The sequence below is a fragment of the Mytilus californianus genome, unplaced genomic scaffold (genome assembly GCF_021869535.1).
Source record: "Mytilus californianus isolate M0D057914Y unplaced genomic scaffold, xbMytCali1.0.p SCAF_7, whole genome shotgun sequence".
Taxonomy (NCBI): domain Eukaryota; kingdom Metazoa; phylum Mollusca; class Bivalvia; order Mytilida; family Mytilidae; genus Mytilus; species Mytilus californianus.
In genome coordinates, this window is record NW_026262723.1 from 48169778 (window position 1) to 48438086 (window position 268309).

The 268309-nt window shown below is 33.2% G+C and overlaps 4 protein-coding genes and 1 long non-coding RNA gene across 10 annotated transcripts; 2 read left to right on the forward strand and 3 right to left on the reverse strand.

The window, feature by feature from the left end:
* Window positions 1-40120: 40120 nt before the first annotated feature.
* Window positions 40121-49874, reverse strand: LOC127709748 (uncharacterized). 4 transcript variants are annotated; one of them, XR_007985724.1, is made up of 3 exons: window positions 49409-49576; window positions 48296-48416; window positions 40121-40382 (listed from the first exon to the last, which is right to left on the reverse strand). It is a non-coding gene; the product is annotated as an uncharacterized LOC127709748 (long non-coding RNA). The 4 variants fall into 4 exon arrangements; XR_007985725.1 differs by lacking the exon at window positions 49409-49576 and adding an exon at window positions 49592-49674 and having other exon boundaries at window positions 40122-40382; XR_007985726.1 differs by lacking the exon at window positions 49409-49576 and adding an exon at window positions 49624-49874 and having other exon boundaries at window positions 40154-40382.
* A 12085-nt stretch (window positions 49875-61959) lies between these two features.
* LOC127709711 (uncharacterized) lies at window positions 61960-77898 on the reverse strand. 2 transcript variants are annotated; one of them, XM_052215373.1, is made up of 5 exons: window positions 77693-77898; window positions 73202-73276; window positions 71245-71349; window positions 65601-65692; window positions 61960-64477 (listed from the first exon to the last, which is right to left on the reverse strand). In XM_052215373.1, exons 1-5 carry the CDS (start codon window positions 77717-77719, stop codon window positions 63076-63078), a joined length of 1701 nt encoding a protein of 566 aa, XP_052071333.1. In that variant the 5' UTR covers window positions 77720-77898; the 3' UTR covers window positions 61960-63075. The 2 variants fall into 2 exon arrangements, with proteins under 2 accessions (XP_052071333.1, XP_052071332.1); XM_052215372.1 differs by lacking the exon at window positions 77693-77898 and adding an exon at window positions 77076-77179.
* An 8584-nt stretch (window positions 77899-86482) lies between these two features.
* On the reverse strand, window positions 86483-168394 carry LOC127709705 (DNA-directed RNA polymerase III subunit RPC5-like). Its single transcript, XM_052215363.1, has 18 exons — window positions 168355-168394; window positions 156172-156222; window positions 153880-153957; window positions 149793-149911; window positions 149394-149476; window positions 141643-141756; window positions 138588-138751; window positions 138107-138231; window positions 135161-135252; window positions 130925-131045; window positions 106154-106235; window positions 103972-104031; window positions 103292-103395; window positions 102377-102486; window positions 99300-99781; window positions 97766-97831; window positions 95754-95879; window positions 86483-89132 (listed from the first exon to the last, which is right to left on the reverse strand). The coding sequence occupies exons 1-18, from the start codon at window positions 168388-168390 to the stop codon at window positions 89064-89066; spliced, it is 2082 nt and encodes a 693-aa protein (XP_052071323.1). The 5' UTR covers window positions 168391-168394; the 3' UTR covers window positions 86483-89063.
* Window positions 168395-171224: 2830 nt separating this feature from the next.
* Window positions 171225-235463, forward strand: LOC127709701 (H(+)/Cl(-) exchange transporter 7-like). Of its 2 annotated transcripts, none has more exons than XM_052215349.1 (23): window positions 171225-171353; window positions 173734-173862; window positions 178234-178299; window positions 179352-179484; window positions 180463-180572; window positions 181747-181890; window positions 185136-185219; window positions 186327-186485; window positions 188667-188777; window positions 191404-191458; window positions 193009-193069; window positions 197042-197183; window positions 199873-199966; window positions 205077-205246; window positions 211382-211433; window positions 223568-223695; window positions 224411-224496; window positions 225207-225336; window positions 226066-226149; window positions 228596-228688; window positions 229892-229975; window positions 231182-231262; window positions 233335-235463. In XM_052215349.1, the coding sequence occupies exons 1-23, from the start codon at window positions 171288-171290 to the stop codon at window positions 233431-233433; spliced, it is 2361 nt and encodes a 786-aa protein (XP_052071309.1). In that variant the 5' UTR covers window positions 171225-171287; the 3' UTR covers window positions 233434-235463. The 2 variants fall into 2 exon arrangements, with proteins under 2 accessions (XP_052071309.1, XP_052071308.1); XM_052215348.1 differs by lacking the exon at window positions 171225-171353 and adding an exon at window positions 171399-171779.
* Window positions 235464-247769: 12306 nt separating this feature from the next.
* Window positions 247770-263736, forward strand: LOC127709722 (cerebellar degeneration-related protein 2-like). The gene is made up of 4 exons (XM_052215386.1): window positions 247770-247973; window positions 254428-254540; window positions 257662-257810; window positions 260608-263736. Exons 1-4 carry the CDS (start codon window positions 247913-247915, stop codon window positions 261614-261616), a joined length of 1332 nt encoding a protein of 443 aa, XP_052071346.1. The 5' UTR covers window positions 247770-247912; the 3' UTR covers window positions 261617-263736.
* Window positions 263737-268309: the final 4573 nt, after the last annotated feature.

Sequence of the window (268309 nt, forward strand, 5' to 3'; positions counted from 1 at the left end):
ATGGTATGTTAACCACCGACGGTAGGTATAGAAAAATACTGTTGATAGACTGTGTAATGGAGCACTGTATTGTATGTTAACCACCGACGGTAGGTATAGACAAATACTGTTGATATACGGTATATAGGAGTACTATATTGTATGTTAACCACCGACGGTAGGTATACAAAAATACTGTTGATAGATAGTGCATATGAGTACTATATTGTATGTTAACCACCGACGGTAGGTATAGACATATACTGTTGATAGACGGTATATAAGAGTACTATATGGTATGTTAACCACCGACGGTAGGGAATAGAAAAATACTGTTGATAGACTGTGTAATGGAGCACTGTATTGTATGTTAACCACCGACGGTAGGTATAGACAAATACTGTTGATATACGGTATATAGGAGTACTATATTGTATGTTAACCACCGACGGTAGGTATAGAAAAATACTGTTGATAGATAGTGCATATGAGTACTATATTGTATGTTAACCACCGACGGTAGGTATAGACATATACTGTTGATAGACGGTATATAAGAGTACTATATGGTATGTTAACCACCGACGGTAGGTATAGAAAAATACTGTTGATAGACTGTGTAATGGAGCACTGTATTGTATGTTAACCACCGACGGTAGGTATAGACAAATACTGTTGATATACGGTATATAGGAGTACTATATTGTATGTTAACCACCGACCGTAGGTATAGAAAAATACTGTTGATAGATAGTGCATATGAGTACTATATTGTATGTTAACCACCGACGGTAGGTATAGAAAAATACTGTTGATAGATAGTGCATATGAGTACTATATTGTATGTTAACCACCGACGGTAGGTATAGACATATACTGTTGATAGACGGTATATAAGAGTACTATATGGTATGTTAACCACCGACGGTAGGTATAGAAAAATACTGTTGATAGACTGTGTAATGGAGCACTGTATTGTATGTTAACCACCGACGGTAGGTATAGACAAATACTGTTGATATACGGTATATAGGAGTACTATATTGTATGTTAACCACCGACGGTAGGTATACAAAAATACTGTTGATAGATAGTGCATATGAGTACTATATTGTATGTTAACCACCGACGGTAGGTATAGACATATACTGTTGATAGACGGTATATAAGAGTACTATATGGTATGTTAACCACCGACGGTAGGGAATAGAAAAATACTGTTGATAGACTGTGTAATGGAGCACTGTATTGTATGTTAACCACCGACGGTAGGTATAGACAAATACTGTTGATATACGGTATATAGGAGTACTATATTGTATGTTAACCACCGACGGTAGGTATAGAAAAATACTGTTGATAGATAGTGCATATGAGTACTATATTGTATGTTAACCACCGACGGTAGGTATAGACATATACTGTTGATAGACGGTATATAAGAGTACTATATGGTATGTTAACCACCGACGGTAGGTATAGAAAAATACTGTTGATAGACTGTGTAATGGAGCACTGTATTGTATGTTAACCACCGACGGTAGGTATAGACAAATACTGTTGATATACGGTATATAGGAGTACTATATTGTATGTTAACCACCGACCGTAGGTATAGAAAAATACTGTTGATAGATAGTGCATATGAGTACTATATTGTATGTTAACCACCGACGGTAGGTATAGAAAAATACTGTTGATAGATAGTGCATATGAGTACTATATTGTATGTTAACCACCGACGGTAGGTATAGACATATACTGTTGATAGACGGTATATAAGAGTACTATATGGTATGTTAACCACCGACGGTAGGTATAGAAAAATACTGTTGATAGACTGTGTAATGGAGCACTGTATTGTATGTTAACCACCGACGGTAGGTATAGACAAATACTGTTGATATACGGTATATAGGAGTACTATATTGTATGTTAACCACCGACGGTAGGTATACAAAAATACTGTTGATAGATAGTGCATATGAGTACTATATTGTATGTTAACCACCGACGGTAGGTATAGACATATACTGTTGATAGACGGTATATAAGAGTACTATATGGTATGTTAACCACCGACGGTAGGGAATAGAAAAATACTGTTGATAGACTGTGTAATGGAGCACTGTATTGTATGTTAACCACCGACGGTAGGTATAGACAAATACTGTTGATATACGGTATATAGGAGTACTATATTGTATGTTAACCACCGACGGTAGGTATAGAAAAATACTGTTGATAGATAGTGCATATGAGTACTATATTGTATGTTAACCACCGACGGTAGGTATAGACATATACTGTTGATAGACGGTATATAAGAGTACTATATGGTATGTTAACCACCGACGGTAGGTATAGAAAAATACTGTTGATAGACTGTGTAATGGAGCACTGTATTGTATGTTAACCACCGACGGTAGGTATAGACAAATACTGTTGATATACGGTATATAGGAGTACTATATTGTATGTTAACCACCGACCGTAGGTATAGAAAAATACTGTTGATAGATAGTGCATATGAGTACTATATTGTATGTTAACCACCGACGGTAGGTATAGAAAAATACTGTTGATAGATAGTGCATATGAGTACTATATTGTATGTTAACCACCGACGGTAGGTATAGACATATACTGTTGATAGACGGTATATAAGAGTACTATATGGTATGTTAACCACCGACGGTAGGTATAGAAAAATACTGTTGATAGACTGTGTAATGGAGCACTGTATTGTATGTTAACCACCGACGGTAGGTATAGACAAATACTGTTGATATACGGTATATAGGAGTACTATATTGTATGTTAACCACCGACGGTAGGTATACAAAAATACTGTTGATAGATAGTGCATATGAGTACTATATTGTATGTTAACCACCGACGGTAGGTATAGACATATACTGTTGATAGACGGTATATAAGAGTACTATATGGTATGTTAACCACCGACGGTAGGGAATAGAAAAATACTGTTGATAGACTGTGTAATGGAGCACTGTATTGTATGTTAACCACCGACGGTAGGTATAGACAAATACTGTTGATATACGGTATATAGGAGTACTATATTGTATGTTAACCACCGACGGTAGGTATAGAAAAATACTGTTGATAGATAGTGCATATGAGTACTATATTGTATGTTAACCACCGACGGTAGGTATAGACATATACTGTTGATAGACGGTATATAAGAGTACTATATGGTATGTTAACCACCGACGGTAGGTATAGAAAAATACTGTTGATAGACTGTGTAATGGAGCACTGTATTGTATGTTAACCACCGACGGTAGGTATAGACAAATACTGTTGATATACGGTATATAGGAGTACTATATTGTATGTTAACCACCGACCGTAGGTATAGAAAAATACTGTTGATAGATAGTGCATATGAGTACTATATTGTATGTTAACCACCGACGGTAGGTATAGAAAAATACTGTTGATAGATAGTGCATATGAGTACTATATTGTATGTTAACCACCGACGGTAGGTATAGACATATACTGTTGATAGACGGTATATAAGAGTACTATATGGTATGTTAACCACCGACGGTAGGTATAGAAAAATACTGTTGATAGACTGTGTAATGGAGCACTGTATTGTATGTTAACCACCGACGGTAGGTATAGACAAATACTGTTGATATACGGTATATAGGAGTACTATATTGTATGTTAACCACCGACGGTAGGTATACAAAAATACTGTTGATAGATAGTGCATATGAGTACTATATTGTATGTTAACCACCGACGGTAGGTATAGACATATACTGTTGATAGACGGTATATAAGAGTACTATATGGTATGTTAACCACCGACGGTAGGGAATAGAAAAATACTGTTGATAGACTGTGTAATGGAGCACTGTATTGTATGTTAACCACCGACGGTAGGTATAGACAAATACTGTTGATATACGGTATATAGGAGTACTATATTGTATGTTAACCACCGACGGTAGGTATAGAAAAATACTGTTGATAGATAGTGCATATGAGTACTATATTGTATGTTAACCACCGACGGTAGGTATAGACATATACTGTTGATAGACGGTATATAAGAGTACTATATGGTATGTTAACCACCGACGGTAGGTATAGAAAAATACTGTTGATAGACTGTGTAATGGAGCACTGTATTGTATGTTAACCACCGACGGTAGGTATAGACAAATACTGTTGATATACGGTATATAGGAGTACTATATTGTATGTTAACCACCGACCGTAGGTATAGAAAAATACTGTTGATAGATAGTGCATATGAGTACTATATTGTATGTTAACCACCGACGGTAGGTATAGAAAAATACTGTTGATAGATAGTGCATATGAGTACTATATTGTATGTTAACCACCGACGGTAGGTATAGACATATACTGTTGATAGACGGTATATAAGAGTACTATATGGTATGTTAACCACCGACGGTAGGTATAGAAAAATACTGTTGATAGACTGTGTAATGGAGCACTGTATTGTATGTTAACCACCGACGGTAGGTATAGACAAATACTGTTGATATACGGTATATAGGAGTACTATATTGTATGTTAACCACCGACGGTAGGTATACAAAAATACTGTTGATAGATAGTGCATATGAGTACTATATTGTATGTTAACCACCGACGGTAGGTATAGACATATACTGTTGATAGACGGTATATAAGAGTACTATATGGTATGTTAACCACCGACGGTAGGGAATAGAAAAATACTGTTGATAGACTGTGTAATGGAGCACTGTATTGTATGTTAACCACCGACGGTAGGTATAGACAAATACTGTTGATATACGGTATATAGGAGTACTATATTGTATGTTAACCACCGACGGTAGGTATAGAAAAATACTGTTGATAGATAGTGCATATGAGTACTATATTGTATGTTAACCACCGACGGTAGGTATAGACATATACTGTTGATAGACGGTATATAAGAGTACTATATGGTATGTTAACCACCGACGGTAGGTATAGAAAAATACTGTTGATAGACTGTGTAATGGAGCACTGTATTGTATGTTAACCACCGACGGTAGGTATAGACAAATACTGTTGATATACGGTATATAGGAGTACTATATTGTATGTTAACCACCGACCGTAGGTATAGAAAAATACTGTTGATAGATAGTGCATATGAGTACTATATTGTATGTTAACCACCGACGGTAGGTATAGAAAAATACTGTTGATAGATAGTGCATATGAGTACTATATTGTATGTTAACCACCGACGGTAGGTATAGACATATACTGTTGATAGACGGTATATAAGAGTACTATATGGTATGTTAACCACCGACGGTAGGTATAGAAAAATACTGTTGATAGACTGTGTAATGGAGCACTGTATTGTATGTTAACCACCGACGGTAGGTATAGACAAATACTGTTGATATACGGTATATAGGAGTACTATATTGTATGTTAACCACCGACGGTAGGTATACAAAAATACTGTTGATAGATAGTGCATATGAGTACTATATTGTATGTTAACCACCGACGGTAGGTATAGACATATACTGTTGATAGACGGTATATAAGAGTACTATATGGTATGTTAACCACCGACGGTAGGGAATAGAAAAATACTGTTGATAGACTGTGTAATGGAGCACTGTATTGTATGTTAACCACCGACGGTAGGTATAGACAAATACTGTTGATATACGGTATATAGGAGTACTATATTGTATGTTAACCACCGACGGTAGGTATAGAAAAATACTGTTGATAGATAGTGCATATGAGTACTATATTGTATGTTAACCACCGACGGTAGGTATAGACATATACTGTTGATAGACGGTATATAAGAGTACTATATGGTATGTTAACCACCGACGGTAGGTATAGAAAAATACTGTTGATAGACTGTGTAATGGAGCACTGTATTGTATGTTAACCACCGACGGTAGGTATAGACAAATACTGTTGATATACGGTATATAGGAGTACTATATTGTATGTTAACCACCGACCGTAGGTATAGAAAAATACTGTTGATAGATAGTGCATATGAGTACTATATTGTATGTTAACCACCGACGGTAGGTATAGAAAAATACTGTTGATAGATAGTGCATATGAGTACTATATTGTATGTTAACCACCGACGGTAGGTATAGACATATACTGTTGATAGACGGTATATAAGAGTACTATATGGTATGTTAACCACCGACGGTAGGTATAGAAAAATACTGTTGATAGACTGTGTAATGGAGCACTGTATTGTATGTTAACCACCGACGGTAGGTATAGACAAATACTGTTGATATACGGTATATAGGAGTACTATATTGTATGTTAACCACCGACGGTAGGTATACAAAAATACTGTTGATAGATAGTGCATATGAGTACTATATTGTATGTTAACCACCGACGGTAGGTATAGACATATACTGTTGATAGACGGTATATAAGAGTACTATATGGTATGTTAACCACCGACGGTAGGGAATAGAAAAATACTGTTGATAGACTGTGTAATGGAGCACTGTATTGTATGTTAACCACCGACGGTAGGTATAGACAAATACTGTTGATATACGGTATATAGGAGTACTATATTGTATGTTAACCACCGACGGTAGGTATAGAAAAATACTGTTGATAGATAGTGCATATGAGTACTATATTGTATGTTAACCACCGACGGTAGGTATAGACATATACTGTTGATAGACGGTATATAAGAGTACTATATGGTATGTTAACCACCGACGGTAGGTATAGAAAAATACTGTTGATAGACTGTGTAATGGAGCACTGTATTGTATGTTAACCACCGACGGTAGGTATAGACAAATACTGTTGATATACGGTATATAGGAGTACTATATTGTATGTTAACCACCGACCGTAGGTATAGAAAAATACTGTTGATAGATAGTGCATATGAGTACTATATTGTATGTTAACCACCGACGGTAGGTATAGAAAAATACTGTTGATAGATAGTGCATATGAGTACTATATTGTATGTTAACCACCGACGGTAGGTATAGACATATACTGTTGATAGACGGTATATAAGAGTACTATATGGTATGTTAACCACCGACGGTAGGTATAGAAAAATACTGTTGATAGACTGTGTAATGGAGCACTGTATTGTATGTTAACCACCGACGGTAGGTATAGACAAATACTGTTGATATACGGTATATAGGAGTACTATATTGTATGTTAACCACCGACGGTAGGTATACAAAAATACTGTTGATAGATAGTGCATATGAGTACTATATTGTATGTTAACCACCGACGGTAGGTATAGACATATACTGTTGATAGACGGTATATAAGAGTACTATATGGTATGTTAACCACCGACGGTAGGGAATAGAAAAATACTGTTGATAGACTGTGTAATGGAGCACTGTATTGTATGTTAACCACCGACGGTAGGTATAGACAAATACTGTTGATATACGGTATATAGGAGTACTATATTGTATGTTAACCACCGACGGTAGGTATAGAAAAATACTGTTGATAGATAGTGCATATGAGTACTATATTGTATGTTAACCACCGACGGTAGGTATAGACATATACTGTTGATAGACGGTATATAAGAGTACTATATGGTATGTTAACCACCGACGGTAGGTATAGAAAAATACTGTTGATAGACTGTGTAATGGAGCACTGTATTGTATGTTAACCACCGACGGTAGGTATAGACAAATACTGTTGATATACGGTATATAGGAGTACTATATTGTATGTTAACCACCGACCGTAGGTATAGAAAAATACTGTTGATAGATAGTGCATATGAGTACTATATTGTATGTTAACCACCGACGGTAGGTATAGAAAAATACTGTTGATAGATAGTGCATATGAGTACTATATTGTATGTTAACCACCGACGGTAGGTATAGACATATACTGTTGATAGACGGTATATAAGAGTACTATATGGTATGTTAACCACCGACGGTAGGTATAGAAAAATACTGTTGATAGACTGTGTAATGGAGCACTGTATTGTATGTTAACCACCGACGGTAGGTATAGACAAATACTGTTGATATACGGTATATAGGAGTACTATATTGTATGTTAACCACCGACGGTAGGTATACAAAAATACTGTTGATAGATAGTGCATATGAGTACTATATTGTATGTTAACCACCGACGGTAGGTATAGACATATACTGTTGATAGACGGTATATAAGAGTACTATATGGTATGTTAACCACCGACGGTAGGGAATAGAAAAATACTGTTGATAGACTGTGTAATGGAGCACTGTATTGTATGTTAACCACCGACGGTAGGTATAGACAAATACTGTTGATATACGGTATATAGGAGTACTATATTGTATGTTAACCACCGACGGTAGGTATAGAAAAATACTGTTGATAGATAGTGCATATGAGTACTATATTGTATGTTAACCACCGACGGTAGGTATAGACATATACTGTTGATAGACGGTATATAAGAGTACTATATGGTATGTTAACCACCGACGGTAGGTATAGAAAAATACTGTTGATAGACTGTGTAATGGAGCACTGTATTGTATGTTAACCACCGACGGTAGGTATAGACAAATACTGTTGATATACGGTATATAGGAGTACTATATTGTATGTTAACCACCGACCGTAGGTATAGAAAAATACTGTTGATAGATAGTGCATATGAGTACTATATTGTATGTTAACCACCGACGGTAGGTATAGAAAAATACTGTTGATAGATAGTGCATATGAGTACTATATTGTATGTTAACCACCGACGGTAGGTATAGACATATACTGTTGATAGACGGTATATAAGAGTACTATATGGTATGTTAACCACCGACGGTAGGTATAGAAAAATACTGTTGATAGACTGTGTAATGGAGCACTGTATTGTATGTTAACCACCGACGGTAGGTATAGACAAATACTGTTGATATACGGTATATAGGAGTACTATATTGTATGTTAACCACCGACGGTAGGTATACAAAAATACTGTTGATAGATAGTGCATATGAGTACTATATTGTATGTTAACCACCGACGGTAGGTATAGACATATACTGTTGATAGACGGTATATAAGAGTACTATATGGTATGTTAACCACCGACGGTAGGGAATAGAAAAATACTGTTGATAGACTGTGTAATGGAGCACTGTATTGTATGTTAACCACCGACGGTAGGTATAGACAAATACTGTTGATATACGGTATATAGGAGTACTATATTGTATGTTAACCACCGACGGTAGGTATAGAAAAATACTGTTGATAGATAGTGCATATGAGTACTATATTGTATGTTAACCACCGACGGTAGGTATAGACATATACTGTTGATAGACGGTATATAAGAGTACTATATGGTATGTTAACCACCGACGGTAGGTATAGAAAAATACTGTTGATAGACTGTGTAATGGAGCACTGTATTGTATGTTAACCACCGACGGTAGGTATAGACAAATACTGTTGATATACGGTATATAGGAGTACTATATTGTATGTTAACCACCGACCGTAGGTATAGAAAAATACTGTTGATAGATAGTGCATATGAGTACTATATTGTATGTTAACCACCGACGGTAGGTATAGAAAAATACTGTTGATAGATAGTGCATATGAGTACTATATTGTATGTTAACCACCGACGGTAGGTATAGACATATACTGTTGATAGACGGTATATAAGAGTACTATATGGTATGTTAACCACCGACGGTAGGTATAGAAAAATACTGTTGATAGACTGTGTAATGGAGCACTGTATTGTATGTTAACCACCGACGGTAGGTATAGACAAATACTGTTGATATACGGTATATAGGAGTACTATATTGTATGTTAACCACCGACGGTAGGTATACAAAAATACTGTTGATAGATAGTGCATATGAGTACTATATTGTATGTTATCCACCGACGGTAGGTATAGACATATACTGTTGATAGACGGTATATAAGAGTACTATATGGTATGTTAACCACCGACGGTAGGGAATAGAAAAATACTGTTGATAGACTGTGTAATGGAGCACTGTATTGTATGTTAACCACCGACGGTAGGTATGGACAAATACTGTTGATATACGGTATATAGGAGTACTATATTGTATGTTAACCACCGACGGTAGGTATAGAAAAATACTGTTGATAGATAGTGCATATGAGTACTATATTGTATGTTAACCACCGACGGTAGGTATAGACATATACTGTTGATAGACGGTATATAAGAGTACTATATGGTATGTTAACCACCGACGGTAGGTATAGAAAAATACTGTTGATAGACTGTGTAATGGAGCACTGTATTGTATGTTAACCACCGACGGTAGGTATAGACAAATACTGTTGATATACGGTATATAGGAGTACTATATTGTATGTTAACCACCGACCGTAGGTATAGAAAAATACTGTTGATAGATAGTGCATATGAGTACTATATTGTATGTTAACCACCGACGGTAGGTATAGAAAAATACTGTTGATAGATAGTGCATATGAGTACTATATTGTATGTTAACCACCGACGGTAGGTATAGACATATACTGTTGATAGACGGTATATAAGAGTACTATATGGTATGTTAACCACCGACGGTAGGTATAGAAAAATACTGTTGATAGACTGTGTAATGGAGCACTGTATTGTATGTTAACCACCGACGGTAGGTATAGACAAATACTGTTGATATACGGTATATAGGAGTACTATATTGTATGTTAACCACCGACGGTAGGTATACAAAAATACTGTTGATAGATAGTGCATATGAGTACTATATTGTATGTTAACCACCGACGGTAGGTATAGACATATACTGTTGATAGACGGTATATAAGAGTACTATATGGTATGTTAACCACCGACGGTAGGTATAGAAAAATACTGTTGATAGACTGTGTAATGGAGCACTGTATTGTATGTTAACCACCGACGGTAGGTATAGACAAATACTGTTGATATACGGTATATAGGAGTACTATATTGTATGTTAACCACCGACGGTAGGTATAGAAAAATACTGTTGATAGATAGTGCATATGAGTACTATATTGTATGTTAACCACCGACGGTAGGTATAGACATATACTGTTGATAGACGGTATATAAGAGTACTATATGGTATGTTAACCACCGACGGTAGGTATAGAAAAATACTGTTGATAGACTGTGTAATGGAGCACTGTATTGTATGTTAACCACCGACGGTAGGTATAGACAAATACTGTTGATATACGGTATATAGGAGTACTATATTGTATGTTAACCACCGACCGTAGGTATAGAAAAATACTGTTGATAGATAGTGCATATGAGTACTATATTGTATGTTAACCACCGACGGTAGGTATAGAAAAATACTGTTGATAGATAGTGCATATGAGTACTATATTGTATGTTAACCACCGACGGTAGGTATAGACATATACTGTTGATAGACGGTATATAAGAGTACTATATGGTATGTTAACCACCGACGGTAGGTATAGAAAAATACTGTTGATAGACTGTGTAATGGAGCACTGTATTGTATGTTAACCACCGACGGTAGGTATAGACAAATACTGTTGATATACGGTATATAGGAGTACTATATTGTATGTTAACCACCGACGGTAGGTATAGAAAAATACTGTTGATAGATAGTGCATATGAGTACTATATTGTATGTTAACCACCGACGGTAGGTATAGACATATACTGTTGATAGACGGTATATAAGAGTACTATATGGTATGTTAACCACCGACGGTAGGTATAGAAAAATACTGTTGATAGACTGTGTAATGGAGCACTGTATTGTATGTTAACCACCGACGGTAGGTATAGACAAATACTGTTGATATACGGTATATAGGAGTACTATATTGTATGTTAACCACCGACGGTAGGTATAGAAAAATACTGTTGATAGATAGTGCATATGAGTACTATATTGTATGTTAACCACCGACGGTAGGTATAGACATATACTGTTGATAGACGGTATATAAGAGTACTATATGGTATGTTAACCACCGACGGTAGGTATAGAAAAATACTGTTGATAGACTGTGTAATGGAGCACTGTATTGTATGTTAACCACCGACGGTAGGTATAGACAAATACTGTTGATATACGGTATATAGGAGTACTATATTGTATGTTAACCACCGACCGTAGGTATAGAAAAATACTGTTGATAGATAGTGCATATGAGTACTATATTGTATGTTAACCACCGACGGTAGGTATAGAAAAATACTGTTGATAGATAGTGCATATGAGTACTATATTGTATGTTAACCACCGACGGTAGGTATAGACATATACTGTTGATAGACGGTATATAAGAGTACTATATGGTATGTTAACCACCGACGGTAGGTATAGAAAAATACTGTTGATAGACTGTGTAATGGAGCACTGTATTGTATGTTAACCACCGACGGTAGGTATAGACAAATACTGTTGATATACGGTATATAGGAGTACTATATTGTATGTTAACCACCGACGGTAGGTATACAAAAATACTGTTGATAGATAGTGCATATGAGTACTATATTGTATGTTAACCACCGACGGTAGGTATAGACATATACTGTTGATAGACGGTATATAAGAGTACTATATGGTATGTTAACCACCGACGGTAGGGAATAGAAAAATACTGTTGATAGACTGTGTAATGGAGCACTGTATTGTATGTTAACCACCGACGGTAGGTATAGACAAATACTGTTGATATACGGTATATAGGAGTACTATATTGTATGTTAACCACCGACGGTAGGTATAGAAAAATACTGTTGATAGATAGTGCATATGAGTACTATATTGTATGTTAACCACCGACGGTAGGTATAGACATATACTGTTGATAGACGGTATATAAGAGTACTATATGGTATGTTAACCACCGACGGTAGGTATAGAAAAATACTGTTGATAGACTGTGTAATGGAGCACTGTATTGTATGTTAACCACCGACGGTAGGTATAGACAAATACTGTTGATATACGGTATATAGGAGTACTATATTGTATGTTAACCACCGACCGTAGGTATAGAAAAATACTGTTGATAGATAGTGCATATGAGTACTATATTGTATGTTAACCACCGACGGTAGGTATAGAAAAATACTGTTGATAGATAGTGCATATGAGTACTATATTGTATGTTAACCACCGACGGTAGGTATAGACATATACTGTTGATAGACGGTATATAAGAGTACTATATGGTATGTTAACCACCGACGGTAGGTATAGAAAAATACTGTTGATAGACTGTGTAATGGAGCACTGTATTGTATGTTAACCACCGACGGTAGGTATAGACAAATACTGTTGATATACGGTATATAGGAGTACTATATTGTATGTTAACCACCGACGGTAGGTATACAAAAATACTGTTGATAGATAGTGCATATGAGTACTATATTGTATGTTAACCACCGACGGTAGGTATAGACATATACTGTTGATAGACGGTATATAAGAGTACTATATGGTATGTTAACCACCGACGGTAGGGAATAGAAAAATACTGTTGATAGACTGTGTAATGGAGCACTGTATTGTATGTTAACCACCGACGGTAGGTATAGACAAATACTGTTGATATACGGTATATAGGAGTACTATATTGTATGTTAACCACCGACGGTAGGTATAGAAAAATACTGTTGATAGATAGTGCATATGAGTACTATATTGTATGTTAACCACCGACGGTAGGTATAGACATATACTGTTGATAGACGGTATATAAGAGTACTATATGGTATGTTAACCACCGACGGTAGGTATAGAAAAATACTGTTGATAGACTGTGTAATGGAGCACTGTATTGTATGTTAACCACCGACGGTAGGTATAGACAAATACTGTTGATATACGGTATATAGGAGTACTATATTGTATGTTAACCACCGACCGTAGGTATAGAAAAATACTGTTGATAGATAGTGCATATGAGTACTATATTGTATGTTAACCACCGACGGTAGGTATAGAAAAATACTGTTGATAGATAGTGCATATGAGTACTATATTGTATGTTAACCACCGACGGTAGGTATAGACATATACTGTTGATAGACGGTATATAAGAGTACTATATGGTATGTTAACCACCGACGGTAGGTATAGAAAAATACTGTTGATAGACTGTGTAATGGAGCACTGTATTGTATGTTAACCACCGACGGTAGGTATAGACAAATACTGTTGATATACGGTATATAGGAGTACTATATTGTATGTTAACCACCGACGGTAGGTATACAAAAATACTGTTGATAGATAGTGCATATGAGTACTATATTGTATGTTAACCACCGACGGTAGGTATAGACATATACTGTTGATAGACGGTATATAAGAGTACTATATGGTATGTTAACCACCGACGGTAGGTATAGAAAAATACTGTTGATAGACTGTGTAATGGAGCACTGTATTGTATGTTAACCACCGACGGTAGGTATAGACAAATACTGTTGATATACGGTATATAGGAGTACTATATTGTATGTTAACCACCGACGGTAGGTATAGAAAAATACTGTTGATAGATAGTGCATATGAGTACTATATTGTATGTTAACCACCGACGGTAGGTATAGACATATACTGTTGATAGACGGTATATAAGAGTACTATATGGTATGTTAACCACCGACGGTAGGTATAGAAAAATACTGTTGATAGACTGTGTAATGGAGCACTGTATTGTATGTTAACCACCGACGGTAGGTATAGACAAATACTGTTGATATACGGTATATAGGAGTACTATATTGTATGTTAACCACCGACGGTAGGTATACAAAAATACTGTTGATAGATAGTGCATATGAGTACTATATTGTATGTTAACCACCGACGGTAGGTATAGACATATACTGTTGATAGACGGTATATAAGAGTACTATATGGTATGTTAACCACCGACGGTAGGTAATAGAAAAATACTGTTGATAGACTGTGTAATGGAGCACTGTATTGTATGTTAACCACCGACGGTAGGTATAGACAAATACTGTTGATATACGGTATATAGGAGTACTATATTGTATGTTAACCACCGACGGTAGGTATAGAAAAATACTGTTGATAGATAGTGCATATGAGTACTATATTGTATGTTAACCACCGACGGTAGGTATAGACATATACTGTTGATAGACGGTATATAAGAGTACTATATGGTATGTTAACCACCGACGGTAGGTATAGAAAAATACTGTTGATAGACTGTGTAATGGAGCACTGTATTGTATGTTAACCACCGACGGTAGGTATAGACAAATACTGTTGATATACGGTATATAGGAGTACTATATTGTATGTTAACCACCGACGGTAGGTATACAAAAATACTGTTGATAGATAGTGCATATGAGTACTATATTGTATGTTAACCACCGACGGTAGGTATAGACATATACTGTTGATAGACGGTATATAAGAGTACTATATGGTATGTTAACCACCGACGGTAGGGAATAGAAAAATACTGTTGATAGACTGTGTAATGGAGCACTGTATTGTATGTTAACCACCGACGGTAGGTATAGACAAATACTGTTGATATACGGTATATAGGAGTACTATATTGTATGTTAACCACCGACGGTAGGTATAGAAAAATACTGTTGATAGATAGTGCATATGAGTACTATATTGTATGTTAACCACCGACGGTAGGTATAGACATATACTGTTGATAGACGGTATATAAGAGTACTATATGGTATGTTAACCACCGACGGTAGGTATAGAAAAATACTGTTGATAGACTGTGTAATGGAGCACTGTATTGTATGTTAACCACCGACGGTAGGTATAGACAAATACTGTTGATATACGATATATAGGAGTACTATATTGTATGTTAACCACCGACGGTAGGTATACAAAAATACTGTTGATAGATAGTGCATATGAGTACTATATTGTATGTTAACCACCGACGGTAGGTATAGACATATACTGTTGATAGACGGTATATAAGAGTACTATATGGTATGTTAACCACCGACGGTAGGGAATAGAAAAATACTGTTGATAGACTGTGTAATGGAGCACTGTATTGTATGTTAACCACCGACGGTAGGTATAGACAAATACTGTTGATATACGGTATATAGGAGTACTATATTGTATGTTAACCACCGACGGTAGGTATAGAAAAATACTGTTGATAGATAGTGCATATGAGTACTATATTGTATGTTAACCACCGACGGTAGGTATAGACATATACTGTTGATAGACGGTATATAAGAGTACTATATGGTATGTTAACCACCGACGGTAGGTATAGAAAAATACTGTTGATAGACTGTGTAATGGAGCACTGTATTGTATGTTAACCACCGACGGTAGGTATAGACAAATACTGTTGATATACGGTATATAGGAGTACTATATTGTATGTTAACCACCGACGGTAGGTATACAAAAATACTGTTGATAGATAGTGCATATGAGTACTATATTGTATGTTAACCAACGACGGTAGGTATAGACATATACTGTTGATAGACGGTATATAAGAGTACTATATGGTATGTTAACCACCGACGGTAGGTAATAGAAAAATACTGTTGATAGACTGTGTAATGGAGCACTGTATTGTATGTTAACCACCGACGGTAGGTATAGACAAATACTGTTGATATACGGTATATAGGAGTACTATATTGTATGTTAACCACCGACGGTAGGTATAGAAAAATACTGTTGATAGATAGTGCATATGAGTACTATATTGTATGTTAACCACCGACGGTAGGTATAGACATATACTGTTGATAGACGGTATATAAGAGTACTATATGGTATGTTAACCACCGACGGTAGGTATAGAAAAATACTGTTGATAGACTGTGTAATGGAGCACTGTATTGTATGTTAACCACCGACGGTAGGTATAGACAAATACTGTTGATATACGGTATATAGGAGTACTATATTGTATGTTAACCACCGACGGTAGGTATACAAAAATACTGTTGATAGATAGTGCATATGAGTACTATATTGTATGTTAACCACCGACGGTAGGTATAGACATATACTGTTGATAGACGGTATATAAGAGTACTATATGGTATGTTAACCACCGACGGTAGGGAATAGAAAAATACTGTTGATAGACTGTGTAATGGAGCACTGTATTGTATGTTAACCACCGACGGTAGGTATAGACAAATACTGTTGATATACGGTATATAGGAGTACTATATTGTATGTTAACCACCGACGGTAGGTATAGAAAAATACTGTTGATAGATAGTGCATATGAGTACTATATTGTATGTTAACCACCGACGGTAGGTATAGACATATACTGTTGATAGACGGTATATAAGAGTACTATATGGTATGTTAACCACCGACGGTAGGTATAGAAAAATACTGTTGATAGACTGTGTAATGGAGCACTGTATTGTATGTTAACCACCGACGGTAGGTATAGACAAATACTGTTGATATACGGTATATAGGAGTACTATATTGTATGTTAACCACCGACCGTAGGTATAGAAAAATACTGTTGATAGATAGTGCATATGAGTACTATATTGTATGTTAACCACCGACGGTAGGTATAGAAAAATACTGTTGATAGATAGTGCATATGAGTACTATATTGTATGTTAACCACCGACGGTAGGTATAGACATATACTGTTGATAGACGGTATATAAGAGTACTATATGGTATGTTAACCACCGACGGTAGGTATAGAAAAATACTGTTGATAGACTGTGTAATGGAGCACTGTATTGTATGTTAACCACCGACGGTAGGTATAGACAAATACTGTTGATATACGGTATATAGGAGTACTATATTGTATGTTAACCACCGACGGTAGGTATACAAAAATACTGTTGATAGATAGTGCATATGAGTACTATATTGTATGTTAACCAACGACGGTAGGTATAGACATATACTGTTGATAGACGGTATATAAGAGTACTATATGGTATGTTAACCACCGACGGTAGGTAATAGAAAAATACTGTTGATAGACTGTGTAATGGAGCACTGTATTGTATGTTAACCACCGACGGTAGGTATAGACAAATACTGTTGATATACGGTATATAGGAGTACTATATTGTATGTTAACCACCGACGGTAGGTATAGAAAAATACTGTTGATAGATAGTGCATATGAGTACTATATTGTATGTTAACCACCGACGGTAGGTATAGACATATACTGTTGATAGACGGTATATAAGAGTACTATATGGTATGTTAACCACCGACGGTAGGTATAGAAAAATACTGTTGATAGACTGTGTAATGGAGCACTGTATTGTATGTTAACCACCGACGGTAGGTATAGACAAATACTGTTGATATACGGTATATAGGAGTACTATATTGTATGTTAACCACCGACGGTAGGTATACAAAAATACTGTTGATAGATAGTGCATATGAGTACTATATTGTATGTTAACCACCGACGGTAGGTATAGACATATACTGTTGATAGACGGTATATAAGAGTACTATATGGTATGTTAACCACCGACGGTAGGGAATAGAAAAATACTGTTGATAGACTGTGTAATGGAGCACTGTATTGTATGTTAACCACCGACGGTAGGTATAGACAAATACTGTTGATATACGGTATATAGGAGTACTATATTGTATGTTAACCACCGACGGTAGGTATAGAAAAATACTGTTGATAGATAGTGCATATGAGTACTATATTGTATGTTAACCACCGACGGTAGGTATAGACATATACTGTTGATAGACGGTATATAAGAGTACTATATGGTATGTTAACCACCGACGGTAGGTATAGAAAAATACTGTTGATAGACTGTGTAATGGAGCACTGTATTGTATGTTAACCACCGACGGTAGGTATAGACAAATACTGTTGATATACGGTATATAGGAGTACTATATTGTATGTTAACCACCGACCGTAGGTATAGAAAAATACTGTTGATAGATAGTGCATATGAGTACTATATTGTATGTTAACCACCGACGGTAGGTATAGAAAAATACTGTTGATAGATAGTGCATATGAGTACTATATTGTATGTTAACCACCGACGGTAGGTATAGACATATACTGTTGATAGACGGTATATAAGAGTACTATATGGTATGTTAACCACCGACGGTAGGTATAGAAAAATACTGTTGATAGACTGTGTAATGGAGCACTGTATTGTATGTTAACCACCGACGGTAGGTATAGACAAATACTGTTGATATACGGTATATAGGAGTACTATATTGTATGTTAACCACCGACGGTAGGTATACAAAAATACTGTTGATAGATAGTGCATATGAGTACTATATTGTATGTTAACCACCGACGGTAGGTATAGACATATACTGTTGATAGACGGTATATAAGAGTACTATATGGTATGTTAACCACCGACGGTAGGGAATAGAAAAATACTGTTGATAGACTGTGTAATGGAGCACTGTATTGTATGTTAACCACCGACGGTAGGTATAGACAAATACTGTTGATATACGGTATATAGGAGTACTATATTGTATGTTAACCACCGACGGTAGGTATAGAAAAATACTGTTGATAGATAGTGCATATGAGTACTATATTGTATGTTAACCACCGACGGTAGGTATAGACATATACTGTTGATAGACGGTATATAAGAGTACTATATGGTATGTTAACCACCGACGGTAGGTATAGAAAAATACTGTTGATAGACTGTGTAATGGAGCACTGTATTGTATGTTAACCACCGACGGTAGGTATAGACAAATACTGTTGATATACGGTATATAGGAGTACTATATTGTATGTTAACCACCGACCGTAGGTATAGAAAAATACTGTTGATAGATAGTGCATATGAGTACTATATTGTATGTTAACCACCGACGGTAGGTATAGAAAAATACTGTTGATAGATAGTGCATATGAGTACTATATTGTATGTTAACCACCGACGGTAGGTATAGACATATACTGTTGATAGACGGTATATAAGAGTACTATATGGTATGTTAACCACCGACGGTAGGTATAGAAAAATACTGTTGATAGACTGTGTAATGGAGCACTGTATTGTATGTTAACCACCGACGGTAGGTATAGACAAATACTGTTGATATACGGTATATAGGAGTACTATATTGTATGTTAACCACCGACGGTAGGTATACAAAAATACTGTTGATAGATAGTGCATATGAGTACTATATTGTATGTTAACCACCGACGGTAGGTATAGACATATACTGTTGATAGACGGTATATAAGAGTACTATATGGTATGTTAACCACCGACGGTAGGGAATAGAAAAATACTGTTGATAGACTGTGTAATGGAGCACTGTATTGTATGTTAACCACCGACGGTAGGTATAGACAAATACTGTTGATATACGGTATATAGGAGTACTATATTGTATGTTAACCACCGACGGTAGGTATAGAAAAATACTGTTGATAGATAGTGCATATGAGTACTATATTGTATGTTAACCACCGACGGTAGGTATAGACATATACTGTTGATAGACGGTATATAAGAGTACTATATGGTATGTTAACCACCGACGGTAGGTATAGAAAAATACTGTTGATAGACTGTGTAATGGAGCACTGTATTGTATGTTAACCACCGACGGTAGGTATAGACAAATACTGTTGATATACGGTATATAGGAGTACTATATTGTATGTTAACCACCGACCGTAGGTATAGAAAAATACTGTTGATAGATAGTGCATATGAGTACTATATTGTATGTTAACCACCGACGGTAGGTATAGAAAAATACTGTTGATAGATAGTGCATATGAGTACTATATTGTATGTTAACCACCGACGGTAGGTATAGACATATACTGTTGATAGACGGTATATAAGAGTACTATATGGTATGTTAACCACCGACGGTAGGTATAGAAAAATACTGTTGATAGACTGTGTAATGGAGCACTGTATTGTATGTTAACCACCGACGGTAGGTATAGACAAATACTGTTGATATACGGTATATAGGAGTACTATATTGTATGTTAACCACCGACGGTAGGTATAGAAAAATACTGTTGATAGATAGTGCATATGAGTACTATATTGTATGTTAACCACCGACGGTAGGTATAGACATATACTGTTGATAGACGGTATATAAGAGTACTATATGGTATGTTAACCACCGACGGTAGGTATAGAAAAATACTGTTGATAGACTGTGTAATGGAGCACTGTATTGTATGTTAACCACCGACGGTAGGTATAGACAAATACTGTTGATATACGGTATATAGGAGTACTATATTGTATGTTAACCACCGACGGTAGGTATACAAAAATACTGTTGATAGATAGTGCATATGAGTACTATATTGTATGTTAACCACCGACGGTAGGTATAGACATATACTGTTGATAGACGGTATATAAGAGTACTATATGGTATGTTAACCACCGACGGTAGGTAATAGAAAAATACTGTTGATAGACTGTGTAATGGAGCACTGTATTGTATGTTAACCACCGACGGTAGGTATAGACAAATACTGTTGATATACGGTATATAGGAGTACTATATTGTATGTTAACCACCGACGGTAGGTATAGAAAAATACTGTTGATAGATAGTGCATATGAGTACTATATTGTATGTTAACCACCGACGGTAGGTATAGACATATACTGTTGATAGACGGTATATAAGAGTACTATATGGTATGTTAACCACCGACGGTAGGTATAGAAAAATACTGTTGATAGACTGTGTAATGGAGCACTGTATTGTATGTTAACCACCGACGGTAGGTATAGACAAATACTGTTGATATACGGTATATAGGAGTACTATATTGTATGTTAACCACCGACGGTAGGTATACAAAAATACTGTTGATAGATAGTGCATATGAGTACTATATTGTATGTTAACCACCGACGGTAGGTATAGACATATACTGTTGATAGACGGTATATAAGAGTACTATATGGTATGTTAACCACCGACGGTAGGGAATAGAAAAATACTGTTGATAGACTGTGTAATGGAGCACTGTATTGTATGTTAACCACCGACGGTAGGTATAGACAAATACTGTTGATATACGGTATATAGGAGTACTATATTGTATGTTAACCACCGACGGTAGGTATAGAAAAATACTGTTGATAGATAGTGCATATGAGTACTATATTGTATGTTAACCACCGACGGTAGGTATAGACATATACTGTTGATAGACGGTATATAAGAGTACTATATGGTATGTTAACCACCGACGGTAGGTATAGAAAAATACTGTTGATAGACTGTGTAATGGAGCACTGTATTGTATGTTAACCACCGACGGTAGGTATAGACAAATACTGTTGATATACGATATATAGGAGTACTATATTGTATGTTAACCACCGACGGTAGGTATACAAAAATACTGTTGATAGATAGTGCATATGAGTACTATATTGTATGTTAACCACCGACGGTAGGTATAGACATATACTGTTGATAGACGGTATATAAGAGTACTATATGGTATGTTAACCACCGACGGTAGGGAATAGAAAAATACTGTTGATAGACTGTGTAATGGAGCACTGTATTGTATGTTAACCACCGACGGTAGGTATAGACAAATACTGTTGATATACGGTATATAGGAGTACTATATTGTATGTTAACCACCGACGGTAGGTATAGAAAAATACTGTTGATAGATAGTGCATATGAGTACTATATTGTATGTTAACCACCGACGGTAGGTATAGACATATACTGTTGATAGACGGTATATAAGAGTACTATATGGTATGTTAACCACCGACGGTAGGTATAGAAAAATACTGTTGATAGACTGTGTAATGGAGCACTGTATTGTATGTTAACCACCGACGGTAGGTATAGACAAATACTGTTGATATACGGTATATAGGAGTACTATATTGTATGTTAACCACCGACGGTAGGTATACAAAAATACTGTTGATAGATAGTGCATATGAGTACTATATTGTATGTTAACCAACGACGGTAGGTATAGACATATACTGTTGATAGACGGTATATAAGAGTACTATATGGTATGTTAACCACCGACGGTAGGTAATAGAAAAATACTGTTGATAGACTGTGTAATGGAGCACTGTATTGTATGTTAACCACCGACGGTAGGTATAGACAAATACTGTTGATATACGGTATATAGGAGTACTATATTGTATGTTAACCACCGACGGTAGGTATAGAAAAATACTGTTGATAGATAGTGCATATGAGTACTATATTGTATGTTAACCACCGACGGTAGGTATAGACATATACTGTTGATAGACGGTATATAAGAGTACTATATGGTATGTTAACCACCGACGGTAGGTATAGAAAAATACTGTTGATAGACTGTGTAATGGAGCACTGTATTGTATGTTAACCACCGACGGTAGGTATAGACAAATACTGTTGATATACGGTATATAGGAGTACTATATTGTATGTTAACCACCGACGGTAGGTATACAAAAATACTGTTGATAGATAGTGCATATGAGTACTATATTGTATGTTAACCACCGACGGTAGGTATAGACATATACTGTTGATAGACGGTATATAAGAGTACTATATGGTATGTTAACCACCGACGGTAGGGAATAGAAAAATACTGTTGATAGACTGTGTAATGGAGCACTGTATTGTATGTTAACCACCGACGGTAGGTATAGACAAATACTGTTGATATACGGTATATAGGAGTACTATATTGTATGTTAACCACCGACGGTAGGTATAGAAAAATACTGTTGATAGATAGTGCATATGAGTACTATATTGTATGTTAACCACCGACGGTAGGTATAGACATATACTGTTGATAGACGGTATATAAGAGTACTATATGGTATGTTAACCACCGACGGTAGGTATAGAAAAATACTGTTGATAGACTGTGTAATGGAGCACTGTATTGTATGTTAACCACCGACGGTAGGTATAGACAAATACTGTTGATATACGGTATATAGGAGTACTATATTGTATGTTAACCACCGACGGTAGGTATACAAAAATACTGTTGATAGATAGTGCATATGAGTACTATATTGTATGTTAACCACCGACGGTAGGTATAGACATATACTGTTGATAGACGGTATATAAGAGTACTATATGGTATGTTAACCACCGACGGTAGGGAATAGAAAAATACTGTTGATAGACTGTGTAATGGAGCACTGTATTGTATGTTAACCACCGACGGTAGGTATAGACAAATACTGTTGATATACGGTATATAGGAGTACTATATTGTATGTTAACCACCGACGGTAGGTATAGAAAAATACTGTTGATAGATAGTGCATATGAGTACTATATTGTATGTTAACCACCGACGGTAGGTATAGACATATACTGTTGATAGACGGTATATAAGAGTACTATATGGTATGTTAACCACCGACGGTAGGTATAGAAAAATACTGTTGATAGACTGTGTAATGGAGCACTGTATTGTATGTTAACCACCGACGGTAGGTATAGACAAATACTGTTGATATACGGTATATAGGAGTACTATATTGTATGTTAACCACCGACCGTAGGTATAGAAAAATACTGTTGATAGATAGTGCATATGAGTACTATATTGTATGTTAACCACCGACGGTAGGTATAGAAAAATACTGTTGATAGATAGTGCATATGAGTACTATATTGTATGTTAACCACCGACGGTAGGTATAGACATATACTGTTGATAGACGGTATATAAGAGTACTATATGGTATGTTAACCACCGACGGTAGGTATAGAAAAATACTGTTGATAGACTGTGTAATGGAGCACTGTATTGTATGTTAACCACCGACGGTAGGTATAGACAAATACTGTTGATATACGGTATATAGGAGTACTATATTGTATGTTAACCACCGACGGTAGGTATACAAAAATACTGTTGATAGATAGTGCATATGAGTACTATATTGTATGTTAACCACCGACGGTAGGTATAGACATATACTGTTGATAGACGGTATATAAGAGTACTATATGGTATGTTAACTACCGACAGTAGGTAATAGAAAAATACTGTTGATAGACTGTGTAATGGAGCACTGTATTGTATGTTAACCACCGACGGTAGGTATAGACAAATACTGTTGATATACGGTATATAGGAGTACTATATTGTATGTTAACCACCGACGGTAGGTATAGAAAAATACTGTTGATAGATAGTGCATATGAGTACTATATTGTATGTTAACCACCGACGGTAGGTATAGACATATACTGTTGATAGACGGTATATAAGAGTACTATATGGTATGTTAACCACCGACGGTAGGTATAGAAAAATACTGTTGATAGACTGTGTAATGGAGCACTGTATTGTATGTTAACCACCGACGGTAGGTATAGACAAATACTGTTGATATACGGTATATAGGAGTACTATATTGTATGTTAACCACCGACGGTAGGTATAGAAAAATACTGTTGATAGATAGTGCATATGAGTACTATATTGTATGTTAACCACCGACGGTAGGTATAGACATATACTGTTGATAGACGGTATATAAGAGTACTATATGGTATGTTAACCACCGACGGTAGGTATAGAAAAATACTGTTGATAGACTGTGTAATGGAGCACTGTATTGTATGTTAACCACCGACGGTAGGTATAGACAAATACTGTTGATATACGGTATATAGGAGTACTATATTGTATGTTAACCACCGACGGTAGGTATACAAAAATACTGTTGATAGATAGTGCATATGAGTACTATATTGTATGTTAACCACCGACGGTAGGTATAGACATATACTGTTGATAGACGGTATATAAGAGTACTATATGGTATGTTAACCACCGACGGTAGGGAATAGAAAAATACTGTTGATAGACTGTGTAATGGAGCACTGTATTGTATGTTAACCACCGACGGTAGGTATAGACAAATACTGTTGATATACGGTATATAGGAGTACTATATTGTATGTTAACCACCGACGGTAGGTATAGAAAAATACTGTTGATAGATAGTGCATATGAGTACTATATTGTATGTTAACCACCGACGGTAGGTATAGACATATACTGTTGATAGACGGTATATAAGAGTACTATATGGTATGTTAACCACCGACGGTAGGTATAGAAAAATACTGTTGATAGACTGTGTAATGGAGCACTGTATTGTATGTTAACCACCGACGGTAGGTATAGACAAATACTGTTGATATACGGTATATAGGAGTACTATATTGTATGTTAACCACCGACCGTAGGTATAGAAAAATACTGTTGATAGATAGTGCATATGAGTACTATATTGTATGTTAACCACCGACGGTAGGTATAGAAAAATACTGTTGATAGATAGTGCATATGAGTACTATATTGTATGTTAACCACCGACGGTAGGTATAGACATATACTGTTGATAGACGGTATATAAGAGTACTATATGGTATGTTAACCACCGACGGTAGGTATAGAAAAATACTGTTGATAGACTGTGTAATGGAGCACTGTATTGTATGTTAACCACCGACGGTAGGTATAGACAAATACTGTTGATATACGGTATATAGGAGTACTATATTGTATGTTAACCACCGACGGTAGGTATACAAAAATACTGTTGATAGATAGTGCATATGAGTACTATATTGTATGTTAACCACCGACGGTAGGTATAGACATATACTGTTGATAGACGGTATATAAGAGTACTATATGGTATGTTAACTACCGACAGTAGGTAATAGAAAAATACTGTTGATAGACTGTGTAATGGAGCACTGTATTGTATGTTAACCACCGACGGTAGGTATAGACAAATACTGTTGATATACGGTATATAGGAGTACTATATTGTATGTTAACCACCGACGGTAGGTATAGAAAAATACTGTTGATAGATAGTGCATATGAGTACTATATTGTATGTTAACCACCGACGGTAGGTATAGACATATACTGTTGATAGACGGTATATAAGAGTACTATATGGTATGTTAACCACCGACGGTAGGTATAGAAAAATACTGTTGATAGACTGTGTAATGGAGCACTGTATTGTATGTTAACCACCGACGGTAGGTATAGACAAATACTGTTGATATACGGTATATAGGAGTACTATATTGTATGTTAACCACCGACGGTAGGTATACAAAAATACTGTTGATAGATAGTGCATATGAGTACTATATTGTATGTTAACCACCGACGGTAGGTATAGACATATACTGTTGATAGACGGTATATAAGAGTACTATATGGTATGTTAACCACCGACGTTAGGGAATAGAAAAATACTGTTGATAGACTGTGTAATGGAGCACTGTATTGTATGTTAACCACCGACGGTAGGTATAGACAAATACTGTTGATATACGGTATATAGGAGTACTATATTGTATGTTAACCACCGACGGTAGGTATAGAAAAATACTGTTGATAGATAGTGCATATGAGTACTATATTGTATGTTAACCACCGACGGTAGGTATAGACATATACTGTTGATAGACGGTATATAAGAGTACTATATGGTATGTTAACCACCGACGGTAGGTATAGAAAAATACTGTTGATAGACTGTGTAATGGAGCACTGTATTGTATGTTAACCACCGACGGTAGGTATAGACAAATACTGTTGATATACGGTATATAGGAGTACTATATTGTATGTTAACCACCGACGGTAGGTATACAAAAATACTGTTGATAGATAGTGCATATGAGTACTATATTGTATGTTAACCACCGACGGTAGGTATAGACATATACTGTTGATAGACGGTATATAAGAGTACTATATGGTATGCTAACCACCGACGGTAGGGAATAGAAAAATACTGTTGATAGACTGTGTAATGGAGCACTGTATTGTATGTTAACCACCGACGGTAGGTATAGACAAATACTGTTGATATACGGTATATAGGAGTACTATATTGTATGTTAACCACCGACGGTAGGTATAGAAAAATACTGTTGATAGATAGTGCATATGAGTACTATATTGTATGTTAACCACCGACGGTAGGTATAGACATATACTGTTGATAGACGGTATATAAGAGTACTATATGGTATGTTAACCACCGACGGTAGGTATAGAAAAATACTGTTGATAGACTGTGTAATGGAGCACTGTATTGTATGTTAACCACCGACGGTAGGTATAGACAAATACTGTTGATATACGGTATATAGGAGTACTATATTGTATGTTAACCACCGACCGTAGGTATAGAAAAATACTGTTGATAGATAGTGCATATGAGTACTATATTGTATGTTAACCACCGACGGTAGGTATAGAAAAATACTGTTGATAGATAGTGCATATGAGTACTATATTGTATGTTAACCACCGACGGTAGGTATAGACATATACTGTTGATAGACGGTATATAAGAGTACTATATGGTATGTTAACCACCGACGGTAGGTATAGAAAAATACTGTTGATAGACTGTGTAATGGAGCACTGTATTGTATGTTAACCACCGACGGTAGGTATAGACAAATACTGTTGATATACGGTATATAGGAGTACTATATTGTATGTTAACCACCGACGGTAGGTATACAAAAATACTGTTGATAGATAGTGCATATGAGTACTATATTGTATGTTAACCACCGACGGTAGGTATAGACATATACTGTTGATAGACGGTATATAAGAGTACTATATGGTATGTTAACCACCGACGGTAGGGAATAGAAAAATACTGTTGATAGACTGTGTAATGGAGCACTGTATTGTATGTTAACCACCGACGGTAGGTATAGACAAATACTGTTGATATACGGTATATAGGAGTACTATATTGTATGTTAACCACCGACGGTAGGTATAGAAAAATACTGTTGATAGATAGTGCATATGAGTACTATATTGTATGTTAACCACCGACGGTAGGTATAGACATATACTGTTGATAGACGGTATATAAGAGTACTATATGGTATGTTAACCACCGACGGTAGGTATAGAAAAATACTGTTGATAGACTGTGTAATGGAGCACTGTATTGTATGTTAACCACCGACGGTAGGTATAGACAAATACTGTTGATATACGGTATATAGGAGTACTATATTGTATGTTAACCACCGACCGTAGGTATAGAAAAATACTGTTGATAGATAGTGCATATGAGTACTATATTGTATGTTAACCACCGACGGTAGGTATAGAAAAATACTGTTGATAGATAGTGCATATGAGTACTATATTGTATGTTAACCACCGACGGTAGGTATAGACATATACTGTTGATAGACGGTATATAAGAGTACTATATGGTATGTTAACCACCGACGGTAGGTATAGAAAAATACTGTTGATAGACTGTGTAATGGAGCACTGTATTGTATGTTAACCACCGACGGTAGGTATAGACAAATACTGTTGATATACGGTATATAGGAGTACTATATTGTATGTTAACCACCGACGGTAGGTATACAAAAATACTGTTGATAGATAGTGCATATGAGTACTATATTGTATGTTAACCACCGACGGTAGGTATAGACATATACTGTTGATAGACGGTATATAAGAGTACTATATGGTATGTTAACCACCGACGGTAGGGAATAGAAAAATACTGTTGATAGACTGTGTAATGGAGCACTGTATTGTATGTTAACCACCGACGGTAGGTATAGACAAATACTGTTGATATACGGTATATAGGAGTACTATATTGTATGTTAACCACCGACGGTAGGTATAGAAAAATACTGTTGATAGATAGTGCATATGAGTACTATATTGTATGTTAACCACCGACGGTAGGTATAGACATATACTGTTGATAGACGGTATATAAGAGTACTATATGGTATGTTAACCACCGACGGTAGGTATAGAAAAATACTGTTGATAGACTGTGTAATGGAGCACTGTATTGTATGTTAACCACCGACGGTAGGTATAGACAAATACTGTTGATATACGGTATATAGGAGTACTATATTGTATGTTAACCACCGACCGTAGGTATAGAAAAATACTGTTGATAGATAGTGCATATGAGTACTATATTGTATGTTAACCACCGACGGTAGGTATAGAAAAATACTGTTGATAGATAGTGCATATGAGTACTATATTGTATGTTAACCACCGACGGTAGGTATAGACATATACTGTTGATAGACGGTATATAAGAGTACTATATGGTATGTTAACCACCGACGGTAGGTATAGAAAAATACTGTTGATAGACTGTGTAATGGAGCACTGTATTGTATGTTAACCACCGACGGTAGGTATAGACAAATACTGTTGATATACGGTATATAGGAGTACTATATTGTATGTTAACCACCGACGGTAGGTATAGAAAAATACTGTTGATAGATAGTGCATATGAGTACTATATTGTATGTTAACCACCGACGGTAGGTATAGACATATACTGTTGATAGACGGTATATAAGAGTACTATATGGTATGTTAACCACCGACGGTAGGTATAGAAAAATACTGTTGATAGACTGTGTAATGGAGCACTGTATTGTATGTTAACCACCGACGGTAGGTATAGACAAATACTGTTGATATACGGTATATAGGAGTACTATATTGTATGTTAACCACCGACGGTAGGTATACAAAAATACTGTTGATAGATAGTGCATATGAGTACTATATTGTATGTTAACCCCCGACGGTAGGTATAGACATATACTGTTGATAGACGGTATATAAGAGTACTATATGGTATGTTAACCACCGACGGTAGGTAATTGAAAAATACTGTTGATAGACTGTGTAATGGAGCACTGTATTGTATGTTAACCACCGACGGTAGGTATAGACAAATACTGTTGATATACGGTATATAGGAGTACTATATTGTATGTTAACCACCGACGGTAGGTATAGAAAAATACTGTTGATAGATAGTGCATATGAGTACTATATTGTATGTTAACCACCGACGGTAGGTATAGACATATACTGTTGATAGACGGTATATAAGAGTACTATATGGTATGTTAACCACCGACGGTAGGTATAGAAAAATACTGTTGATAGACTGTGTAATGGAGCACTGTATTGTATGTTAACCACCGACGGTAGGTATAGACAAATACTGTTGATATACGGTATATAGGAGTACTATATTGTATGTTAACCACCGACGGTAGGTATACAAAAATACTGTTGATAGATAGTGCATATGAGTACTATATTGTATGTTAACCACCGACGGTAGGTATAGACATATACTGTTGATAGACGGTATATAAGAGTACTATATGGTATGTTAACCACCGACGGTAGGGAATAGAAAAATACTGTTGATAGACTGTGTAATGGAGCACTGTATTGTATGTTAACCACCGACGGTAGGTATAGACAAATACTGTTGATATACGGTATATAGGAGTACTATATTGTATGTTAACCACCGACGGTAGGTATACAAAAATACTGTTGATAGATAGTGCATATGAGTACTATATTGTATGTTAACCACCGACGGTAGGTATAGACATATACTGTTGATAGACGGTATATAAGAGTACTATATGGTATGTTAACCACCGACGGTAGGGAATAGAAAAATACTGTTGATAGACTGTGTAATGGAGCACTGTATTGTATGTTAACCACCGACGGTAGGTATAGACAAATACTGTTGATATACGGTATATAGGAGTACTATATTGTATGTTAACCACCGACGGTAGGTATAGAAAAATACTGTTGATAGATAGTGCATATGAGTACTATATTGTATGTTAACCACCGACGGTAGGTATAGACATATACTGTTGATAGACGGTATATAAGAGTACTATATGGTATGTTAACCACCGACGGTAGGTATAGAAAAATACTGTTGATAGACTGTGTAATGGAGCACTGTATTGTATGTTAACCACCGACGGTAGGTATAGACAAATACTGTTGATATACGGTATATAGGAGTACTATATTGTATGTTAACCACCGACGGTAGGTATACAAAAATACTGTTGATAGATAGTGCATATGAGTACTATATTGTATGTTAACCACCGACGGTAGGTATAGACATATACTGTTGATAGACGGTATATAAGAGTACTATATGGTATGTTAACCACCGACGGTAGGTATAGAAAAATACTGTTGATAGACTGTGTAATGGAGCACTGTATTGTATGTTAACCACCGACGGTAGGTATAGACAAATACTGTTGATATACGGTATATAGGAGTACTATATTGTATGTTAACCACCGACGGTAGGGAATAGAAAAATACTGTTGATAGACTGTGTAATGGAGCACTGTATTGTATGTTAACCACCGACGGTAGGTATAGACAAATACTGTTGATATACGGTATATAGGAGTACTATATTGTATGTTAACCACCGACGGTAGGTATAGAAAAATACTGTTGATAGATAGTGCATATGAGTACTATATTGTATGTTAACCACCGACGGTAGGTATAGACATATACTGTTGATAGACGGTATATAAGAGTACTATATGGTATGTTAACCACCGACGGTAGGTATAGAAAAATACTGTTGATAGACTGTGTAATGGAGCACTGTATTGTATGTTAACCACCGACGGTAGGTATAGACAAATACTGTTGATATACGGTATATAGGAGTACTATATTGTATGTTAACCACCGACGGTAGGTATACAAAAATACTGTTGATAGATAGTGCATATGAGTACTATATTGTATGTTAACCACCGACGGTAGGTATAGACATATACTGTTGATAGACGGTATATAAGAGTACTATATGGTATGTTAACCACCGACGGTAGGTAATAGAAAAATACTGTTGATAGACTGTGTAATGGAGCACTGTATTGTATGTTAACCACCGACGGTAGGTATAGACAAATACTGTTGATATACGGTATATAGGAGTACTATATTGTATGTTAACCACCGACGGTAGGTATAGAAAAATACTGTTGATAGATAGTGCATATGAGTACTATATTGTATGTTAACCACCGACGGTAGGTATAGACATATACTGTTGATAGACGGTATATAAGAGTACTATATGGTATGTTAACCACCGACGGTAGGTATAGAAAAATACTGTTGATAGACTGTGTAATGGAGCACTGTATTGTATGTTAACCACCGACGGTAGGTATAGACAAATACTGTTGATATACGGTATATAGGAGTACTATATTGTATGTTAACCACCGACGGTAGGTATACAAAAATACTGTTGATAGATAGTGCATATGAGTACTATATTGTATGTTAACCACCGACGGTAGGTATAGACATATACTGTTGATAGACGGTATATAAGAGTACTATATGGTATGTTAACCACCGACGGTAGGGAATAGAAAAATACTGTTGATAGACTGTGTAATGGAGCACTGTATTGTATGTTAACCACCGACGGTAGGTATAGACAAATACTGTTGATATACGGTATATAGGAGTACTATATTGTATGTTAACCACCGACGGTAGGTATAGAAAAATACTGTTGATAGATAGTGCATATGAGTACTATATTGTATGTTAACCACCGACGGTAGGTATAGACATATACTGTTGATAGACGGTATATAAGAGTACTATATGGTATGTTAACCACCGACGGTAGGTATAGAAAAATACTGTTGATAGACTGTGTAATGGAGCACTGTATTGTATGTTAACCACCGACGGTAGGTATAGACAAATACTGTTGATATACGGTATATAGGAGTACTATATTGTATGTTAACCACCGACGGTAGGTATACAAAAATACTGTTGATAGATAGTGCATATGAGTACTATATTGTATGTTAACCACCGACGGTAGGTATAGACATATACTGTTGATAGACGGTATATAAGAGTACTATATGGTATGTTAACCACCGACGGTAGGGAATAGAAAAATACTGTTGATAGACTGTGTAATGGAGCACTGTATTGTATGTTAACCACCGACGGTAGGTATAGACAAATACTGTTGATATACGGTATATAGGAGTACTATATTGTATGTTAACCACCGACGGTAGGTATACAAAAATACTGTTGATAGATAGTGCATATGAGTACTATATTGTATGTTAACCACCGACGGTAGGTATAGACATATACTGTTGATAGACGGTATATAAGAGTACTATATGGTATGTTAACCACCGACGGTAGGTATAGAAAAATACTGTTGATAGACTGTGTAATGGAGCACTGTATTGTATGTTAACCACCGACGGTAGGTATAGACAAATACTGTTGATATACGGTATATAGGAGTACTATATTGTATGTTAACCACCGACGGTAGGTATACAAAAATACTGTTGATAGATAGTGCATATGAGTACTATATTGTATGTTAACCACCGACGGTAGGTATAGACATATACTGTTGATAGACGGTATATAAGAGTACTACATGGTATGTTAACCACCGACGGTAGGTATAGAAAAATACTGTTGATAGACTGTGTAATGGAGCACTGTATTGTATGTTAACCACCGACGGTAGGTATAGAAAAATACTGTTGATAGACTGTGTAATGGAGCACTGTATTGTATGTTAACCACCGACGGTAGGTATAGACAAATACTGTTGATATACGGTATATAGGAGTACTATATTGTATGTTAACCACCGACGGTAGGTATAGAAAAATACTGTTGATAGATAGTGCATATGAGTACTATATTGTATGTTAACCACCGACGGTAGGTATAGACATATACTGTTGATAGACGGTATATAAGAGTACTATATGGTATGTTAACCACCGACGGTAGGTATAGAAAAATACTGTTGATAGATAGTGCATATGAGTACTATATTGTATGTTAACCACCGACGGTAGGTATAGACATATACTGTTGATAGACGGTATATAAGAGTACTATATGGTATGTTAACCACCGACGGTAGGTATAGAACAATACTGTTGATAGACTGTGTAATGGAGCACTGTATTGTATGTTAACCACCGACGGTAGGTATAGACAAATACTGTTGATATACGGTATATAGGAGTACTATATTGTATGTTAACCACCGACGGTAGGTATAGAAAAATACTGTTGATAGATAGTGCATATGAGTACTATATTGTATGTTAACCACCGACGGTAGGTATAGACATAAAATTATACTGTTGATAGACGGTATATAAGAGTACTATATGGTATGTTAACCACCGACGGTAGGTATAGAAAAATACTGTTGATAGACTGTGTAATGGAGCACTGTATTGTATGTTAACCACCGACGGTAGGTATAGACAAATACTGTTGATATACGGTATATAGGAGTACTATATTGTATGTTAACCACCGACGGTAGGTATGAATAAATGCTGTTAATAGACAGTGCATAGGAGTACTATATTATATGGTTACCACAGATGGTGTTTGGATATGACGGTAAACTCTATAGAGACTGAAGATACAAGTACTGTAATATATGGTAACCACTGAGAGTAGGTACGGTTATAACGGTATACTTTAAATAGACTGTGGATACAAGAACTGTTATATATTTGGTAACTACTGAGGGTTGGTATGGGCATAACGGTATACTCTATATAGACTGTAGATACAAGTACAGTAATAAATATGGTAACCACTGAGGGTTGGTATGGACATAACGGTATACTCTATATAGACTGCAGATACAAGTACTGTAATATATTTGATAACTACTGAGGGTTGGTATGGGCATAACGTTATACTCTATATACTGTATATGTACTGTAGATATAAATTCTGTAATATATGGTAACCACTGACGGTAGGTATGGACATACAAGTATACTCTATATCGACTGTTTATACAAGTTTTGCATTGCATGTTAACCCCTGAGGATGGGTTACATTATACTTTCATCTGTTGTTTCCTTTTTTAGCCACACACACATTATCGACTGTTGGTATGCTTTTCGTGATCATGGAAACGTTGTACCCGCCACATTATGTGTGTACCTTTCCCAAGTCAGTAAGTAGTCTTTAATTCAGTGGTTGCTGTTGGTTGCTGTCTTTGATATTGGTTTTACGTTTATTGTTTCAGCATTACTCGGGCTGTTAGTTTTCGTTTTTCGTCACATCTAGTCAGGAATGGGTTTTAATAACATTCTACATCATTGCATAGGAGTACTACAGTCTATATTAGTACATGTATTACTCATTGTTGATTCACGTTCGTTTGTCTTAGGTGGATAGTTTTCTCATTGGCAATCATACCACATATCTTCTTATTTTCATTGCATCATCTAAACATGGAAAATACGTATACAGAAAATATATACGTATAGATAATATATATATAAGATCCATACAATACATACAGACCATATATCGAAACCAGTATATACTAAGCATTCAGGCAATCATACAGAATGCATCTTAGAACCAGAGGTTATTTTGACACTGTATATGAGTCAGAGATACAGTATGTATACAGATTGTATGTAAAAATTAGACCCATAGACAAAGGATACAAAAAATGCATACAGACTGTATTCAGAACAGCAGGCAATGCACACACTTTATCTTGCAGTAACAAGCAAAACATACAGACTGTATCTTCAACTTAAAACAACTTACAATGCATACATACTTTATATCTGATCCATAGACAGTATATGAATCTAAGATATACCGACAACAGAAACTGTATCTTAGAATCATAGTCAAAGCATATAAACAATGTAATAGACTAAGAACCACGAACAATACATAAACTTAATTTAACTTACAACAAAAGACAATGCATACAGACTGTATCTTGGAAGCACAGACAATGCATTGATTGTGTCTAATTAAAGAACCTTTGTGAGCAGGCTCACATACCCCACAGCCCGACATTGTCACTTAGCAAGCAAAATCTCAACAGATTATTACGTTCAAAGACGCATAACTCCTTCAAACGCCAACTGATACAAATTTCTTGTGGATATGCACAAAGTTCAAAGGCATAATTCCTAATTCCAAACAAGAGTGCACATGCACGCTGAAAAGTCTCGCCTTCTTTACTTACTATTGATTGTATGTTAATAGTTCTAAATATAAAGCTTTACTACAACTATAAACTTAACATGACAGTGGCGGATCATATGACCTTGACCTTGACCTCATTTTATTGGATCATGTCCAAGAAAATGAGGTCAAGGTCATATGTCCAAAACGAGAAATACATATACACCTTACAATCATTCAATACACTAAATATAGTTGACCTATTTCTTGTATTTTCTAAGAAACAGACCAAACCAAGAAAACTAAACATTGACAAATGAACCATCAAAATGAAGTCATCGTCAGATGAACCATGCCAGGCAGACATGTACAGCTTACAATTCTTCCATACAACAAATATAGTTGACCTATTGCTTATAGTTTAAGTAACCAAAACAGACCAAAACACAAAAACTTAACACTGAGCAATGAACCGTTAAAATGAGGTCAAGGTCAAATAAAACTTGCGAGACTGACATGTACATCATAAGATATTTCCATACACCAAATATAGTTGAACTATTGCATATAATATTAGAAAAAAGAACAATACTCAAAAACTTAACTTTGATCACTGAACCAAGGAAATGGGGTCAAGGTCAGATGATACCTGTCAGTTGGAAATGTACACCTTACAATCATTCCATACATGAAATATGTAGACATATTGCATACAGTATAACAAAAACAGACCAAAACACAAAAACTTAACTATAACCACTGAACCATGAAAATGAGGTCAAGCTCAGATGAAACCTGCCAGTTGGACATGTACACCTGACAATCCTTCCATACACCAAAAATACTAGACCTACTGCTTAAAGTATCTGAAATATAGACTTGACAACCAAAACTTAACCTTTTTCACTGATCCATGAAATGATATCGAGGTCCAGTGAAAACTGTTTGATGGGCATGAGGACCTTGCAAGGTACGCACATACTAAATATAGTTGCCCAATTAATCATAAAAAGAGAGAAATTAACATTACAAAAAAATCTTAACTTTTTTTCAAGTTGTCACTGAACCATGAAAATGAGGTCAAGGACAATGAACATGTGACAGACGGAAACTTCCTAACCTAAGGCATCTATATACAAAGTATGTATCATTCAGGTCCTCCACCTTCTAAGATATAAAGCTTTTAAGAGGTGAACTAACGCCGCCGCCGCCGCAGCCGGATCACTATCATTATGTCGAGATTTCTGCGACGAATGTCGCAGGCTCGACAAAAACAAGAATGTGTCCACAGTACACGTTTCCCCACTCGCACTATCATTTTTTATGTTCAGTTGACCGTGACATTGGGGTAAAAACTCTAATTTGGCATTAAAATTAGAAAGAACATATCATAGGAAACATATGTACTAAGTTTCAAGTTGATTGGACTTCAACTTCATCAAAAATTACCTTGACCAAATAATTTAACCTGATGCAGGACAGACGGGCGAACGAGCGGAGGTAGCATAGACCGGAAAACGTAATGCCCATCTACTATCGTGGGTAGGGCATAAAAATTTAATCATAATTTTCTGTCGATATGCACATCGACGTAGCATGTCCTAACTATTTAAAAAAATTCATGAAACTCTGTTGTGTACTTTCAGAAAGTTGTGATGACAAACTGTTGTAGGAGTATATTAAGGCCAAATTTCTCATAACTAATAGAAAATCAATGAATCGATAATTTCATAATTTCCTGTCGATATTATCTACAAAGATTTATAAATTCTGTTATGTGGTTTCAGAGGAGTTGAGATAACGAGAACAGGAAAGACAGACTGATGGGTCAAAAACATTGTACCCTTAGGAACTTTGTTTGGTTTGGTATAATAAAGGGTCTGCTAAATAATGTAAGGCTGAGATCAATTAGTCAATTGGTCACACCAGTTTTTGGTGAAGTTCGTTTTGCTCAGTCTTTAGTGTTCTTTGTTGTGTTTTGCATACTGTTGATTGACTTTTAATCTTTTTCTTTTTTGCCGTGGTTTTGTCAGTTTATTATTGAGTTATGAGTTTGAATGAGCCTTTGTTATCTTTCGCCTCTCTCTTCGATCAATTTGATTGGGAGTTAGGACATACTAATTTAGGCCCAAACTTGTCTCTGATTGTTCAGTGATTATTGCAGATGTAAATCATACTAGCCTTTACAAGGTTCTATATGGTATGTTTTTGCTCATTGTTGAAGGCTGTATGGTTGCATATAACTGCTTACATCCACTTCATTTGAACTTGAGTGGATAGGTGTCTCATTGGCAATCATATCACATCTCCTTATTTTTACAGTATTGTATAATTAGTACTGCTACTAATCTGCCTACTTCCTGTTTATGAGGCCGGTGCCTTAGAAAAGAATTGTAACAACAGATCTAATCTTTCAAAAACCAAAGACTTACTTTACTAGGAGCAGCAGTTAGTTGTCATAGATACTCATGTATAAATAGGCAAAAAAAAAAACATCTGCCACTTTTATAAAAGGGACTACACATAGTTTTTGAAAGGGTATAATCGGTTTGTGCCGAAAATACTTTCTTTTGTCCCGAAACTCATTTGTGCTAAATGGTAATCTCCACCCACATTTTCGTGTTGCTTAGTCTTTAGTTTTCTATGTTGTGTCTTGTGTACTATTATTTGTCTGTTTGTCTTTTTCTTTGATAGCCATGGCGTTGTCAGTTTATTTTTTATCTTTGAGTTTGACTGTCCCTCTGGCATCTTTCGCCCCTCTCTTATGACTGGCAGTTCCCTTTGCAATAAGGCTGATATTTGTAGTTTTTATCAACAGCTTGCACTTTTCTAAATTATATTTGCTTCTGAAGACGGACCTAAACTGCTTTTTAACAGTGTAATTTGATTAAGGTAGTGTTTATCAAACAACTGTTGGAAATATTTTGGACAACCCTCTTATTTACAATATTATTTGATTAACACCTAGTGATATTTGATGGTATCTTGCATAACATTAATAAAGTCTTTTTTAACAGGCAACTTGAATTTATTGGCCCCTTATTTATGTACATCTATAGCACATGCATGTACTGCTGATCTGCATATATGATAGCAATATATTCTTATGTTTTCAATCACCCCTTATTTCTTCACTCCATTTTATAAGATAACAATCTTTTTTATTCCATATTTTATTGGTTTTTTAAAATGTATCATTATTTAGACATAAAGACAAAATGAAGCACAGTGAAAAAGTCTACTCTGTCCTGTAAAGTTTTAGATGTTTTTGTCGTTCAATCTTTGACACTTGTATGGAAACACTAAATCTTGATTACCTACAACAGAAATATTATCACTTTTAATAAATAAGTCCAATTCAGTTGCTGCAATTAACATACATGTAATAAGGAAAATGAGCAAATTCAATAGACAAGATCAGATCTCCACGTGAAGAATATTCAAAAATATATCAAACATAAAAGCCAAGAACAGTAAGTTTTATTTGCCATTTAAGAACAAATAGGACCATTACACCATTTGAAGGGAAAAAAACGAAATGTACAGATTACATAAAATTTCAATGCAAAAATACAATTTATGTGCAACACTTTTCATTTAAATAAATAAATTCTACACAAAGTATTTGTCTATACCTACCGTCGGTGGTTACCATACAATAAAGTACTCCTATACAAAGTCTATATACAGTATTTGTCCATACCTACCGTCGGTGGTTAACATACAATACAGTACTCCTATACACAGTCTATATACAGTATTTGTCCATGCTTACTGTCGATGGTTACCATACAATACAGTTCTCCTATACACAGTCTATATACAGTATTTATCCATACCTACTGTCGGTGGTTACCATACAATACAGTACTCCTATACACAGTCTATATACAGTATTTATCCATACCTACCGTCGGTGGTTACCATACAATACAAGACTCCTATACACAGTCTATATACAGTATTTGTCCATACCTACCGTCAGTGGTTACCATACAATACAGTACTCTTTTACACAGTCTATATAAAGTATTTGTCCATACTTACTGTCGGTGGTTACCATACAATACAGTACTCCTATACACAGTCTATATACAGTATTTGTCCATACCTACCGTCGGTGGTCAAAATAAAATACAAGACTCATATATACAGTCTATATACAGTATTTGTCCATACTAACCGTCGGTGGTTACCATACAATACAGTACTCCTATACACAGTCTATATACAGTATTTGTCCATACCTACCGTCGGTGGTTACCATACAATACAATACTCCAATAGACAGTCTATCAGCAGTATATGTCTATACCTACCGTCGGTGGTTAACATACAATATAGTACTCATTTGCACTATCTATCAACAGTATATATCCATACCTACCGTCGGTGGTTACCATACAATACAAGACTCCTATACACAGTCTATATACAGTATTTGTCCATACCTACCGTCAGTGGTTACCATACAATACAGTACTCTTTTACACAGTCTATATAAAGTATTTGTCCATACTTACTGTCGGTGGTTACCATACAATACAGTACTCCTATACACAGTCTATATACAGTATTTGTCCATACCTACCGTCGGTGGTCAACATAAAATACAAGACTCATATATACAGTCTATATACAGTATTTGTCCATACTAACCGTCGGTGGTTACCATACAATACAGTACTCCTATACACAGTCTATATACAGTATTTGTCCATACCTACCGTCGGTGGTTACCATACAATACAATACTCCAATAGACAGTCTATCAGCAGTATATGTCTATACCTACCGTCGGTGGTTAACATACAATATAGTACTCATTTGCACTATCTATCAACAGTATTTATCCATACCTACCGTCGGTGGTTACCATACAATACAAGACTCCTATACACAGTCTATATACAGTATTTGTCCATACCTACCGTCGGTGGTCAACATAAAATACAAGACTGATATACACAGTCTATATACAGTATTTGTCCATACTAACCGTCGGTGGTTACCATACAATACAGTACTCCTATACACAGTCTATATACAGTATTTGTCCATACCTACCGTCGGTGGTTAACATACAATACAGTGCTCCATTACACAGTCTATCAGCAGTATATGTCTATACCTACCGTCGGTGGTTAACATACAATATAGTACTCATTTGCACTATCTATCAACAGTATTTTTCTATACCTATCGTCGGTGGTTAACATACAATATAGTACTCCTATATACCGTATATCAATAGTATTTGTCTATACTTACCGTTGGTGGTTAACATACAATACAGTGCTCCATTACACAGTCTATCAACAGTATTTTTCTATACCTACCATCGGTGGTAAACATACCATATAGTACTCTTATATACCGTCTATCAACAGTATATGTCTATACCTATCGTCGGTAGTTACCATACAATATAGTACTCCTATACACAGTCTATATACAGTATTTGTCTATACTTACCGTCGGTGGTTACCATACAAGACAGTACTCCTATACACAGTCTATATACAATATTTGTCCATACCTACCATCGGTGGTAAACATACCATATAGTACTCTTATATACCGTCTATCAACAGTATATGGTTATACCTATGATCGGTAGTTAACATACAATATAGTACTCCTACATACCGTATATCAACAGTATTTGTCTATACCTACCGTTGGTGGTTGACATACAATACAGTGCTCCATTACACAGTCTATCAGCAGTATATGTCAATACCTACCGTCGGTGGTTAACATACAATATAGTATTCATATGTACTATCTATCAACAGTATTTGTCTATACCTACCGTCGGTGGTTAACATACAATATAGTACTCCTATATACCGTATATCAACAGTATTTGTCTATACCTATCGTCGGTGGTTACCATACAATACAGTACTCCTATACACAGTCTATATACAGTATTTGTCCATACTTACCGTCGGTGGTTACCATACAATATAGTACTCCTATACACAGTCTATATACAGTATTTGTCCATACTTACCGTCGGTGGTTACCATACAATACAGTACTCCTTTACACAGTCTATATACAGTATTTGTCCATACTTACTGTCGGTGGTTACCATACAATACAGTGCTCCTATACACAGTCTATATACAGTACTTGTCTATACCTACCATCGGTGGTTACCATACAATACAGTACTCCTTTACACAGTCTATATACAGTATTGTCCATACTTACTGTCGGTGGTTACCATACAATACAGTACTCCTATACACAGTCTATATACAGTATTTGTCCATACCTACAGTCGGTGGTTACCATAAAATACATTACTCCTACACACAGTCTATATACAGTATTTGTCCATACCTACCGTTGGTGGTTACCATACAATACAGTACTTCTATACACAGTCTATATACAGTATTTGTCCATACCTACCGTCGGTGGTTACCATACAATACAGTAATATACACATTCTATATACAGTATTTGTCCATGCTTACTGTCGATGGTTACCATACAATACAGTTCTCCTATACACAGTCTAAATACAGTATTTATCCATACCTACTGTCGGTGGTTACCATACAATACAGTACTCGTATACACAGTCTATATAAGTATTTGTCCATACCTACCGTCAGTGGTTAACATAAAATACAAGACTCTATACAGTCTATATACAGTATTTGTCCATACCTACCGTCGGTGGTTAACATACAATACAGTACTCCTATACACAGTCTATATACAGTATTTGTCCATATTTACCGTCAGTGGTTACCATACAATACAGTACTCCTATACACAGTCTATATACAGTATTTGTCTATACTTACCGTCGGTGGTTACCATACAAGACAGTACTCCTATACACAGTCTATATACAATATTTGTCCATACCTACCATCGGTGGTAAACATACCATATAGTACTCTTATATACCGTCTATCAACAGTATATGGTTATACCTATCATCGGTAGTTAACATACAATATAGTACTCCTACATACCGTATATCAACAGTATTTGTCTATACCTACCGTCGGTGGTTACCATACAATACAGTACTCCTATACACAGTCTATATACAGTATTTGTCCATACTTACCGTCGGTGGTTACCATACAATATAGTACTCCTTTACACAGTCTATATACAGTATTTGTCCATACCTACCGTCGGTGGTTAACATACAATACAGTGCTCCATTACACAGTCTATCAGCAGTATATGTCTATACCTACCGTCGGTGGTTAACATACAATATAGTACTCATTTGCACTATCTATCAACAGTATTTTTCTATACCTATCGTCGGTGGTTAACATACAATATAGTACTCCTATATACCGTATATCAATAGTATTTGTCTATACTTACCGTTGGTGGTTAACATACAATACAGTGCTCCATTACACAGTCTATCAACAGTATTTTTCTATACCTACCATCGGTGGTAAACCTACCATATAGTACTCTTATATACCGTCTATCAACAGTATATGTCTATACCTATCGTCGGTAGTTACCATACAATATAGTACTCCTATACACAGTCTATATACAGTATTTGTCTATACTTACCGTCGGTGGTTACCATACAAGACAGTACTCCTATACACAGTCTATATACAATATTTGTCCATACCTACCATCGGTGGTAAACATACCATATAGTACTCTTATATACCGTCTATCAACAGTATATGGTTATACCTATCATCGGTAGTTAACATACAATATAGTACTCCTACATACCGTATATCAACAGTATTTGTCTATACCTACCGTTGGTGGTTGACATACAATACAGTGCTCCATTACACAGTCTATCAGCAGTATATGTCAATACCTACCGTCGGTGGTTAACATACAATATAGTATTCATATGTACTATCTATCAACAGTATTTGTCTATACCTACCGTCGGTGGTTAACATACAATATAGTACTCCTATATACCGTATATCAACAGTATTTGTCTATACCTACCGTCGGTGGTTACCATACAATACAGTACTCCTATACACAGTCTATATACAGTATTTGTCCATACTTACCGTCGGTGGTTACCATACAATATAGTACTCCTATACACAGTCTATATACAGTATTTGTCCATACTTACCGTCGGTGGTTACCATACAATACAGTACTCCTTTACACAGTCTATATACAGTATTTGTCCATACTTACTGTCGGTGGTTACCATACAATACAGTGCTCCTATACACAGTCTATATACAGTACTTGTCTATACCTACCATCGGTGGTTACCATACAATACAGTACTCCTTTACACAGTCTATATACAGTATTTGTCCATACTTACTGTCGGTGGTTACCATACAATACAGTACTCCTATACACAGTCTATATACAGTATTTGTCCATACCTACAGTCGGTGGTTACCATAAAATACATTACTCCTACACACAGTCTATATACAGTATTTGTCCATACCTACCGTTGGTGGTTACCATACAATACAGTACTTCTATACACAGTCTATATACAGTATTTGTCCATACCTACCGTCGGTGGTTACCATACAATACAGTAATATACACATTCTATATACAGTATTTGTCCATGCTTACTGTCGATGGTTACCATACAATACAGTTCTCCTATACACAGTCTAAATACAGTATTTATCCATACCTACTGTCGGTGGTTACCATACAATACAGTACTCGTATACACAGTCTATATAAGTATTTGTCCATACCTACCATCAGTGGTTAACATAAAATACAAGACTCTATACAGTCTATATACAGTATTTGTCCATACCTACCGTCGGTGGTTAACATACAATACAGTACTCCTATACACAGTCTATATACAGTATTTGTCCATATTTACCGTCAGTGGTTACCATACAATACAGTACTCCTATACACAGTCTATATACAGTATTTGTCCATACCTACCGTTGGTGGTTACCATACAATACAGTACTCCAATACATAGTCTATATATACAGTATTTGTCCATACCTACCGTCGGTGGTTATCATACAATACAGTACTCCATTACACATTCTATCAGCAGTATATGTCTATACCTACCGTCGGTGGTTAACATACAATATAGTACTCATTTACACTATCTATCAACAGTATTTTTCTATACCTACCGTCGGTGGTTAACATACAATATAGTACTCCTACATACCGTATATCAATAGTATTTGTCTATACCTACCGTTGGTGGTTAACATACAATACAGTGCTCCATTACACAGTCTATCAACAGTATTTTTCTATACCTACCATCGGTGGTAAACATACCATATAGTACTCTTATATACCGTCTATCAACAGTATATGGTTATACCTATCGTCGGTAGTTAACATACAATATAGTACTCCTACATACCGTATATCAACAGTATTTGTCTATACCTACCGTCGGTGGTTAACATACAATACAGTGCTCCATTACACAGTCTATCAGCAGTATATGTCTATACCTACCATCAGTGGTTAACATACAATATAGTATTCATATGTACTATCTATCAACAGTATTTGTCTATACCTACCGTCGGTGGTTAACATACTATATAGTACTCCTATATACCGTATATCAACAGTATTTGTCTTTACCTACCGTCGGTGGTTACCATACAATACAGTACTCCTATACACAGTCTATATACAGTATTTGTCCATACTTACTGTCGGTGGTTACCATACAATACAGTACTCCTTTACACAGTCTATATACAGTATTTGTCCATACTTACTGTCGGTGGTTACCATACAATACAGTGCTCCTATACACAGTCTATATACAGTACTTGTCTATACCTACCATCGGTGGTTACCATACAATACAGTACTCCTTTACACAGTCTATATACAGTATTTGTCCATACTTACTGTCGGTGGTTACCATACAATACAGTACTCCTATACACAGTCTATATACAGTATTTGTCCATACCTACAGTCGGTGGTTACCATAAAATACATTACTCCTACACACAGTCTATATACAGTATTTGTCCATACCTACCGTTGGTGGTTACCATACAATACAGTACTTCTATACACAGTCTATATACAGTATTTGTCCATACCTACCGTCGGTGGTTACCATACAATACAGTACTATACACATTCTATATACAGTATTCGTCCATGCTTACTGTCGATGGTTACCATACAATACAGTTCTCCTATACACAGTCTAAATACAGTATTTATCCATACCTACTGTCGGTGGTTACCATACAATACAGTACTCGTATACACAGTCTATATAAGTATTTGTCCATACCTACCGTCAGTGGTTAACATAAAATACAAGACTCTATACAGTCTATATACAGTATTTGTCCATACCTACCGTCGGTGGTTACCCTACAATACAGTACTCCTTTACACAGTCTATATACAGTATTTGTCCATACTTACCGTCGGTGGTTACCATACAATACAGTACTCCTATACACAGTCTATATACAGTATTTGTCCATACCTACCGTCGATGGTTACCATACGATACAGTACTCCTATACACACTCTATATACAGTATTTGTCCATACTTACCATCGGTGGTTACCATACAATACTGTTAGAGTATTAGGAGTAAATCATATATGTATGATAAGTAACAAAACTATTTTACGCAACAAATGGTATGAATGAATATTGTATTATTACTAAAAATATTATCATTTTACCCAGTGAATTTTTATTTGGTCTGTTGATTAGTTTTCATTGATAAATTTATCAGGACTGGGTTGAAACTAACCTTCAGATTTTGAAGGCTGTATCAGGTACCAGGATTGTAGTATAAAATTTTACTACCTGTTAACCCATGAGTTAATCAATTTTATAAATCAACAAGCTATCAGCTTTACAGGCTAGGTAAAATTGTTCAACGATTGTTTCATTGTTCTTTTTAATAACAAAAAAAATACATGTTTCAGTAGACTGAAAATAATATTATTTTATAAAGGAGGATGCATTTAGATCAAATTGTGACATGAAAATGTCAAGATTCATTCCAAATTATGGACAAATGATAACGCTATTAATAAAACCAAGTCGTAACCATTGCCTTTCTCTTTTCTATTTACATTATTTATGACTAGGTAATATTGATTACTTTTTTCAACTATTTTCATACTCTTTTGTTTCCTCTACTTTTCTATCAAGGACATACTTGTTTATTGCAAACTAAACATCTGCATATTTAAACTATTCCTGACTATACTCTACCTCAAATTCTGGAAACTGCAAAATTTTTCTTATCATGCTTATGGCATGAATGGTAGCTGAACAACTTCTATTTTTTGGTAATCTGGATTAGTCTTTTGCCACTGTTCTGACCATTCTGGGGCTACAAAAAAAAACATGACAGAATTATTAAAATTATTTGTGTATAATGTTTGTGTACAGTCATGTTCTTACATTGTCTTAAAAGGATAAAACATATTTTTAGTTTACAAATAAATAATTGTGATTTTAATATCTTAATATTATAAAAGAAAAGATTCAATTTATATTTTAATCAAAACATGAATGAGCACATATAAATCAACCTTTTACTCAGATTTAAATCTATCATCAGTTATTATAATTACTACATGTAGCTATAACTATCATCATCTAATTTTACAAGACAGTATTTATTTTGGTGGCACATCCTGCACAATTAGTATGATATGCCTTAGGTGTCATTTTGATGCAATCACATTGCAGGTGGTTAATGTCTTAGGTTATTATTAATGAATAAATTACAGTTTAGGCTGACCTGAGGTCAATAGGCATAAACAATGACAAATGTCATCAAACTATCGGATTTTACTGTAATATAATGATATTGTGACATTTCTGGGAAAGAGCATAGGAGTTGGTCATATTGGTTAATAAATTTGAAAGTTTATAACTATGTTAATATTAATTACATAATAATTAAATTACCTAAAAAATCATTTCAAAGATTGCTCTTAAAACATTTTTTAGATCAGAGCCTGTCTGCAATATATTCAGGGGTAGTTCAAATAATTATGACTTCTTAAAAGGTTATGTAATGGTTATTTTTCTGCAGTAGGAATACTTCAAAGCAAAAAAAAACCACATAAAATAGGGTTTCAAGACGTCATTATGATAATAATTTGAACTAATTTGGGACAACAATACATTTAACTTCCTTTGATGTCCGGGGGTGGGGGTACGTTTTGACAATTAATGATTCTTGAAAGTAACAATAATTATTTCTTATTGACTATTGTTACTTTGTGCAGCGAGCGCGATGGCCGATGTGTGGTTCTCGAGTTATTTTTTAAAAAGGGGGAGTGTGGGAGTGTTTGTTTCCTATATCAAATTTACCCAGTTTTGATTCAAGAAAGAATTACAATCTAACCATAAACTCCAAGGTTCCTGCTTTTCTGAGCAGAACAAAACACGAGACATTCTCGTCTCTAATATAAACTTGCCAGAATATTCATCATGTTGAATGTGGGCAGTATATGGAAGAAGAAGATAAACAATTGTTAACTCATTTTTTCTTACAGGTTACTTTAATCAGCTGTTTATCTCTTTACCATGTTTAAACTGGTCCGCCATTCCATCGTAGTGCATGAGGCTCAGTGCAGCGATAAATAAACACAACAACAGGGGTCCAGTTTATTTACGGGTAACGTCTGTAAACCAAGAACAATATAAAACATTGTCGACAGTCCCTCAATTCTGTATACTTTTCTTATCTTCATACTAAAGAGCTCCAAAAGTAGGCGTGCATAGTTGCACTGGGCGTGTCTAAAAACCGACCCTCGGTGGTTAACGTCTCTCGCTGGTTAACTTTAAGTGCCGATGCGTTGGATCCGAGACAACGACCCGACCATAGAGCAGACAACAGCCGAAGGCCACAATGGGTCTTCAATGCAGCGAGAAACTCCCGCACCCGGAGGCGTCCTTCAGCTGGCCCCTAAACAAATATGTATACTAGTTCAGTGATAATGGTCGTCATACTAAACTCCAAATTATACACAGGAAACTGAAATTAAAAATGATACAAGACTAACAAAGGCCAGAGGCTCCTGACTTGGGACAGGCGCAAAAATGCGGCGGGGTTAAACATGTTTTTTTTAGATCTCAACCCTCCCCCTATACCTCTAGCCAATGTAGTAAAAACAAACGCACAACAGTACGCACAGTAAAACTCAGTATAAGAGAAGTCCGAGTCCGATGTCAGAATAGGAAACAAAAGAAAATAAACAAAATGACAATAATACATGAATAACAACAGACTACTAGCAGTTACTGACATGCCAGCTCCAGACCTCAATTAAACTGATTGAAAGATTATGTCTTCATCATATGAATATCAGGCACAATCCCTCCTGTTAGGGGTTTAGTATTATACCGTCATAAAATATATGAGAAGAACATAACCCGTGTCATGCCAACAACTGGTTTTAGAATAAATGTGTTTAATTCCGATGCAAAGACCATATAAGTGAATCAATATTAAAGCCAAAATATGCAATCTTTAATGACCTGACAACAGTATCGTAACTATATCCCTTCTTAATAAGTCTGTTTAAAGGTTTTGTTAGCTTTTGAGGTGAATACTGACATTTTTGTGCTTTGTAAAGAATATTACCATAAAAGATTGGATGTGAAATACCCGAATGTATAAGATGTCTGCATGTTGAGTTATATTTACGAATGATGTCCTTGTACCGATGATAAAATTTAGTAAATGTTTTGACTAGTTTATGATATCGAAAACCCTAGTGTAATAATTTTTCAGTAATACATAAATTTCTCTCGCTAAAATCTAATACGTTGTTACATACACGAGCGAATCGTACAAGTTGAGATATATAAACACCATAAGATGGTGACAAGGGAACGTCACCATCTAAAAATGGATAATTAACGATAGGAAATGAAAAATCATCTCTTTTATCATAAATTTTTGTATTAAGCTTCCCGTTAATGATATAGATATCAAGATTGAGGAAAGGACAGTGGTCATTTTTAGTATAAGCTTTATTTAAAGTAAGTTCAACAGGATAAATTTCTTTAGTATACATACTGAAGTCGTCATTATGGAGAGCCAATATATCATCCAAATATCTAAAAGTATTGTTAAATTTTTGTATCAGATGTTGTTTCGATGGGTCTTTGCTGATTTTAGTCATAAATTGTAACTCATAACAATACAAAAACAGGTCCGCAATAAGTGGTGCACAGTTAGTCCCCATTGGAATTCCGATAACTTGACGATATACGGAATCTCCAAAGCGAACAAAAATGTTATCAAGTAAAAATTCAAGGGCAGATATAGTATCAAAGCATGTCCAATTGACATAGTTCTTTTGTTTGTTGCTACTAAAAAATGACCTAAAAGAGTTTGAACATATGTATTCGCATTCCGACTTTTTAAATGCCCATTTAATTAGGTGTGTGAATTGTTTCTTAATAAGAATATGAGGCAAAGTGGTATATAGGGTAGAAAAATCAAAACTTTGAACAGATTCAAAATCACCAATATATGCATGTAATTTATCAAGTACTTCCAATGAGTTTTTGACACTCCAAAAGTAATTAATTCCACTATTTTCAAAGGCCTTATTTGAACAATTTATTATCAGGTTTTTTATTGTACCAAGTGTACTAGTAAGTAGAATAGATAATTTATTAGTGGAACAATGACTTGAAGACGAAATAAATCTATATTTGTAAGGTGATTTGTGTAGCTTCGGAAGCCAGTACATAGTTCGGACTTTCATTGTATTTGGTTCTGCTTGTAAAGAAGTAGCTAATAGTTTATGTTTGTTACAGATATCGTTTTCTGAAAATGAAGTCAGTTGGAATGTTTGGTGAATTCGTGATTTCCTTTTGCAGAACCTCAATGTAAAATTTACCTCAAACTATAATGATATTATTAGCAGCTTTATCAGCCGGGACAAAAACAAATTCCTTGGCTAGTTCTTTTAGTTTATGTTTGATACGAGAAATAGGATTTTTATGGTTGTTGTTAAGTGTAAAATGTTCTTTAAAATTTTGTATACGTATATCTACTATTGTTTGATTTTTTTGTTTGTTTCGAAATTCAACTTTCATCTTTTATTCAGTTTCAATCATTCGTCCTTTCAAGCTGATAAACGTGCTTCGTGGCAGTTATAACACATTTATAGATTTTGTTTGTTTTGAACTGTAAGTAGACCTAAACAATTGGATAATCCCTTACCATTGTCCGTTTGACTTCTATATATTTGCAGGAAAAAATTCTTAAAAATCCACTTTTTCAAATCATTATTTTATTTTCTTGATGTATGTCCATATTATGAACTCCGACTATTAATTTCATAATTTTTGGTCTATAATTTAAAAAGTTACCTGTTAGGGTCTCTGTGTTAATTTCATTAGTTTAGGAAGTACTTGATGGAGTAACAGTAAGTATATATAAATAACAGCCTTCCAATCAAAACAAAAACAACATACATGTGCTTAAAATGTCTGTTTCATTGTACCATGTGACTTTGCATATTTAAATATTAAAGGACACCTATAAAAATGCTCATCTTTTTCTTTATTGATTTTAAATCAATTTATGAGTTAACAAACATATATTCGAAGATGATTTCGGAATTAAAGTTATTGTTACAAGATTTTTTTATGTTTTTGTTTCCTTGAAAGAATGTTTAGAAACATCTTTTGCCTTTATTTGATTTAATAAATATTTCTATACTCTATAAGACTATAAGCAAGCTTTTCATGCTTTTAGCATGGTCGCTTTCACAACAAAACAAAGAGGCCCTGAAATCTTTTATCAAGAAATACATACGGAATAAACATTTCCTTCGTTGTAAAGTGCACACCTGCTGACCAGCAAAGCATAAAAATAATTTTGGGGAAAATAAGAAAAATACAAATTTTTGAAATAACAATGATTAAGACCTTTATGGCTGAAAATAAAATTATTGTATTTTGATAGCATATGAAGGTATTAATCTAAATGAAAATACTGTATTCATTTTGATCTTATTTGCCTATAATGTACTGTTCTAATAGAAATTGGACAATGGAGAATACTTTGTTATTTGATGAGACATTTAAACAATCTCATGACAACAAACTTAACTGAAATTCAATTTTGTTTACCGGTCAGTTAAGGTTATTTTAATATTTAAATGTGTAAAGTCACATGATACAATGGAAGAGACATTTAAAGCACATGTATGTTGTGTTTTTATTTTGATTGGAAGGCTGTTAAGACTATTTATACTTACTCCATCAATAGTGGAGTGACCAAGCCAACACAATTTCAATTTTAATGTACCACCCTACATGCCTATAAAAATGCACAATTTTTTAATCGTTTTCATCGTCGTCTTCTTCAGAAATCGCTTGTTGAGTAAGATGATTCCTAAATCCCGCAGACCCTCTACATAATGAAATACTTTTACAAGTTAAATTCTGTGTGTAGCATATATATACTCAACTTTTATTTCAAGCTCTTTACCCTGGCATGTTAAAATAATGCATTGAAGGATGTCTGATGAAAAAAGTCCCTCGAAGAAAACCGGTTTGTGTTCTCAATTCTTCAAACAAATATGTTATCGTTAAAAACAATAAAGAGATCTTCAATGCCTTCCGTGTTTTTTGGTGAGACAAAAAATGAGCTATGACAGTCAAGGAACGCCTTCCACACGTTTGGTGCAATACTTTTTATACAGTTTATGTCTCTGAATCTATTGAATAATGCTTTAATTAAAGGAACCACGAGAGCCTCATACGGCAGTGTTAATTCTGTAACACCACAATCTGTTTACTGTATTCGAGAATAAATTCCAGAGTCAAAACATAAGTCATATAGCCCAGCTGAAGTTTATAACTTACCAACTGTTGCTATATAAAAGATGAAAGCCCATGAAATCCTCATATTCTATTAAAGTGGGAGTATAAAACGTCTGCCATAGACCATTTTTGTTGTTGTTTGCATCATACCTTGTTTCTTTATATGATATCTTTGGATTCTGCCTATTTCCAAATATTCTAAGCTAGTGTGATATCTTCATACTTCCGAGTTTGATTCACAAAAGCAATGGAAATTCTGATTGTCGATCATATTTTGTTTATCCAAACCCATGGTGTAGTTGTGAAGTTGTAATACCAACTCAAGATGAAATGGGATTAATTTGTTGTCAGAAGGTTTAGAAGCATTGTAAGTTTAAGAATCAATTATCCACAACAAAAACTTCGTAGGTAAGCAAGGAGTGTGTTGTGGGGAATATGATATTTCAGATGGTGGTAGGTAAGTCCCATTTTGATATCTGATATATCTAAGGACTGCATTTAACTAGGAACTGTTAAAGTGGCTGCATGTAATGTTTGGTCTTCATTCATAGTTATTGTCTCAATATCAGTTTCAATTTCTGACATCATTTATCCAGATTTTAAATGGCTAGCTGCTTGAATGGCTTCGTACATTTAGATTGACCTACTGAACCCTACCTTTGATTCTTCCGACCGTTTCTTTTTCGGTATGGATGATTGATTTTCCATAATGTTTTTCTAACCTACAATGTAGTTTGGCTGTATCGAACGTTGTTTTCAGTTCGTGAAGTAGAAAGCAGCAGTATTTAACCAAAAGAAAAGACAAGACATAGACTTTTTGTGAACAAGCAAGTCTGCATGGCTGACACCAAATAGGCTATGAGAGTCCTTCTCGTTAAACATTCAACTCGTAATTTTTGTTTTTACCGGAATGCTAGTCTTGTATTCAAGGGGCTTTGTTAAAAAAATTTATTTCTAAGTGTCATTTTTTGTCCGATATTTCTATACTTTTGGAGTCCTTCGTCTGTTTCGATATATCGTAGGTGTGTGTCGGGTTATACGATCTGTGCTTGCAGAAAATACTAGCGGTCCAGTCAAAAGGCGAGTACATTGTTCTTGTCAGAACAGACTAGGAACAACATGGATGATCATCAGCATTGAAAGTATCTGTATGATCATCTAAAATGTCAGGCTGTGTAAACTTTTCTAAATTTACCATACTAGTGTATGATTTGTTACAAGATTTGTGACAATGATACCTATATATATGAACATCATCAGGCGAACTATACTGACTTCACGGAGTCGGTGAAACCAGAGACATATAATTATATGTCTCTGGTGAAACATATCCTCTTTTCTTGCATTCACAGCATTATAAAGGATTCCTTTTGCAGTTAGACAGAAAAGTTTTCACTTGTTTTAAACTGATGACTATTTGAAAAATCCCAGTTCTTTGAAACACGGTTTCTTTTAGCTTGCGAAGATAGCATTAGTGGACTACTAAAAGTAGAAATATTCCGGGAATAACTCTTATGTGCTCCAATTTGACTTTTACTGTCAGAAAAAAATCTATTTTTAACTATAGGGAAAACGGTACTATTTATTCTGCCATAGGCGACACTACTAACATTTTCTAAATTTACCACTTTTTATAATAAAAACCTGGACAAAACAGTTATGTGTGGTGTTAGTACTTTATTACTCTGTTTTAAAAATTGAAGCCAAATAGTATCATGACCAACTTCCAACGGAGCTTGTTTATGTTATCCATGCCCACCGTCATTTTGCATTAAATTTATAAAATTTTGGAAGTCTTTTCGAATAATTCTCTAGAAAATATTTCAATGGGTTTCAAAATTTATATTGTAAATATACACACTGCAGTTATTCATAGATAAATAAAAAAATATATTGTACCCTTACATCCAATCACAGCGCTCCTAGGTTGACTTCCTTCACCTGCCTTGGGTACACAAAAGACCAACCTAATGCTGGGAAAATGTAATAGTACCGTTTTCCCTATACTGTGACATAAAGATATAAAGAATTCTTACGACACCATTAATGCAATACTGGCTTATTGTGAAAACCTTGGCTATAATAAATTCTTGTATGTCCCCATTACTTAAAGAAACATGGACCATTTCATGTCCCCACCCCTATATGCTGGTTTACCTCTTTCTGTACTTCTTTCAGATAAGGCTTAATAAACTACCTGCATCCAATCATATCTTATCTTATTTAAAAAGAATAATAAACAGTACCATTCAAACAGATAAAAATGACAGTTCCATTCAATTTGTATTCAATTTATCCAAAATTTACAACATAAGCACAAATTCAAGATTTTTCATACTAATCTCCATTCCATGCTTTAGTATATGCCATATTGTGGTTCAAAATTTCAGAACTTGTTATAAAATCCATTATTCTGTCTTGGGATGATAAAAACAAAGATATTAGACACTTATAACATTAAATATGCAAAATACTCAGCTGTAAAGTTGCCTTTCTTGCCTGTATCAGTCTATGAACAAGCTTAATTATGTCCCTTGGGAGTATTCATTTCCAACAAAAGTCCTTTTAAACAGTAGAAAATGAAAAATTATATATGCTTGGTATAATTAAAGATAGAAACTACAAAATGAAGCACTATTCAAACATTTACTGCATGAATTGACAAGAATGTGATCAATTCTTTACACTGGAGAATATAAAATCTACCTAAATTTAGCCTCAATTGGGCCTCTTTTTTTCTTAGATGGACAATTTTTACACTGAAAATGCTTCTATTATGACCAAATATTGCCTTACTCCATAAACAGTACAAACTTAACCAGACAATTTCCCAATTTAATAGATTATGTCTTGAGAAATACCCAAGCGATACATTTAGGAAATTACACAGCAAAAAAGGCAAATATTTCAGTTAAAAATATTTGTCGCGACTTGAATTCTGGTGTTTCCAATTGAATTAATCATTGCGAAAGGTGAAAACAAATACAAAAGAACTAGAGTTAGGTGCATTTTATACAATATAGTTAATATTGAAATCCTAGAATGAAGTTTTATATCAGTACCCATCAATTTGACTTATTATGATGACTCAGCACTTTTCTCAGCACAGTATTTGTCTCAGTGAAAAATTTCTATTCTTGGTGATAAAATTCAAATGTATTAATCAAAAGCTTCAAAATAGTGTAATATAACTGAAGTCTGATTGATTTTGGTTTCCCTTGCTATCTTCAGTATAGGGAAAACGGTACTATTTATTCTGCCATAGGCGACACTACTAACATTTTCTAAATTTACCACTTTTTATAATAAAAACCTGGACAAAACAGTTATGTGTGGTGTTAGTACTTTATTACTCTGTTTTAAAAATTGAAGCCAAATAGTATCATGACCAACTTCCAACGGAGCTTGTTTATGTTATCCATGCCCACCGTCATTTTGCATTAAATTTATAAAATTTTGGAAGTCTTTTCGAATAATTCTCTAGAAAATATTTCAATGGGTTTCAAAATTTATATTGTAAATATACACACTGCAGTTATTCATAGATAAATAAAAAAATATATTGTACCCTTACATCCAATCACAGCGCTCCTAGGTTGACTTCCTTCACCTGCCTTGGGTACACAAAAGACCAACCTAATGCTGGGAAAATGTAATAGTACCGTTTTCCCTTTAGAAAAAAACACGATAAAATATTTTTTGGATCAAAATTTATCAGTCAAAAACTTGTTAAAACATTGTTCAATAAACCTATGATACAAAAATATCAATCCTAACATATTTAATTGACACAAACACGAACGATGGTATGATGCAGTCCTGAGGCAAATCGTCAATAAAAAAAGTAAATATACTTTTTATCGGTAAAATAAATAAATCCGGAAATTCACCGAATTTGATGTCTAAAACGTGAATTTATTAGAAAAACTGGAGCCGAAGTGGTCTTATAACTTTACCAAATGAAGTTTTATTTCTTTTTAACACAACAAACATGGAAGATATCGATGTAAATTAAATGTAAATTTACAAATGTTGTAACCACTCAGTGGAAATAAAACAGAGTGTATATTCTTAAAACTGAGTAAAAACGAAAAAAAAAATATGGCTAAAAAGAAGGAATTATAGTTTTACCGTATGAATTAGCACTTAAACTTTCATAAAATGTCAAATCAAGAGTTTGAGGACAATGAAAAAGAAACAAAAGTAAATATTTTGTCGAGTTGCATTTTGAATGAAAAAATCAACGTCTTTTTCTTTCCATTTTATGAAAAACTGCACCGTAGGAAATGGGTACGACCGGGCAGAAAAGTAAGATTAAGGTATTGGCACCTCTTACTTGATTTGTTACTCCACTATAAGTATTTACTACCTAAGAAAATAAAATTAACATCAAGACCTAAAAGGTAACTTTTTTAATTATAGACCAAAATTTATGAAATTAATAGTCAGAGTTCGTAAATATCATATATTAACATACATCAAGAAAAAACAATAATGATTTGAAAAAATAGATTTTTAAGAATTTTTTTCTGCAAATACATGTATATAGAAGTCAAACGGACTTACATTCATTCTTCACCTTCATATGAAAAAAATACGATAATATGGCACTACACAACCAAACAAAATAGAAACATCGACAATGTTTGTAGATGAAGTAAGTACACAATAAACCAATTATACGCTTTTAAAGCAGTAGGCGCGATGTTCAATATACCCCGCGCGTCGATAAATTTTGGGTTTTCCAACCATATTACACAGTATTTACCACCTTCAAACTTCCTCTGAAAAAAATATATCTGGCTAGTGTCAGTCTAGAATGATAAAGTGTTGACACAGATATATGTATCATCTGTCATGTCTAAATGTAATTTGAATAGTTAAATGCAACTGTTGAAATTAAAATGACAATACTGTATCATGAAGACTATGCAAAACATTCAAAGTCAATGAAACATGAACGAAGTTGCAGGGCAAAATAATTTCCATGGAATTGAGATATAATGCTGTTGCAACTGCATACCAAACATCAGTGACCTATTGTTAATGGTTCACCTTATAAACTGAACTAATCACACTTTTACTGTAGGCGATGCAAAATTTTCGCAGTCAATGAACCATCGCTCAGGGGGCGATACCGTATAATCTCCATTAAAAATTAATATTCCAATGCTAATACTAATGCATACCAATATACAATGACTTATCGTTAGGGTCCCCTTTTAAAGAACTTACCTTATCACAAATCTAAAAAAAAAATGTTATCGCCGCCGACGCCACCGGAAACAGCACGCCTCCATTACTTCGTAGAGGCGAGACAAAAAATATCTATACTTACAGGCTTTGTTCGCACTCTTTGATCTGGAAAATCTATATTTGATGCAATAGTATTGCAATTTTATCGAATTATGCATGAAGATTTAAAAGACCAAGAAGTAAGAATATAATTTTGTAGCTGTTAACTAGAAATCGTTTTTCTTTTCCCGATGATTACTTCAAGTAAGTTTTATTTTCCATCGATCACCTATTTGACATGCCTGAAAACGTGTGTTTAGAATTATCATATTACCTTAACACATTTTTAAGTATTCACATTAAATGTACAAATGTCTTGAATATAAACACTTTTAAATGTGTTTTAGAATTTAAAGTTTTTAGGACTTAAACACTAATTTCTAACCTAAACATGATCATAAAACACAATCCTAAACACTTTCTTCAATTTAAACATGTTATGAAATTGAACACGTTAAACACCATATACACAGTTTACATGTAGTAAGGATATTGGAAATGTATTTTGTGGACGTGTTCATAAACAAATTTAATAGATGTTATGTCGATGTCACCAAATTGAACGAAAAGTCGGATCGGTCTATACAACATGACTTGATTTTATTCTTCACATATAAAAAAATATAACAAAAATACCGAACTGCAAGGCAAATTCAAAAAAGGGTAGTCCATAAAACAACGGAACAAGTGAGAACATCTACTAACTTTTATAAAATACAAAAAATGTCTGAAGGACAATTAAGAATTTCGAAAAATGTCTCAAAAGTTCATTTTAATGTTAAGCAGTGGGCTAAAAAACTGCTACCTCATATAACATGAAACGTATAGTAACAATAAAAACATTACTGCAACTACATTAAAAAAATATCGCTTCTTCAATAAAATAAATAGCATTTAATCATTTATTTACAAAAGTAAAACGTAGCAGTACAATTTTTACAAGGACATACACTTTTGCAATTACTTTGACATTGAGCATATTTCGTATATATTTAAATAATAGCCTGGTCATAAAAAAATCAAGTGGACCAGTTAAACGAGCACTAAGTTAAGATTTCTTAATGGACAAATAAACTGTTAAATAGGTTAACAGTATATATGTCCACTAAGAGATCTTAACTTGTTGCTCGTTTAACTTGTCCATCCACTTGATTTTTTTAAAAACTACCTTGAAAGGCTGGTGATAATAGATTTCACACAACAGTTTATGTCCTTGGAAAAATGTAGTGCTTTGATTTTCTTATGTAAATAAATGATTAAATGCGATTCATTTTATTGTAGATGTTATCAATTTAAATGTAATTGCAGTATTTTTCTATTGTGTTTTTTCGAACATAATTTTGTTAGATAAAAGTTATTTATACATTGTTGGTAAAATAATTGTTTTGAGCTTTTTTCCGGGATGTAGAATTGTATCTTCCACGTATGTCCGGGACAACAGTAAATGTAAATCTTTGTCTTGAATAATACTTTGCCATATGTGAATTCATTTTCATGTTTTATTGTAAACCGTATTAGATTGTATTTTTTCTCTATTTCGTTCTCTTAAGAAATAGTAACCATGTGTGTGGTGGCTATTTACAGCAAGACCTATGATGATACAATCGAATAGTTCGGAAGAATAGTGACAGTAGCCACATTACAATTCCGCAAAGCACCACTATTTACAATAGCATTACTTAGTCATACGACAAGATTGTGTATTATGGTAAATACTGTGCAATATTGATAGGGAATTTCAAAATTGGTCGATTCTCAGTCAAACTGAGTAAAGATCCGTCTTAATTCCATTTAATTGATCAATTTAATAACACTCAACGTTACCTTGATGGTGTTTTTTCTTTGTATAATCAAGAAAACTCTTATTATGCTGCTAAGATTTCCTTTAAATAAATCTGACATTTTAAAACAGTAATAATTGTCCTTTTTCTAGATTTGGATGCATCAAAATCTAAAACAAACCTTTACGTCAAAAAGACGATTTTTCGTTCTCTATTGTAAGTTTTCCTTTTATGGACCGAGGTGTTCCTTTGGCCCTTCTTACGGTGTGTATATTTTCAATTAACTGACCTAAAGAAAACTAGCTTCTATTATTGCTTTTCATCTTTACATGGTCAACTCCTTTTTGATCGGATCGTCGAAAAGTTTCAATTTGCAATTAAAGGAGTCGGGCCAATTTCTCTGAATTTATTTCACACCAGGGCCATTTTCAAAAAGTCTCTCAATCTTTACTTAAATTCATAGTATGACAACCCAATGTATGTTTATTAAGGTTCTAACAATAGTATGGCTTATTTCTAAATAGGTGATGAAATTATAATCGCCCAAAAATATTCCAAAACAGCAATCCTGAGAGATTTTGGCGAATTTGAAGTATGCATTCCAAAGATATCTTTAATCGACTCCAAAATTATATTGAAAGTAAAACTATGTTTTGTCTTTTGGATACAAATTAATTCTTTTTGATTAGATTTGTTTATCGGTGCAAACTTTGACAAAAACAATTTGCAAGTGTGTACCAAAGTACATTCAACAGTAACAAGTAGGGCTGCACCACTGTATTTTTTATGGAAATGTATAAATTGTGAAACAACTTTAATTATTAATGATATAGACGGTTTGATATTCCATTTCCAGTAGGATTTGAGAACTCTTAGAATTTGACCGTGTGAATAAAGACAATGCAGGGAGATTGTATATTCCTCTTTAGCGTCTAGGTATCTATAATTGCTGCATCACATGGGTTCGATTCAACTAAGATCTCAAGTCGGATAAATAGTCTAATAATTTATTGGTTTATATATACTATATTTTATTATTGGTTGGAATATGTTATACAGAGAATATGTACATTCATATAACCATGACAAAAAAGTATACTATATGATTGGTTGTTAAAATGGTACAATAAGCAGAAAATCAAAATATCTCAAAACTTGATCATATAATTACATGTATATCCATAATCTACAATATCTTTAATTGTTAAGGGACTTTCCATTTTGAATTTTCCTTGGAGTTCGGTATTTTTGTTGTCTTACTTTTTAACCGTTTATACGGTGCTGTACACAAATTGTAAAACTTGAATTATTTGTTTGCTTGTTCGTTTACCAATTCAGTTTCATTTTGTTGTCTGTTCTGCAGAAGCGGTTACGAGTCATACCTCAATGGATGAATTTTATTTACAACAATAAAAAAAAAAATGCCTAGAATTCATGAACAGGCATAAGATAGAATAACTACTCTTATGGAACTGTAAACTCTTGCAAAATGTTCTTGTTTACGGAAATTTACTGATTTCACTAAGATGGACGGACAAGTTTATAAATGATAATTTGAGAACTATAAGCAGCACTAAGCAGAAACACTGCCAGGCTTTACAAAATAAAGAAATGACAGATATACTTGGCCTTGGCATTGTTAAAATTTTAGTAAATGCAAACTGTTGCACATTCATAATTGTTCAAGTTTTGAAACTGCATGCGTACTAGTGAGCAGTAATTTCCTGACTAACAGCGTAACATACAACTATCTTGCTGATGTTTTTATTATATACATATATAGTAAGAGAAAGACATCCATTACTATCAAACATTACAAAGATACGTAAACAGAGTAACGTTCAGTTTGCTTTTTCGAACGTCTCTTTTTCAGATTGACATGTCCATATATAAACTAAGAGACTATATACTGGTATTGCTATCAACATATAATGAACAACTTGAAATATCAAATAAAAGTTAGAATAAAGAAAATTGCAGTTTTTTTTCATGTCTTGAAATGTAAATGAACAGTTCTTTATATTGCTTGCATTTAAAAAAAAAGCACCCAAATATGAGACCACCATGCTAAGAGCATTCAACTGAAGTCTCCCGTCTAACATAAACCCGTCAGACCTCAACCATTCGTAAGAGTCTTTGAATAGGATCCTCGGCATTAGTTATGGAATCATCGATATCCGAATGTTCATCACTGGATTCGTCGTGACTTTCCAATAAATCTTTAAGTTCGTGAAAAGACACAAGATCATGTCTATTTGGAGCATTATTGGGCAAAACTGGAACATTTGGAAAATTTCCCTGACAAATTATTTTATCAATATCTATGTAATTTTCGACGATTTCATGTCGCAAAGGAACAGGTTCAACTGTGCATCCAATTGCTCCATCCACGGCGTCTTCACTTGCACTGTTCATCTCGCTTACTTCCTTCTTGTTCTGAAAGTTCGGCAGTGTATTGGTATTAGTGTTGGTTTTAGAATTTTCGACAGTATCTATGGACGGTTTGTATTTCATGTCAATATTTTCGCTAGGATTTTGCTCTTGTGTTGTTTTACAAGTTCTTCCTCTACCTTGACTTTTACATTCTTGATTATCAATATCGACAACGGAAATAATGTCATCATGACTGACACTAACAACCGACCTAGACTTGCGCATGATAACCCTAGTCTCTATTGGTTCTTCATCACCATCTTGATGCTCCTTCGTTTTATCAGAAGTGTTTACATCATTTTGGTTGTTGTTTGTCTCTTCAACAGTGACAGTTGAATTGCCATTTTTGGTTTGTTCGGTTTCTCGTTTAGTTTCAGAAGAAACAGTCTCGTCGACTTTGTTTTCATGACTATTTCGGTCTCCCTCACCAACGGTTGTGCTGTAACCAGAATCCCGTTTGTTTTCGGAGTTCTCAGTTTTTAAAACGCTCGGATTATCACTTGCGGACGCAATTTCTGGCATTTTTGAAACAGTACTTGTCGAATCTTCGTTTGTACTTTTCTCTTCTAAAATATTTTCATTATTTTCTTCAGTAATGTCTGTTGTTATTTTACCATCAACGCTATCCATCAAAGATTTCGGCGAAGGTGTCCCTTTCGCCTCGGGTTCCAAACTGCCAAACTTGGTGTCTGTTAAATTATGACCACTACTGTTTTGTACACTTTCATACGGCTTTGAATCTGTGGTAATCTTCGTTTTAATTTCTAGAGAATTTTTCAAATTCTCATGTTTCTTTGACAAAGAATCAGTTTTCTTTTCAGTATCTAGTTCAATACTAACATGATGCAGGTGCGTTTTTGCTTCCGTTATAGTAGACCATGGATGGAGTTTAGTTGGATCTGACTTTCTGGTTGGTTTCGATGGTTCTTGGGAAGGTTTAGACAGAACGCCCGAGACAACTCTCCTATTTTCAGTCCCGTTTGTATTATTTTCAAAAATATTTTTAGCTGCATTGACCACCACTGTATGCTCGCCTATTTCTTCCCTATGGCTAAATATGGAATTCTTTCTTGGTGTGCTGGAACAAAACATGAATAAAACATGAACTTTTATTCGACGATTAACTCGAACTTTATTCGAAACTTGTTCAACTGGAAGTTCAGCTCTTTATTAATATAATTATTTTAAATATTTGAAAAATGTAGTTTGTCTAGCATTTTGCAAATACGGACACTAGATTTCTCCTGGTATGTTTGTCCCAGTAAGATGGTTTTGCTTATAATAACACCATATACAGGTGTTTAACATTTTTTATAGATTTTGGCATAATTTGACACCAAGTTTTGTTTAGCGAAATATGACCTATAACGACAAACTTTACATTGATCAGCAAAACGTACAGGATGATCCACATGACTTCGACAATAAGCATTTCATGACAAAAAACATTCCTCTTTAGCAACTGACCGTTGTTCGAAAAGTGCAAGTGCAACTATTTTAAAACGACTTTTATTTTTGAAATTTCTTGATATAAACGTTTCAAAACATTATTGAACTAAAATGTTGCAATCCTCATTTAATTTCCTACGGAAATAATGCCTTTGCCTCAGGTATATATAGGCCTTCCAAATACTGTTTCGATTCCTAACATCACTGAAGAGACATTAATTGTCGAAATCCGGATATGGTGTACAAATTTTTGCACCTCATATTTGCGGTATACCATCTTTTCCGCAAGTTTATTGTTTTCTGTTTGGTAATAATTTAGTAATAAGATCTATTTTGTTAGATCTGGTGATCAATTTATTTGGCAATCGCCAATGGCAGTCAGCAGGGTTTGAGAACATCAGTTGTTCGACCTGTTAGTCAAATGCGTTTTGTTAAAATAGACTTTTTCACTTTTTTTGGTCTTTTGGAAATTGTTGTTTGTGCTGTATTTAGACCCCTCTACCAAGAAATTTGTTTTACATGCACACGTATAAAAATTGCGGTTTTTATCCAACGCAATCATAGGTTTGAACGTTGTTTTCAATTTAGAATTTTATATATATATATATATATTGTTTACAAAAATCCGGAACATTCTTAATATAACAGAGTTTGGACAGTACATCCTTTCTTTTCTTGTTCATTGTAAATGCTTTAAAGTGAATTATTACACCTGTGTCTAACCTACATTTCTTCTGACACACAAAACTTACTTCTTCGTCGGTTCACTATTAGTTGTGGTACATTTTGAGTATTCTGACAATTTTTGCACCCATTCACTGCATTTCTCATTGGATTCTGCAGTCTGAAACAATATTGGCATTGTTCAAATATATATTTTCAGCCTTATAGTGTTTATCTCATTCTTCAGAAAACAGTCATATGTGACAGTTGACGAATATTAAGCATACAAGAATTAAACTATTTTCTTAGCGATTTAAGCGAGCAAAAACGTGTTTTAATTGTACGCTTGGCAGCGAAAGTTTGGGACACCAAATACATATAAAGTTTTGGGGGCTGTTAACCAAAAAAGGTCTAAATAGAAACAATCGAACATATATATATAAACAATTCAAGTTTGCCAGAAGGGTCTGCAGTCTTAGTAATATAAAGTTTAAAACAAAACAAAAACCAAGTTACATTTATAATGCACTTCTATATCGCTCACTGATTCATTTATTATCCCCCCGTCTCGCGTCAACAAGTTCTTCTTTAAAAAAAGTATTCCAATGCTGCTTCCTTGATTATGAAAGACGTTAACTTGATAAAGAGTTAACTTAAATCATCAAACCATGGAAGTAAAATATAATACTCCAATGATCAATCCAAGATTGTTGGTCAAGAAAAAAAAGCAACATTTAATCTACATGTGTTTATCCCTAAATAGCACTTTATTTACGTTCAAACGGGACAAGTAACGAAAATAAATGATTTATACAAAATTACAATTTTTTTCTGAAACTAAATACGTCCGTCTTCACAGCTAGGCAAGACGTTCATGCAAAGATTTTTTTTCTCATTAAATGTAATGTATATACATGGTTTTCAGTCAATGGTAGTAAATTCTTCCTTGTCGGTAAAACGAAGAATAATATTACTTACATTTAATAGAAAAATAGAATACAATTGATTTTTTTGGCACGTATACTGTGTAAAATGTCGGTTTCCGTAAAACTAACTCATAGTAAAATGAATTCTATTAAAATCATGAACGTATGATATACTTCCTTGTAATATCAAACATCAATTGTCACATCGATAATTAGAGCAAACTGATGTCAAATATAAAATTATAGGTTATTGAGACGAAAACCTACAACGAAATAAAAACAAAAGACAAATTGAAACCAGGTTCAACCCACCATTTTTTATTAAAATGTCCTGTACCAAGTCAGGAATATGGCAGTTGTTATCAAATAGTCCGTTTCTATGTATGTTGGCGTTTGTTTTTGTTGCAGTTCAGTGTTTCTGTTGTTCCGTTGTTTTCCTGTTATAGTTAATGTATTTCCTTCGGTTTTGGTTTGTGACCCGGATTTGTTCTCGCTTAATCGATTAATGACTATTGAACAGCGGTATACTACTGTTCAGTGCCTTTGTTCAACAATATGTGAAGCTCTAAATCGGTCCAATTATATAAAATTGCCAATAAATTTAATACGGTTTATCTCATTTTCGCATTTATAAGATAAACCAATTTAATGAAAGAGATTTGATCTATTCATTCGGATTCCCGGTCGCTAATACCACGTGACACTCTACACTTGCGTCGAACTTGCCATACGTGTAGGTTAGTTGAAAGTTTCAAAGACCCTCTCACCTCCCCTAACAACCTACCAATAATTTCAATTGTCTGCTGCTGTTTTATTCATTTTTCACTTGAGGCCGACTAAACAGAAAATGGAGATCATGGGCCTCGTTCTCGGATAAACTTTGAAGAACTTGAGCATCTATTGTCACCAATCGGGCACATTGACTTGTCATTTAAATCAATTACAGCATTCTGCGATTAATCATGTCTTGTGGCCGCTTAGCGCTATTTCCTACATAGTTATTTGTTTGTTATGCTTTGCCTACAACATGGTTCTTAATGAACTATCGACAATCTTCCAAATTCCCTAATCAGAAAAAAGATTTATAAATAAAGTCAAATAACGTGTTACTTTTATACCAGGACATCCCAATTCTGTGTCGTTTTAGGTGTTTTGGAGGAGTGGGAGTGTTATCAACCCCGCGGCGAAGAGTAGAAAATCACGCAAAATATAATTTGTAAAATTAAAGTTTCTTGTTGCACTATATTCCTTTAATATAAATAAATAAAATAAAATGCTCAGGGCACAGCTTGATACGACCGCAGAGTTCGAACCCTGGACATGTAGTTGGGGCAGGTATGGACACAACATTCGAGCTTGATACAGTTCTGAATTTGGATTGTGATTAAATATTTGACACAGCATAGGTTTCTAACACAGAATGAATGTGGTCTGAGAACTTAAAAATTTAATTTTGGACCCTTTTGACCTCAATGTGGAACAATTTAAAAACGGGGCCAAAAATGATCAATTTATACAAAGTATTAGAAAATATTAGTTTAGCCCTTTTTCCTTAACGGTTAGGGCCATAACCCCTAAATCAATCCCAACCTCCCTTTTTTGGTAAGGAACCTTGTGGTACAATTTCATAGAGATCCATAGACTTATACTCAAGTTATTGTCCGGAAACAAGAAAATCCTTGTTTTTGCCCCTAATTCCTAAACGGCCATAGCCCCTAAAATCAATCCCACCCTTCCTTTTGATGTATAGACTCTTGTGGTACAATTTCATAGAGATCCATACGCTTATACACAATTTATTGTCTGGAAACCAAATGTCTTCGGACGACGACGACGCATACGACGTCAACGTCATACCATCATACGACCGCAATCGTATAGAAATAAACAAGTTTATCGTCTCACTCCACAGGCATTGATTTTTTTACATATACTTTAATATAAAGTAGAGAATTTTTTCACTCACTGCATAAGTGAACATTAATTATTCACGACAATACTTACTGCGATGTTACAAGGTACTATATGACATGCATGAAAAGGCCTTCAAATTGTTAAAGGTAAACGATCATGATATTTAAACAAGTTGCATGCAATTCATAAATTGTTTAAATATATAAACTAGATTTTTTGTTTATCAGTACTGCAAATGTTCTTAATGGAATGTGTTTAAAAAAAAACTACCCTGACATTACATCAACTTCCTCATGACAAGTTTCTAAACAATGAACAAATGTGATTTACATGTATGACATGACAGTTCAAATCGATTGTTAGTTTTATTCTGGTACACAAATGTAACTCATAAATTTCATTTATGCATATTATCATGTTTGCATAACCAGAAAATAACATTAAAATCCCCAGTGTCTCCTGGGGTGTTTTTTTTCTTCTTCGGTAGTGAGCCAGAAGACGTCCATTTCTGTTTTTTTTTTGCATTGGTTGTCTTTTACCTCTTCCTTTTAAATAGGTGGTTTAGACGGCAGAGGTACATAACAAACATGGCGTCGTTTAGTCTAAATGATATCAATACGTTTATAAATGCAGACATAGGTGAATGTGAGCTGTGTGATAAACGTTTTTATGGTATGGCAGCCTTTGTAGTACATTCCTGTAAGGACGATAAGCTGGATGAAGATAAATATTTGCATGTAATACTGTTATATTTCTAAGACATGAGTTATAACGCCTGCTTGACAGAAAATATAATCACAAATTTCTTGTCTATTTTTTACACTTTCCACCGCCATCGGATATTCCAACTGAAAAAAACTGAAAATATCCCATGAAAATGGGAAAAAAAATTGTTGTTTTCTTATTATAGAACTAGCCGGACAATAACAGTAACGGGACGACCATTTGATATTTTGGGGAGGGGAGGGGACAGGAGGATTTTTTTGGATTTTATTTATTCATTTTTTTGGATTTTATTTATTCATTTCAATCTGTCGCTATGCATGCTTATTTTCCCAGTTCTTACCAGGCCAGCATATTCATATTCAAAATCCTCAGTCCTGTACCACTATCCCCCTTAAAAAAATATTATAAAAATCAAATGATTGTCCCCTTATTTTACACGAGTTTAAATTGATTGGCTGTTGATTATTTTTAAACGCCCAGTAGCAAATTTTTCATGCATGTTCAGGACGGCACAATTTTAAAACTCGGATAAATAATAAAAAAATAAGAACTTGTGGTATGATTGCCAAAAAGACAACTATCCACCAGAGTTCAAATGAAGTGGATGTAAGCAATTAAAGGCAACCGTATGGTTTAAAATGAGAAAAATTCATACCGTATACGTATAGTCGGCTATCATGAAATTGCTCCGACATGAAAAATGTTAAAATAAAATCAATTCAAACGTGAAACCTAACGGCATAATTTATAATAAAACAATTTACGAAAAACAAATACTAGTATATGACAGACATAAACCCCAACGACAAACACTAAACTACAGGCTCCTGACTTGGAACAAGTACATAAAGAATGTGGCGGCATTTAACATGTTTGTGAGCGCTTAACCCCCTCCCCCATCCCTTAAACCTGGGACAGTGGTGTAACAGCACAACATAAGAACAAACTGTAAAAATCAGTTGCAATTGGCTTGACTCTAAAGATCGGTACGAGACACAAAAATAATTAACATAAAAACACAAAACACAAAGCACAAAGCACAGAAATAAGAGTACTCGCATGCAGTAAATGAAAACAACTCATAAATAAATCATGTTCTCCCAGACTTAAGTGTCCACATCCAACGGATTTAGAGTAAAGACAGTCTGAAAAACGTAAGACCTTGAATACCTTGTATACTAGTACATATATATTTCTATCTTTTTTTATGTACAAAAATAATCCAGTTTGGTTACTTTGAAATATTTTGATAGATATACAAGATGTCTTTTTCAATCATATACCAGACAAATATTGGCAAATTCTTGTACAGTTTAAGATTATTTCTGAAAATCAAATGGTCGGAGCTTTAATCAGGATTTGCTTAGCTAAATTAAGTTAGGAAAGCATACAGAAAAAATGCCATGAAGACAGCGATTTATTCCAATCAATTAGTTCCTTGTTTTTATACTTATAAATATATATATTAATATCAATGTCACAAGAGAGCACAATATTACATGCATATCTTTCGAATGAGCTGACGTAACTAAATTTCTAATAAATAATCGTGAAATTCAGTTATGTCATCCATTTTTTTCATAAAAAAAGATCTACAATATTCGACACCAAATATACTTATTTTTATTGCACCTTCTTTCTTTAAAATATCTCCAGAAGAGGTCCAGATTCATTTTTTTGGACTCTTCACCATAAGATATTCTGGAGATGTACAGAAGAGACCAATAAAAAACGCTCCTGTTGTCATTAACATGACTGATTCTTCCTTACGAAATGAAATTTTTTAAAATCTGAAAACATCTCCATCCCGTTTATAAGAGTCATTTTTTTAACCGGCGCTTACCAAGACCAGCAACTTTTAAAACAATTTCCCCAGAAACCGTCAATTCGGTTGAGCAATCGTGGTGATTATCACAGTTTTATGTCACATTGTGTTACAAAGCAGTTTTCAAATCTTATGTTATTTCAATTTTAAATTTACCAAACAACACAATAAAACTAAGAAGACAAACAACCAAACAACACAATAAAACAATGAAGACAAACAACCAAACAACACAATAAAACGAAGAAGACAAACAACCAAACAACACATTAAAACAAAGAAGACAAACAACCAAACAACATAATAAAACGAAGAAGACAACTACATGCACATGTTACTTACATATACTTGTGAATTCTTTTCTGTTTTAATTTCAAACTGGCAGTTACTGGTTATTCTGACTAGTTGTATATCTGAAAGGTCTATAGAACCTATACAGGAGGATCTCTAAAAAGAAATGAAATTTTATTATTCAGTCTATCTTTTCGACGTTTTTCGTTATTTTGCCACGATTTTATTTGTTTGTCTTCGACTTTTGAGGGGGGGCTTCGGTGGCCAAGTGGTCTAAGTAGTTTTACTACTGTAATCACTAGCCAGTCAACACTGAGGTTGTGAGTTCGAACCCCGCTCGTGCGGGTGCACTCGACTCCAATGTTAATTGACTAGGATTGTCAGTTTTCCTATCGAATGTCGGTGGTTTTCTCCGGGCACTCCGGCTTCCTCCACCAATAAAAACTGGCCGCCACGAAATAGTCCAAATGAGGCACTTAAAAATGGCGTTAAAAACACCAACAATCAATCGACTTTTGAGTTTTGATTCTTCCTTTGATATTTCCGCCACTTTTTTTAACGTGGAAATGAATTTTTAAAATTGTTGGAATTTTTACAAGAAGAATAAAAATACCGTCCCTAGGAAGTTCGGTGTGGGTAAAGATGGTCGGTATCATTAGTTACAATCACGTGGCTTGTACGTTCATATGTTTGTAAAAAGAATTGCCAGTTATATTTATGGAAACTATGTTATTAATTGCAATATTGTTTTGCTTTATACATGATCATACATGAAGACGCTGAACGATGAACTCTCGGGGCCTTCTTTTTTATGTATTGAAATCTTCGTATTGCATAGTTAAACTCTTTTATAAAGACAGAGTAATGTACCACCATAGTTAAAACCGCGGAGCACTTTTCAAAGTAATTTATTGCAAAAAGTAAAACCCTGACGGGTCACAATGCAAACATTACATACACATAAGAAAAATAAAACACATGAATAAAGTTCTAAACGATTCAAGTTAATAGTATATAGATAATTGAACAATGTGGACCTCATTTTCGCAACTCCGTGGACTGCTTTATAAATCCCACAACATTAGACAAAATATCTTCATTGGGATCTGAAATAGTTTTAAGTTTAGAGTTTGAGTCAAGCTGGTTAAAATTAGGATAAGGGCTTTTAATTGCATTTATAAGGGGGATTTATAATATTTTTACTGATTTGGAAAAAAATGAAGGAAAAAGTGTTTCTTGTCATATAAATTTTACAAACTTTACACATGCAATCTTTGTTCTCTTAGAATTTCTTGTATCGGCCTATTTCAATTTCCAAGTTATGGTCACTTATACGGAATTTTGTTAAAAGTTGACGACTATCAAATTTTGTTAGCTTGTGCAAGTAGTCTTCCAATTTCGTTTCATTTTTAAGTCTACTATAAAGGTAAAGTTTTGAAGTATAATCTATATGTGAAAGTTTTCAAAAGTGGTTTAATCATACTTTTCTTTAACAAAATGTTTTATTGTTTTTTAAGTGAATCTTTTATTAGTTTAAAAGGTTTATCAAAATCAACATATTCTTCTTCATTAATATTAAATTCTGCAAAAAATGTGCTTTGCAAAAGTATACCAAGTGTATATACTCCATCGTCAGACATAGACTATAGACTTTGAAAGCTTGGTTAACAAGAGGGTTCATTTCCTGACAGATAATTCTACATAAATATAATAAAACTTGAGTTTTTATAAAAAAAAAAGTCAAGTGGAACTGTCCCAATTCAGACTTTACAGCTTTATTACACGAGTTTTTTTTTAATTCCAAGAACAGTTTTACAAAATTTTTAATGCACTTTCGCAAAGCTGAATCTATCTATCAAGGATAAAATATCACAGTAAGTTCCATGCATTCTAGCTCTGTTTGTGACTCTAACAATGGAATAATATTCTTTCACAAACCAAATTTCACTATTATATCAAATTATAGGTTTAATCAATAATCACAAGCTAGATTACAGAAACAAATTACCTTGTTTTCTCTGAAGAAAGAAAGAGTAGATTCATCCAGAATGCTCCATACCTTAGTTTTTTTACCCGGAATTCTCTGAAATGAGATAAAATTGTTTATATTGATAGTTCTTCAAAACTTGATGTATTTTGATATCAAAGTCTTTTTCCTGTTAGGAAGTAACGTCAGCGGAATATCATTCTGAAAACCGACGTATGATAAAGATGGCAAATATGCAATTATTCAGAAATTTCGTGTTTTAAATTGTTGAAACAAATGACTGTGGACAATATGTCCTACTAGTACATGCAAAGCATTTAGATCGTTGAAACAAATTACTGTTGACAATATGTCCTACTAGTAGATGCAAAACAAGTTCATATTATATAACATATGAGGAACAAATGTGACACGAAATAAAAGAAAAAAAGCAGCTGGGAAAATGCAAGAACTAATCTTCTCTTCATGTTGACACAGGAAACCTAACAAAGACAACCATGGCTTTACTTATAATTTATAAATAGTCGTATATACACAGAGTTTAAGTGGTCGGAAATTTTTACTATTTGGCGACAAATGTTTTTCAGGCGTGTCACGCTCCAACAAAAAAACGCAAATGATCAGAACCCGCATATAAAAATGTCATCATTACGTCATTTGTATGCTGCTTTTCTGTAATGATATGAACAAAAATATTTTTAGATAGAAATAGAATAGAAATATAGACATAAGAAATAGCCGACTTCTCAGCTGATATTTGATTTGGACACCCCAGTTTACTACTGTAACGTCACAGTCTCAAATTGCACCGAGTACCTAAATTGCACCTATTCAACAAAAATAGCTGCGGAAATCTTACAAGTTTTCTTTGAGACTAAACAATTTGTATTTTTATGATTTGACATTATACACGTCTTTCAACATAGGTTAATATATTTAAATATACACAAAACGTTCACAGTATATATCAACATATGAATCATTCACTGGAAAAGGTAAAATCTACGGAAACGTCGCATGGAAAAAGTCGTTTTTTTTAAATATGTTACAAGCATCCATTTCTTAAAAAAATAACAGTAAGCATGGACTAATGTCAAATTGTTCTAAATACTTGAAGAAATGAAACAAAACATCTGCTATTCGATTTTTTATGATGTGAATTTAAGCATGGGTGCAATTCGGGTACTCCTCATTACAGAATCATGGATCGTTTGGAGGTCGGTTCAAACCCATTTTCTATGATTCAATATGGATTCAAAATTAAATTGGTGTAACTATATAGTAAATAAGGATACGTCTACAAAATAAGCACAAAATGGAAACTTTTGTTTGGATCATAAAAAAACGTAGGTGAAAAATAGATGCAATTTGGGTACCCTCACGTTACACGCTCTAACACCAGATTTTGTGTGTAAAGATAAAACATGATTTATACCAAGCCAAGTAGTATGCCGATAGAATGAACCGTAAAACTTACTTTTAATATACTCAATATAAGAACAAGGAGACGTGGTATGAATGCCAATGAAATATCCACTATAATGACGTTTGAACACAACAAACATTTAAATTGACCTTCCTCTTAATGTTATCTGTAAATGATTTAGTAATCCTCACGTGTACTAAATGACTAATAATTATCATCATTTGTACATGTATGAATTATTTTGACACAAATTTACTTTTAAACTTGACAAATGATATTATGTAACAATACTACATATACTTTACTTTATTGAAATGCACTTTACGCCCCTATGGGCAAATGGCTTACAAACACGCGAACAAACAAATGAAAAAAAATATATATATAAATTATACAACTATCATACTGATGTTAGATATTTATCAATTATGGTCTTTTGACGAGGTCAATATGTTATATATGATCCTGTTCAGATTATATTGACCGAAAACGAAGTTTTCATCTGTTGCTACGCATGCTTATTTTTTTCTGTGTTTTGTACACGATTGATTTCTGCATTTTGTGTTGCAGAATATATTTCATCCTGTCTTCTGCAAGGTTATATATTTTTAACTTTTACAAGATCAGGATATATAATAATAATAATAATAAATACAATATTTATAGAGCGCATTATATGATAACAACAATTACTCTAAGCGCCTCACATTTAAAAATAATAAAATACAAAAACACATAAAACATAAAATACAAAAACACATAAAACATAAAATACAAAGCACCAACTAATAAGAACCTAACAAGGAGATAAAGATTCAAAAATGCATGTACCCTAAAATATACAAAACAGTCCAAAATTAACGCAGTCAATCAAAAGTATAAAAAAGGCTACAAGAAATCCTTAAAAGCAGTTCGAAAGAAGTGAGTCTTGAGTTGTTTTTTTAAAAACGTTAAAAGAATTCACACTCTGCAAGGACGATGGTAAACTGTTCCAGAGTGTAGGCGCGGCCTTGTCAAAACGCCTCTCGCCGTAGCTTTTCGTTCGGACGTCATTTGGATGATGTAAAAGCATACTGTTTTCCGACCTGAGGGATCTGTCAGGTTTGTACGGCGTAATTAGATCTTGGAGGTAGCTAGGAGCCTTGTCATGCTGTGCTTTGAACACATATAACAGAAGTTTATATTGGCAGCGGTAATAAAAGGGTAGCCAGTGTAACGAGATAAGAACAGGCGTAATTGAGTCAATTTTCCTTTTTCGTGTTATCAAACGTGCTGCTGTGTTTTGGACACGTTGCGACATAGCTTACTGATAATGTTAGTGTTAGTACCATACAACAATGCGTTGCCATAGTCTTGCCTTGATGTAACTAGGGAGCATACTAGTTTTCTACAGGCTTCAACCGAAATTAAAGATCGAATTCGACCAATATTCCGAATATGGATCAAACAAGCCTTAGTGATCGCACTGGTTTGATGCTCCATACTGATGATTTTATCAAAGTACATTTCCAGATTTTTCACACAAGAAACGTCGCTTAATACAATTCCATCAAATGTCAGACGGAAATCGGAAAGATGCTTCAATTGATTTTTGGGTGCAAAGATAATTAATTCTGTTTTGTCTTCATTAAGTTTCAGCATATTGGCACTCATCCAATCACCAATATCAGACAAACATTTTTCTGGACGTTTGGACAGATCATACCAGTCTCCTTGCGGTCTTATGATTTGATAAACCGGCGTATCATCTGCGTACGAATGGTATGACATTCCGTGACGCCTGCAAATTTCACCTACTTGTTTTGCGAAAATACAAGATTTATATCAAATGGTCGTTCCCTAAATGATCACTGAATGGATTTGTATAAAATTATCAGAGAGATTTTAGGAATTGACATTGCGCATTTCCTATTTTATTTAGGATCAAAGAGATTTTAAGGGTAAAATACATTATATGGAGAGCTTTATTACTAACTTCTACGTCATTTTGATCCTTGGTGGAGGTTTTCTCATTGGCAATTATACCACATCTTCTTATTTTTATATTTGGTGCTCACAGCACATCTTTTTTTTCATACAGATACTAGTAACCAATAATCTGTTAATCATTTAGATCACAGAATATAGTTAGGGGTAAAATTCAATATCTGAAAAATTCTTTTGATTTCAAGGACAGTTTATTTGATGGATAAAAATCTGAAATAAAAAAATCTGTCTTTTAACATCACTTGTTATTTGAATGGTTTTTATTCGTGTACTGGGTTGTATTGGTGTAACCAAGTTACCACTTGTACAGGTACATACTACATACATATTTTAAAGATACATGATCGTACATACTTTGTCAGATGCTTTGTTTTGTTAACAAGTACATGTCAAACCATTAAATGACCTCAGATCCTATCATTCAGTCACAAATTTTAAACGAATTTTAACTATTATACACCTGAGGATACACAAAAGACTTACCTTCCGTGTGTATTGGATTAAAATACGTTCCTTCTCGAATAAATAAACAACTTGATACGTATAATACGGTTCAATCATGTGAGAATTTTATTTAAAAAATCAAATCTAAAATCTACCATTCGTTTTATGAGTTCCTCTACTGAGTCACCACCTAAAAAAATCACTTGTGCAAGTGCCTCTTTTAACTGAGCAATTTAAAATCTACAATTAGGATTTTTATTTCATATTCCCATGTTGTCATTGAGATATTCTGTTTCGGGGATTCAGAGAAAACACGATTTAAATTTCCAGAAAAAAGTATTTGTTACCCTCCCCCTCCTTTCGTTTCAATAACCCACACATATTTTGATCATTCTCGTGTACGTTCAAGAGTCTTACATTTGATACGTTTGTAGATACAAATAGTTTGTGTTAGTATATTAAAATCTATTACAGTTCAAATGTTTTAAATATATATCACGGTATTCTAATCTTAAACTTTTAATGTTAATATGTCTAATACCTTCTTACCTATACTGTATTCAATTACTTGCACAGACAAAGTGCGTGAATTAAACATGTACATGTAATATTCTAATCTGAAACCTGACAATAAATATATTATATAGACAACTTACAGATGGTTTTTCTAGTATCCCTTCCATTTTCGACCTATACGAAAGATAAACTATTCAGGATTCCATTGTCACCAGGTTCTTTTTTTTTCTCAGGTCGACCACATATGAAATATTTCCGAAGTTATTAAGATACTCTTGACAATGTAGTATTATAATTTATAACGACTTCCTTGTTCGTTCATTTTTTCAATTACCTCCCCTTGATGTGCCAATCTGATTTAAAATAGCTTCAAAGGTCGTCGATATACAGTTTTTGACAAATACCAAAATAAAAACCTTTTGTATTATAAGGAAATAATCGGATACACAATTTTAGTATATTTCTTTTTGACCAACAACACACTTAGTATGTTATATATATCACAAACATTTTGTATAAATTTTCACAGTCCAAAATCCAAATGCAGTAATCTACAAAATTGTCTGCATTTGAAACAAAAACGTTGATGGCATTTAATTGAAAAAATTGCATCTCATTGAAAAATAGTTTTATCGACTACATCATTTATCATTAACATTTTTTAAAAACATAAAGAAATTTTAATTAGACCCTTGTCAGGCAAGATACATAAAAATCACATTGTAGTTCAAGGGATTTAAAATTTCAAAGATCTGATACGAGTCAAATTAAATTGATGTGAATAGGTTTTGGCGGGTATGTATCTGGCCTGCTTCCTTTTTTGAAAACAGCTTTGAAATGTACAGCTGCATAGTAAAAATCGTGTTGTAGGTGGCATCGAATTGTTCTTTAAGATATATTGGCTATATGTATGGATATAATACGATACTGTTGTCAGGTCATTAAAGATTGCATATTTTGGCTTTAATATTGATTCACTTATAGGGTCTTTGCATCGGAATTAACACATTTATTCTAAAACCAGTTGTTGGCATGACACGGGTTATGTTCTTCTCAAATATTTTAAGACGGTATAATACTAAACCCCTAACAGGAGGGATTGTGCCTGATATTCATATGATGAAGACATAAACTTTCAATCAGTTTAATTGAGGTCTGTAGCTGGCATGTCAGTAACTGCTAGTAGTCTGTTATTTATGTATTATTGTCATTTTGTTTATTTTCTTTTGTTTCATATTCTGACATCGGACTCGTACTTCTCTTATACTGAGTTTTACTGTGCGTACTGTTGTGCGTTTGTTTTTTCTACATTGGCTAGAGGTATAGGGGCAGGGTTAAGATCTCAAAAAACATGTTTAACCCCGCCGCATTTTTGCGCCTGTCCCAAGTCAGGAGCCTCTGGCCTTTGTTAGTATGTATCATTTTTAATTTTAGTTTCCTGTGTATAATTTGGAGTTTAGTATGACGTCCATTATCACTGAACTAGTATACTTATTTGTTTAGGGGCCAGCTGAAGGACGCCTTCGGGTGCGGGAGTTTCTCGCTGCATTGAAGACCCATTGGTGGCCTTCGGCTGTTGTCTGCTCTATGGTCGGGTTGTTGTCTCTTTGACACATTCCCCATTTCCATTCTCAATTCTATACTAGGTTAAACCATAGACCGAATTATGTCTTTTAATCTATGTTTGATTAATAAAACATCAATTTACACCAAAAAAAAATATGATCAGAGTGACTGAATGTGGCCAAACATGGTGACATAATTATGGCAAGTCATAATTTCTATTACTAAGTAAAGAAAATAAGTGTAATCTTATCCCGAGATCGATGCTACGGCAAGTCATAAGTTCTATTAAAGTAATGAGCAGTGCAATCTTATCTTTTTTTCGGAACGGAACGAAACAAACCAACTGCATTTACTTGTCGGGGTGATTTCACTTTTTTAAATTAGTGAAATGACTGTTAACAGCGAAGTTAAACCAACAAGACATGAAATAAATGAAGTTTACTTGTTCCGTTCAGTTTCGAAAAATGCCAATAGCCCCTGGCTAATGATACTAATGGAATGGAACGGAACGGAACATTTTTTTATTTTGTTTACAAACGAAGTTTGAGGATATCATGAAGGACCAGCATGTCGGAATTAAAGGAAGAGAAAAAGGGGGGGGGAGTCATAGATAATAAATTTTCGAATATCTAAGTTGTTGAGTTCAGAACATTCTTTAAAAATATATGCGCTGTTTTTTACTATTTTAAATATGATATCATTTCTTACATCTCATAATACTTTTAACTGCAACATCATTATTTCAGCCAGTATGATTTTAAAAGGAAAATTACTCTAAGAATTATCGTATATAAAAATTATGAAGTCAGGTGTATGCAGTTGTATTTACTTCCTACTTTAAAGAACAATTTAATTCATTATAAATAAATTCCTTTATGATGCCCCTTTAGTCGTTCCGCTTCGTTCCATTCCGTTTCGAAAAGTACCTGTAGGCACATATTGCAGGAAATCGAGAACAAAACAAGTGGACTTTTGATGACACCTCATATAAATCAACGCTTCAGAGTTTCGAAATTTTGATAGTTGCTGTGGTTACTCAGTTTGTACTCGCCGGATACATACGTTTTACATGTTTGGTCAATCAAATATTAAATATACTGTTGACACACAAATATGTCTCGCCTATCGGCAGAAAATTCAGAAAAGACAATCTGATCGACAGCAACATTGCTAATTAATTCAAAATTGCTGGACCATGACCTAAGGGACAGGGCCTCGAAATAGTCACCAAACTGAGATAACCTGATAGTAATGCAACTTTATAGAAAATATCATTGATTTATTTCAAGTAGTTCCCATCAAACTGACTTAAGCAGAAAACTTAACATTGAAATATGGTAATTAATTCAAAGCCACTGGAAATTACCTAGGGCCTCGAAAGAGGGGGGGGGGGGGCAATAGGGGGTCCGTTAACATGTTAACAACACCATTAAAGCCATTCGAGCCATTGCAGTCAAAGTGTACAGTAGCATTTTGCCAAATAAATAATATAATAATTCATATTATTTATTTTCAGATTTGTAGACCACTAGTATGCGGAAACCAGTACCAGCTGCTAAATTTCGGTGTATTTACACGAACTTTCCTCGTAATCATACTCATAATAATAAAAAAGTGCACTTGTCTTGGCAAGTGGCGTCTCCCATGTGAGAGTTTGTCACCGGATTATTTGATAAATATTTTATGTTCTTTTGAGTTTACGAATTAAAATTCTAACGTATAAACTGTACTGAATCTTTCCACTGTTGATTCTTTCATTACAGCAGAAAATGTATTCTAAACGTAACGTAACGTAACAAAGACCAAAGCAATCGCGGCAACAGAAACAGTTGAAGAGAATTTTAAAATAGATATGTGTAATTCTTTCATTGATCTTGTAATCAGTCATCTGAACATTAAATTTCCAGAGGAAATTAAACCCATGGTCAGTGTTTTTTTATTTGATGCCATGTTACCTCGACAAACCGAATGACGAGTTTATTGCAAATATTGTAATTTGATAGACGAATACAAAAAATATTTTCCGCAAGAACTCCATCGGTGGTGAAATAACGTGCGCAATAATTCCGTCCCGGAATCTTGCACGCATGAAACTGTGCTGAGTTATACTTCTGACTTCTAACCCAACATCGCTCGTATTATGCAACTATTGTAGTTCATGCTGCTGTGAACGTTCCTTTCCCTCTAAACTGGGACATATTGTATATAGTATAATAGTCCCAACTCTAAAACATGGATAAGAACACCCGTGAGTGAGTCTACTAGTAGGCGGAGCGGCCTTTCGATTTTACACATATATACATAGAATTGAAAGAGGGTGAAATAGGCACTATTTCAGTTAAAAAAAGATGGGATGCATCCGGCCATTGTGTCGCCTTTGACCCGGCATTTAGAACAACATGACAAGTAAATGAGCTAAAAGCATTGTTTTCTATCATATTATCCTTTTTTTTTTATAAATGAATAATTTAAAATGTATTGTTATTTTCAAGGATTTGTATAAGTCTTACTATACAAATTCTTGTTATTTTTTAGGCACTGGCTACGATTATATTGAAATGTAACAATAATAAAAAAGTTATTGTTATATTGGACACAAATTGCCGGAAAGCTAGGCTGGGTTAGGAACCGATTAACAATAGTATTTGTGTTTACGGTTACGTTGCGTTATTGTTACGTTAGATTTATTAAATTTTAAACCTACTAGAGTTTTGTTGCTTAATTCTTCGAAATACTTGATAATAATAATAATTATTTTTCATAAAAAAATGTTGAAATAGTTTTTAAGTATTACTTGTTTTAATGCTCTTCAGGATAATACTACAGTTTAGTAGTGCCAAAGGCAAAATATATAGTTCAATGGTTCGATGTTTAGAAGAAAAGTTTTCACTTCTATGTAAGTTAAGAATCATTTTAACTGCACACCTACCCTTATTACTAACAAACAATACTCAAGTATCAAATTTTATACAAACGCAGTTCGAGAAAAATTGATATATCAAAGGCAAAGTTTGACAGCAGTGAACTAAAATACTGCGAACTTCTGTAGTGCAACATGTAATTGACGGAAATGAAATGATATTAAAAGACAACATAAAACAACCTCACATTTTCCCAACAAAAATTTGAACGAAAATACAAACATTTCAAGAACAAAAAATATTTTTCACCTGAAGCATGGGAGACATTGAAAGTTGCTTTAACTTCGAAAAAGGGATATTGCACAGTGGAACTATTTGGTCTGTAAAACCACGTACACATTGCTGCATCACTCGTTTGTGATGGCTGCCTACAGTGGTTTCACCAAAAATGCGTCGGACTAAAACATGCTCCTAAAAGCACATACTGGATGTGTAGAGGCTGCCATCAGTTGAAATACAATTTTAAAAATGTATGTAATATTGTAGCATTGCAGTGTTTACGAATACAAGTTTTCAAGTTATAATTTAATACATATTACTAGTCCCTGCATACATTGAGGTGCATTAACGTAGCAATAACGCAACGTAGCCGTAGACACAAATATTATTGTTACGTTCATAAATAATCGGTTCCTAATCCAACTTTGCATTCCGACAATTAGAGACCAATGTAACAATAACTTTTTTTATTATTGTTACATTTCAACGTAATCGTAGCCAGTGCCTATTTTTTATGCATCTTGTCCTGAAACTATTAGCAAAATAAGTCTTGGGATTTTGCACTATGAAATGGTCAGCGTATGGGGGTCGCCTTCCTAGCCCCCAGGCCCCCTGTCTAAACATTTTCCTCCTCCGTAACGAGGTCTAATTTATGTACATGTTTTTGTCATTTATTTTGAAAAAAATCATCAAATTAATGTTATCTTTCGATTGACAAATCTCGGCGAATTTTCACAATTGTTGAAATTTTTTACTGTTCTAAGGGAGCTGCCATTTGATTTTTATGGGGGGGGGGGGGGGGGGGGGGGGGGGGCTAGGATGAAACATGAAAAAAAAGGCAGGACAGGAGTTTTGAGTAAAAAAAAAGGCAGGATGAGCAACTTGGCAAAAAAAAAAGGCAGGATTACAATTTATGTAAAAAAAGTCAGGATAAACTAATAAAAAAAAAGGCAGGACCGAGTAGAGTGAAAAATAAAAAGGCAGGACAGAGATTTCAACTAAAAAAAAATGCAGGACAAAATTTTTCATCCTAGCCCCCCCATAAAAATCAAATGGTAGCTCCCTAATTTTTAAGATAATATCAATTATCTTATAACTCCTCTGATTTTATAATAAAGTTTAGGCCAAACTGACCCCATAGCGCACCTATTCGGATTAGGCTATACTTGACGTTCTTTATGGTTTTATCAGCTCTTCAACGTTTGTAGTAGGTTTTGGATTTTGAAAAATTTCGCATCAAGCATCACAGAATAGACATTATTTGTCGAAATGCGAAACAGATGTAGTACCGTTAAGATCATTTTCCTTTTCAGGACACTATTATACAGTAATGTTTTTTTTTTAAAGTAACCTCACTGTAATATTTATTTTTCATAATTCACAATGGAAACAAACTATTTTTTTCTCTTCCAGTTTGAAACATTTTTTCTTCATTTAAAAAATAAATTAATCAAACAATTTATTAAAACAAACATGCCCTCCACACATGAAAGATGAATGGTCAGAGTCTCAGCTCATTTATCAAAGCTTTTTGTAATTTTGATAGTATAATGCAAATGTTGAAATTAAAATGGCAATTTTTAAACATGTAAACTATGCAAAACATTCAAAGTCAATGAACCATGACTGAAGGTGCAGGGCCAAATAACCTCCATGGAAATGAGAAATGCTAATGCTTAAAATAATGCATACCAAATACCAAGTAGTTCCCTTCAAACTAACATAAACACAAGCAAGTGGTTCCCTTTAAACTAACCTAAACACAAACTTTTACCTTGTAAATTATGCAAAAGTTATAAAGTCAAAGAACCATGATGATGGGACGAGGCCATATAATCTCCATCGAAAAGAGAGGCGAAAGATACCAAAAGGACATTCAAACTCACAAGTCAAAAATAAACTGACAACACCATGGCAATAAAGAAAAAGACAACAAGACAAACAACAGTACACAAAACACAACACAGAAAACTAAAGACTGAGCAACACATACCCCACCAAAATAATCTGGAAATAAGAAATAAGATGTACCAATGAGAATACATCTGCATAGAAAATACCATTGATATACTATTAGTGTTTCCCCATAAACTGACCTAATCACAATACATATAAACTAGACAATGACTGTGGGGTTGGGGCCAAATAATCTCCATGGCAAAAGAGATGTGTTAATCTAAATACAACTGCATACTAAATATCATTGACCTACCACTAATGATTCTCCATAAACTGACCTAATCAAACTAATACGTTGTTGACAATGCTCCAGACGCTGGAAACAGTACGCCTAATTCTCGCTTTTTCGACCTCGTCAAAGCCAGACAAACAAACCAACCTATAATGGTGGTTTTCTGTGAAAAACAATGATAATATTCATGAAACTAGTAGAACAATAATTTCCATATTGAAAATCGGATTAAATTCTAAGTTTGAATTTTTGAATTAATTTACAAATATTAATTTTATTTTACAATATTGTATAAAGGTTTTTTTGTGTTTGTTTAATTTTCGTTTTGTTCGCAGCAACTTAAAATTTCTATTTTCTTCGCACGAAGCGTACTAAGTACACGGATATGGTATATACTATGAAACTTAGGTAGTAAATTAAGGCAATTTGATTGGACGAGGAGTTGTAAACATGTACTAACATTATAAATAAAATCAGTCTGTTGTGTTGATCGACAGTTCACAAGAATATGCATATTTAATAAATATCTCGGTTTATTTAAAAATAAGAAGATGAGGTATGATTCCCAATGAGACAAATCTCCACAAGGGACCAAATGACACAGAAATTAACAACTATAGGTCACCGTACATCCTTCAACCATGAGCAAAGCCCATAATGACATAGTAAGCTATAAAAGGCCCCGAAATGACAAATATAAAACAATTCAAACGAGAAAATTAACGGCCTAATTTCATGTACAAAATAATGAACGAAAAACAAACATGTTACACAGCAACAAACGATAACCAATGAACTACAGGCTCCCAACTTGGGACAGGCACATACAGAATGTGTGGCGGAGTTAAACTAGTTTGAAGGCGCCAACCCTCCTCCTTACCTGGGACAGTGGTATAACAGTACAACATAAGAACAAACTATAACAAGAGTGCACACGCTGAAATGTCTCGACTGTTTTACTGACCACTGATTTTATGTTGAAAGGTTTAACTACAAGTATCACAAAAACTTAACATTCTTAAAGATCCGACAATGAGGTCAAGGTCACACAGATATGTACACCTTACAATTATTCCATACACCAAATCTAGTTGACCAATTGCTTACGGTAATCGAAAAACAGACCAAAACACAAAAACTTAATGTTAACCAATGAACCATGAAAATGAGGTCAAGGTCAGATGACACCGGCTAGACAGACATATACACCTAACAATCATTCCATAAATCGAATAAAGTTGACCTATTGCTTATAGTACTTGAAAAACAGACCAAAACACAAAAACTTAACAATTACCAATGAACCATTAAAATGAGGTCAAGGTAAGATGACACCAGCTAGACAGACATGTACACCTTACAATCATTCCATACACCAAATAAAGTTGACCTATTGCTTACAGTACTTGAAAAACAAACCAAAATACTAATAAATGGGTTGGTGCCATAACCCCCAAAGCCAATCCTAACCATCCCTTTGTGGTATGGAAACTTGTGGTATAATTTCAGAGAGATCCATACACCATACCACAAGTTATTGTCTGGAAACTAGAAAAATGCTCATTTGGGCCCCTTTTTGGCCCCTCATTCCTAAACTGTTAGGACTATAATCCCCAAAATCAATCCCAACCTTCCTTTTGTGGTTATAAACCTTGTGTTTAAATTTCATAGATTTCTATTTACATTTACTAAAGTTATTGTCCGGAAACCAAATGTCTTTGGACGACGACGATGAGGACGTGATACCAATATAGGACCGCAAAATTTTTTGCGGTCGTATAAAAACGAAAAATTCTGCAATTTTTTAATTTGTAAAGGGGCATAACTCTAGAATGGTAAAAGTGACGCTACCCAAATTCAAACTTGACCCGTGTTTTGTTGGTAATAAGCATTGTGTATAGTTTCATAACATTTGGTTGAGGCAAACTAAAGTTAGAGAATGAAAACCATTTTTGGGACGTATGGATGTACATATAAACAGACAAGGGTAAAACGCTACGGCGGGGGCATAAAAATAGAAAAAAACACACAAAATTGGTAAAAATCATCATTTATGGGCAATATTTCTCAAAGGAAGTCAATTGACAATTATAAACAAATGAAAACATATATGGCTCCAGAGTGTTTTGATGTGATAGTTTTTTCTCCATCTATTATTGTTTTTCAAGACATAAACCAATCAAAGTGCTTATTAGCACTGTAGGGTAAGATTGCTTTAAATTTGTAATGTTAACTTCAAGTCAGACATACAATTAATTGCAATTGGAAACATTTGGGCAATATGGTGAATTGGAGTTATCTTCCAATGTCCATAAGCGTGAACACCCCCCCCCCCCCCCCCCTTTTTTTTTTTATAGTACAGAAAGATTCATACACAATGACCACAATTTTGTAACTTGAATATACGAGTATAAATAAATACTCAATTGCTTGACATGGGCATGAATAATAATCCTAAGAATGTTCACCTCACTGCATTACATTGTGTGAACTCTCAAAAGTAGAGATGAGGCTTGGAATATATAATTATGTAGCTAGTGACACAAGGTTTTGATGCATTTCATGCTATTTTTACCCCCAAAATATATGCAGACCCATCTGTTCTGTTTTAAGCAACAGCATTTTGTTGATGGATCCAATACCAAATATATATTTACAAACGAGATGCCATTAGGAACATTCAGGTTAAGTTTTTGTCAGCCAATGACAGACAACAAGTGATGGTGGATCAAGCTTTTGGTCAAGTAAGCTAAATCTAGCATTACTGCAGTCCACAGTAAAAATTTTGACAAAATGTTTAATAAACATCTGCAAGTAGACAAAAAGGTTGCCTTATTCTGTTCATCTAAAATCTGTATACCTGCATCTTTATGCATAATCATCATCTTGATGCTATACAGAGGATATGATGTATCTGAGACATCAATTATCTTTTTGGGTGCAAAATTGAAAATACACATCTCTTCCTTATTTTTGTGATAGTTTTAAGAAGAGATGAACTGAGAATACAGACCTTTTTTGTTCAAATTATCAGTCTGGTCTGTAGTCATCACAGTGTCTTTTTCCTAGAAGCAAATTTTCTGTCAGTATACCATACACTTGGCTGTATATTACCAGAGACTTATATAGTTGTATTATATGTCACTGGTACTACCTTTATATTTGACCCTATTCTCAAAGTATTTGATTCCTTTTATCAAAAATCTTTAGATATCCAGTACACATTTAGGAAAAGAGCAGTGCTAAAGACACATATATATTATCCTTTCAGTAGTGTGTGTCAAATAACAAATCCAGTACACACTTTATTTTTGTAGCATACTATTGGATACAACCAATGTAAATTCATTGATCCCTTGAAGAAGGTTTTCAATTTTACTAATATCTAACTAAAAAGTATTGCTATACAGTTATGAAAACCAGAGACATATAAAGGAAATGTCTGGTCCTATTTCCTGTCTACACTTCAACATGAATGTTTATTTTGACATTACACAAGGTCATGCTCAGACTGTTCATGACCTTAAGGGATGTGAACTGATTGATACTAAAGTCTTGGAGAATATTATTTATCAGTTGTACTATTCCTTCAGAATTTGTTTAGATGGTTTTATCAATGTACAAACTATGACAGTATCAGGCTAGCAATTTCATCATTTCAGTAGTTTTTGCACACATATTAATTAGATCTCACATTTGTACCCATAATTAGTTATTCCCAATAATAAATGAACGAATTAATTTCTCAATTTCAGTAATTGGCTTTGAACTAGCTTCCAGTAACTGTGAGTATAAGTTTTCCTCAATCTACATGATTTACAAAAACTGGTTCCAACGAAAATAAATGAATCCCCAGAAGCTGTATTTTGTGCCAATATGATGGGTCAAGTAATTATCAAAATAGTTTTAGTCTTTTCTTATATTGTACTGTTAAACCACTGTCCCAGGTTAGAGTAGGTTGAGCCGACACAAATGTTTTTAAACCTCTCCACATTCTTTATGTGCCTGTCCCAAATCAGGAGCCTATAAATCAGTGGTTGTTGTTAGTTGCTGTCTGTGATAATGGTTTTTTATTTTGTCATAAATTCGAGCATTGGTTTTTTGTTTGAATTGTTTGACATTTTGTCATGTCTGGTCTTTTGTAACAGACTATGCGAAATAGGTTTTGTGAATTGCAGAAGGTAGCCCAGTGACCTGTATTTGCTTACATCCACACCATTTAGACATTGGTGAATATGTGTCTAATTGGCATCTCCCTCCTTATATTAATCATCACATTAGTCTCCTCATATGTACCAGCATTGAAGTAATTAACAATGAATCAATCACTACAAAACAATTTGTGTCACTTTTGAATGAGATTTGACATACATTATATATACAGAAATATGAAATTAGTTATTATTTCTTAGGAAAAAATATTGCCAGCCAATATCATGGATTTTTGTTTTCTGTCCCAATGATTCCACATAATTAAATCAAAGTGCTGGTATAAAGTCATGAAACAGCAAACTTTTTGCCAAAACAGGATGTGATGGTTGATCATCTGGACACAGCCTGTAATTATCACGTTGGCATAAATCATAATCTATTTTTATTCCTTTTCCAACGATGTCATGAGTCTGGTATTAATGTTCCTTTCAAATACCATGTAGCCCCCTTGCCTTTATTGATACAATAATCCTGAAATACAGAAACAAAATTTTAAGCCATACACACACATGTAATCTTTGTTTCTTACCAATTCATGTTTCATGGAAATAATAATAAATTGCTTCGGAAAGCGCAGCTGGATACAACCGCAGATGTCCAACCCTGAAAATTTGGGCCAAAATGGACACAGGTTTGAATTTGGATTGTAATTAAATATTTGACACATAATAGGTTTCTGACACAGAATAACTGTAGTCAAAGAACTTAAAAATTGGTTATATGATTTGAATTTATATTCAATTTTTTGCTTTAGTGCAATACACTATGCTGTTGCGAATCGACCCCCTCCCCCCCCCCCCCCCCCCCCCTAAATAAAATTGACCCCATTTTTTTGCTTTTGTGCAATACACTATCCTGTTGAATATTAACCCCAAAAAAAAAATATTTGAAGAAATTTTCTTTTTAATTTCTGAAATCTGAAATTAGACATTAATAGTAACTTTTAAAAATAAATTGACAGCTAATCGCTTCAAGACAATCATCATTTCTTAATACATAATTTACAAGCAGTGTTAGGGAGGTAATCAAACATTGTTGTTTTAAATTGGGATTGGATTACCTCCCTTAGACTGCTTTAAATTGTCTTAATTGTCCTTTAACCAGAAAAAAACTTGTTTTTCCCCCTTTTTTGCCTCTTATTCCTATATGGTTTGAGCCATAACCCCCCTTAGTCAATCCTAACCATCCCTTTGCTGTATGGAAACTTGTGGTATAATTTCAGAGAGATTCACACTCTTTAACACAAGTTATTGTCTGGAAACTACAAAAATGCTTATTTGGGCCCTAATTCCTAAACAGTTAGGACCATAACCCCCAAAATCAATCCCAACCTTCCTTTAGATGTTATAAACCTTGTGTTAAAATTTTATAGATTTCTATTTACTTATACTAAAGTTATTACCTGGAAACCATCTGTCTTCGGACGACGCTGACGAAGACGACAACAAGATACCAATATACGACCAAAATTTTTTTAATTTTTGCAGTCGTATAAAAAGGATTCAATTTGCGTCAATACAAAAACACACCATCAGTTAACTATAAATGTTCTTAAACAATCACTTTTAATAATAGTTGAAATTAATGAGATATACAAAGGATTAATACTTATAACAGTTTACACGACATATTTTTTTTTTTTGATCAGGTATGCTGGAGACCATAAGTCTTGAGAGCAAACAATACACACAGACTATTCAAAAACATCATTTACCATAACTGTTCCTTGAGACTCTAATATCAATCAAAGGCCAATGTTATTGGGCTCAGGGATAATATCATGACTAGCATTCAAAACAATAAAATAATCTCCATATCTTACATTTCCAACACAAAATGTTTAAACATAAAAATGACATAAAAATGACATACATGGTCTTTCATATTGGTGTACCAGCCTAAATAAAGAGCTGCGCCATGAGGGCATGATACGCCTGTTGCTTTTTCAAAGAATAAAGTTCCATAACTCCTCAATGTCATATCAGAAATTTATAAAAAACTAAAGGGAGGTTATTTAATAGATATAAACCAGTCACCAAAGTTTCAAGAAAACTGCTCAATGCACTTTTGAGTTATTGTCTGAAAACTGGAAAATCCCCCCTTTTTATGAATAAAATGCCTTAACTCAGAAACATAAAATCTAAAATTTATAAAAATCGAAAGGGAGCTTATGTCAATAGATAAAAACAATTCACCAAAGTTTCACAAAAACTGCTCAAAGCATTTTTGAATTATTGTTCGAAAACTGGAAAATCCCCCTTTTTTAATGAATAAAACCCCATCACTCTGAAATGTAAAATCTAAAATTTATAAAAATCAAAAAGGAGCTCACATCAATAGATATAAACAATTCACTAAAGTTTCAAGCAAATTGGTTAAAGCGTTTTTGAGTTATTGTCCGACATGTTGATGACGGACAGACAAATGGACGGACAACAATATACCATAATATTATTAATTCGTATATTTTAACTAATTTGATTCGTTCATGGATAGTCACATGTTAAACTATAATTTCTAAGGTAGAGAGAAAACGGCGAATAGCAAAAAGCATATTGCACGGTTATTTTTAGAATATCTAAAAACCGATATACTTTGTGACGTCATGTAATGAATTTAATGATATCGTTAAAAGTTTTATAAAAAAAATATCTATGATCGATTATTTGAAGAAAAAAAATCTTCATATACATAAGATGTAAAAAAAAAAAAAAAAGTAAATGAAATAACAACTCATATGTTGTTATTGTATAGGAGACAGACAATATGATATCTATAAAATTCCAACAAAATCAAATAAAATGCTCCGCTGGGTGCAGCTTGATACGACCGCAGAGGTCGAACCCTGAACAGTTGGGGCAATTATGGACACAACATTCAAGCTTGATACAGCACTGAATTTGGATTGTGATTAAATATTTGACACTGCATAGGTTTCTGACACAGAATGAATGTGGTCTAAGAACTTAAAAATTTTTAATTTACCTATTCGACCATATCATTATTATTTGCTTTTATATATAAATCAGAAATAACCAATTTAAAATGGAAAATTTTAAAGAAAAAAAAGGAAAAAAAGGGGAAAAAAATCCCTCCCTGAAAATTTTTGAACCCCCTTATGATTCATCACCCCCAAACACAATCCCAGCCTTCCCTTTGTGGTATGGTACCTTGCAGTACAATTTCAGAGAGATCCATACACTTGAACACAAGTTATTGTCTGGTAACTAGAAAAATGCTTGTTTTTAGGCCCTTTTTGGCCCCAAATTCCTAAACGTTTAGGGCAATTACCCCCAAACTCAAACCCAGCTTTCCCTTTGTGATATGGAACCTTGTAGTACAATTTCATAAAGATCCATACACTTACACACAAGTTATTGTCCTGAAACTAGAAAAATGCTTGTTTTTTGCCCCTTTTTGGCCCCTAATTCCTAAAATTTTGAGGCAATTACCCCCAAAATGAATCCCAGCCTTCCCTTTGTGGTATGGTACCTTGCAGTACAATTTCAGAGAGATCCATACACTTGAACACAAGTTATTGTCTGGAAACTAGAATAAAATGCTTCGCTGAGCGCAGCCTGATACGACCGCAGAGGTCAAACCCTGAACAGTTCGGGCAAATTTGGACACAATATTCAAGCTTGATACTGTCTGAATTTGGATTGTGATCAAATTTATGACATAATATAGGTTTCTGACACAAAATAAATGTGGTCAAAGATCTTATAAATCCATTGCGCAATACTGTGCAATTGAAGATTTCTTCTTGAAACTTTTTCAAAAAATCGAAATTTTAAAAATTTTGAAAAAAAAGTATGAATCCCTTAAAAAAATTGGGAAAAAAATCCCCCCCCCCCAAACTTTTTGAAACCCCCCTTGGAGCAATAACCCCAAAACTCAATCCCAGCCTTTCGTTGTAGTATGGAACCTTGTAGTACAATTTCAGAGAGATCCATACACTTACACACAAGTTATTGTCTGGAAACTAGAAAAATGCGTTTCTCCCCCTTTTTGGCCCTTAATTCCTAAACTGTTGGCCCCATAACCCATAAAACGAATCCCTACCTTCAACTTGTGGTATTAAACATTGTGGTACAATTTCAGAGCAATCAAAATACTTATACACAAGTTATTATCCTGAAACTAGAAAAATGCTTGTTTTGGGCCCCTAATTCCTAAACGGTTGGGACCATCATCCCCAAAATCAATCCCAACCTTCCTTTTGTGGTATTGAACCTTCTTAAAAAATTTCATAGAGATCCATTCACTTAAACTAAAGTTATTGTCCGGAAACCAATGTGTCTTCGGACGACGATGCAGACGACGACATCATCAGTCAGGGGCATTACTTAAATAAGTAACAATTAAAATTACCTATACAAGTAATGTTGAAAACGAGGCTATTTTAAATATTACTTATATAAGTAACTTTTCTGAATATTATTTTTATAGGTGTCCAATTATACAGATTTTAGTAGCTTTAACAAATTTTCACAGTCATCTGGTTATTTTTCCCATGGAATATAAAATCTAATCCTTCTGAAACACTAATTAACTTTCTGACGCACTTATCTTTCATACTGACGCTTCTGGATCAAAGATTGGTCTCATGGGACTATTAAATTATCATTTTCCTCCAAAATCTTGAAGGTAGACTGATATAAATAGATAGATACTTGTGAATTAATTAAGACTTGAAGTTATTTATAACTTGTAACCAAAATCAATTACATATGTTCCTTCAATAAGTGTTATTACTATTTTTTTCAAAAATGTATAAAATAACTTATTCAAGTAATATTTTTGTCATTATTTTTAAAGTAACCCTTTATCTCTATACTCCTCTCAAATCTAATAAATTCTTTATTTTATGATATAAAATGATGTAAAAATTCATGAAAACTACATTTAGTCTATGCTTCTATTGAAATTTAAAATAACTCTATTAAGTAATTTTATTATTTTTAAAAACAAAAATTACTTATATAAGTAACTTAAAAAAATAACTTGTTTAAGTAACGCCCCTGACTGATCATACCATTATACGATCCCAAAAAATTTTTTGCGGTCATATAAAAATGCTTATCTTTGGCCCCTTATTCCTAAACATTTTGGGCAATTACCCCCAAACTCAATTCCAGCTTTCCCTTTGTGATATGGAACCTTGTAGTACAATTTCAGGTAGATCCATACACTTACACACAAGTTATTGTCATGAAACTAGAAAAATGCTTGTTTTTTCCCCCTTTTCTGGTCCCTGATTCCTAAAATTTTGAGGCAATTACCCCCAAAATCAATCCCAGCATTCCCTTTGTGATATGGAACCTTGTGGTACAATGTGAGAGAGATCCATACACTAACACACAATATATGTCTGGAAGTTACAAAAATGCTTATTTTTGGCCCCTTTTTGGCCCCTAATTCCTCAACTGTTGGTACCATAACCCCCAAAATCAATCCCAACCTTCCTTTTGTGGTATTGAACCTTAAGGTAAAATATCATAGAGATCCATTCACTTAAACTAAAGTTAGAGTGCGAAAACCAATGTGTCTTCGGACGATAACGCCGGACATCGACGTCATACCAATATACGACCACAAAATTTTTTTGCGGTCGTATAAAAATCAATTCAGGATTTTGATACAAATATGGTCGGATATTAAGAATATATCAATTATAGCCTTTGAATGAGGTCGATACAAGGATATATTGACCTGAAAGAAATATATTGACTGAGGACCAAGTATAATATAACATATAAGTTGTTATTTCATTTACTTTTTTTTTTTTTTTACATCTTATGTATATGAAGATTTTTTTTCTTCAAATAATTGATCATAGATATTTTTTCATAAATCTTTTAACAATATCATGAAATTCATTACATGACGTCACAAAGTATATCGGTTTTTAGATATTCTAAAAATAACCGTGCAATATGCTTTTCGCTGTGCAATATGCTTTTTGCTATTCGCCGTTTTCTCTCTACCTTCGAAAATATAGTTTAACATGTGACTATCCCTGAACGAATCAAATAAGTTAAAATATACGAATCAATATTTGTAGTTGTTTAAGAGCAATAAAACCTATAATAAGAGCTGCGCCATGAACGCAAGATACGCCTGTCGCTTTAACAAGAACAAGCATTCTGAGAGTATTGCATGGCAATACATAGTCCCCCACCGGTTAAAAATTAGTTGTACTGGAACAATATGCTAACTTGATCTATAACTTGTCATAGTGTAAACTATATAACAAATATCAAGTCAATATCTTCAAGCATGATGACAAAAAGTGTGGAAAACTGATTATTTAAGTGAATTTTCCAAGTCCAAAAACCATAACTCTGCACAAAATCATCAGACGGGAACAAAATTCGAACTTGATCTGTAACTTGTCATGAGAAAACAATGCACCAATTATTAACTCAATATCTTCAAGCATGATGAAAAAAAGTGAGGAAAACTGAATATTTGAGTGAATTTTCTAAGTCCAAGGACCATAACTCTGCACAAAATCATCAGACCGGAACAAAATTCAAACTTGATCTGTAACTTGTCATGATAAGTCAATATACCAAATATCAAATCAATATCTTCAAGCACGAAGAAAAAAAATGTTGAAAACTGATTTGCCAGACTGACGGATGGACAGACAGACAGACAGACAGACAGACGGACGGAGTGCAAACCTAAAGTCCCCTTCGACTTCCTCGGTAGGGGACTAATAAAGTTCCATAAATCCTCAATGTCATATCAGAAATTTATAAAAAACTAAAGGGAGGTTATTTTAATAGATATAAAACAGTCACCAAAGTTCCATAAAAACTGCTCAATGGAACTCGGAAACGTAAAATCCAAAATCTATAAAAATCGAAAGGGAGCTCACGTCAATAGATATAAACAATTGACCAAAGTTTCATGCAAATTGGTTAAAGCGGTTTTGAGTTATTGTCCCACATGTTGACGACGGACAGAGGTATACCATAATACGTCCTGTAAAACGCGCGTTTAAAAAATGGATCACTAATTATGGTTATGTTGACTTATTTGTAGATGTTGTGAATTTTAATCCAAAACTGCAATACTTACACTTAATAAAAGTTTTGCATCATTTTCTGTTAAATCAATATCTGTCTCTTCTTTAACTTTTTTTATAAAATTTTTTCGTGTTGTCTTGTAAGTTGTTGTAAACATTGACAGGAGAACTTTTCTAACCTAAAAAAAGAAGATCCAAACAATTGTTTAAGCATACATGTACATGTCTCATACCAGCAATGTCTAAAGCACTCATTCTTCATGTTTTTTTAAGTACAAAGACAGATAACTCTATGAAAACTTGAAATACAAAAAACAAAAATTCTGATTTGATGGCCTGTATATAATAAAATTAGATTAATACCTCTTTCATATTACAAAACAGTATAGAAACTGTTAATACCTCTTCATATTACAAAACAGCATAGAAACTGTTAATACCTCTACTATAGAAACTGTTAATACCTCTTTCATATTACAAAACAGTAAAGAAACTGTTAATACCTCTACAAATTACAAAACAGTATAGAAACTGTTAATACCTCTTTCATATTACAAAACAGTATAGAAACTGTTAATACCTCTACAAATTACAAAACAGTATAGAAACTGTTAATACCTCTTTATATTACAAAACAGTATAGAAACTGTTAATACCTCTACAAACTACAAAACAGTATTGAAACTCTGGAAACTTCTACAAACTACAAAACAGTATTGAAACTGATAAAACCTCTTCAAATTACAAAACAGTATAGAAACTGTTAATACCTCTACAAACAAGTGAAACTGTGAGCTACTGCTCACTGATGATACCCCTGCCCAAATACTTGACGGTAAACAGGAAGTTGTTGAGTGATGAATCTGAAAACGCATCACATGGTATAGCTGACTTATATAAACCCTGGAAACCAAATTTCAGAAATCCTTGTAGTGTAGTTCCTGAGAAAGATGCAACGAAAAATATTCACTAGACGGACGGATAGATAGACGGACAGATGGATGGATGGATGGACGGACAGATAGAGGTTAAACAGTATCCCCCACTTTTTTAAAGCGGTGGTATAATTACAAACAGTATATACTCTGTTAATACCTCTACAAATTACAAAACGGTAAAGAAACTTAATACCTCTACAAATTAAAAACAGTATATACTCTGTTAATACCTCTACAAATTACAAAACCGTATAGAAACTGTTAATACCTCTACAAATTACAAAACAGTGTATACTCTGTTAATACCTCTACAAATTACAAAACAGTGTAGAAAACTGATTATCTCTTTCAATTCATGAGAAAAGAAAGTTTTGTGAAAAACAGGTCAACCATGATAAAATCAAATTCATATATCAAAAGCATAGTAAAATGACAATATACCACATATTGTGTCAATATCTCAAACCAATTTCAAAACAAATTAGAAAACTTCAAAATACCTCAAAGGTGAATTCATTAGTTTTGGTTATGCACAGTACCAATGTTTCTGTTCAAATACAACAACCCTTTAGGTACATATATATAAATATTTGTTTATGAGTATCCCTATTTATATATCACCCCAAGTGCAACAGGGGTATAGAAATATGGTGAATTTAGGTCTTTCTTCAACTGCAGTAAAACCCTTGGCAAAGTAGGGCATACATATGGTTGTCCAGGATGTAAAAATATGCAGCAAGAATGGGGACATAAAATCTGAAGCCTTAAGTAGTGTGTGCCATGCTCTCTGCACATTAACCCTTTTCCCCTGCTTTAACCCCACCACATTTTATATGTGCCTGTCCAAAGTCACGTCACATTACTGAAAGTCAACCTTATAAAAAGGACACAGATTTGAATAACCAAAGGGCCACTGATTTGAGTTTAATGAAATCATAAGACACATATTTGAGGCTGGACATAGGGCCATAGATTTGAGTGTTATGATGCCACTGGACACAGATTTAAGACTGGAGATAGATTTGACTCTTACAAATATATGTATCTTTGTTATATCTTTCATTTGTTCTTAATGTTTTTGTAACATGTTTTGTTTGTAACTGTTTTGCCAAAACAATCCTACTTACTGGATCCAGTTTATCACTTGTAAAAGTTAAGGCATATAGTGATTCTTCTGGTGTCCCTGGTGGCCACTAAAATCAAGAAAAGAGAAAACATACATTATATTTAAAGAAAAAATACACAAACAAAATTCAAAACAATAAAATGGATATTGCTTATACAGTCTAATCTAAGGTTAGATAAATGTTTTGGGGGACAGTCTCTTTGCAGTGTAGATCATGATCATCATTGAATAATCTACAACAAAAACGTCAAAATTGTCTGCACAAGTGACAAACTTCTGTGTTTACAAATGATTATTTACTGCTAAAACATTCCGCTTGAGATTTTCGGACAAGCATGTATTTTTCATAAAACTCATGGATTCTCTAAAAAATCCTAAGATTTTATTTTTGACCTCCAGACTGGAGATTTGCATGGAAGATACTCTGTGATTATGCTTTGAGATTGTATGTACCGGTATTAACAAATACAAATTTTAAACAAAATATACTTGGGTTTCATTTAGTAGGGCTGTGTTCATTGGGAATATGATGTTGATTTTCAATTTTGACATACTTTAGTGTAAATGATACATATAATTTGTTCTACTGAGTTATGTATCTACTTTAGTGTAAATGATAAATATAATTTGTTCTACTGAGTTATGTATTTACTTTAGTGTAAATGATACATATAATTTGTTCTACTGAGTTATGTATCTACTTTAGTGTAAATGATAAATATAATTTGTTCTACTGAGTTATGTATCTACTTTAGTGTAAATGATCATGATGATAAAATTGAGAATGGAAATGGGGAATGTGTCAAAGAGACAACAACCCGACCATAGAACAGACAACAGCAGAAGGTCACCAACAGGTCTTCAATGCAGCGAGAAATTCCCGCACCCGGAGGCGTCCTTCAGCTGGCCCCTAAACAAATATATATACTAGTTCAGTGATAATGAACGCCATACTAAACACCAAATTGTACACAAGAAACTAAAATTAAAAATAATACAAGACTAACAAAGGCTAGAGGCTCCTGACTTGGGACATGCGCAAAAAAGCGGCGAGGTTAAACATGTTTATGAGATCTCAACCCTCCCCCTATACCTCTAGCCAATGTAGAAAAGTAAACGCATAACAATACGATAAATATAATTTGTTCTGCTGAGTTATGTATCTACTTTAGTGTAAATGATACATATAATTTGTTCTACTGAGTTATGTATTTACTTTAGTGTAAATGATACATATAATTTGTTCTACTGAGTTATGTATCTACTTTAGTGTAAATGATACATATAATTTGTTCTACTGAGTTATGTATTTACTTTAGTGTAAATGATACATATAATTTGTTCTACTGAGTTATGTATCTACTTTAGTGTAAATGATACATATAATTTGTTCTACTGAGTTATGTATCTACTTTAGTGTAAATGATAAATATAATTTGTTCTACTGAGTTATGCATCTACTTTAGTGTTACTCACACTTACCATCAAATTCATCTGAACCTTGGTAGAATGAAAAGTTAAGTTTTAATACTAACCATATTTTCTAATTTTAGACTACCCGATTCATCTAAAGCTTCCTCTAACATTTGATCAGTAATTTCACAGTTTAATATATATCCAGCTGAACATTGTGTCAATCGTATATTTAACAAACGTCTTAATTCATTTATACTTAAAATAAATCTACTTTGTAGTTTTTCACACACAAAATTCAATAACTCGGTCCTCTTTTCATCAAATTTTTTAGACACTGGCTTAGAAATTGTTTTATCACAATTAGTTAATGACGGAATATTTGATCCATTAGTCACATGATTTACTTCAGCTACTTCCATTGGTTCATGATGAGTAGGAATATCTTCATCTGCACTATTTTCAGAGTCCATTTTGATATCTGGTTCAATGTCACTGTGATCTGACACAGAACGGCCACTCAATGTTCTTTTCCTCCTTGGTGATCCCTTTGAGGAATTTCTCCTTCTCCTTGTGGGTTTATCCAAACCAGGTATACCTGAATCTAGAAATGCAGATTGAAATATATTTTGCATTAAATAACTTTTTTTTCCCAAATCAACATTCTTAATAGTTGGATACAAATCAAAATTATGATGTTTCCAATAAAAAAGTTCCTGAGGAGTATAAGGGTAATAACTCCTATAAGAAGTTGACTGACAGTTTTGATTTGAATGAACAGTAGGTAGATCATATTATTCTCAACATTTTTGCTCGTGTCAGATTTTCTTTATCTATCAAGTGGTTTTCAAGAAAAGACAAATCTTGCATTTTAGCACTATGTTCTATCCTATACATTTTTCAAACTAGATACTCCAATGCTTAGTCCAGGTGAGCTAAACACTACAGCAATAACTGTGTATAGTTGCATTTGTTACTGGAGTTCTTCAGACAGATGAGCAATACTTTCAGTAGATAAATTGACCTTATTGTATCATGTGTATGTCAATGTCAAATGTCACTAAACTTTCAGTTTTGCCTAACCAATTATTTGTTATACTATATCAAGCCATATCCAATTCTCACTAGTTGTAAAACTTATTTCTTTTATGGTTAACACTCATTATCCTAAATAAAAAAATCCACGAAACATTTATCTAGTCTTTTGCACATACCAGTATGACGTCATATGTCCTGTTCTGGTGTCGAACTTTAACATCAGACATTTTAAAACTTTTTGTAATGTAAAAAAATTGACAAAAAGAATATTTTCAAGGGGAAAAGTGTGAGTGTTTTGTATCTTATTGAAGAAATCACATGTCAGTTGCCATGGAGGAAATGTACGTTGTCTTAACCTTTGAAGTCATCAATAATCTAATAAATAGCCAATGGAAATGTCGAAATATCATCTCATGATTGATAGGCCAATTAAATTAACACATTTTTCATATCACACTCCGTGCAGTGTGATACGAGAAGTATCTCTTCAGGCAAGAAATAGATAACAGGCTGCAACCATAAGAGAAATAAATATTAATACAAAATAACTTATTTTTGCCACATCACATTGTGAACTGCAAAGTTATGCCTATTAATTATGCATTATTTGTGTTGTAATATCAGGTTTGGTCCAATTTTTCCATAATTTTTAACAGTTTTTGGAAATGTAAACTTTGGCCACAGCCCCCAATCCAGAAGACATTGTATCTAGGGATTTAATATAAACCTTGGCACCTTTTGGTTACAAAACATTTTAGATTATAGGCTGCTGCCAAGGTTTTTCTAAAGGTTTGTTAAAAGTCCTGAAAATGCACAACACCAACTTTTTCGACAACATCTCAAAAATTTGCTGACTTTGAAGCCTATAATGTACTTTCATGAAGAGATTTGTTTCACTTAGCAGCTTCCATTTAAAAATCAAATTGTGACCTTTTTTAATAATATATGATAAAGTTGAAATTCAAGGCCATATTTTGGTAAAAGTGAAGGGTAAAGTTTAAAAATTAATTTTACTAACTATTGAAAAATATCTATAAACTTTATAAATTGTACCTTTTAAAAAACTCTTACATACATATGACTGTAGGTTTCTAACTTTTATGACAAATAAAAAAGAAAATTAAATATATTATTTTAAAATAATACTTAATAAGAATTAATTTTCAAGCTTATCTAATATTTATCTGAAAACTCAGGGTTTATTCTGTCAGAAAATCCAGACTAATGATGAAAATTCAAGAAATGGTGATCAAGCCAGTGGTGATCCCTGTTTCATTACATAACTTGTACCCAAGGGTGGAGGAGCAGCACCATAAAATAGCCAGTGGTGATCCCTGTTTCATTACATAACTTGTACCCAAGGGTGGAGGAGCAGCACCATAAAATAGCCAGTGGTGATCCCTGTTTCATTACATAACTTGTACCCAAGGGTGGAGGAGCAGCACCATAAAATAGCCAGTGGTGATCCCTGTTTTGTTACATAACTTGTACCTAAGGGTGGAGGAGCAGCACAATAAAATAGCCAGTGGTGATCCCTGTTTCATTACATAACTTGTACCCAAGGGTGGAGGAGCAGCACAATAAAATAGCCAGTGGTGATCCCTGTTTCATTACATAACTTGTACCCAAGGGTGGAGGAGCAGCACAATAAAATAGCCAGTGTTGATCCCTGTTTCATTACATAACTTGTACCTAAGGATGGAGGAGCAGCACCATAAAATAGCCAGTGGTGATCCCCGTTTCATTACATAACTTGTACCTAAGGGTGGAGGAGCTGCACTATAAAATAGCAAGTGGTGATCCCTGTTTCATTACATAACTTGTACCTAAGGGTGGAGGAGCTGCACCCTAAAATAGCCAGTGGTGATCCCTGTTTCATTACATAACTTGTACCTAAGGGTGGAGGAGCTGCACCATAAAATAGCCAGTGGTGATCCCTGTTTTGTTACATAACTTGTACCTAAGGGAGGAGGAGCTGCACCATAAAATAGCCAGTGGTGATCCCTGTTTCATTACATAACTTGTACCTAAGGGTGGAGGAGCTGCATCATAAAATAGCCAGTGGTGATCCCTGTTTTGTTACATAACTTGTACCTAAGGGTGGAGGAGCTGCACCATAAAATAGCCAGTGGTGATCCCTGTTTTGTTACATAACTGTTACCTTTATCTTTAAATTTCTTTTCATGTTCCTTTGGAATTTTCAACTGTTTGCATAAAATCTGATACTTTGAATCCCAGAATGCTTTTTGTCTGTGTACTATTTCAGGATTCCTGTAATATCATAACCAAAAACACTATTTTCACAAATTCTATTCAACTTGTTGCAAAGAGCTGTAAATAAAAACTTATATAAAACTGTTTATGTGAGCAGAAAGAGCTGTATATAAAAACTAATATAAAAAAGCTCATGTGAGTAGATCATGTTTCTATTGCCTTAATTTTCATTGCACTTTTATTCAATTTAACACGTAAAGAAAACAAGTATGAAGTATTGCTCTGTTTCAAAGAAAAGTGTGAAAAAATTTTCATGGGACTGATGGATGGACAGACACGAACCAGTCACCAAACCCTCCATCAAAGTAGGGGCATAATTAAGAGATAACAATTAATACACTAACAGTTTATGTATGAAAGATGTTTTACTACCGGTAATTAAAACTGAGTTTTTATTATCCAAACCACCTTTTCCACATGAACAATTCTCTTGTTTATACCGTCAATAAATCACTTTAATAAATATTGAGGATTTGCATATTTTTTCACCAAAATGATTAAGTTAGATGTTTTAACATCAACATTAGCAACAACAATAACCCATTCAATGGATAACTTGTGCAATGTTTGTCCTTAGATGTTCCAAGGCACCACACTTCAACAAAATAATAACAAGAATTCAATTTTCCATGTGAACAGAACATCTCATGCTAAATTCAAACACTCAAATCTAAACAATAAAATTGAATAAAGGGGACAAAGTTTATCTAAAACAATAAGGTGACACTGACCTGTCTGCAAACCCCCCTCCCCTCCCCGTATAAGCATTTTTGCTTGGATTGCAATAAAGTAAAACTCTTACCTTGAAACAAAATCATGATCATACTGGAACAAGAATTCCCATCCACAGTTGGCTCTGATACGTGACATCTGTTCAAGAATGTCCTTCACATCTTCTGCTGGCAACTTTTTAGAAAATGGTAGGATATAAGTTAAACAAAATAACTACTAACAATTTGGGAAAATATAAGAATGGCCAAAATACCCTCCCCCTTTCCCCCTAAAAAACCACTCCAAAAAACCCATTAATTATTGAATGCCCAAATCATTTCATTATACTATTAGTTTTGTTTCATCCATAATTGTATAACTTACATGTATATTTTTTTTTCAAATACTGAGATTAGTTACTGTAAATTCAGAAATCATTGCAAAGTATTTATCATTGTAAAAAATGCGACTGTATCAGGTTTGTAATAATAAAAATTAGCATTCGTCATTTCAGTACTGACTTTCCTCCATATAATTTTTGAAATAGCATTAATTAGATTTCCTATTTTTTTCAGATGTCAAGGATTTGCATTAATAATTTCTAAATTTACAGATTCTTTTTATAACATTGATTTGGAGAAAAAATTTCAGACCTCAATGTTTGAATAAAAGTTATACCTAAACTTTTCTTCTTTGTACATTTGCTTCTTTTAAAACTTTAGTGTTATGATATGTCTTGTTTTTATATTTTTTATCAATAATTTATTTTACCTTGACTACAGATGCTATATCTTTTCTTGTAACCACTCTAGACTGAGTAAATCTCCACATCTGTTCAATAAATCATTCATTTTGTTAAAATCAAAAAAATTCTTTGAAATGATTTTTACATCTCTGTACCAGGATAACCTAGGTCAACTAGCTTCATACTAGTTTTTCCTGAATCTAGGTTCACCAGCTTGACCCTATATTCCTAAATCGATGTTCACTAGCTAGCAAACAGATTAATAATCTAGCCTAAAGTGTACTAAACTACCTTCAGTAAATGCGAATGCATATGAAAGTGGCAGATGAAATAAATTTTAAGTATATAAATTTGATGAAATGAGCAATTTCAAGGATGATTGAAGACAAAAATGTGAAAATATATTTTTGCCAATATAAGGTTAGTTTAAGGGCATGCTATACAGGATTAAAGACAGATTTAAATGCATCCAAATGTTTTTATGCATAATTTTTGCGACGTTACTAAATAATTAAAATCCAAATTTCGTGAAGAAATCACTAATGTCATCAAATAGGTTATGTGAATTTGAATGTATATACAAAGAAAAACAAACATGCTATAAATTCAAGAACGTGAAATCTACTGCTTAGGCATATAATTCAAAGGCAAATGAATTAATTTAGCGCCAAGCATGGAAAAGGAATCCCCAGATTAAAAAAAAACTAGGTTTGCTGTTTATAGCTAAAATAAAGCCTTATCAGAGCTGTGATCCAGCCAATCTTGAAACTAGTGGGACAGTTCAAGGCAGCCATCAAAACTTGGGACAAGTGATTTTGGACCAAAATGTAAGTTTGTTTTGGACACAATTTCTATTAAAAACAAGAGGCACCTAAGAGCCTAAATCAATCAACTGGTAAAGATATGTCATTTTGAAATAAATTTTAGCTTTATTGCAATCAGTTAATCTATTTTTATAAATCTTGTATTGCTGATCATTTTTGCAGTGCACAGTTGTGCCTACTTGTATCTTTCTATGAAAATGTTTTTTATTAAGGGCACAAAAATACAAAATTAAAAAAACAATTCTTTTCCTTTTAATGCTATATTTTTATCTTGAAGATTAGCTTCTGTCAAAGTTTCATAACAGTCCATTTATAAAGTCAAAAAAATGTTATCCAATATTGTCTGTAAATATTATCGCAAAAAACTAAGCCCATCTGTCAGTAAAATACTGAAAAATGAAAAATTAAATGGGGAATGTGTCCATGGGACACAGATGATGCCCCCACTTGCATTGTGCAAATGTTTCATAACATTTGGTTGAGCCAAACTAAAGTTAACAGAAAAAAATATTTCAGGAAGTTTTCCATTTGTAAAGGGGCATAACTCTAGAACAGTAAAAGTGACGCCCCCAAAATTGAAACTTGATCTGTGTTTAGTGGTAATAAGAATTGTGTACAAGTTTCATAATATTTGGTTGAAACAAATTAAAGTTAGAGAACGGAAACGAAAAATTCAGCAATTTATCATTTGTAAAGTGGCATAACTCTAGAAGGTAAAAGTGATGCCACCAAAATTCAAACTTGATCTGTGTTTTGTGGTAATAAGCATTGTGTATAAGTTTCATAACATTTGGTTGAGGCAAACTAAAGTTAGAGAACAGAAACCAATTTTGGGACGTACGGTGGGGGCATAAAAATATTTTCAAAATTTTGCTTCAGAAATTATCTCTTAACTTTAAAAATTTTTACCTTAGTTTCATAAAATTCTATGAAGTTTAGACAAAGTAATCAATGTGTAAAAAACTTTAACCCCAGACTGTATCTACTTGTTAACTACAGATTGTACTTATTGCACAACACTGTATATACCCCACAAAAAGTTGTTGAAAGGGTTTCATAACATGAAAAGAGCATGGCATTCCCCTACATGAGTTGTCAGGGCTGCATATTTATACATCCCCCCAACAGAGTCCCATAGTGATAGTTTTCCTAACATTCACAACAAGTCCACGTGACCATGTTTCAAAACCCCAATCAAACCTTGGGATTACTTTGCCAATTATTACATGAATCAGTATAGTGAAGTGATTGTAAGTAGATATAAGAAGATGTGGTATGAGTGCCAATGAGACAACTCTCCATCCAAGTCAAAATTTATAAAAGTAAACCATTATAGGTCAAAGTAAGGCATGTTTTTTTATTTAACATTATCAAAAAAACTTACCACATAATCTCTACCCTTACTCAGATGTTCTCCAGAAACACCACTATGTGGACTGCAGGCTTCCTTTGGGTACAGAATTTCACTGTAATATATATCAAAAGTTAATTATATCTGTAAATGATCTATCGAAGAAGTCTATAAAGATATGGTTGCATGATGAGTCTTCCACTTGTCAGACCAAATAGATGAACAATAATTTTTTTTTTTGAAAATCTTACAGTCCAACCAGCTATTTCTGTGCCACCCTTCTTTACACTTTAATAATACAAATGAATAAAATATCAATCTACAATTTTAGTTTGACATGTCTAAGAACTATACTCAATTGAAACAAACGTGTTATAGCATCACAGTTGTAACCCATTATAATCAGGCATTTGTAAATATTGACATGTTTTTGTTTCATACTATAGGCTCCAGGCCAAGGGTCAGGAAACAGGTGATATTTGCTGGACATGACCAAATCTGAAATGTAAATGACCAAAATAGTTCATTGGGACTTTGGTCACAATTGTTTTGTTTTAAGAAATAATTTTGGTCATTTCATTGAGACTGAGTTTTTAAATCTGGGGATTTGCACTAATTTTGGTTTTGCAATGCATTTTCCTGCAATAAAACTGCCATTCCGGGAGATATTCCCTAATGATCACTCATCACTTTTTACCTGTGTTCTCATACCTGACAGTAGTACCTCAGAACTAATATTATAAAGTAATTCCATGACAAGCCACTTCATTATTTAATAACTATTCAGCAAAGACAATCATCGATTTTGATTTAAAAATAAAATTAAAACTTTTATCAAATTACATAGAAAAAAGTATTTTTCGCATGTGCTTAATTTATTATGTATATGCATGCCCGCAAGTGCCTTCCCAGATAAGACAACTAATCTTCAGATGCTAACTGGTTTCATGCCAAATTAAACAAATGAAACTATCATCAGTAATAGTCAAGCCCTTTCACAAGTAATAAAATTGAAAATACACAGATTTGCTGACATTTGATGAACAGAACAAACCTGCAATTGAATCAGGAACCACTCATAATTCATGATTAACTGAAACTTCCAGATTTTATTTCTTTTCTCAAAAACGAAAGTATTGTGGCTGATACCTAAGAAATTTACAGTTTAATGTGAATAAGATCATTTCAATTTGACACTGTTGCATTCTGTAAATTGTTCTCGAATGTTTTTAGAAAAACGATGAGAAATTGCATGTAAATGCTGTTAAACTGACAATACAACTTTGCTGATGCCCTGAATCTAGTATGAATGCTAGATTCAGGGCATCAACAAAGTTGTATTGTGGTTTTTTTTCAAAGGACCCCAACTTTTATGTCATCTCAAAAAGTTTCTGGATCCTTGTTTCAGACAACAATCATTTCCCTTTGCACATGTTCTACAAATATAGTTCCATAAGTTAAAATAAAATGCTCCGCTGGGCGCAGCTTGATACAACCGCAGAGGTCGAACCCTGAACAGTTGGGGCAAGTATGGACACAACATTCAAGCTTGATACAGCACTGAATTTGGATTGTGATTAAATATTTGACACAGCATAGGTTTCTGACACAGAATGAATGTGGTCTAAGAACTCAAAAAATTTTAATTTACCTATTCAAACCATATCATTATTATTTGCTTTTATATATAAATCAGAAATAACCAATTTAAAATGGAAAATTTTAAAGAAAAAAAGGAACCCCTTATGATTAATCACCCCCAAACTCAATCCCAGCCTTCCCTTTGTGGTATGGTACCTTGCAGTACAATTTCAGAGAGATCCATACACTTGAACACAAGTCATTGTCTGGAAACTAGAAAAATGCTTGTTTTTTGGCCCCTTTTTGGCCCCAAATTCCTAAACTTTAGGGCAATTACCCCCAAACTCAAACCCAGCTTTCCCTTTGTGATATGGAACCTTGTAGTACAATTTCATAAAGATCAATACACTTACACACAAGTTATTGTCCTGAAACCAGAAAAATGCTTGTTTTTTGGCCCCTTTTTTGCCCCTAATTCCTAAAATTTAGAGGAAATTACCTCCAAAATCAATCCCAGCCTTCTCTTTGTAATATGGTACCTTGCAGTACAATTTCAGAGAGATCCATACACTTGAACACAAGTTCTGGTCTGGAAACTAGAAAAATGCTTAATTTTTGGCCCCTTATTCCTAAACGTTATGGGCAATTACCCCGATTGCCCAATACTGTACAATTGACAATTTCTTGCTATTGCGCAATATTGTACTATTGGATATTTCTTACTATTGCACAATACTGTGCAATTGAAGATTTCTTGCTATTGCGCAATACTGTGCAATTGAAGATTTCTTGCTATTGTGCAATACTGTGCAATTGAAAATTTCTTGCTATTGCACAATACTTATTATACTTATTATATAATAATTTACACATCCTGTTTGGTGTGTATCTCCTACCATATCATTATTATTTGCTTTTAAATATAAATCAGAAATAACCAACTGAAAATGGAAAATTTTAAAAGATAAAAAAAAGGAACCCCCCCCCCCCCCAAATTTTTTGAACCCCCTTATGATTCATCACCCCCAAACTCAATCCCAGCCTTCCCTTTGTGGTATGGTACCTTGCAGTACAATTTCAGAGAGATCCATACACTTGAACACAAGTTATTGTCTGGAAACTAGAAAAATATGTTTTTTGGCCCCTTTTTGGCCCCAAATTCCTAAACATTTAGGGCAATTACCCCCAAATTCAAACCCAGCTTTCCCTTTGTGATATGGAACCTTGTAGTACAATTTCAGAAAGATCCATACACTTACACACAAGTTATTGTCCTGAAACTAGAAAAATGCTTGTTTTTTGCCCCTTTTTGGCCCCTAATTCTTAAAATATTGAGGCAATTACCCCCATCATCAATCCCAGCCTTCCCTTTGTGGTATGGTACCTTGCAGTACAATTTCAGAGAGATCCATACACTTAAACACAAGTTATTGTCTGGAAACTAGAAAAATGCTTATTTTTGGCCCCTTTTTGGCCCCCAATTCCTAAACGTTTCGGCAATTACCCCCAAACTCAATATCAGCTTTCCTTTTGTGATATGGAACCTTGTAGTACAATTTCAGAAAGATCCATACACTTACACACAAGTTATTGTCATGAAACTAGAAAAATGCATGTTTTTTGCCCCTTTTTTGGCCCCTCATTCCTAAAATTTTGAGGCAATTACCCCCAAAATCAATCCCAGCATTCCTTTTGTGATATGGAACCTTGTGGTACAATGTCAGAGAGATCCATACACTAACACAGAAGTTATGTCTGGAAGTTACAAAAATGCTTATTTTTGGCCCCTTTTTGGCCCCTAATTCCTTTACTGTTGGTACCATAACCCCCAAAATCAATCCCAATCTTCCTTTTGTGGTATTGAACCTTGTGGTAAAATTTCATAGAGATCCATTCACTTAAACTAAAGTTATAGTGCGAAAACTAATGTGTCTTCGGACGACCACGACGCCAACGTCATACCAATATAAAAAGGTAATTTCTTTACTACCTCGCGAAGCGGAATCTTTTGTGAAGCATGATTTTTGGGTCGTTTGCCATGGAGTTACCATTTTTTAACATGATGAAGATTGAATTTTTGATGTCAATAATTTAAAATCATTTAAAGAAGTTTGCTGCTAAACGTTATAAACATTGTCCCTATTATGTAATATGCCTTCAAGTTACATTTGATACATGTTCTAGATTTACTAAGTATATAGTGACCACAGTTGTAGGCACACTGCTTGCAGTATAAGCCGGGCAATCCTTTACAGAATTATTTTTTTTCTCAAATTAAACAGCCATCATTTCCATATTGGTTGATCCCACGTTTTGTTTGGGATAAGTCAGTCTATCAAAGCATATATTTACTTACACTTAAATGAAATTGAATTTAATTTTGAATTTATTTTCAGAACGAAATTTGAAAAGGACATTGTTTACTTTAATTGAAAATAAATTGCTTCGCTGAGCGCAGCTGGATACGACCGCAGATGTCCAACCCTGAAAAGTTGGGGCCAAAATGGACACAATATTCAGGCTTGATACAGGTTTGAATTTGGATTGTAATTAAATATTTGACACATAATAGGTTTCTGACACAGAATAACTGTAGTCAAAGAACTTAAAAATTGGTTATATGATTTGAATTTATATTCAATTTTTTGCTTTTGTGCAATACACTATGCTGTTGCAAATTGACCCCCTCCCCCCCCCCCCCCCCCCCCCAAATAAAATTGACCCCATTTTTTTGCTTTTGTGCAATACACTATCCTGTTGAATATTAACCCCCCCCCCCAAAAAAATATTTAAAGAAAATTTTCTTGTTAATTTCTGAAATCTGAAATAAGAAAAAATAGTCCCCCCAAATTCTTATTTAACCCCCCCCCCCCCCCCACCCAACCAATTTTTTTTCACCTCCCCCATTCCCTTATTCCAAAAAAAAAAAATCATTCCCTCAAGATATAGTCATAATCTCAATTCAAATTTTAATAAAATTTGCAACCATAATTACCCTTTTAAATACATCATACAAGTCTTAAAATATAAAATGACATGCATAGTCGTGGCTAAAATTAATATTAATTAATAGTAACTTTTAAAAATAAATTGACAGCTAATCACCTCAAGACAATCCTCATTTCTTAATACATAATTTACAAGCAGTGTAAGGGAGGTAATCAAACATTGTTGTTTTAAATTGGGATTGGATTACCTCCCTTAGACTGCTTTAAATTGTCTTAATTGTCCTTTAACCAGAAAAAAACTTGTTTTCCCCCCCCTTTTTTGCCTCTAATTCCTAATTCCGAAATGGTTTGAGCCATAACCCCCCATAGTCAATCCTAACCATCCCTTTGTTGTATGGAAACTTGTGATATAATTTCAGAGAGATTCATACACTTTAAACACAAGTTATTGTCTGGAAACTACAAAAATGCTTATTTGGGCCCCTTTTTTGGCCCCTAATTCCTAAACAGTTGGGACCATAACCCCCAAAATCAATCCCAACCTTCCTTTAGTGGTTATAAACCTTGTGTTAAAATTTTATTGATTTCTTTTTACTTATACTAAAGTTATTATCCGGAAACCATCTGTCTTCAGACGACGCTGACGACGACGACAATGTGATACCAATATACGACCAAAAAATTTTGAAATTTTTGCGGTCGTATAAAAATCACAGACATGCACGACAATAGTTCTTACTTTTCATATTGAACCTTGAATATAAATATGTATTCCTTTTCCACTTTAAATGTATAATTTGTATTCTTTATTGAAAACAAAAACCCATCTAGTTTTTGCTACTATACATACAAAAAGAAACAAATAATTTAACAGGGTGTTGTCTTAAAAAGATCATATTTGCTTAAGTTGAAAGAAATTGAGAAGATTTTGAAAAATTATTTTCTTTGTAATACATTTGTTGAATTTTACATGAGAGAGTTATGCTGAAAAAAGATTTCTTTTTTTAATGGAATTTTTAACATTAAATTTTTTTTATGATATTTCTCTTATTATAATTCATTTCTCTTTAAAAATGTTTTAAATTGACAATGTGTTTAAATCTACAAACTTAGTTCATCATGCTAAATTTCATTTCATAAAGATATTTCAACAAATAAGAAATTATTTAACTTTATAAAATGAACATTGCCAGGGTAACTTTTCTTATTGCCTTCTACTGATAAGATATTTGTGTACATGGGTGGTGTCATTAGTTATATGTTGTAACTCTTTTAATACTCTTCAGACGGCAAATTCGTTGGTGAACTTCTTCAATACACATTTTTCTTTTTTTGTATGCATTTGTATTAGACAAGAAAAAAAGTTGGTTTATAAATAGAGTTCTGACCACAATTAACTTCCTTTGCTCATGGTCTACAACTATAGTTCTAATAGTAAAAATAGGTTATTTCTTCCAGTATTCGTGGCATTTATTTGAAAAAAGTTAGTGTATCTAGACAAATGTTTGAATTAATGGTTATGATAACCTAGCTTGAATATTTGAAAGTGCAAGTTGTAAACTGTCCTCAGTTCAAGGGTAAATTTTTGGCGTACTTACATTTCAATCGTTAGGTGAACCCTATGTGTATTGAGGTGCTATGGACGAAAGCAATGATGGATTTTTCGGGCATAATAATAATTTCCTGAGAAAAGGTTGAAATTCATGTGGAGCAAATGACATTTTATTTGAACCAGTGTATTTTTTATATGTCATTATTATGCTGGGGTTGTATTAATGTCTGGTCAATATATCAAAACCTTTGTTAAGCTGCCCTTGATTGCTGGGGTTGTATCAACTTGTTAAGCTGTACTTTGATTGCTGGGGTTGTATAAATCTCTGGTCAATACATCAAAATCTTTGTTAAGTTAAACTTTGATTATTTGGTTTGTATTAATAATTATTCTCTGGTTAATACATTAAAACCCAAGGTGTTTACCATCATATTGGATTGTAAATAGCAGAACACAATCAGTCTAGATTTTATATCAAATCTGCAAATTTTTAGACAGGAATGCAATTCATTTAAATGAAGAATACTATGTGATTTAACATATTATTACAACTGTTTTTACTAACATATAAAGGACCAGTATTTACAGACTTGGTATGCATCATTAAATGATTGTGAAAAACTGTGTATTTATAAACACCTCAAAACAGACTTTTTAATTGAGAATTATTTGGATTTTTTTATTAATAGTAATTTACTTACAAAATTGAGAAGTGGTACTTTGAAATTGAACTTGGAATTAGGTCGATATAAAAATATTCCTAGAAATATGTATCTATGTGAATGCTGTAATATGGGCTGTGTCGAAAATGATTATTTTTGAAATCTCAAGAAGAGATTTTATATGAATTTATAGGGTTAAATATACTTACCATGAAATTACATTTATATTATATAGAATATGTTTGCTTTCAGAACATGTTCTCATCGCAATTAACTAGGTGATTAAAAATTACATCCATAAGATGTACTCACCTACGTCATAATTTACCTGTGTAACACACAATATCTTCGGTGTCTTCCCGATTGTCCCACTTTTTGAAATTACAGGTAAATAAAATGCTCCACAGGTCGCAGCTTGATACGACCGCAGAGGTCGAACCCTGAACAGTTGGGGCAAGTATGGACACAACATTCAAGCTTGATACAGCTTTGCATTTGGATTGTGATTAAATATTTGACACAGCATAGGTTTCTGACACAGAATGAATGTGGTCTAAGAACTTAAAAATTTTAAATTGGACATTCACCTATTATGGTCCAATATCCAAAATCTAAATACATGGTTAGATTCAGCATATCAAAGAACCCCAAGAATACAATTTTTGATGAAATCAAACAAAGTTTAATTTTGGACCCTTTTGACCTCAATGTGGACAAAGTTGATAGCGGGGCCCAAAAATCAAAATTCTAAATACATGGTTAGATTCAGCATATCAAAGAACCCCATATATTCAATTTTTGTTGAAATCAAACAAAGTTTAATTTTGGACCCCGATTTGGACCAACTTGAAAACTGGGCCCATAATCAAAATTCTAAATACATGTTTAGATTCAGCATACCAAATAACCCTAAGAATTCAATTTTTGTTAAAATCAAACTAAGTTTAATTTTGGATCCTTTGGACCTTAATGTAGACCAATTTGAAAACCGAACCAAAAATTAAGAATCTAAATACACGGTTAGATTCGGCATTTCAAAGAACCCCAATAATTCAATTTTTGATGAAATCAAACAAAGTTTAATTTTGGACCCTTTGGACCTCAATGTGGACCAATTTAAAAACGGGGCCCAAAATCCAAATCTAAATACACGGTTAAAGATTCAGCATATTAAAGAACCCCAAGAATTCAAGAATAAAACCCCATTGAAATTGGTCAAGAAATAAGCAATTTATACGAAGTATCTTCTTTTGCACAATACTGTGCAATTAAATATTTCTTGCTATTGCGCAATACTGTACAATTGGCAATTTCTTGCTATTGTGCAATATTGTGCTATTGGATATTTCTTGCTATTGCGCAATACTGTTTAATTGAAGATTTCTTGGTATTGCACAATACTGTGCAATTGAAGATTTCTTGCTATTGTGCAATACTGTGCAATTGAAAATTTCTTGCAATTGCAAAAAAGGAAAAAAAGAAAAAAAAGGAAAAAAAAAAAAATCCCCCCCCCCCCCAAATTTTTTGAACCCCCTTATGATTCATCACCCCCAACTCAATCCCAGCCTTCCCTTTGTGGTATGGTACCTTGCAGTACAATTTCAGAGAGATCCATACACTTGAATACAAGTTATTGTCTGGAAACTAGAAAAATGTGTTTTTTGGCCCCTTTTTGGCCCCAAATTCCTAAACGTTTAGGGCAATTACTCCCAAACTCAAACCCAGCTTTCCCTTTGTGATATGGAACCTTGAAGTACAATTTTAGAAAGATCCATACACTTACACACAAGTTATTGTCCTGAAACTAGAAAAATGCTTGTTTTTTGCCCCTTTTTTGCCCCTAATTCCTAAAATATTGAGGCAATTACCCCCATCATCAATCCCAGCCTTCCCTATGTGGTATGGTACCTTGCAGTACAATTTCAGAGAGATCCATACACTTGAACACAAGTTATTGTCTGGAAACTAGAAAAATGCTTATTTTTGGCCCCTTTTTGGCCCCCAATTCCTAAACGTTTCGGCAATTACCCCCAAACTCAATTCCAGCTTTCCCTTTGTGATATGGAACCTTGTAGTAGAATTTCAGAAAGATCCATACACTTGCACACAAGTTATTGTCATGGAACTAGAAAAATGCTTGTTTTTTGCCCCTTTTTTGGCCCCTTATTCCTAAAATTTTGAGGCAATTAGCCCCAAAATCAATCCCAGCATTCCTTTTGTGATATGGAACCTTGTGGTACAATGTCAGAGAGATCCATACACTAACACAGAAGTTATGTCTGGAAGTTACAAAAATGCTTATTTTTGGCCCCTTTTTGGCCCCTAATTCCTTTACTGTTGGTACCATAACCCCCAAAATCAATCCCAATCTTCCTTTTGTGGTATTGAACCTTGTGGTAAAACTTCATAGAGATCCATTCACTTAAACTAAAGTTAGAGTGCGAAAACCAATGTGTCTTCGGACGACGCCAGACGACGACGCCAATGTCATACCAATATACGACCACAAAAATTTTTTTGCGGTCGTATAAAAACTAAATACATGGTTAGATTCAGCATATTAAAGAACCCCAAGAATTCAAGAATAAAACCCCATTTAAATTGGTCAAGAAATAAGCAATTTATATGAAGTATCTTCTTTTGTACAATACTGTGCAATGAAATATTTCTTGCTATTGCGCAATACTGTACAATTGAAGATTTCTTGCTATTGCGCAATACTGTGCAATTGAAGATTTCTTGCTATTGTGCAATACTGTGCAATTGAAAATTTCTTGCTATAACACAATACTTATTATATAATAATTTACACATCCTGTTTGGTGTGTATCTCTTACCATATCATTATTATTTGCTTCTAAATATAAATCAGAAATAATCAACTTAAAATGGAAAATTTTAAAGTAAAAAAAAGGAAAAAAAGAAAAAGAAGGAAACCCCCTCCCCCCAAATTTTTTGAACCCCCTTATGATTCATCACCCCCCAACTCAATCCCAGCCTTCCCTTTGTGGTATGGTACCTTGCAGTACAATTTCAGAGAGATCCATACACTTGAACACAAGTTATTGTCTGGAAACTAGAAAAATGTGTTTTTTGGCCCCTTTTTGGCCCCAAATTCCTAAACGTTTAGGGCAATCACCCCCAAACTCAAACTCAGCTTCCCCTTTGTGATATGGAACCTTGTAGTACAATTTCAGAAAGATCCATACACTTACACACAAGTTATTGTCCTGAAACTAGAAAAATGCTTGTTTTTTGCCCCTAATTCCTAAAATATTGAGGCAATTACCCCCATCATCAATCCCAGCCTTCCCTTTGTGGTATGGTACCTTGCAGTACAATTTCAGAGAGATCCATACACTTGAACACAAGTTATTGTCTAGAAACTAAAAAAATGCTAATTTTTGGCCCCTTTTTGGCCCCCAATTCCTAAATGTTTCGGCAATTACCCCCAAAATCAATCCCAGCATTCCTTTTGTGATATGGAACCTTGTGGTACAATGTCAGAGAGATCCATACACTAACACACAAGTTATGTCTGGAAGTTACAAAAATGCTTATTTTTGGCCCCTTTTTGGCCCCTAATTCCTTTACTGTTGGTATCATAACCCCCAAAATCAATCCCAACCTTCCTTTTGTGGTATTGAACCTTGTGGTAAAACTTCATAGAGATCCGTACACTTAAACCAAAGATAGAGTGCGAAAACCAATGTGTCTTCGGACGACGCCGACGACATACCAATATACGACCACAAAATTTTTTTTGCGGTCGTATAAAAAGTAATGAAATTTTGTGGGACAATTGGGAATATGTTTGTGGGACAATTGGGAAGTTTAAATGTGGGACAATTTGGAATTGTTTTGATAGTGATTAATTTGTTTTTATAGTCTGTATCAGTTAATTACAGGTTACTAATCACTGTAACTTATAAAATATGAAAAAAACCATGAACAAATAATAATACTTACATATTATATTTTGCACATACATGTAGTAGGTACAATTGAAGTATCATCAAACATGGAATGTAATATGAAATCATATAATTTTAGTCTTAGATGCATGATTTTTTTAATTAGTTTTTATTGGCTTTGAACTAGCTGTCAGTAACTGCGAGTACTCTAAGATCTGTACTTAGTGTCTTTGTTGTGGGGATGTATAAGTAGCCGTCCACGTCCATGTCCACTCTGTGATTTGTTAGATGTATTTCTGTCTGTACCCATCTGATGAGATAAGCCTTTTTCAACTTATTTTTTTTAGTTTATTCTTATGCTGTACTGTTACAACACTGTCCCAGGTTAGTGGGAGGATTGGCGCCTTCAAATAAGTTTAACCCCGCCATGTTCTGTATGTGTCTGTCCCAAGTCAGGAGCCTATAATTCAGTGGTTGTTGTTTGTTACTGTGTAACACATTTGTTTTTCGTTCATTATTTTGTACATAAATTAGGTGGTTAGTTTTTCTAGTTTGAATTTTTTTACATTTTTCATATGGGACCTTTAAAGCTGACTCTGCTGTATGGGCTTTGCTCATTGTTTAAGGCCGTATTGTGACCTATAGTTGTTAATTTCTGTGTCATTTAGTCTTTTTTGGAGAGTTGTCTCATTGGCAATTATACCACATCTTTTTTTTTATGGAAGTCTGGTTCTTCTTTATAGTTGGTGATGAGTCCTGTTGACTGCACTTTATGGCAAAGACACTGGGAATATTGGAAAAACAACCTTTGATATTGATTCTTAGAAAGGCTGATCTGGCAGAATTCTAGACAACAGCTTCGTTATCAAAAAAAGGAAGTTGTTGGGTTCAGGTGAATCTGACGTTGGGTGTTAGCAGTCTTCAATAGTGCAGAGAATGTTGTATTCATGTCCTCTGACTTCCCTAGTAAAATTGTAAAGACTTCTGGAAAAATCTCTCCATCAACAAGTTCGTGTAAAGTGTAGAATGTAAATGAGTTTATACCTTTTTTTTTTAAATTGCATGCATTATTTATTCAAAAACTTTATAGAGAAAATGTAATTAAAATTACGGTATTGAAATTTGTTTTATAAATAACGTTACATTGTAGATATATTTCATAAATCAGAAATAAAATTTTTTTAATCAAAAGTGCATTAATCTAATGATTTAAAAAACATTTTTTTTATACTTCTATAAAATTAATATTAAATGTGCAATAAATTAATTCTTGTTTATTTAGCAAAACAAACAACAGTTACATTGTTTATCTAAGAACATTTTACTTCATAAAATAATGTGGGACAATCAGAACTTTTCATGTGGGACAATCAGAACTCTAAAATTTTAAAAAGTGGGACAATCGGGAATAAACCATATCTTCAGTTTTAATTTGTCGTTTAATTGAATAATTACAATTGTGTGAAACAAAAAACTGAATTTATACTAGGGGTGGTGGTGGATTGTGGTAAGTATATTTAACCCTATAAATTCATATAAAATCTCTTCTTGAGATTTCAAAAATAACCATTTTATATGAATTTGGTTAAATATACTTACCATGAAATTACATTTATATTATATAGAATATTCACTGATTAACAAGCAGTGTTTTATTTTGGTGGAGGATAAATTCTCTCACACATATACAATTTCCAACATATAAAAAACTATGTCAAAATTGTTAAAAAATAACTCCACTAAATTTTGTAAATACTGAAATTAGTCAAAACCGAAATTACAAAATTTAAATTTATTACACAATAAAGCCATACTGTATAACTATATGTATCAATGGCAAAACTCTGCAGATTGCATAAATAAAACATTGCAAAAATAGACTTGAATAAATAATCTGCAGGCCAGTATAGAAATTATTTCATTAAAGCTCCTACATTATGAGTTAAATGTGTTGTAATATTATTGCAACAGTAATAGGATACTTATATGTAATATAAGTATTGTTTATACAAACAATATTTGCAGCCAACTTTGATAATTAATCTTTCCAGTAAACATGCTGACATCTTGGATACATTTAATTAACATACACAGACCACTTGCTACATCTTGAGATTAATTTCTCTGGCTTTTGACACTTTGAAGTTACACTGCAATCTCACCAGGGGACATACTAATCTATTCTTAATCAGATACATGTTACAATTATTCACTGTGTGTGATGAAAGGCAGAATTATTTCAGTCTCATAGAATAATTACACATTAATTAGTATATATAAACTGAAGGTCAGTTATTTCAGTCTCCTCCCACTAGGTGATTGATGTACCCAAAATCTGTGTGTTTAGCCATATGCATGGTCTTTGTGCAATCAGTTTCTTGGTTCAAAGCAGTCAAACTAAGTTCAACTTGACAGTTTTACAGTGCTAGAATTCAATTTAATCAAAATTTTATTATTATTTCTACTTTACAAATGGACTTAGATATAACATTTTTTTTTTAACCTGAACATTGTTAACAATGTGGCTGCATTACTGAACCCTACCATACAGTATCTGGTTTAAATACTAGTATTTACTTTTTACATGAACTTTGTTTTGTTTTTATTTGGATCCTATTAACCTATACACAGCTGAATTTTCAGTGTTTTAAACTTGTGTAGTACATGTACACATTTATATTTTGGATATATCTGAATTTGGATGACTTACTTAAAGCAGCATTGCTTTGCATATATTATACTTGTGGAGTTTATAACATTGATAACTGTGTCGGAGAGTATTGTGTGAAAGAGCAGAATTTAACATCATCAGATCCATATGTATTTGTGACCATACAGAGATTTCCAGCATACCATTGAGTGCTTATGCACTGGCCTTACATTCTATACAACTGTTCTAGGCAAGTATTTTGTATTGAACTTTTATTTCTTATATACAGATGTACATGTATTTTGCTGAGGATTTCTTCGAAAATTATAAACTTAACAGTGTTATGGCAAACTAGAGACTAGATTTAACTGGTTTATATAAAAGAAATAATCTAATTTCACCTATTTATATATCTTTACATGCATATTTAGAAAACAGCCTCATAAAATACTAAGTATGGATTCTTTTCATCATCTTTATTGGAATCAAATTGTTTTATTTTATTGAATTTTTATTTGTCCCTCTCTTATAAGATTTTTGTTTGTTGTCCTCATAACATACACCACCTAGGCAGAATAATTAAGCAGTATCATGATCTAAATATAGATATTATATAAGAAATTTAAGGGCCCTAGCTGCCATAAACATTTAAAGAGCTAAATAGTTTTTAATATTTTTTTTTTTTTCTTTTAACTTGGAATCATGGGAATAGTATATTTTATATATGCTGAATACTCCTAGTCCTTGCATCAAGTGTATAATATGGAGATTTTCAATACATTTTACAGGCGTTGTGCATCTCAAAATACATTACTAATTTGAATTTGAGAAATGACACTTGATGACATTTAGTGTAATCTAAGGATGTAGTCATGTCAGTTTAAATTTTTGTCAGGTACTCAGACTTCTTCGGGTTTTCCTATGATACAGGGTAAAATAATTTACTTCATATCCCCTACTTTCTTAGTATATAAAACTTCTATAGGTCATAAAAGGTTACTTACTAAATTTAAACAGATCTTAGATTTCTTTTCTTACGATTTGAGAACCTTAAAATGCAATGTTTTATATAAATTTTTAAACTATTTTTTCCCCCTTAACTACTGGTAATGAGTTCTGGTTTACAGTATAAATTTTAAACTCCAGATCTTTAATTTCACCTGACTACATCGATATATCCTTATCAAATTTCAAATGATTCTAAATGGATAAACAGTAACTTTGCTTGTTTTAAATATAAATTTATTTATATTTATAGTTTAACTAAGCATGTAGCATTTGATATCGCCTATTACTGACACCTTTCTTCTTTTCTTTATTTGCATATCTAAACACTGAGGAATGGAGACAGATTGCACCTCCTGTATGCACATTAGGTTCATCAGATTTACAATCAGATTAGACACTATCAAGTTCTTCATTTTACCTAAGACGCGGCTACATCTGGAATTATATGTCAATTGGACGAACATTGTTTCCAGACCTTATAATAATAAACTTTACTTTTGTTCAACTGGAGCTCAGTCATACCAACATTGGCAGTATGCTAATCATAGTATCACCAATTGGATAATCCCTAACAATATTTCATCTTTCATCTGTGGTATAAAGCACAATCAGCAACTATAGTCTCACATTTATCAAGTTCAGAATTTCTCATTGTGTAAACAGGATTACAACAGACATGACTACCATATTTGGATACTAGAGCCTCTGTATTTCAACATGGACCCAAGAGTATGTTCAGATATTTTTTTTTTGTTATATCTGTGTGGACATTATTTCTCCTATTCAAACAGATCATGTAGGATACTCACTTAATTAAGCATATTGACTACAAGACAGCACTACAGCCTCATCAGTGCCGAACGAGTCCAGAAGTATTTGATTACAAACAAATAGTAAACTTCCTTGGGACGTTGTTACTTCAAGCATACTTGAATCCTTAGAATCTGACAACATACACTTTTTAATAGACTACTTTGCATTTAAAAAATGGCGAACCACATGAACCAGGAACCCTGCAGTTTACCTATTAGTTCAAAGATATTATAGAGATTGTATTATGTTTTAGACAGGTGTTTTTACCACTTTTTCAATAGCAGAGACAGTGTGTACATAGGTATTATTGCTCTATTCACAGTGGAGAATTTACTGGTGAAACTTAATATGTTAAAGATATTTATATTTGGGAATACAGTGATGTATACTGTAGAGTATACATGCATTTCAAACGTTTTATATTACACACCCAAGTTTCACATTGGAGACAGCAGTACATACGAACAGTCAATACCACCCCAGAATCTAACAGTTGTTTATAGCTGTGTACTTTGAACTTTAGACAAACACAACGAAAGAATTATTAAATATATTACTGCAAATAACATGTATTCAATGATGAGAGCTTCAGGCATTTCAAAGAATTATTTATTAACTGCATTTAATTGAACAGTGACATTTTCTTCAAAAATCTTTGTAGGAAAATTTATCATATTTGAATACTAAATACAGTTTTATAGCATTAACATGCCTGTATTTCAGTACCAGTTATTATAGACCTTGGCTAATCTACTAGCACACTAACAGCTACAGATGAGACACCAGTCTCATCCCCTCTTGGAGACCCCTTGCTCCACATTCCCAAACTGGCATATTGCCATACAGGCAGTTTCTCGCTCTCTGAATTACAATACTGAATGCATCTCTCATGATGTTCAAAATCTATATAAATCAATCTAGTGTAGCGCTTACTTCAAAAACTTTGATATAGAATATCATTTTTACATCGCGATGACCTTGAGGTCACTCCGATGTATTGCTATCGCCTAGATTTCCATTATGTAAATTAGTTTTGGGTTTGTAACCGATCTATAAACATGATAAATATGCGCACATAAACGAGTGCAAAATAACATTCCTTGTCATTTGATATAAATACATCTCTTCAATGAATACTGATAAAAATATTTTTGTTTACAACATAAATTAATAATGTGAAAATGTTTTGTAGTTAGATATATATATATAAGTAAAAAATCATTGATAATATCAATGCACACGTACCGAAAAATTGTGTTAAAGCATGCGGAAGAATATCTCAAAGAACGTTTTGCGACAGGACCGGTAACTCTGTAATTGTTTTTGCGGGAAAATATGAATGCCTACTCGTATCCAATCTTAGAAAAATCGAATTTTTACAGAAAAGTGTCCACCATGCACTTGCATTGCACTATTATTAGAACAGTAGAATAGAATAGAATGATATACAAACGGATGCAAATCATATATATATGTAACTGTTATTTTAATATAATATATAACAACAAATCAGTGTATACTGATTTGTATCACTACAATATAATAGTTATTACGGTGAAGTTGAATTTCCTGTCATTTATTCATCATACTCGCACGCACTTGTCTAGAAAAAAATATATCTCTGTACATTAACCTCAGTTTCAGGTAAAGAGATATGTTTTTTTTTTCTGAGACAAGTGCTTTTGACCATCCTCAAGAACTTGTGGTCATCCGATGTTCAGTACGTCAGTACTTTGATTATAGCATTGTCATCATTGAATTACTGAATTTCTATTAATTACTGAATATCTTTTTATAGCTTTCTCATTGAATTACTGAATATCTTTTTATAGCATTCTCATCATTGAATTACTGAATATCTTTTTATAGCTTTCTCATTGAATTACTGAATATCTTTTTATAGCATTCTCATCATTGAATTACTGAATATCTTTTTATAGCTTTCTCATTGAATTACTGAATATCTTTTTATAGCATTCTCATCATTGAATTGCTGAATATTTTTTTATAGTAATCTCATCATTTAACTACTGAATATATTTTTTTTTTTATAGTAATCTTATCATGGAATTACTGAATATATTTTTATAGTAATCTTATCATGGAATTAATGAATATCTTTTTATAGTAATCACACATTGAATTACTGAATATCTTTTATAGCATTCTCATGTTAGAACTTTGAATATTGAATATCATTTTATGGCATCTTATTTACCCTATAATACTGTGATGAGTATGTCTTGTCGCGAACATGTATATTATCTTTTTGTTTATTTTCAATTATTATTATTTTTTTATTTTTTTTTAATTCTCATGACATTATTGAAGGTATAATTATCCAAAATCCTTGGGGGCACTCATCTGTAACCATCTGAGTTTTTGGACCTTGATGGAATTTTATCACTAAAATTTCATTCATCCCCAAGCATTTCGGGGACTTTTATCAAATTTATTCCAGCGCCAGATTGATAGACCCTGCTACTTACTACTTGTAATAGCACCACATGGGCTATCCCCCATGCAGACCTTGCACACCCCGGCTGCAGATGAGACGCCTAGTCTCATCCCCTTAGTGGAGAACCCTCGCTTCACATTCCCGGCTGGTGTATTGTCGGGCAGGCAGGTTCTTCCTCACACTACAGGTTGCAATTTGACTTGCTCGGCAGGAACTCCTAAATTCTTAATTATGCTGAGTGTTTCTCAAGGGCCAAAATATTTTGTTATTGAATTTATTGTATAAATAAATATTATTCATTCAAAATTCTGTCTGCTTTGAGCCAGTATGATTTATTGGGACTATGTTTTGGTTTTCACACAGATACCCCTTTTATCACTTAAGCTGACATTTCATTATTAGGGAGTTGGTTTAGATTCACAATGCTCAATTTCACTGATGGTGAGTTTATAAAATTTTGACTTTTTTACAATTTACTTTTGACTTAAAACTCACCATTGGGGACTTTGTGGGTTGTGATATTATATTGGAGTCTGGCTAGCAAGAGAGTTACATCAGAAGTAAGAAAACATTGGATCTATGAGAATTTGTTTCATTACCATACAAACAGAAAATTATATGCAAATTTACATACCAGGAGACAATAACAGATAAAACACCACCAATAAAAAAAGTATGGTTACATGATGGGACAACAATTAACACAGCAAAAAATTTACACCATTTAATTACACAACTACAAAGACAATTTTGATTGTATAAATAGGATACTTATATGTAATATAAGTATTGTTTATACAAACAATATTTGCAGCCAACTTTGATAATTAATCTTTCCAGTAAACATGCTGACATCTTGGATACATTTAATTAACATACACAGACCACTTGCTACATCTTGAGATTAATTTCTCTGGCTTTTGACACTTTGAAGTTACACTGCAATCTCACCAGGGGACATACTAATCTATTCTTAATCAGATACATGTTACAATTATTCACTGTGTGTGATGAAAGGCAGAATTATTTCAGTCTCATAGAATAATTACACATTAATTAGTATATATAAACTGAAGGTCAGTTATTTCAGTCTCCTCCCACTAGGTGATTGATGTACCCAAAATCTGTGTGTTTAGCCATATGCATGGTCTTTGTGCAATCAGTTTCTTGGTTCAAAGCAGTCAAACTAAGTTCAACTTGACAGTTTTACAGTGCTAGAATTCAATTTACCACCCACCAACCCCTTCCAAACACCTTCAATAATGATCATGACATGAGAAACATCTCAGCTTTTACCAGTGATATTTTTTATTTCATTACTTGTTTTCCTTGATGGAATTTTATCACTAAAATTTCATTCATCCCCAAAATTACATTTATATTATATAGAATATTCACTGATTAACAAGCAGTGTTTTATTTTGGTGGAGGATAAATTCTCTCACACATATACAATTTCCAACATATAAAAAACTATGTCAAAATTGTTAAAAAATAACTCCACTAAATTTTGTAAATACTGAAATTAGTCAAAACCGAAATTACAAAATTTAAATTTATTACACAATAAAGCCATACTGTATAACTATATGTATCAATGGCAAAACTCTGCAGATTGCATAAATAAAACATTGCAAAAATAGACTTGAATAAATAATCTGCAGGCCAGTATAGAAATTATTTCATTAAAGCTCCTACATTATGAGTTAAATGTGTTGTAATATTATTGCAACAGTAAATAAGCATTTATTTTATTTATTTCTTAATTTGTCATGTGAATAGGTTGTTCTTATTGCTTGTACAAATCGACAAGAAGTAATCCAACCTTAGTATCATTTACTTTTCAACTTTGAAATATTAGTTTTCAAAACTTTAGTTTATTTAAAAACAATTAGCTTCTATCTAATTTTCCATTGTTTTCTCTATAGTTTTATATAACAACAGAGAATATATGACTGCTGATCATTAACAATATCTTTCAAAATAAATTCTTTTCTGCTTAATTGTCAAAGAATTAGAATCAATTAAAATATACTTTGTAAATAAGTGTCCTTACCAACAAAGTATAATAAAGACTCAAACGAAAGTTGTTTCATGATTATGCTACATCTGGATCAATCTATAAACTTTTTTGAAGTTATAGTCTCCTTGAGTACATATTCTTCAAGATATACTACTCTTGTTAATATCTAATAGATTTAGAAAGAAAATATTTTTTGTCAAGAGAAGTCCTGCATTATAGGAATGACATGATAATTTTCCTAAGTTAACCAACTAAATTTTAAAGTCTGATAGAAATTTCTATGAGTGGTAGGACCTTTGAATACAATGTCTACCAGTCCAACAATGAACAAACATTATCTTTGTGTTTCGTATTAGACTACTTAAGTGTAAAAATAAAGAAAATGGACAAATCAGTGGAAATATTTTAGTATACGTGTTTTCCAATGGTAACATAATGCTTCTACAGAGCATTTGGATGTTGAGCAAGCCAAAACTGTTGTCCTAATAAGCCTAAAAGAATGCCGACAGATGAGTTTCTCAAACTATGAAAAATCTGTCTGTCAATGTTGTTCTGACATTTCTAATTAATATCTCACAATGGTATACTGTCTAAAATGTGAACCTTAAGCCACGATTGTTTTTAAATTATAAATTGCCATGCACAGATCCAAATTTAAAGAAATAAAAGTTTGACATATTGAACAACTCTTAAACTGTTGCTCTTGACAATTGTTTTTATTTGTTTCAGAAAATATTTCGCAATCAGAAATACTATCATGCAACATGTCAAATTTAGTTCTATACAAGAAAACACATGTTTGACAATATGGAAAACACTTGTACTAGCTTGTTTTTGATAAGTGTTTTTAGTTGTTTAAGAAATGGTTTCGCAATCAGAAATGCTCATTTCATTTCTCTCTTAGTTCACCTTATCTGAATTCTATACATTCTGATATGGTTCAATATAAACTAACCAAAACACTTTTGGTATTATTTTTGTGACTTCAACCCAGTCATTTGGTTAAACTAAAAGTAACTCAGAAAAATTTTGCATTTGTCCACAGATTTGACAAAACAAAATGAATGAGATTTATATAATCACATCTTTCAAAACAATATTGAATAAAAATATAAACTAACTGTTAATAAACACATTTCAATTTTGTCTATTATATTCTTGCATAAAATACTAACTCTATGCCAGATATTTAATATTATTTCTGCAACTGCAAAAGTTGTTAGATAATTGTCTGGTCATTATGAAAATTGAATAGTGAATACCCTCAATTTTGGGATTAAATCACACCCAATCTATTTGGAAACCTTCCTGCATGTAGATAAGTCACAACTTGACTTTGACAAGACTAGAATTTTTGTACTCTTTTGTGTAATAATGAACAAAAATAAAAATAAACAGTGACATTTTAAATTTAGATATTTACAAATGTCTTGCACTTATAATCATGGAATTATCATATTGCATTTTACTTCCACTTACTAACAGACTATTTAATGTTATTTGCTAACTATTAATCAGTCTTTTAAATAAACTGCTTTTCATGTATTTTTCTTTTAGATTAACTGTTTCTGTAGGTGCTAAAATATGAGAAGCAATTGAAATATATATATGTTTATTGGTACAATGTAGCCCAAAAGACCTCTTCTTTTTCCTGCATCTTGTAAAGACTGGCTAAAAAGAAGATTTATATAAAGAGATGTATTAGATAGTTCATTGCTCAATCTTGTAAACTATACTCCAATCTCCACGTCAATGTCTAGTATTTTTAATGAATCTTGCATCAACAATGCTTTATATTTTCTGTATTTATTTAGTAATATTTTACTATTTATATCTAATTTGTGCAGAATCTATATGATATGCCTTTATTCTTAATCTAAATTCTCAAAAAACAAATCCTAATGATAATCTAGTTTTTTTTTTTTTTTTTTTTTTATATATCAGTATCTTTGAGTCCTCTATAGTTCAGCTTTCTAATTCAATATAAACTTGAGGAAAAACTTGTAGCAGTTTGATTAGCTGTTTTAACTAGCAATCTCACATTAAGATTGAAAACAGACCCAATGAAGATAGCAGAATCTTGTCAAACTTGTTGTCATTGCTTTGAAAACAAGACGTAAAGGCTATTTTCTAACTTTTAAAGAGCTTCCCAAAAATCTCTTCCTTTCATGATTGGAAGATACATGTATTATTTGTCAGTGATTCTCATATGGTGAGGGTAAAATATACCCTTAAGTCTTATGTTATCACCTTTTTGTGTATTCAAGGCAAAATAGCACAAGTACATATGTCATATGCATTGGCAATGTACACTCTGATTTATGTAATCAAAATATAAGCCATTTCCGTGAATCGAGTCTTTGTGAAATGCACCATAATGGCAATGATCCCCTAAACTCGTCTGAACCCAAGAGACAACCTAATGTTTACTTAAAAACTTATAAAAATCTGTGTTTCATTAATGCACACAAACAACCAATTGGTCATAGCATTACATACTGATAATATTAATGTTCTTCTTGTCAGTAATAAACTAACTTTGAAAATAAAAAAAATATAATATGAGTTGTCACAAGCTATCAACAGGTTTTAGAACAGTGTTCCATTCTTACTGACTCAACATATTAGTAGTTTCTTAACAACTGTAAGAGAATAATTTATCAGTAAAGAAAAATTTACAGCAGGTTCCTGCTCCAAGAAAATATTTCAGACTTCTAAGAAGTTACTGTCCTGATTAAATCTGGACATAATTATAAATTTTGTGTATTGACATGTTTAAACTACATACACATTTGTAAGAACTAAATAACTCTGTACTATTTCAGTGTTTTTTATCTGTCTTGAACTTTTGCAGACACTCTTTCAATATATTATCTGAACTGCATGTTAGTTCATCACAAAAATCAATGTGCAACCAAAAATTAGCTAAGATCAAAATGTGTGTTGTACTAAACATGCAACCTGCTTGTGCTTGCAAGTTGTTTTAAATACAATAAAGGTAGACCTACGTTATCTAGATGGAACGATTTCTACAACAATCAGATAGACCTGGACTAAAATTCACTATTCTGATTCGATTTAATTTTATTTCAGTACGTCAAATACTATAAAAGTTGTATTTTCAAGAATGATCTATGCTCCTAAATATCAATGTGCGATCAATTAATAATTATGATTTTTAGGAAAGATCAAATCTGTACAATGCATGCACATACAGATCCAAAATCATGCATGTTGTTCTAGTTCCTACGTTCCCTGGATGAAACGATGTCAACATTAATCAGATAGACTTGGGCAAAATCCCTATTCTAATTTTAATTTTATTTGTGTTGCATCAACCACTTTCTATTTTCAATAAATATGGTATATGTTCCCTAAATGGAAGGTTAACCAAATAAACATAATCAGTTCTGGGCAAATTCCCTATTCTGATTGTGATTTATCTATCAACTTTTAATGTAGTATCAATTTTGGTCTACGCTCCCTGTATGGAACGTTATCCAAATAAAACAATCCTTTATGGGCAAATTCCCATTTCTGATTGAAATTTATTGAATCACTTAAGGTTCTAGTGACAATAGTGGTCTACGCTTCCATAAAGATCCACATTAAAATAATTAGATCTGGTCAAAATACCTATTCTGATTGTAAAATAGTGATGTGTTTACTCCCGTCTCGTGTAAAGACTGTAAACAATCAACTCATTCTAACTTCGTGACAATAGTGGTCTACGCTCCCATAAGGACGTTAACCACATTAAAATAATCAGATCTGGTCATAATACCTATTCTGATTGTAATTTAGTGCTGTGTTTACTCCGTCTTGTGTAAAGACTAAACAATCAACTCATCCGAACTTTCCACTTGACCCGTTTCGTAGATTGCTCAAAACAGCTAAAATTCGGTCAGCGTGGAAGAAGAATTTAAACATACGTTTATTTTTATAAAAGTAGTACTCATGTAACATGTCCGATTTTGACAGAAAAGTTCTGCCTTTCCTCGCACCGGACTAAAATTTTGAAAATGGCGACTTAACAAAGGTTAATTTCTAGGTCGTCGTTGTTACAGACTCGTAATGTTGACGTGTATATCAGAACTTGACAAAAGCACTGTATAAACATAGAAATAATCGTAAAACGATATTCCAAAAAACAAATAATGTTTTTTTATAAAACATAAGGATTTTCAACAGTAGACTGTTAAAAATCCTTGTCTACGAGAAACATGCGTTCACTTGAACGCAAAAATTAAAACTGAAGATATTGTGTGTTACACAGGTAAATTATGACGTAGGTGAGTACATCTTATGGATGTAATTTTTAATCACCTAGTTAATTGGGATGAGAACATGTTCTGAAAGCAAACATATTCTATATAATATAAATGTAATTTCATGGTAAGTATATTTAACCAAATTCATATAAAATGAGTACCACTTCATTCTTGTATGTCCAGCCTACAGAACTGTGAGACTAGAATATTCGCCAAAAAATTATGGTTCTTTGCAAAATACCTTTAAACTTTTTCATTTGCTTCAAGAAAAATCTTAATCAATTACAATTAAACTGTGTAATTATCCGAATCATAAGATGATGTATTGTGAATTAATTGTACCTTTATTACATTATGTATTGTTCTCTGCTATCTGTCGTTTTGTCATACTGTATATACTTGTCTATTTATTGCCATAGCATGTTATTTATGCTTTTGCAAATAAAATATTCATTCATTCAACACTGAATTTTTTCTTTGGTATGTTCTATTTATTTAACTTAGCAATCTAGGTGGAGATAATTCAAGATAATTCTGTTCTATAAAAGAATGCTTTGTATATTTTCCTATTTTGCTTTGTAGCAAGAAAACATGACCTGTGACCCGAATTTTTATTTTTATTTTCTAAAGCACATTAAAAGAGATATCTTCTCAAATCTCATTTCAAACTTCTATTTTAGGTTTCTTTCTATTCACAGACAACTGTATTTTCATGTATAATGTATTATCCAAAACCTTTCAATTTTGATAAACCTATAACTTGAAAATTAGCTCTATGAATCATACCTTTTTGATATATTTTTGAAAAAAGGATGATATAAACTTCATTTTTGCATAGTATTTGAATATTCTATTGTTTTTAGTTGTTCTTTGTTTTATGGTTTGTATTAATCAATGCATCAAACTTTGTAATCTCATACTCACCTCTTGACAACCCAACAACCTTGTACTAGTACAGCTACTTGATGAAGTGATCGTAATGCAGCACCAGGATCTGTTCCCTGAGGTAGTAATGTTATCAACTGACTAAAAGTTATAACTTTGGCTGTAAGATAAAATAATTTATGGATACTATGGATTCATTTATTTTATTGGGTACCAATTTTCGGGGATTGAAGAAAAATTGTATTTTTGTGGATATTTGACATGGTTTGCCAAAATCTACAGTCAAACATATATAAAATTTGTACTTTTTTCTCATTTAAACATTTAAATTTGTGGTTCAAATTAACCCAAGAAATCCATGAGAATTGGAATCCAAAGAATAATAATGATTCCACAGTATAAAATTCTATGAAACTTCAAATTAAAAAAAAAGTTGAATATGTTTTATATACTTGAATGGCTAAGTTTTACTATAAAACAAGTGTATGTGAACTTTCTTATAAAAGAAAATCCTTTATACTATCAAAATCTTCATAGATATACTGCTATTGAATAATTGTCTTCCGGTACCAATATTATCCCATATGTAGTGACCTTAACCACAAGACCTCTCATTAGAACTTCGGTCTCCACCCGTAAACTTCGGCAACACAATCAAAAGTTAATGGGCTTCCTATCAACACTCACTGAATGAAATATTATTTGTCGATAATAGGCTATAGGTTTGTAATAAATATAAAAAAACATTCATGCAGGACTTAGTTTAGTATATATGCATTCATTGGTTCAATATTTCTATAACATTAACATTACAAGAAACTCGTTTCATAAGACTTTAAAACTTCAAATTCATTAACGGTTACTCAGAACCCTGTGTCTTATCTGTGATTGCTGCAGTCAGTTTAAAATTGTAATGTTGACTTTAATATATATGTCAATTTATCAGTAAAATATAGATTTTGTTTTTTAAATTACATTTTTTTCTTCATATGATATTTATTGATATTGAAGATTAGCTTCTATTCCAAGTTTCATAACAACCCATGAAGGTTTACAAATTTATCATGTAAAAAAATTTAAGCCCAGAAAAATACTGAAAATGAAAAAAAAAATATTTTCAAAATTTTGCTTTAAACCAAGGCTTCCAAAACGGTCATCTACTTTTTAGTTTTCAAGGCTTTCTTAAGAGACGGTCATTTTAACATAATTCGCGATCTTGTTGACCCAACATTTTGCCTTTAACAGCCACACATTTCCCGTCATAAAAGTGACATGATCATTAAGTACTATCAAAACAACCCCTACTTTAATACCTTCTCATTTTAATCAAGGCTAATTAGTTGTCGAACAGCTGAAATTTACCTGTTCAGGTGACAGGTAAACTATTTTGAACCGGACATTGATCGGTCTATTCAAAGTTATTTTCTTACATTTCAGCGGTTTGCATCTAATTAATTTAGTCAAAAAGATTTAAATTATCGGAAATACGTTTACAAATATGATTTGATGAAAAAATTAAAAAGGTGAAAATGAAAAATCGTCATAACCATGTTGTTTGAACCAGAGACATGTCTCTGTTTGAACTAGTTCACGTGTGCGCATGTGCGCAGGTGTGACATTTAATTATGCATTCTAATTTCTTCAAAAAATGCTTAAATTGTCTTTGATACCTTTATCTCATGTTTATTTCGAATATATTCTTGAAGAAATAACGTAGAAAGATTTCACACTTTGTAAACGTATACGGAATTTACGTATCCGTCTCTGGTCCATGTTTTACCATTGTCAAGATAACATCCGGTATTACTTCAAAAACGAAAGTACAGTTTTTGACAACGTTATTTTGCACAAATAAAGAGTCTAAGGCAGATATAAGTACGCTGATGTTGCACACTTCGAATGATGCACTGCCAATTTAACAGTTTACGTCAGAACTTCAAATTTGAATCAAAGAAAGTTTAATATCATTTTTTTTAATGTCAATCATTGGGATGGCCAACTCGGCAACTGATTACCATAATTGCCTTTTGTTTATTTTGTCTTAATGGATTAAAATCTGGATAATATATAAAATGTCTGGCTGGCTAAAAATAATTTTGGAAGCCCTGCTTTAAACATTATCTCTTTAAATCATAAAAAAGCTTCTGCCAAAGTTCCATACAATTGATTAATAACAAACCTTTCTAAAATTGTTGCTTTATAAATTCTAAAATTATAAAGAAGCTTAAGTTTCAACTCCCTCAGCCAAAGTTGACCTTAGATGGATTTGGCTATTTTTTCAGTACTTATTGGTTATATAGCTCTTCAACTGTTTCGGTTCTTATACATCCTCGGCTTTTAAATATTCTGCCTTGAGCACTCCTGATGAAGGTAAATCCAGAAAAGCGCTTCAGATGCATGAAATTAATAACGTGTTGTTTTCACTTTTTGTATAAAGTTTTGAAAAAATTATTGATGCCTAACAAACTTTAAAACCAGACTGTCTCTACATGAAAACTGCCAAAAAAAATAATACTAAGTCCTTTTAGAAAAATAAAGAAAAAAATTAAATCATTATTTTGCTTTGAATAGCAAAAAAAAAAAGCTTCTTTCCAATTTGTGTTAAATTCCATGAAGGTTTGACAAAGTTTTTGATAACTGAAAAACTAAAAAAATGTATTTTCAAAATTTGGCTCTGGATACTGTAGCGTCTGTCCAAATTTCATAAAATTCAATGAAGGTTGGACAACATTATTGATGTCTACAAAAACTTTAAACTGAATACTGAATACTGTCCATTGATAATAAAAAAGCTTCTTTCCAATTTGCGTTAAATTCCATGAAGGTTTGACAAAATTTTTGATAACTGAAAAACTTTAACCTTAGAGTGTCAATGTCAACTTTAAAATATCTAGGTCTATTTGCCAATAAAATACGAAAAAAAGAGGGAAAAAAATATGGCTCTGATTACTGTAGCTTCTGTCCAAATTTCATAAAATTCAATGAAGGTTGGACAACATTATTGATGTCTACAAAAACTTTAACCACATACTGAACCTAAATGTTGAACTCGCTGCCGAAAGCAACAGAATGGAGGATTGCTATGTCTCCCTTTCGCGACTTTAATGTCCAAAGCTCAAAAATCTAAATAAATTGCTCCGCCGAGCGCAGCTGGATACGACCGCAGAGGTCCAACCCTGAACAGTTGGGGCAAAAATGGACACAATATTCGCGCTTGATACAGGTCTGAATTTGGATTGTAATTAAATATTTGACACAGAATAACTGTAGTCAAAGAACTTAGAATTGGTTATATGATTTGAATTTATATTCAATTTTTTGCTTTTGTGCAATACACTATGCAGTTGCGAATTGACCCCCCCCCCCCCCCCCCCCAAAAAAAATTTACCCCCCTGTTTTTGCTTTTGTTCAATACACTATGCTGTTGCGAATTGACCCCCCCCCCTTTTTCCAAAAAAAAAAAAATCTTTCCCTCAAGATCATAAACTCAATTCAAATTTCCAATGGAGTTTACAACCATAATTACCCATTTCAATACGTCATAAAAGTCTTAAAATAGAAAATGACATACATAATCATGGCTAAAATTAATATTCCTTAATCAGCATTTTTAAATAGTAACTTCTAAAAATAAATTGACAGCTAATCACCTCAAGACAATACAACAGTTCTTTATACATAATTTAAAAGCAGTGTAAGGGAGGTAATCCAAACATAACATTGTACTTTTTTTTAATTGTCCATTAACCAGGAAACCCGTTTTTTCCCCTTTTTTGCCCCTAATTCCTAAACGATTTGAGCCGTAACCCCCCAAAGCCAATCTTAACCATCCTTTTGTGGTATTGAAACTTGTGGTATAATTTTGGAGAGATCCATACACCGTTCCACAAGTTATTGTCTGGAAACTAGAAAAATGCTTATTTGGGCCCCTTTTTGGCCCTTAATTCCTAAACTGTTATAACTACAACCCCCAAAATCAATCCCAACCTTCCTTTTGTGGTTATAAACCATGTGTTTAAATTTCATAGATTTCTATTTACATTTACTAAAGTTATTGTCCGGAAACCAAATGTCTTCAGACGACGACGTGATACCAATATACGACCGCAAATTTTTTTGCGGTCTTATAAAAACAATTTAGACAGTACAAACTTGATTATATATTTACATTTGAGTTACCTTAAATTTTTTTAGATTATATAATAATTTGCAAAGTGTTATTTAATCACATTCAATTACATAAAAATTCTTTTAAACAAGTATTAGTAAACTTACCGTTTGTTAGTAATGTTTTAACTTGGTCTGCAAGTGGCATTGTACGTAACTGTATAAGAGACAACACATTACTTGGCATGGCTGGTTTTTCACTGAAATATTTATAAATGTTTTACCAGGTATTCCTTTAAAATAGTATGATATAGTATTGTTTTCAGATGTTCTGGTCTTCTGTACCTGTTATAATTGAATTATAAGCTTTTACTCCCTTGATTCTTTATTGTATGTTTGAGTGAAGGTTGTTTCCCTAATATCAAATGACAAATATTTCATGCATATTCAAAACAAGAACAGGTAAGTTCTGCAAAGAGGGTCAACTGGAATGAGAAACAGGAATCTAAACTTGCAAAAGGTCACCTATTCAAGGTTGGTGCTAAAATTTAAGGGTGGATGAGAACCACCCTTAAGTAGCCTATGGTGAACCCTGAAGGCATATGGACATACATGGTGATTCCTATATTCACCCTTCCCCCCAAAAAAATCATTGTTTGTGAAGGTATAATAAATTAAATATTTTCTGACAGTGTACATATATTGTATATTATTGTGCTGCAGAAAGGACTTCATATGACAATAAAATGCTCCGCTGGACGCAGCTTGATACGACTGCAGAGGTCCAACCCTGAACAGTTGGGGCAAGTATGGACACAAAACTCAAGCTTGATACAGCTCTGAATTTGGATTGTGATTAAATATTTGACACAGCATAGGTTTCTGACACAGAATGAATGTGGTCTAAGAACTTAAAAAATTTTAATTTACCTTTTATGGTCCAATATCCAAAATCTAAATACATACACGGTTAGATTCAGCATATCAAAGAACCCCAAGAATTCAATTTTTGTTAAAATCAAATTAAGTTTAATTTTGGACCCTTTGGACCTTAGGACCTTAATGTAGACCAATTTGAAAACGGGACCAACAATTAAGAATCTAAATACACGGTTAGATTCAGCATATCAAAGAACCCATAATATTTCAATTTTTGATGAAATCAAACCATATCACTATTATTTGCTTTTATATATAAATAAAAAATAACCAAATTAAAATTTTAAAGAGAAAAAAAAAGGAAAAAAAGGAAAAAAAAAAAAAAAAGAGGGAAAAAAAAATCCCCCCCCCCCCAATTTTCGAATCCCCTTATGATTCATCACCCCAAAAAACAATCCCAGCCTTCCCTTTGTGGTATGGTACCTTGCAGAACAATTTCAGAGAGATCCATACACTTGAACACAAGTTATTGTCTGGAAACTGTAAAAATGCTTGTTTTTTGGCCCCTTTTTGGCCCCAAATTCCTAAACGTTTAGGGCAAACACCCCCAAACTCAAACCCAGCTTTCCCTTTGTGATATGGAACCTTGTAGTACAATTTCATCAAGATCCATACACTTGAACACAAGTTAGTGTCCTGAAACTAGAAAAATGCTTGTTTTTTGCCCCTTTTTGGTCCCTTATTCCTAAAATTTTGAGACAATTACCCCCCAAAATCAATCCAATCCTTCCCTTTGTGGTATGGTACCTTGCAGAACAATTTCAGAGAGATCCGTACACTTGAACACAAGTTATTGTCTGGAAACTAGAAAAATGCTTATTTTTGGCCACTTTTTGGCCCCAAATTCCTAAACGTTTAGAGCAATTACCCCCAAACTCAAACCCAGCTTTCCCTTTGTGATATGGAACCTTGTAGTACAATTTCATCAAGATCCATACACTTGAACACAAGTTAGTGTCCTGAAACTAGAAAAATGCTTGTTTTTTGCCCCTTTTTGGCCCCTAATTCCTAAAATTTGAAGGCAATTACCGCCAAAATCAATCCAAGTCTCCCTTTGTGGTATGGTACCTTGCAGAACAATTTCAGAGAGATCCATACACTTGAACACAAGTTATTGTCTGGAAACTAGAAAAATGCTTATTTTTGGCCACTTTTTGGCCCCAAATTCCTAAACGTTTAAAGCAATTACCCCCAAACTCAAACCCAGCTTTCCCTTTGTGATATGGAACCTTGCAGTACAATTTCATAAAGATCCATACACTTGAACACAAGTTAGTGTCCTGAAACTAGAAAAATGCTTGTTTTTTGCCCCTTTTTGGCCCCTAATTCCTAAAATTTGAAGGCAATTACCCCCAAAATCAATCCCAGTCTCCCTTTGTGGTATGTTACCTTGCAGTACAATTTCAGAGAGATCCATACACTTGAACACAAGTTATTGTCTGGAAACTAGAACTAGAAAAATGCTTATTTTTGGCCCTTATTCCTAAAAGTTTTGGGCAATTACCCCCAAACTCAATTCCAGCTGTCCCTTTGTGGTATGTTACCTTGCAGTACAATTTCAGAGAGATCCATACACTTGAACACAAGTTATTGTCTGGAAACTAGAACTAGAAAAATGCTTAATTTTGGCCCCTTATTCCTAAAAGTTTTGGGCAATTACCCCCAAACTCAATTCCAGCTTTCCCTTTGTGATATGGAACCTTGTAGTACAATTTCAGAAAGATCCATAAACTTACACACAAGTTATTGTCATGAAACTAGAAAAATGCTTGTTTTTTGCCCTTTTTTTGGCCCATAATTCCTAAAATTTTGAGGCAATTACCCCCAAAATCAATCCCAGCATTCCATTTGTGATATGGAACCTTGTGGTACAATGTCAGAGAGATCCATACACTAACACACAAGTTATTGTCTGGAAGTTACAAAAATGGTTTTTTTTTGCCCCTTATTCCTTAACTGTTGGTACTATAACCCCCAAAATCAATCCCAACCTTCCTTTTGTGGTATTGAAACTTATGGTAAAATGTCATAGAGATCCATTCACTTAAACTAAAGTTATTATGCGAAAACCAATGTGTCTTTGGACGATGACAACGCCAACGTCATACCAATATATGAAATTTTTGCGGTCGTATAAAAACCCCATCGACATCTAGTAGTAGGAACTAAGTTTACCTCTCTGTTTCACTTGAGGGTGGCATCAACATCTTCAAATACTCATCTGGTTTGACACAGAATTCAGAAACCTCTTCCTCTTTGCTGGCATGTAACTGTGACCTTTCTGTTTCAGCTAAATCAGACTGCAAGAGAGAAGATGTTGTAACAAGACACAGCAAATATAATTGTAAGCCATAAAATTTTTTTTCCAATAGTCATTTCCTTTTTCATTACTGTTTACTTTTATGCAGATGTATATCCTTCAAAATATCTTGAAAACATACAGAAACTTGAATGTCAAAATTCCCATCTTTCAAAATTGAAAAATGAATTGGAAACCAGGCGACTTAATTACAATACAATTCTGTTTTAATTTCATATAAAGGTTCTTAAATTTGTAGTCAGAAAAAAACCCACCATCCATCAAATCTAAGTATAACTGCTTCCCAACACCCCCTTTTCAATTACTATAAATAATATGTTTTTGTTTTGTACCCACATTTACACCATGATATCCTAAATGAATCCATGATTCCTCATTCCTCTTTTTCTGTAGATATCCGTAAGATCTCATTCTCCTGGCTTTGGCCTCCTCTGTCTCTTGACGAGCAAACTTCATAGTTACAGGCTTAGCTTCATCTTCTTCATCCTGAGACATATCTCCTAAAATTTGATAATTTCTGTTTTCAATTTTGTGTCATATGATTATATTTTAATGTTTTTAAGACTACATTTTCTTTTACTATGAAATATGCAAATGTATGTATAATGTAACTTAACAAAAATATCATTCAAAAGATTATTATATAATTTAATTCACTATGCATGTACAATCATAAGAAAACTTGACCGCAAAGGCGGGCCCAAGAAAATAAAGTTTATAAGAACTATTTTTATATTGCACATAATGTTAAAAAAAGCATAAGATAAAGAAATATAAATGAATTACACAAGACTTCTGATGTTACAATGTCACAATTAACGTCATAACACAGATTTCGCGAAAATGGTCGGTCCTGTCGGTCAAAATGAGGATGGGACCAGTATTTTGAAGGCTAGTGCCAATCCCGATGACAGATGTAAAAACGGCCGTTGTAGTGCATATTTCGGCATTTTTTTACATCGGTTATTAGATGTACCGCAACTGTTTCCAATAAGTGTTTACATCGGTTATCAGATATACCCGCTGCCAATTTCCGGTACTGGTTTACGGATTTATTATAAACAAACCAAAGCGGCGATCTACACGTGGCCTACTAAATTTGTTCATAGAGTCATGCCTGGCAAACAATCAGCGATTGAACCCTACAATGGAGCAAACAAATACTGTAACAGCCGAGAAAGTGATTCAGATGATGAAATGGATAGTGAAGATGACTTTAAATAAGAACAATCAGAAGACTGAACTGGTCCTTCGTTGTTAATTTGCCTGTGGGTGCGAAGAATAAAACTAATATTAATAAAGTTATTTTTCGATAAAATATGTTATTAATTTTATTTCAGGATAAAATTGTGAGATTTTGTAGGACTGGCTAAAATTTTGTAGGACTGACAAATAATCATGCTTTGTCGGTCCCATGACCGACGAGTCAAAATAAGTTTTCGCGAACTCTGTTAAAACAAAGAAAACTGCTGAATCTATGCAGTTTTTCATCTTTATTTTCCTTGTGGAAACTTTATGTGCAGCCAATGCAAGAAACAACAAAATAATTTTAAATAAGTTTAATTTTAGCTATTATCATAATTTCATGAATTATAAAATTGTTTCTTTTTGGTGCGCACATTCTTTTCTAATCCCAAATATATTTATAAGTTGATATAAAATAAGCAAAATCAAGAAATTTTACAAAATATACAAATTTCGTAATGGTTTGGTGTCATGGTAACTCCTTAAATGTGAAATTTATCTTTATTTTCTAAACTTCTTGTACCTTTATAGTAAAATTAAGACAATTTTAGGAATATAAATGGTATTTTTTCAATTTGACCTTATATTTATGCCAAATAATGGCCTTATTGCCTCACCCCTACTCCTTTCAGAAATATATATGAAAAAATGATATGTGACTGATTCTTAATGACGTAAATAAAATAAATCATTCTAGACCACCTGCATGAAAACTTAAATAAACCTAATTCACACTAAAATCTATGACAAACAGGATGATTTCAACTTCCCAATTATTAATTTCCCATTTCTCAGCAGTAACATACCCTCTGCTCCGTCGTATGGTGTTTACATATCTCAGTTGATACGTTATGCTCGTGCATGTTCACACTATATTTACTTCATATACAGGAGTGTGCTCCTTACGCAGAAACTGCTCCAACAGAGATATGAGGAGGAAAGATTAAAAATGACACTCCGTAAATTTTATGGACACCATCACGAATTGGTTGATCTATACGATGTGTCTGTGTCTAAACTAACTAATGACATTTTTACCACGTCTTAGATTGAGGTTTAACATATATGTCGTATGTCTGATAACTACCGAACGTGACCTATTCTCGTATGTGACTGTTGTACCGAGTGTGGGTTTGCATTGCTATACGACATGTCTAGGAATTTTGTACATCCAACATTCATGTATCTATTTTTGATGTTTCTGTTATGGTTTCGGTTGGATGGTGTGTTATGTCTTATCGATTGTAGTACAAATAATTTTAAAATAGCCTTTCAATACAATCATTGTCATGAAAATTGTTGTGGACTGGTATTGTGAAAATAATTGTATAAAGTTTGAGATTGTATGTTGTTACATAAGTGCGTCACTGTTTGTGATGCCCTGTGGTGTCTGTCGTTGATGGAAGATGTTCGTTGTTGTTCTGCGGTTTGCATAATGTGTCGACTATTATATTATTTGTTTGTGCGTTTCTCTGTGATGAGTGTTCTTCAATGTGTTTGTGCTGTATTTCTGTCACATAGTGTTGTCATTTTAGTGATATTTTTTAACATTGTCACATAAGCCGGAGGTTTGGCTAGCCTTAAAACCAGGTTCAACCCACCATTTTTTCTTAATATGGCAGTTGTTATCAAATAGTTCGTTTCTATGTATGTTGGCGTTTGTTTTTGTTGCACTTCAGTATTCCTGCTGTTCCTTTGAATTCCTCTTGTGATTGATGTGTTTCCCTCGGTTTTGGTTTTTGGCCCGGATTTGTTTTCTCTCAATCGATTTATGACCTTTGAATACCGGTATACTACTGTTGCCTTTATTTATATGTCTCCTTAATTTTCTAATCAATATGCAGAATATTTCAAAAATGCCCTTCTATATTAACATGCATGATGTGTCAGTGCTTAAATTGACAATTATATCCAATAACTTGAGCATGTGTCATTAATGAAGCATACAGGTAAAGTTATTTTAACATGAAGTCAATTTCAAAACAATGAAATTCCGTTTTATTATTTCATCCAAACTTTTTATGTCTGTATAGTACTGGTGTTTTGTGGACTTTGATCACCAGTAATGGTTTTTCATTGCCCCCTTGGTATCCTTGCTTCCCCACTTTTCTTTTTAATTTGGCAAATGCTACTAAGTGTACAATACCTGCAGCTTCCCTTGCAGCAGCTTCTGTTTTGATTTTGTCATCTGCTTTGTCTAAGTAGTTAAATGATGGTCTCATTTGCACTACAGCATGGAGAGGTGATAAATGTAGCTCACCTGGAAAAAAGAACAGAATAATGGAAATTACAGATTGCCACCTGAAAAAGTCCACAAAGCATGAAACATAGGTTGGAATAATCTATTTTGACATGACTTCTCATAATGTGTTCATTAACTGAACTCTATATACATCTACATGACAGGTTTATTTGAATACTAATTCTATGTACTATATGCATTGTATATAAGATTCATAACATTTGGTTGAGGCAAAGTAGAATTAGAGAACAGAAACAAAAAATTTAGCAATTTTTCCATTTTTAAAGGGACATAACTCTAGAAAGGTAAAAGTGACACTACCCAAATTCTTACTTGATCTGAATTTTGTGGTACTAAGCATTGTTTATAAGTTTCATAACATTTGGTCGAAGCAAACTTAAGTTAGAGAACGTAATTCAGTAATTTTTCCATTTGTAAAGGGGCATAACTCTAGAACAGTAAAAGTGACGACACCAAAATGCAAACTTGATCTGTGTTTTGTCATAATAAGCATTGTGTATAAGTTTCATAACATTTGGTTTAGGAAAACTAAGTTATAGAAAGGAAACCAATTTGTGGGACTTACGGACAGGCGGAAGTACAGATGTACAGACGGCAAGGGTAAAACTTAATGCCCCCTCCACTATGGCGGGGGCATAAAAATGAAAACTGACAAGATTTCTAGATAAATGTTCCAAGTTATATGACTGAAACTGAAGTATAAGACACAGAGCTTAATGATAAATTTAAGCCCTACAGTTATTGACTTAATCACTCTCACATTTTCTGGCTAACCTGCTGACAGTTTTTAATTTTATTTCCTCTTTAGTTAATAAAATACAAAATTTTAACTTAAAGAAAAATATTCTCATTTATTTACAAGGAATTGACATGCAATTCTATATTTATGTATCGCTTATGCAAGTGTCTGATTTTATTATCTGTAAGCGTGATCAGGTTTTAGAACATCTAACTAGACTGTGCTGTTCATCTAGGTATTATGTGTATCTTCAACAATGGACACTCTCTATCATTGTAGCCTAGAATATAATTCATGACTAAATCTTTAATTTGTTGAACTTGTATTGGTGATATTTTTTTCTGATAACTTCTATAGTTTTTTCCCAAAAACAAAAATATGGCAAAAAATAATCATTTAAGGACAATAACTCCTTTAAGAGGACAACTGACAACTTCATCTTTTGATGACTTATTTGCAGATTGTGTCTTACTGATTATTTTTGCTTTTTAAAGTTTCTATCTATTTTTTATAGTTTTCAAGAAAATAGGCAAAAATGCAAAAAATGGTAAAAATCATCATCAAAGGGCAATAACTTCGATAAGACCTCCACTCACAATTTCTGCAATGTGAGTTTTTAGTAGGTCGACCATTTTTGCTTTTTAAAGTTTCTGTCTTCTATTATAATTTTCAAGATAATAGGCAAATAATGAAAAAAATTGGTAAAATTTGTCATTTAATGGCAATTACTCATAAAAGAAGTTACCTGACAGTTTTGATGTAAATGGACAGTAGGTAGATCTTATTATTCTTGTCAGATTTTCTCTATCTATAGTGGTTTTCAAAGCAATAGTTAAAACTTTTGTTTTACCACTATGTTCTATTTCTAGCCATGTTGGTCATGGTAGGCCCCGTCATCAGACACATTTTTTAAAAACTAAATACCCCAATGATGATTAGTTCGGTAAAATTTGGCCTATTAGTTGCAGAGAAGAAGACTATTACAAAAGTTAACAGTTGATGACCAAAAACAATGACGACAGACGACGGACACCTAGTGACAACAAGCTCAGACTGGCCTTTGGGTCAAAATATAGGGTTGTTCGGCATATTTTCAACATTTATATGCCTTGAACTTCATAGAGTTTAAATTTATACTAAAATTCTGTACTACCTCTCCCTTTACTTTGAGTCTTCCTGAGAATTCAATTTGTCTGATATCCAACAATATTTATACCAGTAAAATTCCCAGGTTGTGTCTCTATGAGATGAAACATGGAGATCGTATCTGGGAACCAATAGGTAAACAAAACAAACTATCTATGAATATCAAATATCTCCCCAAAAGAGACATGGTTTGTGAATCAGCTGTATTTACAAAGTGCAACCTATAAGGTGTAGACCTAAGATATTGGTCATGTTCACTTAATTTTATATCTTGTCTGATTAATCATGTTTGCCATTAAAAGTTACTCTCTTTCTAATATACTTATCAAGACAAAGGGCAAAATAAATCAAAGCACTGTAAGCGCTGCAGGCAGTTAACCAAAAACCAAGGCAAACTTAATTATGAAAACTGTGGCAGTGTTGCTTCAAATTTTTTTTTCAGATTTGAAAGAACAAACATTAAACATTCGTATATTGTACATTTATGTTTATTTAATGAATTGATTATTAAGGCAAATTAATTAATATTTTATCAAGGTTTTCTAAAGCAACGCATATATCAATGTATATTTTTAATGGTGAGTCTGCAGTGGTAAAAGTTTGCAATGATTGCAGGTGTTCTAGTTGGTAGTTAACATTGGTACCAGTTGACTTTTAGTGGTACAAGTTGACGTAATTGTATGAATGGACTTGCTTCCCTGGAAGGAACACTGAGTTTGGGTTCTACAGTACAAAAGTTATGAGACACAAATCAGACAAATGTTTACTACTACAGGGATCAAAGGTGAGGTCTGACTGCCCTGACCATAGTAAATGTAAATGACCCCCACCTTCACCCCAAGTCCGTGATATCACTCCATACCAAGTTTGGAATAAAATGACAGGTGATTATAAAAGAGGGACGAAAGATACCAGAGGGACAGTCAAACTCATAGATCGAAAACAAACTGACAACGCCATGGCCAAAAATAAAAAGACAAACAGACAAATAATAGTACAGATGACACAACATAGAAAACTGAAGACTAAGCAACACGAACCCCACCAAAAACTGGGGGTGATCTCAGGTTCTCCGGTCAAATAAAACAATTGGTCAAACATTCTTGGGCTTTACACTGCTTTAAAGATTTATATGTTTTCTTTAAAATGAGCCATAAATGAAAATTTTTATAGGCCCAGAAATAATTCAAAAAATAATTAAAGTAAATTCAATTTACCTAGACTCATTTTTTGCATCAATAAAATTTTATAATAAACAAGAAATAATTGTAACAGGATGCTGTTACGAAGTCTCCCAAACAAAGCTCCCATAATTTGTCATTCCCATGGTCGCCTGACATTGGGCAAAGTCCAGTACACATTGGTTTGGTCTAGTAAAGTGATATGCATATGTCACATAATGTGACGCCTAGGAGATTGACCATGTATATCATTCAAATTATTTTGAAATGACAAACAGGAATAAATATGGTTTAGGAGTGGGGACCGTTTACAAGTTCTCAAACAGGAGGGGGTGAGTTGACCCCAGGGATTCCCCCTATATTTCATTTGATTTGTTATATTGTCCCATACATGAATATATATGGTTTAGGAGTGGGGATTTCAACCGTTTACAAGTTCTCAAACAATAGGGGGTGGGGTGACCCCAGGGACTCCCCCTATATTTCATTTGATTTGTTATATTGTCCCATACATTAATATATATGGTTTAGGGGTGGGGATCTCGACCGTTTCCAAGTTCTCAAACAAGATGGGTGGGGTGACCCCAGGGACTCCCCCTATATTTCATTTGTTATATTGTCCCATATATTAATATATATGGTTTAGGGGTGGGGATCTCGACCGTTTCCAAGTTCTCAAACAGGAGGGGGTGGGGTGACCCCAGGGACTCCCTATATTTCATTTAATTTGTTATATTGTCCCATACATGAATATATATGGTTTAGGGGTGGGGATATCGACCGTTTACAAGTTCTGAAACAGAAGGGGGTGGGGTGACGCCAGGGATTCCCCCAAATTTTCATTTGATTTGTTTTATTGTCCCATACAAGTATATATATGGTTTAGGGGTGGGGATCGCGACCGTTTACAAGATAAAAGAACATTTTCAAATTGAAGGTGGGTGGGATGACCCCCAGGGACTCACCCTATATTTTATTTGATTTGTTTCATTGTCCTGTTCTCATTACTGAAGACCATGCGTGTCTATCACTTACTGTTTTCGAGTATAAATAGTCATTTGAAAATAAAATCCCATAGGGTTCTACAGTAAACCCCTCCCTTCTTTAGGCCCCTCAAAATACCCCTAAATAGTTCCCAATGCACAAACGAAAGATTGATGGCTCCGCTAGACATGTTAGTCTTACATTTTATGAAACCCTAAGTTAATCTGACAAGGGGTCCGAGTTGTTTTCTTAGACGATCCGAGTGGACTCGGTCCGACTTGTCTCTGGGACGAGTTATTCCGCATTTCTTAAAACATCGACCTGATTGGTTGACATTGATTACGTCGATTTCCGGTTTTTCATTCATAAAATAACAACAAGTTCAGTGATAAACGGAATAATTTAATAAAAGAAAGGAATTTAAAATGTGCATACATTTAATTGAAATCAATTAAATAATCACAATCTTCTTAAACTAAAAGAATATCATGATTAAGAGTACTTTCGCTTAATCGGACTTTATATCATCAGAATCAAACGAACTTACATTTCGTGTAAGTTAAAATTACCGCCAACTTAGACTACATGTGTACTATATATAACTTTATTCCCTCTATCATAGAGATTTGGTGTACATGAACAATATTCCTGCGTATTTTGCCATTTGGGAAATATAAACGACTTGTAATTACAGATTTTCGGCGATGAAATATTTCATACAATTGTTCTTTGCCATCTTAGCCAAAAGCACAGGGGATAATAAACTACGTACGGATTTCTATTGAGCACTATTTCCTATGTGCAACTTCAAATATTATGCGTCGTTCGACGATCATTTTAGGTTATTCTGGTCATATTTTTTGTATTCCAGAATTAAAAGAATGAAAAAAATGTCCACTTAGTTATAAATAACATATTAGCCTGCTAGATTACAACAATGGCACTTTTTTCAGCATTCGTTAGGAAGAACACAAATCTAGGGTGCTAGCATAAGGCAGCTTAACTGCCTAAAAATGGTACATGAATTGTCTTAAATGGCAATAACTCCTATAATGAGTCGTCTGACAGTTTTAGTGTAAATGGACAGTAGGTTGATCTCAACTTTTGACCATATCTGCCCCTAAAATCTATAGCATTTCAAGATAAGACAAAACTTGTATGTTACCCCTCTGTTCCATTTTAGCCATGTCGACTATGTTGGAGGGATAATCAGACACAATTTTTTTGAAATAGATATCCCAATAATGATTGTGGTCAAGTTTGGTTCTAATTGGCCAAGTAGTTTCAGAGGAGAAGATTTCTTTGTTAAAGTTAAATGACAAGGATAACAAAAGCCAAGTGATGAGAATAGATGCATAAAAAAGATGGAAGATACCAGAGGCAATATAAAATTCATAAATCTAAAAGGGACTGACATCTCAATGGCAAAAAATGGAAAAGGAAAAGATAAAAAAGTCCACAAAACACTTCATAGAAAACTAAAAACTGAGCAACACCAAACCACAACAAATATTAGGGATGATCTCAGGTGCTAATAAAGGGTAAGCAGATGTTGCACTAGTGGCATACGCCATATTGCTCATTGTGAGTACCAATTCAGTGAAATGTCTCATTCAGTGAGGTCACAATCAAGGAAAAGAGGACATGTTGTGGTTACCACAATTGGAACATATCTGTGGTATCTGTGACACAGATTTTCAATAACAGTCAACCAACTCACGTTGGAGTCAGTGGATCTCTTCAACTTGACCACTTGGAACCTTTTTTTAAAGCCACTTTCAGCACTCTTTGCTACATATATATCCTGTTGGCCAGTATTTATTGGTGGAGGAACCCAGGGTCGGCAGGAAAAATGGCAATCCAAGTCAGTTAAGGTAGAGGTTGAATGCATCTGGCACAAGCAGTGATTGAACTCACTACCTCATTTTTAACAGGCTAGTGGTAACTGTAGATGAACTGCTTAGACCATTAGTCAACCTAGGGCCCTAGATGCAATGAACATTGTCACCAAACTTTGAACTTTTTTTTAAAGGGAAATCATCTATATAGCTGAAGGTGAAGATAAAGAATAATGCTTGCTTTTTTCATTCTTCATAAGAAGGTCCTGTATGAAGTCTGCCTCATATAAATACAGGAATAAGTCAATAGAAAATTTGTAAGGGTTCCGCGGAACCCAATGTCTCTCCTACTTTTGCTGTTAGTCGCAGGATCAACAAAAATGGGAATAAAAATTATTAAAAATTTTCCTCTAGATACTATCTTTTGTTTGTAAGAAGTTCTGTTCAAGTTTGGTAAAAATCCAAGAAGGTTTATGAATCTAATAAATGTTTTAAAAACTTTAACTGCAGATTGTACGTAATGTTAACTGGAATAAAACTAAGTCCATTTATAAGTAATACACGGAAAAACAGGAAATAAATTTTTACAAAATTTCCTTCTAGATACTAGCTTTTCATCATTAACAAGCTTCTGTCCAAGTGTGGTACAAATCCAGGATAGTTTAAGAAAGTTATTAAAATTTCAAAAACTTTAACCTAAGAGTGAATATTTGTGGATGCCGCAGCCGACGACGAAGCCGACAGAATGTAGGATCGCTATGTTTCACTTTTGGGACAAAAGTCGCAGGCTCGACAAAAAGGAGCACAGTTTGTTCCTATAGGAATGCAATTGTTTGTTGAAAACATTACAAATATGTTGTCAATAAAAAAATCAAACATCTTGATTATGTCAATTTCATTAGGTTTCATCATGATATTTCATTTAAAAAATAAATGGAGAATGTGTTCATGGGACACAGATGATGGTCCTGCTTGCATTTAAGGTTATAAAGGGGAATAACTAGAGAACAGTAACACCATCCCAATCCGAACTTAATCTGTGATTTGTGGTAAAAAGCATGGGTATAAGTTTCAGAAAATTAGAGAATGGAAACCAATTTCAGGACATACGCAAGGACTCCAGTGATGGCGGGGGCATAATAAGTGTTTCTGTGAAATAAATTTTTTTTTAAAGGAGAATCAAATGTATTTTCAACTCTCTCTAATTCAAAATCAAAGTCAAATGTTGGAATATATATACTTTAATCAAACTTTGTAGTTTTGGTTTAAAATATTCTTTTTTTATTGGTTACACAGCCATAGAATGATAGAAAATACAGCAAAATTGTGAATATTTGACTTACACATGCTCAGAAATAACATGCAGCACAACCTACACACCATAAGATAGTTACATTGTAATTTCTCTTTGTGTTTATCTATTCAATGACAAAGAAAAATTTGCTTGTACTCAATGTTAATTTATCCAAATGCTTCTGAAATCAGCCTAATATGTTAAAAAGTCTGATAATCCATTGTGAAGTCACTTTTAAAACATAAGAGACTAATTGTGTAATCAAGGCTTGGAAAGTATTCCACTTTTCTGAAAATCTTTCTTTTGAAGCTTGAAGAATTTGGTTGATAATGACCATCCTACATTCTTGAACATTTTTGTTGAATTTACAGGGCCAAATAATCTCCAAGATGTCCTCTCATTTGCAATCATACCACATCTCCTTATTTAATATTTGTCCTTTATATTCTTACCCTCTTTAAATACACCCACACCATATCGTCCTATATCACCAGAACAAGGAGCTGAGGTTAGGATCTGCTTGTCCATCTTATCACTGAAAAACAAATGCTTTCTCTATAGCTGTAAGAGCCTGTTATTTTCATTTCTTGTGTAATAAGAAAATTCTGTGAATTGTCAAAAATAGCTAAATAAACGCTATACCTCAAATCTGTTAACTAACTCTTTAACAATAACTGCAAAAAACTGAAATAGCTGAAATACTTCATAAAAATTTCTTAGGCTCATACAAAATGTTCCAAGTCATTGAAAAGTTCTGTGATTTCATAAAGTAGAGGCTAGCGCAAGTAGTCATTGTATAGGCTGTTTATAACCACTTTTAAAATTATACACTTGGTTATCTTCTCTCTTACCTTCTATAAAACCCTCCTTGATCCCCTCTTGATGATCCATCAACATTGAGAGCAATCTGTTCACCTTTACTTTTTGCATAGTAGGTACTTGAAGTGTTGACAGCTAAGTCGAATTCCACCTAAAACAGATTCAGGAACATAGAAACAATTCATCAGTACATATACATTCATGGAACAAGTTTGCATGGAACCTAAACATGCTAAAACTACAGAAGTTTTGAAAATACACTATTTAACTGAATAGCTTAAATAAGAGTGCACATGCTGAAATGTCTCACCTGTTTTACTTACCATGATTGATTTTATGTTGATAGTCCTACAGATAAAGTTTTACTACAAGTATCACATAAACTTAAAATTATCAACGATCTGTGAAAATGAGGTCAAGGTCCGATGCACCAAGCCAGACAGACATATACACTTTAAAATCATTCCATACACCAAATGTAGTTGACCTTATTGCTTATAGTATCTAAGAGACAGATTTAACCAGGAAAACTTAACATTAATCAATGAACCAATAAAATGAGGTCAAGGTCAAATAAATCCTGCCTGACTGACATGTACTCTTTCCAATCATTCCATACACCAAATATAGTTGACCAATTGCTCATAGTATTTGAAAAAAAGACCAAAACACAAAAACTTGAACACTGACCAATGAAAATAAGGTAGAGGTTAGATGATACCTGCCAGACTGATATGTACAACTTTTAATCATTCCATACACCAAATATAGTTGACCTATTGCTTAAAGTATTGGAAAAACAGACCAAAACACGTAACTTAACATTGACCAATGAACCAGGAAAATGAGGTCAAGGTCAGATGACACCTTCCAGACTGACATATACCCCTTACAATCATTGCATACACCACATATAAACCACCTACTGCTTATACTCCCTTATAGTATCTGAGTAACAGTCATAATAACTTAGCTTTAACCTTGATCACTGATCCATGAAATGAGATCGCAGTCAGGTGAACCCTGTCTGACAAACATGTAGACTTTGCAAGGAACCCATAATCCAAACATAGCTATCCTACTACACATAATAAGTCAGAAATTCACATGACAAAAAACTATAATTTTTTTAAGCAGTCACTGAACCATGGAAATGAGGTCAAGGCCAATGGACATATGACAGACGGAAACTTTGTAACATAAAGTATCTGCATACTACGGAAGAGACAAAAAAACATAGCCTGAAAGTGCTTGAAAAGGCATTTACTGTATACTAAACAATACCCCTGTGTGCAAGTGTTCCCCATTTTTGAACAAAAACAAGATTAGATCCTTTTTCAGAAGTCACGAAATAATTTCATACCAAATATCACTGATATAATCAGTTACGTTAAAACACTTTTAATAGTATAAAATATTAAATACAATGATTTACTGCCACTTGATAATCAAATGAAACTTGTTATCTTAAATCAGATGTGATATGAGTGCCAATGAGACAACTCTCAGTCTCCATCCAAGTCAAAATTTATAAAAGTAATCCATTATAGGTCAAAGTACGGTCTTCAACACGGAGCCTTGACTCACACCGAACAGCAAGCTATAAAGGGCCCCAAAAATTGCTAGTGTAAAACCATTCAAACGTGAAAACCAACGGTCTAATCTACATAAAATAAACTGCTTCGCTGAGCACAGCTGGATACGCCCGCAGAGGTCCAACCCTGAACAGTTGGGGCAAAAATGGACACAATATTCAAGCTTGATAAAGGTCTTAATTTGGATTGTAATTAAATATTTGACATATTATAGGTTTCTGAATAAATGTAGTCAAAGAACTTGAAATTGGTTATATGAATTGAATTTATATTCAATTAAAGATTTCTTGCTGTTGTGCAATACACTGTGCTGTTGCGCAAGACTTATTAAATCTGTTGTCAGACTATATACAAATAAAGTTCAATTTCTTCTCAATGTCATATTTGAAATTTATGAAAATCAATAGGGAGATTACATCAATAGCTATAAATAATTCACCAAAGTTTCATGAGAACTGCTGAAAGCATTTTTGAGTTATTGTCCAAAAACTGGAAAATCTCCCCTTTTTTAATGAATAAAACCCCATAACTCAGAAATGTAAAATCTAAAATTTATAAAATTCTAAAGGGAGCTTACATCAACAGATATAAACAATTCACCAAAGTTTCATGAGAACTGCTGAAAGCATTTTTTAGTTATTGTCCAAAAACTGGAAAATCACCCTTTTTTTATGAATAAAACCCTGTAACTCGGAAACGTAAAATCTAAAATTTATAAAAATCGAAAGGGAGCTCATGTCAATAGATATAAACAATTCACCAAAATTACTTGCAAGTTGGTGAAAGCATTCTTGAGTTATTGTCGGAAAACGGGCGTATAAAAACGAGAAACAAGAAACACTTATGAACCACATCAACAAACGACAACTACTGAAATCAGATTCCTGACTTAGGACAGGTGCAAACAATTGCAGCAGGTTTAAACTTTTTAATGGTACCAAACCTTCACCCTTATCTGAAACAATAGTGTAACATCACAACATAGAAAGACACACTATTAAATATCAATTGAAATAGCTTAACTCAATCAAAAGACATATTAACACCAGTGAACATACACTGAACAAATAAATTTGATATATGATACAATGTAAATACAAAATAAATAAACTGAGGGAGGAATAATTAATGTAACATGTTAAACCGCTATGAAATGTTAAACAATTTAAGAAAAACAATATGCTTGAACAAAAATATCAGCCATTTGCAATTACTTTGAACACAGGTAAATGAAAATAATTTTGTTGTTAGGTATATATATATTTATTTATTTATTGTCTTAGACTCAAAAAGCATGGTCAAATCCTGAGGAATTGCATGTTTGTGTCATCAAAATCATTTCAATTTTAATATGTTGCATTCCACAAATCATTCTCAGTGTTCCAGCTTGAATCTCAGGGCAGAAGGGTGCTAGTTGTCTGAAAGGGCACTTTCTTACCATAAAATAGTTTTTAAATCCATATTAATGTATAATTTCGAAACAAAGATTACAGACTGCAGTGGTTCTTAGTGTTTAATTGCTTGTTTTCCTAATTTGGTAATTGTATGCAACTATATTTGTAAAAGTCAATATGAACAACTGTGCAAATGCTAAGCTAAAACTTCATTTAGAACGTATAATTTTCTTAGATACATGCTTCTTGTGATTTTATTTGCAACACCACATTTAATTAGTATGACCTCCTAGCAAATACATAGAACAATCTTCACTAATTAGTCTTTTCAGAATGCTGGTTCTAAGGCCAAATAAATAATACGTGTAGTTCTAGTTTCCCCATCTATCCTAATTTTGAGCCCGCACACCAACTTTTCTTGCCATTTTTAAGTGTAAGCACTGTTAGTTTCACAATGTGTCCACTGTATATTCTATAGAAAAAAATATCAAAATAGATAAATTTGGAATGCGTCCATGGGACACAGATGGTGCCCCCGCTGGCATATCATATAAAGATATAAAGGGACATCACTGAAGAACGGTAAAAGTGACTCTACCCAAATTTTTACTTGATCTGAGTTTTGTGGTAATAAGCATTGTGTATAGGTTTCATAACATTTGGTTGAGGCAAACTAAAGTTAGAGAACAGAAACGAAAAATTCAGCAATTTTTATCTTTATGAAGGGGCATAACTCAAGAACGGTAAAAGTGACAACAACCAATTTCAAACTCATCTGTATTAAGTGGTAATAAGCATTGTGTAAAAGTTTCATAACATTTGGTTGAGGCAAACTCAAGTTAGAGAACGGAAACCAACTTTGGGACGTACGGACGCACAAGGGTAAAACTTAAATAGAAAAAAAAACTTACATTGTACCTATGTTTTTTTTTAGAGCAATTTCACTGGAACCATACATATTATTTTATTTATAATGTGAGTAACCATGTGTTCAAGCAGTACATGCAATAGCTCATGGATTCTTCTTTTAATTAGCCGAAGTTTTGTTACTTTCAATTTGAAGTACCCTGGTGGTACATGGGATTCTGTTCCACAGACACAAACACAGAATCAAATCTTATATAATTTACCTTTTTCTGCTGTGGTTTAACTCTAGCTGCTAAGTGTTCAATTTTGTCGTAATTCAAATGGGCTGGTCTGATTGGGTACTGAAAATTTTGTAAATGTAGTTGAAATTAGCAGTATTTGAATCTATGATGCATATACAAATCATAAGTAAGAGCTGTTTGTCTGCTTGTTAATTCCCTATGAAGGCTACTTAGGCTAGGGGCCTCTTGATCTTGCTATTAGGTATGGATTGAAACCAATGTGTAACATTTATATGCAAATCTGGCAGTACTCAATATGTAAAGTTCTTGTCTCTTCATAATCTCCATACAGATTTCTGTCATTTGAGGTTAACACGAGGATATGATACTGAAGTTATTTGCAAACGGTTGTCCCACCAAAAAATAATACCTTTGTCTATGATGTCTACCATACTGCTACATTTGTAGCAGGCCAGTAAAAAAACTACAAAGTTTTCCATTGGTTTAAACTTAAACTTGTGTTATTCAAACAAAAACAGTCAGTAAGTGTATTATTTCTATGACAGGTTCCAAGGCCAAGTTCTGAACAATGTTATTCAGCTACCTAGTAAAATCATGTCTCCAGTAAAATGGGTCAAGGGGTAGAAATAAAAAACTATTTCAAACTGGCCAGGTGAGCAAGTCAGCTTTGAAGTTCACTAGCCTTTCTGAGATTTTACGTGCAAATCTTTGGAAAAGTGAAAAGCTTGTACCAATCAATAACAACACAAGTTACTTTGTGGCTTATTTTGTATTTTATGGGTTGTCGAATTCCATCATGTCCATATCTCTCTATTCTCTAAGTGGAAATCTTGCATTTTTAGTCACTTAGTGGTCACCACACTTCAGAATTTTGGGGAGTCAAACAGGGAGAAGTGAATACCGGTACTAACAGGGAGACTTCAGAAAAAAGTGAGAGATCACCAATGCTTCAAAGTGGGTAAATTGGCAACATTACACCTTTTAATTATTTTGGCGCCTTTTCAAGACAAATTTTCAGACTTTATTTAAACTGCCTTGTCATTGCTTGTGGTCTGAATGAATTGACAAATGCATTGAATCCAAGCAAGTCAAAGAACCCCCTTCTCATCCCTCACAAAAAAAATATATTTCTGGGAGAAAAGAACAAGTAAGCCAGTGTTCTCCCCAGATATTTCATTTAGCATCCTGGTAAACAGGGGAAATTGATATACCATCTTGTTTCTAAAAATTATAGCATCACATCCATAACATAATCTATAAGATAAACTGTTAACACAGAGATATGTCTCGCCTATTTGTGTTATTTTGATAATCATGATAATGCAAATGTTGAAATCAAAATAGCAATACTTTAACATGCAAGTTATGCAAATATTCAAAGTCAATGAACCATGACTGAAGGTACAGGGCTAAACAATCTCAATAGAAATGAGATGTGCCAATGCTAATACAACTGCATACCAAATACCAATGACTTTTCATAAGTCGTTCCCTTTAAACAAACACTAATTTGTCATGCTTGTAAACTATGTAAAAGTTTCAAAGTCAATGAACCATAATGAAGGGGTGGGGATATATAATCTCCATGAAAATGAAACTTGCAAATGCCAATACATTTGCATACCAATTATCATTGACTTAACATAAGTGGTTCATCTTAAACTGACCTAATCATAAACTAATACATGTAAACTAAGTAAAAATTTCAAAGTCAATAGACCATGACTGTGGGGTAAGGACCATATTCTCCATGGAAATGAGATGTGCTAATGCTTATACAACTGCATACCAATTATAATTGACCTACACTGACGGTTCCCCTTAAACTGACCTAATCACAAACTAATACATGAAAACTAAGCAAAAGTTTCAAAGTCAATAGACCATGACTGAGGGGGCAGGGCCAAATAATCTCCATGGAAACAAGATATGCCACTGCTTATACAACTGCATACCAAATATCATTGACCTACCACTAGTGGTTCCCCATAAACTGACCTAATCACAAACTAATACCAGTATTACCAGTACAAAAACTTCTAGAATTTTGCATAACTTTTTTTTTTTTAAATTTGTGAGATAACCTTCTCCTTTAAACATGTAATAGGTACATATATTAATATGCCATACTGGTATATGTCAGAGACAGCACCTAACATGGCTTTGTAATTCTAAGTCACACATATACTAATGTTCATCTTGTAGTATGTACTCAGACAATAAAATATACCAAATTAATAAGGTAAAAAATGTAATATCAAGTTCAAGATATATCTTATGAATCTTGAACATACAAAAGTTATATGCAATTACCTGAAGCAGAAACAAGTTATCTGACAAACTTTTGGACAGGTACACATCAATCTGGAAAGAAAATATAAACTATATGCATATCATTGCTCATCAAAATAAACACTTTGTTTCAATTTTTCATGCATTGATTTATCATATATTGAGTTGTTGGTTTTCTTATTGAATTTTTTCTCATTTTCATTTTTGTCATAAAGGGCCCTTTTATAGCTGACTATAGCTATACCATATTGGTTTTGTTCATTATTGAAGGTGGAAAGGGAACCTACAGTTGTTTACATCCACATCATTTGGACTCTGGTTAATCATGTTAATAGTTGTCTCATTCACAATCATACCACATCTCCTTATTTTCATATTTAATTTCAGTGACTTGAGTCCACTAATATACATGTAATAGTTCAATGAAAATTCTGACCAAATTGCAATTTGTTTCATCAAATTTAACTGTTTATCTGGTTATATAATTAGAAATTTTAACCAACTGCTGTAAAAAAAACACAGTCAAGCATTCAAAGTGCATAAAAGAACAGAATTCCAATGTCCCCCCACGTGGCTTACATTTTATCTATCCAAGGGCAAAAACTTCTTTTTTCTTTAATTCTTTTTTATAAATTTCTTATAGAAATGAAGGCTTGAGGGCAAATACAATGCAATTTCCAAGGGACATAACTCTTTTAAAATAATTGATAGGCTCTGATTTTCGAAATTGTCCGAGACATTCCTGATATAAACCTGTGATATAAGTTTCATTAAGATCTGGCAAGAACTGTACACATTAGAGTGCTAACAAATTTGCCTCACATGATTCAAATCAAATAAAAAAATGCAACTTACAGTTTATAGAGAGCAGATTTTTCTTTGCAATACACAAGATTACTTATGTTATGGAAATGTAAACATTGGTAAATGCAAGTGCAAGAGTGTGTATATGTGTGTGATTGTTATTTTTCCCTTTTTGGTATAATGTTGATATCCATATAATATATATTGACAGTAGTAGAAAAAATGTAGACAATTATTTAAACTTTGTTTTATTTATCAAAACCCTTAACACCATATATAGTCAGGTGGTGATGTACAGGGATTGTAAAAACCTAACTACTGAAAAAAAAAGGGTTTTTGAAGAAACATCAACATGATCAAGTGAACCAATACTAGATAAGGGGAAATCATTCTATCCAAAAATGAAAAACATGACTATTTCAAAGAAGGGTGTAATAAAATTATTGAACAAGATCAATCCCAACAAAGAAACTGGCCCATATCAAATCTGCAGAAAAGTACTGAAAGAGCTTAGTAATGACATCTCAACCGCAATTACATACATATTTCAGAAATCACTAAACACAGGAAAAATCCCAGATGATTGCATTGGAAACATGCAAATGTTTGTCCTGTATTTAAAGAAGGAGATAAACACAATGCAATAAATTATAGAACTATATCACTCACCTGCATACTTTGTAAAATCATGGAACATATTATAGCCAGTAGTATGATGGATCATTTGGAAAATAATAAAATCTTATACGACCTTCAACATGGATTCCGAGCATCAAGATCATGTGAAACTCAGTTGGTATCATTCATACAGGAACTTGCAAAAAACAATGACAATAACATCCAAACTGAAATAATTGTGATGGACTTTGCCAAAGCATTTGACAAAGTTCCTCACAAAAGACTTCTCTCCAAACTTAAATATTATGGCATTGAATACACCACCTTAAAATGGATAGAAGATTTCCTTACACAAACAGTCATTATTGATGGTGTACAATCAAACAAAATTAATGCAACATCTGGCGTTCCCCAAGGAACAGTTTTGGGTCCTATTCTGTATCTTGTGTACATAAATGACTTCAATGAATATATGAAACATAGCACCCTAAGATTATTTGCAGATGACAGCATAATATACAAAACAATAAGAAACAAAGAAGACACTCAAAAACTGCAAGAAGACCTAACATCAGCAGCAAAATGGGAGAAGGACTGGCTCATGTCTTTCCATCCAGACAAGTGCTCAGTCCTTCAGAAAACAATGAAAAATAAAATGCTCCGCTGGGGTGCAGCTTGATACGACCGCAGAGGTCGAACCCTGAACAGTTGGGGCAAGTATGGACACAACATTCAAGCTTGATACAGCACTGAATTTGGATTGTAATTAAATATTTGACACAGCATAGGTTTCTGACACAGAATGAATGTGGTCTAAGAACTTAAAAAATTTTAATTTATCTATTCAAACCATATCATTATTATTTGCTTTTATATATAAATCAGAAATAACCAATTTAAAATGGAAAATTTTAAAGAAAAAAAAGGAAAAAAAAATCCCCCCCCCCCAAATTTTTTGAACCCCCTTATGATTCATCACCCCCAAACTCAATCCCAGCCTTCCCTTTGTGGTATGGTACCTTGCAGTACACATACATGTGATGGACTGTGAAACTAAGATCAGGAGTTTTGGAGATTAGGACTGAGATCAGGATGTTTTTAATCGACATAAATTCTGTCGTAAATGTAACCGTTGCTGTAGAAATTGTCTGTTAAAGTGTGTTTTCTTCAACTTTCCATCCGAATGTATTATGTTTATAGTACCTTTGTACTTATAAATTTTCTCTATCTTTTTAAACTTTCAACTTGTTCAATCTAACATTCTTCTTTTTCAGTATGTTCTTTAAATTTTTTAGGTCATATCTTTTTTACCATTATTCATTGCAATCAGAACATTTGCTTATCTATCTGCAAGTAGATCTTTTATATTTATCTTCATGCAAGTAGATTTATAATGCATGATAAGTAACACATTCAAACTGTAAACATGGGTCATAGTTATTACATAAATTTCAATTTAAGCCTTGAAAGGAAGTATAGAACCCTCAAATAATTTTCAAATTATTATTTTTTTATTTGTCCTAAAACATTTAAAATCATTTAATTACCATCCTTTTATGATTATTTGTTCATTTTATATTTTATTTATATTCTTTTAAAAATTTACATTATTTAAAGGAAAGTAACTTAAAAACAGGATAAATCAAGGGAAGTAACCCAACATTCATTTTAAATAAACAAAGTTTTATTACACAACGGCAGTTAGCCTAAGGTAAAAATCGTTGATTACCAGTATGTTTGACACCCAAGGTGACAAATGAGGCCATATAATTATGCATGTTAATTGATATACAGGTAAAATATAACTTCAGTAATGTCAATTACACCAGATATGTTGGGCTGAAATTTTTCATTCATGAAATACTTCATACACGGGATTTTTTTGTCTTCAACGGGAGGTCGGGAGGAGACCCCTGAAAACGGGATTATTGTACTCCCGTCGGGAGGTTCACATGTATGAACTGTACAATTTCAGAGAGATCCATACACTTGAACACAAGTTATTGTCTGGAAACAAGAAAAATGCTTGTTTTTTGGCCCCAAATTCCTAAACATTTAGGGCAATTACCCCCAAACTCAAACCCAGCTTTCCTTTTGTGATATGGAACCTTGCAGTACAATTTCATAAAGATCCATACAACTACACACAAGTTATTGTCCTGAAACTAGAAAAATGCTTGTTTTTTTGCCCCTTTATGGCCCCTAATTCCTCAAGTTTCTAGGGAATTACCCCCAAAATCAATCCCAGCCTTCCCTTTGTGGTTTGGTACCTTGCAGTACAATTTCAGAGAGATCCATACACTTGAACACAAGTTATTGTCTGGAAACTAGAAAAATGCTTATTTTTGGCCCCTTATTCCTAAACGTTGTGGGCAATTACCCCCAAAATCAATTCCAGCTTTCCCTTTGTGATATGGAACCTTGTAGTACAATTTCATAAAGATCCATACACTTACAAGTTATTGTCATGAAACTAGAAAAATGCTTGTTTTTTGCCCCTTTTTGGCCCCTTATTCCTAAAATTTGGAGGCAATTACCCCCAAAATCAATCCCAGCATTCCCTTTGTGATATGGAACCTTATGGTACTATGTCAGAGAGATCCATACACTTACACAGAAGTTATTGTCATGAAACTAGAAAAATGCTTGTTTTTTTCCCCTTTTTGGCCCCTAATTCCTAAAATTTGGAGGCAATTACCCCCCAATAATCAATCCCAGCATTCCCTTTGTGATATGGAACCTTGTGGTACAATGTCAGAGAGATCCATACACTAACACACAAGTTATGTCTGGAAGTTACAAAAATGCTTATTTTTGGCCCCTAATTCCTTAACTGTTGGTACCATAACCCCCAAAATCAATCCCCACCTTCCTTTTGTGGTATTGAACCTTATGGTAAAAATTCATAGAGATCCATTCACTTAAACTAAAGTTAGAGTGCGAAAACCAATGTGTCTTTGGACGACGACGCCGGAGACGACGACGACGCCAACGTCATACCAATATACGACCACAAAATTTTTTTGCAGTCGTAAAAAAAACCAATAAAATTTGATTACACTCTCCACCAACATATACTGCAAAAAGAAAAATCCACAAAATATCTTGGCATAAATAAAGGCAACAGTAGTATACCGCTGTTAGAAACTCATAAATCGATAGAGATAAAAACAAATCCGGGTTACAAACTAAAACTGAGGGAAACGCATCAAATATAAGAGGAGAACAACGACACAACAAAAACACAACATTAAAATGTAACACACACAGAAACGAACTATAATATAACAATTGCCATTTCCTGACTTGGTACAGGACATTTTAAGAAAAAAATGGTGGGTTGAACCTGGTTTTGTGGCATGCCAAACCTCCGGCTTTTATGGCAACGTCAAACACAACACCAAAACGACGACATCACATGACAGGACCACAATACAAATAAATGGGAGAACATATAGGACAAAGAAACACACGAATAATAGCTAGCAGAAGGTACTAGGCTTAAAATTCAATACGCCAGACGTGCGTCTCGTCCACACAAGACCAACCAGTGACGCTCAGATAAAAAAAGTTTGAAAGCCAAAACAAGTACAAAGCTGAAGACAATACAAACAGACTTAAAATGGAACAAACATATTAATAATATTACAGCTTCAGCCAAACAAACTTTATCAAGAGAAATCTAAAGGTCAACTCCAAAACAGTAAAAGAAAGAGCATACACATCACTGGTTAGACCTAAGCTTGAATACAGTAGCTGCGTCTGGGACACACATACCAAATCTAAAAAAAACCAACAAATACCACGACACCAGCTCCGTCACTGAAATGTTACAAACTCTAAACTGGACAACTCTAGAAAAAAGGCGAATAAGAACACGCATCATCTTTGCCTATAAAATAATACACCATCTTGAAGCTATTTATCCAACAGACCTGCTCATCCAATCTGACACAAGAACAAGACAAAATTCACACAATCATTCCTACAGACCAATACAAACATCTAAAGACTCATATAAATACTCATTTTATCCAAGAATAATACTACAAAGGAACCTTCTACCTGTAGCTGCAGTAAAATGTACTACACTAGACTATTTCCAAGAACAGATCCCAATATCTGTTATCAACAAACATCTACACATCTATACTATTAAATGAGAAGACCTCATTTTGTGTGTCACTTCTCTTCCTTCCACAATGAATTAATCATCATGCCTCTGTGTCCTAAAGGTACCATGCATAGTCTCATTTGTCATCCTCGCTTATGATTAGGGTTTGACACTAACTAATTGTATGTACTAGCCTGCAGGGCTAGTGAAATTATTATTCTACTAGTCCTATTGTCAATGCACTAGCCATCGGCACGACCCTATCTAGGAGGGTCTGGGGGCATGCCCCCCCCAGAAAATTTTGATACAAATGAAGCTGAATCCTGTGTTCTGGAGCATTTCCAGAGGGTTTTGAACATGTTTTGTTTCATGAAATTTCACTGGTTCGCTAATAAAAAATACCCCAAAAAAAATTTTTCATATTTTATTCATCTATAGGCTATTAAGAATGTGTTCAATTTATTTTGAAGACCCCTTTAGATCATTACTTCATCATCATCCTTATTTTACTAAACATTATTACTAGTGTCTTTAATGAAGATGGATAAGTTAGGGATTTCAAAATACACCCACAAAAGAGGAAAGGTTTGCCCTTGCTGGTTTTTGTCATAATTCTTCATCGACTCCTTCTTTTCCCTTGTTGTTTTAGTATATATTTTTTTGCAGGACAAGATTTATTTCCTAAAAATCTGTATATTTTTACCAGAGACCAAGGAATTGTATAGTATACAAATCCTTGCAGAGACCTATAATTTTGTTTTTATGACAATAATTCAGTGATATTGTTTGACTCAAATTACATTCAAAATACAGCTTTTTCCCCTAGAGAAAATTCCCAATTACTATAAAAATGGCTTAAAATTCCTCCCAACAGTGATGGTAGTTGTAGTAATGTATGTAAATTTCGTATTCATGTTATTTTTTTGATATTAAGAAAGCACTTTTGAGATCCAGGTTTCTGATTAGGGAGCTACCATTTGATATTTATGGGGGGGGCTAGGATGAAATTTGAAAAAAATAGGCAGGACAGGAGTTTTGAGTAAAAAAAAAGGCAGGATGAGATTATTTGCAAAATAAAAGGCAGGATGACAATTTAGTTTAATGAAAAAGTCAGGATAAACTAAAAAAAAAAGGCAGGACCGAATAGAGTGAAAAATAAAAAGGCAGGACAGAATAGAGGGAAAAACTAGAGGCTCTCAAGAGCCTGTGTCACTCACCTGATTCTACTTTGGTTTTGGAAATCATGTTAAAATAGATTAAAATCATAACAGATACCCTAATAATGAGTGAGGCCAAATTTGGTTTAATATTGGCCCTGTAAGTTAATAAAAAATCCTGGTGGCCATCTTGAACAGTAAATCAGCAACAAAGTAGCAACACTTCATCAGTACCTCATAAGAAACTATTATGCCATGTTTGGTTTCATTCCATTCAGTGCACCTCTAGAAGAAGCATTTGTATGTATTTCCAATATGGTCTTGTGTTAAAGGAAGTCCCCCGGCTGGCAGCCATCATGGATGAAGGATCAGCTTCAAAGTAACAACACTTAGTCAGCACCTCATAAGGAACATTCATGCCATGATTGGTTTCAATCCATTCAGTGGTTCTGTAAAAGAAGACATTTGTATGTATTGTCCGTAGGGTCCTTTGTTAAACACTGTCCCCAGCTGGTGACCATCTTGGGTGATGGAATGGCTTCAAAGTAACAACACTTAGTCAGCCCTTCATAAGGAACATTCATGCCATGTTTGGTTTCATTCCATTCAGTGGTTCTCTCAAAGAAAACATTTGTAAATATTTTGCATAGGGACCTGTGTTAAACTAAGTCCCCCGCAGGCGGCCATCTTGGATGATAAATCTGCTTCAAAGTAACAACACTTAGTCAGCACCTCATAAGGAACATTCATGCCATGATTGGTTTCAATCCATTCAGTGGTTCTGTAAAAGAAGACATTTGTATGTATTGTCCGTAGGGTCCTTTGTTAAACACTGTCCCCAGCTGGTGACCATCTTGGGTGATGGAATGGCTTCAAAGTAACAACACTTGGTCAGCCCTTCATAAGGAACATTCATGCCATGTTTGGTTTCATTCCATTCAGTGGTTCTCTCAAAGAAAACATTTGTAAATATTTTGCATAGGGACCTGTGTTAAACTAAGTCCCCCGCAGGCGGCCATCTTGGATGATGAATCTGCTTCAAAGTAACAACACTTAGTCAGCACCTCATAAGGAACATTCATGCCATGTTTGGTTTCATTCCATTCAATGGTTTTCTAAAAGAAGACATTTGTATGTATTTCCCATAGGGTCCTATGTTAAAATAAGTCCCCCGATGGCGGCTATCTTAGATGATGGATCGGCTTCAAAGTAACAACGCTTGGTCAGCACCTCATAAGGAACATTCATGCCATGTTTGGTTTCATTCCATTCAGTGGTTCTCTCAAAGAAAACATTTGTAAATATTTTGCATAGGGACCTGTGTTAAACTAAGTCCCCCGCAGGCGGCCATCTTGGATGATGAATCTGCTTCAAAGTAACAACACTTAGTCAGCACCTCATAAGGAACATTCATGCCATGTTTGGTTTCATTCCATTCAATGGTTTTCTAAAAGAAGACATTTGTATGTATTTCCCATAGGGTCCTATGTTAAAATAAGTCCCCCGATGGCGGCCATCTTAGATGATGGATCGGCTTCAAAGTAACAACGCTTGGTCAGCACCTCATAAGGAACATTCATGCCATGTTTGGTTTCATTCCATTCAGTGGTTCTCTAAAAGAAGACATTTGTATGTATTTCCCATAGGGTCCTATGTTAAACTAAGTCCCTTGCAGGCGAACACTTGGTCAGCACCTCATAAGGAACATTCATGCCATGTTTGGTTTCATTCCATTCAGTGGTTCTCTAAAAGAAGTCTTTGTATATATTTCCCTAAGGGTCCCATGTTAAACTAAGTCCCCCGCTGGCGGCCATCTTGGATTATGGATCGGCTTCAAAGTAACAACACTCGGTCAGCACCTCATAAGGAACATTCATACCATGTTTGGTTTAATTCCATTCAGTGGTTCTCTAAAAGAAGACATTTGTATGTATTTCCCATAGGGTCCTATGTTAAACTAAGTCCCCCGCTGGCGGCCATCTTGGATTATGGATCGGCTTCAAAGTAACAACACTCTGTCAGCACCTCATAAGAAACATTCATGCCATGTTTGGTTTCATTCCATTCAGTGGTTCTCTAAAAGAAGACATTTGTATGTTTTTCCCATAGGGTCCTATGTTAAACTAAGTCCTCGCAGGCGGCCATCTTGGATGATGAATCTGCTTCAAAGTAACAACACTTAGTCAGCACCTCATAAGGAACATTCATGCCATGTTTGGTTTCATTCCATTCAATGGTTTTCTAAAAGAAGACATTTGTATGTATTTCCCATAGGGTCCTATGTTAAAATAAGTCCCCCGATGGCGGCTATCTTAGATGATGGATCGGCTTCAAAGTAACAACGCTTGGTCAGCACCTCATAAGGAACATTCATGCCATGTTTGGTTTCATTCCATTCAGTGGTTCTCTCAAAGAAAACATTTGTAAATATTTTGCATAGGGACCTGTGTTAAACTAAGTCCCCCGCAGGCGGCCATCTTGGATGATGAATCTGCTTCAAAGTAACAACACTTAGTCAGCACCTCATAAGGAACATTCATGCCATGTTTGGTTTCATTCCATTCAATGGTTTTCTAAAAGAAGACATTTGTATGTATTTCCCATAGGGTCCTATGTTAAAATAAGTCCCCCGATGGCGGCCATCTTAGATGATGGATCGGCTTCAAAGTAACAACGCTTGGTCAGCACCTCATAAGGAACATTCATGCCATGTTTGGTTTCATTCCATTCAGTGGTTCTCTAAAAGAAGACATTTGTATGTATTTCCCATAGGGTCCTATGTTAAACTAAGTCCCTTGCAGGCGAACACTTGGTCAGCACCTCATAAGGAACATTCATGCCATGTTTGGTTTCATTCCATTCAGTGGTTCTCTAAAAGAAGTCTTTGTATATATTTCCCTAAGGGTCCCATGTTAAACTAAGTCCCCCGCTGGCGGCCATCTTGGATTATGGATCGGCTTCAAAGTAACAACACTCGGTCAGCACCTCATAAGGAACATTCATACCATGTTTGGTTTAATTCCATTCAGTGGTTCTCTAAAAGAAGACATTTGTATGTATTTCCCATAGGGTCCTATGTTAAACTAAGTCCCCCGCTGGCGGCCATCTTGGATTATGGATCGGCTTCAAAGTAACAACACTCTGTCAGCACCTCATAAGAAACATTCATGCCATGTTTGGTTTCATTCCATTCAGTGGTTCTCTAAAAGAAGACATTTGTATGTTTTTCCCATAGGGTCCTATGTTAAACTAAGTCCCCCGCTGGCGGCCATCTTGGATGATGGATCCGCTACAAAGTAACAACACTTGGTCAGCACCTCATAAGGAACATTCATGCCATGTTTGGTTTCATTCCATTCAGTGGTTCTTTAGAAGAAGTTCAAAATGTAAAAAGTTAACGCCGACGACGGACGCCAAGTGATGAGAAAAGCTCACTTGGCCCTTCGGGCCAGGTGAGCTAATAAAAAGGCAGGACAAAATTTTTCATCCTAGCCCCCCCCCCCCTCAAAATCAAATGGTAGCTCCCTTAGAATCATCACAGCGTTTGTAACACACGTGGTTTTCAACGTATTAAGTACCATCATTGTTTCCGTTTCTTTCCCCTCCCCAAAAAGTACCTTTCATGTTAAAAATGTCTGACAATCAAAATATACGTGAATAAACTGTACAATAAAGACAGCAAAGGTCAGCAAAAAATCTGGGATTTGTTGACAATTAAAATTTTGTGAAATTCCTAGTTTTAAACAAAATTTTGACTAGCCCGTCAGACTACTGTGATGAAAACTTAACTAGCCCTCCCCAATATTTACTAGCCTCGGGCTAGCGGACTAGCATTAGTGTCGAACCCTGATGATTATTCCGTTTGGGTTATTTTGGGAGGAAAACGAAAATAAAGGCGTCCGGATATTGCATCGGACGGACTTTTAAGTCATAGACAAGACTTCCGTTTAGGACTGTTTAAAATTACACATAATTTTCATAGGTACTTGGGGACAGGACAACTATTTTCATGTTTTTTTTCTGTATACTATGAACATACATATATTATAAATAAAGTGTATTTGCTATTTACTATCAATTCCAAGTTTACTTTCTACGGCAGTCACTGATATATTATGTAGAGAGTTTCTTGGAATTGATAGTAAAATAGCAAATATACTTTATTTACAGTATATATATGTTCATAGTACATTTGTATTAGAAAACGAGAAAATAATTGAAATTAACAGAAAACAAAAAATAACGGATTTTGAAAAAAGGGAGGGCTAAAAAAAAAACTGTCCTGTTCCCAAGTACCATGGGGGGTCTCTTCCTGTATGAAGGTATATACATATGTGCCGCTGGAATGGGTCCCTTTTTTGATACGTCAAATATATCAATGGGGTGCAATTTTACCGAGGAAATATATCAATAGGTAGTACTTGACCAATTGTGATATATCAATGAGTCATAATTTTTCAGTTTGTTGTGCAACGATCTTCACTGAATTTCCCAAACTGTTTGTCATTAAAATTGCATATAGGTACTATTTGAGCTGATAAATATATGTATGTGTTATGATTTCGCTGTGAAATATATGTAAAGGTAGGGATTTCACGATTATTCAATATATGAATGGGGGCTGTTTTTTAAATCCCAGCTGCACAACTGTACCCAAAATCCCATGTTGAGACCCCCCCCCCCGGAACCAAGTACCTATGACTTTTGATACCTTTCCTGAAATTCTCCAGTCATAAAATCTTTTACAAAAATTCATCCTACAACAGTTTACATACTTTCAACCTTCAACCACGCTCTAAACAAGGATTCTCACTATACAAATCCTTGCTCTAAATGCCCGTGATTTCGCGGGTGTGTTCTAGTATAATTAAAATTACAATGTAAAAAGTTTTAACCAAAATTTATACAAAACAGAAGAAAAAGAAAATTACTTTGAACTTTTATTTGTATATATTTATCTGTAAATAGAAATTATAAATCCCACGCACGCGCGGCATAGTCTAATGTCAGTGACATCAGTGCCCGTCATGTTATCATCAGTATGTTGATTGAGTGCTGAATTATAAAGAAGAAGAAGATAACTTTGAAGAATAAGTTTATTCTAAGGATCAATTAGTTTACATGGATCATATTTAAATTTACAGGGCAGTAAAGCCAGTAATGGCAGTAAATTATGCCAGTATGCTTTACTCTGGAACTGATTTTCTTCAACTAAATGTGGATTACTCTGAGACCTCACCTTCTTTTTTAAAAGGGCCATGGATCAATGATAGTGTTGATATAGTGCGGTAAAATCTGATGTCTGCTTTAGATGAAGTTTCTTCAACTTTATGAACTAACATTCCCCCTCCCCCTTTTGGCTTTTCCCAAAAAACAATCCCAAAGGATAACATTTCATTTTTGTCAAATTTTCCGAGCATTTTATAGATAAATATGTAACGCAATTATACTATTTCATAACAAACTTCATAACTGAACATGTCATCAGATTAAAATGCAATGTTTTGTCACCTCATGTTCAATCGGGTCGTCTTCTTCGTCCGACATTGTTTCTACTGTTATACTCACAGGGCATAAATTAAATATTGCTGATCCCTAATCTGATTTAAAAGAAATATTTTTTTATTATATATATTAATTTCTGTGATAATCATTATTTCGTTGGTTTTACATTTTGTATATGAATCTGATAAGCCTTAAAAACAAGAAATTGCGATTTGTTTGAACCAAGGATTTGTACAAATCCTTGTTTGAATAAGAATTATTTAGTTACGAATTTGTTTGTTACTTGTTTGTTAAGAATTATTCAGTGGAGGATTATGCCAGGCAATGGGTTAAACGCGAGAAAGAGGACGTAGATACTCTTTCTGAATGGATTAATGCTGTGAGGTCGTAGATACAAATCAGAATTAAGAAACTGAATGGTCTATTAATACCCATGCTACATCAATCTTTAAACATGGACCCAAATGTTGCAAAACACTTGTCATGCCTCCATGACAAATATGTTGTTGTCCCAACAGATAAAGCCCCAAACAACATCGTTTTTGTGTGTTAATGACATTACATATAAATAAGAAGATTTCACAATGTGTAAAAAGTAAACAATTATAGGTCAAAGTACGTCCTTCAACACGGAGAATAAACTGCTTGATAAATGAATTAGGTATTGACAATTCACTTGGAAACTCAACATATACCCCCACGACACTTACTAAAGAGGGAATCCTGGATAATCACAGAGGCGGATTTAGGGGGGGAGGGGGCCCGGCCCCCCTTTTTTTGGAAAAATTTGGTTGATTATATAGGGAATCACTGAAGCATGACTGGAGCGGACCCCCTCTTAGGCAGACAGTGGGCCCCACTTATGAAAATTTCTGGATCAGCCACTGAATCATAGGTCTGTTCTATGTTCCTTTGGAATTTCAACCAAAGATGAAGAACTGGATCTTCCATCACTGTATTGGATACCTAAACTACATAAGTGTCCTTACAAACAACGGTATATTGCTGGGTCTTCCATGTGCTCCATGAAACAGCGTTCTAAATTAATTTTTAACATAAATTTTATCAGCAATCAAAGCCGAACTTCAAAGTTATTGTGAAACTACCTATTCTAGAGGTGGCGTGAATCAGATGTGGATACTAAAAAATTCCAAAGATCTTATAGAGTACATACAATCTAAGATTCTTTAATCTTGCAATAGTATAATACTATAATCTTAGGGCCGTAAATTGCCTGCTATGTAAGTGGAAGCAGTTGAGTATCAATCTTTTTTTTTGACCCATTTTATGCAGACCAGTTTCAACCTCGCATTTTATTCCTCAGACTGATATGGCGAGACAGCAGGATTTGTAACATGCCCGAGAATGCGCCACAGGAAAATCCCGTGCTACAAAATTGGCGGGAAAGGAGTTGGGTACCGTTCAGCGATATTTACCAGATCTAAATATCGAACACACCCTGCCATTATGATTAATCACCTTGTTGGTTAAACTATAACAACCAGTGCTATTAAAATAATGTATGATTTTAACCATTTTTTTACTTTTCTGTTTTTTTTCTTTATTTTTTCTTTTTTTTGTCAGCCCGCAATAGGAGGCAACTGCCTACATGCCTCCATGTAATTTACGGCCTTAGCTGGTATTAAAACATTTAACTTTTCTACAATTTACACAATATTCCCCATTCCAAACTAAAAGACAAATTAAAAGAGTTGGTCCTGCTTTGTTTCATAAAATAAGAATGGCCAACGTAGATACAAGACTTAAAGTATCTTGTGCTAGGGAGGGATAAATCCTACATTGTACAAAATTACTCTGAATCCCACAAAAAATTCTCTGAAACAGACATTAGAGAGCTACCATTTGATTTTTTTTTTGGGGGGGGCTAGGATGAAAAATGTTGTCCTGCATTTTTTTTAGTTGTAAGTCTGTCCTGCATTTTTATTTTTCACTCTATTCGGTCCTGCATTTTTTTCTTCTTCTTCTTCCATATACTGCCCACATTCAACTTTCTGAATATACTGGCAACATTATTATTATATCCTGACTTTTTTTTACATAAATTGTCATCCTGCATTTTTTTTTTTTTTTGCCAAGTTGCTCATCCTGCCTTTTTTTTTACTCAAAACTCCTGTCCTGCCTTTTTTCAATATTCATCATAGCCCGCCCCCCCCCCCCCATAAAAATCAAATGGTAGCTCCCTTATCAAGATGCTTCATTTCTTTATTGACAACATATTTGTTACGTTTGGAGGACGTGTTTTTCAACAAACAATCGGCATATTCCCATGGGAACAAACTGTGCGGCCTTTTCTTGCCTACTTGTTCCTTTATTCATATGAGGCTGACTTTATACAGGAACTTTTAGGAAGAAAGAAAAGAAGTTAGCAGCATCCTTTAACTTTACTTTCCGCTATATAGATGATGTTCTCTCGCTAAATAATTCAAAATTTGGTGACTATGTTGAACGCACTATCCCATCAAACTTGAGACAAAGGATACAACAGATACAGTTAGGTCTGCTTTATATCTTCACTAACATCTAGAAATTTACAATGAGGGTCGGTTGAAAACAAAACTTTACGACAAAAGAGATGATTTCAGCTTCCCAATTGTGATCTTTCCATTTCTATGTAGCAACATTCCAGCAGCGCCTGCATACGGAGTACATTTCCCCAGATGATACGATATTCCAGGGCTTGTGTTTCTATCAAGATTTCCTTGATAGAGGGTTGCTGCTCACAAGTAAAAATCTTTCAATATTCACCTTATCATTTTTATCGAGACTATGTCGGTTTTGCAGTACATTTTTTTAAATAAGTAGTACCTCGGGACTTTTCTTAATCCCAATCAATGAATTTTCAATCGGCAGACCTCGGCAGCTTCCCCTACCCTAGATATTTTAGATTTTTATGTCAACACAAACAACACGTGAGAAGGATGGCGGAAGACGTCAACGAACAATCATCTCTGTTAAAACCACAGAAAAAGATATTGAAACAACAGGTCTTGCTTTTTTAAAGTAGCAAAAAATCTGTTTTCATGGAAAACTGAATATAATTTGGTTTCCTCCACCATACTTTCGGTTTCGCATTCAAATTATGAATTAATGAGTCACAATATTTTTGTCAGTTTTTGTTTTCTTTTCCTCTAGCTACTTAAAAGCGGGAAACAAAGATTTATATCAAATCTAAGAAATAAACTGACAAAAAATATGAAAATGTATGATACAAGGAAACAAATGTATACTTCTTGCATGGATATCTTCATTGAATCTAGACTAGAGTTTGAACGTGTTCAGAGAAAATGTCATTGATTGGAAAACGATGCACAGAATACATTGAACTTTCTGAAATAGGTTGTGCTCTCAAAAATAACAATACAACATCTTACGGTTCAACACAATTGGTGGAAGATTCGGTAAACTTTTTGGTAATATGAAATATATCGTGCTTGCTTTCAATGGGCTTCATGGCTATAAATTACAAAGATAAGATAAAATGTGTATAGTAGTCTCAGATTAGAGGCAACTTTATGATAACATTAAAAAAACATATTAAAAATAAAACACAATTTTTTAATGCCATAAAAAATTAAATATTTTGTCAGTCAGAAAATCAAATTAAGAGACACCTCCAAAAAAAGAAGTTTCATAAAGACAAAACAGTTTGCATTTGTTATATTTTTATATATGTTGAAATTATATGCCCGACTTGCCTGACTCATACATTTGTCAGACCGAACAAGCAATTTTTTGTGTCTGTTGCCCGTGGACAAGTAAAAAAAAAAGTTGCTTGACAATGATAATTTATATAATCATATAGAAAAATCCTCAAAATTTATTCATCAAAGTAGAAAATATATCAAATAACAAAACAAAAGCCACATGTTTAAGTAAAACAACATCAATGATCAAGAAATAGATCGATGATCAAACAACAAAAAATAAGTATGCGGACCAGGGTTTCATTAATATTTTGCGATTTTTTTCCCATTGATCCGGGATTGTCTATCAGGTTATAGCAACAATACATAGGAAATGGTCATTTTTTAATTTTGAGCTCTGATTTCTAGAGAATGAAAACTAAATTATCAGTCGAGTTGAATAAGCATCTTTCAGATAGGTCATTGGTCGGAAGTTGACCAATGTAGAAGATGCGTCTAATAAAAAATAAAGTTTTAGAGCCAATAACTTGATTTTGACAAGAAACAGAAATCAGAAGCGAAAAAGGACAAATAGTATGGAAATAAACGGAATAGAGGATTTTAAAGTTCTATAATGTTTAGATTTCACTTAGTTATCTAAAAAATCTCAAATTTACAATTGGCCTACCAAAAATAAAAATCTCAAATTTACAATCAGTCAGGGGTACTACTTGTACAAGTAATCTTTATTTACTTGAAGAAGTAAAAAAAATATACTTATATAAGTTAATTATAATGTTTGAATAATCTCCCCTTAATTTTCTCCAAAATTCACTTGTATAAGTAAATTTTTTTTACAATCCCACAAAAATTCTCAAGTTTTGAGATGTAAAAACATGCCTTTAATAATTTTTCCCAGGTTAGCTCATAATTTTTTATTAGAGTTCAGTGTTTCATCTCATTAATTCAACAAAGAAAGTGATTGCGCAAAGATCGCAAGGCCTTCAAAAATTGCTCCTTGGGGGCTTGTAAATGAGCAGTGTTCTGAAGATAACAGACAAATGAGATTTTCATTGTCCATGAAATTACACTTAAATGCTTAGTTAAGACATCTGCAAAGGACAGACAATTTAAAATTCTATTAGAGCAAAGAAGTCCTAAGAATTCAAGAAAAGAAGATAGGATGTCTTTTTCACTTATATAAGTAAAGAAATCTGAATGTCTAAGGGACATAACTAAGCCAGTTTTTTTTTACCTATACAAGTAAATAAAATACACTTGTATAAGTATCCTACAAATTTACTTATATAAGTATATTAATATTACTTCTTCAAGTAAATAAAAATTACTTGTACAAGTAGTACCCCTGACTGACAATTGGCCTACCAAAAATGTTTTTTTGGGGGAAAGGGGGGAGGGGTGCAAAGAACAATTCAATAACAATGAATAATTTGGTTTTCATCTCTTCATTAACTTTAAAACTTTGCACAGGGTCACAGTGAAGAAAATATAAATTATGATATAATCTCCAAGGTTTGTGTAAGCTAGCATCGAAAAACATTGCAAAATTAGCCTCTAGATTCTTCAGTTTAAAGTTGTTTTATTGGTTGGTTTCTATCACATTGGTGTATACTCTACTTATCTTTTTACAATTCTAACATACAAACAAAGAGTTCAACAATTGCAATAATAAACACACAAAAGATTCTGAATTTACAGTCATCAGTGATGTTATTTTCAGACATCTTATACCTCTACTTTGTCATCTCAACAAGGAGTCAATACAGTGACTAGTAGTATCAATGAGCCCCGTAAAACACATGTACCTAAACATATACCTGATGAAAAGATACTGTCTGGAAAGTATGAGGTAAGTATATAGAAAATATATAAAAAAAAGAACTTAATCAAAAGTTTATTGCAAAAAACTTATCGAAGATTATACCAGGCTTATAATCTTGTATGCCAGACGTGTTTCGTCTACAAAAGACTCATCAGCATGATCAGTGATACTCTAATAAAAGTTAAAAAACGTAGACTTGAAATAAAAAGTGACTACCACGGTATAACATTTTCTTTCTTGGTCCATTCTGACTATAGCTTAAAAAGGTTCACATGATTTCTGATTATTGTTAAATTGAGATAAACAGATAAAGTGTTGTTTAATCTATTTGTTAGATCATAGATGTACATTGTTCATAAGAGTGTGTTGAGTGGTACCATCCTGTTCCTAGTACAAAATACTTCATTTCTACTTCAAACAATACACAAACAATTTACTTTTTATAATATTACCAACAGTTTTCAGCTGACATTTGATTTTCACAATATCAGCTGGAGTAATCTTTGTGTTAACAATTTATTTTTTTTATAAAAATTTAAGTTTTCTCAACGCTGATCAAACCAATTATCATATAAGTGTCAACTTTTTGATTGGTCCTTGTGTTTGCCATTTTTATTACAACTGAGCAGGGTTGGCAAAAACCCAGGTTTTATGAGTATTGCCCAGCCCAGTTTTACCGGGTAATACTGGGTAATACTGGGCAATACTGTTATTTCATTGGCACTCATACCACATCTTCCTATATCTATGAAGACGCATAAGACAAATATGAAAAGCTTTTCTTAATAATCCTCCTAAAAATCTAATCGCCATTCTGTCTAGATTGGTCAAAGTGTTGACTTAAAGTCGAAGAATTCAATTTAGTTTTTTAATAGATATAACTAATATTAACAATTAACAATTATATGTAAGGAAAACTGCTTTTAAACATTTTTTTTCATTACTAGAAATGTTTACTAAGTTTTAGCATATGTTTTTGTACATTATCCAAGTGTAACGAAGTTATAAATGATCAATTAGACAAAACAATATGTAATACTGAAATAGATGTGACATGTTTAAAAGAAACAATTTGTAAAGAAGAAGTCTTGAAAGCTGTAATTCATGCTAAACTTCTTAAAGCAGCAGGGATAGATGATATTCCAGCCGAGGTCATGAAAAATGACGCAGCAATTGATTTATTTTTTAAATCATAAGTGGATGCTTTAACCTAGGAAAGGTACCCTCTCAATGGAATAATGGAATAATGGAATTATTAATCTGATTCTTAAACCAGGAGCAGATGACGACAGACAACCTTTGAACTATTGTGGAATTACTCTGATTTCCGTTCAGTGCAACATGTATTGCTACTTATTGAATCAGCATTTAAGTGCTTGGCTTGATCAAAATATTTTATGCGATGAGCAAAATGGATTTAGAGGTAGGTGGTTGCAGCTGTGAGGAACATATACACTCACTTCACTCAGTATTAAATGACCGAAAAAATATCAAGGAAATCATCTTATGTGTGTTACGTTGACATGCGGAAGGCGTTCGACACCGTGGAACATTATTTATTGTGGTACAAGCTACAGAAGGATGGTGTATGAGGAAAATATTTAACCGTTCAATCACTGTACAATGATTTAAGATGTATAGTCCATGTAAATGACAACCTAACCCCATGATTTGAAGTGGAGGCTGGTGTGAAACAGGGCTGTATTTTGTCGCCTACACTTTTTTCTGTGTACTTAAATGATTTGACTGAACGTATAAACTCTCTAAACTGTGGCGTAATTATAGACGATTTCCAATTAAGTATTCTCCTGTATGGTTACGATATAGCGTTGATTGCACCAGATAAGAACAGTTTGCAAAGTATGCTAAATGTGGTGACAGATTGGTGTTCAGTGTGGAAATTGTCTATCAACATTAATAAGACTAAGGTTGTTCATTTTTTACCACAATCTTACAGTAAATCAGATTTTATGTTCCATTGCTCTGATAAAGTCATCGATTATAGTGACAGTTACAAGTACCTTGGAGTATGGATTGATGAACATTTGACTTTTTTGAAAAACGCAAAAGAACTGTCAAAGGCTGCTAGTCGTGCTAATCGTGCATTAGGAACGTTATTTGCAAAAGTAGTAGAGACAGGAGACGGGAGGTATGACGCTTAAAGTACCAAACTATACTCATCTACAGTAGAACCGATATTGATGCGGTGTTTGGGGCACAAAGAGTTTAGTTGAATCACTCCTGTCCAAAATAGAGGTTGTAAATACTTTCTCTCTGTAGGAAAGCATACATCAAATATTGCGACGAGAGGTGATATGGGATGGACAATTGGACATCATGTTTGACTAAACAATGCATACACTTTTATCGACTTTTGTGCAGTGTTTTACGTACTGATGAAACAAGAAAATCATATAAAATTTTGAAGTGGATTTCACGTCGAAGAAAAGGATGGACTTTCGAAGTTGAAATGACTATTAATCGGTTGTATGTTAGAGATACGTTTAATGACTTATCTATATCAACAAAATGTGCCATGCGATTGGTTAGCGATAAACTTGACAGATCTAACACATGAAATGGGAATAAGCTTCGGAAGTTGCGTATGTACAAAAGCTCTGTGAAAACTGAACCATACGTTAAGTTAAACATTTCTGGAATAGACGTTAAGTTAAACATTTCTAGAATTGACATTAAGTTAAACATTTCTAGAATGGAAAGACGAACTATGGCCCTTTTCTGCTCAGGCTCCCTTCCTCTTGCAATTGGAGTAGGGAAATACTCCAAGCAGCCTACGTCTACATGTATTGTGTGACTGTAGAGCCATTGTAAATGAAAAACATTTCCTAATGGAATGTCCTTTTTATAGGTATCTAAGATATGACTTGTTTAACGAATGTTTTAAACACATTACGAATTTTAACAATCTAAACATTAATAACAAATTTCCAAGTATTATGAATGGCATAGATATCCACTTTATTTTTGTAAAAGTCTACAAAAATTTTTTATCCATAGAAAATTATTTTTATAATGATCAACTTTTTATGCCTAATTTGAACAAATAATAGGGTATTAAATTTTTAAAAGGTTTATATTTTTAAATAGATAAATTTTTACTAATTTATTAGATTATGTGATTTTTATTATAAATAGGATACTTTGAAAATTTTTATCATTGGTGTGAAATGAGTATATGTTTTATATAACTTATTATTAGAGATTTATGCTCAGGATTATTCATTTGTGAAAAAGACGTATATTTTAAAAAAAATTTATTTTTACACTGTCTTAATTTGTAAATAGTTATTTGGTATAATATAGTGTCTTGTAAGTCAGATTTTTGGCTGGATATTGGTTGTTTTAATCGGAGAAACTTTTGACCCTGTCTCAAAGATGGTTCATTATATCTATATGATGTAGGATGCACTTGCATCATAGACAAAATCAAAGAAAACACAAGAAAAATTTTATGTTATATTTGTCACCTTCTTTGTATTTCAGTCACTATTATACCTCAATCAATCCAGGATAGGGGTATATGAGCCCAGATTAATGGACAGTTCTAGTTTTAACTGTCTCTGAATTAACAAATTATAAGTGTTAAATGAGAAGACTAAGCCATGCAAGATAGAATGACAATAGCATATTCATGTTTTTGAATTTTGGTTATCTGAATTAAATTTAATGAAGAATGGAAATAAAATTAAGAAAGAAAAAAGAAATGATAAAATGGAATCAATTATCCCTCCTCAAAAAAAAACTGATCCAGAAATTGTAGGAGCAAGTTCAAATAACAGCAAATGAATAAGGGTGAAGTAATGTTTGTCTAAACTAATTACAGTTTCAATACATATAAATATGAGAAGATGTGGTATGATTGCTAATGAGACAACCCTCTTCCAAAAACCATATGACATAAAAGTTAACAACTATAGGTCAGCAGACTGCTTTCAACAATGAACAAAATCCATACTGCATAGTAAGCTATAACAGACCCTTAAATGACAAACGTAAAACAATTCAAACGAGAAAACTAACAGCCTGATTTATGTACACAATAATAAACGAAAAACAAATTTGATATACAGAAACAAACTACAACCACTGAATTACAGGCTCCTGACTTTGGACAGACACAATACATGTATAGGATCTAACATAAGCAAAAATGTTTGTTTTCAACTATTGTGAGAAAGTCAATATTTCTACATGTTCTAGGAGAGCGCGTTTGAGTTTTTGGTGAAAAATATAGAATTCTACAATTAATAAAAAAATTTAATTCTGATCAGTTTCCCATATTTCCTCACAGAAGAAAAAAGAACAACATAAATTACCGGTATACAGTAATTATTTATTAATATATAATGTTAATAATAATAAATTTTCTGTTTCTAGAGTCTGGATTATGACATCGTTGAAAATGACCTGTTTGAGGAGATGCTTAAAAATAATACAAATAAGGTAACTTAATATTGGAGACTGGAAGACCAAGGTTTTACTACTTGAGAAAATACCAAAGTAAAAGAGATAAAACCAATTAGAGTTCTGAGAGATTTTAATAAAAATAGGGAAATAACCCTATGACTTACCAGCTGTATACACAAACTATTGTTGCTTTAAAATAGGGAAAAAAGTAAACTGAAAAGGAACAAGGTAAAGGAATAAACTCATCATAGACACCAGGCTTGTAATTTTGTATGCTGGACACACTTTTAGTCTTCTAAAGACTCGTCAGGGACAATGGAAATTAGAACGAGAAAAATAGAATAAGCAATCGAATAAAGACTATGTATTTATTTTATTTGTTTGGTTTTTAATTTGTTTTTGTTTATCTTATTTGATTATTTTGTTTTCGCATTTTATAATGATCCAATAATTCCTCAATACAATTCCTGTAACCACATCTGGTCTTCTCAAACAATCAACAAAGACATATTGTTTCTAGCAATGACGTCATAATAAAGGACGTCACTTTTAATAATAAAGATGAGTTTATTTTCTTTGAATGTAGCACTGTTCCAACAGTTTTATAGACATTAGTGTTACTTTATGATCAAGTGAGTCTCAAAGACTGTAAATGACTCTCCAAACCGGAAGAGGGCCAATATGGATTTTGCAAGTGATGGCAGATAAAGCTCTCTGATTTGAGAATAGATGGGAAACCCATATATGCCCCAGGCAGCAATATGAATTACCCAATTCAGCTTTAATTACATATTCAAAACTCAATGTTTTCGAAATACAAATATATGATAAAACATTTTATTTATTATTTAAATTGTAGGAAATAAACATGTATGAAACATGTATTGTAAAATACATGCAGATTAGTATTGTAAGCTATAAAGACTGTCTCTTGAAAGTCTCACTACTTGTCCCTGTCAGGTTCAAAATGAAAATTCTCTTCTACCAATGATTCTGAAGTAGTGCAAGCTATGAGTGTAAAACATTCCAAAAAGATTTCCAGATATGCTATAGTGTTATCGTAATTTTCCTTTTTATCTTTCTTTTAGGATTACATAAAAACTGAGTTTTTAAGATGGCTGATCATGGGTATGATAGGTATATTAACTGGACTGGTTGCCTGTTTTATAGATGTGTGTGTCATACAGACAACACAATTAAAGTTTGAATATATTAAAGATTGTATCCTTACAGACATATCTAACATATTTTATTTTTTATGAAAATAATAGATACAAGTATATAAAATTATTACTACAGGTTAAATTTAGTGCAGTGATTGATGTTATAATGTCCTTGATAGAAAATAACAGTTGTTCTAAACTTCAATACTCTCAAAGGTCAAAATGTTCAGAAATAGTGCTGACATCTAAAGGGAAATTACATGTATAAAGAGTCAATAGAAAAAACGCTGTAAAAGTTTTATATGTATAACTGGCTTAACACACCAGGTTTTATGCCATATTAAGCATTTAGATAACTGTTGAATGAGTCATTATAGTATTCCATGGCTTGCAATAATGCTGCTTTTGTAGGGCTTATGCAATTTGATCTTATTTTCTTAACCTGAATAAAGTTCTCTATACTATAGTGTGACAGCCTTGATTGCAAAGTGTTGTGGTTTCAATCCCCAGTTAGGTCAAACAAGACTTGAAAAGTGATATTTGATGTGTCTCTGCTAAGTATGTGGCATTTAGGAGTAAGAGCAAAGTCTGGTTGGTTCAGACTCTTATCATCAGAATTAAGTTAGAAGTAGGGTGACATATCTTCCTGTGGACTGTTACCTTGTGAATTACCATGTTTAAAAATCAACTCAATGTGTTGGTTAAGTACAAAGCAGGGTTTATATTGAATATATTCATACCATGATAAATTGTTCTGGTCCTGTTTAGCATGTAATCCTACACTAACTTTATCTGATAATGTATTCTGCACATTTACCCAAATCTTCCTTTACCTTATAGACTACCCACATCTTAATAGGATCTTACAAGACTTAGTTAAGTTAATTTGTAGATAAGTGATCATAAGGTAGTTCTGTATCATCACACAAAAATGAAATATTTCCAAGATACATTGAGGTAATAACTTTATAAATGGAATACCCAAAAATTACTTTGACATCTTCACATTCATAAAATTTCCTTAATTTGAACTAAGACATAGCTACTTGTTTAGAATCATTCTGTTTAGAGGTACCTTTGCTGATTTGGATATGTTGTAATGCATTTCTTATATTGATTGGTTCCTTCCTGACTGCCAAATTTGCTGTAAGTAGCTTACAAATCATTATAAAAGTAAACCTAGTGTTCGCAAACACCAAAGTCATACTGTACTGTTATAAAAGATCATAAAGTTACAAACACTATAGTAAAACTAGAATTATTTCAAGGACAAATATCAAGGTTTAACAGTAAATCTGAAGGTTTAGCAGTGAATCTAAATCATTTCTAGGACAAATATCAATGTTTCTTTATATTGTTAATAGACTCGAGGAAGTCAGTTATGTAGCCAACTGACTGTTTACAAAGACAGCTGTACTTAAACCTATGATTACATTGCTGCTTCAAATTGAAGCTGAAAGCAAAATTAAATTGGTTTGTTGCAAGAAAACAATTTTACTTTAGAAGAATGTTAATTAAAAATGGTTCCCAAAATTATAAATTGTTGGCTGTAAATTAAGAGATAATTTATGGCAGCCTTAGATTTGTTTTCATTTAACCATGTGTTGGGAATTTATATTCAATTATTTTATCCTGAGTGATAGCTACGGCTGCCATGAATTATTTCGATTCTTATACGACAAATACAGTAATTTTGTCAACCGTGAAAGCTCTATACCCACCATACTGTTTTAGCAGTTCTGTTTTCCCCATATAATAATATTAATAATACTATATTATTTAATAATAAATAAAAAAACTCACATTTTACACCTAAAAATGTTCTTGTTATCTAATTTTATTACATTCTTAAGTGTACAAGAAACCTGAAAACGCCCGGTGTTAAGATTTGACACCAGAAGCATATATATGACGTCACCTTGTTTAGTTTCCTTAAGGCAATAGCATCATTGCGCGGAATTTTCTTTTTATGACATTTTACAGCAAAATAATAACTGAAATGGACTGATTTTTGTATATTTTTTTTGCATTAGAATAGAGATAACCAATTGTATTTGAAGCTTGGTCTAAGTAAAACATGGGTTTTACTGTCACATATTAAGTTTACCTGGTCGTATAAATGAGGTTGGCGTAACGCAGAACAGCCAATTTTGTGTTATAATGCGTTTGCGCTAAAGGTAGATATACTATGATTATACTGGTAGACGATATATAGATCGTCATATTAAAATCCATTGCAATTTTTTTCACCAATTTAAATGAATTTTGAAAATTAAGGCTCAGCCAGTTTAAAAAATGATTTATATTTATTTGTTTATAGCCGGTGGCCTCTGGTAGTGGAATCCCACAGATAAAATGTTTCTTGAATGGTGTAAAAGTTCCACATGTGGTCAGACTGAAGACAATTGTTATTAAAATTGTAGGAGTAATATGTGCCGTGTCTGGTGGACTCATTGTAGGAAAGGTCAGTATTTATATTTCAGAGTTAATTAAAAAAGATTATAATATAGAAGTACAAAGAATAGATGTAAATTATACAAACATGCACACAGTATATATCTAGAAAAATTTAACTAATCTGCACCATAAATAATTCTCATATGATTCTTGAAAGGATCACTACTTTTGAAAATAAATAAATACCCTATGTTCTACTTCACTATGCTCATACGTACATAGTCTTAATAATGTGTAAATAAAAGAAAAAGAAATGTTGCGAAAAAAATCGCACTGATCAGTTTAATAATAAATGATGAAAATATGTAAACTGTAAAGCATGGTCTCCAAAACTAATAAATGGTCGGAGGTCTACATATATAAAAATCTTCAATTTGAAAAAGATAATTCTAGGAATTCACACATTATGAATGCATGTCGATTCTGATCAGTGAATTTTTCTCAACAAAGAATGTTGCAAAAATCAAAGAATTTATATGCAAGAAAACCGAATTACTCATTGTGCATGCAATTTATTCGCCACAATAAAAAAATGAATGTATGTTCTACTTCACTATGCCCATATAAACATAAAAATTGTCTTAATAATGTGTAAATAAAACAAAAAGAAAAGAGGCATGAGAAATTGCACTGATCAGTAAGGACATAAACAAAGGAAGGAAGGATCTTTCTAAATCTACAAAATTATAATGACAATTTTTAACGGTTAGCTTATGCTTATCAATAGACTGAAATAAGACAAGCTTTAAAGATGAATTTGTCGCTTCCAAAGGGAAAACTTGCAACACGAACATACTTTTGAAGCATAAAAACTGGACAAAGATCTGTGTTTGTTCTAGAAATTAATGTAATGTTACCCTGTAGATATCTACCGTCTTACTTTGTTGATTTGTAGATAAGAATCTGGGAAAGTTAAATCAGAAGGCTGAATGTGTGCTAACTCATTGTATCTTAAAAAACCTACAAAACCTATCGGAATCATAGTACAAATCCTGAACCCTGGTAAATTGTTGTTTTTGTTGCATTTGGCAAATTATGATACTCTAAAATCGTAGGAGTAATGTGTTCTTTTTCTATTCAAAGGCCTAGATTACAATCTTTTGCCACCTTCTAGTACCATATCTAGTAATTGTCATTTAACATGCTGCGTTATGAATTGAGATTTTGCTCCCACTTGATTGAATAAAATACTGTGCTTGAAACGGAAGCAGAAACTCCAGACTGAATAATATACGGGGGTAGTTAAGATACATAGTAACAGTACAAACGGAGGTAGGCAAAAACGGTAAATTGTACTTTAAGCACCAATATTTGAATCTTTTCAAGTATCTGTTACATTTCTTGACAGTATTTTGCTTTTTGAAGCACAAACTACTGAAGAAAATGAAAATGTTAGAGCCTTCAAGTCAGGATTTGAAAATTGCTTCAAGGATTCCTAAGGTGAATGTTTGAATCTAACTGAAAAATAAATTTAAATAAAATTAATTATATAGCCAATGAATTAAATCAGAGAAAAATAAAAGACCACTAGAAATCTGATAGCAAACAGGATATATCTTTCAAAAAAATGACAGTAATCACGATAAAATAAAATCTCCAGTTTGATATATACTAAACAAAACTTAATATATTTAAATAATAATAAAAACAAAATCCAACTAAATCATAAGTGTGAGAGGGCCCAAATAAGACTTGTGGTTGTAAAATACATCAAAAACATAACCAAACATAACAGTGCCCATCTGTCATGTGTACAAAAGAACCCAAACAGGACTTCCCCTGCAAAATGTTGATGAATTGTTCATGAATGATAATGAATGAGTCATGAACATAATTCATGAATCATTCATAAAAGATGCTTGAACTGTTAATGATCAATTCAGGAATAGCAAATAGACAAGACTGATCATGAGCTAGTGAATGATGAATTATTCATGAACAAAACTCTTTTGTTCATAAAAATTCATGAACTATTTGGCATATATAAATAGGATTTAAACATTTAATGCCATAAAAGATGTCTGAATTTCTTCTAATATGACATTATTACCATTCAGGCAATAACAAAATCAAAATTATGGGTAAGATATTTGTTGATTGTAAAACATTTAGCCTGGCAACTTCAATACAACTTTTGAACCCTGAATATTCATGGTTGAACATGTCTCAAACAGTAAACTAAACCCATAAAGTGAATTCTTAAACTTAATGTGTCAGACAACTTGTTCTGCATATAACACTGTACAGTTATCCAGACAGATCTGAACAAATGTAGTTTCTCCCTGCAAGAACAAAACAAAAAAACATTCCACAAAGAATCAATAGTTCCTGATACGTTGTAAAAGTAAACAGATTTTAAAAATTGATAAATTTTATTTATGGTATCAAACATAGTATCTTGTTTCTCTCCATCAAGGCTTGGATACACTTTTCCAAATACTGAATTGCTATTGCCGGAGAGTCTTTATCAAAAAAAAATTAAGGGTTTTTTTAGACCTTCAATTTGTTCCCCGTTGAAATTAGATTGTCTTTCATTAGCGTTGTACCTTAATTTAAGAGTCTGTTTTACCAGAGGAATATTTTCAGCTTCTTTAGCTTCGGTTCTTGTGTTTATCTCCTTGAGAGCTCTTCCTTATGCCTTTTTAATGTCAAATATAGGCTCTGGCTGAACAGCACTAATACTTCCTCAGGTGAAAAATCGAGTAGACCCTTTATGTTCTTCACTGCTTTCAATTCATATAGGTGATTCTTGTTCACTCATTTTTACAAATGTGTTGATTCTGATCAGTGAATTTTTCTAGATGAAAGAATGGCTCGAAAAATTGAAAATTGATAGATTTATATGTGAGAAATCCAAATTACTCAAGGCGTATGAAAATATTTATACACCACATTCCTTAAGCAATTTCTTGATAGTTATATTACTTGTTTCATATACAAATCTCTTATGTAAGATACAAACATAGATAGTTGAAAGTATGTACAATATTTAAACACTTATTAGTGTAAAGTTTTGCAATGTTTTTATTATTGGGAAGAATTTTAGGGGATAGGTTTCAAAATACTAAAAACTCACATTTTAAGATTTAAAAGCATTATTTGTAGCAGCATTTTCTGAAATCGCAAAAATAAATCTACCGGTGTTGTCAATTGCAGTAATAAATGCACACACAAATTTCTGAATTTACAGTAATTACAAAATATTTTTCACATTGTTTGTTTATTTTATTTTATGTTTTCATATTTTTACAGGAAGGACCAATGATTCATTCTGGAGCAGTGATAGCTGCTGGTATTTCTCAGGGCAAATCCAGTACATTCCTCTTTGATTTTAAGGTTTGAAATTTTTGGGTGTATTTTACATGATGCAGAACTAAAAAGTGTTAAACTTCAATCCATTGGGTTGTTTCAGAGCAGTCATAAACTAAAAAAGGTTGTTGTAGGTTGATGAAAAATGAACATATCCCACAAACAATTTTTATCTCTCATCAGTGTCTAGAATTTATTTTCTTTTATACCTTACATTGGTCCCCCAAATTAAGTGCTGTATATTACACAACACAAGAATATTTAAAAAAGCTTTAATTTAATTTAAAATGGAATCAGTGATTTTTTTGTAGTCTTTACCATCTTCTCTTACTGTGTACAGTTTCTCTATATATTATAGTTTTCAAGATAATTGCAAAAGGGACTAAAATCATCATTTAGCGGCAGAAACTCCTTTGACAAGTCAATCCTCAAACCCATCTATGCTCCCCTATTTGGTTGATGTTGCCTTGCTGCTAATTTGTCCAGCTAACAGTTTCTCTGTATCTAATAAAGTTCTTAAATGGGCATTAGCTGCCATTAAGACAAGAAATTAAAATATGATGTTTTTTGTTTTCAAACAGTTATAAAAGCGGAATAATGAAATAATATTTCACTATTAGCAGTGAGTTTGGTTCAATTTGATGAGACTAAGATCGAAAACATCAGAAACGTTTTATTTACTTGCAAGTCAATGATTCAAGCTCAGTTGAACCTGTATTCATGTAACTCTAACTTGACCTTTAGCTGAAGATGGGTTATGCATGCCCTAAGCGTGTTTAGTTATTGAAAAGAAAAGAATGTCAGCATTGAAAAGTCAAACAAGGGAACCACTATAAAAAAAGATTTCTTTGATAAATTTGGTCCACCAGAAATCATTCATATCCAGGTAAAACCATGATTTACTTTTTTTAAATCTATGACATAAAATCAAACAAATCTAGAAAAATTGTAATTATACAACTCCACGTGCTTCTCAGTCTATTTACATTTTTGCTTATGTTTATATCGGGTTGAATGACTATCTGCAGTCTTCGGAGGTAATCTCGATTGTTAATTTGATTTCACTAAACAGATTTTTTATTTTTCCTATTCTGTCATACACAAATATACTAAGCTTAAACATTTACATTTCAGATATTTGAAATGTTTAGATCTGACCATGAAAAGAGAGATTTTGTGTCAGGGGGTGCTGCGGCAGGTGTATCTGCTGCCTTTGGAGCTCCAGTTGGAGGTGTTTTGTTTAGCTTGGAGGAAGGGGCCAGTTTCTGGAATCAAGCTTTGACCTGGAGAATTGTATGTTTGAGCACTTGAATTATAAGTTACCTTATAAATTATGGAAAAAGAACACAAAATATAATTTAGACAATCTTTATTTTAGTTATATACCTAGACATTACTGAGGTTTATTGAAAATAATGATATAGGATAAGTATATAAAAAAGTATCACCAAAAAAAAACTCAAAGACACACAATCCTTATACACACTTGACAAAACCCAAATCAAAGGAATATCACTTCTATTGCTCTTCTTTGTCTCAAAGTCAATCCAAAAATTAGCAATTTTTAATGTACATTTTACTACTATTTACCGTCAAATCCACAGTTGACATGTCTTAACTAAGGAGTGACCAACCATGTTGACTTGCTGAAACCAATAAATGTGTGAATATTGCAATAGAAAAGAAAATGAAATAAAACCTTTCTTAGAACTCCATTTTAAATAGATATGTGAACTAGTACACATTTTTGTTTAGGGGCCAGCTGAAGCCCGCCTCCGGGTACAGGATTTTCTAGCTGTGTTGAAGACCCATTGGTGGCCTTGGGCTGTTTTCTGCTCTTTGTTCGGGTTGTTGTCTCTTTGACACATTCCCCATTTCCATTCTCAATTTTATTATCCAAAACTAGAATCTTTCAAGTAGCAGAATAACCTTCAGCTTGAGAGTTTTTAGTAGTTTGACTAAAATTAAATTCTGCGAAATTCCATGAATTATCTTGGGGCATTTTAAACATGACATTAATGCGCCAAGATTATTCAAGGAATTCTGTAGAATTTTATTTTATTGTTACTTTAAACATTTTTTCAAGCTCTAATGTATCCATTCTTTATGTTATGGATTAAAATAGGAATAATAGTTCTGTAGGTTTTAAAACAGCAAAATTGACACATGTGATTGCACATAGGTTATGATGCTAGTTGATTGTCGAGGAGGATAAACTGTAACAGCCATTAATATGTACATCTTTGAGTCTGTGCTAAGTATAGATATATCAAAAATTTTATTTGCCAATTCCTTAATTGACCCAGTAATTAAAATTCCATTTGAACAAGTTATTTTTCTTAGGAAGGACATAAAATTTCATTGACATTGAAGAGCTAGCGCAAAAAGCAAGTTTATCTGTGTGTAATGTGTGTAATCTTTTAAGTTTTTGATTTAAAATATTTTAATTATACTTTATCTTTTAAGCTTACAAGTTTTGATGTAAATGGTTATTATGCCCCCACCGTAGCAGAGGGGGCATTAAGTTTTACCCCTGTACGTCCGTACGTCCCTCCGTCAGTACATCCCAAAATTGGTTTCCGTTCTCTAACTTTAGTTTGCCTCAACCAAATGTTATGAAACTTATACACAATGCTTATTACCACAAAACACAAATCATGTTTGAATTTTGGTGGCGACACTTTTTGCGTTCTAAAGTTATGCCCCTTTACAAATGGAAAAATTGCTAAATTTTTCGTTTCCGTTCTCTTAACTTAAGTTTGCCTCAACTAAATGTTTGGGGCAAAAAACAAGCATTTTTCTAGTTTCAGGACAATAACTTTTGTGTAAGTGTATGGATCTTTATGAAATTGTACTACAAGGTTCCATATCACAAAAGGAAAGCTGGGTTTGAGTTTGGGGGTAATTGCCCTAAACGTTTGGGAATTTGGGGCCAAAAAGGGGCCTTAAAACAAGCATTTTTCTAGTTTCCAGACAATAACTTGTGTTCAAGTGTATGGATCTCTTTGAAATTGTACTGCAAGGTACCATACCACAAAGGAAAGGCTGGGATTGAGTTTGGGGGTGATGAATCATAAGGGGGTTCAAAAAATTTAGGGGAGGGATTTTTTTTTTCCTTAAAATTTTCACATTTTAAATTGGTTATTTCTGATTTATATATAAAAGCAAATAATAATGATATGGTTTGAATAGGTAAATTAAAAAATTTTAAGTTCTTAGACCACATTCATTCTGTGTCAGAAACCTATGATGTGTCAAATATTTAATCACAATCAAAATTCAGTGCTGTATCAAGCTTGAATGTTGTGTCCATACTTGCCCCAACTGTTCAGGGTTCGACCTCTGCTGTCGTATCAAGCTGCGCCCAGCGGAGCATTTTATTAAATTGTGTAATAACAGAATAAAATTTGTAATTGGTAAATAGACGATTGAAGGAAACAACCTACAAAATGATGAATATTAATATATTTTCAGTTTTTTGCTTCCATGTTGTCAACATTTACATTAAACGTTGTACAGAGTTTTGTGAAGGGACATCCATTAGACCTGTCTTCTCCTGGTCTCTTCAATTTTGGAAAATTTGAGGTGAGTTCAGTAGCCATCAGATTCAGTATAAACTTTCTATTAATCAAAGCTTCATGTAGTGTACCACCAAAATGTTGTTGTCAAATTAGTACTTTATTTTTTATTAATCAATTTACACACAAAATTTGATTTTGACGTCCAGGAAACCCTGACTCTGACACATGGTTAGTTTAATTCTCAGATTTCAAAAAGGATATGGTACTTTTCAGTTAAAAGGGCACTAAAGTATGTAATTGCCACTAGAAAGACCACACAACCATGAAATTGGCCTATAGAATGACATTTACACCTGAAACAGCTTGAAGAAGAAACAAAACTATAGCTTATATACATACCGGTAATGAAGACCTACAAATGTCTGTAGACCACTATTTCCAAAATGATTCTTTATGCAGGCCTTGTCTGCCAAATTTCATGAATGTCTGCCTGAAATCTGGTTTCAAACAAGTCACTAAATGTAACATATACACAAGTGTGTAGTTATGCACCAATACTAAACCTTAATAATCCTTTTTAAAGCTTTCCAAATAAAAAAAAAAGTTGTATATGTTATCTTTGTCTCAAGTTACATGAAGAATGTGAAAAGAACAAATTAATTTTTAGGATGCTTGACAAAAATGTTCATGAATATTATTGAAAAGATCATGTGGTGGTCCCTTTGTAAAAAAATTTGAGCATGATGACTAAAGACAGAAATTTACAAATGATATAATTCTTATATGATTTGCATATCTACAAATAATCTAATTAGATTGGCGCATTCAATTTTTTTCCTTGGTTTACACTTTGATAAACAATGTTGTCTTTTGTAATCTATGTAAACACTATGTCAATTTAACTGTGATATATTCATGCATGATATGGAATGAATGGAATTCATGGGTTCCAAAAAGGTTGAAAGAAAAAATAGTCAAATGTTAGGTTGAGAAATATAAGGATTAAACACCAATTTTTTGAGGTTATTGATGTGTAATCTGGGCCACTGACTCACAAACTGAACTGATATAAAAATAAGGAGATGTGTTTATGATTGCCAATCAGACAACTATCCACTACAGTTCAAATGAAGTGGATGTAAGCAATTATAAGCAACCACACAGCCTTCAACAATGAGAAAAACCCATACTGTATAGTCGTCTATAAAAGGCCCCAACATGAAAAATATGAAACAGTTCAATTGAGAAAACTTATATTCATTTTGTGAGTTAATCGGCCCAGTAACATATTGATAACCCTGAGAAAAATGTGTTAAATACTGCATTAAATAAAAAATAGTTTGTAGCAGTTTTACTTCCTTGAATTAATTTTTTTCTCCTTTCACATCATTTTATATTTAAAATAGTTGTATACCAGTAGAAATGTCACTTTTTATAAAATTGTTATTTCTTTGAATATGACAGATACTTTTTTTCATTTATTAGTAAGTATATTAGTTTGTACTAATAATAATGAATTGGAGTGCATAACACATTGATGTATTTACATCTGTGTATATATAATTACTGATTTATGTCATTTTGAAAGTTGGTAAAAAAGAAACTATTGTGTGTGTTTTAGTCTATGTTTTATAATGTGTTGTAAAATTGGTGTGCCATAAAATTCAGAGATACAAGTTTTTAAATTTAAATATTAAATGAAAAAACTATTCTGGATCTAAAGGTAATTTTTGAAGGTCAATAAATTTAGTGAAAAATCAGTAGCTTTTATGTATTTTGAATTTATGTTACATTTACTGTTTTTTAATGTCCGTTCAACACATATTCTATAAACATTTGTTTGAAAAAGAGGGAAGAGGGACTCAAAACCACATGCGATGCAAATCTAATTAGAACTTTAAGAATTTGCTCTCTGAAATTTATTTGAATCACCACTGCTTCTTCATACTGGTGATTAATTTTAAGAACCTTCCAAGTTTTTCTACATTTATCATTGAATAAATGATTCATTTTTTTTGGTTATATGTAAAAAGGCAACATTATAGTTTTGTTTTTCGTTTTATTATATATATGTATATATATAAGTGCCTATAAATAGCAGCACATGACATACAAATCTATGGGAGTGTGGATTAATCAGTACAGAGAACCTGATGGTCTTAACGAAAAAGATGAGAAAAGATACAGGAAAGATAAAGAATAATTTAGTACACAGCATCGTCCTTTTTATCCTGTAATATTGGCCAATGGACGTTGCTAACTTCAACTACCAATTTTGTAAAAATCTTGAACTTCATCCAAATTATGTATTAGTTTCAAGGCAGATAAATTCAAGTGCAACATATACATTGAGCTGCAAAAGTTTCTTATCATCTACATCCGATTTCACCTGGATAGATGCACGCTTGATAAAGCTAGTTAGTCTAGCGAAATATTGCATTTATTTTCATCATTTTGTAAATATTTTAAACATTCTTATATTTACATACTAAATAGTGTGTTAAAATTACATTGTTAGGCAATCTATGTATATATATATATATATATATTGTGTTCTGGTAACAAATGAAGGGTCTGAAATATAATTTTTGTAGCTAAAGATGTGTTATATATAATTTACCTTTAAGTAAGTAACCTTCTTTTGGAGGTTCAGTGATAAGAGTAATTATTCTATTTTTAATTATTTGTAGACAACAACCTATGGAGGATTAGAAATACCAATATTTATTTTAATGGGTATTGTAGGTGAGTTTATAATTTCTTTATATAATGGCTAATCCAAGAATTCAAATATAGAAAAATGTTCAACGAGTGACAGAACAACACATCAATTCACATTGCATGTAGTGCTTGAGTTAATAATCAGTACTGTTCGGTCACGAGTTGAATATTTTTATTTATTCCATATTGATGAAATTTCAGTAGGTTTTTCTTTATGAATGGGATTTTGAATAAATAAGCATATTCACCTGGGGAAAAGTATATTCACCGCGCAAAACGTCGCATGCTTTTACCTGTATAATAACGATACAATGTTTGACGTTTAGTTGGTTTTGGTAAATCACTGTTATTTTATACATATTTTTCTCTCCCGGAACATGGAATAAAACAATTACTGTCTTTTGTTTTGGTAAATATGTGGTTTAATTGACTTTTGAAAAACCTAGTGATATTCACTTCGGCCGTTGGCCTCAGTTAATATCAGTTTTTCAAAAGTCAATAAACCACACATTTACCTCATCAAAAGACAGTAATTGTATAATATTTTAATTCTTGGATTAGTTATTCTTTTTATTACATTGGCCATGGACTTTTGAATGCAAATAAAGAAGAAAATAAAAGGAAACATATCTTTTTCTACGCATTCTCAGTTGTTTGGATGCAACGTCATCTACAACGTCTTGACATCAGAGGAGTGAAATTATCGGATTTATTTATTTATCACATTAATTCATTGCAACCTATATAATAAATGAATATAACATTAAAGTATAAAAAAAGATGTAGTTGCAGAATAGTTTTGATAAAAATATTCTCATATTTGCTGAATATTTTGCATACAATGTTTTATCATCAAACTGGATCCATCCATCCTGGAACTGACAAGATCATTGTGTACGTTTAACATTTTTCATGTATCGGTCTGTAATCTTATTTATGTACATAATTCAACCGTACAAAATATATATTATTTTTCTCATTTATCCCATTTATCCCATTATGGAAATTATCCCCATACAGATATTCATCATTTTGGTCAACATACTTTCCTAGATTTTATGCCCAACAAACATCATCTAAAACCAAATGCTTCAATGGAATGATGATGCTTGGAATCAAGCATATTGATCAATATCACTTCAACCTATGGCTGATAGGTCTTGACTTGCTCTGACCATTTGCAAAATGGAGAGATTCTGATCTCCTTGTTTGTGATACAGTTTGTGAGTTATTCAATGAATATCAGCAGTTTAAGATGGGTGCTCTAGTTTCTCCAACAATAAAGTATATGCTAGAAAATTTTTCTTTCTGAATCTATAGAATTGTGAGTTATTTCATAGCCTATCAAATAAAATAAGGCTATCCATTGAGTTGATACTAATTGTTTTGGATTTTGTTAACAAACAACAATGTTTTGAAAATATTACATATAGGACAATGAATTGTATGAATGATAGAAAGTGATGTTAAACCCTATCAAACAAACACAAGTCATGTGATAACTATGAATTACTCTGATTATCTGATCGCTCAGTACTACAAATGTATTATAAATGGCAGTTATTGTTTTTTAGGTGGACTTCTTGGTGCTTTATTTAACCATATTAACTGCAAACTGACCATTTTTAGAAGAAAGTAAGTATAAGGGTATGCTGTAAATATTTCTGTACCTTTGACTTTACCCAAAACTTCTGATTTTTTTATATATATATATATATATATATCAGTTTTCTTGAAGAAGTGGTATTTTTACCAGGCTGAATTGTTATTGAAGCAAACTTAAATACGATACATATCGAGTAAAAGTAAGTTGGCTTATAAGTCGGTTGACCTTTTTAGTTTCAAAATTTAGGGATTCAGTCATGACCCTCATATAAGAAGTTTATTTTTGGCATTTGTCCAAGTGTGTGTGTTTTCAGTACAGCAAGCAGATACTGATCGTTGGTTAATCACATGACAAGCAATGAAATTATAACAAGTTTGTGCGTCATGCATGCAAATATTTAAAATGAAATTATGAATGATGCATTTTGATTTTCATCATAATATAGTTTGCTCTACTCTTAAATGATGCTATCACTGTTCTTAACAATAAAGATATACTTCTCTTCTTTCCCATTTTATTTTATGTTTAATTTGCCTTGTGGTGTTGTTAACGTAATACATCAATGATTTTGTAGAGTATGACTGAATCCCATATCTACTATAAATTAAAATATAAACCATCACTAACCAAAATATTTTACAAATAACTTCAGTTGATTTACAAGTAAACTTCATGGAACTTTCTTATTGTGATGAAATCATTGAATGCTAATTATATAGTTCATGATCATAAACAACACTTTACAGTCTACTTTACACCTATTACTAATAAATTTACTTTACACCTATTACTAATAAATTTACTTTACACCTATTACTAATAAATTTACTTTACACCTATTACTAATATATTTACTTTACATCTATTACTAATAAATTTACTTTACACCTATTACTAATAAATTTACTTTACACCTATTACTAATAAATTTCACAACTTAATTGATAACAACGATTTGTCACTTGATTAGGGGTATTCAATGGATGATTTGGGGTTGTCAGTTATAAACAATAAATTTCTTTACCTGACCCATTTTGATCACCACTGTACTTATTATTTTGGTTAAGCATAATTCATCTTGCAATTAGTTTGTTTTTGTCTAGCTTCAATGAAATTCGAAAAAAGTGAGAGTTTTGAGTGCTGTTTCTGACAGCAGCAGTGTCAGCAATGTATTAGTTTGTGATAAGGTCAGTTTATGGGGAACCACTAGTAGTAGGTCAATTATATTTGGTATGTAGCTGTAATAGCATTGGGACATCTCATTTCCATGGAAATTTTTTTGCTCTGCCCCTCAGTGCCTTTGAAACTTTTGCTTAGTTAACATGTACATGTATTAGTTTGTGATTAGGTCAGATAGAGGATAACCACTACTGGTAGGTCATTGATATTTGGTTTGCAGATTTATTAGCATTGGCACATCTCATTTCCATATGAATTGATTCGCTCTGCCTCCTTACTCATGGTCTATTGACTGAATATTTTGCATAGTATACATGTTGAAGTTTGTGATCAGATCAGTTTAAGATGAACCATAAATGTGAAGTCAATGATATATGGTATCCAGTCGTAAAAGAATTTGCAAGTTTCATTTCCTTAAAGATTATTTGAACTCAATCCTCATCATGATTTATTGACTTTGAAACTTTTGCATTGTTTACAAGTTAAAAGTTTGTGTATAGGTTATTATAAAGGGAACCACTTATGATAAGTAAATGGTATTTGGTATACAGATTCATAAGCATTGGCATTTCTCTTTTCCGTGGAGGTTATTTTGCCTTGCACCTTCAGTCATGATTCATTGACTTTGAATAGTTTACACCTCTAAATATTTCGATTTTAATTTCAGCATTTGCATTATACTTTCAAAATTACAAAAAAGTGAGACATATATCTATGTGTCAACAGTTTATTATTATGTTATGATGCCCCTACGACAAAATGTCGAGGGGCATATTAATTTACCCCTGTCCGTCCATCTGTCCATTCGTCCGTCCTTCCGTCCAGATTAGGATACATTGTTTGTCCGGCTATCTCCTCCTACAGTTTTTGAAGGTACAACTTTAATATTTTGTAGGATGTTCATACACATAATGGAGGGGTGCATGGCCACAGGATTTTGATTTCTTTTAAATATTCTGAAAATGATAGGTAGCTGGACTTAGTCATTTTTTTGGTACAAGCTACAAAAAGAGATCATGGTTTGTCCGGCTATCCCCTCCTACAGTTTTGGAGATACAGCTTTAATATTTTGTAGGATGTTCAAACACATAATGGAGGTGTGCATGGCCACAGGATTTTGATTTTTTTTTCAAATTTTCTGAAAATGAAAGGTACCGGTAGTTGGACATTTTTTTGGTCAGGGGGGGCATCATTTGTGTCTTACAGGCAGGATAACAATTTCAAGTTGTATGCCAACATCACTGTTTGTCAAATATTAAATATGTGGAACTATACTCATGCATATGGCAGAGCAGAAAAAGGGGGGGGGGGGGCATTGTCCATATCTAGTTTATTTAATAAGCTTTTAAACAGTTAAGATTGTAAAAATCTATAATTGCACAGATTAATTCACATATATATAGACACTTTACTATATTTGGTACAGTGTTATCCCTTTTCAATTTTAGCTTGCATGGCCCAAATTTCCCAATGAGCTTTTCTCTTCACTTGGTGTCCATCATCAGTTGTTGTGGTCAGTTAACTTTTACAAAAAAACACTCCACAGAAACTATTGGGCCAAATTTAATCAAACTTGGCCACAATCTTCCATTGGATATCTAGTTTTAAAAAAATGTGTCTGATGACCAAGCCTTCCAACCAACATGGTTAAAAAAAGAACATGTGAAATGCAAGTTTTGTTTATTATTTTGAAAACTGCTTTAGATAGAGAAAACCCAAACAAGCAGAAATGTTCAGAATGTTGAGATCTACCTGCTGTCCATTTACATCAAAAGTGTCAGACAACATATTATATGAGTTATTGCCCTTTAGTGACGATTTTGCAAAAAAAAAAATTTTTGCCTATTATCTTAAAAAATTATAATAAATAGAGAGAAACTAAATACAGCAAAAAGATCAGCAATACAAGATTAACAATAGCAAAAATATAAAAATATATAATATATAATAATGATAAGCAAGATAAGATGTACAAGTAAGTCAACATGGCTTCAATCATAAGTCAACTCCTTATTGCTCTTTAATCTTTACCCATTTTTGTGTTTTGAGCAAAAATTATAGAAGATAGTGAGAAAACTGTAAACAGAAAAAAATAAAATTTTGGTCTAATTATATTCTAGTGTACAATGTTGGAGAATGTCCATTGTTGAAGATGTACAATTGCATATAGACCTAGGTCTAAAGAGCCTCTAGTTTGGTTTTTTTGTTCATCTTCGGAAGTACACACAAACCTTGTGTCCATGAAATAATCCATACACAAAATGAAATCAATGGGAAATCCAATACAAAGTGATAGAAACTGGCTCACAGAGAACAAACAAAGCACCAAGTCAGCACTGCATTTTCTTATTTTCAATGAAAACTATTTATTCAGAGAATTATGTAGGTTTGGCTAAATAACTTCCACCACTGTAGTTTTTTAACTGGAAATTTGATTTCAGACCACCTTTCTCTGGCTTGGATTTTTCCTCCAGTTGCTAGATCTAGCTTATAAGTGGGTACTTTCCCTTTCTGGATCACATATTCCCGAATTATTTTTGAGTATGTACAGGTAATTACATTTGAAAAATTTACATTAAAAAAGCAGTAAATAAAGAGCTGTTTAATGGATAAATGTCAATGATATATCAACCTACAACAACATAAAATCAAAAGACATCCAGAGGTCAGCCTAAGGACTTCACCAGTAGACAAGTGTCTATTTAATATGTTTCCATGGTCATCCTAAGGACTTTATCAGAAGACAAATGTCTATCTAATATGTTTAGCTGTAATTAACCCAGATAAAAATGGTTAACTAAAAAAAATTGTTTAATTTGTAGATATATAACCAAGGTTTACTTGCAAGTTTTAGAAGCAGTTATAGTTGCTCTTTGTACAGGAACAGCTTTCTATGTCTGCTTATATTTTGATAATGACTGCCAGGTCATGGAGAGTTCAGAATCACAAGAGAATGGAATTCAGGTTTGTTAACTCCTCGATGCTTATTTATCAATTTTGTGAAGAGGGACTTATTAATCTCACTACAATTTGCAAGTTGTTTTGACTAGTGTGAGAAGGGAATGTTGCAAATTCAGGGAAAATGTAGCACTAAAAGTGTTCATATTTTTAAATTTTAATTTTCCCTTATATAGATGTAAAATATATGTGTATTTATTGAAAAAATATTTTTGTCATAATAATTCTGTTAAGTGTGAAAATAAAGGGAAGTCAATACAGTTTCTCATTCTTTTGTCAATTTTATGATATTGAGATATGAATAAGCTCAAGATGTGGTTAATTATATAATAAAACATAGCTTACCATATATACATCTAGAGGACAACATACAGTCTTCAACAATAGACAGACAATATGTCAAGCTCTAATATTTGTCTTGGGTCTTTTGAAAATAGTAAAAATAAAATAAACTGAAAAATCAAAGATCTGCCATCAGCCCCTAATTCTCCAAATCATAAAATACATGACATATTACTATTACTGACTGTACCCAATATTGTGGGTCACAAAATACATTAAGATATGACATAAAACTATTACTGACTGTACCCAATATTGTGGGTCAAAAAATACACTAAGATATGACATAAAACTATTACTGACTGTACCCAATATTGTGGGTCACAAAATACATTAAGATATGACATAAAACTATTACTTACTGTACCCAATATTGTGGGTCACAAAATACATAAAGATATGACATAAAACTATTACTGACTGTACCCAATATTGTGGGTCACAAAATACATTAAGATATGACATAAAACTATTACTGACTGTACCCAATATTGTGGGTCACAAAATACATTAAGATATGACATAAAACAATTACTGACTGTACCCAATATTGTGGGTGTAAAAATACATTAAGATATGACATAAAACTATTACTGACTGTACCCAATATTGTGGGTCACAAAATACATTAAGATATGACATAAAACTATTACTGACTGTACCCAATATTGTGGGTCAAAAAATGCATTAAGATATGACATAAAACTATTACTGACTGTACCCAAATTGTGGGTCACAAAATACATTAAGATATGACATAAAACTATTACTGACTGTACCCAATATTGTGGGTCACAAAATACATTAAGATATGACATAAAACTATTACTGACTGTACCCAATATTGTGGGTCACAAAATACATTAAGATATGACATAAAACAATTACTGACTGTACCCAATATTGTGGGTCAAAAAATACAATAAGATATGACATAAAACTATTACTGACTGTACCCAATATTGTGGGTCACAAAATACCTTAAAATATGACATAAAACAATTAATGACTGTACCCAATATTGTGGGTCACAAAATACATTAAGATATGACATAAAATAAATGTGGATAGTGTCCACATGTGGACACAGATGATGCCCCCGCTTGCATATCATATAGTTATAAAGGGACATAACTGAAGGACAGTAAAAGTGACGCTACCCAAATTTGAACTTGATCTGAGTTTTGTGTGTAAGTGTCATAACATTTTGTTGAGGCTAACTTAAGTAGAGAACAGAAACTAAAAATTCAGCAATTTTTCTATTTATAAAGGGGCATAACTCAATAATGGTTAAAGTGACACTACCCAAATTCAACTTGATCTGTGTTTTATCAGTGGAAGTCAAAATTAAACATTGCATTGTATAAAGCATTCATTGTAGTTGATTCAACTATAATCATGGACAAAGGAAGATAACTCCAATTTTAAAAATAACTTGATATTTAGAAGAAAATAAAAATTTTGCAATTTTTTCCATTTATAAAGGGGCATAACTCTAGAACGGTTAAAGTGACACCACCAAAATTCAAACTTGATCTGTGTTTTGTGGTAATGAGCATTGTGTATAAGTTTCATAACATTTGGTTCAGGCAAACTTAAGTTAGAGAACGGAAACTAAAACTTTTGCAATTTTTCCATTTATAAAGGGGCATAACTCTAGAACGGTTAAAGTGACGCCACCAAAATTCACACTTGATCTGTGTTTTGTGGTAATAAGCCTTGTGTATAAGTTTCATAACATTTGGTTGAGGCAAACTTAAGTTAGAGGACGGAAACTAAAAATTTTGCAATTTTTCCATTTATAAAGGAGCATAACTCTAGAACGGTTAAATTGACGCCACCAAAATTCATACTTGATCTGTGTTTTGTAGGTAATAAGCCTTGTGTATAAGTTTCATAACATTTGGTGGAGGCAAACTTAAGTTAGAGAACGGAAACTAAAAATTTTGCAATTTTTCCATTTATAAAGGGGCATAACTCTAGAACGGTTAAAGTGATGCCACCAAAATTCAAACTTGATCTGTGTTTTGTGAAAATAAGCATTGTGTATAAGTTTCATAACATTTGGTTGAGGCAAACTCAAGTTAGAGAACGGAAACCAATTGTGGGACGTACGGACGGACGGACGTACGTACGTATGTACAGACGGACAAGGGTAAAACTTAATGCAACCACCGCTACGGCGGGGGCATAAAAATTACTGACTGTACCTAATATTGTGGAGCATGATATGAGTAAATTGTGGTTATATCTTATCTCATAGTAAGCATCACTCTTTTGTATTGTAATCACCATTTCTTAATGGATATGAAAAACGTCTTTAATATTATGTATTATGCATTATTTTTTACAGTTCTTCTGTGCTGATGGAAAGTTTAGTTCTATGGCTTCAGTGATGTTCAGATCTCCAGAGGAAAGTGTAAAAAGTTTATTTCATGATTTGCCAGGTAATGAATAAGAAAACTTTCATAAGGTTTTTTGTTGATGTGAAATTGTGAATGTTCAACCATCCCCTTACCTGGGACCGTGGTGAAACAATACAATATATATGAAAAAAAAAAATGTAAAAATCAGTTGGAAATGGCTTGACTTTTCAGATTGGCACAAAGCACAAAAAAGTAACATCAGTATAAAGCTTTTGGATGATCAATTTTGATTTTAACATATCTATCTTTGAATTCTTCTTAATTACTTTTACTGGAATTAGATCATAATTCATCAGGTCCTAATAAATATTATATATGGAATGATCATTTTGGAGCTTATAATTCTGCTGATATGATAAATAACTTTTGAACCAATGAATTGCTGAAGTCATGCATTGTTTTCAAAAAGAAATTAATAATATCAAAAATCAATGTTGACATGTAGTTTTATTATACGACCGCAAAAAAATTTTTGTGGTCGTATATTGGTATGACGTTGGCGTCGTCGTCGTCGTCGTCCGGCGTCGTCGTCGTCGTCGTCGTCCTGCGTCGTCGTCCGAATACACATTGGTTTTCGCACTCTAACTTTAGTTTAAGTGAATGGATCTTTTTGAAATTTTACCATAAGGTTAAATACCACAAAAGGAAGGTTGGGATTGATTTTGGGGGTTATGGTACCAACAGTTAAGGAATTAGGGGCCAAAAAGGGGCCAAAAATAAGCATTTTCTAGTTTCCAGACAATAACTGTGGAACAGTGTATGGATCTCTCTGAAATTATACTACAAGTTTCCATACCACAAAGGGATGGTTAGGATTTGCTTTGGGGGGTTACGGCTCAAACCGTTTAGGAATTAGGGGCAAAAAAGGGGGAAAAACAAGGTTGTCTTTGTTAATGGACAAATACTTTAGTACAAAACATAATTTAAAGCAGTGTAAGGGAGATAAATCAAATACATCATTGAAATTATCTCCCTTACACTGCTTTTAAATTATGTATAAAGTAATGGTTAATGAACAATAAAGATAATTTAAAACAGTGTAAGGGAGGTAATCCAAATACAACGTTTTGGTTACTTCCCTTACACTGCTTTTAAATTATGTTTAAAGAAATGCATATTTATAAAGGAAGACCAGTAAAAATATCTGCAAATGTTGCATCATTTTATTTTACAAAAAAATCTATATGAAAGATTTGACACTATATTTTTAATTCTTTTATAAAATAGATTAAGTTAGCACTATGGTAAAATTAAATGGGTAATTATGGTTGCCAACTCCATTGGAAATTTGAATTGAGATTATGACCATATCTTGAGGGAAAGAATTTTTTGGGGGAAAAAAGGGGGGGGGGATAAAAAGAAATTGTGGGGGGTCAATTTTTTCTCATTTCAGATTTCAGAAATTAAAAAGAATTATTCTTCAAATATTATTTTTTTTTCAAATTTCAAATATTGAAAAATTTCAAGAAGTTATCTTTAATTGCACAGTATGGCACATTAGATTTGTAAAATCTTTGATCACATTTATTTATTTGTTATGCCGAATCTAACAGTGTATTTAGATTTTTAATTTTGGGTCCAGTTTTCAAAATAGTCTACATTAAGGTCCAAAGGGTCCAAAATTAAACTTTGTTTGATTTTAGCAAAAATTGAATATACGAGGTTCTTTGATATGCTGAATCTAAACATGTATTTAGATTTTTGATTTTTGGCCCAGTTTTCAAGTTGGTCCAAATTGGGGTCCAAAATTAAACTTTGTTTGATTTCAACAAAAATTGAATATATGGGGTTCTTTGATATGCTGAATCTAACCATGTATTTAGATTTTTTATTTGTGGACCCCGTTATCAAATTGGTTCATACTGAGGTCAAAAGGGTCCAAAATTAAACTTTGTTTGATTTCATCTAAAATTGAATTATTGGGGCTCTTTGATATTCCAAATCTAACCGTGTATTTAGATTTTTAATTTTGGGTCCTGTTTTTTAAATTGGTCTACATTAAGGTCCAAAGGGTCCAAAATTAAACTTAGTTTGATTTTAACAAAAATTGAATTCTTGGGGTTCTTTGATATGCTGAATCTAAACATGTGTTTAGATTTTTGATTATGGGCCCAGTTTTCAAGTTGGTCCAAGATAGGGTCCAGTATTTAAACTTTGTTTGATTTCAACAAAAATTGAATATATGGGGTTCTTTGGTATGCTGAATCTAAACATGTATTTAGATTTTTGATTATGGGCCCAGTTTTCAAGTTGGTCCAAATTGGGGTCCAAAATTAAACTTTGTTTGATTTCAACAAAAATTGAATATATGAGGTTCTTTGATATGCTGAATCTAACCATGTATTTAGATTTTTTATTTGTAGGCCCCGCTATCAAATTGGTTCATATTGAGGACAAAAGGGTCCAAAATTAAACTTTGTTTGATTTCATCAAAAATTGAATTATTGGGGTTCTTTGATATGCCAAATCTAACCGTGTTTTTAGATGTTTAATTTGGGTCCCGTTTTTTAAATTTGTCTTCATTGAGGTCCAAAGGGTCCAAAATTAAACTTAGTTTGATTTTAACAAAAATTGAATTCTTGGGGTTCTTTGATATGCTGAATCTAAACATGTGTTTAGATTTTTGATTATGGGCCCAGTTTTCAAGTTGGTCCAAGTTGGGGTCCAAAATTAAACTTTTTTTGATTTCAACAAAAATTGAATATATGGGGTTCTTTGATATGCTGAATCTAACCATGTATTTAGATTTTTTATTTGTGGGCCCCGCTATCAAATTGGTTCATATTGAGGTCAAAAGGGTCCAAAATTAAACTTTGTTTGATTTCATCAAAAATTGAATTATTGGGGTTCTTTTATATTCCAAATCTAACCGTGTATTTAGATTTTTAATTTTAAGTCCTGTTTTTTAAATTGGTCTACATTAAGGTCCAAAGGGTCCAAAATTAAACTTAGTTTGATTTTAGCAAAAATTGATTTCTTGGGGTTCTTTGATATGCTGAATCTAAACATATGTTTAGATTTTTGATTATGGGCCCAGTTTTAAAGTTTGTCCAAGTTGGGGTCCAAAATTAAACTTTGTTTGATTTTAACAAAAATTGAATATATGGGGTTCTTTGATATGCTGAATCTAACCATGTATTTTGATTTTGGACATTGGACCATAATAGGTAAATTAAAAAAATTCAAGTTCTTAGACCACATTCTTTCTGTGTCAGAAACCTATGCTGTGTCAAATATTTAATAACAATCCAAATTCAGAGCTGTATCAAGCTTGAATGTTGTGTCCATACTTGCCCCAACTGTTCAGGGTTCGACCTCTGCGGTCGTATCAAGCTGCGCCCCAGCGAAGCATTTTATTCATGTTTTGACTACATGCAGTCAATAGTCAATGTAGGCCTTGTGTGCGTTAAAGTGTACATAAAAAACTTTATTTCTGATATGACGTTCTTCTTTTACTTTAGCTTATTTCAATAGAACATAGCAGATATCACAATTGAAATTGCAACATCGGTTGTATTTTGAACAATATCGGAGAACAAAATGGACATTTGTGTTGATGTTGCTCGCTAAGAAATTAAATAAAATGATTTTAAAAGTAAATTTACATGTATCTGTTCATTTTTTATCATGAAACGGTTGATATTCTATATCGTTTTGGCTTCATAAAATCTCAAAATGGCTGTCTTTCAAACATGTATTATAGGCACCCTTCGAAGTACAAAAGTTCTAAATTTTTCTATTAGAATCAAAATAATTCTATCATGCCATGCTCTGTGCTCTTTTTAACATGAGCAGGGATTGTATTGTTCAATGTTTTACACCTCGCTAACACTCTGTATATAGATATTGACAAATAAAATGCCTACCCATGTTGAAATGAGCATAGAGCATGGCATGAACGAATTATTTCTTAAATTAAGAACGAGAATTTTATTATGAATATTTAAAGAAGATGCATATATTGAATAAAAATTATTATTATAATATAAATTATTAAGTTATTTAACTATTTATATGACAAAAAACTAAAAAAAAATTCTCAGCTATAAGCATGCTTAAATTTAAACAGCCTTAAAGGACCACCTTTTGATTTTCAGTAGGAAGGGGGATTTTTTTTGCTTCTGGCATATTCATGTTACACCTGTTGAAAAAATTATTTTCGCCTTTAGTACACAACTATTTCTTCCAAAGTCCTGCATTTTTTAGGACAAAAAATTCACTTTCACTTGTCTTGGGCAAAGTTATTTTTACAGTTAGTACCAGTCCAGAATATTTATTTTCAAAATCCTTTTTTTCACCTTTTGTTATGCTTCTTTAGCTTGTGTAATCGTGACATTTTTAAAACTCTCAAAGTACTCCAATCAGTAGAGTGATTTTCTTAAGGCACCAACCATTTTACTTCGAGGGACAAACGATTTTATTACTTCAATACTTGAATAAAACACCAACAATTTTTGCTTCTTCAATTCTATGTAATGTACATTTAAATTACGTGTACATGTAGAACAGTGTAAACAATTCTCATGTGCATGTAACTCAAACCGGTGTACACATGAGAACAAATGTAATGTTCATTACATGAAACTTAATGTAAACAGGTTTACAGTCATGACGTTTGGTGTGAACACAGCCCTTATTTTAATATGTTGCCTGTATAGCAGTGTGAACACAGCCCTTATTTTAATATGTTGCCTGTATAGCAGTGTGAACACAGCCCTTATTTTAATATGTTGCCTGTATAGCAGTGTGAACACATTGGAATCACTATTCATCAATGATACCTTGCTACAAAGTAACTTCAGTAAAAACTTGTTAAATTACATGTATGTCTTTCCCATGTGCTTAATTCATTTTAATTTTTTAAAAGAATGACTTTTTGGCTTTCTTATTGCAAAACATTAACTTTGTGATTTTAAAAAATAGGAGAAAGCATCGCCATTGACAACTTCTGTTAAACCAGTATATGAGATTCACAACAATCGTTTGTGGGACATAACAAAAGATTATTTTTTTTTCATTCCTTTTTGAGAGAAATATTTTTATGACATAATTGCATTGAAGTTTCTCTATTTCTTGAAGAATAATTGTTTTATTTGTATATATAATACTTATCTTATTTATTTTATATCAGAGACCTACCAACCAACCACATTGATTTTATATTGTTCCATGTGTTTTTTTCTTGCCTTGTGGACATATGGTCTTTTTGTTCCAAGTGGACTTTTTATACCAAGTCTTCTTATTGGTGCTGGATGGGGTCGTTTGGTTGCCATACTTCTACATTACATCAGCCCAACAGCTGTAAGTTATGTTAACTTTCTTTATTATGGACATTGATGTCTAGATGGCTGGATATATAGATATATGATAGAATTTATGGATACCTGCCAAAAAATGTGATTTACCAGGTCACTCAGACTTCCTCCACTGACATTCATACAGCTGTATGATATATATACATTTAGTTATCCCTAATTTTTACCTGCGTAGTTGAAGGCGAAAGCTGTTCTAGTAACTTCTGGACTCTGTCTGTCCGTCTGTCCGAAAGAAAACTTTCGTCAAAGTTTATTTGGCTTCTATGAAAGGGAATGATTTAATATTTGGTCTGCAGCTTCATAATGTTGAGTTGTAGCTAGTAAGCAAATTTTTACATCTGCTGTGTAGCCGCTTCCTGTTTGTTGATAGAAATTTTACAACACTCATTGTACAAGGAAAATTTTCGTCACAGTTTTCTTGGCTTTTATGAAGGGAAATGATTTAATATTTGCTCTGCAACTTGATAATGTTGATTTGTAGGGAGTAAACAATTTTTATACGACCGCAAAAAAATTTTTGTGGTCGTATATTGGTATGACGTTGGCGTCGTCGTCGTCGTCGTCGTCCAGCGTCGTCGTCCGAATACACATTAGTTTTCGCACTCTAACTTTAGTTTAAGTGAATGGATCTCAATGAAATTTTACCATAAGGTTCAATACCACAAAAGGAAGGTGGGGATTGATTTTGGGGGTTATGGTACTAACAGTTAAGGAATTAGGGGCCAAAAAGGGGCCAAAAATAAGCATTTTTGTAACTTCCAGACATAACTTGTGTGTAAGTATATGGATCTCTCTGACATTGTACCACAAGGTTCCATATCACAAAGGGAATGCTGGGATTGATTTTGGGGGTAATTGCCTCAAAATTTTAGGAATTAGGGGCAAAAAAGGGGCAAAAAACAAGCATTTTTCTAGTTTCATGACAATAACTTGTGTGTAAGTGTATGGATCTCTCTGACATTGTATCACAAGGTTCCATATCACAAAGGGAATACTGGGATTGATTTTTGGGGGTAATTTCCTCCAAATTTTGGGAATTAGGGGCCAAAAAGGGGCAAAAAACAAGCATTTTTCTAGTTTCAGGACAATAACTTGTTTGTAAGTGTATGGATCTTTATGAAATTGTACTGCAAGGTTCCATATCACAAAGGGAAAGCTGGGTTGGAGTTTGGGGGTAATTGCCCTAAACGTTTAGGAATTAGGGGCCAAAAAGGGACAAAAAAACAAGCATTTTTCTAGTTTCCAGACAATAACTTGTGTTCAAGTGAATGGATCTCTCTAAAATTGTACTGCAAGGTACCATACCACAAAGGGAAAGCTGGGATTGAGTGTGGGGGCGATGAATCATAAGGGGGTTCAAAAAATTTGGGGGGGGGATTTTTTTTTCCTTTTTTTTCTTTAAAATTTTCCATTTTAAATTGGTTATTTCTGATTTATATATAAAAGCAAATAATAATGATATGGTTTGAATAGCATACATGTGAACCTCCCGACAGGAGTACAATAATCCTGTTTTCAGGAGTCTCCTCCCGACCTCCGGTTGAAGAGGAAAATTATAATCCCGTGTATGAAATTTTTCATGAATGAAAAATTTCTGCCCAACATATCATCTCAGGCATCTGGTGTAACTCACATTACCTGAAGTTATATTTTACCTGTAAATCAATTAACATGCATAATTATATGGCTTCACTTGTCAGTTTGGGTGTCAAACATACTGGTAATCAATGATTTTTTACCTCAGGCTAACTGCCGTTGTGTAACAAAAACTGTGTATTTATTGGGTTACTTCCCTTGATTTATCCTGTTTTAAGTTACTTTCCTTTTAATAATGAAAATTTTTAAAAGAATATAAATAAAATATAAATTGAACAAATAATCATAAAAGGATGGTAAATAAATGATTTTAAATGTCTTAGGACAAATAAAAAAATAATAATTTGAAAATTATTTGAGGATTCTATACTTCCTTTCAAGGCTTAAATTGAAATTTATATAATAACTATGACCCTTGTTTTACAGTTAGAATGATTTTCTGAGTATGCAAACAAAAGCTATTTGCAGATAGATAAACAAATGTTCTGGTTGCAATAAATGTTTTATAGAATATGAAGTAAAAAATTTAAAGAACATACTGAAAAAAAAAATGTTAGATTGAACATGTAAAATATAAAGATGGAGAAACTTTATAAGTACAAGGGTACTATAAACATAATAAATTGGATGGAAAGTTGAAGAAAACACACTTTAAAAGACCATTTTTACAGCACACGGTTACATTTACGACAAAATTTATGTCGATTAAAAACCTCCTGATCTGAGTCCTAATCTCCTGACCAAAATTTCCCAATCTCCTGATCTGAGTTTCACAGTCCATCACATGTATGAATAGGTAAATTAAAAAATTATAAGTTCTTAGACCACTTTCATTCTGTGTCAGAAACCTATGCTGTGTCAAATATTTAATTACAATCCAAATTCAGTGCTGTATCAAGCTTGAATGTTGTGTCCATACTTGCCCCAACTTTTCAGGGTTTGACCTCTGCGGTCGTATCAAGCTGCGCCCCAGCGGAGCATTTTATTAAATCTGCCTTGTAGCCACTTCCTGTTTGCGGATAGTTTGAAAGGAGTAGGTCCGGTAAGGGCCGATTTTGGCCTCAAACTTCAAGTTTATCTGATGACAGATTTTGGACACTTTTTAAACACTTAAGTGTTTACTTTATTAGATTCAATAAGTTTATGTGAAAGATTTGGACTGATTTAGTCATTAAAAGACGCTCAAATTCAAGCTTAAATATTAAAAATCTATCAAATATGCCATAATATGTCCCTTTTCAGATGTTTTTTGTCCGTGTTCATCCTCAATCTTTATATATGTTATGTATTATCATCAAATACAACTTACATTTAAATATTAAGAATGAACACAAATGCGGCCACTTCCATTTCAGACAAAAAAACGTCTAAAAATTCACACAAATGCTCAAATTGTGAAGATTTCAGTAATTTAGCATGACTTAACGATGCTAGTACCCAATACATGTGCATTGTATTGTCAAAAACAGCCCATATTTATGTAACAGAAGTATTCTTCTTTCCAATAAATAGCTAAACGTTAACATTTTAACAATTTTGTAAAACTGCTATATTTTGGGGCCAAAAAGGGGTCTTAGTGGACCTACTCCTTTTACAACACTCATTGTACTAGGAAAATTTTCGTCAAAGTTTTCTTGTCACCTATTGAAAGGAATGATTTTGATATTTGGTCTGGGAATGATAAGTTATGCTCCTTTATGCATGTTATCTCAATCAATTGCATGCAGCAACGCAGGTCCAACCTGGCATATGTCTTGTTATAAGTAATCCATCATGTTCAATAGCTGTTCTAGATAAACTGTTTTCAGTATAAACTGAGATAAGCTGTAGAAGTATGAAGATAAATTAATCACTTTTGTTTAAAAATTGAAACAGATTCTCCAAACCTTTGTTACACATGCTACAGTTTTTGTCTCGCCTGCAACTTTCATCGCAGTATGCGAGACATAGGTATTACAATCCGGTGGTGGCTATGGTGGCAGCGATGTAAACTATTTGTATAAAGCTTTATATTTCAGAAGGTAGAAGACCTGGATGCTTAATACCTTGTATGCAGATACCTTAAGTTATAAAGTTTCCTTCTGTCATATGTCCATGGTCCTTGACCTCATTTTCATGGTTCAGTGACTGCTTGAAATTTTCATGCCCCCGCTGTAGCGGAGGGTGCATTAAGTTTTACCCTTGTCTGTATGTACGTCCCTCCGTATGTCTCGAAATTGGTTTCCGTTCTCTAACTTTAGTTTGCCTCAACCTAATGTTATTAAACTTATACACAATGCTTATTACCACAAAACACAGATCAAGTTTGTATTTTGGTGGCGTCACTTTTACCATTCTAGAGATATGCCCCTTTACAAATTGAAAAATTGCTGAATTTTTCGTTTCCGTTCTCTTAAGTTTGCCTCAACCAAATGTTATGAAACTTATACACAATGCTTATTACAACAAAACTCAGATCAAGTACGAATTTGGGTAGCGTCACTTTTACGGTTCATGAGGTATATGCAAGCAGGGTCATCACCTGTGTCCCATGGACACATTCCCATTTTTAGCTCACCTGGCCCGAAGGGCCAAGTGAGCTTTTCTCATCACTTGGCGTCCGTCGTCCGTCATCAGCGGCGGCGGCATCATCGTCGTCGTTAGCTTTTTACAAAAATCTTCTCCTCTGAAACCACTGGGCAAAATTTAACAAAACTTGGCCACAATCATCATTAGGGTATCTAGTTTAAAAAATGTGTCCGATGACCCCGCCAACCAACCAAGATGGCCGCCATGGCTAAAAATAGAACATAGGGGTAAAATGTAGATTTTGGCTTATATCTCTGAAACCAAAGCATTTGGAGTAAATCTGACGTAGGGTAAAACTGATTATCAGGTCAAGATCTATCTGCCCTGAAATTTTCAGACAAATCTGACAACCTGTTGTTGGGTTGCTGCCCCTGAATTGGTAATTTTAAGGAAATTTTGCAGTTTTTGGTTATTATCTTGAATATTATTATAGATAGAGATAAACTGTAAACAGCAATAATGTTCAGCAAAGTAAGATCTACAAATAAGTTGACATGACCAAAATTGTCAGTCAACCCCTTTAGGAGTTATTGCCCTTAATAGTCAATTTTTAACAATTTTTCGTAAATTTTTGTAATCTTTTACAAAAATCTTCTTCTCTGAAACTACTGAGACAAATTTAACCATACTTGGCCATAATCATTATTAGGGTATCTAGTTTAAAAAATTTGTCTGATAACCCCGCCTTCCAACCATCATGGCCGACTTGGTTAAAAATAGAACATGGGGGTAAAATGCAGTTTTTGGTTTATATCTCTGAAACTAAAGCATTTAGAGCAAATCTGACAGGTGGCAAAAATGTTCATCAGATTTAGATTTATCTGCCCTGAAATTTTCAGACAAATCAGACAACCTGTTGTTGGGTTGCTGCCCCTGAGTTAGTAATTTTACAAAAATTTTGCAGTTTTTTGTTATTATCTTAGATATCATTATAATATCTAATATCTAATACTATTAATTATGATTTTAACCTTATTTTACATGATTTCCAAAGCATCAGTAAATACAGGTGAGCGACACAGGCTCTTGAGAGCCTCTAGTTTATCTTTTATGTCAAGTGAATCACTTATTATGAGTAATAGTATAACTATATTTGGTATATGGGTTCCTTGCAATGTTTACATGTCCATCAGACAGGGTTCGCCTGACCTCGACCTCATTTCATGGATCAGTGATTAAGGATGAAGTTATGTGATTAGGTCCGTTTCTCAGATACTATATTTAGTGTATGGAATGATTGTAAAGGGTACATGTCAGTCTGGCAGGTTTCATCTGACCTTGACCTCATTTTCATGGTTCATTGGTCAATGTTAAGTTTTTGTGTTTTGGTCTGTTTATCAATTACCATAAGCAAGAGATCAACTATATTTTGTGTATGGAATTATTGTAAGGTGTACATGTCTGTCTGCCAGGATTTATCTGACCTTGACCTCATTGTCATGGATCTGTTAGAATGTTAAGTTTATGTGAAACTTGTAGTAAAACCTTTATCTTTAAGAATTTTAACATAAAATAAATGGTCAGTAAAGCAGGCAAGACATTTCAGCATGTGCACTCTTGTTTTTTTTAAATACAGCCAAACCTGCATATAAAGGTCACCCTTTGAACCAGAGAAAACTAACCTTATAAGAGAGATTTATTGAGGTTCAAAATGTGAAGGTTATACTACAGCAGGACAATAAAAGACACAATTTCACTTAATATAGCAAGTTTGACTGATGTTATGACATCTTTTGTCCAGTGAAGATTGGGATAACTAATGGTTATACTGTTTCATTCTATCTGCTGTTGTTTTCAACAAGCAAAATCTTATCAATTTCTATAGGAATATAGGCACTGAAAAAATCTTTAAAAAAAGCTGTTTTTGTAATCAAAATTTCAAAAATAAACATCATTGGTTCAAGGATTATGTGAATGATCCCAATCAAATAATTTAATAAGTTGTTTGATTTTTTAGAAATGGGTGACCTTTGAAAAGTATGCATTACTTGGAGCAGCAGCACAACTTGGTAAGTTTTAGATGCACAAACAGTAAAAACACAAATAATGCAGTTTACTATTTTGTGTAAAAACTCATATTTTATCATGAACAGTTGATAATTCAATGTTTCAATAATCAAATGAATTACTGGAACGGAGAATGTGAGTTTTTACTAAAGTGTTTATTGGCTTTGGTTCCAGATGCAGTGATGTACATTCTTCTGGTATACTATGGGATAATGTTGGAACATGAATAATAATTTTTCCTTTGGCTCTTAGAATGAGTTTACTCCTGTTTATTTTAACAGGAAGTTTTTTTTTAGTTATTGCACTATTCAATGTTATTGTTGACTGCTTGTCTTAGGAAAAACAAAGAATTAGAGGAGCTTAGACCATCTGAGAGGTTGTTCTTGCACTGTCTTGGTCCGCCTACTTGGACTATTAGATAATGAAACAATATGGAATATCAATATCAATGACCATGAAATTTCCCTAAAAAATAAAAAAATGCATACACAACAAATTATCAAAACATAAATTAGGGAGGGGTTAGTTGGCTTTATTTCTCGATGGAACTCGAACCAAATTGGTTTTACCAAATATAACCTTACTTTTAAAACTAAGTCTTTACCTTACCCTTACACTAGCCAAACTCGTAAACCTAACCTTAAATTATAATATGTTTTCCAAACTAGAAGTGAATGAATGGCCAAGAGGCGCTACAATAAAAAATAAAAGAAAAGACAATATTGTGAAATTTCTTTATCAAACAATGTGTCTGTTGACCCTGTCTGTGGACCAACATGGCTGACATGGCCGAAAATAGAACATACAATGCAAGTCTTGTCTATTATCTTGAAAACTGCTATAAACAGAGACAAGAGGCTGTCGAGTGACAGCAAACCGGATTTTCCTGCAGAGGTCGAACCCTGAACAGTTGAGCAAGTATGGACACAACATTTCAGCTTAAAACAGCTCTGAATTTGGATTGTGATTGAATATTTAAAATAGATTATTATCTAATTAATAATGAAAATGATATTTGCAAATCTGAACCCCCAAACAGGATCATGTAAAAATTAAACATTAACACACACAACAAAAATAAAATACCACATAACAACTGTGACATCTACCTTCATAACACACTTGACTTAAAAAAAATAGTTATAAAGAAATTTTGACAACTAATGACTAAAATTAATTGAACAGAATCCATATACTTATGTTACCATTACTGGTTCATGGAATAAGTTTGAGTTATTTCCCTGTGAACATAAATGGTTTAACTAATAAAGCAAACATAGTTCTCTAAAATTAGATATGATTTAACCACTAAAAATAGTTCTCTAAAATTAGATTTGATGTTACACAATGTATATCTATTTTCAAATTATTATCAAATATAATAAATAGTTCCAAATATTTTTTCTTTCATTTGTCACAAACTAATATAGATCTGCAACTTATCTATCAATGTCAACAACTTTATCTTCACAATGTAATGTAATGAAATATATCCTTTAATAAAAATAGATTATTATCTAATTAAAGGAGTTCACTTCATCAAAAAAAAATTATATATAGCATTCAGAAAATTAGTTTATACAGAATAACAAACAAACCTACCACAAAATTCTTCATACAATTTACCAAAGAAAAGAAAAAAAAATCCAAAATGTCATTTATCAATAATACAATGTCTTTTAAAAATCTTTTAAAAAATGAGTTATTTCCCTTTGAACAGAAATGGAGTAATTAATAAGTATTACATCAAAAATTCTTGGGAAAGGGCTATATCTCATCAACTAGAAAAGCTAAAATCGTGAAAATTGAACTTGACTTTCATATAGTCACAGGAAACAACATATCTAAAATAAAAAATTTCGTCAAAGCATTTTCATGTTAATGAACGGACACTGTTTGGAAGCCCCCCCCCCCCCCCAGTACATCCCCAAATCAATAACCGATTTTTCCTTCGAAAATCCGGTTAAAAATCTGACAGATGTTCAGAATGTTGAAATCTACATACTGTTGACAGTTCATTTATGTCAACACTGTTAGACGGCTTTTATTGGAGTTATTGTCCTTAAAAGGTGAATTTTGCCAATTTTTTTTTTCAGTTTGCCTATTGTCTTGCAAACTATGATAGATAGACACTTAAATAGCAAAAATGACCAGCAAGAAAAAATACACAAAATTTTAAGTCAACATGGCGGAAATTGTTAGAGAACTCCTTATTGGATTTATTGCCCTTTAATGAAGAACTTTACCATTTTTTTGCGTTGTCTAATATCTTAAAAGCTTTAAAAGATAGATAGAAATTTTAGATAGGCAATATCTACAAATAAGTTTAACGGCAGAGATTGTCAGCTAACCCCATATTGAAATTAATGCTCTTTAATGTCAATTTTTACCAATTTTTTTGTGCTTTTGTGTATTATCTTGAAAACTAATAGATAAATCGACACTTGACTTGTCAAAAAAGATCACAAGACAAAATCTACAAATAATTCAAATTTCTAAAATTTATGTCACTTGATGTTCAGTCATTTCATCCTCTCTATACAATTGAGTATGCAAAAATATTTTTCCCAGGACATGACTCAATCAACAACCAATGAATAAATTGATCTTTGACCTGTTGTAATTAAAGGAAATATACCTTTACTATTGGTTTAAAAATGTTTCCTTTTTATCATGTTTAACTCCTCTGAAACTACACATCATAATGGCTTTGAAAGCAGGTAAAATGGTATACATTGAACCAGATTTTGGATCTTTCCCCTCAAAACTTTTTGGGGAGATTTCACTGTTCAATGACACATAATTTATCTTTTAATTTTTTCTTTATTTCAGTCAATGTCCATAAACAGTTTTGTAATTCTGTAATATAGGTGAAATTAACTTATTTTACGGTTTTCTGATGAAAATATAGCTTTTAAAAAATTTTGACCATCACACAAACTGTTCTTAATGGAAGTCTGCTGATATTTACTCCCACTTTTTTTTTCTAAGTCCTTAAATAGTAAAATCCATGGTGTGCAGGGTTGCAAGTGAAAGCACACAAGAAAATTCTCATGTTTTCACAACGATTTCCATATACGTTTAAGTTACGATGTTTGCCAAAAATTCAAGATTTTTTTTTAATGTCTGTGGTAAATGCATGCCATCTTGAAATATAAACTTTAAAGGCAAAGCTTAGCTTAAATAAATTGATTGATACATTTTCATTAACTTTAAACATTATTTTTCCATTTAATAATTAGTCCTTGTAAAAAATACATGTCCGTACTAACAGACATAGATAAACCAACTAGTGCTGAGAAAGTATGACATTCGCAATTTGTCTGTCACTAGTGCAAAAAATCTTAAAATATAATAATTCTCCTTTTTTTGCCAAGCAATAACTGTGAAGGCTACATTATTCACTCTATTGGGTCTGTAAATTTCTATAATAATCTTATTGCAACAAGGCATTTATTTGTACCTTATAAAGATATCCTACTGAACAATGTAGACCTTCTTCATGTGTTCCTTTTCCAAAAATAATACTTTTTGTGCACCACTATTTGATTGATATATATAATTCATGAAAACCACAGTTCAGTTTTAATCGTAAAAGGCATGCTGTACATATTTAATAATAATAATAATAATAATAATAATAAATTCTTTATTTAAAGAGGGTAACTCAATTAGAAGTAGTCTAATTTTCATTGAGGCCCTCAAACAAAATACATGTATACAGTTAACATTCATACATTCGATTCATACATTAAAATACAATATATATTACTAGTATATACACAATTCAATCATTCAAACATACAAATGGCAATAAATGGCAATAATTGGTAAAGTTTTGATTAAATTTTCTTATTCTTACAATAAAAGAAAGAAAACAAATTATTCGACTTGCATAGAATTTTCAAGAAAATGATTATAACAATGTTTCTTAAATAATTCCACATTTCGACAATTTTTTATTTTGAGTGGTAAATTATTCCATACCTTTGTTGCAGAATAATAAAAAGATTTTTTATAAAAATTTTTGTTTGGTCTTGGAACAAATAGATCATTATTAGAGACAGATCGTAAGTTGTGGTGTTGCACATCATTAATATTTAGCATTGTTAAGTAATCAGGTGTTAGTCCATTTACAATTTTATACATTAGAATTGATTGTTGGTATTTTATTCTTTTTGTAAAAGATAGCCATTTTAAAGATGAAAACATAAAATTAGATGGAACAGAAATATCGCATTCAAGTATAATTCTTGCTACTCTTTTTTGAAGTTTTATGATTCTATCTGAATCTTTTTGTAATAAATTTCCCTAAACTGAACTACAACAGTCTATATATGGTAGAATATATGCATTATAAAATAGTTGTCTTGTGTGTATAGGCAAATATACTTTAATTTTAAACAAAAGTGATATTTTAGATGAGATAATCTTGCATATACGATCAACATGATCCTCCCAGCTTAAATTTTCATCAATGTCAATTCCAAGTAATTTGAAAGAATGGACATTTTCAATACATGTTTCATTGACGGTAATACATAACAGGCGCGTAGCTGCCTTAACGCAAAAAATCATTTGCTTGCACATTTTTGTTCACAAAAAAAAATTCTGAAATTGAATTACGGTCTGATAGGTCATTTAGTGCATTACGGCGACTGAAAACTTATATCTGTGTAACCATGGTACAGGACAGACTATCTTCGTTGGCTCTCATATATGTTCACAGAGAAATGGATATCGACACCGAGAGAGTTCTGCGATCATTTGCCTTGGCAAAAAAAATAGATATATAAACTTTGGATATTAACTTTACTTTAAGTCTTACATTTAATAATACAGGCTCAATACAATCACCTTGAAAACATCTTAGATTTATATCCCTTACTTATAAGTCAAGACTTAAAAGTGGCCGTTCGATTTCTTATTTCCATTGCCCGTTCGTCCAAAAGACTATTAATTCACCTGGGGTATCTGTGTCCGAAATGACCTTCTACCGTTGTCGTAGAAACCTCTTCTTCCGGTAAGCGGCCACCGTCAACTGGTTGACTATTCTGCCACATTTTGGAGTGAGCGCATGAAATATTTTTGAAATTTGATAAACAAAAAGAGAATGGGTGCAATTTAATATATATACAGGTGTAATTAAAAACATGGCATTTAAATCTAATGACAGAGCAGAGCCTTGAAGGATTCAGGACTCGGGGCGGAAACAGTAGAGTTGGGCAAGGTGTTCCACTCTCCGATTGTTCTAGGATAGAACGACTCCTTCCGTACTATTAGTTATCTTGGTGTAATCAGGGGTGTACAGAATTTTACACCGTTGTTGAAAATTCATACACCCTGAGGGCAGCCGAATGGGTGTATGAATTTTCAACAACGGTGTAAAATTCCGTACACCCCTGATTACACCAAGATAACGAATTTATTTCTCATGAACAATTCCTTTACTCATTTTTAAACCAGGATGTAAAATTGAAAAATGGTAATGAAAAATTTCCAGTGTAACATTTTGTCAACCTCAATGTTGCTGCGCATTGTCAAATACTTTTTTAGCTTTTCTCATCACTTTGCGTCCGTCGTCTGTCGTCGTCGTCGTCCGGCGTCGTCTGTTAACTTTTACAAAAATCTTCTCCTCTGAAACTACTGGGTCAAATTTAACCAAACTTGGTCACAATCATCATTGGGGTATCTAGTTTAAAATATGTGTCCGGTGATCCGGTCAACCAACCAAGATGGCCGCCATGGCTAAAAATAGAACATAGGGGTAAAATGTAGATTTTGGCTTATATCTCTGAAACCAAAGCATTTAGAGTAAATCTGACATAGGGTAAAACTGATTATTAGGTCAAGATCTATCTGCCCCGAAATTTTCAGACAAATCTGACAACCTGTTGTTGGGTTGCTGCCCCTGAATTGGTAATTTTAAGGAAATTTTGCAGTTTTTGGTTATTATCTTGAATATTATTATAGATAGAGATAAACTGTAAACAGCAATAATGTTCAGCAAAGTAAGATCTACAAATAAGTTGTCATGACCAAAATTGTCAGTCCACCCCTTTAGGAGTTATTGCCCTTTATAGTCAATTTTTAACAATTTTTCGTAAATTTTTGTAATCTTCTACAAAAATCTTTTTCTCTGAAACTACTGAGACAAATTTAACCATACTTGACCATAATCATTATTAGGGTATCTAGTTTAAAAAATTTGTCCGATGACCCCGCCTTCCAACCATCATGGCCGACTTGGTTTAAAATAGAACATGGGGGTAAAATGCAGTTTTTGGTTTATATCTCTGAAACTAAAGCATTTAGAGCAAATCTGACAGGTGGCAAAAATGTTCATCAGATTTAGATTTATCTGCCCTGAAATTTTCGGACGATTCCGATAGCCCGTTGTTGGGTTGCTGCCCCTGAGTTAGTAATTTTACAGAAATTTTGCATTTTTTTGTTATTATCTTAGATATCTTTATAATATCTAATATCTAATACTATTAATTATGATTTTAACCTTATTTTACATGATTTCCAAAGCATCAGTAAATACAGGTGAGCGACACAGGCTCTTGAGAGCCTCTAGTTGTTTAAGTTTTTTGAAGACATAAATGTTAAACTTTGTCAAACCTTCATGAAATTTTACGAAACTGGGAAAAAAGTTTCTTCAATAAGATACAACTATAAAAAATTTGTTCATGTGTTTTTCTAGAACTATTCTGATCACTTGACTTCTGGTGTCTGAATGTTATCGTTGTGGTCATCTTTGTTCCTTATCGTCTTTTTACTTTTACAAACTTTTCTTCTCTGCAACTAATTTGACCCAATCGAACCAACACTTTGCCACAATTATCATTGGGTTATCTAGTTTTAATGCCACAATTATCATCTAGTTTTAAAAAAGTATCTGATGATCCTGCCTACCAACCAACATGGCAGATGTGACAAAAAATAGAACATGGTTGTAAAATGGAATTTTTGTCTCGCCTGTGTTAAGACATTTGATAGGTAGATATAAGAAGATGTGGTTTGAGTGCCAATGAGACAACTCTCCATCCAAGTCACAATTTGTAAAAGTAAACCATTATAGGTCAAAGTACGGCCTTGGCTCACACCGAACAGCAAGCTGTAAAAGGGCCCCAAAAATGACTAGTGTAAAACCATTCAAACAAGAAAACCAACGGTCTAATCTATATAATAAACGAGAAAAAAGAAACACTTTTGAACCATATCAACAAACAATAACCATGAACATCAGGTTCCTGACAGGTGCAAACAAATGCAGCGGGTTTAAACGTTTTAAACTACTTTCAATAGACATTTGTTAAGTTTTTTGCTTAAGTTAGATTGATAGTAACTACTTGTGATAGATCAATGATATTTTCTATGAAGTAACATTACTATCAGTTCATATCAGTTTGATGACTATTTTGATGCCCTGCCCCCTAGGCTATGGTCCAGCGAATTTCAATTAATAAGCAATTTTCAATGTTAAGTAAGTTTTCTGCCTAAGCTAATTTGATAGTAACTACTTAAATCAATGATATTTTCTATCAAGTTGCACTATTATCATTACATATCAGTTTGTTGACTGTTTTGAGGCCCTGCCCTCTTGGTCATGGTCCAGTGATTTTTTTTCAATTAATTAGCCATTTTGATGTTAAGTTTTCTGCTTAAGTCAGTTAGTTAAGAACTACTTGTGATAAATCAGTGATATTTTGTATAAAGTTGCATTACTATCAGTACATATTAGTTTGACCACTGTTTTGGCTCCCTGGCGCTGTAGATCATGGTCCAGAGACTTTGAATTAATTACCAATTTTCAATGTTAAGTTTTCTGCTTAAGTTAGTTTGATAGGAACTACTTTCAATAAACAATGATATTTTCTATAAAGTTACATGAATGTCTGTACATCTCAGTTTGATGACCATTTCGAGGCCCTGCACACAAGTTCATGGTCCATCGACTTTGAACTAATTAGGGCCCCGCTGAATGGTGGAAGCCCTATAGTGATCAGTCTGTCCGTCCGTCCGTCCATAACAAATTGTGTCCGCTCTGTATCTAGAGAACCGTTATGATTTCAAAGTTTATACTTGACATGTATATTAACCAACACCAGAGAGTGTGTCATAATGTATGTACAACTTCCTAGGTCAAAGGTCAAGGTCAAAAACTTTGGTTTTAGTTGACAACCCCATGTCCTATGGTAAAGATCGTGTCCGCTCTATATCTTGAGAACCGTTATGATTTCAAAGTTTATACTTGACATGTATATAAACCAACACCAGAGGGTGTGTCATAATGTATGTACAACTTCCTAGGTCAAAGGTCAAGGTCAAAAACTTTGGTTTTAGTTGACAACCCCATGTCCTATGTTAAAGATCGTGTCTGCTCTATATCTTGAGAACCGTTATGATTTCAAAGTTTATACTTGACATGTATATAAACCAACCCCAGAGGGTGTGTCATAATTTATGTACAACTTCCTAGGTCAAAGGTCAAGGTCATAAACTTTGTCCAATGATAAAGATACAAATTTTTTACCACACGTTATTCACAGCGGGGCCCACAGAGATGGCTCCCATCTCAATGATATCTAGTTAGCAAAGTTACTGACCATCAGATTTTCTTTTTCTGAATTTAATGCCGACAGGCAAGACATATCTCTGTGTTAACGGTTTATTATTTTATATTCTGAATTGTCCTTCCAGAGTTACAGGACTTTTTATGCCCGCCGTAGCGGAGGGGTCATTAAGTTTTACCCTTGTCCGTCTGTACGTACGTACACAAATTGGTTTCCGTTCTCTAACTTTAGTTTGCCTCAACCAAATGTTATGAAACTTATACACAATGCTTATTATTACAAAACTCAGATCAAGTTTGAATTTTGGTGGCGTCACTTTTACCGTTCTAGAGTTATGCCCCTTTACAAATGGAAAATTGCTGAATTTATCGTTTCCATTCTCTAACTTTAGTTCGCCTCAACTAAATGTTATGAAACTTATACACAATGCTTATTATCACAAAACACAGATCAAGTTAGAATTTTGGTGGCATCACTTTTACCATTCTAGAGTTATGCCCCTTTACAAATGGAAAAATTGCCTAATTTTTCGTTTACGTTCTCTTATTTTAGTTTGCCTCAACCAAATGTTATGAAACTTATACACAATGCTTATTACCACAAAACACAGATCAAGTTTGAATTTTGGTGGAGTCACTTGAACCGTTCTAGAGTTATGCCTATAAATGAAAAAATTGCAAAATTTTTATTTTCTTCTAAATATTAAGTAATTTTTATTAAAACTGGAGTTATCTTCCTTTGTCCATGATTATAATTGAATCAATTACATTCAATGCTTTATACAATGCAATGTTTAATTTTGACTTCCACTGATAAAACACAGATCAAGTTGAATTTGGGTAGTGTCACTTTAACCATTATTGAGTTATGCCCCTTTATAACTCGAAAGATTGCAAAATTTTTAGTTTCCATTCTGTAACTTAAGTTTGCACCAACCAAACATTCTGAAACCTATACACAATATTCATTACCACAAAACTAAGATCAAGTACAAATTTTTTGTATGATGTAAATGATATGAAACTTATACACAATGCTTATTGCTACATAATAAAGATAAAGTACGAAATTTGGTCGCAACACTTTTACCATTCTTGAGTTGGGTCCCTTTATAAACATGAAAATTGCTGAATTTTTCATTTCTGTTCTCTAACTTTAGTTTGTCTCAACCAAATGTTATAAAACTTATACACAACCATTCTAGAGTTATGCGTGTTTACAAATAGAAAAATTGCTGAATTTTAAGTTTCTGTTCTCTACTTAAGTTAGCCTCAACCAAATGTTATGAGACTTACACACAATGCTTATTACCACAAAAACTCAGATCAAGTTCAAATTTGGGTAGCGTCACTTTTACCGTTCTTCAGTTATGTCCCTTTATAACTATATGATATGCAAGCGGAGGCATCATCTGTGTCCACATGTGGACACTATCCACATTTATTTTACATGTTATACTATAACTTGAGTTAGCTTGGATATATTTACCTGAAAAGTTATGGGACTTTAACTGTCAGATCAAGAAAAGGCATTTTTTAAATGTCATGTTCTAGCTCTAATATGCTTGGATCAAATACTACAAACTTAACACTGTTGTTGGGATTGGTGACTGTAGACTCGCTTTTGATGTTGAAAATGTTCTCTGGTTGGTCATTCCAGAGTTATCAGACTTTTAACAGTCATATTCGAGAATTTATATGCCCAAGAGTATCCTCATGCATGTTTTTCTACAAAGCCATTTTATTTGCTTCTGATTGAATGCCTTCAAAACATTTCATTTTATTTTTGCAAAAATTTAAAAATGCATAATAAAGGTGTATCATGTCCAATTGGGGCAGCTGCTTATTCCTATTTTCAAATTTTTTTCACTAACATTTAGATACTGTAAAGTCTGGGTTTAAAATTTTTATAGACATCAGTAACTTTGTCACACTTTCAGTGTAATTAACAAAACTTCGACAGAAGCTTATTCATAATCAAGAGATTGTCAAATTATTTTTAGATTTGCTTATTTTTTTTTCTGTATTTCACAAATCATTAGACCTTTTTTTTAAAGTAGTCAACCTTTCACAGCAGCAATTCAACGCAATACCACAGTCACCTGAATTTCTAGCAATAAATGATTAAGAATAGGTAAAAAATTATGTATAATACTATACCGTACTATATTTGTTTTTTTTTAAAATTCATTTTTAATCATTTTTTGCTTGAATATCAGGTAACAGTGGCGAGACAAAGGGTCAGTAGAACCCTTTTAACAATTTTTTATACAACTGCAAAATTTTTTTTCGCATCTTCCGAAGACATTTGGTTTCTGGACAATAACTTTAGTATTAGTAAATAGAAATCTATGAAATTTAAACACAAGGATTATAACCACAAAAGGAAGGTTGGGATTGATTTTAGGGGTTATGGTCCCAACAGTTTAGGTTTGAGGGGCCAAAAAGGGGCCCAAATAAGCATTTTTCTAGTTTCCAGACAATAACTTGTGGATTGGTGTATGGATCTCTCTGAAATTATACCAAAAGTTTCCATACCACAAAGGGATGGTTAGGATTGGCTTTGGGGGTGTTATGGCTCAAACTGTTTAGGAATTAGGGGCAAAAAAGTGAGAAAAAACAAGGGTGTCCTGGTTAATGGACAATTACTTAAGTACAATGTTGTGTTTGAATGACCTCCCTTACACTGCTTTTAAATTATGTATAAAGAAATGTTGTATTGTCTGGAGGTGATTAGCTGTCAATTTATTTTTAGAAGTTACTATTTAATAATTTTAAAAATGCTGATTAAGGTATATTAATTTTAGCCATGATTATGTATGTCATTTTCTATTTTAAGACTTTTATGATGTATTTGAATGGGTTATTATGGTTGCAAACTCCATTGGACTTGAGGGAAAGAATTTTTTTTTTGAAAAGGGGGGGGGGGGGGGAGGTTAAGAAAAAATTGGGGGGTGGGGATAATTTTTTTCTCAAGATTTCAGAAATCATAAAGAATATTTCTTCAAATATTTTTTTTTTAAAAAGGGGGGTAGGTCAATTCGCAACAGCATAGTGTAGTGCACAAAAGCAAAAAAAAAAAGGGGGGGGGGGGTCAATTTTTTTTTGGGGGGGGTGGGGTCAATTCGCAACAGCATAGTGTAGTGCACAAAAGCAAAATATTGAATATGAATTCAAATCATATAACCAATTCTAAGTTCTTTGACTAAGTAATTCTGTTTCAGAAACCTATTATGTGTCAAATATTGAATTACAATCCAAATTCAGACCTGTATCAAGCGGGAATACTGTGTCCATTTTTGCCCCAACTGTTCAGGGTTGGACCTCTTCGGTCGTATCCAGCTGCGCTCGGCGAAGCAATTTAGTTTAGATAAAAACTGCCTTTTTTGCTCATTCATACTTTGATTGTTTTGGTTCATCACAAATTGATTATGCATGTTAGTCATGTTGTGTTTGCAAGATTACATGTAAGATATGTTTCACAGTGATCATACCATACAAAACAGTTCAAAACAAGACAGTGTCAAATTGTTATTAATCATGTATAATATTTGACAGGAGGCATAGTGAGAATGACAATTAGCCTGACAGTCATTATAATGGAGGCTTCTGGGAACATTACTTTTGGACTTCCTGTTATGATTGTGTTGATGGTTGCCAAATGGGTGGGGGATATTTTTAATGAGGTAAGTAGACCATTGCAAACTAAGGAATCTTTGTAACTCTGTTTTTAACAAACAAGGTATTGTTAAAAATCTCAAATATACCTGAGTTTTTAAATGAGAACAAGAAATTTTGATGTTCATGTCTTTTTTGGGTAAAGATTGTATTTCATGCCATCAAAACCCTTATGTGACTGACTTGATATTTTGACTATCTCTACTTTTGAGATAAACAAACCATAGTGAGCACAACATTCTATTCATCCTATTCATGAACAGAAATGTATAAATGAAATGTATACTTACAAATTCAAGTTACAAAATTATGTTTATGTATATAACCATACTTGTCAAGAAAATTACATAAATTGTACATGGTGCACCAATTATCCAGCATCTGTTGTAAAAATATCAATGATGTCATTGTTAAAGTCATATTTAAAATTTGAGTTATCTTCCTTTGTCCATAATTGTAGTTGAACCAACTTTCATGCTTTATACAGTTAAGTTCATATTGCAAAATTAATGAAATATTTGCCCTTCAGTGCTCACAATCACTTTGATTATAATATTGCAGCAAAATGTTTGTGGTTTTCTGAAATTGTAAAATTAAGTTCATTTAAAAAAAATATTTTAGATATTGTATTTAATAATTATTGTTTCATTTGAACATAAGACAGAAAGAAACAAAAACAAATGACATACACATTTAAAAAAGAATTGTATTATTTTTTTATAGGGAATTTATGATATGCATATTCACATGCAAGGAGTTCCACTGGTTGGCTGGGAACCATCTTCTATGTTATCCACTAAAAGAGCAAGGTATGGACTGTATATTAAGAATGAAGATTTAATTAAAAGCCTTAAGGCTACAAGTTATGCTGCACAATATTAATTTTGGCAAGAGCTATGTAAGGCAGTGTTTGGTACTCACACAGGGCAATTTCACGTTAATTTAAATTCATGTTAATCTCACTCGAAATGAGCTTATTCGTGAAACTCACATGAAATCAGATCATGTGAGTTTCATGTGAAAATCACATGATTTTTTTTCACGTAAAATTCACATGAATTTTAGAAATAAAGTTATTCAAATAACATTTAACTTTTCAAATTTAATTAAAAATCATGAAAAATACTAATTTTTTTTGTGTAAAAGCTCATTTGAGATTCTAGTGAAATTCATGTGAGCAAAATTTGCCTGTGTAGAGGTATGTATAATATCTTTAATGAAATAATAGAAATAATAAAAAGGTTGACCAAGAAATAGCCAGCTAGCTCAGTCAGTTTTGTGAAAAACATTACTACTTCTTCTTGATGAGAAATATTTAAACTCATAGTATTTCAAACCAAACAAAATTTTTTTTTACCTGCTTTCTTTTTTCCCTACATTGATGATCCATGCTGTAATAGTACTTAGAAGGCAAACATAAGATAATGAATAATCAAGTTTTGTGTTCAGTGAGAATATGAACAACCCTGTAATAATATATAAAATCACAAACCCATTACAGTCCTTGTTTTCATTTCAGTGAGGTGATGAGCCACCCTGTAACAGTATTTAGAACAAAAGAAACAGTTGGCAGAATTATAGATGTTCTGAAGTCAGAGACACACAATGGATTTCCAGTAGTGGAGGATTATGATCCTTTTGTTGAACAGGTTGGTATTGTAAAGTAATTTTATGTTTAAACACCACATAGGGTGCCTGAACCAAGTCAGTCTATCTGGACCATGTTCTTTGTTGTTTGTCTTTGTTTTGTTATGTCTGTTTTTGGGAGAAGTCAGGTGTTGGTAGATGATTTGATCCTGCCTTACAGTCATAAAACTTGATTTAGTACTCAAGAGTAATAAATTTGTGCTTGAAACATTAAATCCAGTAACTTGATTGGTTGATTTCTGAGTCTGAGTACAATATTCATATTAAAAATTTATATGGCTGCAAGGCCTGTTGAACTGAGCGGTATTTTGGTTATTCCTGTTATCCTCCTCTATGTAATGTTGATTTGTTATCTGTGGTGGCAAAATTAACAACTGCATAACTTTCAGTATTTTTGCTGTGAATGTGGTAGTTTTGATAAATATTTTTTTTTTCAAATTCATGAATGTGATTTTCTAATAGTGCTTAAAAAATTATCATAATCATTTGTCTACTTTTTGTCATTCATCAAAGTTAAGTAATATTTTCATGAATAACTGATTTTCACAGATATAATGTTTTTCTAAAACCACAAAAGCAAATTTCGAACCAATTATAAAATTTGGATAGTTTTGTATAGCGTCTGGTTTTGAAATTCAAAATATAATTGATTCCATGACACAACAGATTTTTCAAATCCATGAAATTTGTCTATGTACATAAATAGTGTAAGAATCTGTTTCTATTTTTAGTCTTTCAAGGATGAGGCTGAGAGTTTTGGGACATACAAAGGTGTTATACTGAGATCACAACTTATAGTTTTATTGAAAATGAAGGTATGCAATGTGTTTTCTTCAATTTCCTTCTTAGTGAAGTGAAACCATACATTTTTAACCAAAAAGACAACACCTAAAAATTGTAACAGTTATGAATAGTACATGTGTACTGAAATTATTAGATATTCATACTATTGTATGTTTATATAAGTGACACATGTTCAAGTTTTGTGCAAGATTATAAAGGTATATTTTATGTTAAAAACCTGTACAAGGGACAGAATTAACCAATATCAAAACATGGCTTATCAGGTGACAAAATTTTGTAAAACTGTAAAATTCTTCTATACTTTTGTCTTCTTTGAGAGTCGTGACTTTCTTATTTCAGTTCTGTGGCGCAATATGCATACTTACAATACTTCGCTGTATATAATCTGGCATGGAAAATCTTTTCTCTTACTGATCAAGATCAACATTATTGATGTTCTGAGTTTCATTTCCTAAAATAACATTCAGAGTTTAACATTAACTCATAATGTTCAGGTTATTGTGTCTACAAATTTCCACTTTAAATTAAATATACCCAGCTGAGCTTAAGCTACCATGCCATCTGGCTAGTTGAATCTATACTGTTGCATTTTTCATACTCATATTTGTGTCAGAATACAGAATATGGACATAACAAAAAAACTCATTTGTGATTGATTAAGAGAGCTCTCAGATAAATATAAGGGTTTAATTTGTATATATATATTTTTATATTTTAGTGAATTTCGCTTTCTTTGAAGTTTAAAAATAATGAGGTGATCTTGACTTAATTATTATGTCTCAAATTCTTAATAGTTTTTCTGAGATAACTAGGTCTAATCTAAATATGCGTCAACAACAAAATCATCTCTTGACTTTCCATTTATAAAATTTGCTTCTGTAAGAAATGGAAATTAGGGGGTCTATACTAAAAAGAAGTAAATTGTCAACAATGTCCTGACTGATTGATATGATTTGTTGATAAAAAGAAAATAATCAAGGCTAGCTTTATAGGTAGTTTTTCATGTTTTTTGTCCCCTGCGCAACGTGTTGCGGGTAGCATAGAAATACTGGGCATCCATCCAGTCTTATTAGCGCTCTCACATGTACAATTCTTGGCAGATTTTAATAAAACTTATATCATAGGTTTATATCAGCAATGTCTCGGATGTGTTTGAAAATCAGTGCCGACCAATTATTTTTAAAAGAGTTATGTCCCTTAGAAACTTTAATTTTATGAAAAATTGTATCGTTAGCGCTCACATGTGTATAATTCTTGCCAGATTTTTATGAAACTTATATTGTAGGTTTATATCAGCAATGTCTCTGACAAGGTCGATAATCAGTGCCGATCAATTATTTAAAAAAGAGTTATACCCCTTGGAAACATTACTTATATAAAAAATTGCATCGTTAGCGCTCTCATTTGTACAATTCTTGCCAGTTTTTTATGAAACTTATATCATAGGTTAATATCAACAATATTTTTGACGAGTTCGAAAATCAGTGCCGATGAATTTTTTTTAAAAGAGTTGTGTCCCTTGGAAACATTAATTATATGGAAAATTGCATTATTAATGCTCTCGTGTGTACAATTCTTGCCAGATTTTTATGAAACTTATATTTTAGATTTATATCAGCGATGTTTGAACATGTTGGAAAATCTGTGCTGATCAATTATTTTATGAAGAGTTATCCCCCTTGTAAATATTTATTTTATGGAAAATTGCCTTTTGAGTGCTCTCATGTGTACAATTCTTGCCAGATTTTTATGAAATTTATATTATAGGTTTATATCATCAATGTCTTGGATGAGTTCAAAAATCTTTGCCGATTAATTATTTTTAAAAGAGTTATGCCCTGTGGAGATATTAATTATATGGAAAATTGCATCGTTAGCGCTCTCATATATACAATTATTGCCTGAATTTTATGAAATTTATATCATAGGTTTATATCAGCAATGTCTTTGACACTTTCGAAAATGAGTGCTGATCAAAAATTTTCAATGAGTTATGTCCCTTGAAAATATTAATTATATTGGAAATCACATTGAAATTGCTCTGAAACATTCATTCCTCCAAGATATTTATCAACAGTTTTAAATTAAACCAAAAAAAAAAGTGTATTTTTTAGTTATTGCCCTTGATCCTTGGATAGATAAAATATGTGCAATGCGGGGGACATTGGAACTCTGTTCTTTTATTAACTTTACAGGTAATCTTTTATTAACCAATCAGACAAGTACACTACAGCTTTAACTTGCCAAAGAACATGTTTCAACTGTCAATCAAACAACCCTTACTGTAGAACCCTGAAATTAAGTTCCATCAACATTTACAATTTCTGCGAAGGTGGCCTTTACTAGTTATCAGTTTCAGTCTAAAGATATACAAATTGTAATACTTTACATAATTTTAGTAAAATTATATTTGTAATGTTTTTTGTTCATTTTACATATGTAATACTTTTTATGTAGGCTTTTGAAGAGCATGAAGATGTACAAGCTGTGAAATCAGTATTGAATATAAAAGATTTTCGGGATGCCTATCCTAGGTTTATACCTATACATGTGAGTTTTTACAATATTTTTTAACAGCTTTGTTTTTATGTGAAGTTTTCAGTGTCAGATGTGGTCGTGACAATAATTTAAAAATTTTATTATGATAAAAAAATAAATATTGATGCTTTGCCATCATCACTTGCCAAGTTGGCATCCGTAGTAAACTCTAGCACAAGTTTTCTTGTCTAAAACTGCTGGGCCAAATGTTACTAAACTTTACCTAAATATTCCTTAGGGTATCAAGTTTAAAAATTGTATGGGGGGATTTGATCCATCAACAAACATGGCTGCTGTTTCTGAAAAACGAAAAATAGTGGTGAAATACAGTTTTTGGCTTATATCTCAAAAACTAAAGTAGTTGAAGCAAATTAGACTGGGATTGTATTGGCCAGTAGGTCGAGATGAATCTTCTGTGAAATTTTCAGAAATATCAATTTCTTGCAAATTTTTTTTTGATAGTTTAGTTTTTGAACAAACTAGAACAATAAAAGATAGTGAGAAACAGTTAAAAAAGTAAAACTGTTCAGCACAATAAGATCTACTAATCAGTCATCATTGCTGATACTGTCAACAGACTCTGTATAGAAGTAATCCCCCTGAATGAAGATTTTTATCTAGTTTTTGCATTTTTGTCAAAAACTATAGGAGTAAGAGAGAAACTTTAAAAGGCAAAAAAGATCAGCAAAATAAGATCTGCAAGTAAGTCAACATGGCCAAATTGTCACGCTAGTTATAGGATTGATTGCCATTAAATGATGTTTTTTTTTATCTCAAAAACATTAATAGATGGGTATGAAATGTAAACAGTAAAAACAATCATCAATTCTAGGTGCTAAATAAGGTCTATAAATCTAAGTAATCATAACTAATTGCAATAAAGGAAACAAAATAAACATCAAAATTACATAATTTTTACCAGGTGAGCCATTCGGGATCTTGGGAGCCTCTACTTTTAAATATAGTTCTGTTTTGGACGGGAAGAAAATAACAATAAAAAATATAAATCAGTTGTATTTTCCAGTCTGCTCAAAAGAATTTGCATAACAATACATTCCTTTTCAACATATGCAAATACAGTGTATACTTTAAGCATTATAAAATTTTACTTCAACATTTGAAATTAAAAATTTGAGTGAAAAAGTTCAATATGTAGGTGTCTATTTGATATAAGTGCTCTGCTGCTTTTAAATTTTTTCTCTTTTTTTGTTTTAGCAAATTAATATATCTCCACATGAAAGAGAATTTACAATAGATCTACAGCCTTATATGAATCCTGGAGCATATACAGTCTCACATGTAAGTTAAAATATATTGTTTCCAAATATGATGGGCAGTGAATGTTATTTAAAAGACATATAACAATTATTTTACTGAAATGTCTTCTGTATCATATTTTTTACCATTGATTGAATTTTGTTTCATCTTATGGTTTTCATATTAAGGAAAATAGCAAAAAGTTCTGACACATTAGGATTTTGTGCCATAATTTACCACATGATTGCTTAAAAGTCCAAGATGTAAATGAAAATTTGTAGCATGACTTTTGACATCGTGTTTCTTAGGCAAAGTTAGGAAACAATGTTTAATAATTATATTTAGGTAAAATGTCAAAAATGCACGCCATATTATAGTGGTGTTTCATATTAAGATATTCTCTAATACTGGTATGACCGTAGATATATCCCCTACTTTTTGCAGCCCTGGTGGTATATAGTAATGGGGGTGTCCAACTGTTCATTCATTCTTCTGTCCCAATTTTTTATTTGCCATTGCTCCTGAAATGAGCATTTGAATAAATCAATAATTAAAAAAAAAATTGTTTTAGCTCATTTCTTCTCAAATTGCATGGAATTTTCAATACTAATCTCAGAATTATTTGCAGCTACTTACAATAACTGTCATATAATTTTTATTTTTATACCCCTGCTTTAAAAAAGTGGGGGTATACTGTTCTACCTCTGTCTGTCCATCCATCTGTTTATCCACATGTTTTCGTGATTTATAATTTCAGAAGTTAGATGACCTGAATAATTCATACCTTGTATACAGGTGCTTTATCTTTTGAAGTTTCCATCTGTCATATGTTCATTGTCATGTTTCAGCGACTTCTTAAAACCTAAACCAAATAATTGTATCTTGGAAAGATTTTAGTGAAGGTTATAAGTAATTTGTGATACAAAATTGACGACTTAATAATTTACCAGTTATGCAAAGATTATGTTCTTTGATTGATTGAAGTTTGCCTAACGTTGATTTCTATCAATTTTCACAAAAACACAGTGAATAAGGAGCTTAAACGGGAAAGCATGCAAAAGAAATTGCAAAAACATGTTGCATGGAAATAACATTTTTTTCAATCCTTGAAGTACATCGGTTTAGTGTCATGGAAATTGCATAAAAATAGTTTCTCTGCATGGTTACTTACTACACCAAAAAAACAAAAAAATTGTGTGTTTTTTTCTGCATTATATTTTCATTAATATGAACCTCTTTATTTTTCAGAATTCTTCATTTCCAAGAATATTCAGATTATTTAGAGCTCTTGGACTTAGACATTTGGTAGTAGTTAATGAAAATAATAAGGTTTGTTCATAATACATTTTACTTACTCATTAATAAACTTAAACATTGATTAATTAAATGAATAAATGAAATCGAGACTTGAGCATATATTTAAAACAGAACTAACAGTTATGCAATTGTCATTCATTTTTCTTATGTGAAAACAAGATTATTCACAGCCAAATGATTCTTACAAATACTTGAATCTGATTGGTCTTTTAGAATTTCTTTCTTTGGTTAACACTTTGATAGACCTTGTTGTCGAAAATAATTTCATTACCTGTCATCCATTTTCAGGGAATATATTCATGCCGCAAACACATGAATTGAATCCTGGGGTTCCAAGAAAGTTGAAATTATATAAAGAAAAAAAATATATAAATGTTTGGGTTGAGAATTATAAGGATTAAACACTTTTTTGTAGAGTTTATTAATGTGTAAACTGGGGCAATGACTCACAAACTTTACATAAAAATCCTTTAGACTTTTATTCAGTTTATGAGTTAATTAGCTGAGTAAACACATCAATAACCTCTTGAAAAATGGCCTAGAATTAATTAAGAAAACTAATTTTATTTAAAAATTAAAACCTATGAATTCGGTATTTCAATCAATTTTTTCTTTCTTCCAATTTTTTCTTTCTACACATTGGGGTAAACTTATGTTCATTTTTCTTTGAGGAGACTTCCAAATATACTTGAGTTAACTAACAAAAGTTGAATCAACCAAGTTCGACTCATACGAGTAAGAAATGCATTGAACAAACAGGAATTTCAAAGGAACTGACATAAAACTACTTTTTATTCAAGTTTTCGACATAACCAAGTTAGACACAAGTCTTGACTGTATACTGAAAAATTGGTACAAAACAAGAAAAATCATATAATTTTACAAAACATACTGATTTCATCATGGTTTGCTGCCATGGTAAATTGTCAGATGTGATACTTGTTTTTATTTTTTGTATACCTTCTAATTTAGACATATCAAAGCAAATTTAGGGTCATGTATGGTAACTTTAAAATTTGCATTAAATTTTAGGCCAGATATGTAAAATCTTTTGTTGTGTGCACTGTTAAAATTGTAGGAAATATTAAAACAAGGGTGTCTTTTAGTGATAAGAATATGGAGCAATTGCAACATGTTTGGAGTCAAATAAACCTTATCACCATTGCCCTCATCGTTTTAGCTTGCTTGGCCCATCAGTTTGCTTCTGTTTTAGACAATTTACATTTTCGGCATCTCCCCATAAACTACCAGGTCAAAAACAAAGGCAATCTTAGATTTTGATTGGCCAATTCTTTCAAAATCGTTTAAGTGAATTGTTTTGAAACTTCAAGGGATTGATAATTGTAAGAAGCTCTACAGATATTCCTAATTGAATGATAATAGTGTGGCAATCATTGTGGTATTGGTGGCACATTGTTTCCTATTGAAATCCTAATGAAAATCACAATTTCACCATCTTCTCTGAAAGTACTTTTCACTAAACTTGACATTAGGGATGAATGAAGGGTCCTCCACAAATGATGCTCAGATGAAGAACAAGAGCTTAAATTTGATTCAGATTGACCAATTTTTGCAAATATCCTGCATATGGGTCCTAAAATGATTTTATTTCAGTTTTGGGGATTTTTTCAACATTTTTTTCTAAGAATGCACACATGTTAAACCAGGTTAAGCTAGGTATGGAACATCTCTGATTGAACTCATCAGTTTCAAAGGAGGTGTTCTGCATTTTGTAGGCACTTTCAACTAGCAAAACAACATGCTCTTAACATCTTACATGAACCTAATTCAATATTATATATAGATTCCAAGTGAGTGATACAGCCTCATTGTAGACTTTTGTTTGTGTTCAAAATAACTTGTGTATATCCTTTATTAATGTTGATATTACTTGCGTATAAAAGCTATATTCAGAGATCAATCACCATATTGTTGCCACTATTAAAACTATTCAAATATTTAAAATATGTACACACACACACACATATACAGCAAAAAATTTTTACCTAAAAGTAAAGAGCATTTGAGAGTGTCTTGAAGACGACATATTTCTATATAAAAATAAATGTATGAACATATTTCAGGTGATTGGCATGGTAACAAGAAAAGATTTAGCCAGATACAGAATCTCATCTCATTTTGGAAATGTACAGATTGATGAGTTGTACATTTCACAGTCTTGATGGATATTAACATTGACTGATAAAACCCACCTTTGCTATGATATTATTTTTTCAAACAACTGCAGATTTAATGTTTGTATTATCAGAAAAGTTTCTTTATTGTTACCTTTAAGGGATCAAGAAAGGGAATATTTTTTTTGTTTCCAGACACCAGCATTATAGAGATTCATGCATTCCTTTATCTTGAATGATTTTCAGTGGTTCTTGGAAAAGGTGCAATTTTTAAAATCTTTTCCATTTTGATCAAGGAGAAGCTACAGTTTTCATGATTGTCTGTTAAGTTTTAAATACCCCAGATTTTTTTTCTGAGATTAAATAGTTTTCTTAATTATATCAAAAAGTAATCTACACAGTTTCTTGCAAAGCAAATAGTAGATTTGTTTCCATGTATGACATGGTCATTGTTAAGTTTTCTAAATCTTCAATTATATGAATAATTATACAGGAGTAAACCTTGAAATGTTGTTGCAAGTTATTTATTTAAAAAAAGAATACATTTTTAGCTCACCTGGCCGAAAGGCCAAGTGAGATTTTCTCATCACTTGTCGTATGTCACTGTTAAGGTTGTCGTTAACTTTTTACAAAAAAAAAAAACCAAGTTGCCACAATTATCATTCAGGTATGTAGTTCAAAAAACATGTCCCATGACCCCGCTTGCCAACCAACATGGCAGACATGACTAAAAATAGAACATAGGGGTAAAATGCAAGTTTTGTCTATTATCTTGAAAACCGCTATGAAAAGAGAAAATCTGACAATACAGAAATGTTCAGAATGTTAAGATCTACCTGCTGTCCATTAACATCGAAACTGTCAGATGACTTCTTATAGGAGTTATTGCCCTTCAATGTAAAATTTTACTGATTTTTTTTCATTTTTGCCTTTTATTTTGAAAACTATAATAGGTAGAGAGAAATTTTAAATAGGAAAAATGATTAGACAGACAAGACCTACAAATAAACATGGCAGTTATTGCCTCTTTATGACAAATTTTCCATTTTTTTGCTTTTTTGATTAATAGTTTACAAAATCTTCTCCTCTGTAATTACTGGGCAAAATTTTATCAAACTTGGCCACATTTATTATTAGGGTATCTAGTTTAAAAAATATGTCTGTTGATCCCACTTGCAAACAAACATGGCGGACATGGCTGAAAATAGAACATAGGGGTAAAATGCAAGTTTTATCTTGAAAACTGCTATGAAAAGAGAAAATCTGACAGGGACAGAAATGTTCAGAATTTTAAGATCTTCCTAATATCTATTAAATTCAAAACCGTGAGAAGACTTCTTATAGGAGTTATTGCTCTTTAATTACGATTTTGCCATTTTTTGGGGGGCGTTTTTATGCCCCACGTCTTAGCGAAGGGGGCATTAAGTTTTACCCTCATTCGTCTGTACATCCGTCTGTCTGTACGTCCTGAAATTGGTTTCCATTCTCTAACTTTAGTTTGCCTCAACCAAATGTTATGAAACTTATACACACAATGCTTATTACCACAAAACACAGATTCAGTTTGAATTTGGGTGGCATCACTTTTAACTTTCTAGAGTTATGCCCCTTTACAAATGGAAAAATAGCTGAAATTTATCTTTTTCTGTTCTCTGACTTAAGTTTGCCTCAACCAAATGTTATGAATCTTTTACACAATGCTTATTACCACAAAACTCAGATCAAGTAAGAGTTTGGGTAGCATCATTTGTACGGTTCTTGAGTTATGTCCCTTTATAACGTTATATGCAAGCAGGGGCATCATTTGTTCCCATGGACACATTCCCCATTTATTTGTCAAATGATATTGATAGATTGATAAATATCCCAGAGTGCTGATAGAAGATATAACAATGTTTGGATCTGTTTGTTCCAGTGTAGGGCTAGTGTTCTTCTTCCTCTTGATATCTTTTGAGTTTTTTTGTACATTACCTGTCCATAATGTTAGTGCAATATTCAATTATATGTAAACCCTTTATTTTTAAGATGTTGATATATTCTAAATATATGTATAAAATAAAACATTTCTTTGCAACTTTTATTGTTGTCTTTGTTCTGATATATTTACGAATAGTTATATGATTTTGAAAGTACATTTGTAATATTGTATAAATTTGGTGCATTCAAACAAAGCTCAAACTCAAAAATTAAAAGCCAAGGTTGTGGTAGTACTTGAGGAGCCTTTATGACCAAAACAAATAAAAAAAAGAATATCAAAATACAACTAAGTTCAGGTTTGCCTGAGGGAGTTGGAACCTTAGTTTTGTAATAACTTCTTCATTTATCTACCAAGAATTTTCTTTTATGTTATTAATAACCCATCTTTGGTAGCCAAAGATTATGATCCAGGAGGGGACTGGATCGTAACCCTTGGCTAGCGAAGATGTTAATAACCCCACTACTGAAGCACTGACTCCTAAGCTGATGTACTGTAAATTAAGAAAATTTTGCATCCATTTATCATTGCAATTGTTGAACAATGGAAAAAAAATTCTTTATTAGTTATTGCTATTTCATGAAATGATGAATACAAAAATGCTTTCAAATTTGGAATACAAGTTTTTGTTATTGCAAAGGAAAATCCTGCCACAATTTTCCTAATAATAAACACATTGTAAAAAATCTGAATTTACAGAATAAGCTTTTAGGAAGAAAAAGGTATTTCTGTGGTTAACACCATGCCATTTCCTTAACTTATGACACCATATCATGTACTCCATCAATAAAAATTATGTTATCTGTTCTACAAATGATGTCACATTATATGGTCTAGTAATAACATTATCTGATCCATCAATGAAGACAATAGTATCTGCTTTAGCAATGACTCCTTGTTATTTACTAAAGAATCTATTCCCACAACACCATGTTATTTACTCCCAACAATGAAACCATCTTGTCTACCCCGGTATCTGCTCCTTCAAGGACACTGTTATTTATACCAACAATGACTCTTTGTTATCTACTCCAGTATCTACTCCTACAATGACTCCTTTTTATCTACTCAAGTATCTGCTCCAACAAGAACACCTTATCTACTCCGGTATCTGCTCCTTCAAGGACACTGCTATCTACTCCAACAATGACACTTTGTTATCTACTGCAGTATCTGCTCCTTCAAGGACACTGTTATCTACTCCAACAATGACACCTTGTTATTTACTCTTGTATCTGCCCTTACAAGGACACTGTTATTTACTCTAACATGACACAAAATATCAGCTAAATCAGTGACAATATGTTACCTGTTCTTTCAGTCAGACGTATTTTTATACAATTTTGCGGTCGTATATTGGTATCACGTCATCGTTGTCGTCAGCGTTGTCTGAAGACATTTGGTTTCCGGACAATAACTTTAGTAAATGTAAATAGAAATCTATGAAATTTAAACACAAGGATTATAACCACAAGAGGAAGGTTGGGATTATTTTGGGGGTTATAGTCCTAACAGTTTAGGAATTAGGGACCAAAAAGGGGCCCAAATAAGCATTTTTCTAGTATCCAGACAATAACTTGTGGAACGGTGTATGGATCTCTCTGAAATTATACCACAAGTTTCCATACCACAAAGGGATGGTTAGGATTGGCTTTGGGGGGTAATGGCTCAAACCGTTTAGGAATTAGAGGCAAAAAAAGGGGAAAAACAAGGGTTTCCTGGTTAATGGACAATTAAAAAAAAAAGTACAATGTTATGTTTGGATTACCTCCCTTACACTGCTTTTAAATTGTGTATAAAGAAATGTTGTATTGTCTTGAGGTGATTAGCTGTCAATTTATTTTTAGAAGTTACTATTTAAAAATGCTGATTAAGGAATATTAATTTTAGCCATGATTATGTATGTCATTTTCTATTTTAAGACTTTTATGATGTATTTAAATAGGTAATTATGGTTGCAAACTCCATTGGAAATTTGAATTGAGATTATGACCATATCTTGAGGGAAAGAATTCTTTTTTTGGAAAAAGGGAGGGGGATGGGAGGTGAAAAAAAAAATGGGGGGGGGGGGGACATTTTTTTCTCATTTCAGATTTCAGAAATTAAAAAGAAAATTTCTTCAATTATTTTTTTTTTTTTGCAAAAAATGGTGGGTCAATTTTTTTAAATTTTTTTTTTTGGGGGGGGGGGTCAATTCGCAACAGCATAGTGTATTGCACAAAAGCCAAAAAATAAGGGGGGGGTCAATTCGCAACAGCATAGTATATTGCACAAAAGCAAAAAATTATATACATGTAACCAATTCTAAGTTTTTGACTACAGTTATTCTGTGGCAGAAACCTATTATGTGTCAAATATTTAATTTCAATCCAAATTCAGACCTGTATCAAGCACGAATATTGTGTCTATTTTTGTCCCAACTGTTCAGATTTGGACCTCTGACTTCATATCCAGCTGCACTCGGCGAAGCAATTTATTCAACAATAATGTCATACAGTCTGCTCCATCAATGACATCACATTCTCAACTTCATAAATTAAAAAAAAAAAAAAAACTATGTGAATAACTCAAATAATCATACCAGGTGGTCTCGTGGTAGTGTGTTCGCCTTGAGTGCTGGAGGTTGTGGGTTCGAACCCCGGCTGGGTCAAACCAAAGACTTTAAAATTGGTATTTGCTGCTTCTCCACAAAGCACACGACATTAAGGAGTAAAAGCAAAGACTGGTCGGCTCAGGGTCAGAATAATGTGGTAAGGTGACGTGTCTTCCTGCAGACACCTTGTGAACTAGCATGTTAGCAAGCTCAGCGTGTTGGTCTAGTACAAAGCAGGGTTAATATTCATATTACATTAATATGTTCTCGTCCTAAATATGCATATTAATTTGCCGCTGGATGTAAAGCAGCCATCCATCATCATCATCATCATCAATCACTGGGTAGATGCCAATGTTGGTGGAAGTGTCTTCCCTGAATTTATCACCAGCCCAGTTATCATCACTTTGTTTTGTTTTCACATGAAATAGCATTGATATGTTCAATTTCTGTAGATATACCGTTTTTAAAATTTTAAAAAAATTATTCAAAACACAAGAGGTTTTTCTACCTCCAGGCACAAAAGTCTGAGCCGTATTTGGTACAAGTTTTTGGAATTTTTGGTTTTCAGTGCTGTTCGACTTTGTATTTATTTGACCTTTCAACTCAGTTTTGATTCATGCACCACTGATGAGTCTTATGAAGCCTCGTATCTTTGTTGAGTTTTTGTTTTGCCTTGTCACAGACAAAAAGCGAGACATTGGTATGCTGTTTCTGGTGACGGGGCGGCGTCAACAATGTTCTAGCTTGTGATTAGGTTAGTTTATGGAGAACCACTCGTGGTAGGTCAATGATATTTGGTATGCAATTGTATTAGCATTTACACATCACATTTCCAAGGTGATTATTTGGCCCTGCCCCCTCAGTCATAGTCTATTGACTTTTTTTGTTTAGTTAACATGTATTAGTTTATGCAGAGACATATATATATATGTCTCTGGTTTATGGTTAGGTCAGTTTATGGGGAACCACTAGTGGAAGTCAATGATATTTGGTTTGCAGTTGTATTAGCATTGGCACATCTCATTTCCATGGAGATTATTTGGCCCTGCTCCCTTAGTCATGGTGTATTTACTTTGAAACTTTTGCTTAGTTTACATGTTTTAGTTTGTGATTAGGTCAGTTTATGGGGAACCACTAATGGTAGGTCAATGATATTCGGTATGCAGTTGTATTAACATTGGCACATCTCATTGCCATGGAGATTGTTTGACCATTTACTTTCAGTTATGGTTCATTGGCTTTGAATATTTTGCATTACTTACATGTTAAAGTATTGCTATTTTAATTTTAACATTTGCATTTTACTATGAAAATAACAAAAAGGCAAGATATATCTCTGTGTTAACCGTTTAATCTACCAATTACCTCATGTTATTTGTTATAGCTGTTATACCATTTTAGTTGTACTACCAATTTCATCTTGTGATCTTTTCTGCCAAAAAATTACTTTATCTGTTCTACCCATTACACCTTGTTATCGGTTCTATCCATTACGCCTTGTTATCTGTTCTATCAATTACACCATGTTATTTGCTCATTCCATTACACCATGTTATTTTTATCTGCACAGCTGAAGCGGATTGAGTTTTAGTAACCTTCGACTCCGTCCGTCTGTCAAAGTTTTGTTGGCTTCTATGAAAACAAGGAAGTTTTTTGTCAAACTTTTCTCGACATAGCAATAGTGGGAAATAACCCATTTGACGTACAAGTCCTAATAAATATGACATATGACTACAGCCAACATGAAGGATATTTGCTCCAACCAGAAAAAAGTGTTATTTTACCAGTTACTGTGACTTGACTGTAAGTGTTGCTCTCCACCTATTACAACTTATTCAAAATTCTGACCAAATTGCAATTTGTTTTATAAAAACCAAACTGTTCAACTGGTCAGAAATTTGAACATACCACAGTCAAGTCGTGAAAGTGCAAGGTGATAAAATAAAGCATACTTACAATCCTAGAAGACTTTAATTCCACTTCAATGTTATTATGAAAATCAGTCTAACAGTTTGTATAGAAATTTTATTGTTATTGTCATGCTAAAGGTGATGGGTAGTAATTTTGAATTGCTATAAAAATGTTCAAACTAAGCTTTCATACAATTTTTCTTACGAAAAGTCTTCTATATTCATAAGAATCAGACATCATTTGAATTAAAACATTTTATATTCAGTAAAATATATGTGAAATTACCATACGTTGTTAATAAGTTTCCATGGGAGATAACCTAAAACATTATTCTTTTGAATAAAGAAGACTTTTCGAAAGAAAAAAATGATTATCTCCCATGGAAACTTCCTAATAACGTATTGTAATTTCACAATTAGACTGAATTTTTGCAAGGTGGAGAGCAACATTAACAGTCAAGTCACAGTAAAACCAACCAAAATTTGCAGAAGATACTTGGTCAATGAACAACAAACCAATGCCTATTGTGACCAAAACATCTCACATCGGTATACAAAGAGATACTACTGACTCAGCTGGAAGTACTATAGAAAAAATCTTAAAAAAGCCAGAAGATCATTGCATAGTCTGATGCATACAGGATTACATGGAGAAATGGCCTAGACCCAGTGTCCACAATAAGTATGCTACAAACATTTATATTTCCAATTATGTTTTATGGATTAGAAATTTTACTGCCTACTGGAAAAATCTAGAATCACTGTCAATACAGTATAAATAATAATCAAGCAGATCCTTTCTTTACACGTCAATGTCGCTGACCCAGTAATTTACGTAATATCTGGCTTACTACCTGCTGAAGAAGTCATACACAAAAATGCACTTATCTTATTTGGAAGTATATGCAGAGCTGGGTGCACCTCCACCGAATGGAAAATTGCAGAAAGACAACTAGGAATTAAAAACACTAAAAGTAACAGTTGGTTATTGCTATCAAAGCCGTATTATTGAAATATAATATTGGTGATCCGTACATGTACTTATTCGAAACAACTATGTCCAAAATGCAATGGAAAAATTTAATGAAACAGAATTGGTCAAACCGGATTAAACAAGAAATTACAATGTTCACATCTTTAAAATACATTGGAGGAATATATACTGTAGGCAAATGTCACTCAATAGCAAGAACTTTGTCAACCAATATAAGAGACATCTCTAGAATACCAGTCCGACTAAAAATCTTAACTGGAATGTACATTTTACAGGCGAAAAGAGCTGTTTTCAACAAAACTACACCAGATGGTACCTGCTTGATGTGTAAGAAGAATGAATAAACCGTGAGTCACTTCCTGTTGATATGCATAGGCGGATCCAAAAAGGGGGGGGGGCTCCTTTTGTTGATAAAATTTGGTTGTATATTCTCTTTTTTTTGTAAAAATATTGATTACAAATGCTTTAATTTCTGCTTTTTTCAATTGATTGTAGTTGCAAGTCTTTTGATTCAACAAAAGATATTGCATGCCCACTCCTATGGGTGGGCAGAGTGGACAATTAGAATTTTTTTCCACCCGGTGCTCACTCCCAATATGGGCGGGTTGACAAAGCAAAATCACCTGAGCTGTAGTGTAATAAGCATTTGTAGTATGCTGTTTGCTGGACATAAAGTAGACGCATCATTTGACATTGCAACAATTCTAGTCAATCCATATTTCTACTGCACACAGCTGAATTCCAAAGCTCTCATATCAGACATTGATACTAAATTAGAACCATTATGTAGAAGCTTATGCTATAAGCTGCATGCGAGACGATACCAACTACTAGATATCACAAAGAAGCCAAGAACTGTTAAATAACATTCCTTGATATGGACTGGTACTTTCCAGTTTCCCATAAATAATACTTAGAAATACATTATTTTTTAAAAGTATATATGTTATCTTAACTATTTCAAAATCCCTGCGATTCTGATTTTTTAAGTAGATAATAGACTGGTGGATAGTTGCCTATTTCTCCGATTGTTGAGGTGTGCATAGATTGGTAGAAGATAGAAAATACAGATACAGATACAGAGAGTGTATTTAACCCAGTGAAGCATATTTTCATTGTTATACATCCAGTCAATGGATCCGACCCTGACTTATATATAAAGCCGGGAAGACGGAACCTCAGAAGAGAAAAGAATTAGTTTAATGACAGTTCAGTGCGCATTGTTATAAGCAGTAACATTTTGTGCTTATTCTATTTGGAGTATTTATTTCTTAAATTAGTGACATTAAATAGTTTAATGGATACTAGACACTAGTCGGGAATAAGTGCTTAATTAACATTAACATTAAAATCATTTAATGTAAACTGTGATTTATCTGATTTGTAATAGAACATTTTAGCTATTTATTTGTTTGTTTGTATTCTGCCTTGCCCTTAAAGGTTCACGTTACATCAGTCTAATTAAAAATATGCATAGGTGGCACAGTCGGGCCTTCAAATTGTGCGACAATGCATAAGAATCAAATCATGCACAAGTGTATATACCTATGCATTATTAGCAGATGCAGATGCCAAGAAGCAAGTGACATTTCTAATTCTACTCTGTGTACAGTCATATATACACAAATATTTATCTTTCATTGGATTGGAGTTTCAAACAATAATAACTAGAGTTACTGGCAAGCAAAGCTCACAAATGACACAATGGCTCCTTGCAAAGTCCACTGATTGCTGAGGTAAAGTTAACCTCCAACTTAATAATTCAGATAAAACACAATAACAGGTACACAATGGCAAAGATACGGGTGTCCCCTCAGATAAAACACAATAATAGGTACACAATGGCAAAGATAAGGGTGTCCCCTCAGATAAAGCAATGGCAAAGATACGGGTGTCCCCTCAGATAAAGCAATGGCAAAGATACGGGTGTCCCCTCAGATAAAGCAATGGCAAACTCAGATAAAGCAATGGCAAAGATACGGGTGTCCCCTCAGATAAAGCAATGGCAAAGATACGGGGTGTCCAATGGCAAAGATACGGGTGTCCCCTCAGATAAAGCAATGGCAAAGTCTATAATTTTCTCAGGGAATTAGGGCTGTTTTATAAAGGGACACAATGTTTTAGTTTGACTGTCAGATGTGTGGATAAGTATTTATTTAAGTTGATTTGTTTAAATTATAGATACCTCGGCACCTGGGAAAGACAATTCGGCACCCAAGAAAGACAGTTCGGGAAACCAAAAGAAGAGGCTCTATTTTAGCCATGTTGGCCATGCCACAGTGGTTGCTATGCGGGGTCATCGAGCATATTTTTTGTATGGTTCGATGTTTAGAAGAAAATTGTTCACTTCTATGTATTTAACTGCACGCCTACCTTTATTACTGTCATTATACTTTGAACAATTGATGAAGTGATTCCTATTACCAAATTTGTTTTGGGTGAACAATTTAAAACTTTTGATGCGTTTGAATCAAAACTAAACAATATCAAGAATCAAATTTTATACAGTTATAAAAACGCAGTTCGCGATATATCAAAAGCAAAGTTGGACAGCAGTGAACTAAAATACTGTGAACTTCTGTATGCTTGTATCCATGGAGGACGTAGTATCGTTTCAAAATCAGATGAAGTACGTCCAAACCAAAGGTAAGTTTTTTTTTCTTCCTATTTAAATATCAATGGGTCATAATATCAATGCGAATTTTAAATAATTAAATTCGTATGGTAAAATTGAAGTTTAAAGCGACACAGACTTCAAGCTCCTAGCGTTTTTTTTCCACATCGATATCTTTGCTAGTTTTATGAATATAATATAATATGTCTGCACGATTGACCTTTTCGAACTCTCTTGTCTCGTTTTTGTTATGAAATTGTGAAATAATTCTGAAAACCTAATGTACCTGATCTAAAAACATTGTGTTTTGTCTTTTTTTTTAGCACTTTTCAGATGAAAATGCCAAATATTACGAGAGCGCGGTTATAGCATTTTGGATAGTTTCTGACTAATCTCGCGAAACTTTAAAAGAAATGACACAACTCTTCAAAAAGTTCAACGAAAATTGATTCCAGATTCGATGCGTAATGAGTGACCAAGATATGATTGAGAGAGATGTAATCAGGGAAGAAATTCCAAATGTACCATTGCTGATATGTCTTTTTCATGTACTACGGACATTCAAGAGAGAAGTTACTGTAACTTCAAAAAAGGGATATTGCAGAATGGAACGGTTTAGTCTGCAAAACCGACGTGCACATTGCTGCATCACTCGTTTGTGATGGCTGCCTAGAGAAGTTTCACCAAAAATGCATCGTACTAAAACATGCTTCCCCAAAACGCACATACTTGATGTGTAGAAGATACCATTGTACATAAAATTTAAAAAAAATGTATGCAATATTGTAGCATTAATGCAGTGTTTACGAATAAAAGTTTCATGTTGTATTTTAATACATATAACTAGTCCCAGCATTCATTGAAGTGGATTAACGTAACAATAACACATGTACAACGTAATCATAGACACAAATATTATTGCTACGTTCGCAAGTAATCGGTTCCTTAATTATGTGTCAGACCACCATTCACCCACTCCAATTTAGAACGTATATGTAAAAGAAACCCTTCCCTGACAAAAAAATGAGGGGATGGACAGGGGGGTACCCTTCTCCCACCTCCCACTTTTAGAATCTTTTTTTCTCTTCCCACCTATTTTTTGTCCCCCACCTCCCGCCCCCCACCTCCCACTTAAAAATATTTAAAAATGATAGTCAATCTGAGACTATTATACTAGTATATAATATATTATGTCCCACAGTTAAATCAAATGTGAATGATTGTCAATCAAACACGTACATGTATGTTTATTGCTTGCATACAAATAACCCCACACAGTTAAAAAAAGGGGGGGGGGGGGTAGGAGGGGGTCTCATCCCGAATTCCCGAGAAATTATATGCCAAAATCCCGAATTCCCGTGAAAATAATCAATTAATCCCGAATTCCCGTGAAATTAAAAGTGAATGCTATTTAAAATCGCGATACATAACCATAGAAATTTTAAAATAGTCGTGACAATAGAATAAGGGTATATCAAATACGGTTCCGGTTTTCACTTTGTTTTTGTGCAAATCCAACATATAACCGTACCTTCTTTTGTTCTTTACTTTTCGTCGTCGAAATAAACGTCTAAATATATATTTGGAGAAAAAAAAATCGCTCTACGAGCTGTAGAGGCTGACCAAAGTCACAGTTGGGTTCAGCCAAAAAATGTACAAGAATATATATATACGGGAAAAGAAAAAAGAAAAATGCGTTAACCATGTTAACATTCAATAAAAGTTTCTTTAGTAATTAGTAATAGTGAAAGAGCCTGGGTGAATTAGCCCGTAGTGTCCTTCCCGATCTTGACACATTCCGATTAACCATGAATTGGAGTTCTGTTGAATATGTATTCGTATATATGATAAGATCTCGTCGTCTGTCTCGTTTTCAGACTCGCTGTCATAATCATCATCATCGCCCTATATTTGATCAAATATCACTGTAGTAATGGCCTTGCAGACCGACTCTTTGTAAAATGATTGTTTAAAAATGTATTTTTTATGTTTTTTCCTTTGTTATACCCACCATTGTTTTGTATTGTTTGTATATATGTAAATATTGTATTCCTCTTGTTACACGTATGTATTGTGTCTGAGTGATCAAATAAAAGTTGTTAAGTTGGTACACATTGGCGTAGCTTACGTTGAGGCAACCGAGGCAGTTGCCTCGTATAAAAAAAAAAAAACAAAAAAAAACTTTTCTTTTAAACAATTTTCACAGCAGCAGACTCGCTACTAAACGTTTAAGTACCGACTTGTATCGTCTTGTTACCGTTATTGATTCATACCCTTTGCGAGTTCAAGACTTATGGAAACATTTTCCTCCTCTAATTGAAAATCCCGATCCCCAGTAATCTAAATATGTCGGAGTCAAAGAAATCGACACAATTGAAGCTGGTCACAGTATATCTATATAGTCTTACCCCAAGCAAAATCAGTAGAATAGATGATTACTCAACTTACGAGCCTTCCCCGATCGAATCACTTGACCATTCAGGTATAAATTATTAATTTTTTGCAAGAACAATTTCTAGTATATGAGGGTCTGGGTGATGTTTACAGAATACAGAAAAATATCAAAACTTTGATACCAATTGATGTTGTTCTCAAGTTTTATTCTCCCCAAGGATTTGTATAGTATAGTAAAATTGAGAATGGAAATGGGGAATGTGTCAAAGAGACAACAACCCGACCATAGAACAGACAACAGCAGAAGGTCACCAACAGGTCTTCAATGCAGCGAGAAATTCCCGCACCCGGAGGCGTCCTTCAGCTGGCCCCTAAACAAATATATATACTAGTTCAGTGATAATGTATATTAGAAAGGAGCAAAGACTGGCGTCCAGAATATGAACCAGCATACAATGAATTAAATTATGTAAAAATGATAAATCTGTTCGGCTAAAGATGTCAAACGCTATCCGTATTAATTACCCGAAAAAGAAAGGGTATATCAGGGTAGCGACTGACGTCTGACTAAATAGTAGAATGGGGCTGAATATTGAAATACTACTTTTTGATAAATATTCCTAAAGTAATGAACTAGAGAAGTTCTCGCTCGGACACACACTCCATAAAGTATAGTGTCTTTCTATACAAATCCTTGTTATCACTATTTAAAATTTATAGTTTTTTTTCACTATCAGGGAATTTTAAATAATTGAAGGAGTCATTAATTCCTAACAGGGAATTTTAAATAATTGAAGGAGTCATTAATTCCAGCGACATAAATAATCTATAACAGTTTCTATATAAAATTTTCAACCAAATACTGTTTTCATTTATTATGAAGACTTCAGAAAAAACGTAAATGTTTCCGTTAGTACTTCACCGGTTGTAATTTTTACAATGGGAAAAAGTTCAAAACCGTATAAGACTGATTTGAAGACCTTACAAAAAATATCAGGACAAAACACAACCAATAAAAGTGCCGTGGTGCATTTTACATGTAGGATGTGTTTATTTCCTAGTTTATCAAGAAATGCTGCAAGCGTGATGTCTGGTAATGTTTCTGGCATTAAAACCCACTTCGTGACAGCAAATCCAATCAAGAGCATATATCTGCATTGCAAAGCGCACGTTTTGAATCTTGTGTCCACCAAGGACATATACGTCCTTGTGTCCACTTGTAAAGCGCTAGCTGAGATCCGGATTTTTTTGTATTCTGTAAGTCAGTTGATATGGTTTCGTTGAGGATTCTCAGCTGTATTGTTGACTTGCTGTGTCATTAAAATAAACCCCATACCCATTTCCTTTTATGCGTAAAGATTTTAAAATCTGAGACGTTCACTGGAAGGATTCAATTTGAAAAAAGTGGTAAATGTTATTGAGAACATTTATGTATTCATCCGAATTCCCGAAGATTTAACTGGCTATTCCGGAATTCCTGTTAATTAAACGCCGGGCTCAATCCCGACGTCCTGAAACTGAGGTCCTTTCGAGACGACCCTTAGTTAATGGTCGTTAATACTACTTTGTGAGCTTTCTTGTTCTTGTCTGTATACTCTTCTGCATTCCTTTTTTTTATTTTGGAGAGTCTGTAGGGACTCTGTAGTAGTCGACATTAAGCTACTCATCGAAAAACGTATCTTTTTTTTACCGCTGGTAAAGCGAAATGTCGCGTGGAAAATAAATATTTTAGATTAATTTTTATATACACTAAAATTAATGTTAAATTGTTGAAGAAATAGACAGAAAAAGTGATTAAACACGTCCAATCATTATTCATAGTCGAACCAGAGACCTATTATAAAAAAAACAGGTAAATACATTCCAAACCATGGATGTCACATGATCAGTCATGTGATAGCCTTGGTAAAATTAGATATCCATCAGAATTTCCTACGAGCATGCCACGTTGTTTATTTATAATACACATCTGTTCGTGATGTTTAATTACAATTTAAAGACGAGAATTTGCAGATAAATGGATAATTGAAATATAGACCTAATAATGCACGAAACGGAGGATTTAATGGACGAAGCAGACGAAAACCAGGATTGGTACCAAAATGGTAGGTTCAACTTCAGCATCCAAATTATGTGTCATTGCACATTAACATATCTTATCGTGTGTAATCTATAATATATTTCCTTATACTGGCAAATTATAAAAATTGTTTATACATTTATTTAACATTTAAATGTATGTCACTGTTTTTATCGGTCACATTCTCTTGCTGATTACAAGTACAATGTAAATAGATACTTGATACAGTTAAATATTTAATTAAAAGTATTTCTGCATTTATATGATCTTTAAGGTATTTATAATCGTTATAGTGTTCTTCAAACGGTAACATGTCTTTGTGAATAATTGTCTTGAGATAAATGATAATTACGACAAACTTTAAAATTATTCATCACTTCTGTGGTGTCAGTACTAGCATACAATGTTTGTTTACTATTTTGAGAAATGGCTAATGGTGGTGATGTACTGGCTAGTCTATGAAGTGAGATAGTTTATTTCTTTATCGTGACGGAGAGGGCACCTGTATTGTTCTTTCAGTCATGTCGTAGGTGCAGACATTTTCAGTGTCATTTTTTGGGTAACTTGAAGTCAGTTTTTGTTTATTAATGTGATAAGATATAAGTTAAAAAGTACATGTACGTACTGGGACTATTATACTAAGAGTAAGTTACTAATAGTCCAAGGTACGTAGTAAAATGGAAACTGGGCTATGTCAAGCTTAATAATATAATTATAGGTAGAATATATGAGGGTCGTAACGAGGGTACCTTCATGACGAATAACGGTATAAAATCTTGCCAAATGACGTTTAACGGTAATTTTTGGTGTATGACGATAAAATGTACATTTCTTTATGACGATAAAAAAAATCGACTGATTTTGACGAATCACGTTAATCATTTCCAAAAATAACGGTAGCGTTAATTTTTTTAGACCTCTGACAAATCACGATAAAATTTTAACCAATTTGACGCTAACGGTAGCCGACAATGACCGTTTGACGCTTGACGGTAAAGGGCATTCCTATCCTCATATATGCTATTCACATGGAACATTCTCGATATTTTTGAATTCATTGAGATTTTCGGGAAATAAGTCGAGGCCGCTCATATGAGACTGCAACCTAACAATTAAATAAAATCCAAGATGACATAGAAAACATGCAGTAAAAAGGGCGGGGGGAAGGGGGGTGGGGGGTGGGGGTTACACGCTTTTGGGGTGTAGAATGTAGGGGATTAGAAGGTGGGGATGTGTATGGGATATAATGGGTAAAAAAATGCTTCTGGGTGAAAAAAAAGCAAATAAGTGAGCACCACCTTGTCACCCTCTCCATGCACAGATACAACGAACTTTCTTATTTCATGTCATTGTTATTTTCAAATGACATCTTTTGTTTGAAAGTATATAGGCAAAATAAAGGCAGGGTTCATAAAGGGCGACCGTGAGAACTGATTTGAAAAATACTATGATCTGATAGTCCACACAGGATGGTCGTATAGACCATGTTGACAAATGAATGAATATACGTCCATATCAAAGTTTTTAAATGTTTCAATTACTGATATACATAGGGGACTATTTAGATTGCAGCAGACCATAGTTTGTTGGGGTTATGTTTTTGTGATATTTTAACCGATCGCTAGGAGCGTCATGTCGCATGTTTGATTTCCAATAGCTGCACCGTTGGGGTTAAAATCGTATACGATAGCATTGAACTATTGGTGACCATGACGCAATTTTGGGAAACCGTTAAGTTCGAAAAATGTCTAATGAACTTTTTTCAAATTAAATGCACAGTTATAACCCTATAAGGTTGATTGCATAAAAAAAGTAACAAAATAACACAGTATAATACATTACAAGAAAATTAAGAGTACTAGACGTACTTTACATAATGTATATATATCATGCAAATGTTGAGTCCACTCTTCTCAGTGACCATGACTTTTAAGAAATGGAGATTAACAAAACTGACCTTAAAACTGTTGATAACGTATTATGTAGAATAGCTATTAGATAGACAATGATGTTGTTTTAGACAGACAGTTACGAACATGAGATATGGTCGTATATCACCGGTTTATATTGACCAGTGCTAATAAGTGGTTAATAATACACGTAATATTATTACATTAATTTACAAGTACATGTAATATTCCCTAGGCTTTACCATAATTTTCCGTGTTCAGATTGCCGATTCCACACGTTAATGACGTCAGTCGACCGAAATTGTGTTAACGAATGGACTCAATTCCACTCAATCTACCAATTCTTCTTCCTTTTCTTCTTCAGTATGAATGGAGTTATAAACCATTGACACGTGTCATACTGTCACGTTGATCTTATATATTAACTCAAGTTTCTCAGCTTCTTACTAAATTTTTAAAATGCTTTAATTGAATTTATTACAAATTTTACATCCCCATTTTTCTCACCAGCAACGAACAAGATCAATACTAATGGGTTATTATAAATATTCATGATAAAAAAAAAAATGGAAAAAAAATATCTGATATTTGCTGGTTTCAAAATTACATGATTGTAAGTTCAGTTTGCCTCGTGCTATGATATAATGTATTATTAATTTGAGTTTTTGTCCGTGTGTAACAGTATATTTATGCCTCACTGTAGAGCTACTAAACGACCGGACGTCGTCTAATACTATGTTACACGACCGACAGAAGAGTTCAAGACTTACCCGTATAGTGAAAAATAGTTTGCTACCTGCGGGTGTCCGAAGTAAGTTTCTTAAAGATGGAATTTATATGGTTTATTGTAATCATTCCAAACAAGCTAGTTTTAGTATTTTTCTTTTATCGTTATTTCCAAGGAGTGATTAATTATTATAAATACTTGTCAATTTTATCACATTGTCTTTCTGCATCGTCAATTTTATCACATTTTCTTTGTTCATTCATCTTCAATGATACAAGTCTGTCTCCTTTATTATTGACGTTAAAATGGTGTTTGACATAATGATAACGCATTTTTGTTTTTGTTGGCTTTTGTTTTTACTTTTGCCCGTTGTAACTGTAAAATTTAGGTATGGAAAATATGATCCAACATTAGATCTACTTTTTGTTTTTTGTGTCATTTTTGTTCATATTTGTTCACACTCCGCCAACTATATGTTCATTGAAACATTTTTGCCATTTTTTACCATAGACCGGAATTTTTGTTCAACTACAAGCAATTTATCAATATAAATTGTTTAAAATGTCATTATAAAAATCCTTGTGGAATTTAGGATCACTTAATTTAACATCATTAAGGTATAGGTGTTTTTATTTAAGAAGATTTATTTTATGGTTTGTAATCTGTTTGGATGAAAATACTTGGAATTTTAAATACCAGCGGAATCTAACTGACACGTGCATCCTTCTCGCATCTGTCACGATAACTTAAAGGCGTCATGGTCTACCGTCAAGACTACCCATAATTGATTGTTGTTTACTCAACATCCAGTCGCAAATATTACATGGATGTTTTGTATGAGAACACATTTTACAATACATCGAACAATTATGAACACTGCAAAGTGGAAGACCGGATTGAGGGAAAAATTAAGACTGCTACTGTTTAAAGATAAGACGGAACGTTGGATAAGGGCAGACTATTTGCCTCGGTTGTAACAGGCGACTATGAACTCTACGAAGGGTTTTTGCAAGAGTTCTTACATACAGAGAGTGCATGTGGTAAGCTATCAATACCGGGAATCGGATTTCAAGACCCCATTTCAAACGGATGTTGCTGCTTACTTATACATCCCTCATAGCCATACCGACACTTTTTCTGACAGCATGAGTCATACTGCCGAACAAGGCATTCAAAGTCTAAGCATGGAAGTATTATATTACCAATGGCCCAAGTAATACAGTTTCTATACCCCAGTCACGCTTTGGGTCAATAAGCACGAGACAAAAGCAATACAAATACGTGACAGTCCTGTTCTTAATTGTGGATAATGTCCATTCATTTGTAAATATAAATCTGGAATTGTTGGGCAGAAGTTGATAACTGCCTCGTCATATCACAGGTACGGAGCAAAACAAAATTGCGTTCTTCTGATGAAAAAATAAAACGATAATAAAATTAATCTGGTCTAAAATTTTCTGTGGGCAGCTGCATAGATTATAAAAATAAAAACATGACATACTTCATTGCAACAGTCCATTGAAAACGCATTGCAATAAAATAAATTGAACCTCCTTATCGTTCTTGGTAAGGATATTCTTTAGGGAGGAGGGGGAGGATTTATTTTCAGCCATTTGTGAGGAACGATTTAGTCGATTATGTATTTTTGAGAAAGTGCTGCATTACTATTAATGTTTCATGCACTACTTTAGTCTTCCACATTTTGTTGGTCAGGATCCCTCTCCATCCCCCCCCCCCCCCCCCCCCCCCAAAAAAAAAAAACCAAACTGGCCGACCGCTAACAAAGATGGTGAATGATAGCGATATATGTATTTTCACCATTATGTTAATGATAGTCCCTGACTGTCTTACTCATACTACATTTTTTTGAAGGTGAAGGTCATCTGGGATCTGCACTTAATTTGCGAATCATGTCGGAGTCTCAAACACTTCCCGACTCTTTCAGTATTTATACTCATTCGGGTAACAATTGTTTTTTTTTACCAGAATTTCCTGTCCGTTTTTTTCACGGATATCATGCGTCAACATGATTGTCTTTTCGTCGTTTGCGTGATTAACTCATCAGAGTTAAACGTGAATACAGCTACACATTTTGTTCATCAAAATGTTGTTTTCTGGCAGTACTTGTAGTTAATCGACTGGTCAGCCTTGGATACGACCTTAATGACCGATTAATCTATAAATATGTCTTGTCTAGATTATTCTACTTGTAACACCAATAATACATTTTCTATCGCACCTATAGCAACATTCTTGTACCATGTAAAATCGTATTTTATCTTGTTCACTAATTTCTGGTTATGTCTGTTCGTTCAAACATTATAACAAGCTGTATAAGATCAATGTTGTAAGAATAATCTTCGTGTTTGGTCATATAAGATATTTGAAAACTCAACTTGATATTAATACTGTTTAAAGTTTATATGTATGGCAATAAATATTTGAATTTTATAATATACAATAATTGCGATACAATGCACACTGTAGCAGAAATTATGACAAGGTTTATGAACTAGATTTCCTACATTTTACTGGAATGCAAATGTAGTAATGATTTTTTTTGATGGAATTACAAAGTTTGAAAGAGAAACTAAAATTGAAACTTTAGAGCTATACATTAGAACCAGACACTAAGAAGGAAAACTTGATATCGTTCTGTACCGATTAAAATGACATTGGCACATTTTTTTTAGATTTGATAATCTATTACACAAAATATTTGAAATATTCATTCAAAGAGAGTATATATATTCGTTTTAAGCACGTCGATATTGTGATTTGGCTATATATGGTTTTCTCAGCGCTTTTGACTATGCGTCATCATGTAATCAATGAAAATTATAAATATTGCACATATATGATTGTATTTGTCACTTAAAATTATATTGTTTACACATGTACACATCTTTAAATGCCCATAGTTATCACCATTGTTTACTATAGCATTTACGTATTTATTTTGCTTTAATGAAGCCAATATTCAGGGTGGCAGAAATCATAAATTATATATATATTGATCCTTGGAACATGATTCAATTCTTCACATAGCTACTTCGTGGTATTGATCACATACAAAATGGGTTTGCATGGTATGGAGTGGTGATTGTTTTAATAAATTGATAAATGAATAACATTAACATTTATAGGAGAAGTTTGGCCTTAGTATACATTGATCACAGTTTTTAAATTTTCAGTTGTTGAGTGGTTCAGTTCATGGAACTAGGTAATATTGATTGGCACACCTCTGTCATATGAAAGAGATTTTTTCAGCAGATTACCCTGATCAGAAATTGATTACATGTTATTTGTAACATACAAGCTTGTCGTATGGTTTTGGTAGTTTTCAATATTAGATTTCCAGAAGTCTTTATTAAGAATATTGATAAGCCACTCCAATCCTTCAATTATATATATATATAGTCATGTATGCGAATAATTAAGCTTTAGGACCTGTCTAGACGATTCACAAGGACCATAACTACACCTCCTTTTAGCTAAATTTTATGAGTGAGAGGGGGGAAAACCGCTGAATCCCGAAATTCCCGAAAAATAAAGCATTCTTTCCTGAATCCCGAAAACTTAATCATTAATTTCAGATAAGTGTAAATCACGAATTCCAGCAAAAATAAAGCCCAATCTCGACGCCCCGCGTGATTCACATGGCAATCCTTCCACAACGCATTGGTTTTTGTTGTTATTGACTTTTGTCTTATGCATGATTTGTAAACATTTATTAAACATGATGACAATAGTTTTTTGTAAAATGCATAGAACATGATATTTAAGAAGTTGAAATTTAAGTAACGGCCTTTAAGTAAACTACTGGTATATATATATTTCAGACCTCCAACTTGCCGCAGAGCTTGGTAAAGCTTTACTTGAAACCAACAGAGAACTGGAAACACAGGCGATGCATTTACAGCAGGTCAAACATGAACAAAGTCTGGAGATTGAGGTAAAAAAAATATAGATCACCCATTTATTAAAAATGAAAAATAAAGGTCCAGTGGCCATTATTTCAGAACATGACACTAATGAGGCATAAGCTGTCAAATTCATGTTCACCGATGTAACTCAAATTCTCATATTTGATTTATAACATCATAGAATAATTACATTACATGCATGTATGTTTCATTATAATCCATAGTTTTGATTGGCTGACAACAATTATGACTGAGGCACTCAAATTTAATATTTTATTTACGTACAAAATACTCTGACTATGACTGCACGTGCTATCAGCTATCAGCAAACGAAAAGCTTAATATAAATCTTAATTGCATGGCAACTTGGTTGTAGCATAAAAATGTAATTAGAATTGAATATTTCATAGCTTATTACAAAATGTGCTTCGGTCAAGGCTTTTATACCCCAATAAAATTATAAAAAGAAGCATTTAATTCTTAATTAAAACGTACATCCAAATGACAAATATTTCTAAAGAAACAATTAACAATATACACAGAGTCTTTATAATGTATCTAAGAATTTCATGTGTATTTTAGACTAAACACCTTCAATTAAGATGACCTCCGATGAATTCCGATGGTTATATGACCTGATGTAAACATATATATATATAAATACTCAGACAAGCACATGCAAGGTCTGGTTGATTTCATGTCATAGATTTAAAAAATGTGTAAATCATCGTTTGGCCTGTATAAGAATGATTTTGTGGACAGATTCAGTCAACGAGAGGGTTTTTCCGTGTGGCTCCCTTGTTTCACTTTTCAATGTTGACATTCTTTTCTTTTTAATAACAAAACATGCGTAACAATTGTGTAACCCATCTTCAGTTATTTAATTGAAGGTCTCATGAATACGGATTCAAATAAGGTTGAATTATTGACTTGCAAGCCAATAAAATACATCAGCAATGTTTTGAGCTTATATTGATAAAATTGGACCAAATTGACTGCCTCATGAATACGTTTTCAAGTGAGGTTGAATTATTGAATTGCAAGCCAATAAAATACATATTTTGACAAAATTGGACCATATTGACTGCTAATATTTAATATTATTCCACAATTACGCTTTTATAAATGTTTGAAAAAACAACATATTTTAAATTTTTTGTCTAATTCGTAGCTAATCCTTAAAAGGAGAGGTGTATAAATGGTATTATTTTCTTAAAACATCAAACAACTTGCCGTCAAATGTCGATACAGGCTTAAAGGTAAAATCATATCAGTATGATTTTTTATACGCCTGTTTATGGGGACGTATTATGGTATACTGTTGTCCATCTGTCCATCTGTCCCTCCGTCGTCAACATGTAGGACAATAACTCTAACGCTTTAACCAATTTGCATGAAATTTTGGTGAATTGTCTATATCTATTGACGTGAGCTCCCTTTCAATTTTTAAAAATTTTCGATTTTATGTTTCCGAGTTATGGGGTTTTATTCATTAACAAGAGGCTGTCAGAGTGAAATCTGGACCCCAAAACAGGATCAAGTAAATAAATATAGCATTCAGAAAATTAGTTTATACAGAATAACAAACAAACCTACCACAAATACTTCAAACAATTTACCAAAGAAAAGAAAAAAAAAATTTCCAAAATATCATTTGTCATTAATACATTGTCTTTTAAAAATCTATAAAACTTATCTATAATTATTTTCAAAATGTCTGATAATGAACAGTAAATTTCAAACTATATTTATACCATCCTACAGAGCCTATCATCAACAACACTTAGGAAACACAAAATTTTCAAATAAATCTGTCACTCCAATTATAATTTTGTGATTGATAATTACCACATGCTTTGTTATCTTAAAAAAACTTAGTGTAATCAAACTTCATATATATAATTAATAGTTCCCAATATTTTTTCTTTCATTTGTCACAAAAATATATGCAACTTATCTATCAATGTCAACAACTTTATCTACACAATGTAATGTAATGAAATATATCCTTTAATAAAAATAGTCTATTATCTAATGAAAATGATATTTGCAAATCTGGACCCCCATACAGGATCAAGTAAAAATTAAACATTAACACACCCAACAAAAATAAAATACCACATAACAACTGTGACCTACGTACTACCTATCAACCTTCAAAACACACATGACTTAAAAAAAATAGTTATAAAGGAATTTTTGACAACTCCTGACTAAAATCAATTGAACAGATACAATCATTGATAGACTATCTATCCATATACTTATTAATTACACCATTTCTGTTCAAAGGGAAATAACTCAAAATAAAAATAAATCATGTACTAAATATCACTTTTCGCTACTGAAAGGTCTACAACTCAACAGCGAGAAAAGCTAAAATCATGAAAATTGAACTTGACCTTCATTTAGTCACAGGAAACAACATATATAAATTTGAAAAGATTTCCTCAAAGCGTTATTATGATAATGAATGGCCACTGTTTGGCCGCACGCCCACCGTACATCCCCAAATAAATAACTGATTTTTCCTTTGAAAATCTGGTTGAAAATGGGGGATTTTCCAGTTTTCAGACAATAACTCAAAAACAATTTCACCAATTTGCAAGAAACTTTGGTGAATTGTTTATATCTATTGATGTGATCTCCCTTTTGATTTCTGTAAATTTTAGATTTTACGTTTCCAAGTTATGGGGTTAAAAAGGGGGATTTTCCAGTTTTCGGACAATAACTCAAAAATGCTTTGAGCAGTTTTCATGCAACTTTGGTGAATTGTTTATATCTATTGACATAAGCTCCCTTTCAAATTTTAGAAATTTAAGATTTTACGTATATGAGTTGTGGGATTTTATTCATTAAAAAAGGGGGATTTTCCAGTTTTCAGACAATAATTCAAAAATGCTTTAAGCAGTTTTTATGAAATTTTGGTATTGGATATAAATATCTGCTGCATTGTGCAAGGAAACAAATCTGAAATGAATACATGTGTACTGATATATAATGGGGCAGCCCCGATATTCAGACATACCATGGTCAATATAATACTTCCATGATGATACACAAGTTATGCTGACAGTGTGCTTACTAGTGATTGGATTGAATATGACCATTATGGTTAGCTAAATTAAATGTTTATTTCACTAATTTTAGTTCCTATCAAAGCAGTTGGAAACTGCCAGAGACAATTGTGATTCTCGGATGAAGGTTTATGAGGAATTGGACAGACACAACCAAGAGTTGGAGAAAACCAATCAAAGACTAGTTTTAGACTCCAAGGGAGATAAACAAAGAGTAGAAAAGTATGTTTTGCAAACTATGAGTTGATTCTGGTCATACTTATTCTTAGTGTCTTTGAAATGAATGCTACAGACAACACACAATTCATTAGTGGCTTTAAAGAGAAAGCTACAGACAATACACAATTCATTAGTGGCTTTAAAATGAAAGCTACAGACAACACGCATTACATTAGTGGCTTTAAAGTGAAAGAACAGACACACAATTTTATTTGATCTTACTTATTCATTAGTGGCTTTGAAGTGAAAGCTACAAACAACACAATTTTATTTGATCTTACTTATTCGAATCATAAGTGTTTTAAAGTGAAAGAACAGACAACACACAATTTTATTTGATCTTACTTATTCATTAGTGTCTTTAAAGTGAAAGCTACAGACAACTAACATTACATAAGTGGCTTTAAGTTGAAAGCTACAGACAACAAACAATTCATTATTGGCTTTGAACTGAAAACTACAGACAACACACAATTCATTAGTGTCTTTAAAGTGAAAGCTACAGACAACACACAACTTTATTTCATATAAAACCTTTGTAGCAAGAAAACAAATAAAACTACACCACTTTTTCGTTTTCTTTTCTAAAAACACATAATGGAGCAGGATCTGCTGACCCTTTCATAGCACCCTTAGATCACCCCTTGTTTTAGACCCACTTTTTATACGACCGCAAAAATTAAAAAATTTTTGGTCGTATATTGGTATGACGTTGGCGTCGTCGTCGTCTGGCGTCGTCCGGCGTCGTCCGAAGACACATTGGTTTTCGCACTCTAACTTTAGTTTAAGTGAATGGATCTCCATGAAATTTTACCATAAGGTTCAATACCACGAAAGGAAGGTTGGGATTGATTTTGGGGGTTATGGTACCAACAGTTAAGGAATTAGGGGCCAAAAAGGGGCCAAAAATAAGCATTTTTGTAACTTCCAGACAATAACTTGTGTATAAGTGTATGGATCTCTCTGACATTGTACCACAAGGTTCCATATCACAAAGGAAAGGCTGTAATTGATTTTGGGGGTAATTGCCTCAAAATTTTAGGAATTAGGGGCCAAAAAAGGGGCAAAAAACAAGCATTTTTCTAGTTTCATGACAATAACTTGTGTGTAAGTGTTTGGATATTTCTGAAATTGTACTACAAGGTTCCATATCACAAAGGGAAAGCTGGAATTGAGTTTGGGGGTAATTGCCCGAAACGTTTAGGAATTGGGGGCCAAAAAGGGGCCAAAAATAAGCATTTTTCTAGTTTCCAGACAATAACTTGTGTTCAAGTGTATGGATCTCTCTGAAATTGTACTGCAAGGTACCATACCACAAAGGGAAGGCTGGGATTGAGTTTGGGGGTGATGAATCATAAGGGGGTTCAAAAAATTTGGGGGGGGGGGGGGGATTTTTTTTTTCCTTTTTTTTTTCTTTTAAAATTTTCCATTTTAAGTTGGATATTTCTGATTAATATTTAAAAGCAAATAATAATGATATGGTAGGAGATACACACCAAACAGGATGTGTAAATTATTATATAATAAGTATTGTGCAATAGCAAGAAATTTTCAATTGCACAGTATTGCACAATAGCAAGAAATCTTCAATTGCACAGTATTGCGCAATAGCAAGAAATCTTCAATTGCACAGTATTGCGCAATAGCAAGAAATTTCCAATAGCACAATATTGCGCAATAGCAAGAAATTGTCAATTGTACAGTATTGCGCAATAGCAAGAAATATTCAATTGCACAGTATTGTGCAAAAGAAGATACTTCGTATAAATTGCTTATTTCTTGATCAATTTCAACGGGGTTTTATTCTTGAATTCTTGGGGTTCTTAAATATGCTGAATCTAACCGTGTATTAAGTTTTTGGATTTTGGGCCCCGTTTTTAAATTGGTCCACATTGAGGTCCAAAGGGTCCAAAATTTAACTTTGTTTGATTTCATCAAAAATTGAATTATTGGGGTTCTTTGATATGCCGAAAATAACCGTGTATTTAGATTCTTAATTTTTGGTTCCGTTTTCAAATTTTCTACATTAAGGTCCAAAGGGTCCAAAATTAAACTTAGTTTGATTTTAACAAAAATTGAATTTTTAGGGTTCTTTGATATGCTGAATCTAAACATGTATTTAGATTTTTGATTATGGGCCCAGTTTTCAAGTTGGTCCAAATCGGGGTCCAAAATTAAACTTTGTTTGATTTCAACAAAAATTGAATATATGGGGTTCTTTGATATGCTGAATTTAACCATGTATTTAGATTTTTGATTTTTGGGCCCCGTTATCAACTTTGTCCACATTGAGGTCAAAAGGGTCCAAAATTAAACTTTGTTTGATTTCATCAAAAATTGAATTCTTGGGGTTCTTTGATATGCTGAATCTAACCATGTATTTAGATTTTGGATATTGGACCATAATAGGTGAATGTCCAATTTAAAATTTTTAAGTTCTTAGACCACATTCATTCTGTGTCAGAAACCTATGCTGTGTCAAATATTTAATCACAATCCAAATTCAGAGCTGTATCAAGCTTGAATGTTGTGTCCATACTTGCCCCAACTGTTCAGGGTTCGACCTCTGCGGTCGTATCAAGCTGCGCCCTGCGGAGCATTTTATTTATCTATATTTTCGAAAATAGCAGAATATAAACTACATTTTAGCAAATAATTAAAATATTATTGTTTTTAATTTACGCCCCACCCCCACCTCCCCTCATTCTACATTAAGAATAGTAACAAGCGCTGATACATGCTTTGAAATGCTTGATTAGATTAGATATTTATATTACTATAACTTTTTATCTACTGTCAGGTTATTAGCCACTGTTGAGCATTTGGAGGATAAATGTGAAGAGTACCAGAAAAAAATTGAAGATATGAAAAAAGAAGAGACAATAAAACAACGTCAACAAAAACAAGAAAGCAGACGTGCCTTAAGTTTGGCAAATCTAAGGGAAAGTAGTGATTATTTAAAGAATATATACATTTCTGATTTACAGTGGACATACAATGATCAATTTAAAAAATTACCAATGAATCCATATGAAGTTGAAATAAAGAAACTTCAAGACAGCATGAAACAAATGAAGGCACAAAAAATCATTGATAAAAGGAAAAAGGAAGACTTAGAAACAGAAGTTTCATTATTGTGGGATGAAAATGAAGCCTTGGACAAAAAGAACAAAGAGCTTGAAGAACAAATTCAAATTTTGGAGGATGACCTCCAGAAATCTAGACTCGAGACTACAAAAACATTGGCTTATGAATTAAGTAAATTTGATCCACAAAATGTGATAGCGAGTGAAGTAGAAGTTGATGATACAGAATTCACGTCTAAGGGGAAGCTGGTTAAACTGGACGGAGGTGGTAGTTTATATGGTAGTACCGAATCTGTCAATCAAATTGCACCAGACACAAAAGAACTGTCACCAGTAGATCCTGATAAAAACAGTGTTTCAATTTTGAATGAATTAGAAACTCAATATCACAATTTATTTCAAAAGTATGAAGATTTGTTGCAAGGGAAGGGTAAAAGATCTGGAAGCTTCAATGAAGCAACAGGAGAAAGTTTTGATGTGGTACTACAAAGACAACTTGCTGTGTCCCACAAAGAAGTTCAGACATTGTTGAAATTACACACAAAAGATGCATCCTGTGGAGATGCATCTGCTGAGGATCCACCGCCATATAAATCAATTTTTAGAGATATATTTGCAACGTTGAAGAAATCTAGGATTGAGGAATCAGGGGAACAACCTACCTCGGCTAGTGGAACACCTTTAACAAGTCCAGTTTGTCCAGATGAAAAACCAGTTCAGTGAGAAAGCTGAAACACTGCCAAATTAAACAGTATTCTTCAATACCATTATGCATATGAATGTAATTTGTTTTTTAAGTCAGTACATGCAGCATTTCATACCACGGTTCTTATCATAAAAATATAATGATAAAATTGATATCAAGTTGTACTGAAATGTTAACAACTTGCAAGTTATTTTATGTGCTAGCTTTTTGTGAAAATAGTCCAAAAGGATTTTCTCATGAACATTTATGTTCGTTAACATGATGTAATGGTTATGAAACCCAGAATGGTTGGAAAAATGTCATTAATATTAAATTGTCTATTATAAAATTTATATCAAATTAATATAAAGTATATTCCATAATATAAATATATTTCAATGTGTATATATACACGTCTAACCATGTGACAACTTTATGACAGACATTCTCCATCGGATAACATGTGGTTATACAGGGCTAACACCATAATATATATATACGTCTAAAAAGTGTACAACAACAGCAAAAAAATATGTGTGAAACACTATACAATATTCAATAATATTTTGGATAACAAATGTCCTTCATCAGTATGAGCAGCCTATGTTAAATTGCGTGATTAGCTTTTCTAGTAAACAAAAATTTTGAACATCATACAAATTAAACACCGACCATTGTTTGTAGAAAAGTTAAGTTATATAATACTATAATCTTGAACTACCTAAATAATAAGAATTTACAATATATGGAAAGTTAGAGTTTTATTATTTTATAATCTTGTGAACTAGATTGAAGACCTGTTGGTGACCTTCTGCTGTTGTCTGTTCTATGGTCGGGTTGTTGTCTCTTTGACACATTCCCCATTTCCATTCTCAATTTTAGATACAAATTAAGTATTTACCAAGTTTACAATACACTTTTAAGCTGTATAGTTTATATACTGTGTATAGTATTGTTTTCCATAACGATCTACCACTTTTATAAGAATGATCATTGATTATAATAATATATTTATATAAATATATTCAAAATAAAATACATGTAGTATGAAAATGCATCTACATATTTATTTATCCATGTTAAACATGTAGAAACATTTGTGTACTATTTTATTTTGAATGAATTATAAATATTAACAATGACATGAATACTGGATATCCTCATTCAGTTAACAATGGGACTGTGTTATGGTAATTTCATTCTTTGTTTCAGCTTAAAGTCATTTTAATTAAGAAATTGGTTACATCACATTTCAACATGTTTTCGTACAATCATATTTTTTTTTAATAAAGAGATCTTTAGTTGTGTTCTTCAGCATGTTCTGTTGATGACTCAATGAATTATACCCCATATATTATTTGTATCTAATATTCAACATATTCAAGATTCCACCTAACACCAACAACTTTGGCTACCCTGATTGGTTTAATATAATTACCCTAAAATATAATTTAAAGCAAACCAATATTTTTGTCACCTTTAGGTTGTCTGAATGTTACTTGAGGACAGATCTGACCATCAGTGACAAACTTACTACACCTAAAATATCTGAGGTTTTTGAGGTGGTTTACAGTATAAAGATAAATACTGTAAATTCAGAAATTATTGCGATTTTTAAAGAATGAACAAAAATGCGATAATAATCATTGTGATTTTGGGGAAAGCTGCATACAGATATATGTTACTGATATCAAAATGCGAGTTATTATTGCGATACACACCCAGTTGCATTATTCCCATTAATAAAAACCTCGCAATAATTTCTGAATTTACAGTAGTCAAACAAAATAAAGAATAGAGAATTATCGAGTGCTAAAAAATAAAAATAGAGATTAATGGGCCAAAAAAATTAAAATAGAGAAAATTGGCCTAATTTTTTGAAATTACAGAAATGGAGATCCCCATATCTGCTTTTATAATAATGTAATGCTAACCATTGTATCTCTATGTCTGTTATTGAAACAAGACAATCAAAACTGTGTTACTATGTAGCTAGTTTCATTGAAGCAGCATTATTATGGTGAATGACTTTCGATGTTTGACCAATACTTTTATGATATTATTGTTGTTGTTTCCATGGAAACTCTAGTCTTTTATTATTGTCTAATTTATGTTGGAGTGAGCTATTTTGTTTTCAATAAAGCATTATATAACTGTTTTTATGACTCTACTAATTTGCTGTGTGATACTGGACTGATTTCCTTTGAAATGATTTACATACATTGTACCTGTTGGGTGTTGATTGAACACAAAAGTTTTCTAAACATATAAATCACATTTTTCACTGTTCATGTAATAAAGCTATGGAAAGATAGATGGGTATTTTGGAAGGTAATAAAGTAAATGCTTGGATTAAGTTTGCATGGATATCTAAAGGTACCTTTGAATAATACGTAAAAAAAAGGAAAACTGGAATTAATAAACATTTGGACAGAACATTAGACCATACCAACCACCAACATCAAACTCTGAAAGTAGGTGTACAAACAAAGACATACTTAAATACATGGTTCCCATAGCCTGACTTTGTACAGGCAGTATAAATGTGTTTAACCCCCCCCTTTATTTGTCCTATCCAGCACAATAAAAAATAACCAACAGATGATCACTAACTTGAACAAGAAATAGAAGACCGCTCAAAATTTGGAAAGCAGGTTCAAAATGTGCTCTCTACTACAGGAAGCTATTGAAGGTAGCCATAGCTGTGGGTTGAATACTGCCTCTTAAGAAAACAAAAAATAAATTGTTGACACAAAGATATGTCTTGCCTGTATGTAGTTTTGATAGTATAATGCAAATGCTGAAATTGAAATATTAAACAATTATTTAAGCATGTAAACCATGCCAAACTTTCAAAACCATGACTGAGTGTAAATGCCCAAATAATCTTGGTGGAAAGGAGGTATGCTAATAGAAGTGCATGCAATATAATTGATTTGTCTTCAGTGGTAGATTGTAAGTATTTCTATGGACACCAATGAATCACAGTTTATGGCCAAACTCAGTAAAGACCTGTCTGAATTCCAATCAATTGATCAATTGACTGTCATCTTTATGATATTTTTTTGTTAAATAACCAAGAATTTACTAAATATGCTGCCAAAATTTACCCAAAGGAACTTAATTACTTGAAATAAATCAAATATAAACAGCAATATCTGGTCTTTTCCTAAATTAGATATCTTTATTTAACATGGGAAACTCTGCACAAAAATTTAAGACAAAAGTGAGAATTTTTCATTCCCTAATGTATGTTTTCCCTTTTGGACGATGCTCATGGTGTATTACTGGTAAATTATTAAGTCAAGGATTTCATTACCACAAATAAATAAAACCTTTACTAAATTCTTTCATAGATAAAAAGATTTTGTTTGGAAGTTTGGCTGTAGCTGTAGAAAACTTATTACAAACCGGATAGCACATCCTATTTTTACGGTGATGTTGTTTACAGAGCCCGTAAATTTATAATGGTACAAATATTTATTTTTTATCAATAAATTTAAATTAAAACCAAACTATTGTTATGCACACAATGTACATTCACGGTCAATCAATCTGTCTCTAAAATTCATGGTTCAAATACAACATTAATCAAAGTGATGGAAATCACTCATGGAAAGATTGGAAGAGTAGTTTTGAATAACTTTAGATTATATTTCCGTATGGTGTGGATAAAAAAGAACATTAATATAGCACTATTGCATTTTCTACAGGTCTTCAGAAGGAAAGGCACTTTTTCATTAGATAAAATGATCTAAATATGATTCAATGAGAGTGGGTCAACAATTTCTTTTAAATTGCAATCAATATCTTGACCAAATAATGTTCCCTGTTACATGTTTCACTTTTTACATTTTATCTTTAGAAACTGAAGTACCAAATATACATTCTTTTATAAAAAGTTCAACATTTATCGTTGTAGGACATGAGACCAACAGATAGGCATGAAACTAAGATCTTTTTAATCTAAAAAGTTTTTTTTGGGACATTCTGTAAGTTGAAAAAAATTGGTAAAAATCTTCATTAAAGGGCAATAACTTCAATAAGAAGTTGACCTACTATTTCAACCTTTTTATCAATCTTCTTGATGATCATTTTTGCTATGTAAAGTTTTTCTCTATTATTGTTTTCAAGATAAAAGGCAAAAATGAAAAAAAATTGGTAAAATTTGTCAATTAAGGGCAATAAATCCTATAAGAAGACCTCTGACAGTTTTGAAGTAATTGGACATTAGGTAGATCTCACTATTCTAAACATTTCTGCCCCTGTCAGAGTTTATCTATAGCGGTTTTCCAAAATAATAGACAAAGCTTGCATTTTACCCCTATGTTTTATTTTTAGCCATGTCAGCCATGTTGGTTGGCAGGCGGTGTCATTGAACAAATTTTTAAAACTATATCAGTGTTCCAGCTAGGATTTTAAAAGGGCAGGGAACCAATCATGATAAGGGCACTTTAGCACGATGATTGATATTTCAAAAAGGGCATGTCAAACATTGTCTTATGTTAAGGGGACGACCATTTGATATTCTGGTGGGGGGCCAGGAGGATTTGTTTTGGATCAGTTATTTATTTTTGTGAACTAGAAGAAGAGATTATCTATTTTCTGCACTGATGAAGCATGGTTTTTCATTTTCATTAAAACAAGGGACTGATTATTTATTTTCACAATTATATTTATAATATTTGAAAACACACCATTTTAAAAATTTTTTTTATTCCTAAATAGATAATAAGTGTATAGTCAAATCATTATGTACCATTTAATCAGAATTAATCATCATCCTGTGGAAGTGAATCTTCTGAATTCCAAACTGCAGGTATTGCATACGTACAAGGTATTAAATGGGGCTGTAACTAAGCCTCTTTTTAAAGTAATGTCAAACATATTTGCCGAGCGGAGCGAGGCAAAAAAATTTGGCGAAAGGGTTTGGGAGCCGCTGAAGGCCACAAGAAGACAATATGTTGGTCTCAAAGCAAAATATATAGATTCAGTGTAAGACTTTTAGTTTTTAGGGACAACATCAAAAGACCAATATGTAGGATAAAGCAACAAGTGTAATTCAGAAACTTAAGTATGTGGCTGCTTATTTTTGTTTTTTTTTTAGTGTTTTGGCTTGCAGAAAATCTTTTTTATATACCTGTCAATTATGTGTTTTTGTTCTCAAATTAAGTTAAGAGGGTGTGATTATCATTGATATAACTATGTCAGGTAAGTTTTTATAACACATTTCAATTACAACTTGATGTAGTTCTTAACTGAGATACAATTTGAAAATTCATGTAGTTTGTAAAATTAGATAAAAAGTCCTTAAATAAAGTTAAACTCAAGTTTAAAAAAATTACTAAATTACAAATGGAATGCAACACTAAGAGAATAAAGAAGGGCAATCAATGAACAAAAGACAAACCCTGGAACAGATAAAACACAAAACGGCAAACATTATGACAAATAACACTGAAAACTAAAATTAAATGTGAAACATGGATCACGAAAAACTAGGGCTGTATGCCAGAGGGTGAACAGAACTTGCTTCTTGGAAGGCATTCGAAGTAAAAACAATTTGATATGAAGACAAGCTTTTGTTTTTGAAATTTCCTACCTCAGGCATTTGCCTCCATTTAGTTACAGCCCTATGACTTATGAAAGTGAGGTAAATGTTCCTGAGTTAATATACCTCTAGTTAAATGAAACCCATTTTCAGACATTTCAAGTACATTAATATTTATACATTGCATTATAAAAGATTTGGAAAGTTTTTCCCGAAAAAAATATGAAAAAAGACGAATTTTGTAGGAATCTGGTGCCATTTCATACTTTTGAATAGCATTTATAAAATGGCTTAAAAGACCTGCAGAGTTATTTATTTTCAATACATTGTAGGTCAGGTTATTTATTTTGAAACTACCACAGAACAAACCATTCATTTTTGTTATCAAGGCTGAGTTATTTATTTTCAAAATCCTCCTGCCCCCCCCCCCCCCCCCCCCCCCCCCCCACCCCCCCAGAATATCAAATGGTCGTTACCTAACTGCAGGGGTTTCAGCTAGGAGTTTTGAGGGGGTTTAGTAACTTTTACGCTAAATGAAAATCAACCTTATTTTGGGTAACAGTATTAAAGGGACCATGCAAGGACGTATATTACTAGCTCAGTCTTCCCTAGAACATTTTTGATGCATGGTAGGTCTAAGGTTAAGTTGCAATGCAGATCACAGCGGCATTTTGTAGAATTATTTTTATTTCATTAGTGAAATGAATTGTGCATGTCAGTTAAAATACTACACTAGATCTGCAATACAGTCAGGAACTGTTCCGAATTATACCTTACATTTTCTCCAGGGGCCAACAAGGCCCTACCAGGGTATTTTTACTACAGGTACATACTTATTAATAGTCTTGAATGTTCTTATAAAGGCAATAATATATGTTTGAAATGCCTAATACATGTAGCCCAGTGTTTCTGATTATGATAGAAATAATAAATAAATTATAATAAACCACATTGAGTTTTTCAGAATTAAAATCCATTTAACCATGTCTTTTCAGACTGTTAAACTTATATTTGTAATATTATATATAAAAAATCCCCCCTTTTCCATTTTACACACCCCTAGATGTAGAGTATTAAAGTATTATCAGTTTCACCACTAGAAAGTATTCATTTTTAATGAAATAATCTTAGCAGTTAATCAAAATGAAAATCTTACTGTCTATAAATAACAATGAAATGT

Coding starts and splice junctions, on each gene's coding strand:
- LOC127709711 (XM_052215372.1), bottom strand. CDS start 77,153: ATGATTGAACCGTATTATACGTATCAAGTTGTTTATTTATTCGAGAAG. Junction 73,277..77,075: donor TAATCCAATACACACGGAAG/GTAAGTCTTTTG, acceptor ATCTCATTTCAG/AGAATTCCGGGTAAAAAAAC. Junction 71,350..73,201: donor CTTTCTTCAGAGAAAACAAG/GTAATTTGTTTC, acceptor ATTTCTTTTTAG/AGATCCTCCTGTATAGGTTC.
- LOC127709705 (XM_052215363.1), bottom strand. CDS start 168,390: ATGTCGGACGAAGAAGACGACCCGATTGAACATGAG. Junction 149,477..149,792: donor CAAGGAGGGTTTTATAGAAG/GTAAGAGAGAAG, acceptor TTTGTTTTTCAG/TGATAAGATGGACAAGCAGA. Junction 135,253..138,106: donor CCCTCAAGTGAAACAGAGAG/GTAAACTTAGTT, acceptor TAAATATTTCAG/TGAAAAACCAGCCATGCCAA.
- LOC127709701 (XM_052215348.1), top strand. CDS start 171,654: ATGTCATTGATTGGAAAACGATGCACAGAATACATTGAACTTTCTGAA. Junction 186,486..188,666: donor AAGCTTTGACCTGGAGAATT/GTATGTTTGAGC, acceptor ATATATTTTCAG/TTTTTTGCTTCCATGTTGTC. Junction 191,459..193,008: donor TATTTTAATGGGTATTGTAG/GTGAGTTTATAA, acceptor ATTGTTTTTTAG/GTGGACTTCTTGGTGCTTTA.
- LOC127709722 (XM_052215386.1), top strand. CDS start 247,913: ATGCACGAAACGGAGGATTTAATGGACGAAGCAGACGAAAACCAGGAT. Junction 254,541..257,661: donor AACAAAGTCTGGAGATTGAG/GTAAAAAAAATA, acceptor CACTAATTTTAG/TTCCTATCAAAGCAGTTGGA. Junction 257,811..260,607: donor GATAAACAAAGAGTAGAAAA/GTATGTTTTGCA, acceptor ATCTACTGTCAG/GTTATTAGCCACTGTTGAGC.